Source organism: Chiloscyllium punctatum, chromosome 14 (genome assembly GCF_047496795.1).
Source record: "Chiloscyllium punctatum isolate Juve2018m chromosome 14, sChiPun1.3, whole genome shotgun sequence".
Taxonomy (NCBI): Eukaryota; Metazoa; Chordata; class Chondrichthyes; order Orectolobiformes; family Hemiscylliidae; genus Chiloscyllium; species Chiloscyllium punctatum.
In genome coordinates this window covers 5,157,712-5,385,156 of record NC_092752.1, presented here as the reverse complement: position 1 = coordinate 5,385,156, position 227,445 = coordinate 5,157,712, and the positions used below count along the sequence as shown (strand labels likewise).

The window sequence follows — 227,445 nt, the reverse complement described above, 5'->3', positions numbered from 1 at the left end:
AGATATAAAAGAGATCTAGGGGGCAACTTTTTCACACAGAGGGTGGTACGTGTATGGAATGAGCTGCCAGAGGAGGTGGTGGAGACTGGTACAATTACCACAACTTTTTGGCATCTTTGACAAACTATCATTTAAGCTCCACCCATCCACCACGCCCCCATATTCAGCACAGAGAAAAATGAGAAGTTTGGAATGCAACTTTACATTTATTTGTTATTTAAAACAGTGAGCTTGGAGCCCCTTAAAGCCTCATGCCCTAGTTTGTCTTTATGGTCAGGCTGGTCTGACTGCAGAAGGTAGTTGACAATTAAGGATGGGCAATAAGTACCAGCCTGGTGAGTGGCCCTACATCCCATGAACCATAAAAGAAAGAAGAAAAGCCCAATAAAGTAAGAAGAAAAGTGAGGAATTTGTGCACAGCAAAATTCCACAGATAGCAATACAGCAAATGACCAGATCATTGATTTTTGTGATTTTTGTTGAGGGTTCGTTATTGGGTTATACGTAAAAAAAGACATAATATGGTGAGATTATTTAAGGCCAATGCAACACTTCATAACTTTTAAATGGAAAGGAAACTAGTGTCATTATGCGCCAAAAGGCAACAATGTTTGCTCTTTGTTAATGTTAATTAATTCAAATATGTCACAGCACCATTTCCTATTCTGAGGTTTCATTGCAAAGAATTTTGGCCACTTACATCTTTAAAGGATGATGTGATTTATTTCGTGTTGGAATGTAAATATCTAGGTTTGATTTGGTTTTCTTCTCCATGGAGTTGGTGTACAAGCACCATTTGCATGTGGCAGAAAGATTTAAACAAACCGTGACACATTTCTGATCAGATGTTGAGAGGTGGAACTCCATACTACTCTCCTAGTCTGTCCAATAGAGTAACGATCACACAATGTAAAGTTTTTCATTGTATTGTAGAATGTTACAATAACATGTTATCTTTTTACAGTACCACTGAGATTGTCTTATTCCAGAAACCCAGGCTAATGATCTGGGAACATATGTTCAAATCCCAGTGCAGCAACTGGTCAAATGTGAATTCAGTTAATTCATCTGGAAATATAAAGCTGTACTCAGTAACAGAGAGAATGGAACTTTTGTTGATTTTTAAAACAAAATCTGATTCACTCAAATCATATTACGTACATGGCATGGAAATTGGCCCTTCAGATCAATTCATCCATGCTGATCAGATTTCCTAAACGAAACTAGTCTCAGTTGCCGGCATTTGGCCTGTATTCCTCTCAACCATCTATCCATTTCAGATGCTTTTTAAATGCTGTAATTGTACCAGCCTCCACCACTTCCTCTGGCAGTTCATTCCATATACGTACCAGTCACTGCATGAAAAAGTTACCCCTCAGGCCCTTTTTAATTCTTTCCCTTCTCACCTTAAACCTTTGCCCTCTAGATGTAGACTTCCCACCTAGGAAAAAGACCTTGGCTATTCACCCTATCTATGCCCCTTATGATTTTATGACTCTCTATAAGGTCACCCCTCAATGTTTGATTCTAATACCTTTCAGGGAAGGAAATCTGCCACCCTTTCTGGGTCTGAGTCCATGTGGCTCCAGACACTGAGCATTGTAGTTGATTCTTAGCAGCTCTTTGAAATGGCCTAGTAAGCCACTCCGTTTGAGGGCAATTAGGGATTGATAACAAATACTGATACCACCAGTGACATCCACATCCTGTGATAGAGTGAGGAAATAAAATCTGGGATGACATTCCAGTGAGCTGATGAGGGACAGCTTCACTCTGGAGGTGTCATCCATCAAGATATGACATTAAACTGAGATCTAATTGTCCTCTCAAGTGGATGTAAAAGATCTCTGTTCAAAATCACACAACACCAGGTTGTAGTCCAACAGGTTTACTTAGAAGCACTAGCTTTCAGAGCATTGCTCCTTCATCAGGTGGTGGTGGAGTACAAGATCATAGGACACAGAATTTATAGCAAAAGTTTATAGTGTGATGTAACTGAAATTATATATTGAAAAAGACCTCGTTTGTTTGTTAAGTCTCTTATCTTTTAGAGTGGGCATATTGGTTTCAGTTCTTTAATATTTAAATCCTAGAACTCTCTTAAAGTTATATTCTCAAGGGAACTTTAACAATAGGTGCCATGTTGGCCCAGATAATTCATTGAAGGTGTCAGGTGCCCTGTGTGAGGCTGTCTGTGCCCCAATGTTCAGACTGATTCTAATCTAAAAAGGGATTTGCAGAATCTTATATAGATTCATGCAGCTTTTGAGCAAAATAAAATGTAATTCTACAAGTACAAATTCACCCCCCAAACTTATGTGTGTTTGCATGTGGGTGAGTGCGTGTGGGGGGCTTTGAGTGTTTGTGAGAGAGTGTGTGTATGTGTATGTGTGTGAATGTGAGTGTAAAGGGGTATAAGTCTGCGAGTGGGTGCTTGTGGGAGTGTATGTGTGAGTGTATGACATAGAGCTTGTGTATGAGAGAGGGTCTGCGTGAGTATATGGATCTGTAAGAGTGTGTGTATATGTGTATGTGTGTGTATGTGTGTGTGTGCGTATATGTTCTGTGTGTGTATAGTGCAGTGGGGTCACCTGTAGTGTGACATGAACCCAAAGTCCCAGTTGAGGCACACACACACTCCTACAGACCCATACACTCAAGCAAACCCTCTCTCATACACAAGCTCTCTCTCATACACTCAGATGCATGTGTCCAAGAATGAGACAGATACTAAAGAGTAATCCATGGTGAGTTTGATGGTGGGATGAAACTCATTGATATCATTGTGTGGTTGTTTCAGTGACTCCTCACAATGGGTCCAGAGGAAGAAAATGTTGTCAATTCATCTGGTGTATAGTGTTGAAGGACCTATGCAGAAAAGAAGTCTTGTTCACATCACCACCAACAGTACATCACCATCAGACTCTTTAGCATCTGTCTCATTCTTGGACACATGCATCTCCATCAAGGATGGACACCTCAGCACCTCACTGTACCACAACACACAGATATTCTCACAATGCTACACTTCTCTAGCTTGCACCTGAAACATATTAAAAGAACCATCCTGTACAGACAAGCCCTACACATACACGGGATCTGTTTGGATGAGGAGAAATGTGACGGACACCTGAAAGTGCTCAAGGATGTCCTCATAAGAACAGGGTACAATGCTCAACTCATCGACTGTCAGTTCCAATGTGACACAGCAAGAAACCGCAATGACCTCCTCAGGAGACAGACAGGGGCTGCAATCGATAGGTACCCTTGGTTGTCCAGTACTTCCTGGGAGCCGAAAGACCACGCCATATTCTTTGTGGCCTGCAACACATTATCGATGAGGATGAGCATCTCGCCAAGACCTTCCCTACGCATCCACTTCTCGCCTTTAAACAACCACCAAACCTCAAACAGATCATTGTTTACTGCAAACTGCCCAGCCTTCGGGACAACAGCGACCGTGACACCGTACAACCTTGTCACAGCAGTCGCTGTAAGACATGTCAGTGTGTTGACATGGACACCACCACTACACGTGGGGACACCTCCCACAATATACGCGGCAGGTACTCATGTGACTGGGCAAACGTGGTCTATCACATACACTGCAGGCAGGGATGCCCTGAGGCTTGGCACATTGGCGAGACTGAGCAGAGTCTCAGATGAATGGACAGCGTGCAATGATCACTAGACAGGAGTGCTCCCTCCCAGTTGGGGAACACCTCAGCTGTCTGGGAGATTTGGCCTTGGATCTTCGGGTGACTATCCTCTAAGGCAGACTTCAGGACAAGCAACGACGCAAAGTGGCTGAGCAGAGGCTGATAGCCAGTTTGGTACCCATGGGGATGGCTTCAACCAGGACCTTGGGTTCATGTAACACTACAGGTGACTCCACTGCACTATACACTCTCTCACATACACACACACATGTGCACATGCACGCGCATACCCACACACTCATACATACTTACTCACACATACACTCCTACAAACTCACACACTCCTACGTACCCGCACACTCACGCAGACCCTCTCTCATACACAAGCTCTCTCTCACGTGCCCACACATGTACCCCTGCACACACACCCACGCAAGCACCCTCTCACAGGCTTATACCCCAACACACTCACACACATACTTGACCAAGCTTACACACACTCTTTCACATGCACTCACACTCACGTGCACATAATCACATACACACATCCACGCTGTCTCTCCTGCATGTGCACACATACAAATGTATGGAGTGGATCTGTAGTTGCAGAATTACATTTTATTTTGCTCAAAAACTGCATAGATCCATGTAAATCCTGAAAGTCCCACTTTAGGAATAAAACTGACTCAACATTGGGACACACTTTAAGTTCACACCTTTAATACATTGTCTGAGCTAAGATAACACCTACTGTTAGATAAACTGAAGCCACCTTGAGAACGTAACTTAAAAGGGGCTTTCAAATTTACATATTAAAGAGCCTAAACCAGCATATCCCAAATCCAAAAGATGCAAAACTTTATCTAAGTTTGTTTAATATATCATCACAACTCCACTGTAACCCTTTTGATATAAATGTTGTGTCTCCTGGTCCTGCTCCACAACCACCTGATGAAGAGACAGTGTCTCGAAAGCTAGTGCATCCAAATAAACCTGTTGGACTACAACCTGTTGTGTGATTTTTAACTTTGTCCGTGCCAGTCCAACTCCAAATCATGAATTTTTGCAATATGTCTTATAGATATTACACACTGCTGCTGCTGAGCATAGGTGGTGGAGGGAGTGAATGTTTGTGGATGTGATGCCAATCCAGCAGCTGTCCTGGATGGCATCAAGCTTCTTGAGTGTTATCATTCAGACAAGTTTTCCCAATATTTCTCATTCAACCAATGTCATAAATTGGGCCCGATTTTACTCTTCAAAAATCTCTCAGGATTTTCAGCTCCTTGATTAAATCTTCCCTAATCTCATCCACTCTAAGGAAGATCGCCTCTGCCTCCCATTTAACTGCATGTGGCATCTTAAAAGAATCTGGTTTTGAAACACCTACCCCTTCTGAAATTTAATTGTTTAAATGAACAATATTTTTCAAAGCTAAAACATTGCAGCTCAATGTTTTTGTTTTAAGATGCTGGCTAGCCTTGTCATTGTGAGGTTAGTGACACGTCGAGAAAAGTGATTTAAATCATCCCGTGCCTTGGATGAGATTAACCCTTTGGATTCTGAACTAATTTCACCTGGAAACCTTGCGTGTTGTGTTGTCAGTCTGTGTGAATGTGTGTGTGTTTGTGTGTGTATGCTTCAGAAGTGTTTGTGTCTGTTTCAGAAGTGTGTGTCAAGTGAATCACTTAGTGGGTCTCTGGTGGGGTGGGTGGGAAGGGTGTGGTGTTTAATTGGGGTGGGGGGGTGGGAAGGGTGTGGTGTTTAATTGGGGTGGGGGAGTGTCAAAGCTTGCATGGTCTTCCTCAGTGGGTCCAGCGTGCATATTAACGATCAGCCTCGGAGGTTCCAGTGATACACTTAAATCGCAAGGGACACCAGGAGAAAAGGGGAAGGCACAGGATTCAGACTCTCTAACATTGGGCACAAAGTACAGGTAAGGATGGGAAATGAGTGGGAAAGTCATATCAATATGAAGATGACACTGCTACCTAACGGTAGCAATAAAATTACTGCGTGTCAAAATTAAAGCTGAAAGTTGTGTGTGTAGGAAACAAGCAGTTATTAATAGAATACCATCGCATTAACAGATTCGCTTGTGATTTTGTTTCTTTCTAAGGTTAGGTTTGAAAATTGTAATCCAGAAATACTAACCTTAATGAATTATTCCAGCTCAGTCAATGCGGCGGTCCCTATAATTGTAATGAAGGAGATTTCCCCCCTCCCCCTCCCTCAAACAACATTTTCATTTCGTAACAATTGCTCTTTATTGATCCGTTTTGTGCTTTAAGGGAGATGTGTCTCCCACCCCCCTCCCCCGCTGCCATCTATGCATGACTCCCCGCGAGTGTGTGACTGTCCAGAATGGCGAGAGATCCTGTTTTGCCATCAGTTCATGTAGAAATATCTCGCTGTCTTTCTTTAGAGGTTAGTTGTTTTTTTCTTTATTTAAATCTTTCCTTTAAAATTAAAATGTTCAATTTACATAAACGACCCTAGCTCCCAAAGCGAAGTGGATACTGATGGATCTTTTGCAACCCATTATCCCACAGAGACGGTATTCCAATGGGACGGTATTCCACTGAGATTGGTGTGCAGTGAGTGTGTTTAGGGAGGGCACATATTGAGGACAGGGCTTAGATCAGAGAGTGGTGCTGGAAAAGCACAGCAGACCAGGCAGCATCCGAGGAGCAGGAGAATCGACGTTTCGGGCAATAGCCCTTCATCCGGAAGAGAGCACAGTGAGGACAGGCCAATAGGCACGGATTAGTAAACCTATCAGACGGCTACAATTACATCAAAAAACATGACAGCAAGGTTTGAGTGGTACAAGACCATCAGCAGATCCAAGGGCTTAAATGACACTTTAAGGGTCACTTTACGGTACGGCAGTTGCTACATAGTACATGGTCTGACATAAGAAATAAGTTGACAAATTTGCACTATAGGTATAGAATGTCAGGAGCTGTTGTTTATTTTCTATGTTGGATCTATATAGAGATAAAACAAGTTTATGTGTGTGTGTGTGTGTGTGTGTGTAATAGGGTTTATTGACAGTGCTTTAAAACATCTATTCTCTGCTACAGCTCAGGCTTCCAGCTTTTAAAAATATAACTTTGTTTACTTTTCCCTAAATCAAGCACTGTGAAAATAGATCAGTTACCAGATTAACATAGCTCAACACAGAACAATTAAACATCCTACCAGTCATTCATGGTTGGGAGTTGGGCATACATTCCTGAATTGTTCTCCCACCAGTGAAGCTACATGTTTCGGGAACTTTGTGTCAAAGTATAAAGGCCAAGAAATAACTGTGTAAGTAATAATGCATTTAATGGCACATAATGTTAGTATGGTGGCACAATGGCTGTGGTTAGCACTGCTGCCTCACAGTGCCAGGGAGCTGGGATTGATTCCAACCTGGGCAACTGCCTGTAGAGTTTGCACATTCTCTGGGTTTCCTCCCACAATCCAAAGATGTGCAGGTTGGGGTGAATTGGCCACTCTAAATTGCCCATAGTGTTACGTGCATTAGGTGCAGGGGAATGGTTCTGGGTGGGTTACTCTTCAGAGGTTTTGTTGGGCTGAAGGGACTGTTTCCACACTGTAGGGAATCTAATCTAATATGTTAAAAACAAAACCAATTTGCGGCAAGGAAGAGGGTATTAAAATTGGAGTTGCAAATCACCACAATTGCTAGTCATTAGCATAAAACTCCTGTGAATGTCAGAAAATTGTTGGAATTGTTAAAAATTTAGATGGTATAAAATTCATCACATCGCAGATATTTAGGGTTTGTACTTCATTTCACAAGGGACTCTTTTACTGACACAATACAATAGTTCTGAAGGCTCTTGTGGTGCAGTGGTAGTTGCTCTCTCTCTAGGTCAGAAGTCCTTGGTTAAATTTCTGCCTGCTCCAGAGATGTTTCATAACATCTCTGAACAGGTTGATTTAAAAACATCTTAAAGAAGTGAGGTGCAAATGCAACATTAATTAACATTGCACTGTGTTTCTGTAATTAATGGTAATCATGTTCACCTAACATGCAAAACCTAGCAGAAACATCATTGAGCTTCATTACCCATGTGAAAGCAAGGTTTGTTGCTCTAGCCTATTGCTAACACATAGTCAAATTCATTTTCTCATTACTAAGGGCAGGAAGAACTGCTTGGCTAACTGGATCTTGGCAAACAAATATGCATTAAATTAACTTCAGGGCGGCACGGTGGCACAGTGGTTAGCACTGCTGCCTCACAGCGCCAGAGACCCGGGTTCAATTCCCACCTCAGGCGACTGTCTGTGTGGAGTTTGCACATTCTCCCCGTGTCTGCGTGGGTTTACTTCTGGGTGCTCCGGTTTCCTCCCACAGTCCAAAAATGTGCAGGTTAGGTGAATTGGCCATGCTAAATTGCCCGTAGTGTTAGATGTAGGGGTAAATGTAGGGGGATGGGTGTGCTTCGGCAGGTCGGTGTGGACTTGTTGGGTCGAAGGGCCTGTTTCCACACTGTAAGTAATCTAATCTAATCTAATCTGGGGCTCTTGAGACACAATGGTTATGTTCCTATCTCTGAACCAGAAGGTCAGAGTACAAATCACACTTGCCTCAGATGTGCATCATATCACCTCTGAAGAGCTTGATTTAAAAATAACTACAACTGAAACTGTTCAGTAACACATTTGCAGGTTGCAAATTGTCTTGAGTGTCTTTTAAAAAGAAACATTTCCAAATTAATTCTCAATTCTGTCCTGTTTATTTTTCCTCTTTGTTTAGTCAGTCTTTCTTTCCCTCTCTTTATCTCATCTAATTTCAACGCCCTTTCCTTATCTATTATTCCATCCTTTTTTCTCAATGCTTAGATTATGGTTAAGGGGAAAGAAACTGTTGGTCCTGTCATTCATCAAGATCCTCATTGTTCCTCAACAATATAAATTTGCTTTTCCAATAATTTGTGGTGCAAATTGAAGGGTATGAAGCATGACTTCGATGAAACTCAATTCTTTCATTTAACAAAATAGCAGGGTTCAGACTTTGCTTTTTCAGTTTTCTCCCATTGGTGTATGTCCAGTGATGGGGTAATGCAGATGTGCAATACAGCTTTCTCCTCACACCTTTAGGTACCAAAAACTAAAGATCTGTGGAGCTTGAAAATATTTCAAAATAATTCTATCTATTAGTATTAGAACACAATAGATTTACGAATGGAATTTTATCAGAAGTACCCCTCAAAATGCTTTTGCTCAGGCTCATTTTCCTTGAAGACTCATAAAACTGGCTGCTTCTGGTTAATCTCCTCAAATTTCCAAAAGTAACTACTTTTATATAATTTATGCTGATAGAAAAAAAAGTTGCTAATATGTAGGCAATTTCTCACAATCGTATCTCCAACCCTGTCCTTGTCTCCACAGAAATGCTTGGCAATGTGGATAAAACAGAAGGAGATCTTACAGCAACTTAAGTCTGTTGCACAATTCCATTATTTCATAGCTGTTATTGTCTTAACTTCATCTACCCACTTGTAAAACTATAATAATTTTACTAAACTAAAAAAAAGTTTAATTTTTCAAAAAACTCATCCCCAGCCTTTGGCGAGAGAGAGTTTCCATTGACTTTTGTATGAAAAGTGCTTCCTGACATCTCCCCAAATAGCCTTGATTTAATTTTATCTTTATTCTGGGTTAGCAAGTGAGTGAAGAAATTTGTCCGTATCTCAGTTCTAAATGGGTAACCTCTTATTCTGAGACTGGATAGATCCACCAGAGGAAACATTCTTTCTGCCTGTACTCTGTAAGAACCTTACATGTTTAAATAACTTCTCATTTGTTTAAATTCTGGAGCATATAGATCCCATCCAGTTAATCTTTCCTTGTAGGACAATGATTCCATCACAAATTACTTTGCCCTCCACTATGGGAGGTACATCTTTTGATTGGCAAAGAGAGCAAAACTGCACACTGCACTCCAGCTGTGGTGTCACCAAGGCTCGATCCTTCTCTCCTTATTGCTGGTGATTTTGTCTCTGTCCCAAGGTAACTAATTGCCCCCTGCAAAACTACCTCCTCCTTAATGTCGTAGTTCTAATAGTACTTTTTTGACCCTTATTTACAGAAAGAAAATTCAAACCTCATTATCCAGCTGAGCTGCACCAGTGACCTATATTGCCTGTTTACTGAATATACTTGTGTAAAAGTTAATTTCTTGTAAAAGCTGATTTTTGGCCTTAAAAAGATAATTCCCACAGACATCTTGTAAATGTTGACCCTATTTTTTCAGAGATCAAAACTCCAAATTTCAGAACAAAAATATAACATTGGACCTGCAACTTATTCCACTTCAATGTTAATGTATAAATGTCAATGTATATATCTTTACATGGATTTGGTTGAAATGTCTATAATTTTCAGCGTTCTCAACTAAATAAATATTAGACCATTAATATTACAGCTTTAGATGCTGTTGGCCTTTACCTCATTTTATCGTGAATATCTTTGAACATCATTTGAGCCTGAATCAAACACAGTGTTAAGCCCTTGGAAGTATTACACAAAGTCAAGCCCAAGACTTTTGGCCCAAATAACTTGATCTGAAAACTTTGACTTTTGTGCAAGAATAAAACAGTATGAAGTTTTTGCGGTGGCTTGACAATGCTGATATTTTCACACATTAGGGAATCTTAAACTAGGGGACGTAGTTATAAAATGAGAGTCACTTCTTAAAATCTGAGATGTGACTATTCTCCCAGAGGTTAATGGATATCAGAGAGGGTACCAGAGGACTGGAAATGGCTAATGTAACAATGCTGTTTAAGAAAGGAGGGAGGCAGAAGACATGGAGGTCCTGGGCCTCCTTCACCGCCGCTCCCTCACCACCAGACGCCTAGAGGAAGAACACCTCATCTTCTGCCTCGGAACACTTCAACCCCAGGGCATCAATGTGGACTTCAACAGTTTCCTCATTTCCTCTTCCCCCACCTCACCCTAGTTCTAAACTTCCAGCTCAGCACTGTCTCCATGACTTGCCCGGACTTGTCCGACCTGCCTATCTTCTTTTCCACCTATCCACTCCACCCTCTCCTCCTTGACCTATCACCTTCATCCCCTCCCCCACTCACCCATTGTACTCTATGCTACTTTCTTCCCACCCCCACCCTCCTCTAGTTTATCTCTCCATGCTTCAGGCTCACTGCCTTTATTCCTGATGAAGGGCTTTTGCAAGAAACGTCGAATTTGAAGCTCCTTGAATGCTGCCTGAACTGCTGTGCTCTTCCAGCACCACTAATCCAGAGGCAGAAGACAGGAGTCTATAGTCTGTTTAGCCTGACCTTGGTCGTTGATAAGATTTCAAGAGTCCAGTATTAAGGAGGAGATTGTGGAATACTTGATAAAATTAGCTGAATCAGCACAACATTGTCAAGGGGAGATAATGCCTGACAAATATGTTAGAATATTTTGAGGAAGTAATGAGCAAGTTAGATAAAGGAGAGCCTGTGGACAAGATCTATTTGGATTTCCAGAAGGCCTTTGACAAGGTGCTGCTTAGGAAAATGCTAAATAAGATAACAGCCCATGGTGTTAGGGGCACTTACTGGCATGAATAGAGGATTGGCTGACTGGCAGAAGGCAGACAATGGTGATAAAGTGGTCTTTCTCAGAATGGCAGTCAGTGACTAGTACAGTTCTGCAGGGTCCACTGGGGGGAACTGTTCACATAATACATACGGACAAAGGAACTCAGGGCATTGTTGCTAAGTTTTCAGATGACAGATGATAGGTGGAGGGACAGGTAATATTGAGGAAGTAGAGATGCTACAGAAGTATTTGGACAGGCTAGTATTTGTGGGCAGCTTGGTGGCTCAGTGACTAGCACTGCTGCCTCATAGCACCAGGGACCTGGGTTCAATTCCGACCTCCGGCAACCATCTGTGTGGAGTTTGCACATCCTCTCCGTGACTGCGTAGAATTCCTCTGGGTGCTCCTCCCACAAGCCAAAGATATGCAGGTCAGGTGAATTGGCCATGCTAAATTGCCTGTAGTGTTAGGTGCATTAGTTGGGGGAATGGATCTGGGTAGAGGCTCTTCTGAGGGTTGGTGTGGACTTGTTGGGCCAAAGGGCCTGTTTCCATACTGTAGGAAATCTAATCTAGGCAAGTTGGGAATGAAGTGACAGATGGGGTTCAATGTTGGAGAGCGTAAGATTATGTACTTTAGAAGGAAGAATAGAGACGTAGGCTATTTTCTAAATGGGGAAAGTGTTTGAAAATCTGAGGTACAAAGAAACTTACAAATCCTATTTCAGGATTCTCTTAAGGTTAACATGCAGGTTAGTAGTTAAGAAGGCAAATACAATGTTAGCATTCATTTCAAGAGGGCTAGAATACAACAGCAGAGTTATGCTGCTGTGGCTTTATAAGGCTGTGATTAGACCACATTTGGAATGTTGCAAGTACTTTTGGGTCCATATTGAAGGAAGGATATGCTGATGTTGAAGGGTGTCCGGGACAGATTGATAAGAATGATCTCGGAGATGAAGGGCTTGTCAAATTGGGAGTGGTTGATGACTCTGGGTCTGTACTGAATGACGTTTAGTAGGATGAGGGAGGCATCTGATTGAAACTTAGAGAATGCTGAGAGGCCTGGATATAGTGGATGTGGAGAAGATGTTTCCACCAGTAGCACAAACTAGGAACCGAAGGCACAGCCTCAGAGTAAAGGATGACCCCTTAGAACTGAAATTGAGGAGGAATTTCTTCAGCCAGGAGGTGATGAATCTGTGGAACTCATTGTGCAGAGGGCTGTGGAGGTCAAGTTATTGAAGGTATTTAAGACAAAGATAAACAGGTTGTTTAAAGGGGTCAAAGGTTACAAGAAGAAGGCAGGAGAATGGGGTTGAGAAACATATCAGCTATGATAGAATGGCGAAGCAAACTTGATGGGCCAAATGGATTCATTCTGCTCCTCTATTATGGTCTTAGGGATGTCTGGAATTCTCAACCCTTGAGAGTTGTGGAGGCTTGAGCACTTAAAATATTTAAAGAAGTAGATAGACTTTTGAAATATTGGGGATTTGAGGATTATGAGGAGATAGCATGAAAGAGGAGTTAAGGCTTGGGCCCAGTCAGCCACAATCTGATAGAACAGCAGGATGGAGGGGCTGAATGACTTACTCTTATTTCTAATGTTTGTTACATCCCAATTTGACACTGCAAAAGTCCTTGTTGATTGTAGTTTAAGACATTCTGAGTCCTTCACAGTAAGCTGAGCCAGTGCAAGAATTGAACCCACACTGTTGGTGTTACTTGGCATTGCAAGCAAGCCATTCAACCTCCTGAGCTAACCAATCCCCACTACAGATATTAATGCAAAATGCCACTCAGATACTTGGATACTGTCCAAATGTTTGAAGATTACCTCACTGTTTTACTTTTGGCAATTAAAATTGAGACAGTAGAGTATGAGATGCATTTAGATGATGTTTTGCAGTTTGAAATTTGTTTGATTGCATGTGGATTAACACAAAGCATTTGTTTGGTTCAATACACTGCAGGTTCCTGAATAGGCAATTGGTTGCATGTTCACAATTGGCTGTGGATTCATCATATGTTTCCCTATACCCTTACTTCCACAGTGGTGTGAATCGTATGTGAGGCTGTAATGATGCCACCAACAGATCCCCAAGAGGGGAGTCACAGGTATATGTAAGTTCAACTTTTTTATTGACAACTATTTTTTGTAATATTAAATGGAACTTGGAGAACAGTAACTGACTGGTACTTATGCTCCACATGCAACCTGTCTCACCTCTCATCATCTTATCCTATCAACTTTTCCTTCTGTTTCTTTCTTCTATGCATGTTTAAGAGATTTCCATTAAATACATCTATGCTATTTGTCTCAACCACTCCCTATGATAGCCAGAACCACGTTCTTAGTAAAGAATTTCCTAATGGAGTTATTTGTCATAATCTATATTTATGGTCTCTAGATTCCCACAGTGGGAATATCTGTCCCATTGAACTACTGCCTAATCTTAAAGGCCTCTAATAGGCCACTTTCTAGGAGAAAAGAGCCCTAGCCTTTTGTAATCAATAATTCTAATTCTTGTAAAATTAATAAAATATTGTGAGTCCATTATTAGGCTACCATCTATTGTCTGAACAAGTTTCTGTGGGGCAATTATATGTCACTATTAATTTAAAATTCACAGCACACCATCTGTCAAAATCTTTTTAAGAATTACAGTAAAGTGTTTGATAAGGTTCCCTACAGTAGGCTATTGCAGAAAATATGGAGGCATGGGATTGAGGGTGATTTAGCGGTTTGGATCAGAAATTGGCTAGTTGTAAGAAGACAGAGAGTGGTGGTTGATGGGAAATATTCATCCTGGAGTTCTGTTACTAGTAGTGTACCGCAAGGATCAGTTTTGGGGCCACTGTTGTTCGTCATTTTTACAAATGACCTGGATGAGGGCGTAGAAGGATGGGTTAGTAAATTTGTGGATGACACTAAGGTTGGTGAAGTTGTGGACAGTGCAGAAGGATGTTCAGGTTACAGAACGACATAGATAAGCTGCAGAGCTGGGCTGAGAGGGAGCAAATGGAGTTTAATGAAGAAAAGTGTGAGGTGATCCATTTTGGAAGGAGCAACAAGAATAAAGAGTACTGGGCTAATGGTAAGATTCTTGATTTGGAGATGCCGGTGTTGGACTGGGGTGTACAAAGTTAAAAATCACACCACACCAGGTTATAGTCCAACAGGTTTAATTGGAAGCACTATTTTTCGGAGCACTGCTCCTTCATCAGGTGGTTGTGGAGGACACAATTGTAAGACACAGAATTCATAGCAAAAGTTTACAGTGTGATGTAACTGAAATTATACATTGAAAAATACCTTGATTGTTTGTTAAGGCTGTCATCTGTTAGAATGACCATGTTGGTTTCACTGCTTTCATATGTAAATCGCAAAACCTTTTTTTAAAAAGTTATATTCTCGGGTGAACTTTAACAATTGATGTCAAACAATTGAAGGTGTTAGCCCCCTGTGTGCTGCTGACTGTGCCATAATGTTTAGACTGATTCTAATTGAAAAAATGAATTAACAGAATCTTACATGGATTCATGCTGTTTTTGAGCAAAGTACAATGCAACTCTGTAAGTACAAATTCACCCCACAAACATATATGTATATGTGTGAATGTGGATTTGTGTGTGTGTATAGGAGTGTGTGTATGTGTATAGGAGCGCCTGTGTGTATGTGTGTAGGAGTGCGTGTGTATGTGTAGTGCAATGGGTACAGAACCATTGTGTGGGCACTGCACAACAATCAACAGACAGGAGTGTTCCCTCCCAGTTGGGGAACACTTCAGCGGTCTGGGACATTCGACCTCGGACCTTCAGGTGACCATCCTCCAAGGCGGACTTCAAGACAGGCAGCAGCGAAAAGTGGCCAAGCAGAGGCTGATAGCTAAGTTCGGTACCCATAGGGAGGGCCTCAACTGGGACCTTGGGTTCATGTCACACTATAGGTGACCACAATTGCACTATACACACATACAGACACTCCTACACACACATACCTGTGATTTTTAACTTGGTAAGATTCTTGGTAATGTGGATGAGCAGAGAGATCGCAGTGTCCATGTGCACAGATTCCTGAAAGTTGCCACCCAGGTTCATAGGGTTGTTAAGAAGGCATACAAGTGTGTTATGATTTGCAGATGCTGGTGTTGGACTGGGGTGTACAAAGTTAAAAATCGTACAAGCACACTAGCTTTCCAGTTAAACCTGTTGGACTATAACCTGGTGTTGTGTGATTTTTAACTTTGTATATCCCAGTCCAACACCTGCATCTCCAAATCATAACACACTTGTATGCCTTCTTAACAACCAGGTGTTGTGTGATTTTTAGCTACGTTGTGTTAGCATTTATTGGTAGAGGGATTGAGTTTCAGAGTCCATGAGGTCATGCTGCAGCTATACAAAACTCTGGTACGGCCACACTTGGAGTACAATTCTGGTCACCGCACTATAGGAAAGATGTGGAAGCATTAGAAAGAGTGCAGAGGAGATTTACCAGGATGTTGCTGGTATGGAGGGAAGGTCCTATGAGGAAAGGCTGAGGAACTTGATGCTGTTTTCGTTAGAGAGAAGAAGGTTGAGAGGTGACTTTATCGAGACGTACAAGGAATAGGTAGGGTGGACTGAAAGAGCCTTTTCCCTCAGATGGTGATGGCTAGCATGAGGGGACACAGCTTTAAATTGAGGGGTGATAGATATAGGGTTAAAGAGCATGGTACTGAAAAAGCACAGCTGGTCAGGAGCAGAAGATTCGACATTTCGGTCATTCCTGATGAAGGCCTCATTCTTGAAGAAGGGCTTATGCCTGAAATGTTGATTTTCCTGCTCCTTGGATGCTGCCTGACCTGCTGTGCTTTCCCAATACCACACTCTTCGACTCTGATCTCCAGCATCTGCAGTCCTCATTTTCTCCTGGGTAATAGATATAGGACAGATGTCAGAGGTAACTGCTTTCCTTAGAGTAGTAAGGGCGTGCAGTAGACTCGCCAACTTTAAGGGCACTTAAATGGTCATTGGATAAACATATGGATGATAATGGAATAGTGTAGATTAGATAGGCTTTAGATTAATTTCACAGATCGGTACAACATCGAGGGCCAAAGGGCCTGTACTGAGCTGTAATGTTCTATGTTCTATTCTAGAATGAGAACGTAATAGAAGTTTGAGACCAGATGGAATAATGATCACATATTTTAAAAAAGGGGGAGAAATGGACTGTTACAAGGCTATTTTCCCAATAAAATTAGTCATTTCAGCAATGACATTAGTAACTTTGCTGGACTAGTAACCTGAAGCTCCAGGTTAATGAGCTGGGAACATGGATTTAAATCCCACCAGGACAGATGGTGAAGCTTGAATTCAGTTAAAAAAATGCAGGTCTAATAGTGAATGCGTAACCACAAGTGTCAATTATTGTAAAAACCTGTCTCTTTCATTAATGTCCTTTCCAGAAGAAAATCTACCACTCTTCCCCAGTCTGGCTTACATGTGACTCCAGACCCACAGCAATGTGGTTAACTCTTAACTGCCCTCTGAGCCATCAGGGTTAGGCAATAAATGTTGGCCGAAGGGGTGATGCCCATATCCCACTAACAATGGGAGACCGATATATGTTTTCACAATTCAAGAGGGAGGAGAATGATGCTTTTCGAATACTAGTTAGTGGCATTGTGCTAGTGATCAGCAATGATCTAATTGAATGGCAGAGCAGGCTGGAAAGGCTGAATGGATAATGTGAGGACTGCAGATGCTGGAGACCAGAGTCGAGAGTGGAAAAGGACAGCAGGTCAGGCAGCATCTGAGGAGCAGGAGAGTCGACGTTTCGGGCAAGAGCCCTTCATCAGGAAAGGCTGAATGTTATGATGTTACTGAAGGTAATAAATCAAGGTCACAGGATCTCTGGGGTTGCATTCCCTCCTGTGAGCCAAAGGGTAAATCTCATTTCAGAGACTTGAGCACATAAGCTAGACTGATACTTGCATCAGAATACCAAGGGAGCGCTGCACTCACAGAATGCCATCTTTCTGATGAGACTTTATCTGGTCACTAGTTTACTGTTTTTGGGAGCTTGCTGTGAATAGTCAAGTTAATTTCCCTGGGGTGAGGAAGTCCAAAACTAGAGGGCATAGGTTTAGGGTGAGAGGGGAAAAATTTAGAAGGGACCTGAGGAGCAACTTTTTAACGTAGAAGGTGGTGTATGTATGAAATGACCTGCCAGAGGAAGTAGTGGAAGCTGGTACAAATACAACATTTTAAAGGCATCTGGATGGGTATATGAATAGGAAGGCTTGAGACTAGTTTATTTTAGGAAATCTGGTTAGCATGGGCGAATTGGGCTGAAAGGCCAATTTCCATACCATGTTAATAATATGATTTTACTGAATCAGATTTTTGTTTTAAAAATCAACTAGAGTTCCATTCTCTCTGTTACTCTCTGTATATGAATAGGAAGGGTTTAGAGGGATATGGGCTAAGTGCTGGCAAATGGGACATGATTAATTTGGTTGGCATGGAGAGTTGCGCCAAAGGGTCTGTTTATGTGCTGTACATTTCTATGATACTACAGTATGGTGTTTGAATCACAGTTTGTTGTAAATCTTATTTTCCCATTAGTTCTGACAATGCATTGAGAAATGAATCACCAACAGCCCGAAATAGAGCATGGCAAACACCTCACTACTCCCTCGGAAATAACACACCTCGTCCTGGAAATAACAACTGTAAACAGGCTATTCCCGCTGACCATTTCTTTTACAGCCGGAACAACCCTCATCCCAAAAGGGTGTATCATATCAGAGGTAAGCAGTTATGCAGATACCTGTTCTATTACAGTGATTCTAAGTTGTCAAACGTTTTCAATAGAGTAGATAGCAAGAAATGTGTGGGGGTCACTAATCAGTGGGCACTGATTTAATGCGATTAATTACCCCATCACACTGGAGTTGGGGATCTGGGACTTGCTGCCTGAAAGGCTAGTGGAAGCAGCTTTGATTGTAACTTTCAAAAGGGGGAATTGGTTAAATTCTTAAAGAGGAGAAAACGGTCAAGGTATTCGGGAAAGAGTGAGAAAGACTGAGACTGGTTTTTCAAAGCATGCTAAGTCAAATGGGGATCTCACTGTGCTGTACGGTTCTATGCAATGGATTCTTTCATTCTTAGAGAAAAGACCTGGAAAAGTGAATGGAGAGTGGTGTCCAAAATCAATGGGAATCAAGATAGAAACAATAGGGAGAAATTGTTCCCATTGGTGGAAGGGTTGATAACCAGAAGACATTGATTTGGCTGGGGGAGGTGATAATCTAGTGGGTTAATATGACTAGACTATTAGTCATATAGGCCAACTCATTTTCTGAGGCCCTTGGTCCAAATCCCACCGTGGCATGTTTTGGAATTTGAATTTGAACTCAAATTTAATAAAAGTCTGGAATTAAGTGACTAATAATGACTACAAAACTATTGTTGATTGTTGGAAAAAGCCACCTGGTTCACTAATGCCCTTTCGAAACTGCCATCCTTACCCAGTCTGGTCTACATGTGACTCCAGACCCATAGCAAAGTGGTTGACCACTAACTGCCCTCTGAGCAATTAGCAGGCAGTAACGCCATCCAGTGAATGCATAAAGAAATTGCCGATGAATGAAGAAACTGGAGGAAAAGGAAGGGTTTTTACAATGTGAGTGGTTAGATTTTGCAAATGCATTGCCTGAAAATGTAGAGGAAGCACATTTCAGTTGTGCATTTACAAGGGAAATTCCATAATTTTCTGAATAGAAAAGAAATTTCAGGGCCAGGGTGAAGATGTAGGTGAGTGGGCCTAGATGAGTTGCATTTGGATGGAGTCAGTGCAGAAACAGTGTGCTGAATAGTTTCCTTCTGTGCTGCAGATATTCTGTGAATCTATGATACTACAGTTCTTTCATGTCTGTTAGGAGGATCCAACTATCACTGATACATTCTCTCAGTGTAGGCCTGGGAGTATTATCTGGTAACTAATGCATTTGTCATTACAATTCCTCATCCACCCTGGTAACTGAAAAGCGAGTGAGATTCTATCCAGGCCTAATCCACTCAACCATTTCCTCTTCTCTTTGACCCCATGGAAGGAGCAGATTGTGCCCTCAGTGTTAGTTAGATGGATCTCCAGTGTCCTTCCATTAGTGTCAGCTCATCGACCAAGATCCTTTATGATTAATATACTCTGGTTTGGTGATGTCGATCATTGACTACAGTGGAATCCTGTAACCTGAGAGTACTCAGATGCAGCCAAGTTCAAATGAGATGAACTAGATAAATAAATATAGAAGAGATTTGATAGGGTAGACAGAGTGAAGATATTTCCACCTGTCCAAACTAGAGGTTATAAACATAAGATTCCTCATCCAAGGAGCAGCAAGCATGTAGAGGTTGTTCATATAGGGAGCAGTTGATGTGAATCATTTGGTGAAAGTGGATCAATGTGGATGAGGAATTGCAATGCCATGAGAATGAGATGAAGAGGGGTAGGTTGAGGCTCATGTCGAACATAAATGCTGGCATTGCTCAATTGGGTTGGACCTGTTTCTGTGTTGAAAGTCCATACAATTCTATGTACAGGTGCCTAGTCACAATACTTCACCATGACGTGGTGTAGGGTGGGCTTGATAGATGAGCTGTTCCTTCCCTGCCTGAAAACGTATTATATCGATGTAAGATCGCTTCACAACCATGTCTTCATACCCTGACCTCTGTCCTTAGTGTTACAATAGATTTTTCAGCCAGACTATTATTACCACCTAAAATGCAAGTTCCGGGACCCACTGAGTTGACTCCGCTGACTGTGTTGCAGGTCTGAATGATGCACCTGTCTGTAAGGTGGATGATTTTGTTGCATGTAGCAAAGAAGCATCCAAACCACCAACACCAAAACAAGAGTACATCAAACCAATGCGGCCAATCACTGCGAATATTCCTATAACCGCTCCTTATCCAGCACATATCATCACAGGAGTACCACAACCACCTTGTAAAGATGAAGCACAACCTGACATTGGCTTATTATGTGAGTATTAATGGATATATTTACATATGTTTATTTCCAGTTTAATTCAAGGGGGTGGAAGATGCTCTTCTTACAGACTGTAGGAAGAAGGAAACTGATCCAGTGGACTCGTTCAGTAACTCAGAACCTTAGAGTCCAGCAAGACCCTATTTCATGATTTATATTATCTATCACATGTACTAACAGTGAAAACCATGGTTTTGCGTGCTAACCAGACAAACCATACCTTACATGGGTACAGAGCTGAAAAATGTGTTGCTGGAAAAGCGCAGCAGGTTAGGCAGCATCTGAGGAGCAGGAGAATCGACGTTTTGAGCATAAGCCCTGCCCGAAACATCGATTCTCCTGCTCCTCGGATGCTGCTTGACCTGCTGCGCTTTTCCAGCAACACATTTTTCAGCTCTGATCGCCAGCATCTGCAGTCCTCACTTTCTCTTACATGGGTACAGCAGGGTAATAGAACAGAATATAGAACATAGTGTTGCAGCTACAGAGAAGGTGCAGAGAAAGATCAACTGTAATATATGAGAAGTTCAAATTATAATTAGAATTAGATTTTATTGTCACATGTACTTGAGTACAGGAATGCAGGGGTACAATGAAAAGTATACAAAGCCACCATTCCCAGTGCCAACTTGGTTACAAAAACTAGAATTAAAATGCAACAGCAGAAATAAAAGAAGCAGAGCAAAAAGGAGAGAAAAAACATCCAGATATAAAGAAAGAAAGAAGTCTGACAAGAGCAGGGAAGAAGCTAATTTTGAATGTGTTGGTATATATTTTAAACTTTTACATCTTCTGCTGAATGGAAGAAGGTGGAAGAGAGTATAACCAGGATGGGAAGGGACTTTGATTATGTTGGCTGCTTTCCCAAGGCAGCAAGAAGCATAGGTGGAGCCCAAATCCAAATTTTTAGCAGTATTCCTGATGGGAAGGTCTCAGACAATGGGATATAACCTTCAAATCAGAGTTTAGTCATTGAGGTCAGGCAAGAAATTAGGAAGAATATCTTCAAGCAAAGGGTGGTACATTGCAGTGTGAAACTCTCACCCACCGAAGGTAGCAACACAATTAATAATTTAAAATTGAAAATGTAGGCAAGAGTATTACAAGGTAAAGAACAAAGACAATATTCCATTTTGTATCCTTTGTAGTGTTTGTAACAAAACAGTTTTAAACAAGTTTGATTTTGATGGCAAAATGTTTTAAAATCCATGCTTATCACTCAGAAAATAAAAGTTAAAAATAAACTTGTAAAGGTAACTTTTTTAATCACTGAGAAATTGTTGAGTGAATTTTATAATGATTAAATTGAATTATAAAATGGAACATTTAAGTATTGAATTAAAACATGGGGGATGAAATTGAGGGCTTAAAGGATCAAAACAATATTATTAAAGTTACTATGATGTTCAATTGTTTTGTGTTCGATTATGCTAATCTGGCAATTGATCTATGCTCATTGTAATTGATTGATTAAGACTGGGTATGGACTCGGAGGAAAACGTACAGCAACACAACAGAAGCTAATAACAGCTGAAGCACAGTGCTGACAATGTAAAACTCAGTAAATAAAGATCCAGCATATTTTGAATTAGTGCCATCTCTAAATTGCTTTAAGGAAAATTGAAAACATTGAATGTACAGCAGTTAGTATTAAATAGAATAGAAAACTTCCTATTTTAACGCATGTTGCGTTTCAATGTGTAACGTGTTAAATGTCAAGTAAGTGCCCAGTCCAGATGAAACTGAAAATAGTTTAAGTGCAAATTGGACCAGACTAATTCTTTAGTTGGAGACCATGACTACCTTTGCTGTTTTGTACAGACTCCCAAGCTTGGCGAGATGAACTGAGGGACCTAACAGCGAGGGTAGAATTCACTCCAGAACAAACTTCAGAAGCAAAAGAGGTGATGGGTCATCTGACATCAATCTGATGAATGTAAAGCTGGTAAAAAAAAATCTATGGATGCTTCATGAGGAACAGCAATGGGGCCAGAGGGATGGCACAGCTCAATGTATTCCTTTCTCCAGGAGATTTTCCCCAGGGTGGGTTCCCTGTGGCACAGGCTGTTGTGACAGGCACTTTAATTGAGGTATTTGTGAGTTCTGGACTGTATGTGGCAACACAGTTGTACAGGAGGCATGTGTGCTGTGCCAGGGGTCTAGCAATGGCTTGGCATTGACGGGTACGTTGGAGTTTGCTGTCAATGTCACTCTCACCAAACCACAAAGCTGCAGTGGCTCAGGCATATCAAAAGTAGAGGGAAATCTGCTCCACACTGAGGTAATTAAACCTTACAAGCCTTTCAAAAGATCTTTCCATTAAAGGTGCCCACCAGATTTCACATTGCTTTAACAGTGCCCAACTCCCCTAGTGGAATTGACAGCTATCCAGTCCTATAGGCGCCCCCTTTCTGCCCCCTGCCTGTCTCTGGGTTCCAATCCCTGCTTACATTGGGTGGGAATCGTGACGGTGACTTGGTAATTTTGCACCTCCTGCAAAATCCCAATGCAGGCTACAGAATGCAAGATACTTCCCAGATGAGCAGGCTTGGAACCTGAGAACTTTAGAAGTAGAGAAGATATGTAACTCCACAACTTCTGCAAATTTCACATGAAAAGGAGTCACACTGGACTCAAAACATTAACACTGTTTCTCTCTCCACAGGTGATGCCAGACCTGTTGAGTTTATCTACCAACGTCTCAGTGTCGGTTTTAGGCTTCTCATTGTGGTAGCCATTTTGAAAAAAAATGAAAGGAGTAATTTTAATCAAAGGTGTCAGATAGAGGTTGCCAAGCTGCCAGGGGTTGTTCAAGATTGATCAGCAGGGCAATGTTGTAGGCACAAATCAGAAGAAAAACCATCAGATTAAGTTATTTCTAATCAAAATTCTTTGAGCGGTCTTATTAGTTAAGACAGGACATTGGAGATGGGACTGTTTGACTGATGTTGGGAATTGCTAATCAGGAAATGCAGAGTCTCTTTGTTCTGATTGAGTGTAGGAAGGCAGGGGAGTGGATGACTATTAGTGGTGGAGGGACAGTGGGACGGGGCAGTGGGAGATAGGAGATCATGTGATAGAGTCTCCAGGAATCAATCTCACCAGAATTGGCAACGCAAGTGCCTAAAGTGGAAATGTTCCATTCACTTTTCATTTGAGAACAGCAAGTAAGATTGTTTCCCCAAAACATTTTTTTAAAAATAAAAATTAGGCTAAGAATTATTTTACATTTCACACATTAGTTTCTAGTTTTCAATTTGAACAATTTAGTTTCGCTGTTATAATTCATTTGGCCATGTGCTATGCCCCTTTGGTGCCCTGTCCATTATATTCTCCCACTCAAGAGCTCCTGGGATTCCTGGTGCCTGCATCTTTAAAGCCCGACCTTGTACCCGATTTAGTGCTGACAGTCTGCAAATGCCCCTGTACGGTTTGTTTTATTTACCCTGGATACTCTAGAAGATGGTTGGCACCCTGCTATCCCAGTGGGGACCTGCAGGCTCTGCTGTACAGGGCAAGTGTGCACCCAAAGTCTATTGTGCGTGCCCTGAGATGCTGGTGACTAATGAAGGGTCTGGAGGAGTGAGCTGGAGTCTCCAGGCACTGATGATCTTGTCTCACTGCTCAAAGGTTGTTTGGAAAATGGGACTTTTAAGTTCTTGATGCTAGAAACTCCTCACTGTCTATACCAGGCAGTTTTCCTGACTTTCTTGCCAATGCCTATATTGTTTATTGCTTGGGAAGATTCTGCCCAACGACTCGATGGAAACCAAATTGATGGCAGGGCCTAAAGGGTTAAATCCTGAGGTTTAATTGCATTAATTTGGGTGCTGCACCAATGAGTTTAGAAAGTTAAGGGGAGAACTAAATGTGTGTTTAGTCATGTGGTTAATAGAGAAATATTCAGCCATGATTGAATGGTGGAGCAGACTTGATGGGCTGAATGGCCTAATTTCTGCTCCAATGTCTTATGGTCTTAAACGGTTATCAAGGGGACCTAATGTTAAAATTAGAGTCAAATGGCTCAGTGAAATCAGGAAGCATATTTTGTTACACAAACTGAGAGAAAGTGAGGACTGCAGATGCTGGAGATCAGAGTTGAAGAGTATGGTGCTGGAAAAGTGCAGCAGGTCAGGCAGCATCCAAGAAGCAGGAGAATCAACATTTCAGGCATAAGCCCATCATCAGGAATGAGACTTGTGGGCCAAGGGGCTGAGACATAAATAGGAGGGTGTTGAGGCTGGAGGGATGGTAGCTGGGAATACAATAGGGATATGAATGTGGGAGTAATGGTGATAGGTAAGAGAGGAGGGTGGAATGGATAGGTGAGAAGGAAGATGAACAGGTAGGACTGTTCAAGAGGGCGGTGCCGAGTTGGAAGGTTGGGACTGGGATAAGGTGGGGGAGGGTAAACGGGGAAACTGGTGAAATCTACATTGATCCTGTGTGGTTGGAGGGTCCCAAAGTGGAAGATGAGGCATTCTTCCTCTAGCCATTGGGTGGTTAGGACTTGGTGATGGAGGAGGCCCAGGACTTGCATGTTCTTGCGAGTGGGGGGGGGTTGATCAGTACAGGTGTTCCAGAGATGTTCTCTGAAACAATACACAAACTGAGGTGTAAAAATTGAATTCTGTTCCTAAAAAATGCCACAAAGCTGAATAAAATCTATTTTTCTTAGGTAAGGGCATCAAGAGAGTAATCCCAGGCAAACCTTTCATGTTATTAAGGGAGGGGAGAGACAAATAGTTGGAGAATATTGAATGAGGGAACATAGTCCAAATATTAGAACCAGACATTTCTGGAGCCAAGATAGGCAACACAGATGCGGTACAATGAGAAAGGCAAATGGGGTATGTTAACCTTTATTGTAAGAGTACAGGAGCAAAACACGTTTTGCTTCAACTGTGGAAAAGATTGGTGAGAGTGCACAGGGAATATTGTCTGGAGTCTGTCCTCTTGCCTGATGAAAATAAAGATGCCATAGAGGGAGTGCAGTGGGTGTTCCCCAGTCAGATTCTTGGGATGGTGGGACTGTCCCATAAGGCTCTATTTCCACTGCTGTTAAACTCTATCACTATGTTGATGACTCCAACGTTTCCACGCCCAATGATAATGACTTGGTATATATCATGATGTAACATGTGCAAGAGACTGTGTTGAAAAGATGGAATTGTCTGTAACAGTGACAGCTGTATTTACAGAGAATAGGGTTCTGTACAGTGCTGGAAATGTAAGAGTTGCAGAGTCAGACAGCAAGTAGGTGAAGGGTAAATATCACACACCAGAAACAAGGACAGTAATCTCTCCAACGTGCAGAGAACATCCCAAGCCACAAGTCTCGTGGTAATACAAACTAACACCTACAACATAAAAGGTGGGAGAGGTTCAAAACTCTCTTCTGGGCAAGCACACTTATTGCCAGTACAGCTATTCATTGTGAGTCTGAGATTGATAGATCCCTGTCACAAAGAGTATAAAGATGTATGAGGGAAATTGAGCGTACGGAGTTCATTCTCAATTTGCTATAATTACATTGAATGGTGAAATTGGAGTCATAGAGCAAATGGCCTCTTGCTGTCCTGGTGTTACTAATAAGAATTAAATGTGGATAAAAGGCTTCAGGTTCCAAATTGGCCGTGAACTAATTGAATGGTAGGAATTGGTACTGCTCCAATGTTCCAAATCATAGCACGAAAGATGGCACTAATAAATAGAGGGAACTCTCAATGTGGAGAACATGTCAATGAATGTTAATTTTCTGCTGGAATAAGGGATAGAAAACCTAATGTTTCTGTAATATTCTGAAACTAGGGTATTACTGGATTGTGATTGAATCTACGCAACCTTCAGATTCAAGCTGATACACTGTTTTCTAAAATGTATTTTCTTTAAATAGGAGGAGAATGCAAAATGGGCAACCCAGTCTCCTGCAGAGAGGGGGATTTTGTGCACTTCTCCAATAAGACCTAAATCCCGGCCTGCTTCCAGATTGAGTTCACGTGCTGGGGCCAGTGAATGCACTAGACCCACTGTGACAGTGGCTGAACGTGAAGTTCTTGTGAGTAACTGCAGGAATTGTAATGTAACATATCTGTTAAGGCTTGCTATCCCACAGTTCCTCCCAAACCTGCTACAAGGGAGCGGATATACGGGGATACCACCAGCTCCCAAGTTTCCCTTCATTCCTGATTTATCGCCATTTCTTCAGTCTTGCTGGGTTGAAATCTGGAAATTCCCTCCCTGACGTCATTGTGGGTCAACCTACAGCACATGGACGATAGCATTTCAAGAAGGCAGTTCACTCCCTCCCTCTCAAGGGGAACTAGGGATTTGGGCAATAAATGCTGGCCAAGCCAGCGATATCCATGTATCACAACTGAAGAATAATTTTGATCAACTGCATCTTTATAACACAATATTTCAGAGAGTTGCATTCTAGCCTCTGGGTCAAAAGATTATGGATTCAAGTACAACACTCCTGAAACTTGATGACATAATCCAGGCTGAGACCCTCCCTGTGCAGAAGTGACTGGTTACTATACTATCAAAAAAAAAAGTTTTGGACTGAAGGCCTGTTACCTTCAATGTGCCATAGATTGGTGCTGGGTCCACTTTTTAGATTAGATTATCTACAGTATGGAAGCAGGCCCTTCGGCCCAATAAGTCCATACCGACCCTCTGAAGAGTAACCCACCCAGACCCATTCCCATATTCAATGGGCAATATAGCATGACCAATTCACCTAACCTGCACATCTTTGGATTGTGGGGGGAAACTGGAGCACCCAGAGGAAACCCACGCAGACATGGGGAGAATGTGCAAACTCCACACAGTCAGTCACCCAAGGCAGGAATTGAACCTGGGTCCCTGGTGCTGTGAGACAGCAGTGCTAACCACTGAGCCACCTTGCCACTCCAAAGAAAGAGCAGCCATGCATTGGCCAGGAAACGAACCCAGGCTCATTTATATAAATGACTTGGATGAGAATATAGAAGGCATGGTTAGTAAGTTTGCGGAATTGGTGATATGGTGGACAGAGAAGAAGATTATCTAAGATTATTTAGGTCAATGGGTTGAGGAGAGGGTACAGAAAAGGTTTACCAGGATATTACCAGGATTGAGGGATTTTAACTACGATAAAAGGATGGATAAATTGGGTTTGTATTCACGAGAATGCAGGGGGTTGAGGGATGACCTGGTAGAAGTTTATAAGATTGTGAATAGAGTGGAAAGTATGAGGCTTTTTCCCAAGGTGGAAGGGTCAATTACTAGGGGGCACAGGTTCAAGACACGGGGCATGGAATTTAAAAGATGTACAACGCATGTTATTCACACAAAGGGTGGTGAGTGCCTGGAACGTGCTGGCAGAGCAGCTGGTGAAAGCAGACATAATATCAGCATTCAAGAAACATCTGGATGAATACATAAATAGGACTTATTTATGTATTCATCATGTATGGGGGACTTTAACTTTCCTGATATTGATTGGGAAAGCTATAGCTCAAGTTCGTTAGATGGGTCAGTGTTTGTCCAATGTGTGCAGGAGAGTTTCCTGACACAATATGTAGATAAGCCAACAAGAGGTGAGGCCATACTGGATTTGGTTCTGGGTAACGAACCAGGCTAGGTATTAGAACTAGAGGTAGGTGAGCACTTTGGGGACAGTGACCACAATTCGGTGATTTTTACTCTAGTGATGGAGAGGGATAAGTGTGCACTGCAGGGCAAGAGTTATAGCTGGGGGCAGGGAAATTATGATGCGGTGAGGCATGACTTAGGATGTGTGGATTGGAAAAGTAGATTCCAACGCAAGAGCGTAATTGATATGTGGAACTTCTTCAAGGAGCAACTACTGAGTGTCCTTGATAAGTACGTACCTATCAGGCAGGGAGGAAAGGGTCGTGTGAGGGAACCGTGGTTTAATAAGGAGTTGGAATCCCTTGTTAAATGGAAGAGGGCGGCCTTTGTAAAGATGAGGCGTGAAGGTTCAATAGGGGCGATTGAGAGTTATAAGGTAGCCCGGAAGGACCTGAAGAGAGAGCTAAGAGCAGCAAGGAGGGGACATGAAAGGTCCTTAGTTGGTAGGATTAGGGAAAACCCTAAGGCTTTCTATAGGTATGTTAGGAATAAAAGAATGACTAGGGTAGGAATAGGTCCAATCAAGGATAGTAATGGGAAGTTGCGTGTGGAGGCTGAAGAGATTGGGGAGGCACTGAATGAATACTTTTCGTCAGTATTCACTCAGGAACAGGACATTGTTGTCGATATGAATACTGAGGCACGAATAAGTAGAACGGATGGCTTTGAGATATGTAGCAGTGGTGGACTCTCCCTCTTTATGGGTATTTAAGCGGGCATTGGATAGGTATATGGAGGATAGTGGGTTAGTGTAGGTTAGGTGGGCTTTGATCGGCGCAACATCGAGGGCCGAAGGGCCTGTACTGCGCTGTATTCTTCTATGTTCTAGGAGGGGAATGGATGCTGAGCTGGAAGGTTCATTTCCAGATGTTTCGTTACCCTACTAGGTAACATCTTCAGTGGGCCTCAGGCAAAGCAATGCTGAAAATTCCTGCTTTCTATTCATATATTTGGGTTTGTTTGGATTGGTAATGCTATTCCCTGTGGTGAAATAATTTCCTGTTTATTTTTTTCAGGGGGTGGTAGATGGGGTCTAACTCGATGTGTTAGGGAATAGAGGGATACAGATCCTGCGAGTGAAGACTATTTTCATATGGAAGGGAAAAATGTGTAGGCACAGGCTTGGAGGGCGAAAGCGCCTGTTCCTGTGCTGTATAGTTCTTTGTTCTTTGAGTGGCAGATGGGGTTTAATTTGGATAAATGTGAAGTATTGCATTTTGGGAAAACAAACAGGGCAGGACTTATATGATTAAAAGAAGGGCCTTGGGGAGTTTTGTAGAACTGAGACACCTAGGGGTTCAGGTACATAATTCTTTGAAGTTTTCATCACATATAGATATGGTGGTTAAGAATGCATTTAGCATGCTTACCTTCATTGCTCAGATCTTTGAGTAGAGGAGTTGGGATGTTGTGTTGAGGTTGTATATGACCTTGGTGAGGCCTTTTCTGGAGTACTATGTCCAGTTCTGGTCACCCGGTTATGGGAAGGATACTATTAAGCTGGAGAGGATTCAGAAGATATTTACCAGGATGTTGCTGGGAATGGAAGGTTTGAGTTATAAGATGAGGCTGGTTAAACTGAGACTTTTTTCATTGGAGCATAGAAGGTTGAGGGGTGACCTTATAAAGGTCTATAAAATCATGAATAGATAAAGTGAATGGCATGTGTCTTTGCCCTATGGTGAAAGATTTCAAAATTAGAGGGCATATTTTTAAGGTGAGAGGAGAAAGATTTTTAAAAATCACGAGGAGCAACTTTTTTACACAGAGTAGTTTATGCGTGGATTGAACTGCCAGAGGAAGTGGTGGATGCAGGTACAGTTACAATTTTAAAAGACATTTAGATAAGTACATGAATAAGAAATGTTTGGAGGAAAATGGGCCAAGTGTAGGCAGATGAAACTAGTTTAATTTGGGACTATGGTTGGCATGGACTGGTAGAAGCAAAGGGTTTGTTTCCGTGCTGTATGACTGTATAACGTCTTACAGTTGAGACACTAATCCAAAACTCTGTCCGCCTCACAGTAGATCTGAAAATATTATACGATGCCAGTTGTTGTTATAACATAGAGCATCACCATTTATTTTTAGCCTGCACCATCAGTGTGCAGTCAAATGAAATATTTGGAACAAGCACATATCATACTTGATCCATTAGCTTCTTCATCCTACATCAACATGAACACTGTTATATTAAAAGTAACCAAGATTTCCAAATTCCAGTGACCAATAAATATCCTGCTTACCACCTGGTCTTTGTGTCTATAAGACTACAGAGCAGAAGTTTTTATAATTCTAAAAGTGAACAGGGAAATAAAGTGGAGGGGACTTGATGAAGTAGATGGGGGAAGCTTGTTTATGGGAGAGTCCAGGACTAAAAAGCATTACATGCAGAATAAAATGTTGTATATGTAAATACATAGATGAGGTATGTTTTTTCCATCAGAGGGTAGTTGTGGAATTCTTTACCACAGAGGATTGTTGACACTAAGTTCTTAAGTATATTTAAGACTGAGACAGACAGAATTTTACTCAGGTAGGGAATTAAGAGTTGTGGGGAAAGCGCAGGAAAGAGGAGTTGAGGATCATCAGATCGGCCATGACCTCATTAAATGGTAGAGGAGACTTGATAGACTTGCATTAACTACCCATAAGATGGGTGATGATGTGAGTTACTGTCATGACTCATAGAGACATTATGGTGCAGAGGGAGCCCATTTGACCCATCAGGTCCATGCAGGTTCTCTGTAGAGCAATCCCTCAGTGCCATTTTCTCAGTTTTTTTCCTGCAGCTCTGCAAGATTATTTTCCTCAAGTGTCCCTCTAATTTCCTATTGAAATTATTGATCATCTCCACACCCAACACCCACATCGGCAATGAGGACCAGGTCTTCACAACTCACTGCGTAAAAATGTTCTTCCTCAGCTCCCCCTATGTCTTTTGCAGAAAACTTGCAAACCTATTCCCCAGTACTTGTCCCATCAGTCAACAAAAACAGCTTTTTTTTCTGATCAACTTGTGCCTTTGTTGTAATCTTGTTCACCTCCATCAAATGTTCCCTCAAACTTCTTCATTCCAAGGGCATGCACCCAACATTCTGCAGCCTATACCTAGAGCTAAAATTCCTCATCCTAGGAACCATTCTGGTTAATCTCCTCTGCAGCCTCTCAATGACCTTCACATCCTTCCTCATGTATTGTCACTAGAATTAAATGCCATCCTCTAGATGTGCCCAAACTAGAGATCCATAAAGGTTCTGTAAAACTTTACTGAATATAATTCTCTGAATTAGGATTGGAAAGGAGAAATGCAAGGTAGATGTTGAATAAGAAGAACAAAACACCTCCGGTCTGGGTATATGGTCATTGAAAACTGTGATGCCAGTTGACATGGATTCACTTTCTCCCACTGCATCTTACTGTTATTGTCCTGTCCCCAGTACCTTTCTACCAATCAAACAACTTTTTACAAGCTTTCTCACAGGATGTGGGTATCACTGGGGAGACCAACATTTGTGGCCCATCCCGAAATGCCCCTGAACTGGGTGTTTTGTTAGATCACTTCAGTGGGCGGATAAGAGTCAACCACATTGCTATGGGTTTGGAATCGTGTGTAAGCCAGATCAGGTGGGGATGGCAGATTTCAATCCCCAAAGGACACGAGATAATTGATGTCCAACTCGTGGAGGACTATATGAATGTAAACTGTACACTTTTCTTGTTAGAGTTAGTGTCAATGAAGCAATGATCCACACTATTTAACTAAATCTATGCATTGTACCGTCCTTCATGTAGGTCCTGGAACTACTGTCACAGATTTTACAAACTGATTCACTCCAAGCTGTACAGCAGTGGTTACTCATAACAGGACAAAAAGGTTAGTGAAGCAGTCCCAATTATCATATAGCATAACCTTCTCAACTCCTTACATTTTAGTGGGATTTTGCTTTATATAAATTGGCTGCCACATTTTCAATGAGGTTGCTTTGAAAAACACCTTTCCATCAACAGTTCAGGTGACCTTACTAACAGCTTCGTTCACCTTCCAGCTGACCCAAGATGCTACACAAAATTCAGGACAATGTACACAAGGGTTATTTTACAGTTCCTAACTTTCAATGTAATATTACAACCTCTGTAGGGACCAATGACTTAATGAATGAGATTTGAACTTTGAATTAGTAGATCAAAGAATAACCAGCAAGATTTTACATTTTAAAAGCTTTAACGGCTGAAAGCATCACTGGCTTAAACTTTGTTTCTTATTATAGATACCTTTTATTTTCAGAAATGTTCCCCTTTTTGTACTGTGCAGTCTCCACACTCTCTATGGAATTACAGCCCTTACAGCAAATATTCCACAATTGTTTCCAGTTTCCAATGGGTTCTTTTAGTCATATAGAATGGAAACAGGTTCTCCAACCCAACCCATCCAAGCTCACCAGGATTCCCAAACTGAACTAGTCTCATTTGCCTGCGTTTGGCTCAAATTCTTCTAAATCATTCGACAGATTGCATACAGTCTGTTCTGATATAATGCGATAGTTCAGTTTCTATATGATCTCATGTTTTAAGAAAATTGTGTAATAGCAGCACCATTTAAACCAATGGGACCAGAATCATGTTATAGTCAATACAGGTAAGGAAAGTTTACATTAATGGTCTAAATTCTTCAACTGCGTTATAGCCAATTCGCGTTGAAGAAACGCACATTATAGCAGAACTGATTGTATTATAAATGGAGCATACTGTAGAATGAGGTATTTTAGCATAAACCCATCTACTCATCGGGATAAAACATCATGTGAGCAAAGGATTACAGCAAAACGCTGGAGATCTGAAACAAAAACTCAGAATGCTGGAGAAACTAAGACGGTCTGGCAACATCCTTGAGAAAGAATCAGAGTTAATGTTTCTGGTCCATTTATTACAATGGGCATGATGAGCCAAATGGTCTCATTCTACACCATAACACTTACATGATTTACTGAGCAGCAGCCTCGAGGACCATCTTTGGGCACTTTGCCACAGTTTTCTCAGAATTCTTTAAATCTAGCAGCAGCAGCAGCAAAACCTTTGCTGATGATTCTTCATCCACCTGACCATGCCTGGACAAATCCGGACTCCGTAGAAGATCTCTTCAATTTGAGACCATCTCTGTCCTGCATCTGGCTGTAGTAGCTCACAAAGCCAAGCAGCTTCATTTCTCTGCTGGCCCTACAATACATCCTGTCTGTGGTATTGATTAGGGAAGCTTGTAACCTGATCTTAAAAATGGTTACATCAAACATATTAACCCTGCCATATCATTTGCCCTTCACTCCTCCCGAGAACATCTTGACACCAAGAACAGCTATGTAAGAATCCTACTCATTGACTACAGTTCAGCCTTCAACACTATGATCCCCTCAAGACTGATTACTAAACTTAGTGATCTCGGACTAAGCCCCACTCTCTGCAACTGGATACTCAGTTTCCTGACCCACAGGCCACAATCAGTTAAGACTGGGGACAATATTTCAGCCTCACTAACACTCAACACTGGAGACTCCTAGGGGTGTGTACTGAGCCCGCTACTATACTCACTGTATACCCATGGCTGCATCACCAAATACGACTAATGCCATTTACAAGTTTGCTGATGACACCACCATAGTCTGTCGAATCTCAGATGGCGACAAAACATACTACAGACGGGAGGTGGAAGACCTGGAAAAATTATGCATTGAGAACAACCTAACTCTCAATGTCGGCAAAACCAAGTAGCTCATTTGTAACTTTCGGCAGCATGTTACTCATGCCCCCCTTCACATTAACAGCACAGAGGTGGAACGAGTGGAGAGTGTCAAGCTCCTGGGAGTGGTCATCAACAACAAGCTTTCTTGGACACTTCAGAGGACGCCCTGATTACAAAGGCCCAACAATGTCTCTTCTTCCTTAGGCAGCTGAGAAAATTTGGCCTAACGGCAAATACCCTTGCCATCTTTTATAGGTGCGCCATCGAGAGCATTCCGTCTGGATGTATCACTACCTGGTATGGCAACTGCACCATTCAAGATCGGAGACAGTTACAGCAAGTGGTGAACTCGGCCCGGATAAACACAAAGGCCAACCTCCCATCTATTGAATCCATCTACCAGGCCCGCTGTCAAGGAAAGGCAGCTAGCATTCTCAAAGATCCATCCCACTCTGGCAATGGTTTTCTTCAACCTCTACCATCGCGGAGAAGGTACAGAAGCCTGAACACGCACCAGCTGCATCTGAAACAATTTCTACCCTTCTGTTGTTAGAATACTGAATGGACTCTCAAACACTTAGCATTCGCCTGTACTTGTGTTTTGTTTTGCTGTTGTTTACCTATTATTTACTTATCAACACTATTTGACTATATGACCTGCCTGTATTGCTTGCAAGACAAAGCTTTTCACTGTGTCTCGGTATACCTGACAACAAATTCAATTCAGGTGGAAATGTCAGTGCGATATTTTTGCCCTTCCTACTTCTTTCATATTTAGAAGCAAATGGACAATTTATTGCTTAGCCTGCTACCAATGACACTTTTCTAGGACTTTTGGAGTCTCCTTACGGCAAATCAAGAGAGTGCTGCCATTGTCTGTCTGTAAATATAAATACCATGTCCGTTTATTCTCAGTGAGACATTCCAAGTCTTCTGTCGACCCAAAACAGTCAGTCCTCTCTGCCCTGGCTTACTGTCAGACGGACCTCAGAACAGATCACATTGGCTCCTTTCATTTCCCCTAAATTTAAAGCTACACTCCCCATATAAACCACACAATCATAACAAACATGCAACTGTGATAGTTCTTCTGATTTCCTGCTGTAACATTGATAGAAGGTGGATGGATAGGGTTAAGGTTGGAAAAATTGGGCTGCAGAAACGCCTTACTGTCCATAGGTTTGAATTATTTCTCTTATTTCAACATGTTTCTTGGCTCTTTCCCTTCCCCTGATAAACCCCCTCATCTGCTCCTGAAGTTTCTCCCCTTCCCGATGTGTGATAGGACACTGTCCAGTTACCTAGGTGGGTACCAATCACTCAAATGCTTGACACCACTCAGAACAAAGCAAAGCCTTGTCCCACCAATTTTAGCCATCTGGCCCTGAACTCTGGAGTTCCCTTCCCTTTATCTCTTTTAAGATGCTACAAACAAAACTATCTCCTGGACCAGGAATTTTGACACTTAGCCTAATACTGCCTTTTTTGGCTTAGTATAAATGTTTTGCCTGATTAAATTCATGCTTTGGACATTTTAGTAGGGTCTAATTACATGTCCTTGAGTATCCCATTATAGTCATTCCAGCATTAGTGGTCATGCCTCGAGCTGCCTAGATCATAAGCCTTGAACTCTTTTTTTCATTATCTTCTTTAATATTCTTTATCTCTCCTTTCCTTAAGAAGGTTCTTAAAATATCCCTCTCTTTCATCAAGATTTTGTCTTTGTATCAGCTTAGAGTGTGGTGCCTAATTTGGTCCCATTATGAAGTGCTTTGGGATGTCTCATGATGCTAAAGGCACCTAGCTGTTCCTTTTCCTTTAAGTTTCTTGATCCCCATAGATTTCAAGACCACTGTTAGTTAAAGTTTGGCTAAAATGTCAGGGATCATTTATTTGCCAGTTTAGTCTCCCCTCAGCCTGTGTTTCACTATGCTTTAGACAAAGACATGGTGTTGGATTTGCTTCGAATGGCCGTGGCTAATATGAAGTTCAATAGTTCAAATGCTTCAACCTGTTCCACTGGAAAAGATAATTCAACTTCTCAACAGCCAGCCAAAGAAACAGAAGTGGATATATTCCGAGCACAGTCTGCATGTGAGAGGCGCCGTGCCAGGTCTGATTTAAAAATTCTGATTTCATTGGGATATGTAATTAATATTTTGAATTTTATTGCAAAAGACATTTGCTGTTGTTTTCCATTTAGAGTCATAGTCATAGAAATGTACAGCATGGAAACAGACCCTTCGGTCCAACCCGTCCATGCCAACCAGATATCCCAACCCAATCTAGTTCCACCTGCCAGCACCCAGCCCATATCCCTCCAAACCCTTACTATTCATATACCCATCCAAATGCCTTTTAAATGTTCTAATTGTACCAGCCTCCACCACAACCTCTGGCAGCTCATTCCATACACGTACCACCCTCCACATGAAAAAGTTGCCCCTTAGGTCTCTTTTATATCTTTCCCCTCTCACCCTAAACCTATGCCCTCTAGTTCTGGACTCCCTGATCCCAGGGAAAAGACTTTGTCTATTTACCCTATCCATGCCCCTCATAATTTTGTAAACCTCTATAAGGTCATCCCTCAGCCTCCGACGCTCCAGGGAAAACAGCCCAGCCTGTTCAGTCTCTCCCTATAGCTCAAATCCTCCAACCCTGGCAACATCCTTGTAAATCTTTTCTGAACCCTTTCAAGTTTCACAACATCTTTCCGATAGGAACGTGACCAGAATTGCATGCAATATTCTAATAGTGGCTTAACCAATGCCGCAACATGACCTCCCAACTCCTGTACTCAATACTCTGACCAATAAAGGAAAGCATACCAAACACCTTCTTCACTATCCTATCTACCTGCAACTCCACTTTCAAGGAGCTATGAACCTGCACTCCAAGGTCTCTTTGTTCAGCAACACTCCCTAGGACCTTACCATTAAGTGTATAAGTCCTGCTAAGATTTGCTTTCCCAAACTGCAGCACCTCACATTTATCTGAATTAAACTCCATTTGCCACTTCTCAGCTCATTGGCCCATCTGGCCCAGATTCTGTTGTAATCTGAGGTAACCCTTTTGACTGTCCACTACACCTCCAATTTTGGTGTCATCTGCAAACTTACTAACTGTACCTCTTATGCTCGCATCCAAATCATTTATGTAAATGACACAAAAGTAGAGGACCCAGCACCGATCCTTGTGGCACTCCACTGGTCACAGGCTCCAGTCTGAAAAACAACCCTCCACCAACACCCTCTGTCTTCTACCTTTGAGCCAGTTCTGTATCCAAATAGCTAATTCTCTCTTTACTCCATGAGATTTAACCTTGCTAATCAGTCTCCCATAGGGAACCTTGTCGAACGCCTTACTGAAGTCCATATAGATCACATCTACTGCTCTGCCCTCATCAATCTTCGTTACTTCTTCTGTTGTTGCAGTTTGTATATGGGTACAGTCTATGATCCTTCTGTTAGGTGTTAGCACATATTTCAGGCTGACATTCCCAGTGTGATACTGATAGTGTTGTACTGTCTGGGGAGCAGACCTTTGGATGAAATATTAAACCAAGGGTGCTATCTGTTCTATTGGATGGAGGTGAAAGATCGTAGGGCACAATCTTAAAGATATTCTTGGGACTTCTTTCAGATTCTCTCTCAATATTGTTTCCTCAACAAACATAAATAAAAGCAGATTATCATATCATTTCTTCATTGCTGTTTATGGAACCTTGCTGTGAATAAACTAGCTCATGCTTTTTACATTTCTAAATCATTTGATGCCTGTAAAGGGATTTGGGATGTTTTGAGGTTATGAAATATACTATATTAATGCTAAATAGTCAACTGCAAATAACCCTGATGCCAGTACCATTGCACCCAATCACTTCCTATTCGTTGCTTTGTTTAGAACACCTGGAATAAGGAGACTTCATAAATCATCGGTTGGTGTGGTGCTGGAAAAGCACAGCCGGTCAGGCAGCATCCAAAGAGCAGGAGAATCGCCGTTTTGGGCATAAACCCTTCATCAGGCTTATGCCTGAAACGTCGATTCTCCTGCTCCTCGAATACTGCCTGATCGCCTGCCCTTTTCCAGCACAACACACTCTCGACTCTGATCTCCAGCATCTGCAATCCTCACTTTCTCCTCCTTCATAAATCATCTTCCAAGTTTGAAATGTCTTCCAGTCATCAATGGTCTGTGTTCCTGTTAGAAATACAGGGAAAGAGACCGTGGGATAATGGCATGGTCCCATGATGCTACTGAATGTAATGAATTATTAATGCATTATCATTAATATCTTCTGACATTCTGATACATCTGAAACTAGGACTGAGCCAACAGGAAAAGTCCTATCCAACTCTAGATGCTTAGTATTGGGTTAATTAATGCAGATTGACTTGCCTCTGTTTGTACAACTTTAATGCAACCTGATGGCAGTGTTAATAACCAAAGAAGCCTTTTTTTGGAGCAAGAGGAGCAGAATCCCTACCCCGGAACAAACATCTAGTACATGGTGACTAGCAGCAGCTAGGCTCGCACACTGTAGCAAAAAGCTAGATCAACACAGGCAGGGCTCTGTGGCAGGAGAGATGTAGTGATGCTTTGGATAAAGCAAGGCAGACAGAAAAAGGCCCCAAGATGACCACAAGACAAGCAGCAGGGGACGGCCTTCAATGCCAAATGCAGGAAACCAACTGTTGTCTGGTTAGTGATGCATTCTGTTTTAACCCAGTTACCATTTGTAGGGGTATTGAAGGAATCCAGATGGACTCTGCAGCTCTGGAGCTGTCAGAGATAGTATAGAACCAAAACAACCAAAATGTAGAAAGAGGGGGAACGACACTGAAATGATGCCAATTGCCATTTTACGAGCCACTCAAATTGGCACAAAGAAAGGCTCTGCCCACGCACCAAAAAGCTATACATAGTCATTGTGCTCCTCATTCATCATTGAAATTTATATTGAACTACAGAGAATGTTTCCAGCGCACAAGATCATTCGGCCCATTATGTCTATGCCGGCTCTCCCAATGAGCATCACATTCATGCTATTTTTCTTGCTTTGTTTACTAATCTTGTAAGTTGTTCATTTTTGAATAACCATCTAATCCTTTTTGAATACCTTGATTGAACCTTCCTCCATCATGGTCTCTGGCAGTGTATTCCAGACCCTCATCACTCGTGTGTGAATGTTTTTCCTCATATCACTTTTTTGCCTTTTGGAATAAAATGCTTTATTGAAAAGGCATATCTTTGCAGCAATATCTGGCTCTTTTGGAGAGGTTTTGACCAGGATGGTCAACACTGGAGGTCAGAAATTAACATCAATGGCCACCAAACACACATGTGGGACACAATAGTTGCAGTCACTCTGTTATCAGACAGCTTTACATGGCTGAGAGGATACCCTACAACTTCCATCTGCCTAACCTTTCAGCCACAATTGATCACGAATTTTGAGTTGTCCACATTACAAGCTCACCAAAGTACCCTCAAGTTTAATGATGAGGTGAAGAGAGAGGCATGAGCCATTATGAGTGTCTTGTGAAAGGATGACAATTCTCATCTAGACCTGTGAACTTTCCCTGTGAAACAATTCCTCAACATCCCATCCTTCTCCAAACGTGCAGAGAACAGAGTCAAAAAAGAGACTCAGGGATGGAGGATTGGAAGTAGCAGTAATGTCAGGGGCTAAACATGGAAATTTGAATAGTAAATGATAGTGATTTAAAGAGATAAAAGGAATACTGGTTGGAGATACAGGATAGTGGTTAAGTCCACCTTGCTTATGAAAGGGATATGGCGTCAGTGATATAGATGTACAGATACACTCAGATCTAGGACTTTGCCATCAAGATTCTAGGAATGCTCTCTCTTACCTAGTCTATATACCGTACATCATTAATAGAAGATTCCTGCTCATTGTACAAAAGCTAATTTGCATCTCTCTGCGCAAACTCAACACATCATAACAAGAGACAATCTTGAAAGTTAAAAACCACTTTTGAAAAATCACCTTAAAGCTATCCCCTCTGATTGTCCAATGGTACTGTTTAGAATTGGATTAGTGGTGCTGGAAGAGCTCAGCAGTTCAGGCAGCATCCAACGAGCAGCGAAATCAACGTTTCGGGCAAAAGCCCTTTGAGCTGCATCGATTATCTTGCACTGACTTAAACTTAAAAGAGATATTAGAAATAAATAACATATTTTAGCCATGTTTAAAATTAGAATGAAAGTAGGAAATCCAACCTTACGAGCACAATAACAGATCCAACTTATGATCCGAGCTATATTAGATTAAAAAGAGAAAGCAGAGATGGAAACTTGTTTTAGGTTTGCAATGATTAAGGCTGAAATCTGTAGTTCTTGTTTCACAGGTCACAATGTCAATGTCAAAAACTGGATTCAATCTTGGAGAAAGATCCAGGTATGCACGTTATGAGACAGGTGATATTTTATTTTATTAATTGGACTAAAATGTGAGCTTACTCAAGGCCAGCTAAAATTGTGTAGGACATTTTAAGTAAGTCAATGTTGCTTCATAAAGGATGAAAAGATCTAAACGTCAGATGATAGGGTAGTAAAGATCACTTGGTGGGGAAGGATGGGGTCACGACCCACAGTTTGTGAACACAAGTTCCAATCACTCCTGGAGTTATGCTATTAATGGATTTATTAGTGGTTTATGACCCCTACAAATAGAAACATTTTCTTTATGTCTACCCTATCAGGCCCTTATATAACTTTAAAGACTAACATCAGCTTAAACTTTCTACAGAAAAGAACATTTAGCTGTTCATTAATTTCTAATAAGTGCACCACCTAATTTGTAATCAGCAAACACCAAGAGATATTGCTGCCTTGGTCAAATCCTTCTCAAAATTAAAGCATTCAGATTAATCAAAGCAACTAAATACAGTGCTTTTTCAAAACATCATAGTCTTATCAGGGTGCAATGCTTTTGGAAAAGACTGTATGCACCAAGGCTCCTATGACAGCACCTTCCAAATTAGATGAGACCTCTACTATCTAGAAGGACAAGGAACAGCAGATATATGGGAACACCAGCACTTAGGTTACCTTCCCAATCACACACCATTCTGAGGTGGAATTATATCCCCATTCCTTCACTGTCACTGGGTAAAAATGCTGCAACTCCCCTCCTAACAGCATTGTGGATATCTCTGTTCACCACAGACTGCAGCATTTAAAGAAGGTTGCTCTCAAAAGCAATTAGAGATGCGTAATAAGTGCTAGCCTACACAGTGTGAACAAACTTTTTAAAATGTATTATATCTACAAATTAGAAATTTGGATTGGATGAAGAATACTATTATCATGTATTTATCACATATATTACAACTTCTAATAATTCAGATAAAGAGAGAGACCTCAAAATGCTGGAAGAGACCAGGCTACTTTCCCCTGCTCGCTATAGTCCACGACCTAAGACTTGCAAAAAGTCGAAAACTCTTGGACCCTCAAAAAGAATACTCAATGTGCCGTCTTCACCCATACTGGATGGGAGGTTGTGCCACAGTAAGACTGATTTATCTAAAACTTAAAACAGAGGCAGACCCCTTGAAAGAGTTTGCGACAAATTAGCATGCAGAGTTATCAGTAAATTTCTTTGGAGGTAAATGAAGCATCAGTGTGTCAGATTATATTGTGCATCTTCACTTGACTGAATGACAGATTGTGCTTGGACAGATCTGTCATTTTAAATGAGAACTTTAGAGTAACAACAATGAATATTTAAAAATGTGGTTAGACTAGCTCTAACAATTTGAACTGTGACTGTATCCCTAAATATATAAATCACATTTTCCTGACTATGTATAATACTTGCCTAAAAATTAAGTACCTTTAACAAAGAAAGCTCTAATTTAAGGCCTAACATGTTCATATGTATTCATCCTGTCTAGCAAAACCCAAAAATGTTAAAATTCTTTTTAGTGCTGTTACAGTATTAATGTATAACATAGTCATCCTGCAATCTTGGGTACACCAGTCTCCACGAATAAAGTACACCTCATTCCCACATAAAGTCCTTACATCATCTACTTCACTTGATGTTTTTTAAAATACCTTTTATTTAAAAAGGCTGTCTGACCTTTTTTTATTTTTCTACCTTGTGGCCCCATGCATTTGGCCACTTCATTCAAGAGAGCAATTTACCTTGATCAATTTAGCAAGTTCATAATCGTAAGGAATCAGGCCAATTTATAGTTTCCCATTTTTCAAGGGAAACATTTCATACCAGGCTGTCTGGGCCAGTGACATTTGTTATTCACCTTTTAAGAAGCAAGTTCCTCTTGGGATGACAGTATGACATGAATAAATCTTACTCATGGAATATAATTGCTGTTGGCATTTATGAACAATCGCAAATTGTACTAGACAAAGTGGCAGTGAGCTGCCTTCATGATAACTAAACAGGTTGCTGTTTCAGAGAGCCAGAATAGAGTTCATAATACGGTTGACTCTTGGGTTACATACAGGCCAGAACAAGCAAGAGTGGCTAATTCCTTCACATTAGCAAATCAGATAGGTTTTTATGGTCATCATTACTAATACTAGGATTTTTAAAATTCGAGTTATTTAAATAACTTAAGTTAAATTCCCTTGGTCAGATGTGAATTCATACCTCCAAATGATTGATCCAAGTGACGGATTTTGTAACATAACTTATATTTCAAAAGAAGGTTTGCATTGATAAAAATAAACTTGCAGAAAATGCAAATCTGAGATTGGTAAAGATAATTACAACAAAAATCATTGAATGCAAAACAAAAATATCAAAAACTAGTGGCATCAACCATTTATGTTGTATGGAGAAAGATATTAGTAACAGAAATTACAATAAATTAGGCTTTGAAGACCCATTTTTGTTGAAGCTTTTCTTCTTTCACTCATCAAGACAACTGCAAGAAAAATCAACATAAAAGAAAAACACTACTTATGGTGTAGGAAGGGAGAATGCTGATTTGTTGGCAAGTAAACACAGACTGATGCATCGAGAATGCACCAGTTAAATGACGACGACTGTTAACTGCCAAAATTTGTTTACATTTAAACCAGGCATTAGCCAATCATTGGTCAGAGGCAATGAACCAGAAAATGACTGTCATCCATTTCTCAGCATTTAGCCTGTAGCCTTGCATTCAGTTATTCATCTACACACTTCTTAAATGTTGTCCAACTACGCAACTTAAGCACAGAAACTAAGGGTGACAGTACTGAGGGCAATGCTGTCTTTTGCATTAAAGCATGAAATTGAGATCCTAAGGGTGTAAGTAAAAAGAACCCACGTCACTATTTTGAAGAGTAAAAGAGGCAGCCATGACATTCTGACCTATATTGTTCATTCAGTCAACGCTATCAAAAATAGATTATTTGGTCATTGTTAAATTGCTGATTTTGGATTTTGCTGTATATAAATTGACTGTCACATTTCTTACATTCTAACAATAACTGTTCTTCAAAAGTGCTCCATTCGCTGCAATTTTGTGGTTGTGAGAGATCTTACGTAACTGACAGCCATTCATTTATAGATATTTAACTTCTAAGAGGGTTAATATTTCTCCTGTGGATTATAGGACATCTAAATTAACCAGATATATTGCGTTTGCTCTATTGACTATGGTAATGTACTTTTAACTTGCGAATGTGTACTTTGTGTTACTAAGATTGTTTTCGCCATTGTGCTGCAAAGTAAATCTTGTGTAGTTTTGGAGATGAGACAGCCAAAGCTGTCCGACAACTGTGCCCTTACACTGATTGTTCAAACTGAGTTTGTGCAGTGAGTTCTCCTGGATCAAATTATACTATGATGTCTGGCTGCTTATGGTTGAAAGCTACAATAAAATGTTATGATTAAACATCAAATAGTTGTACTTGTTTGACCAACGACCCTGAGGCTCATGCAAACATTTGTTATTACTGACTCTTGTGTCAAATTGTCCAGGAGAACTCATGATGTGAAAACTGAAGTTTAGGAATCTTGTCTTGCCAATTAGGGTTCACCTACTTCCAGCGAAATTGAAGTGATACAGATTTCCCTTCATACAATGGGAGTGAAGACCTGGAAATACCCCACTTTCAAAAACCTTTTGAGACTGGGACAGGGTTCAACTGAAAATTTCAAACCGGAGATTTTTGATAGATAAATTGCACAAGCAAGATTCTGAAACTGAGGTACAATTTCAGTCATGTTAGAAATGAATAGTGGAACAGGCTGAACAAACTGAATAACCTCCTCCAGTTCAAAACTCATGAACCACAAACTGCACAGCAAGTAATGTTGTGAATCAACTTTACTGCACATCATTTGAACCAATAGGAACCAAATCCAACTATGTATAAGGACACACTTCCAAGATAATTTGTTTGGTCACTGATTCCATAATACATCAGTCTGAAATTTTAACTGACCATATTATCATTTAACGGTCACTGATACACACCTTTAAAACCCCCAATAGTTGTTATAAAGGCTTAACATTTTGCAGTTAATTTGAGCATAGGAACGGAAATATTAGTTTTAAATCAGATGTATTTGTGCATACATGTTATATACAGTCACAAAAAACACATTTAATCTGTGGGAATAAATTAACATTCTCAGAATAATCAATGGCTTATTGCTCCCTGCAGAACCCAGCCAAAATTCCTTAGGTTAATGCAAAGTAACTAAAATACCAATATGTATACTAGCAATGACTGCAGGTATTGCATTTTTAAATTCCAGCAACTTTAACACAATGATTGTAGCCATTTACAGAGAAACAACTAATAATCTCACTTGAAATACATCAATTTTGTTTGTGTCCAAACAAAATTCTGAGAGTTCGTAGCATAAAAATATCAGGTGGTAATGTAAGAAAGAAATGGAAAGTGTCATGAGGGCAAATCAAAAGTCCTGCTTTTGGATTATTTTAGGCATACCAAGACTCAAAATAATATTTAATCAAATGGAGGGGATGCTACGTTTCACCAACTATTTCTTCACTAATTTCTGTGTTTCGTTTTTCACAACTTAATTCACTGAGTTGCTTTTCTTTTTGCGCAAGAGCTTCTGATGCTGCGGTCCCATTTTCTACAGATTCACAAGAATCTGAGTCACCTTCAGGCTCATTTTGTTCTGTGCTGACTGGATGGAGGGCAGGTACTGCTCCTTTGCGTTGTGGCAGGATAGTAAAAAAAGCTTCTTGCCAGTTCTGCTTTTCCAAATACATGAGAATTATCTCAAACACTGTCAGAAGAAAAATAATTCACAATTAGGCATCAAACAGCAGGATGAATTTGTTTTTATTGTGTGATACTATAGAGCTGCTGACCCTAAATGGAATAGGTTCAGAAATTCATCAAGAAATAAGCAAAGAGACTTTTGTTCATATTTGAAAGTATATAATCCATTAGTACATAGTGGTATTATCATCCCTCACTGTGAACTAGAAGGCTCAGTTTCTTGTTCCAGAAGGGTGTTTGAACATGTTTGAACCGTTTGATTAAAATTTCTATTATTCATTAGTGTGATATCTTTTTTTGTTTCACTGATTTCGCTGGTCCTTCAAAAGAAAATCTATTTAAATAATTCTCCTGTTCTTACTCTTTCTCCAATGTAATAATTTTCTGTGAAATTGAAACTCAGCAAACATCTCATTTGATGTGGCACATTTGAATAGTCTGAAGACATGCACCAGAACAAACTCTACACTATCAAAGAATACATGATTGGATAAATTCCACTCTCTGTTTAATAGCATCATTAATTGTGTTGAAACATTCATAGAACATTACAGCGCAATACAGGTCCTTCGGCCCTCGATGTTGCGCCGACCTGTCATACCAATCTGAAGCCCATCCAATCTATACTATTCCATGTACGTCCATATCCTTGTCCAATGATGACTTAAATGTACTTAAAGTTGGCAAATCTACTACCGTTGCAGGCAAAGCATTCCATACCCCTACTACTTGAGATAATTCTCATGATTTGAGTTTATCGTCCAGACATCCTTCATACAGGTATTTTGGCTCAGTCATCTATTGAAGCCAATAAGTGGCACACTAGCATTTTTTTGCCTTTAAGTATATTTCCAATTCCTTTCTGATGATTATTACTGAACCTGCTCCCTCAGTATATTCCAGATCGCAGTAACTATTGTGCAAAAAGAATCATCTTCTCTGTCATCTGGTTATTAAGCTTTCTACAAGTGAGAACAATTGCTTGTTATTTACTCAGTCAAAAACCAATGATTTTGAACAGCTCTATTAAATCTCCCTATAACTTTATCCACTCCAAGAACAATCCCAGTTTCTTTGTGTCTCCACTTAACTCAGATTCTTTATCACTGGTATCATTCTGATAAGTCTCCTCGGGGTGGCACAGTGGCTCAGTGGTTAGCACTGTTGCCTCACAGCGCCAGGGACCCGGGTTCGATTCCAACCTCAGGCGACTGTCTGTGTGGAGTTTGCACATTTTCCCTGTGTCTGCGTGGGTTTCCTTTGAGTGCTCCTGTTTCCTCCCACAATTCAAAGATGTACAGGTTAGGTGAATTGGTCATTCTAAATTGCCCCATAATGTTCAGGGATGTATAGGCCAGGTGCATTAGTCAAGGGTAAAAACAAAAAAAAAGTAGAATAATAGGGTTGGGGAATGGGTCTTTGTGGGTTTCTCTTTGAAGGGCTAGTGTGAACTTGTTGGGCCAAATAGCCTGTTTCCACACTGTAGGGATTCTACAAATCACCTACTCCAAGGCATCCTTCTAATGGTGTGGTGTCCGGAATTGAACACTATACATCCAGCTGAGGTTTAAACAAGATTAATTTTTCATAACTTAAATTTCTTTTGTGCTTTGTACCTCTACTTACATTTTCAGAAAAATACTTGTTTCAATAGTCAGAATCTCCTGGGTCCATCTGAAGCTTTTAGAAGAGCAGACAGAGGAACTTAATAGGGTAGAAAGCAAACATTCAGTTTCCCGATGCGTTAAGGTTTTGGTATTTAGCTTTTGAAACATTTCAGATTGATCAGTCTTCTTGGCACTCATTAACACCACAGCTTGCTGAAATTATGTTCATAGACATAGACTTGCTTGGCAAAAACAGGAAACGTGTTCACAAAGCCAAATGGGTAAACTTCCAAAGTATGGTGAGTAGAAATCTCTATGCTAACTTGGCTTCTTCATAGTTGAGCTGTTTTTGTGTGTAAATACTTAAAATGTGAAGGGTGAAGCCTGAATGATTCAGCAAGTCTGACCAAACAAGGAAGCCACGCTAATGCCAGAAAACCTAAACTGAAAACTCTCTCAGGCAGTAAGTGGTTCTGAGATGGAATGTGGTTGTGACGGAGTCAAGATCAGTTGAGGCTTTCAAAGGAAGTGGGATCATTATCTGAAAAGGAAACATTTGCAGTGCCCCAAAAAAAACAGCAGGGGTCAATTGGTGCTTCTGGGGCCAGCACAGACACATTTGGCTAAATGGCCTCCTTCTGTGCTGTAACTATATTGTATCTTATAAGTACCTGATCATAACTTACGAGCTGTGTATTAAGAACTACAGTTAAACTACATATCCTCATCACAGAAGAACTCTCAACCTATTAAGACACTTACCATGATTTACAGTTAACACTTTGCGACTATCCATTTTCACATAGTTTCCAAGGGGAAGTTGCGCATGTGCGATTCCCAAGTTCAATGCTTTATTGTATGTTACACCCTGAAATGGCAGCCACAGAAGAGCCAAGGTCAGTAATAAGAATCCATTTAGTCAAAGCATTTAACTTCATTTGTGTGGGACCGTGACTTTATTGAGCAAACTTCAACAACTTGAATTTATATTGTCTGGAACCTCTGAGCTATTACAGAAACAAAGACAGAAATAGCTGGAAAATCTCAGCAGGAGTGGCAGCCTACACCAGTCTGCCACTTCCAGTGGGATGCCACCAGACACATATTCCCCTTCCCTTCCTTGTGAGCTTTCCACAAAGCCATTTCACTTTGGGACACCCCGGTCCACTCCTCCTTCACTCCCAAAATGACCCATAGCCTCACAACATCTTCCCCTGCAATCTCAGGTATAACAACTGCCCATTTACTTTCTCTCTCTCCTCACTATCCAAGGCTTCAAATACACCTTCCAGGAGAAACAGTGCTTTACTTACACTTCACTCTAGTCTTAACATTTTCGCTGCTCAGAATGTGGTCTCTACACTTGGGAAAGGAAGCGTAGATTAGGTGACTACTTTGCAGAACACCTATGTCTGTCCACAAAAAAGACCCTGAGCTTCCATTTGCTTGCCATTTCAACACACCACCATATGGTCTGGCAAACACCTCTATCTCAGGCTTGCTGCAATGCTCCAGTGAAGGTCAGCACATGCTGAAAGAACAGCACCTCAATTTCCATTTGGGAACCTTGCAGCCTTCTGAACTTGATATCGAGTTCAACAATTTTTAGGGCTTGAGCAGCTTTCGCCATGTTCTCCCCCTGCATCTCACACTAGGCCTTCTTGTCACATGGGCTGCTACCACACAATATCCACTGTCAGCCACTAATAGCCCCTATTAGCAGCTATTCATTGTCCAAGGCTGATGCTTATCCACCTCTGTCTGTACAACTGTTTTTCTCTCTCTTTGGGTTCTATCTCCACCTATCATTTATACCTCCCTCTTCTGTTTCATCTGTTTAAAAATGATTCTTTTCTTAGCTACTATCAGTTCTGAAGGGTGACCAGACCCAAAATGTTAACCGATTTCTCTGCACGGACGTTGCCAGACCTGCTGAGATTTTCCAGCAATTTCTCTTTTTAACATTACAGGATGTTACCTTTAGAGCAGGGAAGATGCACAGAATACCTTGTGGTGATTATGGTCCACCAAGCCACCTATGATGTAAGCTTTTGTTGCATCCAGATCATTCAGCACATTGGGTGAATCAGAAGTGAGATAAACCAACTCTTCCTTCTTTATGGCTTCACTGACATGTTCCGGTGTAAAAGTAATTCCCTAACAAAGTCAAGTTATTACAAAGCATATAATTTCCATAGCATTTTAACAATAACAACTAGCATGTATATAGTAACTTATACAGTTAAAAACCTCCAAGGCACGTCACCTTACTAATCAATACTTAGAACAGGTGCATAACAACTAATGATAAAGGGGTATTAAGAGGCATCTTCAAAAGAGAGGGGGAGCTGATAGGTGATTAAATTCAGGGTGGGATTTCCAGAGTGAAGGGGCTTGGCAGTTTTAGGCAGGGCTACAACTAGTGAAGTGATTAAAATCAGGGATATGCCAAGCAGCCATAAATGGAAAAGCACTGAGATGAGGATTGTTGGGGTACAGGAGCCCTTAGAAATAGTGAGTCATGAAGCCATGGAGAGCTTACAAATTAAAGATGACAATTTTAAAACTGAGACACAATCATACTACAGGGTCAGAGAGAACAGGCAGGGATGGGTGAATAAGATTTAGTGTAACTTAGGTTATGGGCATATAGTTTAGAATAGACAAGCTTCTGGAAGGTGGAAAATTGGAGGAAACCAAGAAAGCAATGGAACAATCACATCTAGAGGTGACAATTCAGTGGGTTGATGCATTAAAATGGAAGTTTATTATGTACTAAAGCACAGAGGCTGATGGAAACAACAGTTCATGATAACCTGGCCAGTCATCACTGCTAAAACCTTAAGTCAGTGCTTCCAGTTTAACAATATATTGTGGAAAGTTTCTTTGTACCTTCCAATTGATCCAGCCTTTGTCATTTTCATCCATGTTCTTCTTCAACTGTCCACTATGACTGGTCAAATACATCTATTGAGAAATGAAAACTAGAATCAATACCTCCTCAAAGTCCATTGTCAGGACCAAGGTAAGAGACTGAGCTTGAATAATATTTCATCAAATCTCTCAAAAATTGTAATATCCTTCATAGACATGAATTGCATTGAAGTATGTTGCCTACTCCCATTTTGGTCAAATACTGCAGTCATTTTTGCACACATCTAGACTCCACTAAGAACACTACATAATTTCATTAAACAGGGGAATCCTTAATGTTACAGCAACAGGTGAACAGACCGTTGATTTTCATCTTGTTCATGTTGACAAAAATATAGTCCTCCCTCAACGTATTGAAAGTTTCAGCCTCAATTACATCCTTAGTGGCCAGAAGGATTAATGTGAACCTTCTGGTTAAGAGGCAAGTTGATTATCAGTTGGTGCTTCTACACAGGTTTCTCTTACCTTCAGCAATCTGCTTCATTTGTTAAAAACAAAATTTCTTTATAAAATTCTACTCACAGAACAGCAGATATTCTGCTCTCAAAGTCCAGTTATGGTTAATGTTTTAGTTTACTGACTAAACTTACTTCTAGCTATCATGCTGCCATCACCCAGACAGTCAAAATTGAGAGTTTTTATGGGCAAAGACTTGTTATTATTCTCTGGGAATGTTTCTTAATATTGCAATCTCTAATGAATGAATGATAAATTTATTGTCACTTGCATTTTACAGTGAAATACAATGAAAAGCTTCAACAGTCACCACAATCCAGTGCTATTTTGAATAGTTTAAGAACAAAAAGGATAAATGGGACTACAATTACTAGAAACAAATTGATGTAAAGTAATATAAATATATCCCAGTTTTAATTTACATAATTGAACCTAGCAGATAATTAAAAATTGAACCAAATAGAATTCAAGGTTCTACAATTGACAAAAGGTTTTCAAGATGGTTCATCTCAGCAGTTTTCTTCCTCCCATCATCCTGTTTGTCACTACTCATACCAGCGAATCTGCTGGCATGATACATCAGGCTCACTTTATAAAAAGTTGTCATTTTACTTTGAGATAAATTAGAAAATCGCTTTGAAATTCATCCTCGCATTCATAATTCTTATTAGTTATGTACATGGTAGTTTAATGTGGCAAGTGGAGAGTGGCCAGCTAAGTACAGAGTCACCTTAACTAAGTTGTTCAGTTTCTTAACAAAGAAAATCAGAAAAATAAAAACAATGAAGAAAAGGCAAACTTTAATCAGAAAGTCATGTTAACAACAGTTTGTGAGAATTAGAGAGTTTAATCTGATCTGCTCCTTTATAAAGGCATTTACTAGTATTACAAGTTGCAACGGTCATTTTTAAGAAAGGGAATGGCATCATTTTCACATTTGTGTATTTTCTGTTTTGGAAATCAAAAACGAGACTCACCCTCACAGGATGTGCTGCTTTTCGATTTTCTGCGTAACATCTCTGAATCTGCTTATGCAGCTTTTTGACATCCTATATATAAAAAAAAGAACCATTCAGGCAAACCCAAGCCTTGTGGCTTTAACACTATAAAGGCCTCAGGATTGAAATAAAAATACTTAGATGCTCATTTCATTTTCCCAATACATTCATTCTCCAATCTCCCAGACCAGTCCAACATTTAGAAAATCTGAACTCAAAGCACACTCTGATGCCATGCCACTGGGGAAAGCAGGTGAACTGTTCCCAAATTTTACTTAGTGTCATACTATAAGCAGCCACCACAAACTGCAGGATTGTCAGAAGTAGGAAATGCAGTCTTTCAGCATCAGTACCATGCACAATTCTATATTACAAAAGGTTAAGGTTACTGGGGCAAGTGCTAAAAAGATGTACAGGGAAAATACCAGAAACCATGAACAGGTTGCAGGCCCTTTCTCAAGCAGAAGAGAAATTTAGTGCAGAAATGTGATAGAAACCTTTAAGATCAGCAAGGGGTTTTAACATGGTAGACACAGGGAAGGGGCTTTCACTTGAGAGCGTAACAGAATATTGTGGACCTTAAATATAAGGCAGTTACTAAGAAGCCCAAGAATGAATTCAGAAGTAGTTGATTTGAACAGGGTGGTTAGTGTGTGGAACTTATCATCTGGGAGTAGTTCAGATAAATAATATAAATGCATATAAGCAGCATATAAGGGACAGAAAGATATATTAAGTAGGATGATACAAAATAAGGTGGGAGGAGGCTTAGATGGAGCTTAAACACTGGCACAGATCACAGACCACGACTGACTGATATCGTATATTCCATATAATTCTGTAAAACTACTGAATAAATTTAGTTAGTCATTGCAACTTTATTCTGTTTCTTCTTCACCTTCAACACCATTAAACTATCAAAGCTGCAGTCTAGTACAACACGAAGGTTACATGGAGTGAAATCTCTCTTAAAGCGTTTCCTGGCAGATTCTTCATGCCTTTCCTCATTCTGAGTTTGACGTTCTAGTCTTCTTTTCAGCTTTTTCTCTTTACGCTTTTGCCTGGCCCAAGAAGAACAGAAAGGTTAGTGGAAAATTGTTAATTTTGCACTTTTAATCAGTGAAAGAGAGGATATCAGCTGAGAGTCTTGTGGAACAGTGGTAAACTTCCTTCTTCTGGGTTTGAAGGTCTGTGTTCAAGTCCCAACAGTCACAGAGACATTTCATAATATATCTGAACTACATAAATGTATTTTTAATTAACCTGTTATTTCTCATAGTGGTAGTGTCCCCATCACTGGGCCAGAAGGTCTGCGTTCAAGCCTCTCCTCAGGATGTGATGTACATCATAACATGTTCAAACAGGCTAATTTCAAAAGAAACAAGCCCCTTGCTCCATTTCAAGATCATTTTATACATATGAAATGCATTATTAGGACACTCAGTTAGCTCAGACCGTTAAAGTGTACTGCTAGTAATGCCAAGTTTTAGTCTCCATATTGCCCAGTTTTTCATGTTTCCCGCAAAATACATTATTTAAGATCTTTTAGTGCAGTGGTAATGTCCTTTCCTCTCAGTCAGAAGGTTAAGGTTTAAGTCCAACTGTAGGACGTGATGGCCTTGGAGGTGTACGTATATAACATGTACGAACAGACTGATTAAAATGAAATATCTGAGTACTTCTATTTAATGCGCAGAACAGACTGTTCTGATGAAAGGTTACTGACTTGAAACATTAACTCTTTCTCACCGTGTATGTTGCCAGATCTGTTAAACATTTCCAACATTATTGTTTTTATCTTAAATTTCCAACAGCTTCTATAGCATTTTACTTTTGTTAGAGCGCTAATAAACATTTTCTTTTTGTTTTTCTCCCTCTAACCCGATCTTTTACCTCTCTCTATTTTGTTTTCTGTGCAGATTAGCTATTCTAACTTATCCTTTCTTAATCATATTGTGCACATAGGAATCGTCAATCCAACTGGTTCACGAGCATCCACAACAGAGGATTCTGAAATACTCCAACTCTTATCACACGTTCCAGTGCAATTGCTCATGGAAAATCTGAGAAAATGCAGACATAATGAATGCTGGAGACTGCTCACTGGTGATAAAATTAAATCAAATTTCCATATGTTTATTTTTTTTTAAGATTAGGGTTACCAGTTATAACTACATCTAATATTTGAATCACTTAATGATTCAGGAAGATACTTGTTTGTAATCATTGGTGATCTATAGGTATTCAGAGTTGTACTGATGGGTTTTACATCATGGTGGGAGAGAAATGTACTGATAGTAGGCAAAGAAACAGTTATCTTCCTGCCCATCATCCCAGAAATGCAATGTGTGTGCACCTTGAGCTTTTAAGGAAGTGGTTTAAAGTCTCCATAGACAAATGAATGGAAATTGCAAAACATTCAATCCTCAAAACACCAGTAAACATCCAAAAAGAATTTTGCCTTGTTCATTCGCAGTAAATCAGTGGGCTCAGAAGATATTAAAGTGATGAGGTACTTACACAATAGCTTACTCCCACTTACTTGCGATCCTCTTTTTGGTCTAGCCACCGTTTCTCCCTCATTAACTTTTTCATCTGTCTTTTTGACATTGGCTCAGTTCTCCCAAGATTCCAATCATTCTGCTTCATTTGATTTTTCCCTTCCGTGGGATTGCATTCATTGATTTCGCATTGCTCCAGTCTTTCACTACTTGAATCCCCAGCTTTTGTCAAGGCTGCTGATGGCTCTGTTCCTTCTTCACGTGCTTCAGACGCCATGGTTTACTTGACATTTGAAACAGTACACTATGTCATCACATCAAAAGCTGAAAAACAAATCAACTGTGCTAATTATGCATATAAATTCTGCATACTTTTTCACAAGTTAAAATAAACTACACTGTTGAGAGATTGATATAAATTACTCTGCAGTTTTGCCAATTAAAAAACTTTAATGATTCCATTTTTAATTTTCATTTCTAAATGCATTGGTACAATTTTGTTAAACCAGCCCCTAAAGGGACAAAGTTTTTTTTCATGATTCTCACCATCTGAACCTTAGATCACTCCACTCACAGCCATCTTTCTCTAACAAATTCAACATTAAGTGAGAAGTAGAATAATGTAACAATAATCAGAGCAGTTCAACAATAATTGCCATTCAACAGACTGAAATTCCATTTGGAAATTTTTAACAAAAAAACGTGAACATGTGGCACAGGAGGCAATCTATAAACAGGGAGCTGGTGATGAAGCAGGAAATAGAAAATTACAACAATGATTGTTATTACTCAAATGACAATATGTCACAGGAATCATGTGGCTGTAGCTGTTCACTATAGTTATGAACAATTTGGAGGGTGAAATAAAACCATTTTCTGACCAATTTAAGTTATGAACATGGAAGAAAGTGGAGATTTGTGAAGCTACACTGATAATTAAGGGGCAGAGATATGACAGTGAATTAAACACTAAAAGAGCTGTGGATGCTGTAGATCTGAAACAGAAAACAGGCAACTGCCTGTGTGGAGTTTGCACATTCTCCCCGTGTCTGCGTGGGTTTCTTCTGGTTTCCTCCCACAGCCCAAAAAATGTGCAGGATAGGTGAACTGGCTATGCTAAATTGCCTGTAATGTTAGGTGAAGGGGTAAATGTAGGGGTCTGGGTGGGTTGATCTTCGGAGAGTCGGTGTGGACTTGTTGGGCCGAAGGGCCTGTTTCCACACTGTAAGTAATCTAATCTAAAAAAATTGCTGGAGAAGGGTCATTGGACTCAAAAATATTTCTCTCCACAATTGCTGCCAGACCTGCTGAGTTTCTCAAGCAAATTGATTTTTGTATGCTTCTAATATGTTAAGTGGATGTGGAAGGCAGTTTGAGATGTGGAGATATGGCTGTGTTTGGGGAGGTGGTCATTGACAGACGGTTTGGAGAGGTGGTCACTGATAGGGGGGTTGGGGATGGGGGTCACTGACAAGGAGTTGTTGAGGAGGGGGTCACTGATAGGGTGTTGGGAGGGGGTCACTGATGGGGGAGTTGGGGTCATTGACAGAGGGGCTTCCGGGAGGGGGTCACTGACAGGGGACTGTTGAGGAGGGGGTCATTGACAGGGGGTGGTCAAGGGGGGGGAGGGGTCACCTACGGAGGGATGGTCAGGGGGAGTCACCGATGATGGGTGGTCAGGGGGGGTCACTGACGGGGGTTGTCACTGACGGGGGGGGGGGGGGGTGGTCGGGGGGGTGGGTCACTGACAGGGGGGGTGATCACTGATTGGGGGGGGTCACTGACATTGCCGGGGGGGTCACTGACAGGGGGTGGTCGGGGGGAGTCACTAACAGGGGGTGGTTGGGGGGAGTCACTAACGGGGGGTGGTCAGGGGGGTGGTCACTGACAGGGAGGTTGTCGGGGGGGGGGTCACTGACGGGGATGGGGGGGTGATCACTGATAGGGGTGGTCAGGGGGGGGGGTCACTAACAGGAGGTGGTCACTGACGTTGCTGTGGGGGGGGGGGTCACTGACGGGGTGGTCGGGGGGGGTCACTGGCGAGGGGTCACTAACAGGGGGTGGTCACTGACAGGGGGGTGGTCAGGGGGGTCACTGACAGGGGGTCACTGACAGGGGGGTGGTCAGGGGGGTCACTGACAGGGGGTCACTGACAGGGGTGGCGGTCGGGGGGGTCACTGACGGGGTGGGGTGGTGGGCAGGGCTGGTTTGGTTTGAAGCTGTTGGGGGGGCGGGGCGGGGGGTGCCCATCTCCATGGTAACACCGCTCCTTCCCCGCGAGACACCCGCTGACCGTTAAATCGGTTTAAACGGCGGGAGTCGCGCGCCAGCGGCTCACTGTCCGTCAGGGGAAGCCCGGCCTTCAACCGGTGAGTTCGTTTTCGGGGCTTACCCTGTGGCTCCGGCCGGGGGGGGAGCTGTGTCTGCCAGGGTGTGTGTCAGGGGGCACTGGGGAGACTGTGAGGCTCGGGCCCCGTTTACCGCCTTCACCGAGAGAAGCCGAAGCCGAGGCTGCGGGGCCTGGGGCAGGGCCAGGGCCGGATTCAGGCCCGTCAATGACGTCATTGCCACGCGCCAACCTCCACGTGGAGCCCTCCAGCTCCTTCCAGGACCCAGCTTCCGGGTTCGCTGCTGAGAGGCAATGGACGCTTGAGTACTCACGAAATGTGCATTCTGTTTCTCTTTTTCTCCCACGGTTTCTCCAGAAATTTCTCCGTTTGCTTTATCCCTCATGGGCCAGCGTGTTTCCCGGCACGCTTCATTTGTGGGCAAGCTGATTTTAATTTATGTGGGTAATGACTGCGGATGCTGGAAACCAGATTCTGGATTAGTGGTGCTGGGAGAGCGTAGCAGTTCAGAGGGATGCCTCAGAAGCGATATTTAATTATACGTAATAAAACTGCGGTTGCTGGAATTCTGGAACAAAAACGCAAAGCTCTGGAGGAATGCAGCGACTGTGGAGAGAGAAACAGAGTTAACGTTTCCAATCCGGCGGCTCTTCGAGTCATAAGAGTTGTATGTGACGGAAACAGCCCCTTCCGTCCAACTGCTACTCGGATGCTGCCTGACATGCCGTGCTTTTACAGCACCACATTCTCGACTCTGATTTCCAGCCTCTGCAGTCCTCGCTTTCTCCTTCCGTCCAACTCGTCCATGCCGATCAGATATCCTAAATTAATCTCGTTCCGTTTGCCAGCATTTGGCCCATATCCCTCTAAACCCTTCATATTCATAATACCCATCCAGACGCATCTTAAATGTTGTAATTGTATCAGCTTCCACCACTTTCTCTGGCAGCTTATTCCATATATGCACCGTCCCTCTATGAAAAAGTTGCCACTTAGGTGCTTTTAAAACCTTTATTTTCTCATTTTAAACCTGTGCCTTCTATTTTTCCCCAGGCTGGGGAAAAGACCTTGACTACCCACCCTATCCCATGCCCCTCATGAATTTATAAAACTTAATAAAGTCACCTCTCATCTCCTGAAGCTCCAGGGAAAATGGCCTATTCAGCCTGTCCTAATAGCACAAACCCTCCAATCCTGGCAACATCCTTGTAGATCATTTCTGAACCCTTCCAAGTTTCATAACATACAGCAGGGAGACCACAACTGAATGCAGTATTCCAAAAGTGGCTCAACCAATGTCCTGTACAGCTGCAAGTTGACATCCCAGAATGTTCAATTGTAGTAGCTTTAAATGTAGTTCAACTTGCACCTCAATTATAAAGCTTCTCAACTACATATTTTGGAACCTGAGGATGTTTTCTGCACGTTTTGATATAAATAGAAAAGTAAAAATAAAGCTACCAAGGAGAAAGCCAGTAAAAGATGACTTGAACAGACTCAAAACAGCAGACTCAGCATTATCAAAACTGTTCAAGGATGCTTTACTGTAAAAATCAAAGAAACTTCAGGTAGTATCATTAGTGCTCTGTTCAATGCGTGCTGTTGTATTGATGCGGGACATTACTAAGCTGATATAAGTGTTCACATGAAATTAAATACATTCCTTGTTAATAATACATTTGAGTTATAGAACATATAACAATACAGCGCAGAACAGGCCCTTCGGTCCTCGATGTTGCGTCGACTTGTGAACTATTCTCAGCTCATTCCCCTACACTATCCCATCATCATCCATGTGCTTATCCAAGTTATGCCATCGAAGTTTTCAACATGTGGTAGGATAATATCAAAGTTGCATTATATTTACTCTAAAGGTGGGTTGTGGCATTTTCTTTTAAGTAACCTGACTTATATAGAACAATTCCAAAGCACATGTAAACACCACATGTAAACATAGAACCTTGGAGCAGGTGTAGGTCCTTTGGGCCTGCTCCACCATCCAATCTGATCATAGCCTTATCCCTGCTTCTCCCCATACACCTTGATGCCTTGAAAACCTATTAAAAACTCTCTCTTGAGAATATAAGGTGGCTTAACCTCCACAGCTCTCTGTGTTAGAGAGTTCCACAAGTTCACTACCCTGTATGTTGAGACTGTGAGCCTTGTTCTAGACTCCCCAGTCAGGGAAAACATCCAACTACTTTAGACCTGTTCCCTTTCGTCCTCGATCCTGTCACGTGTGGGAACAGACTCTCTATTTATTGTGTGCAATACTCTCATGGGACAATAAAATGGATATAAAATGTGGAAATAAATCTAGTCAATGCACTATTTTACATGTGAAATTAAATATAGAAAAAATGTCGTTCTTAGGATAGCGAGCAACTGTGATTGCTGGAGACCTGGAAAGAAAAACAGAATTACTCGGCACCCTTCTTGGTCCGAACCCGTTATCTGAAGAAGGGTCACTGGAAGCATTAATCCTGTTTTCACAGATGCTATCAGACCTGCTGAGTTTCTCTAGCATGTATTGCTTTTGTTTAAGTTCTCTGCATATAGATAGCATGGCCTGTGACGATGGTATGATCAGACTGCAGTGCCTATGGATGCTGACATTGATGGGTCATGACCTGGATTGGAGGTGGAAACAGGGCAAGATTTCAACATTGATTGTTACAAAGGGAACATGTTTCCATGGCAATGGCAGGTGTACCTCTATGATGACATAATGGCATGGGTTGGATAAAGACAGGGAAGGTGTGAGCTAGGAGAAAGGCCAGAGCAGAGCTGAGCTGACTGCACTGAACAATCTGCTGTTCTGTTCACCAAACCAAAGCCTGGAGGATGTGTGAGAAGAGATGGAGGCTTGCTTGCGAGCAGAAACTCCCCAGCTTAGTACTACTATTGATCTTCTTCACTATTTCAGCCTTATTTTACATGTACCCGTAAGTATGTTCATCAAAGAGTAGCTCTCAAGTGCTTTCTTCACACAAGATTCCTTTTGAATACATTTTCATCCCTGGATATTAAAGTCCCATCCACATAGCTCAGAGTCTCAATGTTGGGAAATGGAGGGGCTGGTTCAAGTTGCATTTCAGAGACTTCGGACATACAAATTGAGGCTCATATTCTAGTGCAATACTGAGGGGAATGCTGCACTGTCTTTTAGATGAAATGTTAAACCTTTGTCCTCCCTGGATGGGGTCACGAGGGTGTCTTGTCCAAAATTGCAACTGCAAGCAATGTCTGTACAAATTGGCTGCTGCATTTCCTACATCACAACAGTGACTAATTGACAGCAAAGCACTTTGGCATGTCCTGTGACTAAACTGAGTTGGGATTAGTTCAGTTACATGGAAAATTATGGAAAATGTTAAAACGGGGGAGGTTATTAAAGTTTCCAGAACAAGTAATAGGACAGAGAGTATGGAAAGTAACTTCAGACACAGCAGGTAAGGGTGTGGGGAGAGGACTGTCAATGCAGTACTGAGGGTGTTAAAAGCACGCAATATACAAAACAGGGTAAATGAGCTTGTAGCGCAAATTGAAATTGGGAAGTACGACATTGTGGGTAGCGCAGAGATGTAGCTGCAAGGGAATCGGGACTGGGAACTAAATATCGAAGGACTTTGTCGTCATCTGCACCCACCCAGTTCCATGTGGAGCCCTCCAGCTCCTTGCAGAACCCAGCTTCGAAGATGACATCCTATCAAAAGGACAAGCAAATAGACAGAGAGGGCAGGGTTGACTTGTTAGTAAGAAATGAAATTAAATTGATAGCAAGAAATGATATAGGGTTGGAAAGCATAGAATCTGAGTGGGTAGAGTTGAGGAACCACAATGGATAAAAGACCCTGATGGGGAGTTATATACAAGCCTCCTTGCATTAGTCAGGGAGAAAATAAATCAAGAGATAGAAAAAGCATGTAAGAACAGCATTATTATAATAATCATGGGGAGCTTCAAAACGCACATAGACTGGGAAAATCAATTCAAATCTCTCTTTGGAGAAATTGCCCCATGAAAATTTTGTTTGCAGTTTCCATTGAATTTGCAGTCATTTCAAACTGCTGTTACTCAAGGACCTGTTGCTCTGATTTGGGCAGATCTCTCAAATACTCTGGGTCAGTGATAAACAGGATGAAGCATTGAGCAGGAAATAGAAGCACAAATAAGAGCTCATGAGCCAAGTTGAGGGAGCAGAGCCGAGGAACTTAAAATTACAGTTGCGTTGCTCTGCAGTGTTATTAGCATGTGGTTCCACATTTTCTCTGCTCTTGATTGGCTGTTATGCTGTATCTATAGTTCTTAGTTTTGGAATCAGTCACAAGGGGAGGCAGCTTTTCTATCCAACCCTATCACAATTTTACAGACCATCTAACAGATCACCTCTCGGCTTTCTCTTCCCTAGCCTGTTCAATCTTTCATGGAAGTTATAATTTGACTAATCTGTTAATCCTCCAGTAAATGATTCTTACATCTTCTCCTGAGTCTGTTTCTATTATGTAATTTCAAGGCCAAAGATTGCATTGCACAGCACCTCCTGGTATGTTTTTACTTGACTAGTATATTTATATTTTATTTGAATATTTGCCCATTCCTTTGGGGATATGTGCAAAAATAACTCAGTAGTCATCTAGAAGTATCGGTTTTGTGCACCAGAGACAATTCTAATAGCACAGAAGGAAGAACTTTGGCCCTTGTCACAACAAGTTAAGCTCTTATACTGGTAAGCAGCAGGCTGGTGAGGAGACACTGAGGTGAGAAGATGAACTGGAGAAGGGAAAGGAAAAGTGCTGATACACTGAGATTAATTGACAATAAGGTATAGCATTTTTAAATAGGACACTCTCCGGCACAAAATTACTGCATTCAATATTCTTTATTTTAAAAATTCTCAAGTTTTTAAGTTTTGAAAATAATTTTTTTAACTTCACATTTTATATAAATGGGGCAAATCTTTGGGAAGTGTTCTCGAACAGAGAGACTGAGGGGTTCAGGCACATAGTTCCATGAAGGTGACATCACAGGTAGATAGGTTACTGAAGAAGGTGGCTGGCACTTGCCTTCATTGGTCAAAATATTGAGTATAGGAATTGGAGCAACATGTTGAGGTTATGGGATGTTGGTGAGGCCACATTTGGAGTACTATGTGCAGTTCTGGTCACCTTGCTACAGGAAGGATATTATTAAACTGGAAAGGGTACAGAAAAGATTTATAAGGATGTTACTGGGTCTGAAGCATTTGAGTTATAAGAACAGGCTGGATATAATATTATGAGGGGTATAGATAAGGTATTTTGGACCAGACCCCTCCCCCCCCCCCCCTCAAAATATTTTAAGTAGGTAGTCTAGACCCTAATTTTCTCTTATTTTAAAGGCTGGTGTGAAGTGGATATTCCAGATGTGAAGCAGCTCGACAAACCACTCAGCTTTAAGCAAAACAGAATTTAAGCACTACAGTTGAAACATGAACAAAAGAAAATGGAAGTTAGAATAACTTAACTATTGAAAACTTAACCAACCTGACACAGCAACTTAAGTAAGGAGCTGGTCCAATTCCCGTGATATCCCATAAACCCACCCATTGGCAAAAGGAAAATTCAAACACAGGTTCTTACAGGCAGGAGAGATTGCAGAGAGAAAAGTCAGTCAAGAATCATCTGCTGAAGCATGGGACTTTTGTTTTGCACTGCAGCAGCTTCTGTGACTGCTACAATTAAACCAAAATAGAAAACACCTGAACTGGGAAAACTGGCTACTACCCTGCCATTGTTATAGTAGACATTTCAGCACCTCTTCTTTTACAACCTCTCTTGGGGAAAAGAAACCAAGGACAAAATAACCTTTTAAAAGTGACAGCATCGTCACAAAGGCGAATAGCCATGCTGTTTTCTCCACGGTAAGGGAGTTCAAAACTAGAAGGCATAGTTTTAAGGTGAGAGGGGAAATTTTAAAGGGATTCAAAAGCCAACTTATTCACACAGAAGATGGTTCGAATATGGAGTGAGCTGCTAGAGGAAGTGGTAGACATAGTTACCATATTTAAAAGACATTTGGACAGGTACATGAATTGGAAAGTGATTGTAGCAAGATCAGCCAGGTGGACCTCATAGAATATGAATTCCCTGATTGAAGCTGTTAATCTGGTCCAATCAGGGAGCCCTGGCTGATAGATTTCAGAAAAAGGAGTATCACACATCCTGTTCATTCTGAAAGCTGGCACTGAGGGAGCTGGATCAGTGTCAAGGACTTTCTAAATGTAAACAAATGGGGATTAGATGACAGGATACCTGGCCTCTCTGGAGTTACTTCATCAAGTACTGGCAAATGGGACTAGATTAGGTTAGGATATCTGGTCAGCATGGACAAGTTGGACTGAAGGGTATGTTTCTGTGCTGTATAGTTCTATGACTATTTAGAAAGATATGGGCCAATCACAAATAATAGGACTAGTTTAGTTTAGGAAACCTGGTTGACATGGACGAAGTGGACTAAATGGTCCGTTTCTATGCTGTATGGCTCTACGATTCTCTGACTCTATGATTGACAATTGTTCATTGTGCTATGCAAATCGTCAAAGGAGTATAATAAACAGAAAATGGTGTAATCCAGGTGAAAGGTCATAATAGTGCAAACCTTGCCTCCATTACTGTTGCTGCAGAGATGCTATCTGACCTGCTGAACATTTCCAGCATCATCTATTTTCACTCTGCCCTGCAGCATCTCCGGGTTTTCTTTCTTACCTGCAAGATGCTCCTTGACTGAAAGGGGTTTAGGGCAGTTGAGTAACATGGGCGAGGGTGGAGTTACTCTTGTGTTTTCAAAGGTGGTGCCATGAAGCCGTTCCTCATACAAGTCATGAAAATCTTAAACTCTCTCCGACACCCACTCCTCTCCCTAACAAAAATGATTGAACCAGACGTCAAATTAATTCTTGGGAAAGTGTATTAAAGGATTATGAAACCAAACTGTGTAAATTGAATTAAATTGCTGACGAGTCACATTTTGAATGCAGGAGTAGGCCATTCAGCCCATCAAGTCTGTTCTGCCAATCGCTAACATCTCGGCTGATCTGACTGTGATCAACTCCACATTCCTAATCACGGCCTACACCCCTCCGCACCACACCCCCAAATAATAGAACAGGCTGAAGAGGCTGGATGGCCTCTTCCTGTTTCTATGTATTGATGGTAATCTGGGGGTGGAGGGAGGAAACTGTGAGGAAATTAAAAATCTAGTATCAGTTTCTGGAATCTATCTGAAGAATATTCTAAACTTCTGTGCTTCTTTTTCAGATGCATGTGGCTGCTTCAAAATTTATCAATGGCTGTACCTATTGTCCATACATTATTTCTGCTAAGCTGCTGCCTAAACTACCTAATTTGCATCTTTATAGATCCTGGAATTTTTTGCAGAGGTAAAGTCACCTGGAGTGTTAAAGATTTATGCAAACTGTTTGCAGTAACTGCCTGATTTGAAGGGCATGACTGACAAATACTCAGTAAATGCCATAGAGTTGTACAGAGTCATCGAGTTATACAGCACGGAAACAGACACTTTGGTCCAATTCATCCATGCTGACCAGCTATCCTAAATTAATCTAGTTCCATTTGCCAGCATTTGGCCCATATCCCTTTAAACCCATCCTATTTGTGTACCCATCCAAATACCTTTTAAATGTTGTACAGGTCATTCTGCTATTATGCACATTTCGTCAGCACAAATTGGCTATAGCGTGATTGACTAATTGTGGACAATGCAAACTTTCTACTGACCGGGTATAGCAATTTTCGATTAGCAATCTTGCACACCGTGATTTTCTATAACGGTTTTCCATGGCGCAATTTTCTATAGCACAAGGTTGCAGAGGAACACATACCAGCCTCTGGCACACACCACCCTCTGTGTGAAAAAGTTGCCCCTTAGATCCCTTTTAAACCTTTCCCCTCTCACCTTAAATCAATGTCCTCTAGTTTTGAAATCCCCTAACCTGCGAAAGAAGCCGTGGTTATTCACCCTATCTATGCCCCTCATCATTTTATAAACCTCTATAAGGTCACGCCTCAGCCTCCGATGCTCCAGGGAAAATAGCCCCAGTCTAGTCAGCCTCTCCCTATAGCTCAAACCCACCAACCTTGCAACGTCTTTGTAAATCTTTTCTGAAACCTTTCAAGTTTCACAACATCCTTCAGACAGCAGGAAGACCAGAACTGAATTCAACATTCTAAATTGGCCTAATGATGTCCTGTATAACTGCAACATGACCTCCAAACTGGTACACTCAATGCATTGACTAATAAAGGCAAGTGTACCAACCGCCTTCTTCACTATTCTGTTTAAAACAATCTGTGGACTCTAATACCATATCTGTTCTAACATGGCCCTCTGGGATTTCCAAAATTGGTGTGTGAACAGAAGGACCTGGAGATATTATGCCCCCTCATGCTATCTGGGGAAAAAGTCTCTGCCTATCCACTCTATCTTTGTCTCTCATCATCTTGTACACCACTATCAAGTCACATTTCATCCTTCTTCGCTCCAGTGAGAAAAGCCCTAGCTCCCTCAACCTTTCTTCATAAAACATGCCCTCCAGTTCAGGCAGGACAAAGTGAGGACTGCAGATGCTGGAGATCAGAGCTGAAAAATGTGTTGCTGGAAAAGCGCAGGTCAGACAGCAACCAAGGAGCAGGAGAATCGACATTTTGGGCATAAGCCCTTCTTCAGGAATGAGGAGGGTGTGTCAAGCAGGCTAAGATAAAAGGTAGGGAGGAGGGACTTGGGGGAGGGGAGTTGGGAATGCGATAGGCGGAAGGAGGTTAAGGTGAGGGTGATAGGCTGGAAAGGGGGTGGGGGCGGAGAGCTCGGGAAGAAGATGAGGACCTGCATGTAGGCAGCCTGTCTCCCCAATGTAGAGGAGCCTATTTGCAGAACGTTTCAGAGAACACCTCTGGGACACCCACACCAACCAACCCAACTGCTCTGTGGCTGAACACTTTAACTCCCCCTCCCACTCTGCCAAGGACATGCAGGTCCTTGGCCTCCTCCCTCGCCAGACCATGGCAACACAATGCCTGGAGGAAGAGCGCCTCATCTTCCGCCTAGGAACCCTCCAACCACAAGGGATGAATGCAGATTTCTCCAGCTTCCTCGTTTCCCCTCCCCCCACCTTATCTCAGTCCCAACCCTCGGACTCAGCACTGCCCTCTTGACCTGCAATCTTCTTCCCGACCTCTCTGCCCCCACCCCCTCCCCGGCCTATCACCCTCACCTTAACCTCCTTCCACCTATCGCATTCCCAACGCCCCTCCCCCAAGTCCCTACTCCCTACCTTTTATTTTAGCCTGCTTGGCACACCCTCCTCACTCCTGAAGAAGGGCTTATGCCCGAAATGTCGATTCTCCTGCTCCTTGGATGCTGCCTGGCCTGTTGCGCTTTTCCAGCAACACATTTCTCAGCTCCAGTTCAGGCAGCAATGGTAAATCTTCTCTGCACTCTCTGTAAAGTTTCCACATCCGTCCTATAATGAGGTGGCCAGAACTTTCATTCAGAAAGTAAGGAGGCATGGGATACAGGGAAATTTGGCTACCTGGATGTAGAATTGGTTGGCCCATAAAAGACAGAGAGTGGTAGTAGATGGAAAGTATTCAGCCTGGAGCTCAGTGACCAGTGGTGTTCTGCGAGGATCTATTTGGGACCTGTGCTCTTTGTGATTTTTATAAATCACTTGGATGAGGAAGTGGTATGGTGTATTAGTAAGTTTGCCGATGATGTGAAGGTTGGTGGAGTTGTGGATAGTATGGAGGGTTGTTGTAGGTTGCAATGGGACATTGACAGAATGCAGAGCTGGGCTGATAAGTGGCAGATTGAGTTCAACCTGGAAAAGTGTGAAGTGATTCATTTTTAAAGGTTGAATTCGAATGCAGATTACAGGGTTAAAGGCAGGATTCTTGGTAGTGTGGAGGAACAGAGGGATCTTGGGGTCCACATTCATAGACCCCTCAAAGTTGCCACGCAAGTTGATTGGGTTGTTAAGAAAGTGTATGCTGTGTTGGCTTTCATTAGCACAGGAATTGCATTCAAGGGCTGCGAGGTTACGCTGCTGTCCCTTTTAGACCACACTTAGAATATTGTGTTCGGTTCTGGTCGCATCATTATAGGAAGTGTGCAGAGGAGATTTACCAGGATGCTGGCTGGGCTGGAGGGCATGTCTTATGAATAAAGGTTGAGGGAGCTAGGGGTTTTCTCATTGGAGCAAAGAAGGCTGAGGGGTGACTTGATCGAGATGTACAAAATAATGAGGGGCATAGATACAGTGACTAGCCAGACCTTTTCCCAGGGCGGAAATGGCTATCACGAGGGGGCATAATTTTAAGGTGATTGGAGGAAGGCTTAGGGGAGATGTTCTTGACTCAGAGAGTGGTGGGTGCGTGGAATACACTGCCAGTGGTGGTGGTAGAGTCAGATTCGGACATTTAAGTGACTCTTGGATAGGCACATGGATGATAGTACAATGAAGGGTATGTTTGATCTTAGAGTAGGATAAAAGATGTGCACAATATTGAGGGCCAAAGTGCCTGTATTTTGCTGTACTGTTCTATGTTGTTTTTTATATATGAAGGTAAGTAAGTGGCTGTGGCTCAGGGTAGGCAGAAGAGGTGAGATGTGAGCTTTTTAATGACTTCCTGTGTGTTAGGGGCATTAATGGGAAGGAGATAACTGTAAGGAAATTAAGAATATAGTTTATATTTTATGTATCAGCCTAAAAAGTGTTTTTGAACTTCTATGCATAAAGAATACTGAGCTTCATAAATCGAGACTGAAAACACAAAAGCTAAGTCTTGACAAACATTTAAATGTTAACCTTTGTAAATCACTGCTTAGGCTGCAACTGCAGGAATTTATTCACTTCTGACACTGAATCACTAATCCAAAACCCCAACTAACACTCTTGGGAATAAACATAGAGAATGCTGGAGAAATTCAGCAGTTCTGAAAGAGAGAAGCAGGGTTAACGTATGGACGGCACGGTGGTACAGTGGTTAGCACTGCCTCACAGCGCCAGAGACCTGGGTTCAATTCCCGCCTCAGGTGACTGACTGTGTGGAGTTTGCATGTTCTCCCCGTGTCTGCGTGGGTTTCCTCCGGGTGCTCCGGTTTCCTCCCACAGTCCAAAGATTTTCAGGTCAGGTGAATTGGCCATGCTAAATTGCCCGTAGTGTTAGGTAAGGGGTAAATGTAGGGGTATGGGTGGGTTACGCTTCGGCGGGTCGGTGTGGACTTGTTGGGCCGAAGGGCCTGTTTCCACAATGTAATGTAATCTAATCTAATCAATTGCAATGAACACAGAAATTGTAATCTAATTGAATTCCATATGACTCTCCTTCAAACCAGACTCGAAATGTTTGCTCTGTTTTTTCTCTCCGTGGATACTGTCAGACCTGCTGAGTTTCTCCAGCATCAAACATATTTCCTCTTTATTCAAACATTCTCAGGACATGGGTCATGACAGATGATGTAATTTGAATTCAGTAAAATTCTGGAATAAAATGTGAGCCTAACGGTGACCATGTAAGTACTATTGATTGTTTTTTATTTGAAAAAAAACAGTCTGATTCACTAATGCCTCTTCAAGGAGGGAAATTTGCTGTTTTTACCTGGTCTAGTCTACAAGTGCCTCCAGATCCAGAGCAATGTGGTTGACACTTAACTGCCCTCTGGACAGTTAAGGATAGTCGATAAATGTTAGCCTGGCCAATGATGCACACATCCTGTGAATAAATAAAAATGAAATCTCCATACTGCGTTTTAGGATGGATGGAAAACTGTTAGAGAGATTCAAAGAGTTTAACTGGAATGGTACCAGGGTTAGGGAAAGCAGTTATTTTTGAGAGCCTGAGAATCTGGAATTGTTCTCCTTCAAGCAGAGAAGGGTAAAGGGAGATTTAATACAAATATTCAAAATTATGTCGAACTTTGACAAAGTAAATAAGGAGAAATTACTTCTGTTAGACAGAAGGCCAGAAACCACAGGACTCACAAGTTAATTGGTAAGAGTAGTAGAAAATCCTTCTGCACTGAGTTGTCATTATCGGGAATGCACTTCCTGAAAGGCAAATTCAGTGAAAAAGTCCAAAAGGGAGTTGGATAAATATTTGAAAAGCACAAACTGGAATGAGTCTTGGGAAAGAGTAGAGGGGTAAGACTAATTGGATTGCTCGTTCAATAAGGTGACATAGCTGGACTATTTGGGCTTTTGCCCAAAACATTGATTCTCCTGCTCCTCAGATGCTGCCTGACCTGCTGTGCTTTTCCAGTACCACACTCTCGAGCCTGATCTCCACCATCTGCAGTCCTCACTTTCTCCTAGAGTATGTACAGTGTGATTCTGTCCAGTATGATTTGAAATATATTATTTTGTTGTTTATAGATCCCAATGACCTAAACAGTGTAATGGAGGCCGAGGAAGTGACCATCAATGGTACCAGGTTTACAAAGAAATGGTGCCAAGTCTGCAGATTTTTCCGGCCTCCACGGTGTCGACATTGCTACACGTGTAACGTTTGTGTGGAGGTAAATCTTGGAACTACATCCTGTGTCTTTGTTTTTTTTGGGGGCCTAGTTCCAGATATGTATCACTAACTGGAGCTATGAGAGTCCTCACTCTGACTACAGGGCAAAGGTCAAGAACTCATTAAAATTAATTCTGCCTCAACTTCCTTCATTGTTGTTGAGGGGATGGTCCATATTAATTGCCTGGTCTATTTGCTGCCCAGTTGTTTTTCATGTGTGGATCTCCCGAGCACAGTAGTGACTAAAAGATCCCAAGGCCTGTATATTGGCCTGCCAAACAAACAAGACCAGCTGCAAGACATGTTGGAGACTCTCTGTTCCACAGAGAATTTGAGCTCAGCTTGCAGGATCCTCTCTGTTTGGATCCTCTTTGGTGATACCTCATCAGCTTCATTTACAAACTTAACGCTGGCCATGTGGCTGTGGGAGATGAGGCTGAGGATCTGTCTGTTGGGATCTGTCTGTTCTGGAATCCCAGAAACCCAAGGGTTGGCTGCTGAGGAGCCAGTCATAGACACTGCTTTGCAATGGGAGCTGTCAAGCTTCTGGTGTTGCTGAGGCTACACCCATCGAAGCAATGGGAAGCATTCTGTGACATAGCCACCATATGCCTTGTAGCTGGTGAAGAGGCTCTGGGAGTCTGGAGGTGATCTACTCCTTACTGCCCTATATGACATCCAGCCTGTGTCTATCTCAAGTAGCTTTGGCAACTATCTTGCTGGTCTATTCAAGTTTATGATGGCTGGTAAATTCCAGGATGTGGTGATGTGGTGACTTTAATAATATTCCAGTAATTGTATCTACGATTATTAGGAAGGGTTAGGTTCTTCTGCAGGATGAATGTCACTTGCAACATAATCACCTGGGAACCGGATATCACACAAATCTTGCTGCAAACAGGAATAGATTGCCTCATTATCTCAGGAAATGTGACCAGAGCCAATCATTACTGCCCCACCTCTGATCTTAAAAATAGCTGGACCTCAGAAACTGCCCCCAAAATTAAGAGAAGCAACGTACTGCCCACTAAGACAAAAATCTTTCTTTGTGATGGGTATGACTGCGGCCACTGGAGAGTTTTTCTCACAGATCCTCATTGACTGGGGTTTTAAAAGGCTGCATGGTGCCACACTCAGTCAAAAGCTGCCTTTATGTTGCGACTCTCATCCAACCTTGTCTCTAGGATTCAACTCTTATGTTCATGTGTAGACCAATGATAAAGTCTGGAACCAAGAGTTGCGAGTGGAAATCCAAACAGGGTATCAGTCAGCAAATTATTGCTGAGCAGGTGTTGCTTGACAACTCCTTCCATCACTTTAGTGATGATTAGAGATAGCCTGATGGACTGGTAATTTAGCCTGCATTAAATAGTAATTACATTGCTTTGGTTGGTGCTGCTTCTTGTGTCAGAGCATACCTGAGCCATTTTCATAGAGACATAGAAATACAGAAAATAGGAGCAGGAGTAGGCCATTCAGCCCTTCGAGCCTGCTCTGCCATTCAATATGATCATCCTACTCAGTCCCCTGTTCCCACTTTCTCCCCATGCCTTTTGAACTCTTAGGCCCTCAGAACAATATCTAACTCCTACTTGAAAACATTCAAAATTTTGGCCTCTGCTTTCTGTGGCAGAGAATTCCACACACTCACCACTGTTTGGGAGAAGACATTGAGCTGTATTAGAGCACAGGTCTTTGGTACTATAGCCAGAATCCCATGAGGTTCCCTTAATCTTTGTTGTGTTCAGTATGCTCAGAATCTTTTTCATGACATATTGAATGAATCAAATTGACCAAAGATTGATGTCTGGGTGATGGTGGTGGCCTCTGGGAAAAGCTGAGAAGGATTGATCAGCCACTCAACACTTCAGGCTGAAGATAGTTGAAGATACGTAAGCCATGTTGTTTGAATTTGTGTGGCTGTGCTCTGTCATCGTTGAGAATGAGATATTCAAGGAGCACTCTCCTCCTGTTCGCTGCTTAACGAATCTCCACTGTTCAGGACTGTGCCTGCAGAGCCTTAGTCTGGATTGTTGGTTTGGGAATGGTTATTTCAGTCTATAGTATTTTGATTGTACGTAGTCCTATCTTATAGCTTCAGATACCTGATATTCAGGTGATTCCTGCTGCTACCTCGGTCAGCACTTTCTTCAGAATTCATCCTTTAATCAGAGCTGACCATTTGAAGTAAAGGTGTTAGAAGAATGAGCAACATATTGTATCAGTTGATGACCTTGCAGAACACAGTGACATACAGACCTAATACTGCTGATGGCCCATTGCATCTCAAAGATGCACAGTTTTGGTCTGTCAATTTGGTACTTCATCTATCTCTTTTCACTCTAGGGAGGGTGCAGGAGCAGAGGGACTTAGGATAAGGTGCACAAATCACTGGAGGTAGCAGGATAGGTTGAGAAAGTAGTTCATAAAAGATTCTTGAGGTAAGGAGTATTCTATTTAAGACAGAGATAAGAAGGAATTTCTTTCTGAGAGGAGTGAATTGTTGGAAATCTTCACTGATGTTGAGGGCTGTTGAGGTTGGGTTGTTAAGTATATTCAAGGCTGAGATAGACACATTTTTAACCAGTAAAGGAATCAAGGATTATGGGGAAAAGGCAGGATTATCAGAGCAACTATGATTTCACTGAATGGTGCAACAGACTTGATGGGCTGAATGGCTCACCTTGATTGAGGTCATTCTACATTCTATTCTTTACTATCGAGTCATAGAGTCGTACAGCATTGAAACAGACCCTTCAGTCCAATCAGTTAATGCCATCCATAATCCCAAACGAAACTAAACAACTAAACTAGACCCACCTGCCTGCACTTGGCCCATATTCCACCAAATATATCTTACTCATGTACTTATTTGTTCACCTTATCTATACCTTTAATTACTTTAAAGTGAATGATAAGTGTCTTTTCCCTCGGGGGGGGGGGGGGGGGGGGGGGGGTGGGATTTTAAGACTGGGGGCATATTTTTAAGGTGAGTGTAGAAAGATTTTAAAAAGACAGATTGAATAGGCTAGGGCTGTTTTCCCTGGCGAGTCGGAGGCTGAGAGGTGACCTTATAGAGGTTTACAAAATCATGAGGGGCGTGGATAGGATAAATAGACAAAGTCTTTTGCCTGGAGTTGGGGAGTCCAGAACTAGAGGGCATAGGTTTAGGGTGAGAGGGGAAAGATATAAAAGAGACCTAAGGGGCAACTTTTTCATGCAGAGGGTGGTATGTGTATGGAATGAGCTATCAGAGGAAGTGGAGGAGGCAGGTACAATTGCCACTTTGCAAAGGCATCTGGATGGGTATATGAATAGGAAGGGTTTGGAGGGATATGGGCCAGGTGCTGGCAGGTGGGACTAGATTGGGTCGGGATATCTGGTCGACATGGACGAGTTGGACCGAAGGGTCTGTTTCCGTGCTGTAAATCTCTATGACTCTATGACACGAGGGACAAGTTTTTTACACAGAGATTGGTTCATAGGTGGAATGAACTTCCAGAGGAAATGGTGGATGCGGGTACAGTTACAATGTTTAAAAGACATATAGATAAGTACATGAATAACATATGTTTGGAGGGATATGGGCCAAACGCAGACAGGTGGGATAGTTTAGTTTTGCAACATGTTGTGGACTGGATGGACTAGAAGGTTTGTTTCCATGCTGTATGATTCTGATTCTGTCTCTATACACCTTATCTAAACCTCTCATGATTTTATGTACCTCTGTAAAGTCACCCTCAAACCCCTATGCTTTAATTAAGAAATTCCCAGTGTAACCAGCTTATTCCCCATAACTCAAATCCTCCATTCCTGTAAATCTTTTCTGAACCCTCTCCAGCTTATTAATATCCATCCTACAACTGGGTGACCAGGACTGGACACAATACTCCAGAAGAGGCCTCACAAATGTCCTGGACAACTTCAACATAATGTCCCAACTCCTATATCAAAAGGTCTGAGCAATGACGGCAAGCATGTTAAATACCTTCTTAATCCATGTGTGATGCAAACTTCACAGAATTATGTACCTGAACCCCTAGGTCTCCCAGTTCTACAAAACTCCCCAAGGCCCTTCTTTTAATTGTAAAAGTCCTGCCCTGTTTGTTTTACCAAAATGCAATACCTCGCATTTATCCAAATTAAACTCCATCTGTCACTCTTCAGTCCATTGACCCAATTGATCAAGATGCCTTTGTAATCTTAGATAACCTTTCTCATTGTCTATTATGCCACCAATTTTGGTGTCATCCGCAAACTTACTAACCATGCCTCTATATTCTTTAAAGCATTTATATAAATGACAAACAAAAGTGGATCCAGCATTGATTCCTGTGGACACTGCTGGTCACAGGCCTCCACCATCACTCTCTGTCTCCTGCTGTTAAAACAATTATGTATCCAATTGGCAAGATCACTCTGAATCCCAGGTGATCTAACTTTACTTTTAGTCTACCATGTAGAACCTTGTCAAAGGCTTTACTAAAGTCCAAGTAAACAATGTCTACCGCTGTGCTCTCATCAATTTTGTTTACTTCCTCAAAAACCTCAATCAAGTTTGTGAGACATGATTTACCTCACACAAATCCATGCTGTCTTTCCCTAGTCATTCCTTGCCTCTTCAAATGTATATAAATCCTATCCTTCACTTCCAACAATCTACTCACCCCTGAAGTCAGACTCACAGGTCTATAGTTCCCAGGCTTCTTACATCGCTTTATTAATAAAAGCACAAAATTAGCCACTCTCCAATCACCTAGCACCTCACCTGTAGTTATAAATGGTACAAATATTTATTCAATATTAATAGATTAATAATGAATATTAATAATTAATATTGAATAAAGGTGAATAGAAGCATAGAGTACAAGAGTAGGGAGTTATATTGAACTTGTATCAGACACTAGTTAGATGTTAACTGAAGTATTGTATACAGTTGGAGGCACTGCTGTTTAGGAAGGATTTGAAGGTATGGGTGCAACTAGAGAAGTTTACGTAAATGGTTGCACAGATGAAGAAGTTCAGTTTTGGAGAAGCTGGGAATGTTCTCGTTGGATGTGAGTAAGCTGAAAAGAGATCTGATCAAAGTACACAAAACCATGAGGGGTCTGGATAAAATAAATAGAAAGAAAATGCTCCTAGTTATGGAAATATTGAGTAGTAGTCTGCTCAGATTGAAAGTAATCTGTAGAAGATGCAAAAGTGATATTTTTCAAGCAGTGACTAGCTAGAGTTTGGCATGCACTGCCTGATGGCGTGTTGGAGAGAAGTTCAGTTGAGACATTCAAAAGGGGATTAATACTTTATTTGAAAAGGAAGAATGTGTGGGATTATGGGGAGAGGCAGGAAAATGACACTAGGTGAGATGCTTATTCAGAGAGCTGGCACAGACACAGTGGGCCAAATGGCCGCCTCCTGTGCTGCAACAATTTTGTTAGTGCCATATGGCACAATGGGGAGTAATGGCCTTCAAAAGTCAATGCAGCCTACAGAGGTTTATTGTGTATGACCTCCATGATGCATGTTAGAATCTTGCACCCAGAGTGCATCCTGTGTCCTTGCTACTCTCAATGTCTCCTCATTGTGAAGAATTACAGTTTCACCAGCTGAGGGGACAAGTAGGGGTTCATGGATGAACAGCACAAGGTTTTTGTTTTTTTTTGCCAACATTTGCCCTGACGTCTTGAGACTGCAGGGAATCAGGAGGTGATGTGTTAACCCAGGATCACTCATTCCCAATTAATATATAACACTGTAGCCTCACCATTGGTGTGTCTGTGAATCTGTTAGGATAGGAGATGTTGGAGGACTGGAGTGTGGCTAATGTGGTGCCATTGTTTAAGAAAGGTGGTAAGGAAAAGCCAGGGAACTGTGGACCGGTGAGCCTGATGTCAGTGGTGGATAGATTGTTGGAGAGGATGCTGAGCGACAGGATTTACAAGTATTTGGAAAGGCAAGGACTGATTTGCGATGGTCTTTGTGTGTGGGAAATCGTGTCTCACTAACTTGATTTAAGTTTTTTGAAGAAGTGGACAAAGACAATTGATGAAGGCAGAGTGGTGAATGTTGTCTACAACATTCCGCATGGTGGACTGGTTAACAAGGTTAGATCACATGGAATCTAGGAAGAGTTCGTCATTTGGATGCAAAATTAGTTTGAAGGCAGGAGACTGAAAGTGTTGGTGGAGGGTTGTTTTTCAGACTGGAGGCCAGTGACCAGTGGTGTGCCACAAGGATCAGTGTTGGGTGCACTGCTTTTTGTCATTTATATAAATGATTTGGATGTGAGTATAGGAGTATGGTTAGTAAGTTTGCAGATGGCACCAAAATTGTTGATGTAGTGGACAGCAAGAAAGGTCACCTCAGAGTACAAAGAGACTTTGATCAGAATGGCCAATGGGCAGAGGAGTGTCCAATGGAGTTTAAGTTAGATAAATGTGAGGTGCTGCATTTTGGTAAGGTATATTGGGGCAGGGCTTCTACACTTAATGGCAGGGTCCTGGGGAGTGTTACCGAGCAAAGAGACTTGGGATGCAGGTTAACAGTTACTTGAAAGTGGGGTCACAGGTAGACAGGGCAGTGAAGAAGGCATTTATTACACTTGCTTTTAGTGGTCAGTGCATTGAGTATAGAGATTGGGATGTCATGTTGCGGCTGTACAGCACATTGGTTAGGCGACTTTTGGAATACTGTCTTCAGTTTTGATCTCCCTGCTAAAGGAAAGATGTTGTTAAACTTGAAAGGGTGCAAAAAAGATTTACAAAGATGTTGCCAGCACTGGGGGGGGGGGGGGAAACGGGGAGTGGGGGGGGGGGGGGGGGGAGGGGGGAGGGGGTTCAGCTATAGGGAGAGGCTGAATATGCTGGGGCTATTTTCCCTGGAGCTCCAGAAGCTGAAGGATGACCTTATAGAGACTTATAAACTCATGGGCATGGATAGGGTGAATAGCCAAGAACTTTTCCCCAGGATAGGGGGGGGGGGTCCAAAATTGGACTCCCCAGAACTTTACCATTAAGTGTATAAGTCCTGCCCTAATTTATTTTAGCAAAATGCAGCATCTCACAAATAATCTAAATTAAATTAAGGGCAGCACGGTGGCTCAGTGGTTAGCACTGCTGCCTCACAGATCCGGGTTTGATTCCCCTTTGGGTGACTGTCTGTATGGAGTTTGCACATTCTCCCCGTGTCTGTGTGGGTTTCCTCTGGGTGCTCCAGTTTCCTCCCACAATCCAAAGATGTGCAGGTTAGGTGAATTGGCCATGTTAAATTGCCCATAATGTTAGGTGCATTAGTCGGGGTAAAATGTAGGGAAATGAGTCTCGGTGGGTTCTCTTCAGATGGTCGGTGTGAACTTGGGCAGAAGGGCCTGTTTCCACACTGTAGGGAATCTAATCTAATCTAAACTCTATGTACGGCCTATCTGATCAAAGTCCCGTTGTACTCTGAAGTAACCTTCTTCACTGTCCACTACACCTCTAATTTTGGTGTCATCCTCAACCTTATTAACCATTCCTCCTGTATTCACATGCAAATCATTTCTATAAGTGACACAAAACAGTGGATCCAACACCATCCTTGCAGCACACCACTGGTCACAGGCCTACAGTCTGAAAAACAAGGTGAGGGGGTAAGATATAGAAGGGATCTAAGGGGCAAATGTTTCACATAGAGGGTGGTATGTGTATGGAATGAGCTGCCTGAGGAAGTAGTGGAGGCTGGTTCAATTATAACATAAAAGGCATCTGAATGGGTGTGTGAATAGGAAGGGTTTCAAGGGATATAGGCCAAATGCTGGCACATAGGACTAGGTTTATTTAGGATATCTAGTTGGTAGGGATGAGTTGGACTGAAGGGTATGTTTCTGCGCTGAAAATTTCTATAACTCTTAGGTCGACGTTTCGGGCAAAAGCCCTTCTTGCCAGCGTTGGACTGCGGTGTACAAAGGTAAAACTCACACAACACCAAATTATAGTCCAACAGGTTTATTTGTAAGCACTAGCTTTCGGAACACTGCTCCTTCACCGCCACCTGATGAAGGAGCAGCGCTCCAAAAGCTAGTGCTTACAAATAAACCTGTTGGACTATAATTTGGTGTTGTGTGAGTTTTAACTTTATGACTCTGAGGATACATTGGGATGGGGCTGTCTGTCACTTTGACTGATGGGTATGGTTCAGAGACACATTGAGTTGTTATTTTACTAATGTGTAGGACAGCTATTGCAAGTTTGATGCAAGACCCAGGGGATACCTTGGAGAACATTTCAGTGTAAATTGGATTGGATGTGACATTGTCTTGATTTCATTTGACACTGAGCAGTCTGTTGCCTTCGTTTCATACAATATTGCAGTGTCAGTTCAGGTTTTGCAGTTTACTACTGTCTCAGCTTACACTAAAAGCAGAAAAAATTATCTAATTAAAATGGAATAAAATGACAATGAGAGAATGTAATAAATTGTAATGGACATAGTTATATTGAATGCATAGAAGAGAATGCTTTGAAAACTGAATTGAGGTATGAAAACTCTCATACTGTAGAATATGTGTGCTGACATTTTCTAATATTCACTGCCAACAGGATCTTGATCATCACTGCACACTCATGAATAGTTGCATCGGGAAACGTAACTACCGTTTCTTCTTCATTTTACTGCTGTCCTTGGTGCTCTTTAACTTGTCAATACTTGGATTCTGTGTGACCTACATGTTTTTGAACAAGCAGGAGCCTTACACAATGGAAAAGATCTTCACATATCCTTTTACTGAAACTTTCAAAAGGATATTACGTGGGAGAATGTAGCACTTTGGAGAACTTTGATACAGCCATTTCCAGTGCACTAGAGCACCTATTTCATGATTATTGGATTGTATATTTGTGATTGTGTAATAGTTCACTAAAAGCGGGCTTTAACCCTAACAGGTCTAATTGAGTGTTAATGCTCCACATGTGCCTCTACCCACCTTATGCTATCTCATGTATCAAAATATCCCGCCTCCCTCATTCTGTCATGTGCTGGTCCAGTTTCTCCTTAAACATATCTCCGCTGTTTGCCTCAATCGTGTATCATGGCAGCAAGTTTACTCCACTCTTAGTGCTCTCTTAGTGAAGATATTTTTCCTGAATTCTGTACTGGATTCATTAGTAATTATCCTGTGTTTTCCCTTGTGGGAGAATCTAGAACTAGGGCAACAAAAAGCTGAGAACTGTGGATGCTAAAGATCTGAAACAAAACCAGAAAGCTCTTGAAAAACTCAGCAGCATCTTTGGAGAGACAAACAAAGTTAATGTTTTGTGTCCAGTGACCCTTCTTCAGAACTAGTGGGTCCTTGTTTAAAAATAAGGGGTCACCCATTTCAAATGAAGTTAAGGAGAACATTCTTTTCCTCAGAGTTTATGAATCCTTGGAACTCTCTTCTTCAAAATACACTGGAAACATTGTATTTGAATGTATTGAAGGCAAGGGTGGATAGGGAGAGGTTGATTAGCAATGGATTGAAAGGCTTTCAAGGGTAGATGAGAAGCCATGGTCTTATTGAATGACACAGCAAGCTCAAGATGTCATCTGATCTACTTCTATTCTTAAATGGTGCATTTGTACCTTATACTTACTGCCCTAGAACAGGCAACATTTTCTGTATGCCTGGCATAACTTCTTCTAGTCTGAATGGCCTACTTCTGCTCCCTTTAGAGTCTGAAGAAGATTCATGTTGGACTTGATAAATTAACTGTTTCTCTATCCATAGATGCTGCTGGGTCTGCTGAGTTTTTCTAACATTCTTTCAGCTCGTTCCAGATTTTCAGCATCCACAGTATTTAGCTTTTATTCTGTATGTCTTAAGAATCTCTTCATAATTTTAAAGAACTCTATTACTTTATTATTTAAGTTTTATCTTTTCTAGAGAATAGAGCTCTCAACTGTTCCATCTTTACTGATAGTTGTAACCCTATGTACTAAAATCACCTTCATCAATGTTTCTATGATTTGGAGATTCTGGTGTTGGGCTGGGGTGTACAAAGCTAAAAATCACATAACACCAGGTTATCGTCCAACAGGTTTAATTGGAAGCACTAGTGGGCCAACCATCTGATGAAGGAGCAGTGCTCCGTAAGCTAGTACTTCCAATGAAACCTGTTGGACTATAACCTGGTGTTGTGTGATTTTTATCAATGTTTCTATATCCATTATGATGGTGGAGAAGACAGGAAACGTTGTCTAGTTATGAGGAAGTAGAATTATTATATAACTACTATAATAATTCCTATTTACCCTCACAACTGTTGTGAACCTGTTTGGCAAGAAGCCCTCTGGCTGTGGCTGATCAACTGTTGTGAGGGTAAATAGGAATGAATAATTATGTTGACCGCATATATTTTTCATTACTGATACCTCCTAACACCAAAGTCTTACATCTCAAAGCCCCCTATGGAGGAACCTTCCCAAACAAGATGTCCCATTGAAGCATTCTTTGAATTAAGGAATGGGAAACAGGGAAGTCACCAAAAAGTTCAGTGTGACAAATCCCACCTATTGAATGGGATGCTTTGATCAGCAACAGCCAGAGGGCTTCTTGCCAAACAGTTTCAGGATAAGCCAGGGTCACAGAGCTTTGGTTAACTACAACATAACTTCCACCAGTCTATGTTCCACATGGAGAAAGGAGCCAACATTCTGAACTCAAATCATTTACAGTCTGTTTTCTTTAAACCCTGGAAAGCTCAACTTGGCTAACTTCAGCTGATTTGTACTTTGGAGCAGCATCGTGACTCAGTGGCTAGCACTGCTGCCTCACAGTGCCAGGGACTTGATTCCACCAATAGGGGACTGTGAGCAGTTTGCATGTTCTCCCCTGTATGTATGACTTTCCTCCCACAGTCCAAAGCAAGGGAAGAGATTGTAGGGGCCCTTGCTGAGGTATTTGTATCATTGCTAATCACAGGTGAAGTGCCAGAAGGCTGGAGGTTGGCTAACATTGTGCCATTATTTAAGAAAAGTGGTAAGGAAAAGCCATGGAACCATAGACCGACAAGGCTGACATCAGTGGTGGGCAAGTTTTTGGAGGGAATCCTGAGGGATGGGATTTACATGTATTTGGAAAGGCAAGGACTGATTAGAGATAGTCAACATGGCTTTGTGCATGGGAAATCATGTCTCACAAACTTGAGTATTTTGAAGGAGTAACGAAGAGGATTGATGAGGGTAGAGAGGTGGATGTGATCTATATGGACTTCAGTAAGGTGTTCGACAAGGTCCCTCATAATAGACTGGTTAGCAAGGTTAGATCACATGGAATACAAGGAGAACTAGCCATTTGGATACAGAACTGGCTCAAAGGTAGAAGCCAGAGAGTGGTGGTGGAGCGTTGCTTTTCAGACTGGAGAGTTGTGACCAGTGTTGTGCCACAAGGATAGGTGCTGGGTCCACTGCTTTTTGTCATTTATATAAATGATTTGGATGTGAACATAGGAGGTATGGTCAGTAAGTTTGCAGATGACACTAAAATTGGAGGTGTACTGGACAGCAAAGAAGATTACATCAGAGTATAATGGGATCTTGATCAGATGGGCCAATGCGCCGAGGAGTGGCAGGTGAAGTTTAATTTAGATAAATATCAGGTACTGCATTTTAGAAAGGCAAATCAGGACAGAACTTATAGTAATGTCCTGGGGAGTGTTGCTCAACAAAGAGACCTTGCAATGTGGTTTCACAGCTCCTTGAAAGTGGAGTCACAGGTAGATAGAAAGTGAAGAAGGCATTTGGTATGCTTGCCTTTATTAGTAAGTGCATTGAGTATAGGAGTTGGGAGGTCATGTTGTGGCTGTACAGGACATTGGTTCAGCCACATTTGGAATATTGTGTGCAATTCTGGTCTTCCTCCTATAGGAAGGATGTTGTGAAATGCAAAAGGGTTCAGAGAAGATTTACGAGAATGTTGCCAGGGTTGAAGAGTTTGAGCTACAGAGAGAGGCTGAAAAGACTAGAGTTACTTTCCCAGGAGTCTCGGAGGCTGAGGGGTGACCTTATAAGGGTTTGTAAAATCATGAGGGGCATGGATAGGGTAAACAGGCAAGGTCTTTTCCCCTGGGTGGGGGAGTTCGAAACCAGACAGCATAGGTTTAGGGTGAGAGGGGAAAGATATAAAAGGGATCTAAAAGGCAACGCTTTCATGGTACGTGTTGCAGGCTGGTACAAGTACAACATTTAAAAGGCATCTGGATGGGTATATGAATTAGGAAGGGTTTAGAGGCTTATGGACCAAATGCTGACACATAAAATTAGACTTATATAGGATATCTGGTTGGCATGGACAAGTTGGACCAAAGAGTGTGCTCCTGTGTTGTATATCTTTATGAATCTATGTGCAGATTAGGTAGATTGGCCATCGGAAATGCAGGGTTCTAGGGATAGGATAGGAGGGAGGGTCTGAGTGGGTTGTTCTTTGGAGGGTTGGTGTGGACTCAATGGGCTGAATGGCCTGTGTCCGTACTGTAAGGATTCTATGATTCTGTTTCCTACTCATTGCCTTGTCCTGTTTATCATTATCCTAAGCCACTTGGGAGATCTGCTGCCCAATTCAGAGCAGTGGGTCTTTGAATAAAAGCAGCTTGCAAATTTTATGCATATGGAAGATTTAGCCTTCCATTGGGTAATTTCCCTAAAGGGAGGAGGCTAGATGTGAGGAAAGTAACACTGGCCAAGCAACTGAACTACTGGCTTCCTAACTTTAAACAGAAGCTGCATTAACTAAATGAGTGCAGGTGCATCATGCTAGGCATGGTTGATGGGAATATTGTAGCGCATTTTCCCATCGTATGCATTCTTAATGATATTGATCATAGGGAAGTCTGTTGCATTGTTACATCTGATGTAGCTGTGGTCTCTGGTATAGCTTTGGAGAGTGTTTAGATTTTAACAGGCTGCATTACCTAGTGGAATTAGGCACACGCTGATTACACCTCGCGACGCTGGGACTTTATCAATGCCAGTGAAAGAAATATGTTGACCAACTCAACAAGAACTGGAGCAAATTTCTCATCCACCCCCAGCTCCTCACATCACCAACAACATACAAAAAAACCACAAAGGATACAAGGAGAGCATCCTTCCCAGTTCTGGAGTGTGAAGTAATACTCCCACTTGCCTGGACGAATGCAGCTCCAATAACACTCATGCAGCTTGACACTATTCAGGACAATCCAACTCACTTGATTGACACACATTTCACCACCTTCAACATTCACTCCCCTCACCGTGCCATTTCCAAGATGCACAACAGACATTCACCAAGGCACCTTAGCAAACCTACAAAAACTTTCATCTAGAAGGACAAGGGCAGCAGATACATTCCAATATCATCCCCTGCAAGTTCCCCTCTGAGCCACTCACCATTCTGACTTGGAAATATCTCACTATTGCTGGGTCAAAATTCTGGAATTCCCTTCCTAAGGGCATTGTGAGTCTATCTACAGCACATGGACTGCTGCGATTCAAGAAAGCAGCTCACTAACACCTCCTCAAGGGCGAGTAGGGACAGGCAATAAATGGTGACCCAGCAAGTGACACCCATGTCCCATGAGTGAATAAAAAAATGTTGCTGCAGGAAGGAAGCTTGGGCTGTGGACCTCATTTTTGAGGTTTGATGGTCTACTCTGTGTTTCACCGTGATATGGCCCACTGTGGCTTTAGAGATATATTGCCATATTGCAAGTACATGGGAGTACTAAAATTGAGACTTGTAATCTAGAGTCTAGTTTTTAGTTGATTCTACTTCCATCCAGTTTAGTTTATTAGCGGTAGATTTCTGTGTTATTGGTTTATGATATTTCATAAGGAATCTGAAGGCTGTCTCAGTTACAATGTATTGACTATTATGCTGGTCTATTATTTGCTGCAACCTATAAAAAAAATCACTTTTCCTTAACAACATCTCTTCAGGCTTATTCTTCTCTGCTTGTCTGGAATTATTTCCTTTCCTATTAATTATTTTTTTATTTTTCATTGTTGCCTCGTGTCTTCAGGAAAAAACACCTATGAGCAGGTAAAACCAACGGTCAAATAGTTGAGTGAGTCAAAGGAATGCAGTAATGTAGAATTGCATGCAACACCATCCCTCATTTAAATAGCACCTTTAAACCTAGCAAAATGTCCCAAGGCATTTCATAAGAGCATTATCAAACAAAATTGGAGCCCAAGCCATATGAAGAACTATTAGGCCCAAAGTTTGTAGAGGTTGCATGAGGTGTGTCAAAGGAGGAGAGGTTTAGGATGAGAATTGCAGAGTCTAGGGTCCAGGCAGCTAAAAGTCTGACCATGAGTGATGGAGGGATTCAAACCAGGGATGTCCGAGAGGCCAGGATGAATACAGGTATCCTGGGAGGGGTGGTGTACCAAAATTTCAGAGCTTTGTTAGATACGAGGAAGTTAAAGAGAAGACTGAGGCTATGCACGGGTTTGAAAACAAGGTGAGAATTTAAAATGGACTACAAGCATGGTTGCCAAATTTGCTTATAACACAACGGTGGATAGGAAGAAAAGTGAGTTGTAAACAGGATGCAAGGAGGCTACAAAAATATAGATAAGTGAGTGGGCAAGTATTGAGGAAATGGCGTATTAAATGGTAATATGTATAATCATCCATTTGGCAGAAAGAATGAAAAAGAAGCATGTTATATAGAGATTGAGAGGTTGCAAAACTCTGGCATGCAGAGAGATCCGAGTGTCTTAATGCATGAATCAGAAAAAGGTAAGTATGCAGGCACAGGAAATAAGTGAGACAGCTAATAGAATGTTATCACTTATTGCAAGGGGATTTGGATACAAAAATACAGAGATTATGCAGAGCACTGGCGAGCCCACATCTAGAATACTGTGTATAGTATTGGTCACCTTATGTGAGGAAGGTGATTAAATACATTGGAGGCAAGAAGGCATTTCCCAGACTAATACCTGGATTTGGCAGGTTGCCTTATTGAGAAAGGCTATGGTGCTATCCACTGGAATCTAGAAGAAATATGTAAGATCCTGAGGTTTTTTGACAGGCTGCTGTGGAAAAGATGTTTCCTCTTGTGGGAAAATCTAGAATGAAGAATCACTAATTAAAAACAAGGGATCATCTATTTAAATCAAAGATGAGGTGAAACTTCTTGCAGAGAGTCGTGAGTCTTTGGAATTTTGTTCCTCCAGGCGTCGTGTGGCCAGGGTCTGGCGATGGAGGAGGCCAAGGACCTGCATGTCCTTGGTGGAGTGGGAGGGGGAGTTAAAATGTTCAGCCACCGGGCGGTTGGGTTGGTTGGTGCGGGTGTCCCAGAGGTGTTCCCTGAAATGTTCCGCAAGTAGGCGGCCTGTCTCCCCAACGTAGAGGAGACCACATTGGGTTCAGCGGATACAGTAAATGATGTGTGTGGAGGTGCAGGTGAATTTGCGCGGTCATGGTGCAGGTCCTTGGCCTCCTCCATCGCCAGACCCTGGCCACACGACGCCTGGAGGAAGAGCGCCTCATCTTCCGCCTAGGAACCCTCCAACCACACGGGATGAATGTAGATTTCTCCAGCTTCCTCATTTCTCCTCCCCCCACCTTATCTCAGTCCCAACCCCCGGATTCAGCACCGCCCTCTTGACCTGCAATCTTCTTCCCGACTTCTCCCCCCCAATCCCCTCTCCAACCTATCACCCTCACCCTCACCTCCTTCCACCTATTGTATTCCGAACGCCCCTCCCCCAAATTACCCCCCACCCCCACACCTTTTATCTTAGCCTGCTTGGCACACCAGCCTCATTCCTGAAGAAGAGCTTATGCCCAAAACGTCGATTCTCCTGCTCCTTGGATGCTGCCTGGCCTGCTGTGATTTTCCAGCACCACACTTTTCAACTCTGGTCTCCAGCATCTGCAGTCCTCACTTTCTCCTCTCCTGATTGAATCACAATGCAGGCAAGATTTAATTGTCACTGCTATTTGAGAACAAGCTTCGGCGTCTCAACGTCTTTGTCTCATTGTGTCTCTTGCTCCACTCAGTCTCTTTCCTTGCATTTATTTTCTCAAAGTATCTTCTGCGTTTTCACTGCCCCTTCATCTTTCCCTTTGGAGTTGAATTTGCAACGTTTCATTTCTTTGTATTTCCCCCACTTTATTGTGCTGTCATTTCATGTGATGTATCTCTCTACTTTTAACTCTTGTTTCACTATCTGGGAATGTCACAGTCTCTCAGCAAATGCTCTTTGGAGCTGGCTATCGAGATCTGAGTGGGAAAGAGCCTGATCTTCCCAGCCTACTTGAGTGTGTGAAGGATAACAGCAACAAAGTCATATCTTAATGCACGGGCATGGTTTGAAATTTCACAACTTGCACCATATCCTTTTGATCATTCATACTGTTTAGCTTTTTCATTGATGTGAAAATATTTAGTGCCATAAGGTGATAGATAACATTAATTAATTAATCTAGACGTGCCATCAAATCATAATAAGGAACTTTTTTCTGCTTAAATGAAGAGTTTGGTTTTCACTTTGCTCCCATATCCTGCTTGGTTAACAATTTGAATGTTATTGTTGACAGTATATAGGTGTGTACAAGTCAAAGAGAAGCCCTTTTAATGAAGGATGTCTGAAGAACTTTAGGGTGATGTTGCTGAGTCCTCTGCCTCCGAGGTAAGTTTTCCTTTTGAAGAACAAAATGAATGAAAATCAGTTTTATTTGTGGATTGTTATAATTTGAATGGATAATAATTTTTAAAAGTTAGTATAGGCTCCATGCCATGTGATTAGTTTATAATGAAGTAGAAGACAATGTTGGTGATCAGAGCAATGCTTTTAAAAGTGCTTTTGTGTGTTCTTTAAAGTTTGATGCTCAGTACACCCCGTACAATACTACAGTGCAGGTTATTTTGTGCTCAGATTATGAACACAAAGTTTGAACATAGTCCTTTAAAATAGTAAATACAATAATGAATGTGATGGAATCCCATATCAAGAATTTGGCTAATTGTTTTTAATGGCAAAAGAAAACGCATGGCCCACACTGATCTCTGTCCCTGAATTCTTGGTACCCATTCTCGTTCAGAATTAGGCGACACTATGTATTCTTCGCTAGAGCCTAGACATCCATTACTCTTTTGAAACATCTGAGACTCTGTTTGTCTGTCTGACTTTATGCTCTCTGCTATCAATTTCATAATATTTATGTACAAAGTTTGGAGCTTGCAGTTTCAGTTTGAGAAACTTTTAAAGTTTGGATGTTTGACATTCTATAGCCCTGTAATCTTTTATATAAGAAAGGGTTTTAATGTGGGAAATTATAATGAAAGTTTTCTTCAACAAAACTAGTTTTTACACATACAGTGGCATTATGGGATATACTGCTTCTACACAGTGTATTGTGAGTGAATGGTGATGCAGTGCTGCAATTGACATAGGAGTACACAAGGGACCATGGTGGTTTGTGGGGGTCATGTGGTAGCATGAATGGGGCGTTGGAAGTGTGTGGAGGTTGAGAAAATGTAAGGGATAAGGGTTGGGATAAGGTACTCTATTCTGAATTACCAGAGCACCTAGTTAAACCTTTTTAAATAGTTCTCCTGTACACTCAGCAGCCACTTGTGGCTGAACCCAAACTTCTCTTAGAGTTGGCTGCTCCAACGGCTCCCCACACCCCTTGCCCCTTTCTCACTCATGCCCACTGGAGCCTGCTTTCCCAGAGGTGGGCTTGCAAGGCTGAGATATTTCTCAACATCTGCTATCAATATGGAGGATCAAAATCTAGCCTTGAGAAGCTATTTTCTTCTGGTCAGGGAATGTAGAACATGGGGGCATGGCCTTGGGACTAGGTGGAGGTCATTTTGGGCTGAGGTCAGCAGGAATGACTTACCTCAAAAGAATTGTGAATTGCTGCAATTCTCTCGCCTCCCAGACTCTCAGTTTCACTGTGTCTCATGTTCCACAACCCAGAGGGTTGAATATACTGAAGGTTGACGTAGACATATTTGGTCATCTCCAGACAGATTTTGTTTTGTCCCTTAGGGAATTGAGGGAAATGGAGAATGTTGGGAAAGTGGAGTTGGTATGGAAGATACTTCACAGCAGAGCAGCCTTGACAAGCTGTCCAGCCTTCTCCCACTCCTGTCCATTCTGTTTTTCTGGCTTTCCATGACAGATTGTGGCTTTTTATCATCGTTAGCTGCTTCATCAATGAGTGACCTCATAAGGCCTGAGGCAGAATGTTCACCGATGACGTCAGTGTCCAGCTTCATTCCAAACCCTCCGATAATGTCACCGCCCTTGCCCATGTGCAGCAAGACCTGGTCAACATCCAGGTTTGAACAGATAAGTGACAAGAGCCAGGAAGTGACGATCTCTACAAGAGAGAGTCTGACTATCTCCCCTCGACATGCATGGGCATTTTTGTTGAATTGCCACCACCATTTAGGACAGCATGATGGCTCAGTGGTTAGCACTGCTGTCTCACAGCGCCACTGACCCAGGTTTGATTCCACCCTTGGACGACTATCTGTGCGGAGTTTGTGCATTCTTCCCATGTCTGCGTGGGTTTCCTCTGAGTGCTGCAGTTTCCTCCCATAGGAAATGCAGGGTTACAGGATAGGATGGGGGGTGGCTGAGTCTGGGTGGGATGATCTGTTTCCATGCTGTAGGGATTCTATGATCAGCAACTATGGTACTAGGGTGGTTTGTTGGGACTGAAGAATGGGCGTTACGAGCTCTTACCTGCCATAAAGACACTGTCTCTTGACAGTCTTATGTAAATGTGTTAAAGGATGTCTTCACATGGGACACTCTAACTAGAGCCATAACTCCCATAAGTGGTGCCCCCAACTCCTCAGATCTAAATGTGCCTCTTGCTTGTGTTGTGTATGCCATCTTTGACTGAACTAAGACTTTTAAGGACAAAGCTGCCTGCTTAATCAGCAGCCCATCCACCTGCTTAAACCTCCACCCAGGTGCCCATTTCCAGGATTCCCTGCTTGTTGAGCTCTGTCTTAAGTGTGACACCATTACAACATCTAGGTACTTGTACTTAAGATGGCACCTTGTGTGTGACATTATATACTTTTCACTGTATTCCAATACTTCTGCCCACGAGTACATGTAACAATAAAATCAAAACCAAAATCACCAATGGGGCATCTCAGTTGCTCTCTCGAGAGGCCTAGCTGACAATTCAGTGAGATCAAACTGCCATAATAGTTCCTATGTTGAGAGGGCAGGGCCCAAGATTACTTTTTCAATGTAACTAGAGATGAGCTGACAATAGGTGAGATGGTGGTATAGTGGGAGTATCACTAAACTAGTTATCCAGAGGCCCAGGCAAATGCTGGGAGAACACTGGTTCAAATCCCACCATGGTGAACTTTGGAATTTAATGAATAAATGTGAAAATAAAAGGTAATCCCTGTCATAGTGCGTATTAAGCCACCATTGATTGTCATGACAAAAACCTCATTTGGTTCACAGATGACCTTTAAGGAATGTGGGTGACTTCAAATTAACTCTGAAATGACTAAGCAAGAACTTGAGGGATGGGCAACAAATGCTGGCCTTACCAATGATGCCCACGTTCCATGAAACATAGAACATAGAAATGTATGGCACAGAAAAGGCCCTTCGACTCACAATGTTGTGTCGAGGATTAATCTAAATTTAAAATTAAGATAACCTAAACTATGCACCCCTCAACTCACTGCTGTCCATGTGCATGTCCAGCAGTCGCTTAACTGTCCCTAATGACTCTGCTTCCACCACCACCGCTGGCAACATATTCCATGCATTTACAACTCTCTGCGTAAAGAACCAATCTCTGACATCCCCTCTATACCTTTATCCTAATATCTTAAAACTATGACCCCTCGTGCCAGCCTCCCCTGGGGAAAAGTCTCTGGCTATTGACTCTATCCATGCCTCTCATTACCTAGTATGCCTTGATCAGGTCACTTCTCTTCCTCCTTCTCTCCAGAGAGAAAAATCCAAGCTTAGACAACCTCCCTTCATAAGACAAGCCCTCCAGTCCAGGCAGCATTCTGGTAAACCTTCTTTGCGCGCTCTCCAAAACCTCTGTATCTTTCTAGAAGAAAGTGAGGACTGCAGATGCTGGAGATCAGAGCTGAAAAATGTGTTGCTGGAAAACTGCATAAGCCCGAAGCATTGATTCTCCTGCTCCTTGGATGCTGCCTGACCTGCTGTGCTTTTCCAGCAATACATTTTTCACCTCTGTATCTTTCCCCTAGTAGGGCGACCAGAACTGGACACAATATTTCAAGTGTGGCCTCACCAGGGACTTAGAGAGCTCCATCAAAACCTCATGGCTCTTAAACGTGATCCCTCTATTAATGAAAGCCAAAACACCATATGGTTTCTTAACAACATATAAGATAATCAGAGAGTTAGATAGGGTGGACAGGGAGAGCCTTTTTCCAAGAATGGTGACGGTGAGCACGAGGGGGCATAGCTTTAAATTGAGGGGTGATAGATATAGGACAGATGTCAGAGGTAGTAGAGGTATGGAATGCTTTGCCTGCAAAGGTAGTAGATTTGCAGATGATACGAAGTTAGGTGGACAGGCAGGTAGTACTGAGGAAGTGGGGAGGCTACAGAAGGATCTAGACAGTTTGGGAGAGTGGTCCAGGAAATGGCTGATGGAATTCAACGTGAACAAATGCGAGGTCTTGCACTTTGGCAAAAAGAATAAAAGCACAGACTACTTTCTAAACGGTGAGAAAATTCGTAAAGCCAAAGTACAAAGGGATCTGGGAGTGCTAGTCAAGGATTCTCTAAAGGTCAACATGCAGGTTGAGTTCGTGATTAAGAAAGCGAATGCAATGTTGTCACTTATCTCAAGAGGGTTGGAATATAAAAGCACCGTTGTGCTACTGAGACTTTATAAAGCTCTGGTTAGGCCCCATTTGGAGTACTGTGTCCAGTTTTGGTCCCCACACCTCAGGAAGGACATACTGGCACTGGAACGTGTCCAGCGGAGATTCACATGGATGATCCCTGGAATGGTTGGTCTAACATATGAGGAACGGCTGAGGATCCTGGGATTGTATTCATTGGAGTTTAGAAGATTAAGGGGAGACTTAATAGAGACGTACAAGATAATACATGGCTTGGAAAGGGTGGACGCTAGGAAAGTGTTTCCGTTAGGCGAGGAGACTAGGACCCGTGGACACAGCCTTAGAATTAGAGGGGGTCAATTCAGAACAGAAATGCAGAGACATTTCTTCAGCCAGAGAGTGGTGGGCCTGTGGAATTCATTGCCGTGGAGTGCAGTGGAGGCCGGGACGCTAAATGTCTTCAAGGCAGAGATTGATAGATTCTTGTTGTCTCAAGGAATTAAGGGTTACGGGGAGAATGTGGGTAAGTGGAGTTGAAATGCCCATCATCCATGATTGAATGGCGGAGTGGACTCGATGGGCCGAATGGCCTTCCACTCCTATGTCTTATGGTCTTATTCGCCAACTTTAAGTACATTTAAGTCGTCATTGGACAAAGCATATGGACGTCCATGGAATAGTGTAGGTTAGATGGGCTTCAGATTGGTAGGACAGGTTGGTGCAACATCAAGGGCTGAAGGGCCTGTACTGCGCTGTAATGTTCTATGTTCTAACCCTTGGGTTTCACCTTTGAGGGGTCTATGTACTTGAAAACCAAGATCCCTCTGTTCCTCCACACTGCCAAGAATCCTGTTCCTTTATCCTATATTCAGCATTCGTTCGACCTTCCAAAATGCATCACTTCGCATTTATCCAGGTTGAACTCCATCTACCATTTCTCAGCCCAGCCCTGCATCCTATGTTGCACTGCAGCCTGCAATAGCCCCTGATACTATCAACTGCACCTACAACCTTTGTGTTATCTACAAATTTGCTAACCCACCCCTCAACCTCTTCATCCATGTCATTTATGGTAACTACAAAGAGCAGAGGCCCAAGAACAGAACCCTGTTGGACACCACTCAACACTGACCTCCAGGCGGAATACTTTCCATCTACAACCACTCTCTGCCTTCTGTCAGCCAACCAATTCTGAATCCAGATAGCCAAATCTCCCTGTATCCCATACCTCCTGACTTTATGAATGAGCCTACCATGGGAAACCTTATCAAAGGCCTTGCTGAAGTCCACATACACCTCATCCACTGCTCGACCTTTGTCAACCTGTCTTGTCACCCACTTCTTGAAAAAAGGAACAACATTTGCCTCCTTCCAATCGCTGGTATGACTCCCGTGGAGAGTGAGGAAGCAAAGATCTTCGCAAGCGGCTTAGCAACCTTCTTTCTCACTTCCCAGAGCAGCCTGGGATAAATCTGGTCTGGCCCTGGGGACTTATTGATCTTAATGTTTGCCAAAATTTCCAGCACATCAACTTCATCAATCTTGATCTGTTCAAGCCTGTACCCAGCACCTCAAAGTTCTCATCCACAACAAGGTTCCTTTCCTTAGTGAAAGCCGAAGCAAAAAACTCATTTAGGGCTTCCCCTATCTGCTCAGATTCCATGCACAAGTTCCCTCCGCTATCCCTGATCGGCCCTACCTTCTCCCTGATCATTCTCTAATTCCCTTGGCTTCTCCCCAATCCTATTTGCCAAGCCTTTCTTGTGCCCCTTCCTGGCTCTCCTCAGTTCATTTCTGAGCTCCTTTGTAAGCAAGCCTGTAATCCTCTAAAGCTGTACTAGATCCTTGCTTCCTCAACCTTATGTAAGCTGTCTTCTTCCTTTTAACGAGAAGCTCCTCTGTTCTCGTCATCCAAGGCTTCTTAATCTTACCCCTCTTACCTGTCTCTGAGGAACAAGTTTGTGCATCACTCGCAACTACTCCTTAAACAGTTTCCACATGTCTGCTGTGCCCTTTCTGTGGAACAATTGCTCCCAGTCTGTACTGCCCAACTCCTGTCTGATAGCAACAAAATTTCCTTTTCCCCAATTAAATATCTTCTCTTGGTAACTGCTCCTTTCCCTCTCCAAGGCTATGGTAAATGTGAGGCAGTTGTGGTCACTGTCACCAAAGTGTTCTCCCACCGCGAGACCTGACGCCTGTCCTAGCTCATTGCCTGTCCTAGCTCAAATCCAAAATGGCCTCTCCCCTCATCAGCCTGTCCACATACTGAGTAAGGAAACCCTCCTGAACACATCTGACAAAAACTGCATTAAGGACGTTCCGGTCAATATTGGGAAAGTTGAAGTCACCCATAACAACAACCCTGCTACATCTGCATTTTTACAAAATCTGCCGGCCTATGAGTTCTTCAGTCTCTCTACTGCTATTAAGAGGTCTGTAGAAAAGCCCCAATGAGGTGGCTGCTCCCTTGCTGTTCCTAACTTCCACCCATAATGACTCAGTCGACAAACCTTCCTCAACAACCTTTTGTTTCTGTAGCTGTGAAGCACTCTCTGATTAGCAATGCTACATCCCCTCCTCTTTTTCCACCCTCCATGTACTTTTTAAACGTTCTAAACCCTGGATCATCTAGCAACCATTCCTGCCCCTATGAAACCCACGCCTCAGTTATGCCTGCAACATCATAGCCCCAATACTGATCCATGGTGTAAGTTCATCACTCTTATTTCTGTCACTCCTTGCATTAAAGCAGACACACTTTAACCGATCCCTTTGTTTCATCACGTGAGAAACCTTCCTGATCAATTCACTACATCCTGTCACTGCCCCATCTACAACTGCTTTCAGATATGTAGCTCTGATTCCCACCCTCTTACCAAACTAGTTTAAACCCTTCCGAAACATACGAGTAAATCTCCCACCCAGGACATTTGTGCCCCTCCAGTTCAGGTACAGCCATCCTTCATGTACAGGTCCTACCTTCCCCAGAAGGTATCCCAATGGTCTAGGTATCTGAAACCCTCCCTCCTGCACCAGCCTCGCAGCCACGTGTTAAGCTGCATTCGCTGACTGTTCCTCACCTTGCTATCTCGTGGCACTGGTAGCAAACCCGATTACTCTACTCGTCCTACTTTTCAGCTTCTCTGTAGTCATTTTTCAGATCCTCAATCCCTTTCCTGGCTATATCATTGGTGCCAATATAGACCACAATTTCTTGCTGCTCTCCCTTCCCCTTCAGAATCCTGGAAAACCAATCAACGATATCCCGGACCCTCACACTAGGGAGGCAACATACCTTCCGGGAGTCCTGTTCCTGACCACAAAATCTCCTATCAGTCTGTCTAACTATTGTGTCCCCTACCACTAGCGCATTTCTTTTCTCCCCCTCCTTCCCTTCTGAACCACAGTGCCGGGCTCAGTGCCAGAGACCTGACAACTATGGCTTTCTCCGGTAGGCCATCCTCACCAGCAGTATCCAAAATGGTATACTTATTGCTGAGGGGAACGGCCACAGGGGATTTCATAGGGGCAGGAATGGTTGCTAGATGATCCAGGGTTTAGAACGTTTAAAAAGTACATGGAGGGTGGAAAAAGAGGAGGGGATGTAGCATTGCTAATCAGAGAGTGCTTCATAGCTACAGAGATTTACTCGTATGTTTCGGAAGGGTTTAAACTAGTTTGGTAAGAGGGTGGGAATCAGAGCTACATATCTGAAAGCAGTTGGGTCCCTTTCCTCCCCCTGACTGTAACCCAACTATCCTTATCCTGTGTCTGGGGAGTGACCACCTCCCTGTACATCCTCTCAATTTCCCCCTCAGCCTCCCGGATGATCCCCAGTTCATCCAGCTCCAGCTCCAGTTCCCTAACTTTGTTTTCGAGGAGCTGGAGTTGGGTGCGCTTCCCACAGATGTGGTCGGCAGAGACATGTGTCGTGTCTCTCACCTGCCACCTTCTGCAGGAGGAACATGTAACTGCCCTTTCAGCCAAACCCCGCTAGTCTGAAAGCCCGCACAATAAGGAAATATTGCTGAGTGTATCAGCAGTATCCATAACTTGGGAATTAATGAACTAATATAAATTAGGATGCTGTTTTTATCTGATGAAATATCAATCTAAATGTGAAGAACGACAAGTCAACATCACTATGTAACTTTTATTTTCATTGCAGCCATGTGAAGTCCGTCAAGAAATCCCAAAAAATAAATCATCACCAGGAGCAAATCCCACTGTCTGTTGTAGCTCCGTCTGGTGACTCTCCCACTGACCAACCTCACTTGACTCACAACAGTGCAATGATTCGCTCCTTTGCTACCCCAGCAACTGTAAGTACCCTGACCAAACCGGCTTGTGTAATTTTTCTGCTCCATACAGAACAGAGTTAAGTGTTCTGCCTAACTCTTCCAATACAGCTCCCTCCCCCAGCCCAGCTCCCATTATTTCCCTGACCATCTCTCTCTCTGTAATGGCACTGAGCACTCCTTTTCCGTGAAGCTGCACTAAGACACCACCCATCCCGTGACTGACTCGATCGTCAACTCCCCTGCAACAGTACTGACCACGCCCTCCGCTACAGCCTCCCCAACTAACCCCTCCCTCCTGTAATTACTATGGCTGAGCTGTATACGGTAACAACCCTGTTTATACCATCTGCTGTATTTACTCTGGCCAAACCTGCTCCTGGATTAGGTCAATATCTTCCTTCAGCTATAATTACCCTGATCTTTTGAAAACAATCTGTAGCCAGCCTTGTCCTAACTGTCCAGAATAGCCTATATAGCCCAGCTGATCCTACTTGTATCAATCATTCATTGTTCCTGACTATTAACACCATTCTCATTGCATTTTCTCTTCCCCTTATAGAAGTTAACCATAGCAGACAACTCAATGACTTAACACAAAGTCAAGGTTCTTGACCAACGTGACTTTTTGAAAAGATGTCAGCTCAGATTTGCTCAGCGTTTTAACTGGAGGAAGTGGTCCCAAGATTTTTAACAGATCCTAGGTGGACGAGATAGAACCAGGGGAGGAATGGTTAGGAGCGTTGTACAGAAACCTGTTCAGACTGGCGGGTTTGAGGCAGAGGAGGACTGCGCAAGTGCTCTGGAGGGATTTAAAATTGTGTGACATGGGTTTTAAACACATGCACCCCACCAGCATTATAAAACAGTGATTCTTAATTCCACCTCCAATAACCCTGTATCAACCTTTTAATGGAAAAGCTTGGCTCAGAGGAATTAATTATTTACCATGGGTATTCACCTGATGTTGCAGATCCATCAAGATATAGTCACATGGCTTAACTCCTCATTGTCAGTAAGTTCAGTGAGGGAAGCAATCACTGCATGCTTCCCCTGACACCGTAAGGCTGATTACTTTGCCTCCCAGACACAAGGGACACTTCTTTCCTCATGACCTCCCAAACCAGGTGGTGGTGGCGGTTTGGGGGGTGGGTGTGTATTGTTGGGAAAGGGAAGGGTGTTTACCCTGATTTTCTACAGAGGTCTCCAGAAGTTGTTGGCTTAATCCATGTCCAGTTCTCAGCTTTACAACTAGCTGGCAGTGGTTCTGATCTGCACTGTTCATAGCCCTGGTTCTTCAGTGATCAGCCACCAGCCTGGATTTCTGCTCCAATTGCTGGCTGTTGTCCTGCTGTCTCTCACTCGCTCACTCCATGAGGCTTCTCCAACTAAGGGCTGTTGCCTATTGGTGTGACCAATATTGAGTAGTTGCATGCCTGCTCCAATTCTTCTTCCTGGTTCTCCAGACAGCATCAGAGGCTTCCTACTCAAGTCATAATGTTTTGTGTCTGCTAGTCTAACCTTTTGCTCATGGCCTCTGACTCCACCCGCACCCCCACCCTCCTACCTGCACTCTACGCCTCTCCTTATCTCCAGCTTGCCAAGAAACTGTTTTTTGCAGGAAGCAACTTTAACATGCTCTTCCCCACCATTAGAGGACCACAGTAGCTGAAGACAATTTTCTTGATAGTTTTGCAGGAGGTATGTGGGAGCGGACCCTCTATTCCAGCTTAATCACAGGCACTCCATGTAAATGTTGCCCATTGCAGTGTTATACTTCTTCCCATTCACAAGTAAAATGAGCCCATGGACATCTTCTAGGGCAGTCTGGTGCTCAGTAGTACAAGTGATAACAGTGACATCATGCACAGCTCTTTTAACAGCTTCCCAGGAGCAATTACCAAACAAAACCTGACACACAGCCAGATAACTAGATATTACGTCCAAGAGACTGAGACCTTGGAAACTGGGGAGGAAAGAGGCAGAGAAGTTTAGGAGAGAATCCAGCACTTCGGGCCCTTACAGCTGAAGGCATAGCCACCAAGGTGGGGCAGTGGAACTTGGAGGATGGTCAAGTGTGTGGAATAGGGGTGCAGAGATTGTAAGTGTGTTTTGATGGTCCAAAAAAAGGAGATTTGTGTCACAGTTTTCAGACCACATAATAACATTCCAGTTTTCTTTTGCTTCCTAACCTTTTATAACCTTTCGCATCAATTGTTTTATTGATTTGCCTGTAGCACCAAACAGTTTCCAATTTGCTGTCCAGTTGCAATGAGTAACGATGAAGGTGAAGAGTTTGGCTGTGGAAGGTGCCGTGCAGGTGAAGTTGTACACGAGGACCTCGTTGCCCAGGTGCCAGTAAGCTCACACACTTTTCTACCACATTGAGGCTTGGCTGTTCCTGTCTGCAGAAGAGTTGACCCCAACTTTGATGGTAAGTTGTGACAGTGGGTTGGAAGCACTGATTTGCTGGAAGAGCCCTTTGATTCACAGCATTTATGCTTTATATGACATACTGACAAAAGAATGAAGGCTTCTAGAACGTGATCATTGGTTACTCCATGTGATGTTGCTATTATTGATCCAATTGCTCACATCACCAAGTTATCTGATTGGCCATACACACCTCTCATAGGATGTAGGAGCAGAAGTAGGTCACTCATCCCCTGAAGTCCACGGCACTATTCTAGACCATGCTTGGTTATCTACCTCAAAGCCATATTTTTGCACATCTCCATGTACTCTAATGTCACTCAGAACAACAAATCTATCATTCGCAACTTAACCATACTCAGTGACAGCACATCCACAGCCCTCTGAGGTAGGGAATTCCAAAGATTCACCACCCTCTGAGTGAAGAGATTCCTCCTCATCTCAATCCCAAATGACCCAGTTCTTACTCTAAGACTGTGTGTCCCCTGGTTCTAGTCCTCCAACCTCCTGTCCAGCTAAGGGAAACAGCCGGCTTGCATCTGATTAAAGAAAGGGAGATCATGATGGACAAACCTCTTTTTGAGAATGTTACTTCCAGCAGAGATAAAGTAGATCCCCTGGATTAGGATTTTCAAAATTTTGATAAAGCCCCACACAGTTTGGTTTAGTAAGCCAACAAACAAGCACATGGATTTGGGAGGGTTGCATGGGTGAGGTATGGTGGTATGTTGCCATGGACTCAGAATTGGTTAACAGCCAGAAACAGAAAATTGCAATAAATAGTTCATCTGGGGGTGGCAGCCTGTTACCAGTGGGGTACCACAATCAGTATTTGGGCCCCAGCTATTAACGACCTATATATTAACTGTGATGTGGGAAATAAACATAATATTTCCAAATTTGTTTATGACTAAAAGTTCAAAGAACAGAACAAAGATCAATACAGCACAGAAACAGGCCCTTCAGCACGCCAAGTCTTGCACTGATGCCTTTCGAAACTAAAAACCTTTTGTCTCTTCATCATCTATATCCCTCTGTTCCCTGCCTATTCATGTATCTGTCAAACTGCCTCTTAAACATTGCTATTCTGTCTGGTTCTACCACCTCATCTGGCAGCACATTCCAAGCATTTAACACCCTCTGTGTTTAAAAATAAACTTGCCTCTCACATCTCCTTTAAACATTCCCCCTTTTTACTTTAAACATATGACCCCAAGTAATTGACACTTCTACCTTGGGAAAAAGACTGACTATCCATTCTATCCATGACTCTCATAATTTTATAAACTTCTATCAGCTTGCCCCTCAGTCTCTGATATTCAAGTGAAAACAATCTCTCCTTATAGCTAATACCCTTGAAACCAGGCAAGATCCTGCTTAACCTTTGTTGTACCCTTTCCAAAGACTCCACATCCTTCTCACAGTGTCGCAATTAGAACTGTATGCAATATTCCAGAAATAGCCTAACTGAAGTTTTTATACAGCTGCAACATGATTTACCAATTTTTACCTTAAAAAATTGAAACAGATTTGTCAGATATGACTTTCCTTTGATGAAGTCGTGCTGACTCAGCCCTACTTTAGTATGCAATTCCAAGTACTAGAATGTAGAACAGTACAGAATAGTACAGGCCCTTCAGCCCATGATGATGTGTTGACATTTTGTCCTACTTTAAGATCAAACTAACCTACATACCCTTCAATTTACTATCATCCATGTGCCTATCCAAGAGTCGCTTAAATGTCCCAAATGTATCTGACTCTACTACCGCTGCTGGCAGTGCATTCCACGCACCCACCACTCTGAGTAAAGGACCTACCTCTGACATCTCCCCTCAACCTTCCTCCAATCACCTTAAAATTATGCCCCATCATGATAGCCATTTCCGTCCTGGGAAAACATCTGGCTATCCACTGTATCTATGCTTCTCATCAAACTTGATTGAGTTTTTTGAAGAAGTAACAAAGAGGATTGGTGAGGACAGAGTGATAGACGTGATCGAAATTGACTTCAGTAGGGCATTCGATAAGGTTCCCCATGGGAGATTGGTTAGCAAGGTTAGATCTCATGGAATACAGGGAGAACAAGCCAATTAGATACAGAACTGGCTCAAAGGTAGAAGACAGAGGGTGGTGGTGGAGGGTTGTTTTTCAGACTGGAGGCCTGTGACCAGTGGAGTGCCACAAGGATCAGTGCTGGGTCCACTACTTTTCGTCATTTATATAAATAATTTGGATGTGAGCATAAGAGGTATAGTTAGTAAGTTTGCAGATGACACCAAAATTCGCGATGTACTGGACAGCGAAGAAGCTTTCCTCAGATTACAACAGGATCTTGATTAGATGGGCCAGTGGGCTGAGGAGTTTAATTTAGATAAATGCAAGGTGCTGCATTTTGGGAAATCAAAACTTAGCAGGACTTATACACTTAATGGTAAGGTCCGAGGGAGTGTTGCTGAACAGAGACCTTGGAGTGCAGGTTCATAGCTCCTTGAAAGTGGAGTCGCAGGTAGATAGGATAGTGAAGACGGCGTTTGGTATGCTTTCCTTTATTGGTCAGAGTATTGAGTACAGGAGTTGGGAGGTCATGTTGCAGCTGTTACAAGACACTGGTTAGGCCACTGTTGGAATATTGTGTATAGTTCTGGTCTCCCTCCTATCGGAAGGATATTGTAAAACTTGAAATGATTCAAGAAAGATTTACAAGGATGTTGCCAGAGTTGGAGGATTAGAGTGATAGGGAGAGGTTGAATAGGTTGGGGCTGTTTTCCCTGGAGTGTCGGAGGCTGAGGGGTGACCTAATTAGAGGTTTATAAAAATATGAAGGGCATGTATAGGATAAATAGACAAGACCTTTTCCCTGGAGTGGGGGAATCCAGCACTCGAGGGCATAGGTTTAGGGTGAGAGGGGAAAGATATAAAAGAGAGTTGAGGGGTAACTTTTTCACGGAGAGGGTGGTGTATGAATGGAATGAGCTGCCAGAGGAAATGGTGGAGGCTGGTACAATTACAACATTTAAAAGGCATCTGGATGGGTACATGAATAGGAAGGGTTTGGAGGGATATGGGCCAGGTGCTGGCAAGTGGGACTAGATTAGGTTAGGATATCTGGTTGACTGAAGGGTCTGTTTCCATGCTGTACATCTCTAAGACTTTATGACTCTATTTTGTACATCTCTATCCAGTCACCTATCATCCTTCTTTGCTCCAGTGAGAAAAGCCCCCTCAATCTTTCGTCATAAGACAAGCCCTCCATTCTAGGCAGCATCCTAGTAAATCTCCTCTGCACATCAAATCTTTCCTTTAATGAGGTGACCAGAACTGAACAAAAGTACTCCTCAATCTCATCCTTGATAATGGACTCCAAGATCTTCCTAGCGACAGAGATCAAGCTAACAGACCTATTGTTTCCTGTCCTCTCCCTCCCTGCCTTTTTAAACAGGGCTGTTACTTTAGCCATAAGCATTTGCCCCACTGTTCTTTGAAATAAAGCTACAGATCTTTTATATCCACTTGAGAGGGTGGAGAGAGCCCAGTTCAGCATCTCATCTGGAAGATGTCATCACTTTGGACAGTGCACAGAAGTATGTGCTTCAACCTTATAGATATTGAATTTATTGTCATGTGTACTTTTACAAGAAAAATACATTGAGAAACGTTAGAAATCACCTGACCATGGCACCTATATGAATGACAGAAGTCATACCTGACAATAAAAGTAAATTTAAGACATAAGTTCATCACAGTTCAATTAATGGCTTCTAGGCTCAGAGAAGCGATGGAGCACACAACTGAGAAGACAGGGGCAAGGTGATCCTTGAAGCATTACAGCTTTCAATTAAATATTGCAGGCTGAGATTTTTATTAGCCTGGGTCTTAAGCCAGGAAATGAAACATGATTTTGATGGTTCACCATTTCCAGACCCCTAGAGGGAGCCAGAGGCTTGGTGTAAATATTGTGCATTCATTCAGTTCTGCAGGGGTGGAGCTGTAACACAGTCGGCAACTTGGCTGGTGGAGTTTGTATTTAAATAGTGCTTTTAATATAATAAACCAACTCAAAAATTTGCAAGGATGCTGTGAATCATTTGGCATTAAATCACATAAGGGGATATTATCAGAGATGATCAGTAGTTTGGTCAAAGCAATAAGGTGTGACCTAATGTAGGAGAGAAAAATAGTGATGTTTGGGGAGGGAATTCCAGCTCTTAGAACCCCAGTAGCTAAGGGCACAGATGTTTTGGTGCAGTAATTAAAACCAGGATGTATTAGAGGTCAGAATTGGAGGTGTTTAGAGGAATGAACTATTGAGTCAAGAGCTGTAGTAGGCTGTTCATTTCCAACTGCTGTTGTGGCACTGACTGCCTCAACCTGTCCAACCCCCTCATCCACTCCAACTTCTCACTCTCGCAACGTGTAGCCCTCCACTCTCTCTGTTCCAACCCCAACCTCACCATCAAACCAGCAGACAAGTGGTCGCAGTGATAGTTTGGCGCATCGACCTCTACACCGCTGAAGCCAGGCGCCAACTTGCAAACACCTCCTCCTACTGCTCCCTCAGCAACAACCTCACCTCCCATCACCAAACCATCATCTCCCAGACCATCCACCACCTCATCCCCTCAGGGGATCTCCCACCCAAGCCTCCAACCTCATAGTTCAGGAACCCCGCACTAACCGGTTCTACCTCCTACCCAAAATTCACTAATCTGTCTGCCCCCGTCTCAGCCTGCTCCTGCCCCACGGAACTTATCTCTGCATACCTTGACACCGTCCTGTCACACTTGGTCCAGGAACTCTCCACATACATTTGGGACACCACCCATGCCCTCCACCTCCTCTATGACTTCCGTTTCCCCGGCCCCAACACCTCATCTTCACCATGGACATCCTGTCCCTTTACACATCCATCCGCCATGATGAAGGCCTCCAAGTCCTCCGTTTCTTCCTCTCCTGCTGACCCTTCCACTGACACACTCCTTCGATTGGTTGAACTGGTCCTCACCCTCAACAATTTCTCCTTCGAATCCCCCCCACTTCCTCCAGACCATGGGCACCCGCATGTGCACCACATGGGCCCCAGCTATGCCTGCCACTTCTTTGGGTACATGGAACAGTCTATCTTCCGCAGCTACATCAGTACCATTCCCTACCTTTTCCTTTTTCCTCCGCTACATTGATGACTGTATCAGTGCAACCTCACGCTCCCACGAGGAAGTTAAACAGTTCATCAACTTCACGAATACCTGCCACCCCAACCTCCAGTTCACATGGACCAGCTCGGACATCTCCTTCCACTTCTTGGACCTCTCCATCCACTTCTTGGACCTCTCCATCTCCATTTCTGCTGACTGGCTTAACATGGACGTCTACTACAAACCCACCGGGTCCCACAGCTACCTGGACTACACCTCCTCCCAGTAGAAAGCAAGGACAGCTAACACTGGAGCTCGGAGTCAAGAGTGTGGTGCCATTCCTGATGAAGGACTTATGTCCGAAACATTGATCCTGCTCCTTGGATGCTGCCTGACCTGCTGTGCTTTTCCAGCACTACACTCTACATGTCCTCCAACTCTGCCTCCTGCAAAAATGTTACCTTATTCCCAATTCCACTGTCTCTGCCACATTTGCTCCTAGGAGGACCAACTCCACCATAAAACATATCAGAGGGCCTCCTTCCTCAAAGACCGCAATTTCCTCTCCCATATGGTCAATGATGTGCTCCAATGCAACTCTTCCACTTCCTGCACCTTCACCCTTGAACTCCAGCCCTCCAGTTGCTACAAGGACAGAGCTCCCCAGTCCTGAACTTCCACTTGGCGTGGTGGCTGAGTGGTTAGCACTGCTGCCTGACAGTGCTAGGGACCCAGGTTCAATTCCAGCCTCGGGTGAATGTCTGAGTGGAGTATGCATGTTCTCTGTTTGGGTGCCTCCTGGTGCTCCGGTTTCCTCCCACAATTCAAAGATGTGCAGGTTAGGTGAATTGGACAAGCTAAATCACCCATAGTGTTCAGGGATATGTAGGTTAGTTGCCTTAGTCAGGGGAAATGTAGAGTAAAAGGGTAGGGTAATGGATACTCTTTGCAGGGTCAGTGTGGGCATGTTGGGCCAAAGGGCCTGTTTCTTCACTGTAGGAATTCTAATTCCAATTTAATTCAAACTTTGGAAACATCGCATCATCCTCTGCTATTTCCACCACCTACAAACAGTACCTGCCACCAGGGGTATATTTCCCTCTCCACCCTATCTGCATTTCAGAGAGTCAATTAATTCTCTCCCCGATTCCCTTGGGTTAGGTCCATGCCTTCCACTATCCCACCCTCCACTCCCGGCACCTTCCCCTGCCACCGCAAGATGTGCAAAACCTGTACCCACACCTCCCCCATCACCTCCATCTAAGACCCCAAAGAATCCTTCCACATTTGACAGAGATTTACCTGTACTTCCACATACATCATCTACCATGTCTGTTGCTCAAATGTGAACTCCTGTATATTGGGGAGTCAGGATGCCAACTTGCGGAACATCTTTTGGACACATGCACTAAACATCCCCACCCCCCTGTGGGTGAACACTCCACCAAGGACATGCAAGTCCTGAGCCTCCACCACCACCAAAGTCTAGCCACCTGATGCCTGGAGGAAGAATGCCTCATTTTCCACCTTGGGAACCCTCCAACTACATGGGATCAATGTGGATTTTACCCCTTTCCCCATTTCCTTTTCCCCTTTATCCCAGATCCAACCTTCCAACTCGGCACCGTCCTCTTGAACTGTCCTACCTGTCCATCTTCCTTCCCACCTATCCGCTCCACCCCCCTCTCTGACTTATACCTTCACCTCCCCCTTCATCTACCAATCGCATTCCCAGCTACCTTCCCCCCAGCCCCACCTCCCTCTAATTTATCTCTGCCGTCTTGGGCCAACCCCTCATTCCGGATGAAGAGCGTCTGCTCAAAATGTTTACTGCCCTGCTCCTCAGATGCTGCCTGACCTGCTGTGCTTTTCCAGCACCACACTCTCGACTCTGATCGCCAGCATCTGCAGTCCTCACTTCCTCCATGCAGCCCTTTAGCCTGCTCTTCCATTCAGTACAAGAATAGCTGATCTGATCACTCTGTATTCCTGACTACCCTGATAACTTTTCAGCCTCTTTCTTATCAAGAATCCACATACCTCTGCCTTAAAACAAAAACTTGAAAGATTCTGCTTCCACCTCCTTTTTGAGGGAGAAAATTCCAAAAACTCACCACCCGCTGTGCGGAGACAATGCTGTTTATCTCTTTTAACTGAATCATCCTTTATGTTGAAAGAGTGGTCCTAAGTTCTAAATTGTCCCAGACGTAGAAACTTCCTTTTAACCCTCAGCAGCCTTTAGGATCTCCCATATTTCAATCAAATTGCTTCTTGTTCTTTTCAACTTCAGTGGATAAGAGCCCAAACTGTCCAGCCTTTCGTCGTAAGACAACCCAACCATTTCATGGATTAATTTAGTAAACGATCTCTGAAATGCCTTCAATGCATATGCAGCCTTCGTTAAATAAGGTGATCAATATAGTACACAGTCTCCAGATGTGGCCTCATTAGTGTCCTGTATAGCTGAGTTATAAATCACACCACACCAGGTTATAATCCAGCAGGTTATTTGGAAATACAAGCTTTTGGAGTGCTGCTCCTTTGTCAGGTAGCGCTCTGAAAGCTAGTGCTTCCAAATTACCTGTTGGACTATAACCTTGTGCATTGTGATTTTTAATTTTGTCCACCCCAGTCCAACACCAGCACCTCCACATCCTGTATAACCCCAGCATAACCTCCCTATTTTTGTATTCAATTCCCCTCGCAACAAATGATGTCATTCTATTTTCTTTCCTAATACATACTAATCTGTTGTACTTATGCACTTGAATGCCCAGATCTTTCTACATCTCAGAGCTCTGCAATCTCCAATGTGATGTGCTCCTTTTATTTTCTTCCAGCCAAAATGGACAATTAAATGTTTTCCCACCATTTTTTCCATTTGCCAGACCTTTGTTCAGTCACATCACTTCATAATCAGAAATCACACAACATCAGGTTATAATTCAAAAGGTTTATTTGAAATCACAAGCTTTTGGAGCGCTGCTCATAAAGCTTCTGATTTTAAATGAAACTGTTGGATTATAGCCTGGTGTCGTGTAACTTCTGATTTTGTCTGCCCCAGCCCAACACCAGCACTTCCGCATCATGACATCCCTTCATAACATACTTATGTACTCCTCACAATGCACATTCCTACTTATTTGTGTGTCATCACAAAATTAGCAACCATACCTTTTATCTCTTAAGCCAGTTCATTTCTATAAATTGTAAACAGATAAAGTTTCTGCAGCAAACTCTGTGCTATACCACTCATTACATCTTGCCAACCAGAAAATGATTCACTTCTGCCTACTCTCTATTCCTGTCAGCGAGCCAATCTTTCATCCATGCCAATGTGTGCCTCCCTGTGCCTCCTGTGAACAAGTAAACCTGGAGAAAGAAGATTGAAGAGCAGAAAGTCTTGGGAAGCTAAAAGGAATATCTCAATGACATTAATTGGTGCTTTTGGTGTTTCCAGTGAAACATGCATTTCCCAGTTTTTCTTTCCCTCCACCCATTAAACCCCTTTTAAAACCTTTTATATACACGTACAGACAAAAAAAAAATTGGGTTTGAGTTTTCACTCATAGAACTATACATTCATAGTTCATAACTTTTTAACTTGTGATTAGAGGTTACCTGTTTGTAATGAACAATAATTCTTGTTAACTACAGAAACCTGGTCAGTGTTTTCTGATCAGATAGGAAAATTTTGTGTGCTTTGATTAACTCATTAACCTTTGTGGTGACCTAGGACTGGCAGGTTCAGAATACTTTCCCAAATGGGTGATAATATTGGTGCCAATGTCCAAAAACTAGAATTCATTTCCAATACATGAGTCTTTCAGACATGTATTTATTTCTCTAATCTTAATTGCCCTGGGATGATTTGTCAGAGCCGCAGGTAATAATCCAGAAATTATTACCTTTGTAGTGCTCCTTATTTTGTTATCTGGTTCTTCATACTCTTTATGCAGCACCTCTTTCCTCGTCCTACCTAGATTGGGATCAACATGGACCACAATGACTGGAGCCTTCTCCTTCCACTGCAAGTTTCTCTCCAGCCTGAGGAGATGTCCTGATTCTGGTAGCCTGGACTTTGTGGCAGCAAAGAGTGTTAATCCACACCACACAACACTTCCCCCCCCAACCCCCCACTTCCCTGCCCCCAAACCACCACCACCTCCACCCACTTTACTGGACACCACCATATTCCTTTTGCTCTGCTTACATGGATGGCTTTCTCTACTTGGCCAGCCATAGATGGATTGGCCATACAAAATCGCCTATAGTGTTTTGGAGTGTGCAGGCTAGGTGGGATAGCCATGGGAAATGCAGAGTTACAGGGATAGGGAAGAGGGCTGTGTTTGCATGGGATGCTCTTTGGAGGGTTAGTATAAATTCAATGGGCCAAATGGCCTGTTTCCACATGCTTATGATTCTATGAGTTCACATACAAAGAAAGCTGATGTATGAACAAGGAAATTGAACCCTTACATGCTAAAGTTCAAAGTACACTATACACATTCCAGTGTTCATATTTTCTTATCTGTTTTTCAGTTTCACAGAAGTTCTTTAGCCTTAAGGTAGATGCAGTATTACTGGAACCAAAACCATTGTATAATGAGAAGTCACAACTGCTCATTTAAAGGAGAGCCAATTACAGAATTAGATGGTATTTTGTAGCTCAGAAACAGGTGAATTGCTCACTGCTAATGTTTTGCTTACACACCATCTCTCATCTTCAGCTCACTCCATTAGCATCTTCTTCTATTCCTTACCACCATACCTAATTTCTCTGTTAAAGTATCCAGACTATTCACTTCACTGCTACATTCAGAAGCAGGTTTAATAATAAAGATAATTGGCCAGCGCTCGCAGGCCAGTCTGAGTAAACTGCTCGAAACAATTATTCGGGATAAACTTATAGTCAGGTGTGTTGTGAATGTAACTAGGTCAGCCATGTGGCCCTGTTAGAGGAGGAGTTCCCTGATTGGGGCTATTAATCTGCTCCAATCAGAGAGCCCTGGCTGACAGATATGGACAGGAGTATCAGGGCCCTCTTGTGATACAGTGATAGTGTCCTTATCCTTGAATCAATAGACCTAGGTACATATCCCACTTGCTCCAGAGGTGTGTAATAACATTTCTGAACAATTTGATTAGGAAAATTATTTTAAAAAAACAATAAACAGGATTATCAGAAGTTCTGCTCACTCTGAGAGCTGATTCTGAGGAAACTGGGTCAGGGTCATATATAAATAAAGGGTGACTTGGTGATGGGATACCAGCCTCTGTGGAGTTATTTCAATATGAAGAAAATGTGGGTTCAGTCAGAAGATCCAGAGTGGATTTATCAAGGAAAAGACATGTTGCTGGAGAAAGTTAAAAATCACACACCAGGTTCTAGTCCAAATGGCTTATTTGGAAGCTCTAGCTTTCGGAGCGCTGCTTCTTCATCATTAATGCACGTCAAGTCTTTAATCACCTAGAATGGGGATGCTAGACTATTGTTCACAGCAAACTGCCCAACCTCCAGGACAGCATCAACCACAACACCATACAACCCTGTTGTACTACCATTACACGTGGGGACACCACCAACCACATGCACCGCAGGTATTCATCTGACTCGGCCAATGTTGTCCAATCGACACGTTGCAGGCAAGAATGCCCCAAGGCATGGTATATTGGCGAACCCAAGCAGCGCTATGACAAGGGATGAATGGACGTCGCGCAACAATTTCCAGACAGGGTTGTTCCCTCCCAGTTGGGGAACACTTCAGCGATCTAGGACATTCGGCCTTGGATCTTCAGGTGACCATCCTCCAAGGTGGACTTCAGGATACGCAACAACCCTGGTCATTGTGTAGAGGCTGATAGCCAAGTTCAATACCCATGAGGATGGCCTCAACCAGAACCTTGGGTTCCTGTCACACTACAGGTGACTCCAATACACTATACACTCTCACACACACACTCTCATACTAGCACACATACTCTTATACACAATCACACTCACACAGTCGACAGTCGCACAGACTCTCATATACTCGCTCTCTCGCTCACATACACACATACTCACAAACACAGGCATATTCTCCATCACATTCGCGTGCACACTCTATCAAGCACACGTGTGTGCGCACACACACACACATGCACTCTCCCTCCCACACACATACTTATAAGTCTATGGAATGAATTTGCATTTGCAGATTTGTATTTGCAGATACATTCTATTTTGCTCAAAAAGCACATGATCTGTAGGCAGTCAGTCCATGTGACATTTTATAAATTCCTACTTTGGAAACTAGAACCAATCTGACTCAAGGTTAGGATACAGACAGACTCTAACCCCATGCCTTTAATGCATTGTCTGAGCTCAGATGGCACTTTTTTTTTATATACTGATAAAACCTTAAGTTGTCTTGGGATTGTGACTTGAAAGAAGTTCTTGGATTTATATATTAATCATTTGAATCCTGCAACTCCATTCTAAGTGATTAAAGACTTAACAGCAATCAAGATTTGTTCAGTACATCGCATTGGTTGTATGACATTTTGATCTTTTACAAAAAATTCTATGATCATGTCCCATTAGTTACCTGATGAAGGAGTGGCTCTCCGAAAGTTAGTACTTTCAAGTAAACCTGTTGGACTATAACCTTTGCCCACCCCAATCTAACACTGGCACCTCCACATCTTAAGTTGCTGGACTTCTTGAAGAGGTAAAAGAAGGGGTTGATGGGCACAGTGCTGTTAATATGATGGACGAGGACGTGCAGAAAGAATTTTATATAGTGCCACATAATAGACTTGTAAAAAATATTGTAACTTATGGATTAAAAGGGTCAGTAGCACATGGATACAGAAATGCTGAGTTATCGAAAGTAGCGAGTGGTGGTTAATGGGGATATTTCAGGCTGGGGTGGGGGGAAGGTTTGTGTTAGTGGGACTGGTATTGGGACTCTTGCTTTTCCTGAAAAATAACTAATTATCTAGATCTTATTGGGCAGGGGGCATTATCAAAGTTTTGTGGATGACACAAAATTTGTGAGTATAGTAAACTGTGAGGAAATGTGGAACTTCAAAAGGGCATGGAAAAGTTGGTGGAGTGGGCAGATAGCGACAGATGAAGTTCATTGTGGAGATGTGTGTGGGGATACATTCTGCTTTAATGAGCATGGAGTGAGTCTATAAAATAAAGCATGCTTTTCCAAAGGTGTTTAGGAGCACTGAGACATGATGTACAAGTCCATAAGTCATTAAAGTGTCATGAAAGTGTAAGGGATACTGTACCTTTAAGAGAGTTGAAAGCTAGCAAGGACTTACAGAAGTACATGGGGTTTTATTGGACTAGTATTATAGAAGGGAAAGTAAAAGATAGGTTAGAGGAAGGAGTTGTAAATAGTTGTTAGTTAATTATTATCTGTTATACTTTAAGAAATAAAGTTGTTAATTTTTACTTTAAATAGTTCTTGGCCTCTCGAATTTTCACAGATTACTGTATGGGATGAATCTTCTCTGTATTGTTGCTGGTTTAACTTAAGCAGGGTGGTTTACCCGTGTTGTAACAGTTTGGGGGCTTGTCCAGGATTTGAATAGTTTGAGTCTCGGATTCGTGATTGAACATATTTAAATAGATTTGAACAGATTTGGGGTATGAAAAGCCCAGTAGATTTAAACACTTGCTGGTTAGTTTCCTAGCTCTTTAAATAAAACTTAGGTGAGGCAGTTTGTTTACTTTCGGTGACTTGTGGTTGATTAAATTAAAAGTGAGAGAAATGGCTCTTAAAATTGCTAATGAGGTTCTGGGATTTGAAGATGATTCTCAAATTTGCCAAGAAAGTTTAGAAGGACAGAAAAAGGTCATATTTTTAGAATTAGCAAATAAGTTAGATTTGGGTTTAACCAAGGACAAAACTAAAACTGAAATTGTAAAGGAGTTACTCAAACTCTTAGGTGTGTCAAAGAAACAGTCAAGTGCAGTAGAGTTAGAAAAACTTAAGTTACAATTGAGGAAAATTAAATAAGAAGATAAACAGAGACAGGGAGAGAGAAAGAGAGGGAGAGAGAGGAGAGATAGAGAGGAAAAAGAGAGAAAGAGAAGGTTCTTAGCTGAGCAAAAAGTGAGAGCATCTGAACTTGAGAAGTTGCGACTGAGTGAGCAAAGTCAAGTAAACAGGATGGAGATTAAAAGAGAAGGTAGTGATATATACAAAAATGTCAAAAATCTTGCATATATTGATGAGAAACAATTTGAATCCTTCTTTATTTCATTTGAAAAATTAGCTAAGCAGATGGAGTGGTCTGAGGATTTATGGGTAATGCTAGTTCAGACTAAACTGGCAAGAAGAGCTAGTGAGGTATTTGCTGCACCGTCAGATGAGGGGATAAGAGATTATGAAAAGATTAAACTGGCTATTTTAAGTGTTTATGAATTAATACCAAAAACACAAAGAAGGAACTAGGTCAGACTTACGTTGAGTTCAAAAGAATTAAGCATAGTCATTTTGATAGATGGGTGCGTGCTTTGAAAATAGATAGGGCCTTTGAGGCTCTATGAGAGATTATTTTGCTGGAGGAGTTTAAGAACTCACTTCAAGAGATAGTAAGAATTCACGTGGAAGAACAGAAAGTTCAGGAAGTGAGAAGGGCAGCAGAATTAGCAGATGAATATATGTTGGTGCATAAGACAAGCTTCCAATCAGAATTTCATCCTGTGAGGGATAGAAGTTGGGAGAAGGAGAGATCCTACACTATGAAACAGAGAGTAGAGAGCACTGGTAAGTGTTTACCACAGGATAAAAAAGAAGCCCAAGAAGGTGGAAAGGAGGTGTAAAGCCTCTTGTGTTTTCACTGTAATGGAGTGGGACACAGAAAATTTCAGTGCTAGTGGTTTCAAAAGGGCATTGGGAAAAGATGTTTTCACTGCCAGATGGTGGAACACACAAAGTCACAGCGCTGGTCATTAAAGAAAGGTGCTATGGGAAAAGATGTGGTAAAAGAAGCTAAGCCAGTGACATTAGTGAAGGTGGTATAGAAGACTCCAAAAGAGCTGAGGAGCTGCAGGAGAGTGCACAGCTGAGGCAGGGGTTGGGTATAGAGTTAGTACCTACCTCTGTGGGTAAAGTTTACTCAGAAAGAATTGGGGGAGAAGGACAAGAAGTTATAATTTTGGGAGATATAGGATCTAACCAGTCGCTGATAATAAGAGATGAGTGAATATGCATGCTTTCTGATCTGTTACCCAAGAGTGTGGTAATTTGTGGGATAGATGGACAGAAATTTAGCATTCCCCAATGTAACATCAGGTTGGAGTGCCAACTCAAGACTGGGGAAATTACAGTGGGAGTGATTGACAAAGTGTCAGTTTCAGGAATTCAGTTTGTTCTTGGGAATTATTTGGCAGGATCCAAGATGGGAGTGACACCCTTTGTTGTGGAGAAGACCAGAGAACTGAGGAGTTAAAACAGAAATATACTGGTATTTTCCAAGACTGTGTGGTAACCAGATCCCACTATCATAAGTGACAGCATGAGGTGAAAAGTAAAGAAAAAGATGGAGGAGTTGAGGTTCAGTTAACGGACACCCTGTTTGATGTAATGGTGCATGAAAGCCCTGAACAGGCAGATGGTCAGACAGAAGTCTTTACTCCTGAAAGACTAAAGGACTTGCAACAGCATGACAAGACAATAAAAAATATATGTGTGTATGCGTACTCCGAAAAGGAGGCAGAGAATATTCCTGAGGGTCATTACCTGAAAGATAGAATCCTAAGACGGAAATAGACACCACCACAGGTTAGTGCCGAGGAGAAATGGGCTGAAGTGCACCAGATTATGTTGCCGGTAGCATACAGACAGGAAGTGTTACGGGTAGCACAAGAACTACCTGTAGGAGGTAACCTAGGGGTATGAAAGACTCAGACTAAGCTACAAAAACATTTTTATTGGCCTGGAATGCACAAGGATGTGGTTAACTTTTGCCATACGTGTCATATGATAGGTAAGCCACAGGTGGTAATAAAACCAGCACCTTTGTTGCCATTTCCCAAATTTGAAGAACCTTTCACACGAGTTATGATTGATTGTGTAGGTCCCCTCCTGAGAACTAACAGTGGGAGCCAGTATTTGTTAACCATAATGGATGTGTTTACCACAATTCCGGAGGCAATTCCATTACAGAGTATCAAGGCAAAAAAGATAGTAGAGGAATCTGTAGCTTTCTTCACACGGTATGGGCTCCCCAGAGAGATTCAGTTGGACCAAGGGTCAAATTTTACTGCTAGGCTGTTTAAGGAGATTATGGATAGCTTAGGTATACTGTACTTTAAATCTAGTGCATATCATCCAAATTCCCAGGGAGCTTTAGAAAGGTGGCATCAGACCTTGAAGACCATATTGAGAGCATACTGTCAGGATTACCCGAATGATTGGGATAAAGGTATCCCATTCGTATTGCTTGCCATTCAAGATGCTCCAAATGAATCTACTCAGTTCACTCCCTTCCAGTTAATATTTGGGCATGAAGTGAGAGGTCCTTTAAAATTAATTAAAGAAAAATTGACAGGACCAAAGTCAGAGATCTCATACTTAGATTATGTATTGGAGGTGAGGGAGTGATTAAATCAAATAGGTGAGTAAGCTCAGCAGCACCTAAAGAGGACACAGTATAGAATAAAACATGTGGTAGATAAAGACTCTAAGACTCTGATGTTTTCCCGAGGGGATGACATGTTACTACTGTTAGCAGTGATAGGATCCATTCAAAGCCAGGTTTAGTGGTCCCCAATTACTCAAATTGAGAAAAGGTTGAGTCAGGTGAAGTATCTAGGCTGAAAATGTGTTGCTGGAAAAGCGCAGCAGGTCAGGCAGCATCCAAGGAGCAGGAGAATTGACGTTTCGGGCATGAGCCCTTCTTCAGGAATGAGGAAAGTGTGTCCAGCAGGCTAAGATAAAAGGGAGGGAGGGGGGACTTGGGGAGGGGCATTGGAAATGTGATAGGTGGAAGGAGGTCAAGGTGAGGGTGATAGGCCAGAGTGGGGGTGGGGGCGGAGAGGTCAGGAAGAAAATTGCAGGTTAGGAAGGCGGTGCTGAGTTCGAGGGATTTGACTGAGACAAGGTGGGGGGAGGGGAAATGAGGAAACTGGAGAAATCTGAGTTCATCCCTTGTGGTTGGAGGGTTCCTAGGTGGAAGATGAGGCATTCTTCCTCCAACCGTCGTGTTGCTATGGTCTGGCGATGGAGGAGTCCAAGGACCTGCATGTCCTTGGTGGAGTGGGAGGGGGACTTGAAGTGTTGAGCCACGGGGTGGTTGGGTTGGTTGGTCTGGGTGTCCCAGAGGTGTTCTCTGAAACGTTCCGCGGCCTGTCTCCCCAATATAGAGGAGGCCACATTGGGTGCAGTGGATACAATAAGTGTTGTGTGTGGAGGTGCAGGTGAATTTGTGGCGGATATGGAAGGATCCCTTGGGGCCTTGGAGGGACGTAAGGGGGGAGGTGTGGGTGCAAGTTTTGCACTTTTTGCGGTTGCAGGGGAAGGTGCCGGGAGTGGAGGTTGGGTTGGTGGGGGATGTGGACCTGACGTGGGAGTCATGGAGGGAGTGGTCTTTTCGGAGTGCTGGGAGGGGAGGGAAATATATCCCTGGTGGTGGGAACCTTTTGGAGGTGGAGGAAATGACGGCGGATGATACGCTGTATATGGAGGTTGGTGGGGTGGAAGGTGAGGACCAGTAGGGTTCTGTCCTGGTGGCGGTTGGAGGGGCAGGGCTCAAGGGTGGAGGAGCGGGAAGTGGAGGAGATGCGGTGGAGGGCATCGTCGATCACGTCTAGGGGGAAATTGCGGTCTTTGAAGAAGGAGACCATCTGGGTTATACAGTATTGGAACTGGTCCTCCTGGGAGCAGATGCGGCGAAGACGAAGGAATTGGGAATATGGGATGGCGTTTTTACAGGGGGCAGGGTGGGAGGAGGTGTAGTCTAGGTAGCTGTGGGAATCGGTCGGTTTATAGTAAATGTCCGTGTTGATTCGGTCGACCGAGATAGAAATGGAAAGGTCTAGGAAGGGAAGGGAGGAGTCTGAGATAGTCCAGGTGAATTTGAGGTCGGGGTGGAAGGTGTTGGTAAAGTGGATGAACTGTTCAACCTCCTCGTGGGAGCACAAGGCAGCGCCGATACAGTCATCGATGTAGTGGAGGAAAAGGTGGGGGGTAGTGCCAGTGTAGCTGCGGAAGATGGACTGTTCCACATATCCTACAAAGAGGCTGGCATAGCTGGGGCCCATGCGGGTGCCCATGGCTACTCCTTTGGTTTGGAGGAAGTGGGAGGATTGGAAAGAGAAGTTGTTCAGGGTGAGGACCAGTTCAGTCAGTCGAAGGAGGGTGTCAGTGGAAGTGTACTGGTTGGTACGGCGGGAAAGGAAGAAGCGGAGGGCTTTGAGTCCTTCGTGATGGGGGATGGAGGTGTACAGGGACTGGATGTCCATGGTTGGCCGGGGCAGTCAGGTTTGTGGATTTTGCCGGGGCAGTCAGGTGTCCACCTGGACACCCCGTGCTGGCCTCTTACCTGCCCTCGATCTCTTCATAGCCAACTGCCGCCGCGACATTAACCGCCTCAACTTCTCCACCCCTCTCACCCACTCCAACCTCTCACCCTCGGAACATGCAGCCTTCCACTCCCTCTGTTCCAACCCCAACCTCACTATCAAACTGGCAGCCAAGGGAGGCGCGGTAGTAGTTTGGCGCACTGACCTTTACACCGCTGAGGCTAAACGCCAGCTCGTGGACACCTCCTCTTACTGCCCCCTTGACCATGACCCCACCTCCCACCACCAAACCATCATCTCCCAGACCATCCATAACCTCATCACCTCAGGGGATCTCCCATCCACCGTCTCCAACCTCATAGTCCCACAACCCTGCACCGCCCGTTTCTACCTCCTGCCCAAAATCCACAAACCTGACTGCCCCAGCCGACCCATTGTCTCAGCCTGCTCCTGCCCCACCGAACTCAGCTCTGCACACCTCGACACGGTCCTGTCCCCCTTAGTCCAAGAACTCCCCACCTACGTTCGGGACACCACCCACGCACTCCACCTCCATGATTTTCGCTTCCCCGGTCCCCAACGCCTTATCTTCACCATGGACATCCAGTCCCTATACACCTCCATCCCCCATCACGTAGGACTCAAAGCCCTCCGCTTCTTCCTTTCCCGCCATACCAACCAGTACCCTTCCACTGACACCCTCCTTTGACTGACTGAACTGGTCCTCACCCTGAACAACTTCTCTTTCCATTCCTCCCACTTCCTCCAAACCAAAGGAGTAGCCATGAGCACCCGCATGGGCCCCAGCTATGCCAGCCTCTTTGTAGGATATGTGGAACAGTCCATCTTCCGCAGCTACACTGGCACTACCCCCCACCTTTTCCTCCACTACATCGATGACTGTATCGACGCTGCCTTGTGCTCCCACGAGGAGGTTGAACAGTTCATCCACTTTACCAACACCTTCCACCCCGACCTCAAATTCACCTGGACTATCTCAGACTCCTCCCTTCCCTTCCTAGACCTTTCCATTTCTATCTCGGGCGACCAAATCAACACGGACATTTACTATAAACTGACCTACTCCCACAGCTAACTAGATTACACCTCCTCCCACCCTGCCCCCTGTAAAAATGCCATCCCATATTCCCAATTCCTTCGTCTTCGCCACATCTGCTCCCAGGAGGACCAGTTCCAATACTGTACAACCCAGATGGCCTCGTTCTTCAAAGACCGCGATTTCCCCCACAGACCTGATCGACGATGCTCTCCACCGCATCTCCTCCACTTCCCGCTCCTCCACCCTTGAGCCCTGCCCCTCCAACCGCCACCAGGACAGAACCCTACTGGTCCTCACCTTCCACCCCACCAACCTCCATATACAGCGTATCATCCGCCGTCATTTCCGCCACCTCCAAACGGACCCCACCACCAGGGATATATGTCCCTCCCCTCCCCTCCCCTATCAGCGTTCCGAAAAGACCACTCCCTCCGTGACTCCCTCATCAGGTCCACACCCCCCCCACCAACCCAACCTCCACTCCCGGCACCTTCCCCTCCAACTGCAAGAAATGCAAAACTTGCGCCCACACCTCCCCCCTTACTTCCTTCCAAGGCCCCAAGGGATCCTTCCATATCCGCCACAAATTCACCTGCACCTCCACACACATCATTTACCGCATCCGCTGCACCCGATGTGGCTTCCTCTATATTGGGGAGACAGGCCGCCTACTTGCGGAACATTTCAGAGAACACCTCTGGGACACCCAGACCAACCAACCCAACCACCCCGTGGCTCAACACTTCAAGTCCTCCTCCCACTCCACCAAGGACATGCAGGTCCTTGGACTCCTCCATCGCCAGACCATAGCAACACGACGGTTGGAGGAAGAACACCTCATCTTCCGCGTAGGAACCCTCCAACCACAAGGGATGAACTCAGATTTCTCCAGTTTCCTCATTTCCCCTCCCCCCACCTTGTCTTAGTCAAATCCCTCAAACTCAGCACCGCCTTCCTAACCTACAATCTTCTTCCTGACCTCTCCGCCCCCACCTCCACTCCGGCCTATCACCCTCACCTTGACCTCCTTCCACCTATCTCATTTCCAACGCCCCTCCCCCAAGTCCCTCCTCCCTCCCTTTTATCTTAGCCTGCTGGACACACTTTCCTCATTCCTGAAGAAGGGCTCATGCCCGAAACGTCAATTCTCCTGCTTCTTGGATGCTGCCAGACCTGTTGCGCTTTTCCAGCAACACATTTTCAGCTCTGATCGCCAGCATCTGCAGTCCTCACTTTCTCCTCAGGTGAAGTATCTAGTAAATATGCCATATAGAATGTAAAGGTATCAGATATGTCATGTGAGCATGTTGAAACGATATTATATTCGAGAGAAAGAACTGGAGAAACAAGTGTTAATTACTACCCCACAGAGTGAGGAATCAAATCCATTTGGTGTGGATTTGATGTGCCTTGAAGTAGATTAAAAATGAAGAAGTCCTTGAGAATGGGATAGATTAGTAAACTATCTGTCTCATGAGCATAGAACACACTTGAAAGATTTGTTACTGCAGTACAAGGACATAGGTAAGAATCAGGTGGGGAGGACTAATGCAAGTAGACGTGGAGAATACTGCTCCGATAAAACAACACCCCTATCAGGTTAATCATTTCGAAGCCAGAAAGGTCCAGATGGAGGTGGAGGCCATGCTTGACAAGGACATCATCGAACCAAGCCAGAGGGAGTGGAGTTTGCCGATCATCTTAGTTCCCAAACCGGATGGGACTCAATGATTCTATGTGGATTATCGGAAGGTCAACACCATTACAAAATCGGACTCATATCCAATTCCTAGATTGGATGACTGTCTCAAGAAAGTTGGACAAGCCAGTTACATCACCAAGTTGGACCTAATCAGAAATGACGAAAGAAATTTCTGCGTTTGTAACCCCAAATGGGTTATACCAATTTAAAGTGATGCTCTTTGGAATAAAGAATGCACCTGCCACATTCCAAATTCTCATGAACAGAGTTGTGGCTGGGTTAACAAACTCTGCAGTCTATTTGGATGATGTTTAATAAGTCTTGGAAAGATCACATTGTACAGCTGGCAGAGCTCTTTGAATGACTACAATAAGCAAAACTGGGAATAAACTTAAACAAAACTGAATTCGCGAAAGCAGAGGTGATGTTATTGGAACATAACATCAGTCGTAGAAGATTGATCCCACGGAACACAAAGACGAATGCCACCGAGAAATTTCCATGACCAACCTCGAAGAAAGAGGTGCTTCGATTCTTTGAACTCAGTGGATTCTATTAGACATTTGTTCCAAACTTTAGCAGTGTAGTAGCACCATTAACCAATTTGCTGAAGATGAACATAAAGTTTCGGTGGATAGAACAATGCCAGGAGGCATTCGACCATTTGAATGCTAGTTTTAGTTACACTTTTTAAAACCTTTTAAAGATACCATAGATGCTAGTGACATAGGAATTGGAGCTGTATTCCTACAGGTCGTGAGGATGGGATTGAACTGCCAGTTAGTTACTTTTTGAAGAAGCTCAACATCCACCTGAGGAAATACTCCATGTTTGAAAAAGAACAATTGAGTTTGGTACTGGCCTTAAACATTTTAATGTGTATGTCATGAAGAATGTGTCGGAGACGGTTGTGTACATGGATTGTAATCCTCTTACATTCTTAGAAAGCTCTAAAGACAAGAATATGAGACTATTTAATTGGAGTCTTATGCTACAGACTTTTAATTTAAAAATCATACATGCTGGGTCATAAGAATGTAATTGCAGATGCGATATCGCAGATTTAACTGATAAAGTTTAGATGAGATTTGTATTTATCCAGTATTATATATAGATGGGAAGACGTTAAGGTGAACTTAGGTTAAAGTTATCTGTATGTTATGAAAATGTGTTTTAAGAATAGCAATCAAAATGAAGCCATCTTTTCATCATGATGGTACATTTTTTCTTAAAGGGGGGAGGTGTTATGAAGGTGTAAGGGGGACAGTATCTTTAAGAGAGTTGAAAACTAGCAAGGACTTAGAGAAACACACTAAGTACTGGAAAATTTAAAATGTAACTTTTGGTTGAACATCTAGATTAGCTGCGTTGCCTGGAGACAGAAAAAAAAAAATTGAATTTCACCAATCAGTTTAAAATATGCCCCAAAATACCAAACTCCAATCAAGTTTGAATTTGGTATTTTGACAACATTAACACCAGTGAAACAATCCAATGTTTTGGGGTATAAAATTGGGAAAACAATTGAACAATTGGGGGAGAACTGCCAAGCATGTACACACTGCCTAAAACACTGCTCTCTTAAAGATATCTTTATCTATCAATGACCTGTGAAAGAGTAATTCCCCAAGAAGAAAATCTACAGAGGAAGATGCAAAGGGAAGATTCGATAGCTACCTGGTTTTGAAATTTGAATTTTTGATCTATCTTACTTGGGGGTTTTATCAGATTAGTATCATAGAAGGAAAAGTAAAAGATAGGTTAGAAGAAGGAGTTGTAAATAGTCGTTAGTTAATTATTCTCTGTTATACTTTAAGAAATAAAGTTGTTAATTTTTACTTTAAGTTCTTGGCCGCTCAAATTTCCACAGATTACTGCACGGGATAAATCTTTTCTGTGTTGCTGGTTTAAATTAAGCAGGGGGTTTACCCCGTGTCGTAACAAAAGGTATCAGGTCAAGTAGAAACAGCTGTTCGGAAAGTATACTCTGCCCTCAGCTTTATTATTAGGGGCATTGAGTTTAAGTGCAGGGAGGTGTTGTTGAACTTATATAAGACACTTGCTGGACCTCAGGTGGAGTATTGTTTAAGTGTGGGTGATACTTTATAGGAAGAATGTAAACATAGAGTCATAAAGATTTACAGCAAGGAAACAGCCCTTTCGAACATATTGGAGAGACCACAGAAGACATTTTCAAGAATGGTTCCAGAGATGAGAAACCTGAGTTATTATGGTAGATTGGTCAAGTCGGGACACATTTCCTTTGGAAGGAGAAAGCTATGAAGAGATCTGATCGAAATTTCCAAGTGATGAGGACAGAGCAGATAATGGGATGCTGTTCCTGTTTCATAGAAGGATGGAGGAAGGTGAGAGAACACATTTCAAAGTGTTTTGCAAAAGAAGCAAATGCGAAGTGAGAAGATGTGTTTTCCCCCAGTGTGTAATTAGGGTGTGGAATGCTCTGCCTGGAAATGTAATGGAGGCAGGTTCCAGTGAGGCATTCAAGAGCGTTTTGGGTGGTTATTTAAATAGAAACAATGTGCAATGGTTACAGAGAAAATGCAGGAGAATGGAAATGTGTCAAAATGCTCAGAGAACTGGTGCAGATACAATACCTACCATAACAGTTCTGTGAAGTTTCACATTCTAACTTATAAACATTGGGCAGTTTTTCTCACTCTTCAATAGAAGTTGAAATGAGATATGCGGGAATGCACTAATTACCCTGAAGAACAGTCATAGGGCTTTGTATAACTGCAACTAGGAGAAGGTGAAGACTGCAGATGCTGGAGATCCGAGTCAAAACGTGTGGCATTGGAAAAGCACAGTAGGTCAGGCAACATCCTGCTCCTCGGATACAGCCTGATCTGCTGTGGTTTTCCAGTGCTACACTTTTCAACTTTGTATAACTGCAGCATAACTTATGCATCCTTGTCCTCCAGTCGTCAAGATATAAAGGCTAAAATTCCATTAGCTTTCTTGATTATTTTCTAGACCTGTTAATGATATTTTAAAGATTTAAAGACCTGAACACTGAAGTCTCTTTGGGCATCCTTTAGATTTAACTTCAGCTAGAAAGTACCTTTGGTCCAAAATGGATAATGTCACACTTGTTCACACTGAACTCCATCTGCCAAAGCTTTTTCCCATTCACTTAGTCTATCAATATTCCTTTGTAATTTTATGCTATCATCTATACTGTCCATGCTGCTGCCTAACTTGATGTCAGCAGCAAATTTGGATATGTGACTTTCTACGCCATTATCCAAGTCATAAATAAATAATGTGAATAACTGAGATCCTAACACCAATCTTTGTGGGCGCCACTGATCACTCCTGATGCATACATAGTCACAGGTGTTGGGTTAACAAATAATAAGCTATTTTACAACCACCAGCACTCTTCGGTCAGCATGTCATGCTTCAAGTTCCAGTGAAGTTGGAGTCTGAAACCTTCATACCCTCAGATCATATTTTTACCAGGATATTGCCTGGTCTGGAGGGAAGGTCTTACGAGGAAAGGCTTGGGTCTGTTCTCATTGGAGAGAAGGCTAAGAAGAGATTTGATAGAGACATACAAGATGATCAGAGGATTAGATAGAGTAGACAGTGAGAGTCGCTTTCCTAGGATGATGATGTCAGCTTGTACGAAGGGGCATAGCTACAAATTGAGGGGTGATAGATTTAAGACAGATGTCAGAGGCAGGTTCTTTACTCAGAGAGTGGTAAAGGCGTGAAATGCCCGGCCCGCCAATGTAGTTAACCTGGCCAGATTAGGGGCATTTAAACAATCCTTGGGTAAGCACGTGGATGATGGTGGGATCGTGTAGGGGGATGGGCTTAGATTAGTTCATGGATTGGCGCAACATCGAGGACTGAAGGGCTTGTTATGCACTGTATCATTCTATGTTTACTGTTCTCTGATGTGGTGATGATATTAGCTTGTCTCTTAAAAATAGACTGCACTCTAGATTTGAGACACAACACAACAGGTTTTGAGTCTAATAGGTTTTTACCTTTGGAATAGATTCATCCTGTTTTTTAACTTCTGTGAACATTTTCCTTGATATTTGTTACCCATCCCCCACCCCTGGTTCCTGTTCTGTATGGGATACTCCCAGCACAGCCAACCCATCTTTAACTATTCGCACTTCTTGTTAGCACCTATTCAACATTTACCTCTCTCCTGGCTTATCACCAGAAATCACCTTTTCTGCTTCCCTTTATTTTCTCTCCCTGTCTCTCTTTGGGCACTGTCTCCATCTAATCAACTCATTGCTTTCCCCTGACACCCCCACCCACACCTGCTGTTATCAACATAAATGCTATTATTTCTCTGCTGCTTTCAGTTCTAAATAAGGGTCACTGGACTGGAAATATTCACACATTCGCGCTCTCTCCACAGATGCTGTCAGACCTGCTGAGTTTCTCCAGCACTTTCTGTTCCTTTTCCATCTAATGCCCTTGAACAGCTGTGGCTCAGTTGGTAAATGACTCACCTCAGAGTCAGAAGGTTGTAGGTTCATGATCCACTCCAGAGATTTAAGCACAAGATTTACAACTGATGCTTCCAATGCAGCACTGAGGGAGTGCTGCTCTGCTGGAGGTAGTGATTGATTGAGGTGTTAAGTAGTAGCTACATCTACCTTTAAGGTGGACCTATTTCAAAGGAGTAGTGCTGGTCAGTATTCATTTATTCATTCAGGGGATATGGATGTTGCTGTATGGTTAGTATTTATTGTCCTTCCATAATTGTCCTAAGAGAAGATGATGATGAGGAGCTTCCTTGAGGTCCATACGGTGTAGGAACACTCACAGTGCCCTGAGGGAATTTTGACCCAGTGACAGTAAAGGCACTGTGACATATTTCTAAGTCAGGATGGTGAGTGGCTTAAAGGGGAACTTGCAGGGAGTAGTGTTCCCATGCAATGCCACACCCACAGTCAGTAAGTGAGATTATCACATTCATTTGGAGTGTGTTTCATGTAATCTAAATGACTGCAATGTTGCACCAGTGACTACATTTTAAAAGTACTTATTTACCTGTGTAGAAGGATTTCCTATAGTCAAGAAAAGTTCTATATGAAATCAAGACTTCTTTTTCTCGAAAGGATCATGCCCAATATTGCTTGTCCAAGGTAAAGCAGCTAGCTGTAATTCTGAGTGAGATCAGTGATTTGAAGCTGCCACAAAGATTTTACCTTTGACATGTTTCAAAGACCCTTTTCAAACCCACCACATTAAATCCTACCACGTTCAGTTCTGTGAAATGGACAGAATGTAACACTGGAGAGAATGTCAAAAGCTTTGCATTCTTGATTCACATTCCTAGAGTGAATGTGAAGTATCATGTACCTTCTCTCTGTCGGATGGAATGAGAGCTCAGAATGTTTTCTTGGTTCATTCAGTTTCTGTGTCAGGATCTGTATAAAATCATTGCTGATTAATATTTAACTCTAGGACTTAGAACCACAATGTGGAGTTTGGAACCTGACCTCTGTTCCATCTAGATAAACGTTAAAACCTTCTGCCCTAACTTTTTCAGTGGCTCCCTTCTCCAGAGCCGATTTGATTTTGTAAGTGCTCCTCCAAGCCACTCACCTCTCCCTCGACCTCTGTCTTTTTGATACATCGGCATCTTCTTCGAGGCTACACCTTCTAATTTCTCCTGCCTGGATACACAGTGTTGAAAAATGTCAACACTTGGCGTGCTGCTAATCCTGCTGATCTCGTCTTCAATTTCTGCAAAACGTGAGTACATGTAGTTGGTGTTTTTTCCTTGGTATTTTCTGTGTGTACTGAAGTCTGCAAATGCAGTGTCCTGTAGCATTTATCCTAGCCAGTGTTTCTATCTAATTCAGGATCCTTTCCCTATCTTTCACAATTAATGAGGCACAAGGACAATTATTGTCGAAATAACAGTTGAGTCATTTGCAGCCAATACATTGCTACTTGTGTCAAACTTTTCACTCTGTTGTTCTGTTGTCATTTGGAAGATTAGAGATTTACTTGTTGGGCATTGAGGGGGGATCCAATATCTCTAATATAGAATTCAGGAGAAATCTCTTTACTGGGAGACTTGTGGGAATGAGGAATTCATTGGAATACCAGTTTAGATAAGTAGATGAATTAAAGTGAGAGAAGCTGATGAGCTTGCAGTTGAGAGGATTTAAAGGTTATGCTGATAAATTGAGTTGAACTGAGCTGAGATTTTTGATTTGATTTGTTATTGTCGCATGTACCTAGGTACAGTGAAATGTTTTTGTGTTTTGTATACAGCACAGACAAATCATACCATATAAAATGCATGAAGGTATTAAAACAGAGCAAGAAATACAATGTTACAGCTCCAGAGAAGGCGGACAGAGAGCGAGATCGACATTAAATTTAAAATTTGAGAGGTCCATTCAGAAGTTTATTAACACCAGGGAGGAAGAGATGAGGCTCTTGCAGAATTTAAGGTGACAGGTGGGCAAGTTAGGCCAAATTGTTGTCTTTGTGCTGTTAGTTCGATTCAATTCCTTAACATGGAATCAAAGAGACCTATCTGGGCTGAATGGTCTTTATTTTTGTTTTGCGCTTTATTTTTTTCCCTTCTGACTTGAAGCTACTGTGTTCATTTGTTAGTAGGAGCCAATGAGAACATAAAAAGTTATTTTCACTTACACAAGGATATAAATTCACACAAATCACATGCCATAAAAGTTGGGTAGAACATTCCTTCACAGTATCCAGCATATACGAACATAAAAGTAGGGGCATGAGCAGGCCATTCAGCTCCTCAAGGCTGCTCTGTCATTTGATAAAGCCATAGCTGTTCAATGCAACGTTACTCCCTCAACTCCTATACCATCTGACTCCCTTGTCAATCAAGAATCTATCTCACTTAACTTTAGAAATCATCAATGATGCTGCCTCTATTGCCGTCAAATGATCAAGATTCTTCAGACATACATAAATTGAACCATGAAAATAGTTTCAGGGTTGTTATGATCTCAAATTAGGGGGAAAGAGCTGAAGCTTAAGAAAGATAAGTTTGGATTTAATTACATTACACAGAAGGTTACGAATTTGGTGAATGGGCTGTTCATGGAAGCAGATATTATGCAAAGCACTACAGGAGAATTGGATAGACATTTTAAGGAGTATAGGACAGAGTGTTTTGATGTTTGAGATGGCCATAATTTGCAGTCTTTTCTGGTCATTTTTTTCCAAGTTCCCATAACTTTCAAAACTTTTTAGAATTAATTCACAGGATGTGGATGTTGTTGGCAATGCCAGTATTTATTGCCCATCCCTAAATTTGCTGGAGTAGATGGTTGTGAGCCACCTTCTTGAATACAACTGGGTGGCTTGTTCTGTAGATGAGTCAGCTACATTGCTGTGGACCTGGTGGTCCGATAGGCCAGACTGGGAAAGGGTGACAGATTTCCATCCCTGAAGGGCATGAATGAATGAGATGGACTTTTTTCCAATCTGATAGTTTCAGAGTCACTACACCCAGCCTAGCTTTTTCATTTCATGTTTATTTATTTAATTAAATTCCTGGCTGTTGTGGTGATATTTGAACCCATGTATAGACTTTGGAATTATTTGTATAAAAATTATTCTGTTTGTCAATATACCTCCACCAACTGTAAATCAGGTAGTGGCTTGAAGCTATTGCAAATTGAACATGACTGTGATTTGAGTCTAGGAAGAGTCTTGTTTAAGTATGCGAATATGGATTCCACAAATCCTTTAGCTGTACATTGGATTTAAAGGCTTTAGAATCATGGTGTTTTACAATTCAAAGTGCAATTCAACTAGTTTCACACTCAATCACCTTGTCCCTTTGAATTTTTTTCTTTCCAAGTATTGATCTAACTCCCTTTGAAAGTTATTAATCAATCTGCTTTCCACATCATTTCAGGTAACACACTCAAACAACTTGCTGTATTAACGTATTACATTGCAGTTTCTTTATATAACTCTGTTTGAGAATCTTGGGGGAGGTTGGAAGAACGTGATGTTACAGCCTAGGCTCAAGAAGAATATTATAGCCTTGTGTTGTGGATATACGCAGATGTATTAATATGTGTTTGAAAAAATAAGACTTTCCTCCTAGCTGGATCGTTTATGGACCACCTTCAGCCTTTTTAATAAGTACTCTTCCTTTTTGTTTTCCTATAACACATTGTCCTTAGTTAGACTCTAAGGGGTATGAGTTAGAGCTGTGCTTGCATGTCTCTTGAGCCTATCAGCCTGTCGGACATGGTTTCTCTCCCAGTGATTACAGCTAGAACTTTCCCCTGGGTTGTGCAGCTATAATTGCAAACCCAGTGTGTGGGTGTAGGTTCTGGGTGTGGATGGGGGAGACTGTGAGTTAGTTGGGTTAGCGTTTGGTAGTGGGGGAGGGGGCAAGGCTTAAACAAAAATAAAGTACTGCAGATGGTGGAAATCTGAAACAAACACAGGGAACAGCTGGAAAAACTCAGCAGGTCTGGCAGCACCTGTGGAGAGAGAAACAGAGTTAATGTTTCAAGTCCAGAATGACTTCTCTTCAGAACTGAAAGGAGCTAAAAATTAGTTTTGTTCAAACTTTCAACAGAAGTGGACGAGGGTCAAAGGTGACAGCGGTAGTAGTGCTCCAATGCAAAAGGCAAAGGGGTTTTTAAACAATAACACGGAGTGCAGTGGTTCAAGAAGACAGTTCACTGCCACCTTCTGAAGGGCAACTAGGAATGGGCAATAAATGCTGGCCAGCAATGCTCACATCCTGTGAGTAAATGAAATAAAACAAAACAAAACCCTTTGACTTTTGCACTGGGTTTCCATGCCATCTCCCCTCCTCTGCCAAATGTATCAGTTCTGTAGAAGAGTGGTACTGGATTTACAATGTTAACTGTGTTTTCTCCAATAATGATAATACTTAGGTAGATTTCTGAAGATGCTGAATCACATCTGCCCACTTTGTGTTATTTCCCCAACAATTACTTATAGGTTTCCTGTGAGCTGGCTATATAAACCAAACATGGACTTACACAAAAGTTGCAGTATGGAATCAGATCATTTGGCCCATCTATGTCAGGATTTACATTCCACACGAGTTTCCTCTCATTTTTGATTAACAAGGGAGTCAAGGAATGTGGTGGTGCTGACAGGAAAGTGGAGTTCCAGCCATAATCAGATCAGCCTCGTTCACATTGAATGATTAGATTACTTACAGTGTGGAAACAGGCCCTTCGGCCCAACAAGTCCACACCGCCCCGCCGAAGCGCAACCCACCCATACCCCTACATCTACCCCTTACCTAACACTACAGGCAATTTAGTATGGCCAATTCACCTGACCTGCACATCTTTGGAGTGTGGGAGGAAACCGGAGCACCCGGAGGAAACCCACGCAGACACGGGGAGAACGTGCAAACTCCACACAGAGAGTCGCCTGAGGCGGGAATTGAACCCCGGTCTCTGGTGCTGTGAAGCAGCAGTGCTAACCACTGTGCCACCGTGGTTGAACACCTCATTGGCTGAATGGCCTACTCCTGCTCCAACTTGATCAAAATATCCTTCTAGTGTTCTTTGTCTTGTGTGCTCATCTGGATTCCCTTTACATGGAGCTATGCTGCTTGCTTCAACCACTCACTGTAGAGAGTAGATTCCACATTGTCACCTTGTCACCACCCCCTGGGTAATGACGTTTTTTCAGATTTGGTTATTGGACCTCTGGGTGACCAACTTACCTTTTACTGGCCCTCATCTTGGTTCTCCCCAGTTGAGAAATTGAAACATCTTCTCCATGTTTCCCTCAATAAACTGCTTCAAAAAGTACATCCTTTATTCAGTCAACTGATTTATTTTAGAGATAAGAGCCCCACAATCTTCAGCCTTTCCTGATAATTTGAACCTCAGAGTGTGGCAAGAGAAATTTGCAATTGATTTTATTTAAGATGTACCATTCTTGAGAAAGGAATTGATACATTTTTGGAGAGTAATAGCATCAAGGAACATGGAGATAGTGCAGGAAAGTGGCATTGGGGTAGATGATCTGCCTTCCTAACCTGGTCTGGCCTACATGTGCCTCCAGAAGCAAGGATTCTTAACTTCCTTCTGGGCAATTACGCATGGGCAATAAATGCTGGTCTGGCCAGAGATGCCCACATCCTGTGAGTAGATTAAAGAAATGATCTAATTGGGTGGTGGAACAATCTGGATTGTCTGGATGCTCTCCTCCTGTTCCTACATGTCTGTGAACCATTGCATGCTGTAATCAGGCAGAGGGCTGCAGTAGTCTACAAACCTCTACCCACACAACATTGTACTTTAACTTGTCCACTAAAAAACATGGGTTCACAGGGATGGGTCAGTGTCACTGATGTTAAGTCTCAAACTAGACTTGCAACTCAAAAACCTGTGTACAAGTTTGAACTTTTGCACCCAGTTTTATGGATTGTGACAACAACGTATTTTGATAAGCTGCCTGATACGGTATTGTTCCATTGAGTTTACGAAGACTTTAGCTTATCATGTACTTAATATAATCAGTATCAATATAATCAGTTTAATTTCAATGTATCTGTACTTCATAATGTCACAAGCATTGTACTGCATATTTGAGATACCATCGTTGGTCTCATCACTAGGGAGCAATGCTTCTGAAAATCTCTCTGGGGTGTCCAGGAAGAAATAAAGTGTTGTAGCTCACATCATGCTTCAATTATAAAGGGTATTTATGAGATAATTTCCAGGAGACTGTGACCAATACATCATAAGATATAAGAGCAGACGTAAGCCATTCAGCCCATCGGGCCTGCTCTGGCTAATCTGATTATATTCAGCTCCACTTTCATGCCATATCCCTACCACCATGGATCCCCTTACTGATCAAAAAAAATCTGTCTTTCTCAGCCTTGAATATACTACCATCCCAGCCCCAACAGGCTTCTATGTACACTATTGATATCCTTATTTAAGGGAGGAATTAAATGTCTTGGAATCAGTACAGAGAAAATTTACTGAACTATATCTGGAATGGATTGTTTGTGTTATGAGAAAAGGTTAGACTGATCAGATTGTATTTGCTGGAGTTTAAGAAAGTGAGATATGCCCTGATTGAACAACCAAAGAACAAACTGCATATGGATAGCACGTTTAGACAATTTACTGTCACAAGTGAATTGACAGCAGTGATTATCAAACAAAATTTGACACTGAATTGTATAAGAAGATATGAGGACAGATGACCAAAAGCTTGATAGCAAGGTATGTTTTAAAGAAGATATTAAGGGATTAGAGGGAGGGTGAGTGGGACTAAGGGAGGAAATTCCAGAGTTTAAAGCCTAACAACCTGTCAATGGAGGAGCACTGGAAATCAAGGACGCTCAAGAGGCCAGGATTGAGAGAGCGCAGTTATATTGGAGGGTTGTAGGTCTGGAGGAGGTCACAGGCAGAGGGATGAGTGAGACCAGAGAGGTTTTCAAAACACAATTAATTAATGTGTACCATCTGTAACTGTCCAAGGCTCTTTAGGCAGCACCCTTGGAAGCAAGACATCTACCATCTAAAAGGATAAAAGCAGCCAATGGTGGGACCACCATTTGAAGTTCCCTTATATTGCCATTCCTTCATAGTCACTGAGTGATGTGGTATGAAGCTACACCCGTAAGGGCAGCAGCAGTTCAAAAACTATGCTCATACCACCTTCAAGGCACTGGAGGATGGATAATAAATACTGTTCCACCTAGCAATACCCAGCCCATGAATGAATGAATGGAAAAATGTTACATTTTCAATCCATTGTTGGAGCTGGGTGGATCAGTTAGCCAGTTTAGATATAATACTGAGGGGTAAAACAAATATATACAAAGGATAGAGTTTTATGTCACGTTTGTGCAAAGCTACTGTTGGAATCAATCTCAAATGTTACCCAATGAATGGGTTAGGTTATACCTGTTTTAGTCTTGTTTCACTATAATCCAGCAAGTTCTTTCATTTTTGGGAAGAGGAGTTTAAAATTGGGCCCAAGCAACACCTAAAATGGAATTGATCAATGTAATCACAGTTGACTAAGTTACTTGGTTATAGAGAGCTTGATTTTGTTGGAAAGAGAGACAATATTGAAGAATTACATTTTGCACTCATCAGGATAAATGCAAGAATAACAAATTTCAAATAATCACAACAATTTATACTTCAGAATAAAAGGATGTTGTTTGGTTGGCAAGTTGATTCGGATTGGCTGAGGTATTGCCATGGAGGAGTTGTAGACTCCTCAAGTTCTGAAGTAATTCACAAAGTGGCAATGCTTTACCCAATCATAGTTGACATGGCAGCTAATGAACATTTTTTTGGCTGCTGTGTATATTGTTCACATCGTTTGAAGTTTGGAATTCTTGTATTGGTCCTGATGAGTGCAAGACATAAGGCTTCAGCAACGTGTTTCTCTTCTCAAAAAATATTAAAGCTGAAATTATTTGACGAATCAGGATAAATCAACATTTTGGTTACCTGCCCCCCACAATAACAATATTAACAAAGGCTAGAAAGACATTTGGCTTGTTTCAAACCTAATCCCAGTGGTACTGAAGTTTCTTCAATGATTCCAGGTTTTTGATCTCCACTCTCTGCTGGAATTGAAATCCACTTGATGATTACTCTTTGTGTGAAGACCTTTCAGGTATCAGGAATTTGTGCTGTACCAATTTGTCCTGTTCTCAATTGTCCTGCTCACAGAATCATAGATCCCTCAAAGGTCAAATAGGAAGCCGTTGTGCTGTTGGCTCTATCACGGGTCTACTGATTAATCCTACTCCTTTAGTCTTCTCCATAGCCTGGAAATCTTTCCTTTGAATATTTTCATTTTCAATTCCAGCTTTGATAAGTTACCATTGAATTCCACCACCCAATCAGGCAGGACGCTCCATACTCTTGCTGTTTCATTTAAGGACATTTCCTGAACCTATTTTTCTATTTGCCATCTTTTACACTTCCATAAGATCATTTCTTGACTAAAATTTCAAAATTAATAAGCTCAAGGCTCTCTTGTGTAAATGTATATTCTGTTGCTGATGGGTTGTATTTAATGGAGGTGATAGGGGTGCTCACATGTCACTGCAGACCTGGTTGGAAGTCCTCATCACCTCATTTCAAGAAGGTCCACTGCTTTAAGTTGCATCCAGGTACTGAGGGACATACAAAGTAGGAACAGATTGTCAGCCATTCAACCCTTCGGGCCTGTTCTGGCATTCAATAAGATCTTGGCTGCTCTGTTTGTTTCTGAATATCACATTCCCATCTACAATAACCATTGCCTAATAAGAATGTATCCACCTATACCTTTAATGAACTATGTCCACTGCCTTCTGAGACAGAGAGATCCAAAGTCACACAATGCTCTGAGAGAAATGCTTTCTGTTCAATAAGGGTGACCACCTAATTTTAAAAGTGTCCCCTTATTCTGAACTCACCCACAAGAGGAAACATTGTCTCCACGTCCACCTTGTTAAGACCATTCAGGATCTTATACACTTCGATCAAGTCACCCCTCGGTCTTCTAAACTCCAGAGGAAACAAGTCCAGCCTGTCCAACCTTTCCTCATAAGACAACCCATTCATTCCAGGCGTCAATCTAATAAACACTCTCTCAACCAACTCCAACACATTTTTATCCTTTGTTAAATAATGAGACCAAACCTGGACACAGTATTCGAGATGTGGTCTCACCAGTACCCTATATAACTGAAGCATAACACTATTACTTTAATATTTACTTTGCTTCATTATAAAGGATATAAATCTATTAGCCTTCTTGCTATGTGCTGTACCTGCAAATACTCACAACCTGTCCCACATAAGAGTGGTGCTGTGTGGTTTGCAGTATTTACACTCTCTGCCTGAAACCACATGCCAAGCAAAATGAAAAGCTGAAAAAACACCCAGGGCAATTTGGAAAAAGTACTCTGGGAAATTTCTCTCCCACACTTTAGTTAATCAAACAATTCCAGGAGATTGCTCTGACCCAGATTTGTTTCACCTTCCCTGCCTCTGAACCACTCCAAGACTCAATAGTCAAAGATGGTTTATTTGGTTCTTGGCTAAACTGATTGAATATCAACCTGTGAGTCCTTCCAATATACACCAAGGGCAGATGATAAGAAAAGGAGGAATTCCTGGTCAGCCCTGTGATGGAAGGAAATTCAGAGACTTTGCCATCACTGTCTATAGCACCAGAACATACTGTATGTATAAAAATTGTCACTGCACTCGGACTCACTGAGTGCACTGTGATATACACACCTGCCTTTTGATTGAGGTGATCCTTGAGGTGGTCAGAATAACAAACACAAAGGATTAAGGTTGAGAACTGTTTAACGAGTTATAGCTTATTAAAATCTGCCATGACATTGCTACCAACAAATAGTGACAGGAGCTAGGGTTTTTGTGTGCAGGGGTAGTATCCTTATCTCTAAGCAGAAGGTCTGGTTCAAGACTCAAGACCATTGGAGCTATAGACAGTTATGTCGAGTCCAACTTTCCTTCCATCACAGGCCTGACCAAAAATCTCTCCCTTTGCACTCAACCTGCAGGTTGATATTCAACCTGGGCCAGAGGTGTTTTGTACTATATCTGAACAGGAAGGTTGCAAATATCGATAGTGACAGGAGGGTAATGTAATCTATCATTCAACCCACAAAGTGTACCTGGATGTAATTGGACTGTGAATGTTTAATATGAGATTTAGATCCTGAAAATGAAACAAGTCCTCATCAGTTAGAGGCTAATTCCCCTAAACAGACCTTTAGGTCATTTAAAGAGTAATTATTTTTGCTGTACTCCCCCATCTTCAGGAAATTATTTAATTCCCCCCATGATTGACTTGTGTCTCTAATGATGAAGTGTGCTAATCCAGTGTTCGATGGTCTCTGCCACACCTGCTCATATTCCACTGGTAGCTCTCCCCATGGTGATATTTAAAGTGAGTCCAAGAATACAGGAAAATAGGAACATGAAGAGGCCATTCAGCCCACCAAGCCTGTTTTACCATTAAATTACATCAAACCATCTTTGTTGTGTAATGCAGTAAAATACCCCAATCAATGATATTGCTATCAATCTCAGTTTTGTATTTTTTCCTTAATCCCCAGGTCTCAATAACTGGAGGGAATTGTAAATTTCTGCTATCCTTTTTTGTGAAGAAATTCTTCTTACTATCACTTTTCAGTTGCCTGGTTTTAATTGTGAGATTATGACCCCTTGTTTTAGACTCCACCAGAGTTTGCCTCTAAATAATCCATCAAATCATTTAATCATTTTCACTCGATTAGATGGCCCTAAAACTCCTAGACTCAATAGTTCGCTACTTCTGAAATCATCAGCTATAGTGTGATGGAAATTTATAATTTGAGTGAAAAACACAAGCCTTCTATACGTTAACAATGTAGACACATTATTTTCATTGCAATGCAATTAATATTCTCTCACCTGTTTCAGATAGTTACACACAGCATTTCTAGCCTGTTTGGAAGAAGAGTCATACTCAAGTCCTGAACTTGAAAAGTTAACTCTGTTTCTCTCTCTGCAGATGCTGCCTGACCTGCTGAGTTTCTCCAGCATTTCTGTTTTTATGTTCCCAGACTGTCTGGTTAAATTAAAGTCCTCTGCACTGTGTATATTTTACTAATTGAATTAACCAGACATTTGTGCACAACAGCAAAAACATGTATAGCACCTTTAACTTTATAGTACTAAAACGTTCCAAGGCACTTCACAACTGAAGCGGCATGGAATTGGGTGTCACTGTGCTAGCATTATTGCCCTCCCTAATTTCCCTGGTGATGTTGAGTGCCTTCTTGATCCACTTCAGTCCATTTAGTTTAGGTATCCCCACAATGCTGTGAGTGAGGAAATTTCAGCAACACTGAGGGAACAGCGATATATTTCCAAGTCAGGATGGTGAATGGCTTGGAGGGGATGGGTTTCCATGTATTTGCCTCAGGATGGTAGGTGTTAGGTCATGTGTTAGGTGCTGTCTAAGGAGCTTTTGGGACAAATGACCAACTTACCTGGCATCACACTGGCACTGATACTCATAGACCACATTATCCATTTGTGTGATAAGCATTGATCTTTTGGTTTGACAGCAGCATTCTGTTCGTGGTGAACACCACTCATGTTAGTACTGCATAGTAACAGTAAGAAAACAGCTAGCCTTGCCTGTAGCTCAAACTATTGAGATAGCTTACCTGTTAAAATTCAACAAAACCTGCCTTTTCTCAGCAAAGATTGTTATACGGTCACCTCAAAACGATTAGTTCATCAGGCACGCAAACATTTGAGTTTGAAATAGTGCAATTGATGAGGGTTAGTCCATTAAATGAAGTGGCCTACAAGTAATTCATTTTGTTTTGAGTGAAAATGTTAGAATATCTATAAATAGCAAGGAAATCACTCACCTCACTGTGTTAAATTAGATACACTGCACAAACTCAACTAAACAGATTGCTAACAAATATTATGGCAGAGTTGAGAATATTTTACTGATAGAGAACAGTGATTTACAAAATGGTCAATCCACAGCACATTGACATCTGTTTTGGACAGCACTTAATTCCCTAGCCTGCAAGCCTGTAAACTCACATCCCATTATGGACTTGTCTCAGTTGATACTTCAGAACAATACTGACCAGTGTGACTATCTATTCAAGTTGTTTTGTTTTATTCATCTGTGGGATATGGATGTGAATGGTTGGCCAGCATTTATTGCCTGTCCCTAGTTGCCCTTGAGAAGGTGGTGGTGAGCTACCTTTTTGAACCACTGCAGTCCACTTGCTATGGGTTGACCCACAATGCCATTAGGGAGAGAATTCTCAAATGGGCTGAGCACGGGGCCAAGGTGGAAGTGAGGGTTGTTTTGGCGAGGGTGTGGATCTGTGGTTGAGATCTCACCTCAGAGAAAAGTGGGCAGCTGAGGGTGAGGATAGTCTGGTTCAGCCTCCAGGAAAAGGGTTATGGATTGAGGTTTGTTCAGAATTCAAACCAAATGACTTTGCATTCCTAACCAGTTAGAGGAAATTTCTGCTCCTTCTGGAAAGGCTGTCGGAAAAGCAGATTGACAACTTAGAGACAGTAGAGGGATCAAGAGAGAGGTGAAGGTGGGCTGAGTGTCACCACTCTACAAGAAAAACCTGGCTTTCTTTCACGAACACCTTTAGGTTCAAAGACGTGTAGGCCAGATGGATTAGTCATGGGAAATGCAGGGTGACAGAGATAGAGTGAGGAGTTGGTCTGAGTGGAATGCACCTTGGAGGGTCGGTGAGGACTTGATGAGCCGAATGGTTTCTTTCTACACTGTAGAGATTCTATGATTCTACGTCTCTTGCACGTGCGTCTGCCTTGATGTAAGTTTGCTTCCCTGAAACAAACTCTGCTGAACTTTCTAATGAGGCAATGTAATTGTTGCTTGGGGAACTGACAACAACCTTCACTTTCAACCAAGTGGGTATGACCTGAGATACTCCTCACAAGAACACAGCTTGCTGCGAACCTGACTTATTGTAATTTTAATTTTTTCTTTTTAATCAGCGCAACGTGGTGGACTGAGGTTTAATGCAGAGAAGACCTACAAATACAGTTATACCATGGAGGTACAATTAGACAGAGGTAGAGGAACAGACAAAGACAGTGCTGGATTTAAAATTGCATCCAACATCAATGTTGACTTGCTGTGGAGAAATTCAAGCAACGAAGAAGACCAGCTTATCAGAATTACGGTAGGTTTTGATTAATAGTAACCATTTTAACCTTAGAATGAACAACACTCAAGTGTCCATTTGGCTCCTTGTACCTGTGCTGGGAGTGGAGGTGGACACTGGAGTATGCTAGCGGAGAAGAATACTTTCTGCTTTTTGTGATTGTTCTCTTCTCTCCCCTTTAAGCCACTTCTTGACTCTTTCTTTACCTTCAGTCATAGGGCTAAAGGTAGTCAGAATAGCAAGAGTTAGGCTGCTGACAGGGGTCAATTGATTAACTAAGTGACTGAGTAAATATAGAGAGGGGGGAAAAGGCAGGTCCAGGCAGGGGGCAGTGGAGAGTGGTCAAAGCTGCTGACTGTCTGCTCTTCCTATGCTGCTATATTCGTGCTGGGTGTCCTAGAAGAGGGAGCACACAATGTCCATTCTCAGTACTTTCAGAAAGTTGGGCACTGTAGGAGGTGGAATGCCATGTCTCCCCTTTCAATTCCAATTTGATTTAACCCCGTTCCCTACTCCCGACCTTTGGAGATTTGTATTGCCCATAGAAAACATAGAACAGTACAGTACAGGAACAGGCCCTTCGGCCCACCATATTTGTGTACCTATTGGACGTTTCATTTCACTTGATTAGTTGGGAACACAACTGATTTAATTTGTGGAGGATAAATGATGACCATTACCATGGGTGATTTGATTGTGGGGAGAAAGCTGATCAGTTGTGTGTAATAATACTTTCTGGTTTTGGGGTAGCACGGTGGCTCAGTGGTTAGCATTGCTGCCTCACAGTGTCAGAGACCTGGGCTCGAATCCAGCCTCGGACAACTGTCGTGTGGAGTTTGCACATTCTCCCCGTGTCAGCATGGGTTCCTCCCACAGTCTAAAGAGGTGCAGGTTAGATGGATTGGCCATATTAAATTGCCCATAAGGTCCAAGGCTATGCAGGCTAGGTGGATTAGCCATGGGATGGGTCTGGACACGTTGCTGTAATGGGAAGTCGGTGTGGACTTGATAGGCTGAATGGACTGCTTCCACACAGTAGGGAGTTTATGAAGATATTTTAAAAATGGGAAAAGGTTGTGTTGCTGATTCGTCAATAAATTATTTCCACAAGAAAAAGATGTCTTGAGTTATATTTCACTAATATGCTTAGATCAGAATTGACAAGGAAGATCCCAGTTATTCAGGGTCTCATGACAGCATCAATCTCCAACCTGCCCATTTCTTACTCATTTTTACAAGAGATAGGGTGAAGATGGATGGGGATGTTCAGAGCTGATTGCTTTTTGGTTTATTTTGGTGAACATGATTCAGACACCAGACTTAATTACCAGATTTAGTCTTTCACCCTTCAGATACAGGAGCTTTAAGGCAGTTCACCAACCTGTGGTGACTGTCAACATACAGGGCAGGAAGATTCCAGACTCAGTCACTGGCTGGAGTTGCCAAACTTCCAGGATCATCCAGGATCCATGTGAATGCCACTGTGCATTAAGCAAAAAGGCCAGGAACAGATAATGTGTGTTCCACCTACAGGAAATAAGAATATCTGTCACAATTCAATGGCTTCGGTGCTTCATTCATCAGTGTTTTTAATACTTAGTGGTAGGCCTTGATATTCATAAACAGCCAACACAACTGATACAGAATATAATTTTTTCCTTATGGATCTTACCAGAAATGAACAATCATTGGGTTATCTATAACAGTGAGAGGCATTGTAATTATTTGTACATTAAATAATTAGAATGAAAACACCCTCTCTCAGTCCAGTAACAAATGGATCAAATGCTGGAAGTATTTAGCAGCTCGGGCAGCATCTAGTGGATGTACACAGTTTGGGAGAACTTGGGGGGTGGGCAACCCAGGGTGAAAGTGTCTCTGGAGGCTTCGGTGCATCATCCTCCCCACGGTCATTTCCAGTTGGTTGATAGTGACTTGACCTAATGGCATCTTCACTGGATTGTTAATGTAGAGACCCAGGTAATGTTCTGGGGACCTGAGTTTGAATCCCACTATGGCAGATGGTAGAATTTGAATTCAATAGAAATGTTAAGAGTCAATGATGACCATGAATCCATTGCCACTTTTTGGAAAAGCCCATCTGGTTCCCTAATGCCCTTTAGGGAAGAAAACAGCCTTCCTTACCTGCTCTGGCCTATATGTAACACCAGACTCACAGCGATGTGGTTGACTCTTAACTGCTGTCTGGGCAATTATGGATGGGCAATAAATGCTGGCCTAACCAGTAATGTCCTCATCCTGTGAATGAATTTTTAAAAATCACAATTTAGGAAAGATTTCTTCACTCAAAGTGTGGTCACCCTGTTGAATTCTCTACAACAGAAGCTGTGCAGGCCAAGTCACTAAATATATTCACGAAAGAGACAGATATGTTTCGAAGGGATCGAGCATTTTGGAGAGAAAATGGAAATAGGGCTTTGAGATAGAATGTTGGCCTTGATTGTATTGAATGTGATTTTTGTGAGAAGATTTGTAGCTCCGGTTGAGGTTCAGGTTGTAAATTTGCTCGCTGAGCTGGCAGGTTTGTTTTCAGACGTTTCATCATCATGCGAGGTAACATCATCAGTGAGCCTCCAGTGATGACCTAAAGGACCCAAACCAACAACCAGCAAAACGAATGTAATTTACAAAATACCCTGCAAGGACTGTAACAAACATTACATTGGTAAGGCAGACAGAAAACCAGCCACCAGGGTACATGAACACCAGCTAGCCACCAAAAGACATGACCCACTATCACTTACATTCAGACAAAGATGGACACCATTTCCACTGGGACTACACATCCATCCTCAGACAAGCTAAACAGAGCCATGCATGGGAATTTCTAGAGGAATTTCTAAGCACATCAGTTTGGACCCATTTACCAACCTCTGAGAAAAAGAACCGGAAATGATATCACCCACCTTAACAGACCAAGGCACATAAATAGAAAGCAGAACAAAACACCAGCACTTCACCGGAGGCTCACTGATGATGTTACCTAGCATGGTGATGTAATGTCTGAAAACAAACCTGCCAGCTCAGCAGGCAAACTTACAACCTGATCGTATTGAATAGCAGAGCAAACTCAGAGGGATGAGTAGCCTAGACCTGCTTTTAGATTCTATGTTACTATGACTTCTCAATGACAATAGACCCACCCAGTTGGGCAATTGTTGTCCTATTTGCCTTACCCTAGGGAAGTTATCTCAGTACTCCCCATTAATGAACAATGCTTATCATCCTGGATGGTGTGGTGAGCAAATCCAGTAGTTAAGTTCCAAAGCCAGAAACATTTGCGTGACATAGACAGGATGCAGAGCTGGGCTGAGAAATGGCAGATGGAGTTCAATCTGGATAAATGTGAAGTGATGCATTTTGTAAGGTCGAACTCGAATGCTGAATATAGGATTAAAGACAGGATTCTTGGCAGTGTGGAGGAACAGAGAGATCTGGGTGTGCAAGTACATAGATCCCTCAAAGTTGCTACCCAAGTGGATAGGTTGTTAAGAAAGCATATGGTGTTTTGGCTTTCATTAACAGGGGTATCGAGTTTAAGAACCGCGAGGTTTTGCTGCAGCACTACAAGTTGCTGGTGAAACCACAATTGGAATATTGTGTCCAGCCCTGCTATAGGAAAGATACAGAGGCTTTGGAGAGGGTGCAAAGAAGTTTACCAGGATGCTGCCTGGACTGGAGGGCTTGCCTTATGCAGAAAGGTTGAATAAGCTCAGACTTTTCTCTCTGGGGAAAAGGAGGCTCAAGAGAGGAGACCTGATCAAGATGTACAAAATAATGAGAGGAATAGATAGAGGCAATAGTTGGAGACTTTTCCCCAGGGCAGGATTGACTGGTATGAGAAGTCATAATTTGAAGATATTATGAGGAAGGTATAAAGGAGACATCAGAGGTAGGTTCTTTACGCAGAGAGTTGTGAATGCAGGGAATGCGTTGCCAACTGAGGTGGTGGAATCAAAGTCATTGGGGACATTTAAGTGACTGCTGGACATGCACATGAATAGCAGTGAGTTGAGGGGTGCGTAGGTTAAGTTACTATATTTCACATTAGGATTAAGTCTCAGCACAACATCGTGGGCCTAAGGACCTGTTCTGTGCTGTACTTTTCTATGTTCTATGTTCTACATTCCAATCTGTTTTTGTCTATCTAACTAGTATAGAACTCTCCCCCATGTGTTTATCTATCTTCTATTTCAATGTATCTATGCTGCCAGTCCCTGAGGCAGCGCGTTCCACACTTTCACCATTCTCTGCATAAATACATTTCTCCAAAATTCCTTCATGTTGGTGATTAACATTTCCATACGGCTCCTAATTTTAGACTCCCCCTCGTTCCTCTTTTGTCATCACCCCCAATAAGGGGATCTCTTCGTATCAAACACGTTCATAATCTCGAAAACCCAACCATGGAATTATTCAATGCTGAGGGAGTCCGTTCAAGTCCATTGTTTCCATGTTGGCTCTTTGAGCGAGCTATCTAATTAGTCACACACCCCACTGCTCATTCCTCATCTTCCTGTAAATGTTTTTCCTTTCCAAATATTTATCCAATTTACATTTGAAAGTTTGTACTGAATCTGCTTCCCCATTACTCTTCCAGGCAATGTGTCCCAGATCACAACAACTCACTGCCTTGTTTTAATTTTAAAACTCAGAGTTTCTCTCCTGAGACTTAACTGCTGAATTGCCTTCTTTCCCAGATAACTGACGTCAACTTTGAAAATGTGAGTGAACGAACAGATGACAAAAACATCTTTAAAGATTCCACAGGAGGAGGGATTCTGGGAAAGACAAACCTGGCAGCTTTGAAGAGCCCAGTCCTCATCCACTGGATTAATGGGAAGGTACCGTGGACTGTTTTGTGATCTAAACTAAAACAGATTGTCTGACCCTTGTGACATTGCTTCTTGTGGGACCCTCCTGTGCATAAATTGATGATGCCTGTATTTGTCTACATTGTGACAATGACTACGCTTCAAAAGATGGTTCATTTGATTTCATTTGATTTATTGTCACCTGTACCTCGGGACAGTGAAAAGCTTTGTTTTGCGTGCAATATAGGCAGATCATAACATACAAAATGCATAAGGGTAATGGAACAGAGTGAAGAATACAATATCACAGCTGCAGAGAAGATGAGATGAACATTAAATTTAAAATTTGAGATGTCAACTCAGAAGTCTATTAACAGCGGGGAAAGAAGCTGTTCTTGAATCCGTTGGTACATGTTTTTGAGCTTTTATATCTTCTGCCCAACAGAAGAGATTTGAAGAGACTATAGTTGGGGTGGGAGAGGTCTTTGATGATGCAGCAAGGAGTATAGATGGAGTCAATGGATGGAAACAGTGAGGACTGTGGAAGCTGGAAAGTCAGTCGATAAAGTGTGGAGGTGGAAAAAGCACAGCAGCTCAAGCAGCATCAGAGGAACACGAGATTCAATAATTCAGGTTGGAATCTTTCATCAGGAAAGAAAGTTGGCTTGCATAAAGGACTGGATTACGTTTACGACTCTCTATATTTTCTTATGGTCCTGGGCAGAGCAGTTGCTGTACGAAGCCATGATGCTTCCAGATAGAATGCTTTTGATGGTACATCTAAAACAGTTGGTAAGACTCTTACTGCAACACTCTGTGGGATGTGAAGTGAAAGGTGCTATATAGATGCAAGTCTATTTTCTTTTCTTTAAATTACATCCCTGGTGATTCATTAAATGAGCAGCTTTATTAAATTTAAGGCACTGATTGCAGTCACAATGGAAGGCTCTGAAAGCTTTGGATGTGTACACAGGAATCAGAGGAATCTTCTAGAAACTTAGCAGCATAGAGATGGTCCTGACCAATATTTCAAGCAATTGTAGCAGATCAAAACTACAAGACATGACCAAAATTGGAGCAAGAAAATATTGGGATTGGATATTAAGAAGAACATCTTTATGTAAGGAGATATTGTTCTTTATTAATTCATGATCTTTGCGAAGGCCTGCTTTTGTTGCCCCTCACTAAAACGTGGCGATGAACCAGCTACCTGTAGATCTGTCCACAGTGCTGTGGGGAGCAATGGTGATATATTTCCAAGTCAGGATGGTGTTTGACTTGCAGTGGAACTTGCTGATAGGTGCTGTATCTATGTGCTTGCTGCCTTTGATCTTCTAAATGGTCGAAGCTACAGGCTTAGAAATAATCAAGATGTGGAATAGCTTGGATAGGCAAATGGAGGGCAGAAGTTTCTAGTGATCAAAAGTACCAATTAGTTGACATTACAGCAGGTAGTAGAGGTTGTTTCTCCTGGTGCATGCACAAGGGATTTATTTTTAATTCATTCATAGGATTTGGCCATCTCTGGCCAGTCCAGAATTTATTGCCCACACTTCATTTCCCTGAGAAGTGGTAGGGAGCTGTCTATTTGTACTGCTGCAGTCCTTGAAGTGCTGTATGGAAGGGTCACGTATTTGCCCCTTATCTCCATGGTATAATTTTGTGAATGGATCAACTCTGCCAACAGTTACAAAGGTAATGTGTCAGCACTGAACATATGGTTGCCAGGTACCCACTGGTACTTTGACCTCTTGATGGTCATTACGTCACTAATCTGATTAAGGAGGGATGTCCATATTCAGAATAAACCAATTAAACTGTGACACATAAAGCTCAGTGACTATGATGCAGCTGCAGGAATTTTGCTGACTCTGGGAGTGACACACAAAATCAAGGTTCAGCTGAAAATGTACTATCAGCGGCCAGGAGAAGATAGTACTTTACAATCACAAATGATAATGCAAGTCATAGCCATGCATTTGTAGATATAGTGGCCTACTAGTGTTGTTAATGGACTAGAAATCAAGGTATACTGTCAAATGTTCTGGGGGCAAGAGTTTAAATCTTACCAAGGCAGATGGTAAGAGTTAGAGTCATACATCACAAAAACAGACCCTTTGGTCCAACTAGTTCATGGCCACCAGGTTTCCTAAACTAAACTAATCCCATTTGCCTACATTTGGCCTCTCTTTCTTTAAACCTTTCCTATTCATGTTCCTGTCAAAATATCTTTTAAATGTCATAACTGTACCTGCATCTACCACTTCCTCTGACAGTTCATTCCAGATATGAACCACCCTCTGTGTGAAAAAGTTGCCCCTTTTAAATCTTTCAACTTTCACCTTAAAAGCCCTCTCACCTTGAACTCTGCTACCCTGGGAAAAAGACCGTTGCAATTCACCTCATAATTTTATAACCCTCTGTAACCTTCAACCTCCTATGCTCCAGGGAAAAAAGTCCAGCCGTCCAATTTGTAGAGATCTGGAATTGAAAGTTAGTCACAGTAATCGTGTCATAATCATCTATGCAGTTTTGGTCAGTGTGTGACTCCAGATCCAAAGAGGTAAAGTCGCCATTGCCTTCCCAGACCATGAGCTGCTGTCTCATGAGAGAGAGAGAGAGAGAGAGAGAGATGATTGTTGGTGATATCACCACATCTCAAGACATGAGGGCAGAGGTTGAGAAGGAGGTTCTCATGTTAACCTCAGCTGGTGCAGGAATTGAACCCAAGCTATTGTCAACCCCTTTGCATTTCAAATCAGATGACTCCAGATCCACAGCAATATGGCTAACCCTAAACTACTCTCTAACATGCTCAGCAAGGCATCCAGTTCAAGAGCAATTAGGGATGGACAAAAATCACTGGCCTTGCTAGTAATGCCCACATCTCACGAAAAAAGGCAAGAACTTTATTTATCCATTTGTGGGCATTGCTGGCTGGGCCAGCGTTTATTGCCTGTCCCTAGTTGCCCTTGAGAAGGTGGTGGTTAGCTGCCTTCTTGAACCGTTGCAGTCCAATAGTTAGTTCAAGAATAGTCCTAACAACCCTCCAGGATTTCCTTCGAATTTCCAGTTGAGTTGAATATTGATTTTCAGGCTCTGCCTTGGGCAAAAAAAACCCCAAGGGAGACAATTATTCACAGTCTTCGAGAAAGTTGTGTGCATGTCTTAAAAACAAATTGTAATTAGAGGCAAATGTATTCAAAAAGAAATATAGGACATGAGGAAAAAAGACCATTTAATGAAAGTGTGGAATCATTTGGGTGGCAAAGATATTTACTTGCTTCTGATTTGGTCATGAGAAGATGAGAACCACGAAGATAGACCAATGGTGGCAGGGGCAGGGACAGGGCAGTTGAAGATCACGTGATGAGGCCTCCAGACATGCACCCAACCAGAGTTAGCGACCCAGCTGAATAAGAGGATTTGAAACTTACACTTTTATTAGATAGCACTGTCCAAGCTCACATTGGAACAATGCACTTTCTTCTCTACTATAAAATTATGATAATCTACAGAAGTTTACCTGGTGCCCATTCCAGTGCGTGAATTCTTACTCTTGCTTTGTCAATGAGTTTTGCAAGACATCCTGCTCCAATGCAGGAGTGATAACTTACTGCTTTCTTGATCAGAAGGGTACACTTTAACTCGGTGAATTGTTGTAATGATCATTGTGTGGTAAAGTCTTCATTACTACACCGAAAGCAATAAGGTTGTGTCTGAGTGTTGCTTAAGGTTCAAAGTCTAGAATCCTGGAGGCTGCTAATAGAGATAGGCCACCTAGGCAGTTCAAAAGTCAGGGTGCTCATTTGTAACCTTAATAAGGAGAAAACTGATATATTTATCTGTGACTTTAAACTTACTGGTTGTCAAGTGCAGAGTAAAGTGCACCTTTATGTGGTGATTTGTTCTGTCTCTTCTTTCAGGTGGATGATGCCTGATACCATAAGTGTGCCTTCACAACTTTCTTAATAGGAACAAGAGCAAGGAGGTGATGTTGAACTTGTTCAAAGTGCTTGTTAGACCTCAGCTGGAGTATTGTGTACATTAAAGAGCATCACAATAGGAAAGACATGAAAATATTGGAGACTGTGCAGAACTGGTTTACAAGAATGGTTCAAGGCATGGGAATTTCATAACGATAGATTGAAGAAGTTGGGACTGTTCACTTTGAAGAGAAGAAGGCTAAGAGAAAATGTGACAGAAATTTTCAGTACAAGGAGGTTAGATAGACAGGGAGGAACTATTCCTACTCATAACATGATCAAGCAGTTTTAAGCAATTTGCAAGAAAGCAAATATGGGTTGAGAAAAAGTACTTTTTCACCCATTAAGTAGTTAGGGTTTGGAATGCACTGCCTGGAAATGTGGTGGGGGCAAATTCAGATGAAGAGGAAATTGGATGTTTATTTGGAAAGAAATAGGATGCAAGGTTACAGAAAAAAAAAACAAGAGATCAGCACTGAGTAATGATTCATTTGAAGGTCCAATGCAGACGTAAGAACCCAGATGGCCTCCTTCTGCACCCAAACACATTTGTGGTCCTGTGATAACAAAACTCTACTTTAATTCCATTTGGAGTGTGGGGCTGATTTCTTCATTAGACTATCACTTGGTTATTCCTGTATCTCACCTTCTCTAGGTTTTTCCAGGGAGGAGGAACTGATTGTCAGGAGGAATTCTCAAATTTATAACTTCATTTGGAGCCAGTCATATGTTCAGAGGCTGAGCCCCATTAGCATGTGAGGGTGTACTGGATTTCTGTAGGAGGTGAGGGACATTGCTGTAAAGGTGGGAGCTGGGATATGGCTATCAGGTCAAGGATGTTGGCTGAAGTTCCTGTAACCAGCTTTTTAACATAATTCATTATCAGTTTCCATGGCAAGAAGCCAAATGGACCTTCTAAGTTCATAAGAGAAAGTAGCAGAATAAGGCCATTCGGCCCATTGAGTCTGCTCCGCCATTCGATCATGGCAGGTATGCTCTTCACTCCGTTTTTCTGCCTTCTCTCCATAACCATTCCACTCTTCCATTAAGAACCTGTGACTTTATATATTCCACCCTTTACAACCATTGGATGTTGCAAAGGTGTTACTGCCAATGAATGTAATGTGAACACTACATGGAAATATGACAGTCAGTAATTGCACAGCAAGCTCACAAAAACAGCATTGTGATATGAATAGCCTATTTTTAATAATGTTATTTGAAAAGTGATTATAGGCCAGGACTGGGGAGAACTTCCTTCTTCTGAATAATGGTACTGTCCACTCAAGAGAGCAGACTTCCAATCTCATTCAAGAGGAGAACATTTTTTCCCTTGTTTTTTGATGAATTGTGGGCATTGCCAGCATGTGATGCCCATCCCTAATTGCCCTTGATCTGAATGAAGCATTTTAAGAGGGTAGCTCATTGTGTGAGTCTGGAGTCACATAGAGTCATAGAGATATACAGCACGGAAACAGACCCTTCGGTCCAACTCATCCATGCTGACCAGATATCCTAACCTAATATAGTCCCATTTACCAGCACTTGGCTCATATCCCTCTAAACCCTTCCTATTCATATACCCATCCATTGACTTTTAAATGTTGTAATTGTACTAGCTTCCACTACTTCCTCTGGCAGTTCATTCTGTACACACACCACCTTCTGTGTGAAAAAATTGCCCCTTAGGTCTTATGCTCTCTAGTTATGGACTCCCTCACCCCAAGGAAAAAGGACTTGTCTGTTTACCCTATCAATGCCCTTCATGATTCTATAAATCTCTATAAGGTCACCCCTCAGCCTCTGACACTCCAGGGAAAACAGCCCCTGCCTATTCAGCCACTCCCTGTAGCTCAAATGCTCCAGCCCTGGCAAAATCCTTATAAATCTTTTCTGAACCCTTTCAAGTTTCACAACATCCTTCCGATGAGAAGGAGACTAGAATTGCATGTGATATTCCAAAAGTGGCCGAACCAATGTCCTGTACAGCCATAACATGACCTCCTATACTCAATGCACTGACCAATAAAACAAAAGCATACCAAATGCCTTCTTCACTATCTAGTCTACCTACGACTCTACTGTCAAAGAAATATGAACCTCCACTCCAAGGTCTCTTTGTTCAGCAACACTTGCTAGGGCCTTACCGTTAATTGTTTTCCAAAATGCAGCATTTATCTAATTTAAACTCCATCTGCCACTCCCCAGCCCTTTAGCTTATCTGATCAAGATTCTGTTGTACTCTGAAGTAACCATCTTCACTGTCCACTGCACCTACAATTTTGGTATCATCTGCAAACTTACTAACTATACCTCCTATGTTCACATGTAGGCCAAACCAGGTAAGGACAGCAGATTTCCTTCCCTAAAGAACATTAGTGAACCAGATGGGTTTTTACAACAATCAATGCTCACCTTACCATCAGTGGGACTAACTTTTAATTCCAGACTTATTTATTTAAGTCAAATCCACCAGCTGTATGGACAGAACCTGTGTCCCCAGAGTATTCATTGTGCCTCTCCATTACTAAGCCAGCAATACTGTTGCTTTGTCACTGCATTCCCTAATGAATGGGGAACAAGAAACACCCATCTACCTCACCCCCTCAAACCAACAAGATTTCCAATCATATTCATCCACAACTTTACGTCCCAGGACCATAGAGTAAGTCTCCTCTCCCTCTCCTCATGTATCCTGATTCTGAATATATTCTGGGCTGAAAAATGTGTTGCTGGAAAAGAGCAGCAGGTCAGGCAGCATCCAAGAAGCAGGAGGATCGACATTTCGGGCATCTGCAGTCCTCACTTTTTCCTAGTCCCACTGTGAGGTAGAGATTCCACAGGGCCTTGCAGAATATATTCAGAAAATGAGGATTGCAGATGCTAGAGATGAGAGCTGAAAAATGTGTTGCTGGAAAAGCGCAGCAGGTCAGGCAACATCCAAGGAGCAGGAGAATTGATATTTCGGGCATCTGCAGTCCTCACTTTCTGAATATATTCTGCAAGGCCCTGTGGAATCTCTACCTTACTGTGGGACCACAACCTGTTCTTTGGGTAGAACACAAACAGGAGGAAGTAATTTGACGTTTTTGACCTGTGCTTTCATTTAATTTGATCTTGGGGCTCCTCTGCCTTGTAACTCTGTTTATCTGTCGTGGTTCCATTCCTTTGAAATAGCTCTTCAGAGGCTGGTATCCTGTCACCAAGTCACCCTTTATTGATACATCAATAGTGTTTGCTACTGATCCAGCTTCGTCAGAGACACCTGTCAGAGTGAACAGAACCTCTGACGCTCCTGTTCTGATCTGTCAGCAAGAGCTCCCTGTTTGGACCAGGTTAATAGGCCCAGCTAGGGAACTCATATACAGTGAGGAAGATCACAGTGAGTCAGACAGAATTCCTGGAGAGAGAGCAAGCTAACATTTCAAGTCGAAATGCCTCTTCATCAGAGATAATCACTTCACTTCAGCTGTGATGAAGAGTCATCTAGACTCGAAAGGTTAACTAGCTGTCTCTCCATGGATGCTGTCTGACCCTGCTGTCATTTCCAGCATTTGTCATTTTCAGTAGAGATTCCAGCACCTGCAGTAATTTGTTCCTTCATATTCTATAAAGTCCACCTGGCTGACCTTGTAACATCATTACACCTTTAAGTGACAAAGTGTAGAAAACGAGTAACTAAATAAACCATTGCACCCTGAAATAATTGGAATAAACGTACAACCCTGTATTGAAGGGTACTGCATTGTTTTTATAATAAAGACTGAAAGTTCTGGAGAAACACAGCAGGTCTGTCTGCATCTGTGGACAGAGAAACTGAGTTAACGTTTCAAGTCAGATATGACTCTCATTTAAAACACTTTATATAAAGTTGTTAAGAAAGCTGTTCCTCCCCACTTCTGCCTTCCTTTTTACTAAAAGATGTTGGTTTATGCTAGAATATTATTCCACGGCAACTAGTTCTTCAGTAACTCAATCAATCATCATAGACGTAGGCCATTCAGCCCAATGTGCTTGTGTCATGTCTTTGAAGTAGAACCATTAGTCTCACCCTGTGTTTTTCCCCACAAAGCTCTGCAATTTTAAAAAAAACTCCTTTTAAGTATATATCCAAGTCCCTGTTGAAAGTTATTGTTAAATCTGCTTCTACTAGTTAGCTTGCTCTCTCTCCATGAATGCTGCCTGACTCACTGTGATCTTCCTCACTGTATAGGAGTTCCCTCTCTGGGCCTATTAACCTTATCCAAACAGGGAGCCCTGGCTGACGGATAAGAACAGGAGTGTCAGAGGTTCTGTTCACTCTGAGAGGTGACTCTGAGGAAGCCATCCAGTGTCAAATACTATGCATGTGTCAATAAAAGGTGGTGGAGGCTAGTACAATTAAAATATTTGAAAGGCGCCTGGATGGGTATATGAGTAGGAAAGGCTTAGAAGGATATGGGCTAAAAACTGGCAAATGGGACGAGATTAATTTAAGGTATCTGTTTGGCATGGACAAGTTGGATTGAAGAGTCAGTTTCCATGCTGTACAACTCTATAACTCTACTGCCCCATCTTAAAAATTCACTGTATTGAAACAATTCCCCAAATCTCAGCTTTGGTATTTTTGATCATTCCCTTAAATCCGTGTCCTCTGGCTACCAACCCTCCTGTCTGTGCAAACAGCATTCAATCCAGCATCACAGATCCTTGCTAAATGGCCTCCTCATGCTTCATAAAAATACTGTGAATCTGTGAGAACAGTGCATGATTATTCACAATAACTAGGAAGTATACAATTCATCATCAGATTTACTCAACAATTTACAAAGTCCCATATTTCATGTGGTCCTTTGGCGGTTATGCCTTTAATTGCTTCGGCCCTATGCTCTGGAATCCCCTTTCTAAGACTGTCTATCCCTCTGTCCTGCTTTAAGATGTTCCATGTCATTGGCGAAACTTTTGGACACCTCTCCTAATCTGTTGTACATGGTTTTATGTGAAATTTAGTCTGATTACTGGGGAAATTTTTATCAAATTAAGAGTGCTACATAAATGCACGAAGTTGCTGTTGTTGAGGACTTTCAGAGTCTGTTTCCAGCACCAGGTTTTGATGTTTTTTGATGTTTTCATTCTCCAGGTGAAAACCTTGTATTCGTTTTCAAATGAACCAGTCATAATCCAGAACATCAAGAGAGGCCTCACCAGCCTGTTCCAAGTACAGCTCACAACGACCAGTCAGACTGAGGTAAACCTGTCTTTATGAAGCAATTCTATACTTTTTAGGGTTGTGATGGGTTCACAATTTCATGATTCATTATTTGGAGATGCTGGTGTTGGATTTGGGTGTACAAAGTTAAAAATCACACAACACCAGGTTATAGTCCAACAGGTTTAATTGGAAGCACTAGCTTTTGGAGCACTGCTCCTTCATCAACCACCTGACGAAGGAGTGTCGCTCTGAAAGCTAGTGCTTCCAATTAAACCTGTTGGACTATAACCTGGTGTTGTGTGATTTTTAACTTCATGATTCATTGCAATTCACTATTCAAACTTGCTCCTGTACTCACTTCATTTAATCTCATTAAGTGCTGTCTCATGTTGGGTTTTTCTATTAAAAATCAGAAAATCAGCATTCACTCTTTCCAATACTGACCCTCAGTCACAGCAGTGTGTAGTATCTACACGACACACTGCAGAAATTCACCAAGATTCCTTAGATAGCACTTTCCAAACCCACAAACACTTCCATCTGGAAGGGAAAGGGCAGTAGGTAAATGGGAACACATCCCCTGCAAGTTCTGCTCCAAGCCACTCACCATCCTGACTTGGAAATGTATCACTGTTCCGTCAGTGTCACTGGATGAAAATCCTGGAATTCCCTCCCTAAGGGAATTGTGGGTGTAGTTTCTACTTGCTGCCTTCCGGAGGGCTATTGGGGATGGGCAATAAATGCTGGTCTAGCCAGTGATGCCCACAGCCCATGAATGAATATAATGTAACAGCAATAATCTTTACCATGTCTGCAACTACTGATTGTGTGAGGTAACAAGGCAACTGAAATGACTCACAGGTGATGGGTAGAAGGGGTGACCAACTCCTGCGTAGTGATACCTGTCACAGCTAGGAATTGTCCAAAGACAAACCTGCTAGTTCTCTATTTGTTCGTGAGAAGGCAGAGGATTGTAAGGATGGATACGTTGGGTGACCAGTGGAGAAAGTGATTAGGGTGGAGAGGAATGAGATGGTTGCAGGTGATGAAGCCTCAACAAGTTCTCCAACTGGAGTTAACAACCTAATGTGAAGGCCAAGTATTTTGTTTCCTCTACCTTTAATTATCTTATTTGATATCTCTAGTCTTTCTTTTCCCTCTTATTTTTCAACGTATTCTTGTTCCGCATCCCCCTCTTTTTCTCCCTTATTTCTCCTTTCAGTTTGTCTCATGTTGTTGTCTTTTGGCCCCATTTTTACCAGGTTGACGTCTCTGGGAAGTGCAAGGTGAATTACCAAGCCCATGACAACAAGGTGACCAAAGTGAAATTATTGGACAGCTGCAAAGGAGTTCAGAGAGGATTCACCAGTCACAGCAAGGTCAGTATCGAGAGGATATCCAGCACCTCGATCCCCATAGTGATCAACAGATCATTGGTATATGCAGGTTTGTCTATGAATAGAGAAGCTACGAAGAATTATATGGAATTGCATCAAATTTACAGGGAAGAAACAGGCCATTCAGACCATCTGCTCCATGCAGTGTCGCTGCTCCAGACAGGCCTACTCACATAACATTTTACTTCATTAGCTATCTTCCTTTTCCTATCTCCCTCTTGTACCTAGCCAGTTTCTCCACGAACATTTCAGGATTGCTCACCACAAACAGTCCCTTGCTAATGACAAGTATATTCTCGCTACTGAATTTTTACCATTGAATTTATTACTGACTGTCTGTTAAGAGAGGTGATTGCTTAGTGTTATTATTGCTAGACTGTTAATCCAGAGACTCAGGTAATGTTCTGGAGACTCAAGTTCCAATCCCACCATGATGAAATTTGAATTCAATATATTTTTAAAAAACTGAAATTAAGAGTCTAATGAAAATCTTGACTGGTCTGGCCCATGTGCCACACAGCAATAAGGTTAACTTGTAGCTACCCTCTGGGCAACTAAGGATGGGTAATAGGTGGCCAGGCTGTTGATGCTCACATCATGTGAACGAACTTAAAAAAAAACTTCATTTATAACCCTTGGTTTTGGTAATGCCCACAACTGGAAACTTCTTCTCTACATCAATCCTATTGAACCCCTTTATCATTTTAGTGTCCTCTGTTTGGCTACCTCTTCTCCTCCTGCTTTTAGTGAAAAGGTTTTCAGTGTGTTCAGTCTTATCTGACAGCTGACACATTAGCAGTATGCTACATACCGCAACACGAGGGCCTTTGTACATGCTCCAGCTGAGGCTTATCCCCAAAATTCTCACTTATTCCTAGGGAGAACTGAGAAAAATAATGAGGGAGAGATAAAAGAAAGAATCCAGGCCTGTTGGGAGATTTCATTGGAGTGTTCAAATGATGTGGTTCTTTCGGTGAAGTAGTTATAAAGAAACAGTGCAGGACAGCCAGTAACCAAAGAACATAAATTCCAGGTCATTGGAAAAGTAACTAGGTGGGATGAGCAAATCTGTTTTTGAAAGCAGCTAGACACTGGGATCTGTGATATGCTGCTGGAAAGGGAGGTAAAAGTAGATTCAATAGGGACTTTCCAAGGGAGTTGGAGATGTGCTTGAAAAGGAAGGTTTTGTAAGACTAAAGGGAAAGAGCAGGAGATTGTAGCCAATTAGCTAGCCCTATCTGAGAACCAACAATGGGCTGAAAGGCTTACTTCAGTCCTTGGTCATTCCGTGATTCTTTGAAATAGTGAAAGAGTAGCATGTGGGAAGCTGGAAAAACAAAGAATCAAATGGTTAAAAAATTAGCATATGGAAAAAGAATCCAAGCTTGGGACTGATTGAGTTTACATGCGCAAAGGTTCTACGGCACAGAAATGGCCCGTTAGCCCATCAATTCTGTGCTGAACTTGCTAGAGTTTTTTTTTACAGCACTGAAAGAGGCCCTTTGTGCCTGCAAAAATCATCTATCATCTCACTATTCTAAACGTCTTGACTAATAAAGGCAAGTATCCCATATACCTTCTTATTCACTTAGACAGGAGAAGGTGAGATTAGTTAGATCTTACATTTCATATAACATCTGGTTAATTTTATAAGAAACAACAAGAGCTTCCACGGCATCATTATGTGTATATGCATGAATGTGTACATCGTGTATATTGCTTACTGCGTAGGATCATATTGAGATGAGCTTGATGCTGAAAAGGGAGATGGCTGACATGGTTTATATTGATTGGCAACTCAGAAATAAGGGGAAATTTGCATGAAGTGGGACAAATAAGGCAGGAGCTAATGAAGGGGTGAGCATGAAAGAAGAAAATTACACTTCCTTTATTTTGAAATTAATTAATTCCTATATATGATTTAATAACGTATCATACGCAACTTTGATTAATGGCAAAGGAAATGATTCCTGCTTCTTGTTTGCTACTGGTATTACATTGGATGAAAAACAACTTATTTTCACTTTTAATTATTTTCAACCAACCAGTTCTGACATGCTATGACACACCTCCAGGTCAGGTAGGTCTTGAACTTGGGCCTTTGAGTGCAGAGGTAGGAGCATTGCTACTGCATCACAAGAGTCCTGGAAATTGCATTTTTTGTCCAACTGTGATTAGCCCTTAGTTTTAGTTAAGGGTTGTGACTTTGAGGGATCAACATCAGTCACCTATTTACAATGAGAGCCGCTGACTGTAATGTGAAAAGCTGTATTCCGGGTGAGAGAGTGAAAGGATATTGTACCATTATGTATTTTAATACTGACTTGAATTTTTTTAGGTATTAGGAGTCAATACAACATCAACATCAGCTAGCATTTATCTATTGGAGAAGAATCTCATTCATTCAGTACTGTCTGAGGAACATATCCTGGTTTCACTCAATCTACGGCGAGAACTGGCAGCCAAAGTTTTATCAAAGTGAGTTCAAAATGTTGATACTTGGACAAAGGGGAGACTTGCATTTATGCAGTGCCTTTCTCAAACCTAGGGTATCCCAAAGAACTTTACAGCCAATTAAATAATTATTGAAAGTGATGTCATGGTTGCAATGTGAAAAATGTACAGTAGTTAAACATGTACCAGAATTCACTTATAGGGTTTTATCATTACAACACTGGAACTTGAGAAAGGGAGACCAAGATTAATTATTTCAATATTATCGCTTGTAGTCAATAAATGGAAATGCCATTTCTAAACCCCGTCTTTTTACATTGAAATGAAGAAAAACATGAATATGCCTGTCAAATAAAGCAGCATGGTGGATATCTGCAGGAAACTGAACTGAGTGTGGAAGACACCTAACATGAAAACTCTTTCCTTCACTTTTAGACAGAGGTTGGAATTTCAGTTGACAAAGACTGGACCTAAACAAATCCAGGCAGAGCAAATTAGCAGTGTTGTTAATTCTGTGAATCCTGAGTATGTGTCCATCCCCTTGACCTCGGCAGCAGTCAAAGTAACATGCAAACGTTGCCCTTCAGTAAGTAGTCAAAACTTTAAAATGTTATCTTGGTCATGTTTGAGATTTAATTTTGCACGTTGAATTAGACCTGAGGAACAGTTTTCCATATTTTGCTACCAGCATCAAAAAAACAAGCATTTTCAATTCATAGAATCATATAATCCCCACAGTGTGGAAGCAGGCCATTCAGCCTATCGAGTTTACACTGCCCCTCCAAACAGCATCCCAACCAGATCCACCCTACCCTATCCCTGTGACCCTGCCTTTCCCATGGCTAACCCCCCCAGCCTGGACTCTATGGGCCATTTAGCCATGAGCTGAATTTTAATTGGCAGTCCCTTCATATTAAGGATACTCTTTCACTGGATGGGTGCGGGAGAAGTAAGATGTTTCTTTTCAGAACAGCTTTGGAGCCTTGCCTTAGCCACACTGGCTGTCCTGTATTCAGGCCATCAGTTCTCAGTCAGTCAACTGGGGACAGCAGCTGTCCTGTCTTTCTCTCTCTCACCATTCTCTGTCTCTCAGTGCTGCTCTCATGAATTGGAAGGTCTTGATATCATTTTAGATGATGGACTGCCATTATGGACAGGATAAACTGTGCCCGATAAGGATTAATTTTGTATTTCTCTCTCTCTGTTGGTAGCTTATTGAATATTGGAAGACCATACGGGAGGAACTAGAGCCTAAGAATCTTGCAAAAGCCTCTGCCACCAGGAGTTTCCTATTGCTGGTTCAAGCTTTGAGAAAAGCCAAGAAGGAAGATATCCTGAAAGTCCTGAGAAGTGAGAAGGACAGCACACTGTGAGTCACACTCTCACTCGCTGGTCTAAGACAATTTAGGATTTTGAGGATGGACTTGCTGAGTTAGTTTGCCAAGGCCATACAAGACAAGAAGGAGGCAGATAATAAGGATCATCATTAAAGACAAGAAAGTAGTGGAGAAACGTTGTCTTTCTTGAAAATCAGTGAGACTCTGATTAAAATAGAAATTGCTGGAGAAACTCAGCAGGTCTGGCAGCATCTCTGGAGAGAAAGCAGAGTTAATTTTTCAAGTCCAGTGACCCATGCAGGACTCTGCAGCCATCAGGACTCAATGTTGAATGCAATAATTTTGGCACCTGAGCATCTTCTTTCATGTCCTTCATCCACCCCCACACCCCCAGGCCTCTAATGACATGGGCTGCTTTTAGCACAGCCAAACCCATTTTCATCTACACATGGTTCCCATTATCACCTAGCTAGCTTCCCTTCTTCCTGTTCTGAAGAAGACTCATACTGGACTGGAAAGAACTCTGTTTTCTCTCTCCATGGATGCTGCCAGACATGCTGTGTATCTCCAGCAATTTCTGTTTTTGTCTGTTTTCCAACAGCTGCAATTCTTTGTTTAATTTTAAACTGATTACAAAGGCGTAAAGCTAACAAACATAATTACAGGTAGTAACTGAATCATTCTCTTCATCTCTTTCATATGCCCCCCCCCACCCGGCAACCTCCCCATTCCAACAATAACCCCTAGGATTGAAGTCAAATGGTCTAAATGAGAAAGTTATAACAGCAGATTGCCACTATTCAGCACAAAAATTGGGAGTAAACCCATTCACAGGACAAGAGGTGCTTTGAATCAAAGTTTAGCATCCTTTAGTTTGTGGACTAAGGGGACTGTTACCCATCAGTTAATTGTCTTAAAATAAGATATGCTAGTGAAAATAGTAAGTGAAACTAGTTGAACTTGCCTTGCGTATATTAACATGGAATGCACAGTTTGAACTAGTGCCATTGTTTCTAAGTTTTAATAGTGGTATTTACCCAGATGTCCACTGCTGGCACCTTGTGGTATTTGCCACCTTTACCAACATACGGTTGTTTATGCAACTAGGGCAACAAGTTGATGATTGGTTAGTGAGGTGATGAATTGATTTGTCTGTGTTGAATAGTTGAATATTTCTTAAGTTTGAGCTGGATAGTTCCTTAATACAGAGTAACATCTCTGTGACCGTGGACAGGGTAGAAGCGATTACTCAATGTAAAGTTGGAACTTTGGAACTTGATGTTTGCTCCTCAGATCTGTGATCAATTGCACTCATCCAATTACTATTCAATCTTTCTGTCCCAGTCCACAGCTAGTTGATGCTGTGACTTCAGCTCAGACCTCAGCTTCATTGGCAGCGATGCTGGAGTTCTTAGATTTTGGAAATGACAGTAGCACCATCTTACAGGAAAGGTTTCTGTATGCTTGTGGCTTTGCTTCTCACCCCACTGAGGAATTACTGAAAGCGTTAATGGTGAGTATTTCAGTCTGAGAAATGAGATATTGCAACACTGACATGGTTTTTAAAAATTGTACTTTTTTTAGTTATGTCCTCTTCCTGTCCTAATGCATTGACTCTTATTGGGGTGAATTCCTGAGAATAGTAGCACTGTGCATTACTCTTATGGTCATTCTGCATCGGTAGAGCAGGGCCAGCATTATGTGAGGATCTTTATTGCTGCCAATGACATTGTTAAAGAATACAAAGCAATGCCTGTGACTTTTTGGATGAGCAGTAGATTCAGTAAGCTTGAGAAACAAGCCCCAGAATATCAGAAGGCCAGCAAAGAGTAAAAGAGATATAAAAAACAACTTGAGTCCTATCACTGAGGTACAGCCACACATGATTCTCTTTACAGTAGGAAGCATTCAGGGATTGGGAGCTCTGGCTCTGAGTCATTAAGGATGATTGTCACCAAATGTCCAAACATGAAGACTTTACCCAAGGGTGGGAATGCCAACTACTCACGCCCAGCCTGCTCCAAGGGGGTGAATGACCAAACACTGACTTGGGAAAGGGAGAGCTTTAACCTTCACTTTCCAATTTACAGACTCGATAAGATTAATACATGTTATTTGGAGATATGCAGATACAGGGCAGCCATTGGGTCTCCATCAAAGAGATATCAAAGGGTATGAAGGGGAGAAAGCCAAGTGGGCAAATCTTTCAGTCATTCATGGACAGGAGAGTCACTGGTTGGATTGGCATTTATTGCCCATTCCTGGTTGTTTGTCCCTTGAGAAGGTATTATGGAGCCACCTTCCTGAATAGCTGCAGTCCTTGTGGTGTGGGTATACCCATGTTATTATTAGGGAAGGAATTAATGATATGTCATTTCCAGATTTCCAGAATATTGAAGAAATATATTTTTCGAAGGAAGTTCTAAGGCTGTGAGATGCTCAGGGTAATTCCAAGCACGGGAGGGGGTCATTGTGAATAATAATGTTTGTCAGTCTGAGGGCCTTCTATGGTGTTCAACCATGTTTCTCACAAAGTAAAACTTGGATCGATAAGCAACACTCACTTTAACAACTACAGGAAGTGAAACTTGAAACTGACCGTACTGACTGAAGTGGTCTTGCATACATTAATACGGAACTCACAGATTGGACCAGTGACATTGTTTCCAAGTTTTACTTGTGGTAGATGACCACTGCTGCCACCTTGTGGTATTTGCCACCTTTACCAGATTATAGTTGTTTGAGATTTTACCCCCGCTTTGGTTTTGTTTTCTCTCGGGTCTATCCAGTGGTTATTGGTAGAGGATACAACAATGTAGAGTGCCTACAGAAGAGGCACTGTTCTCAGATAACAAGAAGTTTTGTTGCTTGATAGCAGTAAGTACATTTGGTCCTGCAGAATTTCTAGAACCTTAAGCAGCTGGTACAGATACATCTGCTCCCTCTGAAAGTGAGAATAGAACCCTTGATTCCACCCTTAGACTGTGTGTGACTTCAGTAGAATAGGTGGAGCCAATGTGGCATGAACATTAACCCTTTAAGAACCATGACCTTATACACCATTACTGGTAGGAGACTTGGTCTTGTAAGTTTTGTTCCATGATAACAATCTGAACCATGCTAATGTGCTATTAATTGTTATATGTTTGCTTCCACCCAGTCTTTCTTTTATGATAACTATCTCTGCTTTTCACACCAAGAGGTTTTCTTGTCCCTGGTCTGTCACAGGCTAAACTTAATGGAAAAATCAAGAGCAATGATATCCGAGAAACAGTTGTGATTATCATCGGGGCACTCATCAGGAAGTTCTGCCAGAAAGGACAGTGTGAACTGCCGGTGAGTACAGGTACAACTAGTTAGTCTGCCGCCTTTCGTTTATATAGAATTCTATTCAACCTACAGCACAGAAAGAGGCCATTCAGCCCAACTCCTCAGTGCCAGCATTTACACTTCAAATGAACCTTCTCCCACTCCTCTTCATATTTTCATATCACCATATCTTTTTATTCCTTTCTCTGTCCTGTCTGTGGAGTTTTCCTGTAAACATATTTGTACGGATCAGTGACCATGCCTTATAGGAGTGAGTTGGAAATTTCCAAAAATGCCCCTTATTCTCCCACCTCCACCTCACCACCACCAATCAACCCATCACCCCCCCCAGACCATCCCCCAATAAAGAAGTTTCTTCTGGTTTTATTAGGACCATCCCACCTCCATGGAGCTGGCAACTTCCAGACTTTGGGATAAATTCCCCACATTGAGGTCTTCAGATATCCTCATTGACTGCTTGCTGCTGTATCTATTTTCCAATCTACCATGGGAAACCATCCCCATGGCGGGAATATAGTAACGAAATGTCCCAGTGCAGCTCCTGGTTATTGCCTAGTCTGGTCTGGCAAAGATGCCTGACACAAATGGAAGTAGGGAATAACTGATGGTGAGATGTTATTTGATAACAGGATGAGTATTTGATTGGGGGTAAACACATCTACATATATCTGTAAATATGTACAGGAATAGGTAATCAGCATTGTTGGGGTGAAGTCTGACCAGGAACGTAAAACGATAAGAAATAGGAGTGGAAGCAGGCCATTCGGTCCCTCGAGCTGCTCCACTATTCAATAGGATCGTGGCTGATCTGACATTCCTCACATCAACATTCTGCATTTTCCATATAACCCTTGCTTCCCCAACTGATCAAGAATTTATCTCGTTCAGCCTCAGTGTATACTGTTCTCTGTCTAATCAACACTTTTACTTTTAGTATTTGAAATAACTCCACAAAGGCTGGTAAACCAAGTCACCCTTTATTTACATGTGCACAGTAAATGTCACTGACCCAGTTAGCACAGAGCCAGCTTCTAAAGTGAACAGATCTCTTGACACTCCTGTTTATATCTGTCATCCAAGACTCCTTGATCAAACCAGGTTAACAGCTCCAAGCAGGGAACTCCTATTCTATGAGGTCCACCTGGCTGACATTGTTCCCATCACTGCAGTATTGAATACTGTCCTCTATTCACTGGTACCTTCACCCAAGCCTGCCTTATCAAGGCCATGTACATTCTGTCCTCTCTCAAGTCTAATCCGTGAAAACATTCTGTAATTTTAGAAACCTCAATAGTCTCCAACTTTGTGTTTTCTAGATAAATTAGTCGATGTCTTTCCTGATAGTCTTACCTCTCGGTCTTAGAATTGGGAATGCTACATTGATGGTAATGTTGTATATACATTGGGAATCAAGTAGGAGCTGGATTGAGCAATTGGCAGGAAATCACTGGACAAGAAGCCCATTTCTCTGTAGCCCACCTGAAAGAGGGTAAATTTGAATCACATCTTTGAATGCCACTCAAATGTAGCCATTCCCCTCCAGGTTTCATTGCTGGGATGTTCGAGCTACAAAATGAAAGAAATTACATTTATAGAGCATTTTTCACTACCTTAGGGGAAGATTTCAAAGAGCTTTAAAGCCAATGAGATATCTTTGAGGTCCAGTATTTGTTCTAAAATAGGAAACACAGCAGCCAATTTGCACACAGCAAGATCCCACAAACAGAACAGTGGTAAATAACCATATAATCCATCTAAGATGTTGACTGAATAAATTATTACTGGCCAGGACATCAGGGAGAACACCCCTGTTCTGCTTCAAAGGAATGCTACAGAATCTTTTAGATTCACCTAAACAGGCAGATAGGGCCTCAGTGTAATCCCTCATCCACTGACCCTTTTGACAGTGCAACACTTCCTTATTCCAGCCATTCATAGTCTAAAAAACAAATGCCCAGCAGCAATAAGGTCATTGACTTGGGCTTTAAATAATGTACCTTTTTATGATAAGGTTGGGCATTTTAAAGTCTGTTGACAAGGCTGCCATTCAGTAATTGACCTTAGGCAAAGGTAACGTTGCTGTCGTTCCAGAGGACCACTCTATCATTAGAGAGACACCACCAGTGGTGATTTTACCTGAGGGTCAGCACACCTCAGGCGAGGGGTGATGTTGTGAAGGAGATATCTTCATGGTAACCTCAGCCAGTGTGGGAATTGAACCCATTCTGTTGGTGTCACTAGCAATCTAGAGGACTGAGATAACCACCTCCCAAATACTTTAATCCTACCTGCTGTATCAACAACAACTTACATTTATTGTGTTTCACATGAGTGTTGGCAGGTACAACATGACACACAAACCCACTAAGGAGCAACGATTATAAGATTTAAATATTATCTTAAAGGTGGGGGTTAGGTAGGGAGGTAGACAGGTTTAGGGAGGGGATTGAAGAATTTTGGGACCCAGGTAGCTGAAGGCACAGCTGCCACTGGTGGAGAAATGGCACAAGGAGCATTAGTAACTTGGATTTTTTTTTAACATTCCTGTGCCCAATATTATTCCTTTCTCTTTCAGGCTGTGATCAAAGCGAAAGAAATTATCCTTAATGGTGCAGAATCAGCAAAAAAGGAATCTGATATTGAGATGTACATCTTATCTTTGAAGAATTCTCTTCTCCCTGATGCTATTCCTATTTTACTGAAGCACGCAGAGTCTGGAACTGGACCCATCAGTAATATCGCTGTCTCGACTATCCAGAAATATGAACGAGTATACATCACAGAGGAGGTGAAATGACATGTCATTATTATGGACTCATCGAATCATACGGTCCAGAGGGAGACTATTCAGCCTGTTGTGTCTGTACCTGTTCCTTGAAAGAGCTACCCAATTGGTCCCACTCTCCCACCCAGTAACAGCACTAAAAATTACTTTATAAAAGCTAAGGTTCCTATCAACAAATCTGTATGCAAACCTGCTTGGGCACAAACTTCTCATTATACTTGTCGCAAAAGAACAGCAGATAAATGTAATCTACCTTAGCAAGTTGAAATGTTGATCTCACTCTCTGTCCACCTTCTCTGCAGCCATAACATTGAATTCCTCACTCTGTTCTTTTCCCCTGATGCACTTTGACTGGTGTGATCTACCTGTACTGCACGCAAAACAAAGCTTTTCACTGTACCTAAGTACATGTGACAATAAATCAAATCAAATCAAATGGAAAAATTGCAAAAAATAAAATTGCACAAATGTGAATGTTTCCACACATGACAATGTAATAATGAGTAGATAATTTGCAATACCAAGAGAAAATGCTGGAAGTACTCGGGTCCAGCAGCATCTGTGGAGAGAGAAACAGAGTTAACATTTCAGATCGATGGTTTTTCATCAGAACTGGTAAACACTAGCAATATAAGAGATTTTAGATGAGGGCGGAGATACAGAAAGACAGGGATGGAAAGAAAGAACAGAAGGAAAGGTCTACGATAGGGTGTAAGGCAGTGTTTGGGGTCCCTATATAACATAGGAGGAGAGAATATAAAAGTGAAGGTGTTCCCTCTTCTGTGTTTGCACAGGAAGGAAATGAGGGAAGGGAAGGAGATGCCAGAAGTCTGAAACAGGATACTGAAGGGGGAACACTGTTTTCAGAATTTGTTTTTAATTATTCATTCATTGAATGTTGGCATCACTGGTTGGACAATCCCTAATTATCCCTCGGTATAGTTAAGAGTCAATCACATTGTTCTGTGTCTGAGTCACATGTAGGTCAGACTGGGTAAGGAAAGCAGTTTTTCTTCACTCGAGGGGTTTTTATAATAATGGCTACATGTTTATTAGGCATTTTGAATTAATTTCACTCTATACCACAGTGGGATTTGAACCAAAATTGCCTGAACATTAGCCCACGGCTCTGGATTGCTTGTATAGTGACATTACTACTTCAGCCCATGGATGCAGGTGGGAGGGGAAAGGAGATGATAGTTTTAGTGGTGGCATCCAAAGTCCCTCCCAAACACTTTGAAATGTTGATTTGCCAATACTTCTTTCAGTTTCATAGTCACTGCTGGCCACCTCTACAGGTTGGGAGTTAGCATGGTTCAGTCTGCCAGCTTATCCCCAAACTTCAGCTATAAAAACTTCCATCCTTTTCCCACTCTGGTCTCTCTGATCTTGACCTCCCGCTCTGTTCCAATGAAACTCACAGAAACTTGAGAAACAGCTCCTCAGCTTCCCATCCTCCAGATTCAACACAGAGTTCAATCAACACAAAGTAACAATATTTCCTTCATTGATACAGGAGTGCTGTTGGTAATGATGTCATTCGCACCTTCTCTAGGCTCAGGTTTTGCACTTTACTGGTCCCATCACCATCTTCTCTTGCCTCGCAATGTCACCCCTTTTGCTTTCCTCCTGCCTTCCATCCTATTATAAACCCTCCTTTTTGTTCTTCTCCTCCCTTTCATTCTCTGTCCCCACGCTTTATTAAAACCTATTCTGTCTCTGATGTTTCCAGTTCTGAAGAAGGATCATAGACCTGAACATTAACTATCCTCCTCTCACCGCAGATGCTGCCAGACCCACTTGCTGTTTTTATTACAAGTTTCCAGACATCTCCAGTAAATTTTGCTTTTGTGCCAGATAATTCTTTATGGGGATGTTGATTGACTGACAAATTTATGACCAGTACACCAGATATTGCTCCCCTGGCCTTGTGGCACAGTGGCAGTGTCCTGACTTCTGAGCCAGGAGGTCTGTGTTCAAGCCCTATCTGCTCCAGAACTGTGTAATACCATCTCTGACCAGGTTGATTAGAAGGTATCTAGAGTGAACTTGGCCCAGTGTCTATGCTCCGGTCGGTAGCTTGTTACATTGCCTCACTGATTAACTTTGAACAGATGCATTCCACATTCCTGGAACTCAAATCCTCTGGTTTGTGTCTGACCAGGTGAGGAAGACAATGAACAGGATCTATCATCAGAACCGAAGGACACATGAGAAGACTGTGCGGACATCCGCCGCTGACATTATCTTCAACAACAACCCATCATACATGGAGGTTAAAAACATTCTGCTCTCCATTGGAGAGCTACCAACTGAAATGAGCAAATACCTGCTCTCGAAGATTCAGGATATTCTGCGATTTAAACTTCCTGGCAGGTAATTAGGACCTTTGCTGTCATGTGTACATTGTGTTCTATTATAAAACAGATGTAAGGGAATTGCCAGTGTAATTCTGAGGGTAGATGAATAGAAGTGTCAGGTGCAGCAGGTTGTTGTTATTTAGAGCCTGCCACCTGAAAACAGATTCAATTTCCAAAAGGCTCAACTGGATTAGTGTTTACAAAGGAATAGAAATGCAGGTTTACAGGGAAAGAGCGGGGAATTAGATAAAGCTTTCAAAGTGCTAATATGTTCAAGATAGGCCAAGTGGACTCCTTCTGTGTTCTAATTTCTGTGACTAGAATTACTATTCAGCAGCAGTCGTTTGTACCATGTAAAAGATGCACTGCCGAAATTCACAAACGCTTCTTAGACAGCACCTTCCAAATCCATGATCACTTCCATCTGAAAGGAAAAGGGCAGCAGATACATGGGAACATCACCCCCTGCAAGTTCCCCTCTAAGACACTCACCATCTGACTTGGAAATATCATAGATACATAGAATCCCTGGAGTGCAGAAGCAGACCATTTGGCCCATTGAGTCCACATTGACTCTCCAAACAGCATCCCACCCACACTCACCCCCTCCCCTGTCCCTATAACCCTGCATTTCCCATGGCTAATCATCTAGTCTGCACATCCCTGGACACTTTTGGCAATTTAGTATGGCCAATCCACCTAAGCTGCACATCTTTGGACTGTGGGACAAAACTCCACATAAAGAGTCGCCTAAGAGTGAAATCGAACCAGGGTCCTTGGCGCTGAGCAACCACATCATTTCAGCAAAAATATCACTGTTATATACCACAGTTCCTTCAATGTCTCCAGGGCAAAATCCTAGAATTCTCTCCCTTAGGGCATATATGGTTGACCTTCGTCTGATTAACTGCAGCAGTTCAAAAGGTCAGCTCACCACCACCTTCTCAAGGGTAACTAAGGATGAGCAATAAATGCTGGCCCAGCCAGTGACACCCACATCTCACGAGTAAATAAAAGGTCTCCAAAACTTGGCAACCAATCAACAATCTGTGTTCATATGGTATAACAAATCCTTCCCCCTTACATTGGTATTTCTTGTGAATTGTTTGTATAGAGTCATTGAGTCATACAGATGTACAGCACGGAAACAGACCGTTCGGTTCAAATCATCCATGCCAACCAGATATCCCAACCCAATCTAGTCCCTCCTGCCAGCACCCGACCCATATCCCTCCAAACCCTTCCTATTCATATACCCATCCAAATGCTTCTTAAACGTTGCAATTGTACCAGCCTCCACCACTTCATCTGGCAGCTCATTCCATACACACACCACCCACTGTGTGAAAAAGTTGCCTTTTAGGTCTCTTTTATATCTTTGCCCTCTCACCCTAAATCTATGTCCTCTAGTTCTGGATTCCTCCAGCTCAGGGAAGAGACTTTGTCAATTTATCCTATCCATGTCCCTCATGATTTTATAAACCTCTATAAGGTCATCCCTAAGCCTCCAACACTCCAGGGAAAACATCCCCAGCCTATTTAACCTCTAACGATAGCTCAAATCCTCCAACCTTGGCAACATCCTTGTAAATCTTCTCTGAATCCTTTCAAGTTTCACAACATTCTTCTGATAGGAAGGAGACCAGAATTGCACACAATATTCCAACAGTGGCCTAACTAATGTCCTGTACAGCTGCAACATGACCTCCCAACTCCTCTACTCAATACTCTGACCAATAAAGGAAAGCATACTAGCTGCCTTCTTCACTATCCTATCTACCTGCGACTCCACTTTCAAGGAGCTATGAACCTGCACTCTAAAGTCTCTTTGTTCAGCAACACTCCCTAGGACCTTACCATTAAGGGTATAAGTCCTGCTAAGATTTGCTTTCCCAAAATGCAGCACCTCACATTTAACTAAATTAATCTCCATCTGCCATTTCTGAGCCCATTGGCCCATCTGATCAAGATTCCATTGTACGCTGAGATAACCCACTTCGCTGTCCACTACACCTCCAATTTTGGTGTCATCTGCAAAAGTACTAACTATACCTCTTTTGCACACATCCAAATTAGATTACTTACAGTGTAGAAACAGGCACTTCGGCCCAACGAGTCCACACCGACCCACTGAAGCGCAACGCGCCCAGTCCTCTACATTTACCCCTTCACCTAACACTACGGGCAATTTAGCATGGCCAATTCACCTGACCTGTACATTTTTGGACTATGGGAGGAAGCCGGAGCACCCGGAGGAAACCCACGCAGACACGGGGAGAATGTGCAAACTCCACACAGTCAATCGCCTGAGGCGGGAATTGAACCTGGGTCTCTGGTGCTGTGAGGCAGCAATGCTAACCACTATGCCACCGTGCCGCCCACAAATGTGGCACTCCACTGGTCACAGGCCTCCCGTCTGAAAAACAACCCACCACCACCACCCTCTGTCTTCTACCTTTGAGCCAGTTCTACATCCACATGGCTAGTTCTCCCTGTATTCCATGAAACCTAACCTTGCTAACCAGTCTCCCATGGGGAATCTTGTTGAAGGCCTTACTGAAGTCCATATAGATCATGTATACCGCTCTGCCCTCATCAATCTTCTTTGTTACTTCATCAAAAAACTCAATCAAATTTGTGAGACATGATTTCCCTTGCAAGAGCCATGTTGACTATTCCTAATTAATCCTTGCCTTTCCAAATACATGTAGATCCTGCCCGTCAGGATTCCCTCCAACAACTTGCGCACCACCGATGTCAGGCTCCCCGGTCTATAGTTCCCTGGCTTGTTTTTAATCACCCTTCTTAAACAGTGGCACTACGTTAGCCAACCTCCAGTCTTCCAGCACCTCATCTGTGACAATCAATGATACAAATATTTCAGCAAGGTGCCCAGCAATCACTTCCCTAGCTTCCCACAGAGTTCTAGGGTACACCTGATCAGGTTCTGGGGATTTATTCACTTTTATGTGTTTCAAGACATCCAGCTCTTCCTCCTCTGTAATATATAGACATTTTTCAAGATATCGCCATCTATTTCCCTTCACTCTATATTTTCCATGTCCTTTTCCACAGTAAACACTGATGCAAAATACTCGTTTAGTATCTCCCCATCTCCTGCGGTTCCACACAAAGGCCGCCTTGCTGATCTTTGAGGGGCCCTATTCTCTCCCTAGTTACCCCTTCATCCTTAATGTATTTGTAAAAACCCTTTGGATTCTCCTTAACTCTATTTGCCAAAGCTGTCTCATGTCCCATTTTTGCCCTTCTGATTTCCCTCTTAAGTACACTCCTACTGCCTTTATACTCTTCTAAGGATTCATTCGATCTATCTTGTCTATATCTGACATATGCTTCCTTCTTTTTCTTAACCAAACCCTCAATTTCTTTAGTCATCCAGCATTCCCTACACCTACTAGCCTTTCCTTTCACTCTAACAGGAATATACTAACTGTGGATTCTTGTTATCTCATTTCTGAAAGCTTCCCATTTTCTAGCTGTCCCCTTACCTGTGAAAATCTGCCCTCAATCAGCTTTTGAAAGTTCTTGCCTAATACTGTCAAAATTAGCCTTCCTCCAATTTAGAACTTCAGCTTTTAGATCTGGTCTGTCCTTTTCCATCACTATTTTAAAACAAATAGAATTATGGTCGCTGGCCCTAAAGTTCTCCCCCACTGACACCTCAGTCACTTGCCCTGCCTTATTTCCCAAGAGTAGGTCAGGTTTTGCACCTTCTCTAGTAGGTTCATCCACATATTGAATCAGAAAAATTTCTTGTGCACACTTAACAAATTCCTTTCCATCTAAAACTTTAACACTATGGCAGTCCAGTCTATGTTTGGAAAGTTAAAATCCCCTACCATAACCACCCAATTACTCTTACAGATAACTGAGATCTCTTTACAATTTTGTTTCTCAATTTCCCTCTGACTATTATGGGGTCTATAATACAATCCCAATAAGGTGATCATCCCTTTCTTATTTCTCAGTCCCACCCAAATAATTTCCCTGGATGTATTTCCGGGAATATTCTCCCTCAGTACAGCTGTAATGCTATCCCTTATCAAAAACGCCACACGCCCCTCCTCTCTTGCCTCCCTTTCTGTCCTTCCTGTAGCATTTGTATCCTGGAACATTAAGCTGCCAGTCCTGCCCATCCCTGAGCCACGTTTCAGTAATTGCTATGATATCGCAGTCCCATGTTACTAACCAGGCCCCGAGTTCATCTGCCTTCTCTGTTAGGCCTCTTGCATTGAAATAAATACAGTTTAATTTATCATGTGCAGGATGAAAATCTTTAACAAAATATGTCTTTTCTCAGCAATATTTTTAACTAACAAAATGAAAATTTAAATAATGATTTACCACTTTTGACAGCTGTAAGAAACTAACACGCCAGGGTGCCCTTATTGAAACATACAAGATTCTGTAGGGTCGATGTGGAAAGGTTGTTTCCCCTTGTGGGAGATTCTAGGACCAGACAGCATCATCTCAGGACAAGGGGTTAGACATTTAAGATAGAGATAAGGAGGAGTTTCTTCTCTTGGAGGGGAGTGAATCTTGGAATTCTTTACCACCAAGGGATGTAGAAGTTGGGTCATTAAGTATATTCAAGGCTGAGATAAATTTTTAATCAGGGTTGTGGGGAAAAGGCAAGAAAGTGGAGTTGAGGATTATCAGATCGGCCAAGGTCTGAATGGTAGAGTAGATTCGACAGGTTGAATGGCCTACTTTGATTTCTACGTCTCATTGTCTTATGATCTCTAAGTAAATTTGCTGTATATTGAAACACATTATAGCAGACCTCAACTGGCAATTGATCACAGTGCTATGTTCCTAACCATGTCTATTTTATCCCTCAGTGAAATGATATGGAAGGTTCTAAAAGATACTGTCGTCCACAACTATGACCGTTTCTCCAAGATTGGCTCCTCATCAGCCTACTCAGGATACATGAAACGTATGACAACAACAGCAACATTCATATAGCACCTTTCAAAGTAATACAACGTTGGCAGGAATGTTAGAAAAAGCTTTGTGTGCTGTCTTATTCTACTTATCTCAGGGGAGATATTACTGCCATAGAGGGTGTGCAACAAAGGTTCCCAGAGTGGTGGGACTGCTACATGCAGACAGATTGGGCAAACTGGTTCTGTATTCTCTACAATTTCAAAGAACGTGGGGTGATCTCATTAAAATCCACAAAATACTGAAAGGGATAGACAAGGTGGATATTGGCAAATTATTTCTTCAGGTTGGATCCTCTAGAACCAAGAGACACAATTCAAAAATAGGGAGTGATGGTGTGATTTAGGTCTGAACTGAGAAGAAACAATTTTACTCTGAGGATAGTGAAACTTTGGAATTCTCCCCCACTGAGGGACTTGGAGGCTCAATCTCTGAGTCTGTTAAATGTAGCAATTCACACCTTTCTGATTATCAGTTGTGTACAAGGTTATGGAGATGGGGTGAGTAAAAGGCATTGAAGCATTCAATCAGCCATGACTGCACTGGATAGCAGGACAGGCTCAGTGGGCTGAATGGCTACTTCTGTTTGATATAGAATGGAATTAGAATTCCAACTGTGGGGAAGCAGGCCATTTGGCCCATCAAGTCCTCACTGATCCTCAGAAGAGCATCCCACCCTGACCCACTCCCATACCCTATAATTCTGAATTTCTCATGGCTAATCCACCTAGCCTGCACATCCCTGGACACTAAGGCCAATTCACCTAACCCGTTCCTTATGTTCATTCGAATCATTGTTTCCTATTGTATCTATGTATTTGGGTGTTTGTGTGTACGGGAGAAGGGTTGTCATGGGAGTATGGGGGGAGGGGGGTGCAGTGTGAATGCAGAAAGGCAGAAGAAATCCTGGTGCTAGCTGCTTCGTGCTAAGTGGGTCATGTCTCCACCAAGCTCATTCAGGGTGAATTACCGGGGCAATCTTCCTGTTTTTCAGAGGGGACTGACTCATCATCTACCTATAGTCTGGACATTCTGTACTCGGGATCCGGCATCCTAAGAAAAAGCAACATGAACATCTTTATTTTCAGCCAGGAGACAGAGCTGCAAGCTACCCAGGTATGTTATAACTCAAAATCATCATTCTTTTGTAACAAAGGCTTTCATTGGTTAAATCATTTTCTTATTGGAACAAGCAAAGTTTTGTCCAAAACACGTTTGGACTCATTTAAGTACCTATTCCCGGCATAAAGACAGGAAATGCTGGAAAGCCGGTCAAACAGGGTGAAAATCAGGGTTAACGGATCAGATTTTAACCTATCAAAATGTGCCCTCTTCACAGAATTAAAATCAAGGTTCAAAGAGCTTTAAGAACCAGACTTTTTGTCAGAAGTAGTTCTGGCAGAGGTGAGAGTTGCTACAGAAATGGGCATCGATTTTACATCACTGAATCTGGCTCTTTGGCCCAACTGGCCCTTGTCAGTGTTTGTACTCCTCATGAGACTCCTCCCAACTGACTTCACTTCACTCCATTGCCCCGACCTTTTGTTTATTGCTTCCCCTTGTGTTTCTCTAACTTACCTATAAAGCCATCAATACCATTTGCCTCAAACTGTGGCAGCTAGGATAGTATAAGGGTTAATCTTTAACTGTGCAAGATGCTAATGAGCTACAGTCTACACCATCACAGGAAGTGACACAATGTCATTTGAATTTGCCCTCTCTTGCTGTCTCTTGGCATGCCTAAGTCACATTAATATGTTTCTTAATTTAATTTAATGTTTCATTACCTGAGCAGACTCTAAATATCCTGCAGCAGCACAGCCAGATCAATGTTAGAGTGAGTTCCCCATTGTTGCCACTCTCTGGATGTAGAGGTTTCTCCTGAATTTCTGACTGGATTTAATATTGACCATCTTGTTGTAAGACCCGATGTTTTTGATCTCCCCATAATTAGAAACATCTTCTCTACACTAATCCTAATGAATTCCTTCATAGTTTTACAGACCTCCATCAGATCTCTCTGCAAGAGATCGTGGTGTAGTGGTAATGTCACTGGGCTGTAATCCAGATTCCCACACTCCCATGCAGATTAATGTTCTGCAGTCATAGGTTCAAACCCTACTATGGCAGATGATTAAAATTTGAACTCAATTAAAAATAAAATCTGGAATTTTAAAAAAGGCCTAATGATGACCAGGAGGCCATTGTTGATTGTCTTAAAACTCCATCTGGTTCAATAATGCTCTTCAGGGAAGGAAATCTGCTGTCCTTATCTGGTCTGCAACTTCATATGACCCACAACAATGGGGTTAACTCTTAACTGCTCTCTGAGCAATAAATGCTGTGCTAGCCAGTGATGCCCACACCCCAGGAATGAATGAATTATCAACCCTCAGACTTTGTTTTATGTAAATAAGAGACATCAGCCCGTTCTATTATTTATGATGATGATAACTTCTCTGGCTGTCATCAACCCGATATTCTTTGAAATAAAGTCATGGGATCTTTCGCGTTCACCTGTGAGGTTTAATGTCTGACTTACAGGGCTATACCTCTGTCAGTGCTTCAGTACTGGCCTGGGAATGTCAGCCTGGATAAAGGTGGGTTGCTGGTGTCTCTGCAGGAGGGCTACTTGAAATTTCATGCTATTTTTATTTTCTGCAGGTTGTGATTGAAGCCCAGGGTTTAGAGTCTCTTATAGCCGCAAAGGCCGATGAGGGCGAGGGGGACCTTGAGTCACTGGCTGGAATGTCCGCAGTACTGTTTGGTGTCCAGCTTAAACCAGTTACCTTCTTCCGAGGCTACAGTGACTTAATGGCCAAGATGTTCACAGCGACGGGAGAGCCAATGAATGTGGTCAAAGGCCTTATTCTGCTTGTTGATCATGCACAGGTACCTGCTCATCTCCATCAACCTTCACTTCTGGGTTTTTAAATAGCCATTGAGTTTAACAGTTTAGAGCTTTGATTTTTGTGTGTTGGCTACTTGATCTTAATTAGAATGTTCTTTTTAATTGATATTGCTCGAATGTAGAATTTTAATTAAGATTCCTTTGTTAATCCTGTGTATGATTTGCAAAAATATTAGTGGTTTAATAAAGGCATATATGTTATTATCATTTGTGATTTGGAATTTAAAATAGAGGAAAATAGATTTTGGTCAGTTTGGTGAAGGATTTTCTTTTAAAAGGTCAGAAAGTAATTTGGAACAGTGGCCTAAGTATCTCAGTTCCAAGCAGACACATGATTTCAGTTAATTCCCTGGCCACAAGCCTGTGCTGTTAATGGATGAAATGTTTATACTGCTGGGTTTATGCCAGGCAGTCGAGGGCAATCAATTACAATAAATAAACATATGATCTACCAAGCCAGATTTCATTCTGGGATCTACCTTGTCCAGTCTTACCATCAGCTGAAATCCTAGCAATGGGATATGACCAGCATTTTTTGCTCATTCCTAATTGCCTTTAAGAAGGTGTTGAGGTATCTTCTTGAACCACTGCATCTTGTGTAAGTACTCCTATAGTTTAGGGTGAAAGTTTGCTCACTGAGCTGTAGGTTTGATATCCAGATGTTTCATTACCTGGCTAGGTAACATCATCAGTGGTGACCTCCAAGTGAAGCGAAGCTGTTGTCTCCTGCTTTCTATTTATATGTTTGTCCTGGATGGGGTTCTTGGAACTACATGGAGAAAGCCAATGCACTACTTGCAGACACCAACAGGTGGCGCTAGACCTGACCCCACAACAAGGAAACAAAATTACATACCTCCTAAGAAAATTACACAATTCCGGACAATTAAACAAGATGGAATTCCAGAGAGTGAAACCAGATGGGACCAACACCCCACGATTCTACGGACTACCAAAAATCCATAAACCAGGAAACCCCCTCAGACCCATAGTCTCACTACCCGGAACACCAACTTACAGACTGGCCAAAGAACTACACGCAAGACTGAAATACCTAGCAGAAGAGTCACAGCACTCCATCCACCCCACCCAGGAATTCTTAAAAATCATCAAAAACACCAAAATAGAGGAAGACAAAACAATGATCTCATTCGACGTAACAGCTCTGTTCACCTCCAACAACATCGACCTGGCAAAGGAAACACTCACCACACTTTTAGAACAGACCATCACACACACCCCAACCACCATCAATCACATTACCAACGAAAACATCACGAAGCTAGTGGACCTGTGCCTCACCACCCACTTCACCTTCAACAACATAATCTACAAACAAACCAACGGCACACCCATGGGATCTCCGCTATCAGGATTCATAGCAGAAGCGGTAATGCAAAGACTACAACAAACAGCCCTACCAACCATCAAACCAAAAATCTGGGTCCGCTACGTAGATTACACCTTTACCATCACAAAACGAAACAAGATAGAAGAGACATTTAACATCATCAACAACACCCTCACAGGCATAAGGTTCACCAAGGAGGAAGAAACCGACAACAAACTCGCATTCCTGGACGTCACAGTCATAAGAAAGGACAACGGAGAACTACAAACCTGCGTATACAGAAAACCAACAAACACTGACCAAATACTTAACTACACCAGCAACCATCCCAACACACACAAACGAAGCTGTATCAGAACACTATTCCAATGAGCCATCACACACTGCAGCACAGACGAACTTCGGAAAACAGAGGAGAACCACCTATACAACGTATTCAAGAAGAACGGATACTCAAAAAATATAGTCCGCAGATTCCTCAAGAACAAACCACGACAAGTAGACCAAACACAGCTAGAAACCCTAACCACCTTACCATACATCAAAGAAGTTTCAGAAATGACAGCCAGACTACTAAGACCCCTCAGAATCCTAGTAGCACACAAACCCACCAACACTCTCAAACAAAAACTAACAAACTTAAAAGACCCAGTACAATCCATGGACAAAACCAAAGTCATCTACAAAATTCCATGCAAGGACTGCCACAAACACTACGTAGGACAAACAAGAAGAAAGTTAGCCACCAGGATACACGAACACCAGCCAGCGACAAAAAGACACGACCCTCTCTCCCTTGTAGCCCTACACATGGATGAAAAAAACCACCATTTCGACTGGGACAACACATCTATCCTGGGACAGGCTAAGCAAAGACATGCCAGAGAATTCCTAAAGGTCTGGCACTCCAACCACAATGCCATAAACAAACCATAGATCTAGATACCATCTATCAACCTCTCAGAAAACGAACAGGAAATGACATCACCACAAACCCCAGGAACCCCATCCAGGACAAACATATTAATAGAAAGCAGGAGACAACAGCTTCGCTTCACTTGTAGGTCACCACTGATGATGTTACCTAGCCAGGTAATGAAACATCTGGATATCCAACCTGCAGCTCAGCGAGCAAACCTACACCCTAAACCTCAACCTGAGCTACAAACCTTCACAAATCTTGCAAAAATACTCCTATAGTGATGTTAGGAAGGGACTTCCAGGATTTTGACCTAATGACAATGAAGGCACAAAAACATATTTCCAACTCAGAATGGTGAGTGGCTTAGCGTTCCCAAGTATTTGTTGCCCTCATCCTTCTAGATGGTAAAGATCACAGGTTTGGAAGGTGCTGTTGAAGGATTTTTGGTGAGTTGTTGCAATGAATCCTGTAGATGATACACACTGCTACCACTATGCATCAGAGCTGGAAAGACTGAATGTTGAAGGTGGTAGATGGTGATTAAGCTTTGAATCAAGTATGACATGGAACACCCAACACAAAAACAGATTACTCAGCCTGACTGGTGTTTGCCATTGTTTATGCTGTACCCCTTCTCCTATTCTACTGATTATAATCCTGTCCCTGTACTTTTTTTTCCTTATGCATTTACGTAGCTGTCTTTTAAATGTAACTATGGCTTGAGACCAGGGACACCAGAGAGAGTGTAAAAAATATTTGCAAATATCAGAGCTGAGAGGACATTGTTATCAGTATCAATTAGTCTAGGCCTCTCTTCCCCAGTAACAAGAAGACTGAGGGTTAACTTGATAGATATCTCCAGAATGAGGATGTGTTTCAATACAGGTCGATATAGGGAAGACAATTCCAAGCAGGTGGTAGCCTAAAACTAGGAGCCATAAATAACAAACAGTCGTTAATAGATCAGGAAATTCATGAGAAGCTTTGTTACTCCAGAGAGGACTGAGAATGTGGGGCTCACTCCCTCAGAGAATGTATTGATATATTTAAAAGGTAACTGGATAAATAGATGACAGGGAAAAAACGAGGTACAGATTGGCTGTGATGGAATGGGATGGGAGGAGGTACATGATAAATACAAACACTGACATAATGGTCCAAAGATGTTGCAAGTTCTATGTAACTTGTGTGAGGAAAGTTTGCTCTTTTGCAAATCCAAAAAACAAAACTAGAGGGCATGGGTTTGGGGTGAGAGAGAAAAAATTTAAAAGGAACCTAAGGGGTGGTTTTTCAGAGGGTGGTGCATGTATGGAATGAACTGCCAGAGGAAGAAGTGGAGGCTGATAAAGTTACAACATTTAAAAGGCATCTGGATGGGTCTGTGAATAGGAAGGGTTTAGAGGGATATGGGTTAAGTGCTGGTAAATGGGACTAGATTAGTTTAGGATATCTGGTCAGCGTGGATGAGTTGGACCAAAGGGTCTGGTTCTGTGCAGTACATCTCTGTGACTATGAAATAGACTGGGAATCCAGTGTTTCAGCAAAGAGTCCTTTAGAACTTGAAGCCTTACTTTTTTTAAATTTCAGAGTTTTCAGCTGCAGTCCGGGCTGAAAGCGATAGTGGAATTCCAAGGAGGATTGGCCATTGATATCTCCGGTGGGATGGATTTCAGCCTGTGGTACCAGGAATCTAAAACCACCGTCACCAACAGGTACAGTCTTCCCTGTAACTTGCATTCTGTGGTTTGTATGCCTTTTGTCCAGCTGTACCTACTGTGACAACCTGGGACAGGAAGGAGGAGGCTAATCAGCCTCATTGAGTTAATGCCACCATTCACTGAGATCATGTTTGATGAGTATCTTAATTCCATCCTCTTGCCTTGAATTCATTCATAGGACATAAGTATTGCATTCAGGGCCAGCTTTCATTGCCCACCCTTAATTGCCATGGAAGGGTAAAACTGAATGCTTTGCTCAGCCAGTTCAGAGGGCAGTTAATTGCTGTGGGCCTCGAGTCACATGACAGCCAAGAAGGTGAGGATGGCAGATTTCCTTCCCTAAAGAACATTAGTAAACCAGACTTTACAACAATCCAGTAGCTTACCCTTTAAAAATATAAATAAAGAACTGATGATGGTGGACATCTGAAACAAAAACAGAAATTGTTGGAGAAACTCAGCAGGTCTGACAGTAAGATATGCTTCCAGACCTGCTGAGTTTCTTCAGCAATTTCTGTTTTTGTTTCATTTCCCCTTTACTATGATCTTACATTTTATTCCAGATTTTTGTTAATTAAATTTGTGCTCCCCAGCTGCAATGGAGTGATTTGAAATCGTGTCTCTAGATTACTAGTCTAGATCTTTGGATTATCATCTACTAACATAGCCATTACATGACAGTCTGGGACACATTAGTGCATGGCTGTGGGGAGCCAGAGTGTGATATTGTTGTTCACTTAAAGTGTTAAGGGAATATAAACAAGGCTTCTTCAAACTGAGATACCGAAGTGATGGCACAAATCGATTCAGCAGAGCAGTTCAGGTACCTCTTGACTGACGCTTGGCCACTCACTTAGAACATGCAGCTGCTGGCCCACAGTTCTCCTGCCTGATCCATCCCACAAGGCAACTACTAACTGCTGATGACTACCATCTTGTGTTCTGTTGTACTCCCCAGCCAGTTCCTCACTACCAACAGCTCCTGGCTTCACCAAACAAGAGTGGAGCTTGCTGGTTTAGGACTTTTGCATATTAAACCAGTGTTGTGAGGTTGGGAATTGGAAATGATCTGGCTATCAGATTCCCAAAAGTACAGGATTTGGGATTTAATGTTCACAGATGGGGTAAAGCCTCAAACGGCTTGCTTTTGTTTTCTTCCAGGGGTGCAGTGGTTGTCGTTGGTAACATCACAGTGGATTCTTTGTTCATTAAGAGTGGTGTTGAGGTGAGTGTGGAAACTGAGGCCCTACTTGATTTCATCTCCACTGTGAAGTTCTCTGAATATCCATTCCTGGTCTGTATGCAGATGGTCAAAGACGAATTTCCATTCAGGTAAGACATACATCAATTCTGCCTGGACAGGGAGAGAGGTGGCCTGCTCAAGTGTCTTTAATAGTATGGAAGGTTTAGTTTGTACATACTGTGAGAAGGTGTTTCCACTAGTCAGGTCAGCCTAAACGTAGGAGCTTTAAATATCACATAGTCCCATTATGAACTTCTGGAGAAACCTCTTTACTGAAAGACTGCTTAGAATGTGGAACTCACTGTGACATGGAATGGTTCAGATTCAATGAAGAGCACAGGAGGATATCCCAGGGCCTGTAGCTAAACAACAAGGTGGCAGCCTGGTGAACATATCAGACTTTTTGCATGCCAAACAGCATAAGCAGCAAGTAATAGAGCTTAGCAATCCTACAATCAATGGATCAGATATAACCTCTGCAGTTCTGCCACATCTAGTCGTGATTGGTGGTGGATAATTAAGCAACTTACTAGAGGAACTGGCTCCAAAATATCCCCGTCCTCAATGGTGGACAAGCCAGCACCTCATTGCAAAAGTCAAGGTTGAAGCATTCATTGGTATCTTCAGCCAGAAGTGCCAAGTTGATGATCCATCTCGGCCTCCTCAAGTAGTGCCCAGCATTACAGATACCAGTCTTCATCCTATTCGATTCACTCCATGTGATATATCAAAAGGGTTACAACATCGGCATCTACCCAACAATGGGGTATGTCCTCTACACAAAAAGCAGGATAAATCCAGCCTGGCTAATTTCTGCCCCATCAGTCTACTCTTGGAACATCAGTAAAGTGATGGAAGAGGTCATCAACAGTGCTATTAAGCAGCAGCTGCTAAACAATAACCTGCTCAGTGATGCCCAGTTTGGGTTCTGCCAGGGCCACTCAGCTCCTGATCTAATTAAAGCCCTGGTTCAAACATGGAGAAAAGAGCTAGATTCCAGAGTGGAGGGGAGAGTGATAGCCCTTGACACCAAAGCCGCATTTGACTGAGTGGGGCATAAGGAGCTTTAACAAAACTGGAGTCAATGGGAATTGGGGTAAAACTCTTTGGTAGTTTGAGTCATACCTGATATGTAGGAAGACGGTTGGCATTGGTGGAGGTCAGTCATCTCAGATCCAGGACATCTCTGCTGGAGTTCCTCAGGGTAGTGTCCTAGGCCCAATCTTCTTCAGCTGCTTCAAAACTGATCTTCCCTCCAATTAATAGGTCAGAAATGGGAATATTTGCTGATGATTGCACAATGTTTCACACTGTTCACAACTCCCCAGATACTGAAGCAGTCCATGTTTAAACATGGACAACATCCAGACTTAGGCTTACAAGTGGCAATTAACATTTGCACGACATAAATGCCAGGAAATGGCCATATCCAATAAGAGACAAACTAACCACCACCTCTTAGCATTCAATAGTATCTCCATCACTGAATCCCCCACAACCAACATTTCAGGGGCTGACCATTAACCATGGGCTGAACTGGACTCACCATATAAATGCAGTGGCTACAAGACCAGGCCAGAGGCTAGGAATACTGTGGCTGGTAACTCATCTCCTGACTTCTCAAAGCCCATCCACGATCTGCAAAGCACAAGTCAGTGGGATACTCTCCACCTGCCTGAGGAGTACAGCTCCAACAATACTCAAGAAGCCTGACACCACCTTGGACAAAGCAGCCCATTGCTACCCTTGTCTTTCTAGATGGTAAAAGTCGTATTTGGAAGATTTGGCCCATTGTTTCCAAGCCAGGTCTTTTTAAGTCAAATCCAGATGGTCCCGTTTCACGTACACATCATTTCTCCCACAAATTCTGCTCCCTTCAAATGTTTATCTGATTCATCTTTGAAAACTCCTATTGAATTTCTACCCAGCAACCAGTCAGGTAATGTTTTCCAAACATTAATCACACGCATAAAAAAACTGCCTTTTTTTCCAGTCGCTTCTGATTTTTTTCCAACAGTTTCAATCCATGTCCTGTCAACTCTTCAACCATTGGAAATAGTTTATGTCTTCAAACACTGTCACATTTCCTGTCACCTCCTTCATCCCAGGTTGTCCAGTGGTGGCACTTATCGCTGGAACTGATCTTGTAAATCTCTTCTGTACCCTCACAATAACCTTCACATTCTTCCTAAACTGTATTCCACATGGATGGGCTTAATGTTCCAGCTGTTTTATGAAGGTTTAGTGTAATTCCCAGGCTCATATAATCCAGTCGTCTATTTATTACGTGTGTGTAATAACCAGTTGGTTGAAGTACCAAGAGGCAGCTGCTATGTGTGGGTGGCTATCTCTGTATGCACCAGTTCCTCCAAGCAAGAAAGGCAAGAAATCTAAATATATGCAAGGTTTGTGAAGGTTTGTAGCTCAGGTTGAGGTTTAGGGTGTAGGTTTGCTCGCTGAGCTGTAGGTTTGATATCTAGATGTTTCATTGCCTGGCTAGGTAACATCATCAGTGGCGACCTCCAAGTGAAGCGAAGCTGTTGTCTCCTGTTTTCTAATTATATCTTTCTCCTGGTTCCTGGGGTTCATGAAGAACGGATACTCAAAAAATACAGTGCGCAGATTCCTCAAGACCAAACACAGCCAGAAACCCTAACCACGTTACCATACATCAAAGAAGTTTCAGAAATGACAGCCAGACTACTAAGACCCCTCAGAATCCTAGTAGCACACAAACCCACCAACACTCTCAAACAAAACCTAACAAACTTAAAAGACCCAGTACAACCCATGGACAAAACCAATGTCATCTACAAAATTCCATGCAAGGACTGCCACAAACACTACGTAGGACAAACAGGAAGAAAGTTAGCCACCAGGATACACGAACACCAGCTAGCCACAAAAAGACACAACCTTCTCTCCCTTGTAGCCCTACACACGGATGAAAAAAAACTACCATTTTGACTGGGACAACACATCTATCCTGGGACAGGCTAAGCAAAGACATGCCAGAGAATTCCTAAAGGTCTGGCACTCCAACCACAACGCCATAAACAAACACATAGATCTAGATACCATCTATCAACCCCTCAGAAAACGAACAGGAAATGACATCACCACAAACCCCAGGAACCCCATCCAGCAGAAAGATATAAATAGAAAGCAGGAGACAACAGCTTCGCTTCACTTGGAGGTCACCACTGATGATGTTACCTAACCAGGTAATGAAACATCTGGATATTAAACCTACAGCTCAGTGAACAAAACTACACCCTAAATCTAAATATATTTCAGGCAGTTAGGAAAATGTAGTGTAAAGTAAAATAATTACAATCATTTTACAGAGGTATTGGTTAGAATTTCAATTGCATTTCCTGAAAGGGTGGTGTAAACAGATTAAATCGTAACTTTCAAAAAGAGTATTGAATGAATATGTGAAGGAGAAAATTTTCAGGAATATGGTGAAAGAACAGGGGCTAAATGAATTGTTCACAAAAAGAGATGGCACAGACATGATGGGCCAAATGGCTAACTTCTATTGAGAGAGAGCAAGTGAACATTTCAAGTCTAGATTACTCTTCATCAGAGTTGATCATTACCTCTGATGAAAAATCATCTCAGCTGGAAACATAAGTTGACTTGCTGTGATTTGTAGCAGTTTTTGTTTTCAGTACAGATTCCAGCATCTGCAGTAGTTTGGTCCAACCTGGCTAATGACTATGCTGTACTAACTATGACAATTACAGTGGATGTCACATCCATCCAGAATGTATTGGCCTGTTTGAAAATCTTACAGCATTGAGTACTTGATCATCTGAAACGTGGATACTGAGGAGCTGTTAACCCACATTTAATTTTACAGGCAATATGTGACCAAATATGAAAGCTTGCCATCAGGAAAATCGTATGTATCTCGGAAAGGAAGGAAAATGCTGGTGGCTGGATCGGAATTCCCTCTCCACCACGAGAACTCTGCCATGTGCAAGAAGATCTTTGCGAAGGAGTCGGACTCAGAGGAGTGGTTCTGAGACCTGGGGAGGGGCTGTGAGGGCTGCTTTAGCACTGACTATGTGTGGAGGGAGGGGATGAAGAATTAAAACTAAATGAAACACTTGAGGGAGCCGACACCAAGCTCCTTACTAACTAATGGAGAATGTGTCAGAATTGTTAGATAATTTTAAATATGAAGGGAAGCCTTTGTGTCTTTCTGTTCCTACTTTTTATGACGATTTAATGTTGGGATGTCATTTTGGCCTAACCTGGTGAAAGGGAAATTGACCACACCATGTCTGATGTTCATTATATTCTTTCATACAACACACCAAAGCCCCTCTTCCTTTGAAACTTCAGTAGGATGTACATTTGAACCATACAGTGTCAGACCCCAGGTTTTAAACTAGTTTAATTTCCTGTCGAGTTGGTTTGGTTAAAATGAACTTTCTGGATTCTTTAAGAGGGCCCTCACAGTCTGTTTGCCAGAAAAAGATTCTCACTGCCAGTGCTCGGTGCTAAATGTCCATGCAGCCCCCAGTATGTCCTTCTCCCCAACTGTCCAACCAATACACACCACAAGGGAGGACTGAGTCACCTTATTCTGCACCTGTATTAATATTTAGAATTATTTCTCAAATACACTTCCCCTTTAAGGCTGTGTATTAATTTAATGGCTCTGAGATGTTTACATTTTTACATGTATTTAAAGTTTTTTATGAAAGAGTGGGAAACAAAGAAAGAAAGAAACCACAACTATAAGTCAAGACACAGCCAACATAGATGTCTTGGGAATTGTGTGGCAGGTAGGTTGGGACACATGGGATAAGAATACAGTGTTAATATTTGAACATCAGTGGAGAGGCAGGTTTGTGATTCTGAAGAACGTTGGTTCCAAAAATCCTAGTCCGCCCATTGCTTGGCACTTGGATAGGAAATGGTGGGAACATGTCTGTGATTTCACACCCAGTAGTCTCAGTGAATGCTGTCTTTCATCAGCAGGATCCAATGGGACATAGGAATTAGGAGCTAAATTAGGCCATTCAGCCCCTCAAGCCTATTCTGCCATTTGATAATATTTATTTGTGGCCTCAACTCCACTCTCACCCCTGCCCCCAACCTGGTGCCTTCAGCCTTTGGCTACTCTGTTACGGTTGCCAATTCTGATTGAATGGATCCCCGAGGGAACTTTGTCATATTATTTATGTTGCAGTCCCCCTCCCCCACTACTCACCTTCCATCATTGGTCTCCTGACTCATCCTTCCTCATCACACCAGCAGCCAATTGGAAAGCCACCAGTCTTTAAATTCCCAGATTGGATCATAATTGGACTCTCAATGTATTTTCTGTCTCTAACTAATGAACAAATGTGTTCAACCACAAAACCTGGAGCAAAGGAGAATTATTTTCTTATATGCTCCTGTAATTTTCTTCCAAGGTTTTATCCAGGAACTTTATCTTTATTTCCTGGACATATCAGGGCAATCCTGGAGAGTTGACAATCTAAAGCTGTGAGTGGGAATATAATTGTGGGCACAAACCCAGCCAGGATTTGGAAAGGTTAGTCTCAGGTCTCGGCATTCTGTGCTCCATCATTGACAGGCTGCATCTTTTTGGAACTGATGCTGGGAAGGGAGGCAAGTGATCACAGTTTCAGGCCACTTGTGAAAATGTTCCTGTCTTCCTCATGTTGTGTGTGACACTTATGAACAATATTGAGATATAAACTGTAAAGTAAAATAAAAATTCTGAAATGACTTGGACCAAAGTTGGGAAACCAAAACTATATATTTTTGATGAAAACTTTTTATTTTGTCTCTTAAAACCCAACAATGAAAAGTATTGAATGAAACACAACTCAAAATTAAGACTTTCTCAATGGGAGGACTGTAGCTAAATGAGTAGATACTTGCAATTGATAGCAACAGGACAAAAACTTTTTAAAATTACAGGATTAAAGTCATATCCAGAAAGCTTTCAAAATAAATCGCTTCTTATGGACCTCAGTTTTGTACATGATCTAATTGAATGGCAGAACAGGCTCAAGAGGCTGAATAATCTCCTCCTGTTCTTTTATTAAAAAAGTCACTGACTCGTTTGTTGAGATTTTTTGCGTCTACCCCTTCAGTTCTTCCAACAAAACTCCACAAGGTTAAAGTTATCGAAATATATTGTCTTTGTGAAGTTTTTGGATGTTTTGAGAATTGGGAATAAGATTAAAGAGAGAAAATCCTGGTGGAATTGAATTGGGAAGTGACGGGTGTATTTCTTTCAAACCCATTGCATTTCCATTTGCTGAATATCTGAACAGGACTGTCAGTAAATGTTAGATAAATACATCGATCCTGAAACTGTAACGCTGTTTCCTGTTAGTTGATCATTGGGATGTGCCAATCAAGGATTCAGGGATAACTTGGCGAGGATGTGGAGTCTATTCTCACTGTAACAGAATGGCTGGGTTCAGGGACCCAAAGACAGGGGCAACATGAGTGGGGAGTTACTGTGACCAATCTCTCAGTATCAGAGAATTGTGTAGCACCAAACAGGCCATTTGGCCTAACTGCTTCATGCCAGTAATCAACATGAGCGTCCTCCCACTCTACTTCATTTTGCTCTATCAACACATCCTACTATTCCTTTCTTCCCCATATGTTTATCCAATTGCTCTTCAAATTCATCCATGCTGTTCGCCTGGAGACACCCTGTGGTAATAAGTCCCACATTCTCACCATACACTAGGTAAAAATTTATCTGTGATGATCTGATGTTTATGACCCTCTAGTTTTGTTCTTTCCCACAAAAATGGGGACATCAGCTCAATGTTTTCTCTATTGAGAGATGAGACCCGACCATGTGATTAGCACCAGTATGCCTGGTCTAGTCAGTCATGGTTTCCCTGGGATTGGCAGCAGTGAAGCCTACTGAGGGATTGGGTTATCATCCGGAAAAATATAAGGGTGTCCAAGGGACATGGAAGAGCTGCAGTGTCTGTTCTTTCTAAGGGCATTTATATTGTTCATCTGACAGTCCACATGGACTGCTACTGCGCCTGAAGACTCCAGCAAGGTTTCCACTGCAGGTACTTCTCCAGACTCCAAATGTGTCACTCCCACCGACTTGGCCACTTGGACCTTGTAAACTTCAGCAGGGGTCTTTGGATTAGCCGCACTCACTCCCCACCCTCAGAGGGAAATTACTGAGAGTGATGTCAGCAGTATGTGCACACTCAAACTGGATAATTTTAGTGAGAACTGCTAATACCAAGTAACAGCCAAAACACTTTATGCAATATATCTTCAAGTCAATTTGGTTGGATTAAAATACCACTGAGGTCAATTTCCTATCAGATACTTTGCAACTTTTTCAAGATTGACCCTAGAATCTGTAGCTTCACTCTAGAAAATGGCACTGGAATAGCATTGAAGATCTGAATGGAGCCAAATCAGCGCCAACTGATGTTCAATTAAAGAATTTTCAATTCATTTTCACTTTGGAAGTCTTAACACACAGTAATTTTCAAGGCGTTAATAAAGAGCTGCTTTGTAAGCTATCTTCAGTGCAGTGCCAGGACCTCTCTTATAGATACTGCTGCCTTGAATATCCCTGGTGCCACCAACCAATATGGGCCAGTGATGGTTTGTTTTCTACACTCAGCAAAATTAGTTCAGAGTTATGTAACATTTCTATCATCTTTTCCCTGGACTGATCACTGTGGGAGAAACACAACTCATTCACAAACCAATCAGCCTGAGACAAAGCCTTGGAAACAAGAACAATTTATTACAGCCTTGCAAGTACCGGACGCTTCTGCAATCAAACAGAAATGCGCACGAAAACAGAGCATGTTAGCTTTCTTATTCAGTTTACAAGTTGCGGAGTCACGCCTCCCTTTTCCCATCCTATCATAAGCCGATTACCTCACTTGTTTTTTTCTCTCTAGTTATTTTCTTATCTGGCCATCCTGCTGTCCTTGTCTGCATTCTTTGTTCCTTGTTTGTTACAACTTGTTCTTTTATCCAGTTTCTCTTATCATACTATAAGCTTTATTGTGAAATGCCCCTGCTGCTTCTTTTTGTGGTCAACTACAACACTTTATTTCCTAGCTTAAAACTATTTTCTTTAAAAGACCCTCTATATTCATTAAAATCTTAGCCTTAAGTATGCTACATGCTACATGCTACAAGAATTCCGCGACCATTTGTATAATGTCCCCTTCCCCTCCCCCCACAACACCCCCTCACCCATCTGCAAAACCAACATTTCTAATCTCCCACAATTCCCCCTTTTTATTTTTTTAAAACTGTTGTTTCTGCACTTATTAAGTCTCCTTTAATTCATTTTCTTATGTTCTGCCCTCTTACACCTTTTGGCGATGAGGTTCACAATCTTACATTTTACATTTGCGTTGTTCGTCCCTCAAACTCTAGAAGCATTCTTTGACTTTCTCTTTGTTGCATATCACCTGCTGATTGTAAAAGCATCTGATGATGTATTTGGGTTCCTTCCCCAAGGGATGTCATCAGTCGGCTCATTACCCATTTTAGGACATTGAACCCTACCACCAGACCCACTAATATCAATAATCCATAGATAGCTAGATTGACTAACCACCTTCCCCAACCAGTCAATCTCCAATTCCCCCATTCCCATTCTTTTTTGTTCCAGTACCGATTACCGGCCTCCTTTATCTTGGCGATTTTGTCTCGCACTTGTTTGGAGATATCAGTAATGTTAGAGAAGACCTCAGGTATGTACGTACAACATTCCTCTCCAATTAGTGCACATGTACCACCCATATAATCCAGAGCCATCCTGTTTTGAAGGGTCGTTAGCCTAGTGGCAATCATTTCAGTCATTATAGCTGCTACTTGGGATTGGGTTTCGGCCAACGCATCAGCAGTATTGTTGGCCAACTCTTCCAGGGAAGCCGCCAACTTTTGTATTTCTACTCCTGCTCAAGCGGTCCCATACATAGGTATCAAAGTCCAGAGGAGGCGATCTCCTTTGGTTACTTTCCGGGTTACTCGCCTTCCTCCCTGTTTATTCCGAGGTATTTTTGGGGCTCTCTTTAACAGACTCAAGTGGGGAAGTATATAGGCAAGGTAACAGCAGCCACTCCAACCTTTCTGGTTTTGAGGTAGTGTCTGAACTGGATGGTCCCAGCACCCATTCCCGTGACATCCGCCACTCCAAACGTACTTCTCACCAGGGATAAATGGGTAGGCCTTTAAGCCACACACCCAATATGTCCCATTCAATACTTGGGGAATGGTTGTGGGAGTAGCTTGGCTGGTGTGGACACAAGATGATTTTCCTAATCGGAAGAGTGCGGTGTCATTCTGATTACAGAAACAAGTGGTATTTACTGCTCCTTTTGGTGGGGAAACTCTAAGGCCATCGATAGCACCCAGAATTTTCGGGACTGGTCGAGGGAACCACCCCGCAAAGTTATAATTACCCCTGTCAGATCTCCAAGTTGTATCATTTGAGCCCGAGTCAAATTGTTGTACATCTCTTTTGGTAAGTGGTATTACCGTGAGAGAAATTCCAGATTCCCCATGGTGTGGGATCTCCAGATCAAAAGTCGGTATGCCCCTTTAGTTTAGCATAATTCTGACATAAAGTGGTAAAATGATTTTCCCACCCCCTTGGCAGCTAGCGCCAATATTATTGTGACAATATAAAACTGACCACTCATTTCAGCTCACAACCCTATCTATCTATTCCCTAACCCTTTGTATGCCAGGGAGGAGTGAGTCCATGCAACACTTACAATTGTTTTGGGATACAGTTTTTAACCAATACTAATAGTCTTTTATCTCAGCCCATTCTTTTTGCTCAGCTTGACTTTCAGAGGGTTGTCTGTAGGATGAGCTTGCCACTCTGCCGGAGGGGAAGGAGTGTCCACGGGACCCTTAACACAAATGTGATGACTCCACCCTTTTTCAGCAGTTTGGACGGCTGTTTCAGTAGTCAGGAGGGTTAGGAACGGTCCCTCCCAGCTTGGGTGCAGTTTGGTATCTTTCCAAACTGGACTCGATCACCCGGTCTTATCCAATGTACTGCAAACTCAAGTGGAGGTGTCTGGGTCAACAGACCCTTCTTCCTAAGGACAGACAAAGAAGAGCCGAGCGCCACAATATAGTTTTTTAAAAACTTATCATTGAACTCTACAGTTGGCAATTGTCCTGTCACTTCATCATCATTTCCTCTAATTAGGGTTGGCTCAAAAATAGGCACCAAGAATTGCTCGCCTTTTACTCCGGAAACCCTGAGATTCTTGTTAGTCAATTTAACACCGGTAGGTCTAAAACTTAGGGATGATCGTGCCACTCCCGTGTCTACCAAAAATACTGCCTCCACCCCTTCAGGTCCTACCTTTAAATTTATCAAGGGTTCCCAGTGGGTCTCAGGAGGAAGGAACCCCTGACTCCCCTAATCTTCATCGAAGATCATTAGGGAAACGGCTTCCCTTTATCGTGCTAATTCTGGGCATTCCCGTTCAAATTACCCCACTTTCCCGCAATGGTAACACCCTGCCTGTTGCCTCCTTTCCCGGGTATCTGACCCTTGTCTTTCGTGTTCTCCCCTACCCTTCCTGTTATCCCCTGATCCCATTGTCCTTTTTGTTATTTCTTCTACTGCCGCCACCATTATTTTGGCTTTCTGTTCCTGCTTCTCGTCTTCCCTTTTCACATACACTTTCTGTGCCTCACATAACAGTTCTTCCATCTGTCTTTCACTCCATCCATCTAATTTCTGTAATTTCTTTTGTATGTCCGGCCATGATTTAGTTACAAACTGGACCTTTAAGAGTCCCTGTGCTACCGGATTATCGGGATCCATTCCCGAATACTTCCTTATGGCCTCCTTGAGCCTTTTAAGAAATGCAGAAGGGTTTTGATCCTTCTCTTGTCGTACTTCAAAGGCCTTAACAAAGTTTTGTGATCTAGGTACCGCCTCTTTAATTCCTAATATTCCCATTTCTCATAGATCCCGCATTGACTCCCTATCTTCTCTGTCATTATTTTCCCAATGAGGGTCAACATTTGGGAATTTCTGTTTCTTTTCCCATTCCTGTAAAGCCGCTCTCCTGATCATACCTCGTTCTTCCCCTGAAAATAACATTCCTAAAATTGCCATCAGTTCTCCCCAGGTATATAAATTAGGCCCTAGGAATTGATCTAATTGTTCGGTTAGTCCAACCGGATCCTCTATTAAACTTTTCATTTCCTTTTTAAAGACCCTAACTTCACTGCTAGTTAAGGGAACGTTTACATATCCAATTGTACCTTCCCCAATCGGAACCTCTCGTAAGGGACATAATTTTATATTTTCCATTATCTCTGCCCCTCCTTTGCGTGTGGTGGTTTGAGTGCTTTTGAGCCCCCTAGGTTCTGCATCTTTTAGTTCAGAGTCCGTTCCCCTTTCTGTGTCTGGACTCGGTTCTACTTCGGGAGCTGTCGGCTCGTTCCGGGGAGTAGTATATGGGGGCAGCAAACACGTTAAAGGATCCCATTGTGGCTTCCCTTGTTCATTCTTTTTCTGTTCTTTCCCTGATTCCTCCGTATTCATGGGACATAATTTTACTCCTGCGCTCCCTATCCAACAAGCCGCATAATCTGACTCTTTGACTGTACAGTTCTTTTCAATTGACATATATATTAAGGTCTTGACACAGCCAATCCTCATCGGACCCATATTTGGGCCAAAAATACCAGGCACCTTAATACTTTCTCTAGTCCAAATGAAACAACAATAGTTTATCATTGTAGCCTTATCTTTCTCCCGCATCCGGGAGTTGTGTTCCCAATTACCCAACATTCTCCCCAAAGAACTGTTGGGTGGGATATATCCCCCTTTAATGTTATTTGCAGTTCAATCGTTACACAGGCAACTCCCCATGCCTCCCATTGTTGCTAATTTAATTAATCTTAGCGAGGTCCGGTGTCACCTTCTTCCACACCCCCTTCAGGGTCCTGACTAGACACCTTACTCGTCTGATTAATCTGACCAATTATATGCTTTTTTTTTGAGACTTCAACTGTTCTCCATAAATCACTTTTATGTCAGGATAAAAGAGATTAGTTAGAAACTGATAGTAAGGCAGTCATGATCTGTAAAAAGATCAGGAGTTAACATTTTATTTCATAATCTGTAAAATCCTTAACCTTAAAAGAAATCATGTTAAAATTTCCAGAGTAGAAATCAGATTCAAAACAGCCCCGGATCTCAAGCTCCAGGGAACAAAACACAAACATTCAATCACCAATAAACAAATGTGCATTCAAACCAAATCCCAAAGGGTTAAACTTTCTACTAGCTGTACAGCTCTTTCTCTCTCTCTCCCTCTCTCTCTCACACACACACACAGACACCGTGTCTCACAGACACTTTGAGCTTCCCGCAACGACTCCTCTAGCTTTTGAATATTTTTCTGGACATCTGGCCATAAGTTAGTTATGAAGTACCCTCAGTAGCCCTTCAGCTACTAGCCCTTCTGCCATTGGCTGTCTTCCATTGACATATGCTTTATTTTATATATCGCCAATTCCCCATACTTTTGTACGTCCCGACCACCAAGGCAATACTTAAAGGTCTCTTTTCTTACCTTGGTCTGTGCACAGAGTTACCTGGTCGTTTTGGTGTGCCCTGTCTCGCGGCAATTCCTACAGCAAATACCGCTGCCCCCGGTCGCCCGGATATATCCTTTAAGACCTTTCCCTACCCGGGTCTTGTGCACAAGAGTTGCCCGACCGAATCCGCCACGTCTGCCCGCCTTGTTTCCAGGGTCTCCAAGTCCAGATCGTACTCTCCCAAACCGTGAACGACAAGCAAGGGAGTCAGAGATCACCGAAATCGGCGAGGTGCACCTCCCCCGACATCCCAAGAGTGTCGGGCGGTCAGAGTTTTGGATCCCAGACGAGCCCCCAGTTGTGAGAAACAGAACTCACTCACAAATCAATTAGCCTGAGACAAAGCCTTGGAAACAAGAACAATTTATTACAGCCTTGCAAGTACCGGACGCTTCTGCAATCAAGCAGAAATGTGCACGAAAACAGAGCATGTTAGCTTTCTTATTCAGTTTACAAGTTGTGGAATCACGCCTCCCTTTTCCCATCCTATCATAAGCCGGTTACCTCACTTGTTTTTTTCTCTCTAGTTATTTTCTTATCTGGCCATCCTGCTGTCCTTGCCTGCATTCTTTGTTCCTTGTTTGTTACAGCTTGTTCTTTTATCCAGTTTCTCTTATCATACTATAAGCTTTACTGTGAAATGCCCCTGCTGCTTCTTTTTGTGGTCAACTACAACACTTTAAAGTTATTTCCTAACTTAAAACAATTTTCTTTAAAAGACCCTCTATATTCATTAAAATCTTAGCCTTAAGTATGCTACATGCTACATGCTACAAGAATTCCGCGACCCCTTCCCCTCCCCCCACAACACCCCCTCACCCATCTGCAAAAACAACATTTCCAATCTCCCACAACTGTCAAAGATACCAGGCCTTTTGACAAGCTGTTCTGACCGCTGCTGAATTATAGAATATTTTATTGAAGTTGATCACGCATTATTGGTTACCAAGTTTTTAAAATGTCATCAGCAGCACTGTGTTTCCTTGGAAGGGTAAGGCTGACTGTAGCGTGTGGGTCATATGCCAAAATAAGTTTCCAAGATATCTTCATCACTTCATCCAACTCCACAGGGTAGGGTAGGTGGTTGGGTTTGGGAGGGATGCTTTTCGGAGGGTCGGCGTGGACTCAATGGGCCGAATGGCCTGCTTCCACACTGCAGAGATTCTACAATACTTTGGACTGACACTACAATGGTACTGCAGGATTGCTGCATTGTTCAAGGTGCTGTTTTTCAAATTAGATGTTATATTGAGTCTAAAGCCCAGTCTCAATCCCTCAGGTGGATGTAACAAATCAACTGTTTCAAAGACCAAGAGAAATTCTTTCACTATAACATGACCAGTATTTATCCTCCAAACACCATCATTAAATCTGGTCATTTTACTTTGCTGTCAGGGGGACACTAGTGTTTGAAAATTGTTTGTAGCTTAACCTGCATTACAACAATGGCTACACTTCAAAAAGTACATTGCTAAATTGTTTAGGACGTACCGAGGTCAGGAAGGGTGCTGTACAAATGCAAAACTGTCTTTCAAAGACTGGAGCGGACACACTTTTGAACATAAGTGGAAATGTTTTGCATTAATTTTTGTCAATAACTGTGTCAAATGCACAAATGATATTGTTGTGTCTCTCCAAGATATGTTGCTGGGCATTTGTTACAAGGAAAAAAGATGAATTTTTAAAATTTATTATGTTCATCTCTCATATGATAAAGCAAATAAGGGTATTCAGTGCTGACTTTTAAAGTAACTGGAACTGTGAGTTACCCCACAGTGAAGCAAAATACTGTGAGATGCTGCAAATCTGGTATAAAAACAGAAACTGCTGGAATCACTCAGCAGGTCTGGCAGCATCTGTGAAGACAGAAACAAGAGCAGCTCAGTGACCTTTCGTTAGAACTGCAATTTGTACTTTTCCTGCAAACTCCCCTGCAGTTTGACTGCACTGTATATGTTTCCATAAGGTAAAGTCACCATAGTTTTACCAGACCATAGGGCTGCTCTCTCATTAGAGAGAGGCAACTGGTGGTAGTTTAACCTGAGGGTGACCACACCTCAGGTAAGGGAGACTTTAAGAATGAAAGCCCTTTTTGATAACTTCAGCTGGTATAGGAGTTGAACCCACACTGTTGGTATCACTCTGTTTACTCACCAGTTAACCTACCTCCTTACAATAGCCCACCGACAAAAGAGGGATTATAGCCCTCCTTATTCCTGTTACCATCTCATTTGCCAGTTCTGAAATTAATTTTTCATTTACAAGAAAAATTCATTTTGCAATTACTTACAAAAGAAGACTATGATTGGAAAAATAGCAATGCAGCAAAAGGAGGAGGCCATTCATTTTCTCAAACCTTTCCTGCTCTTCAATGAGATTATTAGATTAGAATTTGTTTTATTGTCATGTGTACTCACATGACTACAGTGAAAAGTTTACAAGTCACCACATGGCACCATCTTAGGTACCAAGGTACCTAGATACAGATTCTTAAGAACAAATTCTTAGGGGAAAAAAATAGAAATAAAAAGTCCAGCAATAAATTAGAAAAATAGAGAAATGAATTCCTTCCAACCCAGAATGCACCAGGCTCCATCTGGAAAATCAGGAGTGTAGGAGTCGAGTCCACGCCGAGGCTGGGAGTTGATCAGGGCTGATCTGTGACCTGACTCCATGTATCAGCCTTGGCTTCAGATCCCTTCACAAACATAGCTAGAAAAAAAATATTGATCTCTGATTTAAAATTATTAAATGAAGTTGCACCTCCCACTGCTTGTGAGGGAGAATCACATTTCTAAAATGTTTTCAGTGAACTTCCGAAAGGCCAGGCTCTGATTTGAAGATTATTTCGCCTTGTTTTAGGCTTTCCCAGCTGCGTAAAAAGCTTCACCTCAGCATGGTAGACCACAATAATAAACCACTACAGGTCCACTTTAATAGAATCATGCCTTACGGCAGGAAATTGGTTTTCTAAGATAGAATTCAGATCCATGCAAGTCGTGGGTTCAGTAGTTTCAAGTATCAACTTGGCTTGTGTTTCAGTGGCTGCCATTCTCTCCTTTCAGTTTACAGTGTAACATATTAATTCTTCAGACACCTGCTCTGAATTTTAAAACAGATGATCCCAAGCTCAGTACCTTCAATATGACTTTCACTATGACCTGAACTGACTTCTAGATTCTTGTTTCAACAGAACTTGTGATGATTGAAAGGGACTGTGCTAAATCTCATTGCTCGGTCCCATGGGGAGAGGGAGGTTAGATTTATGGGAGGAGGGGTTTGTATTCCTTGATGCTCCCACCTTCCCTGACTAAAATATCCATATGTAACCCCCCTCCCCCCAGCTAAAACCGTTTATTACAGTAAGGGGCAGGTTTTCATTAATTCAGAGTGGGATGTCCACCCAGCAGACAATCTGATTGAAGCCAGCAACACTTCAACCCCAGCAGCAGCAGAAGTGAGCAGTGACCATTCTGGGACTAGAAGTCACAGAGGATAGCACTGACCCCAAACCTTGCACCTCTAAATAAGGAGCTTTTCTTTGTGCCTGACAGAAGACTGTGCAGTGAAAGCTGAGAAGCCTCCTCCTCTGTCTCTATAAAATGAGCCATTTGGGGAGACAATGGCCTACTGGTATTATAACTGGACTCTTAATAAAGAGACCCAGCTAATGTTCTGGGGTCCCTGGTTCGAATCCTGCCAGGGCAGATGGTGGAATTTGAATTCAGTTTTAAAAATCTGGAATTAAGAGTCTAATGACCATGAAACTGTTGTCAATTGTTGGTGAACCAGATGGGTTTTTCCTATGTCCTTTAAAGAGGGAAACTGCCATCCTGGTCTGGCCTACATGTGACTCTAGACCCACAGCAATGTGGGTAACTCTGGGTCATTAGGGATGGGCAATAAATGCTGCCTAGACAGCGACACCCTCATCCCATAAATTAATTTATAAAAACTAAAGGGCTCCAGGTTGAGTGGCCTTCTTGGATCATTCTCTTCTGATGGGGATGTGGGAGATGGTCAAGACTGGACAGGAATGCAAGCAGCCCACACACCTCATTTTATGAGCTCTCCCTGCCCATCCACTTCCCCTCCCCCCCTACTCAATTCCCTTCTTCAGATAAACAGCTGGATTGAGGGAGTCTTAGAGTTTAATAGAATGAACGCCACACAGGTACTGTTATTTCTGTTATAGTGATTACATCAGTCAGTTGCAACTGAGGATAGAATGCCCAAAACAAACATAGAGAAAGCTGGAGAATATAATTGTCCCTTCAGAACATGGTTGTGGTGAGCTACCTTCTTGAACCCCTGAAATTCTTGGGGTGTGGGTACATCCAGAGGGAAGGAGTTCCAGGATTTTGACCCAGCAACACTGAAGGAAGGGCAATGATATATTTCCAAGTCAGGATGGTGAGCAGCTTACAGTCATTGAGGTTGACTGCACAAAAGAAAGGCCGTACATCCCATTCTGTCTGCGCTGGTCACAAACAACCACTGAAGGAACAATGATATATTTCCAAGTCAGGATGGTGAGTGGTTTGGAGGGGAACTTACAGGGATTGGTGTTCCCATGTATCTGTTGCCCTTGTCCATGTCAGTGGTAGAGATGAGAGATTTGAAAGATGCTGTTGGGAGAGTCTTGGTGAGCTGGTTGGAATTTAGTGGGATATTTAAATTGTAAATGTTTTAATGCATCTGATCCTAAGCTCTAAACCACTAAAAAAAAGTTTTAAAGGAAAAGCTAAGCCACACACAACTGTTCACTGGAAAATTACATTATCTTTATTCAGCAAATCCAATACATACATAATATTGGCCTGCACATTGCTTCCATATTTGACATTATAAAGAAGTAAGAAACAGTCCTCCATATATTAACACAGTTATAAAATACTTTCCCTATGTGCAACACTTGACTAGTGCAATTTCCTGATGTACATCTGTATCTTTACAATATTTTATCAGTTTCAAGGATCTTTCTGAAGCTCATTTCTGTGTTCCACATTTTGCTCCTCTTCCTCTTCAATTTCACCCTCATCCCAACAGCTAGCTTCTACCAACAATTGCTCCCTTGAATTGGGAGACTGCCTTCAATTTCCACAGAGCTAGATACAATAGTGACTTGGTAGTTCTTGTGTACTACGGAATTCCTTCCTTACATCTCTGTCGAACATAACTCGCACCGTCTTTACACGTACTGTGAACATTCTTTTTACAATATACATCTGACACATTGAAACAGTGTAAACAGTAGACAGTGTGGGTGGAACTCTTGGCTAGACGAAGTTAGGTGCACCGTACATTACAATGTTCAGAAAACAAAAAAATGCTGGAAATCACAGGGGGTCAGGCAGCATCCGTGGAGAGAGAGCATGGATGCTGCCTGACCCAATGCGATTTCCAGCATTTTTTGTTTTCAGTACAGATTCCAGCATCTGCAGTAATTTCCTTTTACAATGTTCAGGGTTGATACAACAAAACCAACACAGAGAATGCTGGAGAAACTCAGCAGGATTGGCAGCACTTATGGAGAAGAAACAGAGTTAACATTTTGAGTCTGGGCTGGAGAGTCACACTGGACTTGAAACGTTAACACTGTTTCTCTCTGCATAGATGCTGCCAGACCTGCTGAGCTTTTCCAGCAATTTTTTGTGTTTGCTTGTTTCAGAGTATTTTGCTTTATGCCAATGTATATAGCATGGCCTACCCAGGAAAGTGCCATTGACATGTACTTGACAGTAAATGAGTAACTGACCTCAAGTCAATAAAATAAAACACAGTACCAACTAAGGCAATGGAAAAGGAGAAAATAATAAAGACTCATGTGAAAATCAAATAGTATTTTTTAACAAAGTTGCAGCCTTAGCAGGTTGTGAACCCTGACTTATACTTAATATTTCAGAACACATACTTGATACCAGACTGAAAGTACACACTGCAAGTTCTTCAGAGTTTGATTACCCTATTGCATTACAAATTTTTAGTTCTAGTATCAATCTATGAATTAAAGATTTAAAAATAATTAGTTCAGTGCAGGCAGCACTCCTTTCAAAAATAATTTCAGGCTCAGAACGATTTTTCTGGTGCTATTCCCTGGTGGGTTGCCTGGGGCAAATCAGAAGGAAATAAAATATCAAGCAGATCAGATATCTCACATCATTTTCTCTGTTTGAAAGTGATAGTTGGAGAATCAAGCATGGGGGCTCCAGTTTGTCTGTTGTCTTTTCCATAATTGCTGCACACAATCTGAAAGATACAGAAACATCTCCCTTTCTCCATCCACCAAGAGTGAGGAACACATTCAGGTTGTTGAGATTCCCAAACTAATGGAAACTGAAGAGCTCCTGGCAGTCAGGTCCTTCAGGAACACCTGCTGGTACAGCACTGTTTTAAAAATATTACAGCAATACATTTTCATTTAAAAATGTATCCTTTTATTTGCAGGAATTCAGATGGATATGAAATATAATTTTACCTTATCCCTGACTTAGCTCAATGGGTCTGTAGTCCAAAAAGGCAAGACCACCATCTTCTTTGAGTTCATCAGGCTGGTGTTTTTTGGCAGGGGCAGAGAGTGTGTTGAGGAAACAGAGAGTGTATGTGAACAGACTTGTGTTTATACCAAACAGTTTCCCCTTTTCCCCACTAAGATTCACCCCTGGCTGCTCCCAGATCAGTGATGGTATGAGTTACTGCAGATCTTGCCTCCTATCTATTTAATATATTGTCAGGGATTTGAAATCTTAGAAACACCATGCTCGAAACTTCCTGCAGATTATGATGAAACAAAGATTCTCTTTTTGTAACATGAGTGGATTTCCCCCTTAAAGTGTCTTAAATGTGACCTCTGATTGACACCCTCTACGGCAACACTTTTATTTTCGATGCTGCACATATTGATGGTTACAATGAGACTTTTGAATTGTTGTCAAACCCCAGGCCAGAAACTATCCTGCTTCCAATTTAGGAGTAACCACTTCTGAGGTTGCTCAAACTCATATGCAGAAAATCAAAACTGGGGATAATGAAATATTTCTGCACTGTATTCATTTCTCTTCATCGATGTGTGGTTCATTTGAAGATATTGGGATATTGAGCAGGCTCCATGAGGTTCATATATACACAAGGACTTCATTTTCCTAGTTTTCACTGACAGTGAAATTCTCAACAATCAGAAGTTTTCCAAACCAACAATGATGTGATGCAATAGGTCATTTGGTTCATGATCTTTGCCCTTTGAAAAACCTGTCCAATTAGTCCCAACCCCCCTTCTGATCCCTCACTGACCCACAAAATAGCCAACCATATTTCCTATTCCCTTTTGAAATTCATTATTGAATCTGCTTCCATCATCCTTTCAAGCAGTGTTTCCCAGATCACAATGACTCACTCTACAATATAAATTGATACTCATTCATTACTGTATCCACTGCCTTCAATTTTTGAACATCTCTATCCAATCTCCTGCCGACCACCTCAATTTTGAACAGACTTATCAGAGTTTCTCTGGACTCTCTGCATAGCTTGAACTCTTTTATCCTGGTTTTTCATTCCAATAAACCTCTGTTTTAACCAGATGTTTGCTATTTTTAGATCAGAGTTTCGCCTATTAGAAAGTTTGCTAGATAATTGCCCAAAGTTCTTGAAAATACATTATCACCCTACTTTGGTTGCATGACTGAGACCTTTGGTGCCTCCAACACAGTACCTGCATTCTTGCTAACATTCGTTAAGAAGTCCACTGAAAACAAAATGAATAAAAATAATCAGCAAAAGTGATTGAGGGTTTCTTTCGAGTGTTGGGAAGTCTGCTCTAACATGAAATAATAAAATTTTTTACTTTAATACAAACCATGCACTGTAACTGGTGCATGAACTCAGGCAAATGACTGTGTGGAGTTTGCACATTCTCCCTGTGTCTGTGTGGGTTTCCTCCGGGTGCTCTGGTTTCCTCCCACAGTCCAAAGATGTGCAGGTAGGGTGAATTGGCCATGCTAAATTGCCCGTAGTGTTAGGTAAAGGGGTAAATGTAGGGGAATGGGTGGGTTACGCTTTGGCGGGTTGGTGTGGACTTGTTGGGCCGAAGGGCCTGTTTCCACACTGTAAGTAATCTAATCTAAAAAAAAATCTAATCTAATATGTTACAAGTTGCCGCCCCATACCAAAAATTACTTTTCAGCTCAGCTGCACTGCAGTTGCCATTAACATCACAATGGGAAATGCTTTAGAATTCTGTCCATACCCCAAACATGAACAGTGCTGATCACTGAATATCTTTAAAGTATTAGTTTCAAAAAGAAGTACGAATCTATCTTTTTGGCGGTTCAGGAACAGATTAGCTCTGCCTGTAGTTCCGAAGTGCAAATGGTCTTGCTAGAAACCCTGAGAATTGTTGCAAATGTAAACAGGATTGACATAGCACCAAGACCTTCTATAACAAACCAAAGAATATCATCTCCACACACCACTAAAACTAAATGACTAGATATTCCTGTCCTGTAGAATTACCAAGTTACCTCTGACTAGATTATACCTGTTATTTGCTCCTGACTTTGGTTGAAAGCATCATTTAGAATTCCTGACGTTAGGGTGCAGAATCCGACTGCTTGGTGGTAGCTGGGTGCAATGATGAAATTTTTGATGTTTATATTTCCGCCAGGAGTCAGGCACCCAAGGGGTGTGCTTCTGGAAATAGCAAGTGTGTGTTGCCAGATTTCCCATTTGCTAACTTTAAAGGATACTCTAAAAATGCGTCCCCAGGGGTGAGACTCCATGATAGGACAGCAATTAATAAAATTGTACAATGTGTACAAGGCTGATATTATGCCAGATTCTATGAAATAAAATGCAAAGAGCTACAAGTTATCATTCTTGGTAATGGTCACTATTTCCTTCATGTCTATGCTACATGTGGCACTAGTTAACCAATGGATGTGCTTATGTCAATTAATTGTTAGAGAACAAATACAGAGTGCTTCAAGGAACCACATCTGCTTGACTTTACCCAAGTCTTTACTTTGCTTAAAAATAAGTAGTGTCAGGCTAAATCACTATCACCAGCATAGCAATTGTCACAAAATCGTGAGGAAACAGCCATCTAGACTTACCAGAATCAGAACGTTTGAATCAAATAAAACATAAAATCTAAAACTGGTACAAACTATTCTGTAGATTAGATAATTTTTTTTTGCTCTGCATAGCCCTAATACAAAAGACAGTTGCAGCTTAAACCTTTAAATAAGTTTAAATTGAGGTATGTAACAGATGGAGTTGCTTGCACTTGGTAACATTATCCTTCACTGAATAACCTATGTCACAGTTTATTAGGACTTGCTTGTGAATAATATTATCTTGAGTGAGCTGGCACTACAAGTGTCAAATGTGCACAAATTCAAACAGGGTCACTAAATTCTTCCTCAATGTCTTAGAGTCAAATATTAGTTTATCTGTGACTTACTGCTATCAACTCTTCCACCATCAAAGTGCTGTCATGTACAAGTTTCACTACAATGACAAACCAGTTATCATCTTTAATATCAAAATGATGAGCAAATGCACAGTCATCTAGTGTTGTCAGTCATTAAAATTAAAAGGCATTGAATGCTCTGGCATAAAATATTTATACATGCTGCCAAAAATGTTGCTTATTACTTTGAACAGTAAAGAATTTATATTAAACACACATAACTACATTTGAGAATAGGAAAATCCTAAGGAAGTTTTAAGAAGTTGTTTTGCATTATAAAGCAGTCTTCATATGACATTCTTCAGTCACATCTCCTCCTGAATAAATACAGATAATATCAGAATTAGTCTCATATCTTACATTGTTGCATTTACGTTTGACAATGCATTTTAACCCTTATAAATAAGACAAAGCAATTTATTTATAGTATAGGATTAATTATAGAAAGTACCTGATTGGAACTCTATATGATCAGCAGGGATGGAGGGCATTCAGCCCAGTGTGCACGTGCTGATTCTTTGAAAGAACTTTCTAATTAAATCCCACTCTCCCTGATTTTTCCTCAAAGCTTTGAATGTTTTTCCAAATGCTTTTGCAAATCACCAAAATTCCTATTGCATTAGCTTACTGCACTCTTTATGGCACGTGTTCCAGAACAGAATAACTTACTGAATAAAAAAGAAAATTCTGATTATCTCTCCACTCAGCCCTTTTGCCAATTACCTTAAATTTGCAGAGCAAAAGCAAAGAAACTGCAGATACTGAAAACCTGAAATAAAAACCAAATGTGCTTTAAAAATCTGGCAGCATCTGTAGAGAGGAACAGAGATAGTTTTGAACCAAACATTGCTCTTCTTCAAAACTGAACAAAAGAATAAAACATTAGTCTTGGATCATTAATTCTGTTTCTCTCTCCACAAATGCTGCAGGCCTGCTGCGTTTCTACAGCATTTATCAACTTTGTTACCTTCAATCTGTATTCGCCAAATCCCCCGCCAATGAAAATGGTTTCTCCCTGCTTATTTGATCAAAACCCTTTCATAATCTTTAAGCCTCTCTTAAATCTCTCCCATGCCTTCTTTGATCTCAGGCGAGCAATCCCAGCTTCTGTGGTCTCTTCACCTCACAGAAATCCCTCATGCCTGAAACCATTCAAGTGCCCCTCTTCAATGCCTTAACATTGTTCCTCAGTTGCGGTGTCCAGAATTAAAAATAAGAAGCTAGCTGTGACATAAGCAATGTGCTATATATAATTAGCATACCTTATTTGCTTTAATATTCAATTTACAAAGTACAGGGTACCATATGATTATGTTTTTCTAAAAAAAAGCCATATCAATTTGTCCTGTCACCTTTAACCATTTCTGTATATTTTGATTATTTACATCCAGAAAATTCTGTCTTAATTTTTTCCTTTTTCATTTTCTCTATTGACGTTGGTCCTCTCGACTGGTTTGTTTGAATTATAGAACAGTTACAATGCAGAAGGAGGCCATTCGACTCTTCGTATCTGCACTAACTTTCTGGACCAGCACCTTGTCTAGTCCCCTCCCGCACCCTTACCCTGTAACCCTGCAAATCTATCCTCTTGTTACTTGAAATCTCTGCTTCTCTTTGCTGCTATCTTTGATTGTGGTCAACATGAGGAGTGACCTTTACCAGGAAGATGACTAAGTCCATTAGATAGTGAACTCTCATCAACACATGGGAAGCCACCAGCTGGCAGAGACCTGGGTTCCCATGGCAAAGTAAACAAATCTCACTCTATCACTGGCAGCAGGTCAAGAAAGGAGTGATGGGAGACTTTGACATGTAACAAGGTTTCTGCTTTCTTTAACCCCTAACCCAAGAAATCTGAGAAGTTGGTTTTCAAATTTCTACCTGACTGTAAAGATGACCTTGCTGATTGTCTGTAACAGAAAGCTCCCACTTTTCATCACTACGATATTACAGGACTGGGGGGGGGGGGGGGGGGGGAGGTGATGGGGATTGGCTGGTGGGTGGCGTGGGTGAGGGGGGGGGGGGAGGTGGGGACAGGCAGGCTCACCAAGTAATTTTAAGGCAGAGGTAGACAGATTTTTCATTAACAAGGGAGTCAATGGTTATCAGGGGATAGGCAGGAATGTGATGTTGAGGACACAAGTGATCAGTTGTGATCTTGAATGACAAAGTAGGCCTGAGGGGCTGAACAACCTAATTTAATCATAGAGTCATAGAAATGTACAGCATGGAAACAGACCCTTCTGTCCAACCCATCCATGCCGACCAGATGTCCCAACCCAATCTAGTCCCATCTGCCAGCGCCCGGCCCATATCCCTCCAAACCCTTCCTATTCATATAACCATCCAAATGCCTCTTAAATGTTGCAATTGTACCAGCCTCCACCACATCCTCTGGCAGCTCATTCCATACACGTACCACCCTCTGCGTGAAAAAGTTGCCCGTTAGGTCTCTTTTATATCTTTCCCCTCTCACCCTAAACCTATGCCCTCTAGTTCTGGACTCCCCGACCCCAGGGAAAAGACTTTGTCTATTTATCCTATCTATGCCCCTCATAATTTTGTAAACCTCTATAAGGTCACCCCTCAGCCTCCAATGCTCCATGGAAAACAGCCCCAGCCTGTTCAGCCTCTCCCTGTAGCTCAGATCCTCCAACCCTGGCAACATCCTTGTACATCTTTTCTGAACTCTTTCAAGTTTCACATCATCTTTCCAATAGGAAGGAGACCAGAATTGCATGCAATATTCCAACAGTGGCCTAACCAATGTCCTGTACAGCCGCAACATGACCTCCCAACTCCTGTACTCAACAAGGAAAAGGGCTTTTGCCCGAAACGTTGATTTCGCTGCTCGTTGGATGCTGCCTGAACTGCTGTGCTCTTCCAGCACCACTAATCCAGTCCTGTACTCAACACTCTGACCAATAAAGGAAAGCATACCAAACGCCTTCTTCACTATCCTATCTACCTGCGATTCCACTTTCAAGGAGCTATGAACCTGCACTCCAAGGTCCCTTTGTTCAGCAACACTCCCTAGGACCTTACCATGAAGTGTATAAGTCCTGCTAAGATTTGCTTTCCCAAAATGCAGCACCTCGCATTTATCTGAATTAAAGTCCATCTGCCACTTCTCAGCCCATTAGCCCATCTGGTCCAGATCCTGTTGTAATCTGAGGTAACCATCTTCGCTGTCCACTACACCTCCAATTTTGGTGTCATTTGAAAACTTACTAACTGTATCTCTTATTTTGTATGTTCATATAAACAAAGAGAGACATAATCTTGAGGAACATTTCTCATTTTAGGCACGTTATCAGCCACAACAGCAAACTGTCTTTTAATTCACTTGGATGTGGGTGCCTCTGGCCGGGCTCAGCGTTTACTGCCCCATCCCTAGTTGCTCATTGAGATGGTGCGGCTGAGCTGTCTGCTTAAACTGCTGCAGTCCATGTGCTGTAGGTCGACCCAGAATATCCCTTAGGGAGGGAATGCCAGGATTCTGACCCAGTGACACTGAAGGTACGGCGATATAATTCCAAGTCAGGATGGTGAGGGGCTTGGAGGGAATCTTGTAGGTTGTGATGTTCCCATGTGTCTGCTGGTTTTATCCTTTTAGGTGGAAGTGGTGTGGGTTTGAAACATGCTGTCTAAGGATATTTGATTAATTCAACAACTTTAAATCATAAGCATCCCTCCCATTTTTTCAGACAGTGAGACTGAATGATGGTTCTGTTCTAACTAGTTGTTTCTTTATCTATCACGTTATCATCCCCTTTGTAGTTTTATTGTAAAAAAAACATTTTGCTGAAGATTTTCATCTTGTACTCATCAGGAAGTTTACAAGAAGTAAAAATGTAAAATGGCAGAACATTTTATACTGAGTTAGAAGAGCATGCTGATTGTTGACATGTGGACTCTGATTGAGGGAGGTGATGTAGCTCACTTGATGATGTGTATCCTGGTAGCTACACACATTGATGCACAGAGCACAGTTTTCTGAAAGAACATTTCCACACATTGTTGTCTATTTTATAAGTTGAGACAGGCATAATCATTCTTTGCTTAATTATTCAAAGCAATGCCTTGACCCAATCAGATGAGCAAGTGCTGGTGTTGGACCGGGGTGGACAAAGTCGAAAATCACATGACACCTGAGGAAGAAACGGGGTGTGCTCTGAAAGCTTGTGGTTTCGAATAAACCTTTTGGACTATAACCTGGTGTCGTGTGATTTTGGACTTTGACCAATCAGATTCAATTTGCCTGGTTTAAATTCAAACAATATTTGGCAGTTAATTGTAAGTCATCATCTAACTGGTACATTCTCCATGACAATGTCACCAACAATCAGAGTCAACGTCTCCAACCAATCAGCATTCTGTTCTCAAACAATACAAAATGTGGTTTCCCTTAAAATTTGTAGCCTTGCAAATGCCCTGATGAGTACAAAATACATGCTTCATCAAAATGTCTCCTTTCAATAATACTCAAATTCTGTACTATCAGATTGCTATCCCTTTGTGTCTTTCAGCATCATACCTTTTGGATTTTAGTTACTGCTTCCCTCCCCTCCCCCTCCCATCCTTTCACACGTTTCCTTTGTTTTTCCATCCCCACTTCTGATTTCCAAACTCGTTTATGCAACGTTCAGTTTCCTCCCCCCCACCTTTTCCAGTTCTGAAAGACCATTGACCGGAAGCGTTAACTTTGTTTCTGCCTCCCCACAGAACCAGCTGAATTGGGTTTCCAGCAATTTTTGGTTCTGAATTTCAGATTTCCAACAGCCTCAGTATTTCACTTTTGCTCAATGTAAGCTAACCTCCACAGCCCTACAACCCTCTGAGGTCTCTGCATTCCTCCAACTATGACACAGCCTGTATCTTCGATCTTCATCCCTCCATCATTTCCTGCTCTGCACTGAGCCCAAAGTCATCGTTCCCCAAACGACTTCAGTCCCTGAAAATTATTGTGACCCCACACACTAGCAAAAGCAAAGCAGCTCGAAGGTAGCACAGCAACATTCATTACATAATTATTAAAGATTATATATTATAGGTCAAGACGTAAAAAATATCACAGAAATATGAAAGTCTGCATTTCAAAGCACTTTGTTAAAATGTTATTTTTAAGGAGAGTGGAGAGAGATTTAAAAAACATATGAGGGCAATTTTTTTTTACACAGAGGTTGGTTCATGTGTGGAATGAAATCTTGAGGAAGTGGTGGATGTGGGTACAGTTACAATGTTTAAAAAACATTTGAATAAGTACATGAAAAGGAAAGGTTTGGAGGGATATGGGGTAGGAGCAGGCAGGTGGGACTAGGTTAGTTTGGGATTATGTTTGGCATGGCTGGCTGGACTGAAGGGCGGGCCTGTTTCCATGCTGAATAACTCTATGATGATTGACTGCCATACCCCTGGTGATGGCAGTCCCCCTGCCCCACAAACCTATCATGAATAGTGCCTCTCTCACTTCCCAATGCCCCTCCCTCCATCCTCTCAGCATGGACCAGGCAGTATTTAAATGAATACTGGATTAGTGGTGCTGGAAGAGCACAGCAGTTCAGGCAGCATCCAACGAGCAGCGAAATCGACGTTTCGGGCAAAAGCTCTTCATCAGGACTGCTCGTTGGATGCTGCCTGAACTGCTGTGCTCTTCCAGCACCACTAATCCAGTATTTGGTTTTCAGCATCTGCAGTCATTGTTTTTACCAGTATTTAAATGAAGTTACAGATTCCAATACCAGATGTCAGGGACAGCAGTGCCTTCTGGGCAGTCAGAAGGATGTGGGTCCAGAGTCATGAGCCCATAATCATCAAAGAATGGTACAGAGAGAGAGAGAGAGAGAGAGAGAGAGAGAGAGAGAGAGACCATTTGGCCCATCATAGCCAGGTTAGTGCTAATTCTTCCTTTACCACAATTCTCCTGTCCCATCCTTACAGACAGGACGGAATTCATGGTTAGGACCTATTTTGCCCAGGCTATGGTTGGCCCTGGATTTGGAAACATGGACAGGCTGACAGTGAGTCACGGGAGTGCTTGGTCAACCTACTGACTGAAAGACACAAGCCTCACAATGACTCAACAGAGAACCTAATGCACACATGCTCTCGAGAACATATCTGAGGTTTCTCTCCCCTGCTGTTTGAGCAGAGGTGTTAAATCAGTTTAAATAAGGTATGATCCAAGGAGGTTTCTTCTGCCTGGGCAGCTGCTGTCGTAACTACAGTGAGCTAGATCATAAGTCCCATCATCCAGACAGATAGTTTTCCCGACACCCCTGTCAGAGCATAATTTCTGAACAAAACACAACGCAAATCTTTAACTTTCAAATGGAGATTGAAGTTCAAACCAGATTGGTGAGGGAGGGCCACTAACACTGATTGCACATTAAGGATCTCCTAAGCATCTCATATCTTGCCTCAGGGCACTGCCCCTCTCTGTTGTTGCCATGATAGCTTCTACAGAAGGGAGCAGAGTGGATCAAATGGACATATCTTTCTCTTTGCTAGAGCAGACCGACAGGAACAGGATTGCAAGGAGATTCCGGAGAGTAGAGAGACCAGAACTGTGTGCACAGCAAAGTCACTGGGCAGCAAGCAGTCTTTTTTAAAGTTCATTCATAGGGAGAGGCATTGCTGTCGGGGCCAGCATTTATTGCCCATTCCTAATGCCCCAGAGGATAGTTAAGAGTCAACCACATTGCTCTGGGTCTGGAGTCACACATAGGAAATCCTTGCCTGGTCCTGGCCTAAGTCAAAGAGTGAGGTGCTGGAAAAGCACAGCCAGCCCAAATGGGCTTTTCCCAAAAATTAACAATGGATTCATGGTCATCGTTAGACTCTTAATTCCAGATTCTTAGAGTTCAAATTCTATCATCTGCCGTGGTGGATTTCAAATCCTGGGTCTCTGAATTAACAGTCTCACAATAATATCACTGGGCCATCACCTCCCCTCTTAACCGCAAGTCTAGAATAAATGCCAGAGGAAAGAAAGGGCAGAGCTTTGGACGGTGGGGTGTAAAAATACAACCGTGGATGTCCACAGCACCCTGAGTCACATCCCCAAGATTGTGCGTATGATCTCAAGCCGTCCATCACTTTGATGCTGTTGGGTCAAGTTGCTCACAGTTGGACAGAGATTATATTCCATTTCCCCAGTGGTCAATACGTGTGTGCTACAGTTTCTATCCCCAGCCACAGTTCCAGAACATGGAGTAAATTAGGAAATGATGATGAAAGAAGAATCTACAAAAAGGCACAGGCACCACACAGGGATATAAGAAGTGATATATGGGCTTTGGAAGCAGTTCACAGAAATGTTCAAATGGTTGTTTCCTGGGTTATTTTATAAGGAAAGTTTAAGAAGGCTGTGCCAATGCCCACTGAATTTGGAAATTTAACCCTTGTTCTTCTCAAGGGTCTTGGCAAAACTGATGCTGAGAAGATGTGGGCTCTTGTGGTTGAATCTAGAATCTAGGGGCACAGTTTCAGTGTCTCATTTAAGATGGAAATTGGGAGAAATGTTTCTCTTAAAGGGTTGGATTTCTCATGGTAAGACAGAATTTGAATATTGCTGATAAAAAGCACATTTAATCAAAGCTTTTAATTTTGCACTCATCACAATTCACAAAAATACCCATTTGAGATGTAAGCCAACATTTATACTCCATGAGAGAAGAGTACTAATGCTGCATTTTGAGAAAGCAAATCTTAGCAGGACTTATACACTTAATGGTAAGATCCTAGGGGGTGTTGCTGGATAAAGAGACCTTGGAGTGCAGGTTCAGAGCTTCTTGAAAGTGGAGTCGCAGGTAGATAGGATAGTGAAGAAGGCGTTTGGTATGCTTTCCTTTATTGGTCAGCGTATTGAGTACAGGAGTTGGGAGGTCACGTTGCGGCTATACAGGTCATTGGTTAGGCCACTGTTCGAATATCGTGCAGTTCTGGTCTCCTTCCTATCGGAAAGATGATGTGAAACTTGAAAGGGTTCAGGAAAGATTTACAAGGATGTTGCCAGGGTTGGAGGATCTGAGCTACAGGGAGAGGCTGAACAGGCTGGGGCTGTTTATCCTGGAGCGTCGTAGGCTGAGGGGTGACCTTATAGAGGTTTACAAAATTGTGAGGTGCATGGATAGGGTAAATAGGCAAAGTCTTTTCTCTGGGGTCGGGGAGTCCAGAACTAGAGGGCATAGGTTTAGGGTGATTAGATTAGATTAGATTAGATTAGATTACTTACAGTGTGGAAACAGGCCCTTCGGCCCAACAAGTACCCACCCATACCCCTACATCTACATCGACCCCTTACCTAACACTACGGGCAATTTAGGATGGCCAATTCACCTGACCTGCACATCTTTGGACTGTGGGAGGAAACCGGAGCACCCGGAGGAAACCCACGCAGACATGGGGAGAATGTGCAAACTCCACACAGTCAGTCGCCTGAGACGGGAATTGAACCCGGGTCTCCGGAGCTGTGAGGCAGCAGTGCTAACCACTGTGTGACCGTGAGAGGGGAAAGATATAAAAAAGACCTAAGGGGCAACTTTTTCATGCAGAGGGTGGTGCGTGTATGGAATGAGCTGCCAGAGGAAGTGATGGAGGCTGTTACAATTGCAGCATTTAAAAGACATTTGGATGGGTATATGAATAGGAAGGGTTTGGAGGGATATTGGCCGGGTGCTGGCAGGTGGGACTAGATTGGGTTGGGCTATCTGGTCGGCATGGACAGGTTGGACCGAAGGATCTGTTTCCATGCTGTACAGCTCTATGACTCTATGATTGGCGAGTGGACTCTATCTGGTGGAGGTATTGCCATGTAGAATGCACCATTAATGCTGATTGACAATTAACTGCCAAGCTTTGTTTAAATTTTAAATCAGGCAGATTGGATCTGATTGCTCAGGGCATTGGCCTCAGAAATGAAGTAGCAAATTGTTGCCATCTAATTTGTTTAATTGAAACAGATTCAGTATATGAACATGCTATTTCTGTTTGCAAAGAACAGGGTTCTGTATATTCAAATATGTAGCTTCCAGCACATGCAAGTGCAACACAGTTTTGGCCTGACTGATGTATACAACATTCAGTGCCAGTGTGATACCAAGTAGGTTGGCTGTACTTCTCAAAGACCAGCCAACCTATCAAACAGCAAATTGTTCTTTGCAACAATCTAGGTACTGCCTGTATTCAACCAGCCACATTGGACACTTCACAATGTTCAACATTAATGCAATTCTGCAAATGGACAGCAGTTGCTGGATAACCCTGAGTGTGACAATGAATTTAGGATTATCCATTGGGCTTCTAATGTGGTGCACTTGTGTGTGCTGGAAGTTATGAATACATGTGGCGCCGTTCTTTATAGACAGAAAGAGTACCTCCACACATTGTGTCTATTTCACTTCAACAAGACAGGGGGTGGCCAGTTGCTGGGTCATTTCTCAGGGCAATGCTCTGAATAATCACGGGTTCGCTTGCTGATCAATCAACACTCTCTTCTCATGCAGTAGAGATATTGGTTTTCTCCTTGTACAGTCAGTTCTGCCGTAATGCGGTAGTTCCATTCTTGTGCAATCCCGTGTTATGAGAAAATCACATAATAACAGCACCATTTAATCTAATGCAGTCAGAGTCACATTATAATTAATACATGCTTTAAAAATTTGTGCTTTAGAAACAGTATCCCAAATTTGTCAGTTGTTTTACAGCGAATTTGCGTTAATGAAACAAATGTTATAGCATAACGACCTGCATTAATATTCAGGATTATACAAGGTCAACATGGATTTATGAAAGAGAAATGCTATTTAACAAACCTATTGGAGTTCTTTGAGCTCATAACTCGTAGTATAGAGAGAGAGCCCTGGATGTGACGTATTTGGTTTGTCAGAAAGCTTTTGATAAAGCTTCCACATCAGTGGTTAGCTGGCAAAATCAAAGCTCACAAGATTTGGGATAATATACTGGCATGGATTGGGAGTTAGTTAACAGACAGGAAACAGAGCATAAATAAATGGGTCATTTTTGGAGTGTAAGACAGACAAGTGGGATAGCATAGGCATCAGTGCATGAACACCAGTTATTCACAATATATGTTGTGTTTGCATGAGGAAGCCATTTGTAGTATAGATCATTCTGTTATGACACCCATTTCGTCAATGTGAATTCGCTGTAATGTGATTGACAAACTGGGGACAGTTTCTACAGAACAAACTTTTCAAATGTGTGTTGGCTATAATGCAATTACAGCACCAACACTTTAAACATGGTTTCTAAAGCGTGGTTTCTCTATAATCATGTTATAGTGGAACTGATTGTGCTAATGGCACAAATCTAGGTGAGATTGTGTGTAGTGAGGAGGATGTAAAGAAGAGCTAGGATGATTTAGACAGGTTGAGTGAGTGAGCAAATGTACGGCAGAATCTATAGAGTCACACAGATAATGAGTGTAAAGTTGTTCATTTTAGTCGGAAAAACAGAATGGTAGGGTATTACCTAAATAGCGATAGATTGGCAAGTGTTGATTGTCAACGAGAACTTAATGACTTTGTATAACAGGCATTAAAAACAAGCATGCTGACACACTGTGCAGTCAGAAAGGCAAATGGTGTGATGGCCTTGAGTACTGGAGCAAGGAAGCATTAACTGCAGCTGTAGTAAGCCATGATGAGACTACAACAGGGTGTACTGTGTGCTGTTTTGGTCTTGTTACCCAAGAAAAGACGTACTTGGTGTAGAGGGAGTGCAGCAAAGACTGATTCCTGAGATGACAGGTTTGTTGTATGAGCAGGGTTTGGTTCAACTGGACCTGCATTCACTGGAGTTTGGAAAAATGAGAAGGAATCTTCTTGAATGCAGGAATAATGTTTCTCCTGACTTTGTGGGGGGGGGGGGGGGGGGGGGGAGGGAAGAGGGTTCAGGGTCACAGAATATAGGAAGGCCATTCCAGACTGAACTGAGAAGTGATTTCTTCACTCAGAGGGTAGTGATCCTGTGGAATTCTTTACTGCAGAAGGCTGTGGAGGTGAAGTCACTGAATATATTTAAGAAAGAAATAGAAATCTAAAGGTTAAAGGTGTCAAGGATTATGTGGAGAGAGTGAAAATATAGCGTAGAGATAGAGTATCGGTCAAGATCATGTTGAATGCCAAAATGGGATCAATGGGGTGAATGGTCTACTCCTGCTCCTGTTTTCGATGGTATTATTGCAAACTGTCCTGTTGAATGCACAAGAAAAAGCATTTACAGACTTTTTAAAAAAATTATACTTTGTAATTCTCTACCTTTGACAGCAGTGGAGACTGGGTTATTGAATATATTCATGGATGAGGTCAACACATTTTTGAATTAAAATAGAGTCATGGGTTAATGGGCTGCAGACAGGAATGTGGAGAGAAGTGGTAGTGCAGGTTTGAGAGGCTGAATGGCCTCGTGCTACTTACCGAGTCATAGAGACGTACAGCAACGGAAACAGACCCTTCAGTTCCACTCATCCCTGCTGACCATTTGCCAGCACTTGGCCCATATCCCTCTAAACCCTTCCTATTCATATAACCATCCAGATGCCTTTTAAATGCTGCAATTGTACCAGCCTCCAACACTTCCTCCAGTAGCTCATTCCATACACGCACCACCCGCTGTGTGAAAGGTTGCTCCTAAGGTCTCTTTTCAATCTTTTCCCTCTCACCCTAAACCTATGCCCTCTAGTTCTAAACTCCCCGACCCCAGGGAAAAGACTTTGTCGATTTATCCTATCCATACCCCTCATAATTTTATAAACCTCAGGTCACCCCTCAGCCTCCGACACTCCAGGGAAAACAGCCCCAGCCTGTTCAGCCTCTTCCAATAGCATAAACCCTCCAACCCTGGCAACATCCTTGTAAATCTTTTCTGAACCCTTTCAAGTTTCACAACATCCTTCTGATAGGAAGGAGACCAGAATTGCATGCAATATTCCAAAAGTGGCCTAACCAATGTCCTGTACAGCCTATAATGTCCTGACCTCCCAGCTGCTGTACTCAGTGCTTTGACTAATAATGGAAAGCATACCAAATGCCTTCTTCACTATCCTATCTACCTGTGACTCCACCTTGAAGGATCTTTAAACCTGTACTCCAAGATCTCTGTTCAGCAACACTCCCTAGGACCTTACCATTAAGTGTTTAAGTCCTACCCTGATTTGCCTTTCCAAAATGCAGCACCTCACATTTATCTAAATTAAACTCCATCTGCCACTTCTTGGCCCATTGGCCCATCTGATCAAGATCCTATGTTCTCGAAAACAGTCACATATATATATATATATTTAATTTATATGTTATGGTATATATGCACCATCAATGCTCAGTAATCTCACACATTCACCTGATACCCATTCGAATAGGTAACATGTGGAACTTTGCAAATAAATATCATTTAACTAATCTTGCATTGGTCAGATGCAGCCCTGGTGTACAGCACCCTATTCAAGCCACAAGGATCCTGGCAGCAGGGGGTTTGTGGAGCTGGGAGGGGTCAGATTACTCTTCCTGCCTCTAGATTAAATGTTAATAACGTCTTTTACTCAGTTACCATTTTCAAAATATCTGCTGTCGGTTCAGGGTCAGGCTCATTGATGAATACAAGCTTTTGCCAAAATGGCAACAGAATTGGCAGAAATCTCAGAAAACGAGTCACCTGATGGCTACAGCATGTAACTACACCATGACAAGTAACAAACCAACACTGAATGAGACACATTGATACGGCAATTTATCACGATTAGTTGTTGAGAAGAAAGTATGATTAAACATTAAGCCAAAGAAAGCAAAGCTTGTGGTTGGGAAAATGTTAATAATAACAAAACAACATAAGATATACGGGCAGGATGAGGCCATTCAGCCCCTTGAGCCTGCTTCGGTGCCAGTAAGATTATGGCTAATGTGTTGTGGTCTCAACCACACCTTCTTGTCGGTGGCCTATAATCTTTGACTTCCTTGTCAATCAAAACACAGAGTAACTCAGCCTTGAATAAATTCAAAGACCCACCCACTGCTGCTGGCTGGGAAGAGGATTCCAAATACCAACAGGGAAAGGACATTCTTCCTCAGCTCCATTTTAAATGGACAACCATTATTTTAAAACAGTGCCCTCCTAGTTCTCAATTCCCCCAAGAAGGGAAACATTCTCTCCACATCCTTTTGTTGGTTAAGTTATTAATGGTTACAGAACCGCGTGGTAAATGGAGTTCACCCATAATTGAAACGGAATGGCAGAACAAGGGAATGAATGGCCTCCTCCTGTTCCTAATTTAGGAATTTAAACAAGTTCATAAATTATAAGATTATAATGAACGGTTTAAGAATACAGAATGTGTGAAAAATCTTGCATTTGTATAGCACCTTTGACAACCTTGGACAATCCTAATTGTTTGCCTTTGCTCCAAGAGATCTGGGTTAAAGAAAGTGAGGAAGTTAAAAATTCATTTGCATATATTCTGGATGGAGCCCACCCAGGGTATCCCTTCCTGAATTCACTGTTCTTTAGGAAGGAAATACTGTGAGTTGAGACTGCAGTGTAGACATATCAGATTGTTGTCAGGGTTTAGGGTGTTAGGTTACAAGGACAGATTGCATAGAATGGGCTTACACTGCCTTAAATATGAAAGAGTTAGGGTTGATCTAGCTTAAGTATTTAACATTGAAAGATTTGACAAGATATGTGGAGAGACGCCATCTCATTGAGATCAGGAAAGAGTTTTTGTGGGTGAGTGAGGGTGGGCTTGAGTGTGGGGTGGTCTACAACAACTTTGTAGAAAATGGATAACAAAGCAAGGTGTTTCCAAGGTGATATCAGCATGCATGTTTCATAGGGTAGATGCAAGAAGAGGTTTCTGTTTGTGTGGGAGATTACTCAAAGGACCAGAAATGTAAATTAATCACAAAAAAATGGACAGAGGTTGAAGAGAAACCTCTTTGTTGTGTGTGGTGAGTATCAAAAAACCACTGAATCCCACGTCAAAGGAATTTAGGAATCTGCTTCAGTGATGGCTTCAAATAGAAAATTACAAATTTAAACCACCGAGCTTAAAAACCCTCAATACCACCGGGAATAGTAAAGGTGCATTTAAGAGGAAACTAGACAAGTGCATGAGGGAGAAAGGAATAGAAATGACAGAATTGGATGAAATAGGGCAGCAGGACATTCTTGTGGGACATAAACACCAACATGATGGGCTGAATGGCCTGTTTCTGTGCTGTAAATATTTCGTATTTATGACATGGTGATCAACAACTTTGTTTTGAATATCAGCAACTGGCTTCTTGGCACAACTGCTAAAGTACTTAACATTAGATAGGGCATGCAGCTTGGAGCTATTTCTAGCAACACAACAGCCCAACTTTGACTCTCTCTTTAGATCATTTATAGTAAACGCCACCATCTTAAATTAGTTACAAACAAAACACTCTCTGATATTTTCTATGATGCACCATTAATGGGAAAAATAAGTCATCTTAGTACAAACAGAACCATGACTATACAGCCAAATAATTCAGATGAAACTGCATTAATCTAGTAGTTATAAATATAGAAGTTTTGCAAGTTTCACATTTCAGACGTTACTGCTCTAAAACCGCTGACAAATGGAAGAAAATTACTAAAAGACCAGCCATTTCTTTCAGAAGTTGTTATCTTCGGACAGGTCATTTTAACCATTGTAACATTGAGTCTGTGTTTGTTTAGAAATTGTTAGCTCTCAACTCTGCCCAATTCAGACTAAGCTCAGTGTCCTGAAATATCCACTCTGCAGATGCTTGGTGTTGCCTGTATTTCTAGTTTACCTTTCACGTTTTTAGCGCCAAAGAATTTTACTTTTTATGCATCATGTCTATCTTGCTTCCTGCAACAAAGCTCCTGTCATTCTAGATCATTAGTGGCCAAGAGCAATGTGCTACCTACAGATAATACATTGTGTGTCTCCTGGTACAACATTCCTGCCTTTATAAAACAGCATGTTTTCAGACTCGCTAGATGATAGCTTGAAGATTATACTTTCTAATGCTATGCAAAGATTGTTCACCAAAGTATTGTGACATCTGTGCAATGGTTGGATGTTTGCAATTCCTCATATATTCATGTCATCACTAATACCACCTTTGTTCATTTCCACTACATGAACTCCACCCCTGCTTCAGCTTATCTGCTGCTGAAATCCTCATTCATTCCTTGGTCACTCCTGACTTGACTATTCCAAACACTCCTGGCTGGTCTCACACATTCCATCCTCTGTAAACTTAAGGTCATCCAAAACTCTGCTATCTTTGTGCTTAATTGCACCAGGTCTTGCCCACCCATCATCACTCAGCTTGCTGAACGAGAGAGGCTCCCATTTAAGCAATGTCTTAAACGAAAACCTCTCATCCTTGTTTTCAAATCATCGCAGGATGCTGGGCCACTCTTTAGCATTGCCGTCTGCAACCCCACCACCCTCCAAGATATTTGCAATCTTAAATTTCTGAACTCTTGAACGTTCCCCCATTTTAATACCCTACCAGTGATGGCCATGTGCTGCCTGAACCCTAAGGTCCAGAATTCTCTCTAAACCTCTCCAATTCTCCCTCCTCCTTTAACACACTCCTTAAAGTATAGCACTTTGGTCAAGTTTGTGGCAATTTGTCCTCGTATTCACTCATGTATCTCAGTTTCAGATACTGTTTGATAATCATTACTATGAAGATCCTGAGGATAGTTTGTTCCATTGATGGTGTTATGTTTTGGAAACAGCTGAACCCCACTTCAAAGGAAGTTAGGAATCTGCTTCAGTGATGGCTTCAAACAGAGCCTAGTTTGATTTTCAGGTGTGAAACCAGCCGCCTGCAGACAGTCAGTGTTTGCTGTTACTGGGGTTGGTACTGTTGCCACTTTCAGGGTGTGAAATTACAAACTTAAACTACCCAGTTTAAAAACCCTGAAATCTCTCTATTTATTTACTTCTCTTAAACCTTTACTTTCTTGTTACTATCATGAAAGGTTTGTGATGAATGGTAGTCTTTTTTTTGCTGTGAAAAGTAACTAAGGTCAATCTTTTTGAATAATGGCTGTAAGCCAGTATGTGCCAGAAAGCAGACTGGTGGAGTGTTAATGAAAGTTTGTTTATATTGTGAGGTTTTACAACAGGCGAAGAAAAAAACCATTAAACCATTAACCCAGCAAAAGCAAGGATGAGTTTTCTTTTAAGAAAAATAGTCTAAAACTTCTAAATTCAGTTTGCTGGTGGCCTGCCTGAATGGATGGTCTATTGGTAGGATTGCTAGACTGTTATGCCAGAGACCCAGGTCGTGTTCTGAGGACCTGTGTTCAAACCCTGCCATGGCAGATGGTTAAGTTTGAATTTTTAAAAAATTGAATTCAGAGTCTAATGATAAAACTGTCGTTGATTGTTGGGAAAAAAATCTGATTCACTAATCCCCTTTAGGGAAGGAAATCTGGTCTGGCCGACATGTGTCTTCAGACCCATAGCAATGCAGTTGGCTCTTAACTGGGACTAGGATGAGCAATAAATGCTGGCTTAGTCAGTGATGTTCACATCCAATGAATAAAAGGAAAGGTCTCTTCTTCACCCATTTTTCCATGCTACTGTCCTACCCTGTATCTCACCACCACTCCCTCACACTCACCCCCAGATCCTCCCCTCACATTCACCGCCAGAACCTCCCCTCACACTCACCCCCAGATCCTTACCCTCATTCACTTCCAATCTGTGACAGAGGGATGATGCGCTAAAGGCAAAGCAGCAACATTATCAGTGATTTAAGATATTCAGCTCACATATATACAGGTGAGAATGTCTGCAGTCATTTCAGTCATATCCAGGGGTATGATTCTGGGGAATGCTATAAATCTCCCCCATTTCACCTTCAGGGAGAGCAAACTTCCTGCTCCCACCCTTACTGGTAGAAAGCTGACCTCCCACTATCCAACCATATTTTGATAATGGATGGGAAAATTGAGCAAAGGGATAGCACGTTGGCTCAGTGGTTGCAATGCTTCAGCGCTAAAACGGCATCACCTGCAATGACTGAGCCTAGTTTGACATACAGGTGTGAAACCAGCCGCCTGCAGACAGTCAGTGGCTGCTGTTATTGGGGTTGGTACTTTCAGGCTGTGAATATGGCATTCGGTGCCAGGTTATCAGACAAAATTGGTTCCTGATCTTGCTAGTCTCCCAAAGATAAAGTTTAAAATTATTTTGTGACCTCTAGTTTCCTTTTGGAGTGTGTGGGCGATTTGTTTAGGTGCAAGGCCTTTTAGGTCTTTTTGAGTGAAAATTTCAAGTGTCTGACTTGTGGGGCACCGTTGTGGGCACCTTCAGGTTTCGTACATGGCTTAGAGGGAACTCTGCTTTCACTGTTCTCTTTCGCAGCAGCCCTCAGCTTTGAGGAGTGTTGGTCAGCCTGCACATTGCCAGTATAAATAAGCAATGTCACACTGTCCACTCACCTTTACCTCAAAATTGCATCAGGGTCCGAGGTTATGCAATTGAGCTCCAATTTGTCCCTTGAAAGTAAATGCTCACTGGACACCTGTCTCAGCACCCAACTAACAATAGCACTGAGCGAGAGTGCCAGTGCAGGTGGGTATCAGATGACAGCTTCAATCTGACATTGTGCCCAGTTACAGCATTTGAAATTAGTGTCACTGACAAGGTCCACAAATGAAGACTAGTTCATTGCTGTTCTGTATTGGAAAACATCAGCGGAACTGTGCACGAGCAAAAAGATACAGTTTCATAAACAAGAGGGGCAACTAGGAAACAAGTTAATGAGAACAATAAAATAGGCAGCTGTTTCCCCATCCATAAGGAGGGAGTCTGAATATGTCAACTAATATTGTCACTATCAGATACAACTGTATATTCCTTGTAAAATATATTGCACTTTCTCAAGGATGATTCATTAGGAATGATCCAATTGTAATGACTGAAGAAATTCAGAAGTCACACGACGCCAGGTTATAGTCTGACAGATTTATTTGAACTCACAGGCTCTTGGAGCATTCCCCCTTCATCAGGCGAAGCGGTTACATTTTGAAAGCTTGTGATTTCAGATAAACCTGTTGGGCTACAACCTGGCGTTGTGTGACTTCTGACTTTGTCCACCCCAGTCCAACACTGGCTCCTCCACATAATGATTGAAGAGTTAGATCTGGTTGATAGTGAGGGAACTGTTTTCTCTGGAGGGATAGTTTAGAGGGAGGGCCATCCCAAAAGCATTCTTTTCAGAGATTGGAAATCTGAAACCCTTTCCCCTCACCCTCGGGGCAAATTGAAAATTTTCTGAGCAAAGATCTGTGGATTAATATATAATGAGGGTACCAAGGATACAGAAGCAGGACAGGTTGGGGGAGTTGAGATAGAGGTCAGTTGTGATTTAATTGAACAGAGAATTGAAGGGGCTCAAGGGGTTCGATGATCTATTCATTTTCCTACCTAAAATATTTAACAGTATAAGATATTCTCATTGAATGAAGTGTTTTTTTTATTCATTCATGGGACCTGAGTATTGCTGTATTAATTGCTCATACCGAACTGCCTCAAGTGGCTTGCCCAGCCATTTCAGAGGGCAATTAGAGTCAACACATTGGTGTGGGTTTGGAGTCATATGTAGGCCAGACCAGGTGAAGACTGCAAATTTCCCTCCCTAAAGGACATGACTGAACCAGATGGACTCCTGCCACAACCTGGTATTTTACGGTCCTTATTCCTTATTTACTCAATCATATAAACAAATTTAAACTCCCCAACTGCCAAGGTGGGACAGGCACTCAATATTCAGATCATTTGAACAACCCTCTGGATTACTAACCCGATAACTATAAAAACTAAAACAGAAACTGCTGACAAAGGTCAGCGGGTCTGGCAGGGAGGGAGAGCAGGATTCTGATGAAGGGTCACTGAATTGGAAATGTTAAAACTCTGTCTCTCTCTCTCTCTCTCTCCCACAGATGCTGCCAGACCTGCTGAGTTTCCCCAGACATTCCTGTTTCAGATTTCCAGAATCTGCAGGGAGAAAGTGAGGCTTGCAGATGCTGGAGATCAGAGTCCAGAGTGTGGTGCTGGAAAAGCACAGCAGGTCAGGCAACATCCGAGGAGCAGGGGATTCATCATGATTCCTGATGAAGGGGTTATGCCCGAAACGTCGATTCTCCTGCTCCTGGGATGCTGCCTGACCTGCTGTGCTTTTCCAGCGCCACACTCTCTAAAGTCATAGAGATGTACAGCATGGAAACAGTCTCTTTGGTCCAACCCGTCCATGCCGACCAGATATCCCGACCCAATCCAGTCCCACCTGACAGCACCCGGCCCATATCCCTCCAACCCCTTCCTACTCATGCACCCTACTTCCAGCATCAACAGTTTTTCTTTGTATTATTAACCCCACTCATTAACACGTGTTAAACAAAATGCTGGGGTTTTGAGGTTTTTGCTATGTCTGCATGGTTAAACCTGGGGCAGTGCTGATTCCCGGTGAAGGTATGTACTCACACACAGTGATCCAGGACTGTTCATCTGTGCTCCACGATAAAACTCATGGTGGTTCCGTCAAAGGATGGAGGAGCTATGATCCTCGGCCCAGGTTGGGAGGTGATGCTGATGACTGGTTTACCTTCTGGGAAGCCTTTGCTGGCTCTGGTGATGTGCTGAGAGGTCACGGTGTGTGTGGGATTCATGGACTTGCCAGTGGGGAAGTAATAAGGACTTTCCATGTATTGGGCTTCGCCAGGCTGGCTGATCGCACTGGGGGGCTTCACAGTCTCATTGCACTCGCTGTCGGCCCGGGCCAGCTGGCTCTGTAGAGGGGGCAGCACAGCGGGCGTGGGCAGAAATCCCGGGTACAGCATGTAGGTGGTACCATAGGCACCAGGGTTGATTGCAATGGGAGACATGGGCACAGATATTGGTGCCAGGGGCTGCTGAGGAATGGGCACATCCACATACTGCCCGGTCTCCGGGTCATACAGCCGCTTGCGAGCTGGTTGGAGGGGCGTGTCGACCAGGTAGTACTGCCCGGTGGTGGGGTCCAGCAACATCTTGCGCTGTGTGTGCGGGCCCGGGAAACACGGTACCGGGGGACTCTCCACCAACTTGGCGTGACCGATCAGCTCTGGGGGCTGCACCGCCAGGGCAGGGCTGGAGTTGAGCTTCTGGGATGGAGGCTGGTGGTAGATGGTGGCGGGAGACGGTTCCCGTTGCTGTTTGGGGCTCGGGCTGTGTAGGTGTCTGGGGGTGGCAGAGTAGGTGGCGGGAGGCTCGGGGGCAGGAGGCTGCTTGATCGGGATGGTCAGGTAGTTCTCAAACTCTGCCGGAGGGCCGCTCCGGGCGTCTGCCACATTTTGCGCTGCTTTCTCGCTCTCCTCCAGCGACGGGCGGTGGGGGGCCCGCACCGAGCGCACTTCAGGCTGCACCGGCGGGGATCGGACGGTGGCTGCCGGTTTGAACTCTCTCCTGGTGGGGGCTTGGCTCACCGGTGCCACGGTGAAGAGCTGTGGGACTGTGCACTTGGCGGCGGCTCCGGGGGTCTTGGGGATACCGGCAGTAGTGGAGGGTTCGGTTTTGCGAGTGGGATCGGGAGCCTGAGTGGCCGCCGGTGCCTCCCGGTCGAAGCCCGATGCCTCCTCGCTGGCGATCAGGGACAGGACGTGACTCCCGGCCAGGGCTCCAGTACCGGGAACCGCCTCGCTCTTGCGCTTCCATTCGTTTCGGTCGAAGACGTAAAGCTGCTCCATACTCTTCACGGCCGCCGTCAACTTCTCCAGCGCCAACCGCTTATTCGCCTCGGCCTGGCAGCTGGCACCGAGTGCCTTGTCCGGTCCTGGGGCTGCTCCTCCGGTGGCGGGAGGGCTCGCTGCTGATCTCCCGGCACCGGTGACCGGGAGGCTGGCCCTGGGCACCGACCTGGAGCCGGTGATCATTGCGGTGTCTGGGGACCCGGGGCTCGCCGCTTGCGGCAAAGCGGTGTCGTTAACGGCGTTCTCCAGGCTCCCACCACCACCACTGGCCCAGGCACCAGACTTCCAGTTGCTGGGGAGCTGCTTCTTACTGACTGCCTGGCACTTGATGACAATGGGTACGGAGGGGCTGCTGGCGAGGGCCGGGGGCGGTGGGACCCTCTCCTCCCGGGATACGGTGCCACCGTGCACAGTAACGATGTGGTAGGAGCTCTTGAGGAGTTTGCGGACGTCCCGGACCCGGTGAAGTGGAGCCTGGAGCCTCTGGATGTTGTCGCGGATGTCCCGGACGGTAAAGTGCTGAGCCCTGGTCCTGCCCCCTTCCTCGTGGCCAGCCTCCGCCACCATCAGCGGCTGGCACCGGACCTCAGGAACCGCCCCCGGTCCCGGTCCCGGGCTCCGGCGGCTCCGCACCTTGATGCGGATTTCTGGCGAGCGGACGGCGGCGCTCTCTCCCTCCGCTGCCCCTTTGGGAGGGGGCAGGCGGCCCCGGGGAGGTTGGGGGGAGGCTTTCCTGGGCTCGGTGCCAGGCGGTGCCCGCTGGATCCCGGGCACGAACAGGTGGGACATCTTGGTGTCTCTGCCCGGGCTCTGGGCGATTTCCGCTCGGATGCTCTGGCCCGCTCGGGCGGAGTTGGCGCCGGCGTCAGGCCAGGCCCGGAAAGCGCTGCGCTGGCTCGGGAACAGGCCGCTGCGGGCCGAATGGCCTAGCTCCGGGCCCGGGGGGCTGTTGGAGCTGCGGCCCGGGGACGTGGTGTCACTGATCTCGCCCCTCTCCATACGGAGCTCCTGCTCGAACTGCATCCGCTTCCAGATGATGTTCTGCAGGAGGCTGGACGCCAGCTTCGACTTGCGCTGCGGCTTCGCCATCTCCGCGCCGCTCCTGCGCCGTTCCCGGCCGCCGGCCCCCGCCGCCGTGTCCCTCAGGCCATCGGCGGAACCCGACCCTCCCGGGGGCTGCCGCTGTCCCTCTGGCTCGGAGCTGAGCTGCACGGTCTCCCTGGACGTGACGACCCTGGAGCCCAGTTGCGCCGCTTCTCCGCTTCGCCCTTCGCTGCCGCCGGAGCGCTCCGCCGAGTTTTCCTGGGGTGCGCTGACGGGTTGTGGCCCCTCTCCCTCCGGGGGTAGTTCCCCGGGACCTCCCTCTGGACTCCTGGTGTCCTCCCTGGGTGCGCTAACGCTGCCGTTTGCTGTCTCTGCAGGAAATTCGCCGCAATCTGTCTTGCCCATTGATTTGCGGCAGTGGGCATCCACATACTGTGCCCAGCGGCTACACCCGATACTTCCCTCTGACAGTGATGACAAATCGGTTGATCTATTACCGGAGCAGTAAGTGTCCAGATAATCATCGCCCAAACACGCCAGGCTGCGGAAACTCCGGGCGGTCAGACTGCGAACTTCCTTATCCGCTTCGTCCGGCTCACTCACTGCGCTGGAGCTGCAGCGGCTCGGGTCGGCAGCGCCGAGCTCAGCCTCCGCTCCCCGTGCGCCCGAGTTTCCGCGCCGACCTCCCTCTCGCCCGCCCGCCGCACCGGCGCAAGCTTCCCGCTGCTCGCCGCGGGTCTCGCCCACCGCCCGGGAGCTGGCCCGGATCGACAGGTGGACGTGCCCCCCACCGGTGCCCTCCCGCCGGGCACCTTCATCTGCCGCCGATTCCTGCCCCGGCGCTGCGCCCGGAGCCGCCGGCGCTTCTTCGGCGGAAGCCGGAGCCTGAGGGGTGAGCGAGCCTTCCTCCGAGGCGTCGCTCTCCAGGGAGCTGCTGTCCAGGAAGGAATAAGCGGCGCTGCTCTCCGCCAGCGCACAGGAAGATCCCAGCGCAAACTCGCAGTCGCCGTCATGGTCCAGTTCGTACAGCTGGATCTGGTGGGTGGTTATAAAATGCAGCTCGTCGCTGCCTGCCGCCGCCAAATCCGCCCAAATTTCGGTGCACTCGCTCTCCCCTCCGCCTGAGTTTCCCTCCAGCCGGGCTCCGCCGACCTTACGCCCCGGCTGCGCTCCACAGGATCCGACTTTGCCGCCGTCGCTGTCGCTAAAACTCTCGTAAATATCCGAGCCCACAGCGGTCTCGTAGCCGGAAAATTCGGCGGGGGACTCGCCGCGCTCTCCCGCCCGAGTTCCCGCTCCGCCGGCGTTACTCCGGCGAGAATCTCCCTCTCTCCTCATGGGCGCTGGCTCCCGGTCCGCGCCGGGAGTTTCCGGGCGCTCCGCCGGCTCTGCGCTGCTCACTCCCGCCGCCGCGGTTCTCTCGCCGGTGTCGCGGGCAGGGAGAGCCCAGTTCGCCGCAGATCCCCGGGGCCCGGCCACCGACAAGTGCAGGCACAGCATTTGGCGACGGTCCGCTCGCCCTCCGCACGGCGTCACGTCAACAGCCACAGGTTCAAATCCCGGCCGTCCCTGAGCCGCCCCAGGAATGACAGCATTCCCTGCAGAGGGACAGAGAAAGTGTCTCAGTGTCCGGGCACCGCCAGCAGCACACAACAACCCCGTCAGCTTGTCTGCTCAGGGCTCCGTGCGTTTGGAATACATTTAGGGGGGAAAAGTACAACTTTGTGGGACTTTGAAAGGAAGAACGGGATTTGCATTGATATAGCGCCTACCGTGATGAAGGGTGACTGGAGTTGTTTTCGTTGGAACAAAGTGGAGGGGGGGGTCACCTGATTGAAATGTGTACAATGATGAGGGACAGAGAAAGCCCCCTCCCGCTGGTGGAATGACCGGGGGGGGGGGGGGGGGAATACATTGAAGGGAAAGGGCAGGAGGTTTCGAGGGGATGTGAGGAAACCCTTTCTCACCCGGGGGGGGGGGGGGGGGGAGATCTGGAACTCACTGTCTGTGAGGGTGGGAGAGGCAGGAACCCCCATCACATTGAAGAAGGGTTTAGATGTGCACTTGTAATGTCAAGGTGTACAGGGCTATGGGGCCAAGTGCTGGGAAAGGGGTTGGAATAGTGAGGGGGTAGTATTTGACTGGCTAAAAACAATGACTGCAGATGCTGAAAACCAAATACTGGATTAGTGGTGCTGGAAGAGCACAGCAGTTCAGGCAGCATCCAACGAGCAGCGAAATCGACGTTTCGGATATTCCTGATGAAGGGCTTTTGCCCGAAACGTCGATTTCGCTGCTCCTTGGATGCTGCCTGAACTGCTGTGCTCTTCCAGCACCACTAATCCAGTATTTGACTGGCACAGACTCAGTGGGCCGAAGGGCCTGTATCTGTGCTGTAAATCTCTGACTCGAAGGACGTTTAAAATCCAGCCAGTGAGTTGGACGCTCCCTGTTATTTTTTTTTAGAAATTCCATCTTCATTCATTCAAAATGCAAGATAAAATTACTACTTAGTTCATTTACTTGTAGTAAATATTTCCTGTAATTATCAAAAGCTGTATCACCAATATATAAACATTAAGGGCATATATTATATACAGGTGGTTCCAATTGTATTCTTTATACAGCTCCGAGCACAGAAAGACAAGTAACGCTCCCTGTTACAATTGCGAGACCGTGGGAGTGATTGGACAGTTCGCACAGGGCGGGCAGCGTCTGTGCAGACCAGGACACAGTTATCTTTCGTTCCCTGTGATAGTTGCTCCCAACCGGACTCTGAACGTGAACTCTGTTCCCCTCTCTGCACGGCTGCCGCCTGATCTGCTGAGTTTCTCCAGCACTTTCTGTGTTTGTTTCCGAACGCCAGACCCCAATTCTGATCTGCAGTTAAAACCCGCAGGAGCCCGTGGATGCTGTATAAACCAGAAACACACAGAGAAATTGCTGCACTCGGAGCTGAGGAAGGGTCACCGGACCCGAAACTTTAACTCGGATTTCTCTGCCCAGATGCTGCCCGTCCCGCCGAACTTTTCCGGCAACTTCCGGTTTTGTTTGAGACCTCCAGTTTCTTGGGTCATGACAAAGGCACAGTATTGACGTGACGGGCCGATTGGTCACGTTGGACACTTTCCTCCCACATCAGCACCCACCCACACTCGGAATGTTTAAAATCCCTTTCTGACAAATCTGCAGCTCCCACGTCCGCTTTTGGGGTTAACGCACACCAGGAATTTCGGACTGATCCATTCTGACTGTAGATTAGAGTGGTGCTGGAAAAGCACAGGAGGGTCAGGCAGCATCCGAGGAGCAGGAAAAATCGACGTTTCGGGCAAAAGCCCTTCATCAGGGAATTCTGACTTTATCCTGGGGGAAAAGACGATTTCAAATGCCTGGGGACTTTCAAACAAAGCACCCCGTGAAAAGGAAACTTGGTGCAAAAATTTACGCACCATCCAACCCTCCCTTTTCCAGTTTCAATCTTTTAAAACGCGAAACTTGCACAAAAGGATCAGCGTTTAGTACTTGGGGGGGGGGGGGGGGGCGGGGGGAGGAGCCGCAGATATTCTCGAGTTGATATCAGTATCCCAGAGAGATCCCATTTTAAAATGTGGAGCGGTGGGGTCTGCAGACAATAACTCACTGCCTTTATCAATATCATTTGGAGATGCTGGTGTTGGACTGGGGTGTACAAAGTTAAAAACCACACAACACCAGGTTAGAGTCCAACAGGTTTATTTGGAAGCACTAGCTTTCAGAGCCCCTGCTCCTTCATCAGGTGGTTGTGAAGAATGAGATCGATCATATACTCCACCTGCTGAAGGAGCAGTGCTCCAAAAGCTGGTGCTTCCAAATAAACCTGTTGGACTATAACCTGGCGTTGTGTGATTTTTAACTTTGTATCAATACGAACATTCCCGAGTGCTCCATCCTCGCCAGACTAATAAGGTTAAAGGATTGACTTGCAACAGACTAGGAGATGTCCGAATGTAGTTTCAATCACACGGATGTTGCTAAAGGTAACTCAGGAGGTGGCAAATTTCCGGAATGTAATATATATTTGTACAGCGAGAGCGGATTATTTAAACCTTTAGATCGATAGCAGTAAGTGCTGCAGAGATAGAGAATCAGATCGAATTGAGACTGGCCAAGGTGCCATTATAGAGAGAGCGAACTCACAATGTTGCTCACAGCGCCTGCATTTCCAAGAGTTGAGCGGCCAGAGGCGGACGGAGGATGCACTGGGTCCTGCTGCATCGGGAGTGTCGCCTGGTCTTTGTTAGAAGCTCCTCATTGAAGACGGTCACAGCCTGAACTACCAACTATTCATAGACTATGCGTCAGTTATACCGATTGAATAAAGTCCTATTTAAAACTAACCCACTACATTCGCTCATTGTTAGAATAAAGAAGGGTGGGACTGAGGTGACAGGAAACGGAAACCCTGGATGGACAGGGTTTGCTCGAGATGCTGGGAGCAGTGTTCATGCTCACGGTTCTGTACCAGCGGTGAACAAACTTGGGATTGACCGTGCAATATGAGACAAACCGTGGCGATATTTTGAATGATGTGGTTTGACGATGAAATGTTGACCAGCTCACTACGAGACAACTCTGTATTGGCCGCAGGGGTTTCCAAGCGCTCCCTCATGCTCTATTGGAAAGAGTGAAGTTTCCACAGCGCTCTCTCAACACCACACAAAAAAAAAATACCCCAAAGAACTGCGGATTCTGGAAATCAGACCCTTCTAAAAGGTTCACTGAACCAACACGTTAACTCTGATTTCTCTCCACAGATGATGCCAGACCTGCTGAGTTTCTCCAGCAATTTCTGTTTTTGTCCCTCAGCACTGATCCTCCAACAGTGCAGCATTGCATCAATACTGACCCTCTGACAGTGCAACATTCCCTCAGCACTGACCCCTCTGACAGTGCACACTCCCTCAGCACTGACCCCTCTGACAGTGCACACTCCCTCAGCACTGATCCTGCGACAGTGTGGCACTCCTTCAGCACTGACCCTCAGATAGTGAACACTCCATCAGTACTGACCCTCCAACAGTGCAGCATTCCATTAGCACTGATCCTCCAAAATGCAGCACTCCATCAGCACTGATCCTCTGACAGCGTGGCACTCCCTCAGTATTGACCGTCCAACAGTGTGACACTGCCTCAGTACTGATCCTCCAACAGTGCAGCATTCCCTCAGCACTGACCCTCCGACAGTGCAGAACTCCCTCAGCACTGACCTTCCGACAGTGCAGCACTCCCTCAGCACTGATCCTCCGACAGTGCAGCATTCCCTCAGCACTGATCCTCCGACAGTGCAGCATTCCCTCAGCACTGATCCTCCGACAGTGCAGCATTCCCTCAGCACTGATCCTCCGACAGTGCAGCATTCCCTCAGCACTGATCCTCCGACAGTGCAGCATTCCCTCAGCACTGATCCTCCGACAGTGCAGCATTCCCTCAGCACTGATCCTCCGACAGTGCAGCATTCCCTCAGCATTGACTCTCTGACAGTGAACATTCCCTCAATACTGACCAGCCAACAGTGTGGCATTCCCTCAGTACTGACACTCCAAGAGTATGGCAGTCCCACAGCATTAACCCTCCAATAGTGCAGCACTCCCTCAGTATTGACCCTCCAACAGCGTGGCACTCCCTAAGTACTGACTCTCTAACAGTGCAACACTCCCTCAGCACTGATCTTCTGCCAGTGTGTCCCTCCCCCTGTACTGACCCTCCGACAGTGCAGCACTCCCTCAGTACTGACTCTCCAACAGTGCAGCACTTCCTTAGCATGACCCTCTGACAGTGTGGCACTCCTTCAGCACTAATCCTTTGACTGTGTGGCACTCCCTCAGCACTGACCCTCTGACAGTGTGGCATTCTCTCAGTACTGACACTCCGACTGAGAGGCACTCCCTCAGCACCTATCTTCCGAATTGTGGCAGTTCCTCAGTGCTGACCTTCCAACATGCACTCTGTAAGTATGGAGCCTCCGACGGTGGGGAACTCTCTTAGTATTGGTCTATTGTGCAAACCTAGACTTTTTGTACTGTAATGTTTGAACTGTTACTTGAAGCCACAACATTCTAACTCACCCATAGAGTGCTATCCAGCAACCCACAGCTCAGATAAACAATAAATCAAGAATGTACACAAACCATTTCAAATGTGTATTAAGAAGAATCTTCACATTTGGCAGATGAGTCTGTTCACTTCAACCTTTCCGTTGGCTTCTGAATAAAAGAGGGACTGAAAATGAAAATAAACGTCTATATTATGTAAATAACATGCTGCAAGGTTATTTCATTTTCACATCAATTTTCTCCAGGAACAGTAATGAAATATGTGCATGTTGTGTACCTTACAATGTGTTAATCAATTATTTCAATATTGCTTTCTAAATATATGTATTGCCTTCAGCGATTAAAGGGAATGACACTTTGGAAGTCGAAATAACTTAATATGAATCATTTGAGCATCAGGAGATGTAATTACAGCATTAAGTACAGTATTACTTAAAATAAAAATCATTTAATGGGTTTGGGGATCATTTTATAGAGACCAGAGTCTTATTGGATGACTAGAAATTGCCTCATCTATCTGTGGCTCTGAAAGCAGTAAGCTCTGAGGTTAAACAAGAAACCATGGCTTCTTTCACCTCTCTAGCAATAGATGCATTTGCAGACAAATAATCGCCATACCAGATTAAAAATAAGGTGCAGTAGATGTGAGGGAGAAACCTGACCCATTCTAACTGTGTGCCCCTCGCTCAATATCTCGATGTGGACTGCAGATTTTTTTTTAAACTTGTCGGGTGATGGTTCGGCCACATAGCTGACAACAGGTGTGTTTTAAACATGGAGCAACAACTCGAGCCTTCTCACCAGCGTCCCATCACTCTGACTGCCCACTGCTTCATCCGAATATATAATAACATTGAAACAGAACATGCACAACAACAATCTGTCCCGTCACTTTCACCATTTTGTATTTGTGCAGTAGCCCTGGTAGATTCAGGAAATTTGCAAGACATTGAGTCCTGGGTGGAGTAACGTATATTTACAGAATGGGCCAAAAGGCCTTTTGTTTGCAAAATTTCAATGATTGCAAAACATTGCCTGGGCGTGTGGTGGAGACAAAAAAATACCCCTGCAGATAATCAAATCGAAAGTAAACAGGCAGGAGGCTGGAAGAACACAGCAAGGCAGGCAGCACCAGGAGGGAGAGGGACACAGCAAGGCAGGCAGCATCAGGAGGGAGAGGGACACAGCAAGGCAGGCAGCATCAGGAGGGGGAGGGACACAGCAAGGCAGGCAGCATCAGGAGGGAGGGGAACACAGCAAGGCAGGCAGCATCAGGAGGGAGGGGAACACAGCAAGGCAGGCAGTATCAGGAGGGAGGGGAACACAGCAAGGCAGGCAGCATCAGGAGGGAGGGGAACACAGCAAGGCAGGCAGCGTCAGGAGGGAGGGGAACACAGCAAGGCAGGCAGCATCAGGAGGGAGGGGGAACACAGCAAGGCAGGCAGCATCAGGAGGGAGGGGGAACACAGCAAGGCAGGCAGCATCAGGGGGGGGGGGACACAGCAAGGCAGGCAGCATCAGGAGGGAGGGGGAACACAGCAAGGCAGGCAGCATCGGGGGGGGGGGGGACACAGCAAGGCAGGCAGCATCAGGAGGGAGGGGGACACAGCAAGGCAGGCAGTATCAGGAGGGAGGGCAACACAGTAAGGCAGGCAGCATCAGGAGGGAGGGGAACACAGCAAGGCAGGCAGCGTCAGGAGGGAGGGGAACACAGCAAGGCAGGCAGCATCAGGAGGGAGGGGGAACACAGCAAGGCAGGCAGCATCAGGAGGGAGGGGGAACACAGCAAGGCAGGCAGCATCAGGGGGGGGGGACACAGCAAGGCAGGCAGCATCAGGAGGGAGGGGGAACACAGCAAGGCAGGCAGCATCAGGAGGGAGGGGGAACACAGCAAGGCAGGCAGCATCAGGAGGGAGAGGGACACAGCAAGGCAGGCAGCATCGGGAGGGAGAGGGACACAGCAAGGCAGGCAGCATCAGGAGGGAGAGGGACACAGCAAGGCAGGCAGCGTCAGGAGGGAGGGGAACACAGCAAGGCAGGCAGCATCAGGAGGGAGAGGGACACAGCAAGGCAGGCAGCGTCAGGAGGGAGGGGAACACAGCAAGGCAGGCAGCATCAGGAGGGAGAGGGAACACAGCAAGGCAGGCAGGATCAGGAGGGAGGGGGAACACAGCAAGGCAGGCAGCATCAGGAGGGAGAGGGAACACAGCAAGGCAGGCAGCATCAGGAGGGAGAGGGACACAGCAAGGCAGGCAGGATCAGGAGGGAGGGGGAACACAGCAAGGCAGGCAGGATCCGGAGGGAGGGGGAACACAGCAAGGCAGGCAGCATCAGGAGGGAGAGGGAACACAGCAAGGCAGGCAGCATCAGGAGGGAGAGGGAACACAGCAAGGCAGGCAGGATCAGGAGGGAGGGGGAACACAGCAAGGCAGGCAGCATCAGGAGGGAGAGGGAACACAGCAAGGCAGGCAGGATCAGGAGGGAGGGGGAACACAGCAAGGCAGGCAGGATCCGGAGGGAGGGGGAACACAGCAAGGCAGGCAGCATCAGGAGGGAGAGGGAACACAGCAAGGCAGGCAGCATCAGGATGGAGAAGTCAACATTTTGAGTGTAACCC

At 42.9% G+C, this 227,445-nt stretch overlaps 5 protein-coding genes across 7 annotated transcripts; 3 read left to right on the top strand and 2 right to left on the bottom strand.

Annotated features, from left to right (window-relative positions):
- The first annotated feature begins 17,963 nt into the window (after positions 1–17,963).
- On the top strand, positions 17,964–41,278 carry LOC140485571 (uncharacterized). Its single transcript, XM_072583814.1, has 8 exons — positions 17,964–18,030; positions 20,058–20,270; positions 22,098–22,180; positions 26,173–26,334; positions 31,710–31,791; positions 35,590–35,764; positions 40,026–40,075; positions 41,026–41,278. Exons 2-8 carry the CDS (start codon positions 20,156–20,158, stop codon positions 41,211–41,213), a joined length of 855 nt encoding a protein of 284 aa, XP_072439915.1. The 5' UTR covers positions 17,964–18,030; positions 20,058–20,155; the 3' UTR covers positions 41,214–41,278.
- A 2,668-nt stretch (positions 41,279–43,946) lies between these two features.
- trmt10a (tRNA methyltransferase 10A) lies at positions 43,947–56,338 on the bottom strand. Of its 2 annotated transcripts, none has more exons than XM_072583813.1 (8): positions 56,056–56,338; positions 53,436–53,718; positions 51,792–51,954; positions 50,873–50,944; positions 49,398–49,472; positions 48,513–48,662; positions 47,268–47,373; positions 43,947–44,902 (listed from the first exon to the last, which is right to left on the bottom strand). In XM_072583813.1, the coding sequence occupies exons 2-8, from the start codon at positions 53,669–53,671 to the stop codon at positions 44,634–44,636; spliced, it is 1,071 nt and encodes a 356-aa protein (XP_072439914.1). In that variant the 5' UTR covers positions 53,672–53,718; positions 56,056–56,338; the 3' UTR covers positions 43,947–44,633. The 2 variants fall into 2 exon arrangements, with proteins under 2 accessions (XP_072439914.1, XP_072439913.1); XM_072583812.1 differs by lacking the exon at positions 56,056–56,338 and adding an exon at positions 55,787–55,943.
- On the top strand, positions 55,702–105,063 carry LOC140485572 (palmitoyltransferase ZDHHC5-A-like). The gene is made up of 7 exons (XM_072583815.1): positions 55,702–55,763; positions 63,041–63,162; positions 68,173–68,315; positions 84,864–84,955; positions 93,320–93,473; positions 95,687–95,883; positions 105,001–105,063. Exons 2-6 carry the CDS (start codon positions 63,045–63,047, stop codon positions 95,726–95,728), a joined length of 549 nt encoding a protein of 182 aa, XP_072439916.1. The 5' UTR covers positions 55,702–55,763; positions 63,041–63,044; the 3' UTR covers positions 95,729–95,883; positions 105,001–105,063.
- Positions 105,064–121,412: 16,349 nt separating this feature from the next.
- Positions 121,413–182,194, top strand: mttp (microsomal triglyceride transfer protein). Its single transcript, XM_072583811.1, has 18 exons — positions 121,413–122,059; positions 133,870–134,057; positions 138,761–138,904; positions 147,980–148,087; positions 149,314–149,430; positions 151,787–151,926; positions 152,338–152,488; positions 153,114–153,271; positions 154,584–154,752; positions 156,468–156,575; positions 159,145–159,357; positions 161,519–161,730; positions 166,577–166,674; positions 167,677–167,798; positions 169,347–169,574; positions 173,454–173,578; positions 174,746–174,916; positions 178,693–182,194. Exons 1-18 carry the CDS (start codon positions 122,002–122,004, stop codon positions 178,856–178,858), a joined length of 2,676 nt encoding a protein of 891 aa, XP_072439912.1. The 5' UTR covers positions 121,413–122,001; the 3' UTR covers positions 178,859–182,194.
- A 10,025-nt stretch (positions 182,195–192,219) lies between these two features.
- Positions 192,220–223,157, bottom strand: LOC140485568 (uncharacterized protein C4orf54-like). 2 transcript variants are annotated; one of them, XM_072583809.1, is made up of 3 exons: positions 222,913–223,157; positions 216,449–220,334; positions 192,220–197,243 (listed from the first exon to the last, which is right to left on the bottom strand). In XM_072583809.1, the coding sequence occupies exon 2, from the start codon at positions 220,234–220,236 to the stop codon at positions 216,469–216,471; it is 3,768 nt and encodes a 1,255-aa protein (XP_072439910.1). In that variant the 5' UTR covers positions 220,237–220,334; positions 222,913–223,157; the 3' UTR covers positions 192,220–197,243; positions 216,449–216,468. The 2 variants fall into 2 exon arrangements, with proteins under 2 accessions (XP_072439910.1, XP_072439911.1); XM_072583810.1 differs by lacking the exon at positions 222,913–223,157 and adding an exon at positions 220,509–220,549.
- Positions 223,158–227,445: the final 4,288 nt, after the last annotated feature.

Excerpts from the sequence above, each read along its gene's own strand:
- LOC140485571 (XM_072583814.1), top strand. The coding sequence starts at position 20,156 with ATGCGGCCAATCACTGCGAATATTCCTATAACCGCTCCTTATCCAGCA. Across the intron at positions 31,792-35,589 it reads ACTCATAACAGGACAAAAAG|ACAAAGACATGGTGTTGGAT; the intron begins GTTAGTGAAGCA and ends ACTATGCTTTAG. Across the intron at positions 35,765-40,025 it reads TGTGAGAGGCGCCGTGCCAG|GTCACAATGTCAATGTCAAA; the intron begins GTCTGATTTAAA and ends CTTGTTTCACAG.
- trmt10a (XM_072583813.1), bottom strand. The coding sequence starts at position 53,671 with ATGGCGTCTGAAGCACGTGAAGAAGGAACAGAGCCATCAGCAGCCTTG. Across the intron at positions 49,473-50,872 it reads AAGCAGCACATCCTGTGAGG|ATGTATTTGACCAGTCATAG; the intron begins GTGAGTCTCGTT and ends ATTTCTCAATAG. Across the intron at positions 48,663-49,397 it reads AAGGCTGGATCAATTGGAAG|GGAATTACTTTTACACCGGA; the intron begins GTACAAAGAAAC and ends TGACTTTGTTAG.
- LOC140485572 (XM_072583815.1), top strand. The coding sequence starts at position 63,045 with ATGTGGCTGCTTCAAAATTTATCAATGGCTGTACCTATTGTCCATACA. Across the intron at positions 68,316-84,863 it reads CGTGTAACGTTTGTGTGGAG|TATATAGGTGTGTACAAGTC; the intron begins GTAAATCTTGGA and ends TATTGTTGACAG. Across the intron at positions 93,474-95,686 it reads CCTTTGCTACCCCAGCAACT|CACCAAACAGTTTCCAATTT; the intron begins GTAAGTACCCTG and ends ATTTGCCTGTAG.
- mttp (XM_072583811.1), top strand. The coding sequence starts at position 122,002 with ATGTCAACACTTGGCGTGCTGCTAATCCTGCTGATCTCGTCTTCAATT. Across the intron at positions 134,058-138,760 it reads ACCAGCTTATCAGAATTACG|ATAACTGACGTCAACTTTGA; the intron begins GTAGGTTTTGAT and ends CTTCTTTCCCAG. Across the intron at positions 149,431-151,786 it reads GATTCACCAGTCACAGCAAG|GTATTAGGAGTCAATACAAC; the intron begins GTCAGTATCGAG and ends GAATTTTTTTAG.
- LOC140485568 (XM_072583809.1), bottom strand. The coding sequence starts at position 220,236 with ATGCTGTGCCTGCACTTGTCGGTGGCCGGGCCCCGGGGATCTGCGGCG.